This window comes from Pelmatolapia mariae, linkage group LG3_W (assembly GCF_036321145.2).
Source record: "Pelmatolapia mariae isolate MD_Pm_ZW linkage group LG3_W, Pm_UMD_F_2, whole genome shotgun sequence".
Classification (NCBI taxonomy): domain Eukaryota; kingdom Metazoa; phylum Chordata; class Actinopteri; order Cichliformes; family Cichlidae; genus Pelmatolapia; species Pelmatolapia mariae.
Genome location: NC_086229.1, coordinates 60,382,287 through 60,667,245, shown reverse-complemented (window position 1 = coordinate 60,667,245; position 284,959 = coordinate 60,382,287). Strand labels below are relative to the sequence as shown.

The 284,959-nt window shown below is 39.8% G+C and overlaps 2 protein-coding genes and 5 long non-coding RNA genes across 11 annotated transcripts; 4 read left to right on the top strand and 3 right to left on the bottom strand.

The window, feature by feature from the left end:
* Positions 1 to 60,211: 60,211 nt before the first annotated feature.
* On the bottom strand, positions 60,212 to 62,211 carry LOC134624701 (uncharacterized). The gene is made up of 2 exons (XR_010093618.1): positions 61,422 to 62,211; positions 60,212 to 60,706 (listed from the first exon to the last, which is right to left on the bottom strand). It is a non-coding gene; the product is annotated as an uncharacterized LOC134624701 (long non-coding RNA).
* A 695-nt stretch (positions 62,212 to 62,906) lies between these two features.
* Positions 62,907 to 229,982, bottom strand: LOC134624702 (uncharacterized). The gene is made up of 3 exons (XR_010093619.1): positions 229,673 to 229,982; positions 63,560 to 63,652; positions 62,907 to 63,153 (listed from the first exon to the last, which is right to left on the bottom strand). It is a non-coding gene; the product is annotated as an uncharacterized LOC134624702 (long non-coding RNA).
* LOC134617518 (hepatitis A virus cellular receptor 2 homolog) lies at positions 65,625 to 67,950 on the top strand. Of its 3 annotated transcripts, none has more exons than XM_063462798.1 (3): positions 65,625 to 66,009; positions 66,474 to 66,640; positions 66,879 to 67,950. In XM_063462798.1, the coding sequence occupies exons 1-3, from the start codon at positions 65,981 to 65,983 to the stop codon at positions 67,121 to 67,123; spliced, it is 441 nt and encodes a 146-aa protein (XP_063318868.1). In that variant the 5' UTR covers positions 65,625 to 65,980; the 3' UTR covers positions 67,124 to 67,950. The 3 variants fall into 3 exon arrangements, 2 of the variants coding, with proteins under 2 accessions (XP_063318868.1, XP_063318859.1); XM_063462789.1 differs by having other exon boundaries at positions 66,302 to 66,640; XR_010091536.1 differs by having other exon boundaries at positions 65,625 to 65,819; positions 66,302 to 67,950.
* LOC134617510 (uncharacterized) lies at positions 113,816 to 120,826 on the top strand. The gene is made up of 5 exons (XM_063462776.1): positions 113,816 to 113,920; positions 116,043 to 116,090; positions 119,827 to 119,882; positions 119,975 to 120,363; positions 120,542 to 120,826. The coding sequence occupies exons 2-5, from the start codon at positions 116,059 to 116,061 to the stop codon at positions 120,668 to 120,670; spliced, it is 606 nt and encodes a 201-aa protein (XP_063318846.1). The 5' UTR covers positions 113,816 to 113,920; positions 116,043 to 116,058; the 3' UTR covers positions 120,671 to 120,826.
* LOC134617503 (uncharacterized) lies at positions 140,255 to 144,758 on the top strand. Its single transcript, XR_010091535.1, has 3 exons — positions 140,255 to 140,696; positions 141,505 to 141,685; positions 144,306 to 144,758. It is a non-coding gene; the product is annotated as an uncharacterized LOC134617503 (long non-coding RNA).
* On the bottom strand, positions 165,799 to 168,798 carry LOC134617490 (uncharacterized). 3 transcript variants are annotated; one of them, XR_010091533.2, is made up of 7 exons: positions 168,689 to 168,798; positions 167,925 to 168,036; positions 167,511 to 167,613; positions 167,246 to 167,397; positions 167,097 to 167,129; positions 166,608 to 166,792; positions 165,799 to 166,151 (listed from the first exon to the last, which is right to left on the bottom strand). It is a non-coding gene; the product is annotated as an uncharacterized LOC134617490 (long non-coding RNA). The 3 variants fall into 3 exon arrangements; XR_010091532.2 differs by lacking the exon at positions 168,689 to 168,798 and having other exon boundaries at positions 165,800 to 166,151; positions 167,925 to 168,205; XR_010573553.1 differs by lacking the exon at positions 168,689 to 168,798 and having other exon boundaries at positions 165,800 to 166,151; positions 167,246 to 167,380; positions 167,925 to 168,205.
* Positions 223,563 to 227,210, top strand: LOC134617483 (uncharacterized). The gene is made up of 4 exons (XR_010091531.1): positions 223,563 to 223,767; positions 225,516 to 225,626; positions 226,258 to 226,536; positions 227,057 to 227,210. It is a non-coding gene; the product is annotated as an uncharacterized LOC134617483 (long non-coding RNA).
* Positions 229,983 to 284,959: the final 54,977 nt, after the last annotated feature.

Here is a 284,959-nt window from a genome sequence, read left to right as displayed (position 1 = left end):
CTGATGATACACAACTTTATGTTGCTGTGTCTCCTGATGACACAGAGCCAGTCAGATCTCTCTGCATCTTACATATTAAATCCTGGATGGCAGCAAACTTCCTCCAACTCACTCAGGATGTGGAGACACGGACTCCTTCTTTCATCTCCTGCAGGATTGATTACTGCAGTGCTCGTCTTTTTAGTTTTCCAAAGAAACCCTTGTTACTGCAGCTGCTTATAAATCAACTCCACAGCCTTAATTACACCAATGTTATCGTCTCTGCAGTCAGAGTCGTCTTTAAGATCCTTTTACTGGTTTTTAACACTCAGCGGTTCAGGACCTTCTCATCTTTCTGATTTACTTTTATGCTACGAGCACTTCAGAGCCCTCAGGACAGGAGACTGTTGACCATCTTTTATTTATCCTGCTGCACTTTATTTCATTTTACTTCTGATGTATTTACTATTTTCTTTGTTTATTCCCTTTTCATTATATTTCATGTATTCTTAGTATCCTGGTTATGTTATTTATCATTTCTTTTTAATCTCTTGTGTTTCTGTATGATGAGAGTCTGATGTCTGGGTGTGGGAGTGGGGATGGAGGGGTGATGAGAGGATGTAGTGAAGTTGATGTATGTGTATTTTTTCTGCTTTTAATGTGTCCATCATTTTGAGTGGCTTCCTTGCTGTCTGAGAAGTGCTATGTAAATAAAGTTTTGAGTGATATAATAAGATTAAGACTTGAGGCATTTATACACCAAGTACATTGCAAAAAGTCACAAAACACAATTTTTAAACTTGCCCTGTAACATATATACATGACAAACATGTTGTGTTTTGTGTAAAATTCATGATGGATTCAAACCCAGGACCTTGTTGCTGGGAGGCACCAGTGCCACCACCCAGTGGTGATAACAAAGTCCTCAGTCCTCCAGAGCAAATGTTTTACATTCAGCCTGATTTGTTTTTCTTCTCCTCCATCATCAGTGATCAGAGGTCTGCACTGTGGAGCAGGATTTAGTCTCATCCAGGTAACTTCAGGGTTAACTCTGGTTTTACTGCAATATTAAGATGGTTCACTTCTCATTCCCAGTTTATGCTTCAATGGGAAATCTATGCTGGGACTTTACACCTAACCTGATTGAGCTGACACAGCCTGCACTACTGTGATTGGCATGATCAGTACTTTTGACTCCTCCTGTGTATTTTCACCAGTTTTTGAATCTATCAGCGAGACAATGATGATCATCGCCTCAGTATAAAGAATAATAACCATGTGTTCTGATAGCACAGGGTCACTGCTGTGAGGTAAAATGGTACAGCGGGTAAATTAAGCATTAAACACGTTACAAATGTTTTCTATATATCAGGCAATTTAAATATATCAGGTAATCGTTGCTCAAGAGTTGGGAGTTCGTCTTGTAATCAGAAGGTTGCCGGTTTGAGCCCCGGCTTGGACAGTCTTGGTCATTGTGTCCTTCGGCAAGACACTTCACCCGTTGCCTACTGGTGGTGGTCAGAGGGCCCGGTGGCGCCAGTGTCCGGCAGCCTCGCCTCTGTCAGTGCGCCCCAGGGTGGCTGTGGCTACAACGTAGCTGCCATCAGCAGTGTGTGAATGTGCGTGTGAATGGGTGGATGACGGATTGCAGTGTAAAGTGCCATTTATCAAGGTGCTACTTATGTAAAATAGCACAAGGTATCAGTAACAACACATCTAATGCACACGCACATTTTGTTTTGTGGCCCACATTTGGCTGTGATATAGACATCAGTGTGGATTGTAAAATGATTGATGGATGAGAAACAGGACTTATTTCTATTTAAACTGTTCTGTACATATTTGTAGGCTCCAGCAGCTGCACGCTGACCTCATCCTCAGAGCAGTGAGGTGTGAGTAACTGACAGTCAAGGCCGTCTGCACTCTGAGAGGATGATGACTGGACTATTACTTACTTTGTCTGTGGGTTCATTGGTGCTGAAGCTCAGAGTGGGGCTCGGATGTTTCAGCACCAAGGACAGCGAGTGTCCGCTCCACTCAAGGGTCTGTCCCTCTGCCTGCAGTGAGCTCTGTTACCAGAAGGGGGCAGTGTATAACCGGCCTGTGGGCCACCACTGCTCGAGTTTTTGATGGTAAAGGAGAGCAGAGTTCTAACACACAAAGAGCTGAGGTGTTAAAAACAATGAAATGTGTGACTGCTGTCACTGTCTGTGCTTTTCATGCTTTATTTATTGGGATTTGAACTTTTCCTGTTTACAGTGTATGTTTTTGTGGTGTTCAGTGAAAACGTGTGACAGAGATTTTATTGTAAAGAGCTGAGCACTCCTGATCCTGTGTGATGTGCCTGACGTGTAGACATTAAGTTTTCAGTGCTGCAGACTCAGAGGTGGGCAGCCTGCTGTTGCGCTTTAATGTCAGTAGATGGCAGCACAGACCACTTAATCTTGGCTGCATCAAATTGAAAACTCACTTTAATTTTCTTGTTAAAGAATAAAACTTGGAGAAAACAAAGTAATGTTTGTATGTGAACAACAACCTGATTTCAAATCTGTGGGTCAGTGAAGAATAACTACTGAGTATGCACAGAGGGCCACATAGAAACAGAAGCACAGTCCAACTCCACTGGAGGGCGCGCTAACATTAACACGTGACCGTCTGCTGAAAACAGTTTCACTCAAAATGAAACGTCTGACACACTGTAGATGAAGGCCGTTTATTAATGAAGTAAAGGATCTCCATCATAAAACAAACCACATTTGTACCTGTTAAAAATCGAGAAACGTAAATTCATTCATATCTCACAGTGACACAGACAGCTGTAACATCAAACATCACGTTAACAGTGATTCATTCCTTTGTGAAATTTAAATAAACACATTAAAGAGATTTTGTCTGAGTCCTTCTTTCACTTTAGTCTGACTTCATGATAACCTGCTGCTGAGCACTTTAGTTATAAAGCAGAGGTTAAAATGATCGTCTGAGTCTCCAGGATGTCTCAGGCTGAATGAGGACAGATGTTACAGATGTTCTCTTTATGACTCCTGAGACAAAAACTGACCAAACGTTCCTGCAGCTTTTACTTTGTGGCTGAAGTCGACTCATGTTTGTTCTTTGTTATCTCAGACAGGTGTGTTTGTTAGCCACAAGAATTCATGTTTCCATCAGACAGAAACAACCAGTGAGGTGCAGACACACACACTCACATTTCAGAGTAAGGTCTGATTTCAGCGGCTGCCCACTGACCCGGCTGTGGATAAGCCCACATCCTCATTTTACTGGAATGAGGATGTGTGTGCAGTTTTTTTTCTACTCTCACACTTTGAACTTGAGTTTGTTTGTTTTAACTTCTTTTCCTTTCTCACGTCCTGTTCATAATAAAGGAAAAGTTCAATTCTGATTAACAGATTTCTCATCTTCATACTAAAAGATCAACAGCTGTACCTCTGTAGTCTTTGACTGTTATCTTGCGTTAGATGATGATGTCATCCATAACTGACGTCTCCCTTGTCTGAAACACACACAGAGGACATCGGTGCAGACAGTGCAGTCCTGTCACGGACATAACCTCACTCTACTTTTGAGTCCCAGTATGTGTTTACTTTTTCTGCAACTCCTGTAATGCTTTGAACATGAGGTTTGTACCTTTCATTCCCATGTTGCAGATACATTTCCTGATCATAATGAAGGAACAGTTCAAAGTTTAAGGAAATAGATGCAATGTCTTGCATTTGTCAGATTGTATTCATTGAACCTGGAGCCAGCCCCACATTAGAGATCAACAGGAATGTGATAATTGCCTGCTGACCAATCAGTTCTCCAGAAAATAGCGGTGATGCTATGGTTAAAATTTTAGATTTCCACTGTACAAAGTTCGACTAGCTCCTGACAAGACATGCATTCAAACCCAGTTCTTGTTCATTAAAGTCATTAAAGATGTTTGCTTATTGTTTGTTCATGCAAACAGTTATTGCTGATTAATGTATTTAAACATATAAACGGCTACTGTGGGTACACTACACCCTAGGGTGTAGTAATATTATACACTACACCCCAAATTATGTGGGTTACAGTTGCTCCCAGAAGAAATGGTAAAAATAGTAACAGTAACAGACTAAACTCCAAACAATACATTATGTTACAGATTTTACACATTTAAGAAACAGCACTAATATGTACAGATCACTAACTTATCAAGGATTAACAGGGGTGATTATAAATAACTATCAAGAAAAGTGACAAGACTATTAGAGAGTAGAAAAGAGCGTTTGTCAAAACGGTGTAACTACTGCAGTGTTTACACTGTGTTAGATGAAGGAGTTGTACAGGGAGATGGCCAAGGGCAGGAATGATTTCCTATGTCTGTTATGAGCTGCATCGGCTCTCTTCACCTGGGTGCAGCCTTCCTCGCACCTCCCTGCTCCTCACCTGTTGGCAATTCCTCCAGCAGTATTTATGACCAGCGCTCACAATGAACATCAGCCAGATTGTCTGCTTACCATAGTCACTTTACTGCCTCTCATGTTTGTCCTCAGCATGTTTTGCTTAACTTGTCTCCTTTACAGTGAAAGTGCCACCATCATACCACTTCCTCCTTTCACCTGATGGTTTGCTAGAGTCGCTTTGAGTCTGAAAGTCTCACAAACTAGTTGTTCTTCTTTCGTTCTCTAGTTTAAATACTGTGCTTTACTTTGATTTTTAACAGCCTTTAATTTGTGCCTGAACAGCCATTAAATGCCCCTTCTTTCTGTGACCCTGCTGAATTAGTAGCAAAGAGCACACACGAAAAGCCCCAGTGAGGTATTGCAGCAGTGAAAAGTGAAAACTCAGAAAAGACAGCTTATAAATCATCTTCTTATCAGTGTATCATGTTCTGTCAAAGCTGTAATGGGAAATGGAGGGTTTAAACAGAAGTGAACCCTCCTGTGTAGTTTCTTACAAACTGTGTTTCTGACAGAGAACAAAGAACTTCCACTAAGTTTTAGGAAGAGGGAACTTTACTGAGTAACAGGGGACGTTTAGATTTGATTAGATGAGGTTAGATGAGATCCCCCAGGTGGGTTTCCCCAGGAAATTCAGTTTCCAGTAGCACAGCACCAACAGAAGTTGCATGTTACAGATACAATAAAGTCTGTCTTGTGACTGAAAGTTTCTATTTGGTAATGATGCTGTCCCCACAGTCCAAAACCATGGATGTCTGACTGTCTTTGTGTTGTAAAATATAGTAAAGGGTCTGACTGTCACTCAGGGGGAGTCTCCACTCCAGCAAGAACAAAATAAATAAATCTAAACATAATTGAGGGATAGGTTAGGTTGGATAATCCAAAAATCCAAATTGCCACTAGGTGTGAATGTGCGAGTGAATGTGAGTGCCAATGTTTGTCTGTCCCTGTGTGTTAGCCCTGTGACAGACTGGCGACCTGTCCAGGATGTACCCCGCCGCTTAGCCCTATGACAGCTGGGATAGGTTCCAGCGCCCCTCGCGACCCTGAAAAGGATAAGCGGAAGCGAATAGATGGATGGATGGATAATTGTACAATCTGGGGAATTACAATATTGATGGAGAGAACATAGTTTCCTGTCTACACTCCAGTCCAGTAGATGACCTTAATGCACCTGTGACAAGTCTCCTCTCCTCACTCTGACATAAGGATATTTGGTCTGTGTGGAAATATGACATACACGGAGTGTAAACCTCTGATGATGATCTTGCTGTTTTTTCCCTTCTGTGGTCTAAGGTTATTTCTGTTGTTTGTGGATTCCTGCACTTCCTGAAAACAACCTTTTTATTTCGACATGTTTTTAAAAATTGCGAAAACACACAAAAGAAGAACAATGTTTATTTGATGCGGTTAGGGTGCACTAGAAGAGAAGAAGCCGCTCTTTAGCCTGTTTGTTCAGGTTTTAATGGTCCTGTATCTCTTCCCAGAAGACAAAGGTATAAACAGGTTGGGTTTCTGTTTATGCTGCTAGATTTTCATTTGAGGCAGCCTGCACAGACAGCAGGTCTGGGTGTATAATCTTTAGTGCTATCTTGACCTCACAGGTCAGCTACACACAAAATATTTTTGCCATTTTGTAATGAAACAAATACATGATTCATAAGATATAGAATAATGATTAAGTCTGTTGTTATCATTACTAGATTTGTATGATTGTCTGTATTGGTATCACATTTACTGAATAGAACAGGAGAAGTCCACAGAAGAGTTGATCACATCACTTAGAGGTAGACACAGAAGTTTCATTTACACTGACATTAATGATTACTGCAGTAAACTCAATCCCAGATTAATATGAACATAACAAAAAACAGTTCATTTTATATACCAAATAACTTATTGTACTCAAACCAGACGTCAACAGCAGGAAAGACTTTTCTTCTGTGACTCTGTCCCTGTTATTTTATGAAACTTCACAGATGAACAGAAGTTTGGGAACTTTAGTTCCTTTCTAAACACAACACAAAGCAAAGTGCACACGATCAGCAGAGCCAATACTGCTGCTGTCGGGACAATTACAATAATCTTCCAGTCCTTTCTCTCTTCTTGTGGTGGTGAAGTTGGTCCCTGAGGTTGGAGCTGATCTGCAGCTGCTGTAAAAGACATTAACATATTTACTTGTGCAGAAATAAAATGAGAACCATCAGGATGTTTGACATGAACAACACATCAAATTTTTCAGTTATAAAAATCACAAACATGGCAAATAAAAGTTGAACAGACCAGTAAATATAAAAGTGATCATTCAGCTTTGATTTGTTAAAACTTACCAGTGACGTTGAGTCTGCAGCTCGCAGAGCTGAAGCCATAATCTGTGTTTACTTGACATCTGTATTGTCCCGAGTCCTCAGTCCTGAGTCTGCACAGCTGGAGTCTGATTCGTCCTTCTCTGAGGGCGTCTTCGTCACCCTGAACTCGTCCTGAAAACTTTTCATCCTGAGACTCTGAGACTTCAGCACCATCACGTACATGATACAGGAGTGAGAGTTTATCATCAGTTACCAGTTCACAGTAGATGTTTGGATATGTGGGGGATCTGCCTGTTTCTACTGTGAACGTCCACTCCAGTGTGATGTTGTGGTTCTCCTCTGCCTGATAGGAGGTCTGAGTCACATTCACTACAAATGATCCTGTTGAGGAGGCAGAGAGAGAGAGAGAGGAGCAGACACTCATCAGCATAAAATTGGAGACAAAATCACACCCTGTCTGACACCACATGTGTTGCTTTAGGCTTCACCACTCTCCTCTAATTATTGAAATCTAAGTGACCAGTGAAGTACACAGCTTCTGCATACTACATTGTTTGTGATAATGACCACAAGGGGGCAGTATATATCGGTGTGCATTATGCTTTAAACAAAGCCACTTTAACTGAATCTGAAAAAAGCTGAATTTGTGTGCAAATGTATTTGTCTGCACATAGAACTTACAGTGTTGTCTGTATATGTCATCATCATTCATTTGAGCACTATTAAAGTGACTGAGGTGTTTCACTTTTTTGTGAACCTTAAGAATATGTCAGTTCAAATTTAGCTGATTATCCTGCCGTTTATTTGAAGCTCCTGTAATTCATCACTAGTTGGACTACAAACAACCAGCTCATCTGCATAAATACGATGATTTATCAATGTTTTACCCAATATACACCCAGTGTGGACAAACCATCAGCACATAAATTAAATAAAATTCAAGACAAATCGCACTCGGTCTGGCACCCCTGCTAACACCAAAGGATGCAGAAATACTGCTTCCCCATCTAACCTGCATCTTCCAATGAGCATACCAGTAAGAGAGAATCCTCACAGTGTATCCAGGTCATGGTCATGTTTATGTCATCTCTATATTAGACTGTGTTTTCCATAGTTACAGCGAGACTTTAACATTATTTATCAACATTTTTCCTCCAGAATCTTTCCCATAGTTTCCAGATAACATAAATGTAGTTTTGTTCACATTTAGTTCTGCACACAAGGCTGGTTGGGTTCTTAATCCAGACCTGACATACGAGCCCCCCTTTGTCAGGCGCAGCTCCTGTGACTCTGTCAATGATCCAGAGTCAGCAGAGTCATCCACTATGAGCACCACATCTCCAAGAACAAAGTTGAGTTTAAACCTTCCCCATTTCTGGCGCTGCTGAAGTTGTGGCAAGTATTATTTAGTCCATCTTTTCCAAAACAGGTCAGATATGGTCATCCATGATGCGATCCAGTTGGAGGATTAAAGATCCATTTCACTCAGATCAGAGATCTTTTCCTGATCCTACTCTTCCATAGCTTGTTTCAACTCGCGCTTTGATGCAGCTTTGAGAGTATGTGGTTCCTTCCACCATGACCCACCTCTTTATGAATATGCTGTAGAATGAGATTAGAAATGTGAAGCTCTTTAGCGATTATGACAGGATGCTTGGAATCTTCTGACATGACAGCCCTACAGAGATGTCCACCAACCTGCAGCACATCATCCTCCAGAACAGGATTCAACTTTTGTATATGTGGCTGCTTCGTTTCACACTCTCCCCTTTGGAGACAGGAAATTTCTTCGGCATAGCTTTTCCTCTGACTGAACTTGATTATTTGCATCTCAGCATCCTCAATCTCTCCCAGCGAAAGAAAGCCAAGCCAGAACTCAACCTTATGCTGAGCATCTTCAGACTGAATTGTATCAGATGCAGACCGGAAATCTTCCTGTGATGCAATAGCAATGTCTTGAAGCTCAAAATCCAACCCATCACCCTGATGAGACGAGTCCAGGATGAGGCATGATGGATTAAAAGGGTCAGAGGATGATCATCATCATGTGCTTGTGTGAGATGTCAATGGCAGCAAACGCCTTAACTTCAGGATCTTCATGTGGAAGTTCTTGCAAGTTTTCTGGGTTCACAGGCCAATTGTTCTCCGGCTGTGTAAGAAATCCAGGACCAGATATCCATTCAGTGTAAATGGTAAATGGCCTGTATTTGTATAGCGCTTTGCTTAGTCCCTAAGGACCCCAAAGTGCTTTAAACTACATTCAATCATTCACCCATTCACACACACATTCACACACTGGTGATGGCAAGCTATGTTGTAGCCACAGCCACCCTGGGGCGCACTGACAGAGGCGAGGCTGCCGGACAGTGTCACGTAGAAAGGTCTCTGCCTTCATACCTCTGGAGGCAAGGTCCGCAGGGTTATGGGTGGTGTTCACATACCTTCATTGGGAGGCACTAGAAGCCTTGAGGATTTCTGACACTCTGTTCGCCACAAAAACACGGAACCTGGAAGTCTCATTATTGATATATTTCAACACTGCAGTGCTGTCCGTCCAAAAGACAGAGTGTAGGAGAGGCAGTCTCAACTCCCTCCTCCACATTCTATCCATGCAAACTGCTACCACTGCTGCCGTCAATGCCATGCGTAGGATTGTGACTGGTTTTAAAGGTGCCGCCCTGGACTTTCGCATTATGAAGGAAGTGTGTGTATGTGAGTGACTGTTGTGCAGCAACAAGTAGGTAACAGCCCCATAGCCCTTCTCACTCGCATCTGCAAAGTGGTGCAACTGAGCAGTGGTCGTCTCTCCAAAATCAGGAGGTTTTAAACATCGTCTGATGCTGATGTTGTTCAACAGATGCAATTCTTCTACCCAGCTTTTCCACTCTTCAGCAACTGCTGATGGTATAGCATCATCCCATCCTATCCCCCTCTGGCACAGATCTTGAAGGATTCCCTTGGCTGTGAAGATAACAGGAGCAAGGAACCCCAGAGGGTCATAGAAGGAGCTTACTGTGGATAGGATCCCTCTCCCAGTCAATGGCCTGTTTGGGATGGATATGCAGAACTTAAATGCATCTGACTGTAAGCACCACCTCACTCCCAATGCCCGCTCAACAGGTAAGAGGTCACAATCCAGGTCTACGTCCTTACCTTCATTTGCTCTTTCCTCCTCAGCTATAACTGCCAGAATGCTGCGCCTATTACTTATGTACTTTGTTAAGTGGAAGCCGCCCCTAGCGCAGATCTCTATGAGATCTGAATAAAGATTGATGGCTTCTTCTTCAGAGCGTATTGAAGCAAGGCAGTCATCCACATAAAAACTACACAGAATGGTGTCAATCACCTGCTGGCTGAAGTACGCTTAGTTGTCCTCTGCGCATTTCTGCAGTCTGTAGTCTTTGTGAAAGTCTTTATCTCCGATGAACCTTTTCTTCAAACCTAAGGCACGTTGCTAAGCAATTGCATGGTTGTCAGGCATTCTTATGTCTCGGTCTCTGTTGGTGGTAACTGTTGCCAAACATCCTGGCCTTCCACAGCATTCTCGATTAAGTGGCCCATTCACTGTCCAGCCAAGCACAGTCCTAATGGCAAAAGGATGACCTCCAGATGACCTCCAAAAGTTCTAGAGCTCTGGGCATATTCATGCCAATCAAAAGCTCCACACTGGCCTTAAATTCTGGCTAATGAACAAGCTTCAAATGTGGCCAGTCATTCAGGTCCTGTTGATTTGGGATGTTACCAAGATCTATCAGGCATTTTATGCTAAGTAAAGAGGTTAGGCATATCACAGTACATGTCACTGTCCAATCCAGCAAATTCAAGTTCAGGTACAATGAAACTATCCACCACTTTCTCCTGTCTCATGGTGCGCAGGAGAATCTTTGTCTTCCTCCCACCAATATTCAGCTTGTCCAAAAGGACGCTGAACTCCCTTGGTCCAGAAAGGCATATGTTTGCACTATTCTTTGACCTCTCTTTGATTTTACTTTAACTGGCACGATGGCAAGCTTACAGTCTTGTTCACTGGCCCAAGTAAGACCACTAGTCTGGATTGTAACAGGAATGTTATCCGCTTCATTATCAAGTTTGACTTCGTTCTTCTGCTTGTGGTGGATATGGAGTATACTTGCATGTCTGAGACCACAGATTTTACATGAAAGGCGTTTTCTGCATTCTTTGCTTATGTGTCCAGTACACAAACAGCCAAAACAGATGCTATTCTTTTAAAGAAATGAAATCTCCTCATTATGAGGTCTCTTATCAAGCAGAGCACATGACTCCAGTGTGTGTCCGCCTTTGCAGAAAAAACAAGCCTTCACAGTACTGTGGCGATCTTGAGCCCCTGTCTGATTCTGTCTCTCAACATCAGAGACTGTTGTGCCAAAGCTACTTTGTTTAGCTCAGGGGTAGGCAATCTCAGTCCATGAGGGCCGGTGTCCTGCAGGTTTTAGATCTCACCTTGGGTCAACAAACCTGAATCACATGATTAGTTCATTACCAGGCCTCTGGAGAACTTCAGGACATGTTGAGGAGCTAATTTAGCCATTTAAATCAGCTGTGTTGGTTCGAGGACACATCTAAAACCTGTGGGGACACCGGCCCTCGTGGACTGAGATTGAAACCCCTGCTTTAGCTCTTAGATGTGGACGTGAATGTTTCCCTCCATCACTGCCCTTGGCTGCTGTTGCTGGAACGTCACACAGATTTCCAAAGACAGGATCTGTAGCAATTTTAATTTGACGGTCAAGGAAGGAAACACTCACACTTTCCTTTGTACAGCACTGGGTGCCGGCTGTAGTGATTTTCTTTTCATGTGGTTTTCTTTTGGGTCCACGGTTGCTGGTAAGTCCCGGTTCCATGGTTGTTTTATTGTACTTGTAGGACACTGTCAACTACAACGCTAGATTCAGTATTTTCTTAAGGTTTTATTTTATTTTTATCAGCATAAATAAAACTGTTAATATTGGAACCAACCTTCCTCGGCTGCTTCCTTGAATCTGTGCAGCCTCTTTTATTTGTTTTTATCCAGTTTTCTTAAAGATATATTTCATGGAGGTGGAATTATGCTAGGTGGCGTTTTCGTTTTTATCTAACCCCGCCGACCACTTGGTCACATTTCATTAGCTCTTTAAGAGACATAATAACACTTTTCATTTTGTTTACATGCCTTTTCCGATCTGTTTGTATGGTTTAAATTTTATTTGCAAGAGCTTTCTCAGTGAGAGAAATTAATCCTTTATCCTTTTCTGATTTTCCAACAACAGATGCAGCTTGTGATCCACTCATTTTAAGCATTCAACATAAGCAGCATGCCAACTATATTCATTAATATTACACTGCAATGTTGGCAAGAACAGCTGTGTTGATATGAACGTCTTATATCTTACTTCTGCTGCGAACACAAAAGATTATTCTGATTCATCATCTGCAAAATTACTGGTGAATAATCACTGACATGTATTTAGAGTCATTTCTAGAAAGAAGAAGCAACCTTTGCTTTAGGTGGTTTACCCAGGTTCCTACTTTTTTGAAAAAAGTACACTCAGAGAGACATCAGTGAGTCATTTTAAGTTGAGGGGATTTAAGCAGTGATGGTTGAAGTAAATGTAGATTTTCTATTCTCAGAAGTGTCGGAAGGATGAATCAATAATAATAAACCTTTACAGCAGTTTGTCCATGTTTACCTGACACCGCTTTAAAGTATTTTACAGCAGACTCTTCTCTTCACAGCTTCATTATACAAACTGTCATGTAAACGTGTGTGAGTACATCTAAACACTAATATCAACTTTCTCACATGACAGAAGAGGTTTGGTGACAGTAGACCTGCGTCCTCTCTGTGAGCAGCTGAAACTAAAGCAGCTCGAACATCTAACAGCGGGTAAGAAATAAATCGATAGGATTTTAAAATCAAACTCACCTGCACAGGTAAAGCTCGAGAGGGAGACGGATAGTAAAGTCCAGCAGAGCGACGGAGATGTTACAGCAAACATGTTTCATGAAATGGAATCGTGTGTGTGAGTTAAAGCGAGAAAACTGAAAAAATGTGTTGCTCACCAGGGGAGTGAAACCTGTGCTGCTGTTGGGACATTAGTCAATTGCGTCTAAGTTGAGGAGAGATTGCGGAAGTAAAACTGTCAATTCTTGAAAGTAAAGTTTCAGTTTCAGTGTGTCAGTAATCAGCGCCCGAGAAGATATAGTGAACGCTTCCTGGCCATCCATTGTAAATGTTTGTGAAAGTGTTGGGAGGACAACGTTGGAGAAATGGGAACATTTTATTTGTACTGTATAATCTGCAGATTCTGACAGAAATCTGCAACTATCCTTTGAAGCACCGCTCCTCTAAAACAGCAATAAGGATCATTATTAGGCCATATGTAAATAACTAAACTTTATAACTTAAATATAAGCAAAATTATCAATATAAGCAAAATTGGGAAATGTAAAGTCCGAAACAAGTCTTTACATTAAGGGCCATCAGTCAAACAACACTGTTTGGTCTGGGTCTGAACAGAGCGCGTTGTGTGTGATGTCTTCTTTTGCGCGTCCAAAGTCCAGAACAGAGAGTCCTGACCAGGCTCGCTTGCAACCCGGGATTTTTATGTTTAGTTTTTGTTGGTCTTCTTTCTAAATGAAGAAATCACACTAGAGCGGGTGTGAACCCTGACACCCGCTCTAGTGTGGGGGTTCACACTAGAGCGGGTTTGCTGTCACATTTTATTTGTAGTGTGAACAAGCAGACAAAAAAATCAGATTTGATCAAAAACTCAGAATTGAGCATTAAGACCTGCAGTGTGAACGTTGCCTAGATAAAGCGATGTGTGTGTTTTCGTGATTCATGAACATACACTCAGTGTATTCCCGCTGACTTTGTGTGTTAGCGTTCGTGTTGGTCTGTCATCTGTGGCACAGAGCAGCTTGTCGTCATTGATCCTGCTGAAAGAAGAAGCTTTTCTCCTGCATGACAACACGTTGATGTCGCTCAATAAAATATTTCATATAATATTCCTGTAAATAATAATCACCCCAGTATTTATGAGCACAATCACTCATCATTTTAAAACACTGCCTGTTTTAACTTAAACATATCATCTGCTTATGGATTTATTTAAACACTGACTAAAATCATACTGGCAGAGATTTTGACATTAATAGACCTCGATTTCACCCAGTGTTGAAATCACTGGTATTATGTCACCTGTTGCTGCTGGCTGGGGAAGCGTTCCTCACCTGCAGTGCGCCAGGTATGAATAAGCTGTCCTTTCCTGTGCACCTGCCTTTAATTTAAAAGTGGTAGAAAGAGGGAAAAGCATCACAACAACAACACCGCACATCTCTGTAGACATTGTGATCTGATACTTTTCATGTGCTACTCACACACGGCAAGAAAAGTTGAACAAGATAAACCATTAAAACACTGAAAATCCATCAAAATCAACAATGAAATGATCGAGCTGACCAGAATACCATATTCATATTCATTATTAATAAAATTAATATGAATATTTTGGCAGAACAACATGTGGCTCCACTCATACCCAGTGTTAGGGGAAGTTAGAGGGTTATGTTTTGCCGTTTTGAATGTTCAGTTCTTTGAAGCAGTGATTAAAGTTGGAGTTAAATATTGGAATCTCTCGTCATCTTTACATACCTCCACAATATAATGCAACTAAATAAGTCTGTCTCCATCAGTACATTCTGTCATGCAGACGTGCGAATGTGGATCTTTGTGATGAATTAGCAACAGGAAGTCCTGATTTTTTTTTTTTTGTCCACTCAGATTTTAGAGACTTTTATTTTGAAGTCATCCTGTCCTTCATAAATTTGCTGTATCTAAAGAGAACAGAGAGGCTCTGCTTTGTGCTGATATTCTCCTCCTGTGTGTTTGTGTATACACACTTCAGTCCTCTTCAGAGCAGATAACAAAGTTCATGTGAGCCACAGACTTAAAGCAGCAGGAACACTTTCACACAAGAGTCTTAGTTACTGTGAAGTTTGATGTCTGATGACACCAGAGCTGAGAGTCGTCTGCTTACACATTTGATTTTAACAGATTTAATGGACAAAATAAATCTCAGAAACAGCTGGACTCAGCTACTTCTGTATCTACATGGATCAGAGTTCATGATAAAATATGATTGTTAACTCTATGTTAAGTAAAATGTTCAACATCAAGTTTAAATGAAAGAAGAAAAAATACGGCGCAACTCTATAAGGAGACTCATAATAGATCATGCCAATCAAGTCAAACTCTTATAACAGATGTATATCAACATTTGGTGATATGATGGAAACTCCATCTATAATCTGCCTTCATGTACAAGGTGTTGGAGTTTCTTCTAAGCATACTGATGAAGCTCTTCACATCTGATTGTGTTAAAGCGCCCTCTGGTGCAAGGCTATGAGACACTGGAGCTGGTCCATAAATGCTCCTTAGAAATTAAATCATACTCTGATGCTGCCATCTGCTGACATTTAAGCGCAACAACAGGCTGCAAGTTTAAAATCCCCACTTTGTGAATGAGCAGCAGCTGCTTTGTGTCTGATGTGGAGCAAACGTCATACTAGCAGATGTAACCTATGGGTCACCTGCTCAACCACCACAATTTGTGGTCATATTAGTGATTTATTTATGGCCGGGTGTCCAAACTTTTTTCACTGAGGGCCACATACATAAAAATATAGGAGGGGCCACTTACTAGAAATTAGGAATATAACCTTAACTTTAGTTTAGACTCCCATAACAACCAAACAAATGAAAACCCAGTGATCATCAAAATTCTATATATTTAGTTATGGCTCCTACAAGTTTGTTATTTAAGTTATTAGGCTTAGCAACACACCTATTAACGTTCGTTTGAAACCGTTATTAACATTAACAGACTGAACTGGACTTAATAACAAGAGTGCATAATTTTAGTCAATTATTCTGGTGAGTATCAGCTGCGCCGGGTGTAAATCGGGTCATCCAGCTGCAGTGCTGATCCGACGTCACCTGTGCCAAAAATCCGGACAAATGTCACTTGATCAAGGAGCAGATCTGCATCAGATGAGATCAGCTGACTTTGCGTGCGCTGTGCACAGCGGTGTGTATTATGTGTGTTAACAAGAAAAACGCATATAAGAAAATGGCGCACAAAAGCAGGGTAGTGACAGAATTGATTTGAAGCATGTGTAGCTGCACATGCATGCTTATTAACTTACGGGTACTGTGGAATATATTTTTACTCACCTAAAATGGGAACGGCATTGCACTCAATGAAAGCAGTGATGCTGCGCTCTGGACTGAAGAATGGCTGATCTGGACTAATCTTAGTGGTTGAGATGCGAAGGACATCATGGAGATGGCTGTTGGTCATTTTGATTGTCATTCTGCCTGAAATACCCGGAGCCCCGTCTGTTGTAACTCCAGCTTGTCCCATTTTGTCAATTGAGTCTGACACAGCTTCAAAAATATCCATACCCGTAGTTGTGCCTTTTAGACTCTTAAGATCCAGCAGCTCCTCTGTAACTCCAAAGTTCTCGTCCACTCCCCGCAAAAAATTAGCAGCTGTGGCATCAGTGCTCTCATCACATGCGACGGAGTAAAAATCAAAAGCACAGCTTTATCAGACAGTTGCAGTTATTTGTTGGTTGACGAGTCTTCAGTGTGTCGCACAACTGTATTTCTGGACATGCTGACGTTTTTGAAGTCCTGCACTTTTTCCGGGCACATTATTTCGGTGACTTTAACAAAGCCGTGTTTTATGAGGTCTCCATCTGAAAAAGGCTCGCCATGTCTTGCGATGAGTTGGGCGACCTCATAGCTGGCTAGGAAATTGGCTGTGACCATCTGCACCCCCCGGCCCCCAGCCCTTTGTTTGAGGCGTCCGCCTTCAGTATGAAAGGGAAAACCAGGAACAGTAATACCTGGCCAGTCCCAGGAACTGCCTCACCTCCCTTTTGGTCTTGGGACGTGGGGGGTTATAGAAATGAAAGTATATTTGTTTACTTCTAAAGCATTGAGCTTTGAGATGAGCTCCAAACAGAGTGCTTGTCTCAGCTGACCAAAGGAGGTACAGCACGCACTGAATTCAGTAACAGCAGGGACAGAAATTTTCTCACAGCAGTGCTAAAAGAACTAATCAAATGTTGCTGCTGCTCAGACCATCTCCATGAAGAAGGGTGCCTCCCTCTGACCATGTAACAGCTGTAGTAACAGCAGGAGACCAATGTTGGACAGGAGTGTCAGCACTGCATCATGTAAGAGAGGTGACAGCCCTCAGGACAGGGTAAAGACCTCCTACAGCTGCTGGTGTCCCATTCACTACGCCCCCTGGTGTTCAAGGTCCATGGCTCAGCGGGGCAGGGCAATTTGGCAGGCTGTCACTGCTGTGACACTTGTACAAGGTAAGGTCTCCCTTACCTGTGCATAGTGCTGTCACCAGTCACCTTTGCACAGGTAAGGGAGACCTGACCTGTGTAACGGGCTATCTGGTTATCTGTCTACATGAGACCAGGACATGTGTGACCGGAGAGTGTAGATCCACTCAGGTGATTTAGGGGAAATATTTAATATCATTACCATTTCTGTGGACTTCTGGTCCAGAGCAGTACACTGTTTTCAAAAGTTCAGTGAGAACAAATAAAATCATCAGAATCAGAATACTTTATTGATCCCTAGGGGTAATTATTTTTTGTTACAGTGCTCCATCATAAAGAAACATTAACAAAGACAGACAATACACTAACTAAGAATAGCACAATATATACAGGCATATATACATAAAAGTCACTTATTAATAAATAACTGAAAAAGAACATGTGTAAGAAGGGTGTAGCTGTTGCAGAAACCAGTGTGTTAAGCAGATGCGTTGTACAGGGAGATGGCCACAGGCAGGAATGATTTCCTGTGTCGTTCAGTGGTGCTTTTTGGTACTCTCAGTCTCTCACTGAACGCGCTCCTGTGACTGACCAGCATGGAGTGGGTGGGAGGTGTTATCCAACATTGTCTTTATCTTGGACAACATCTGCCTCTCCGACACCACCTTGAGAGAGTCCAGCTCCATCCCCACAACATTACTGGCCTTACGGATCAATTTATCGAGTCTGTTGGCATCTGCGACCCTCAGCCTGCTCCCCCAGCATGCACCAGCATAGAGGATCGCACTGGCCACAACAGACTCGTAGAAAATCCTCAGCATTTTCTGGCAGATGTTGAAGGACCTCAGTCGCCTCAAAAAACTGGGACGTGGCATCTTTGGGACCCTCTGCAGACTCAAACTCAGCATAGTTTATGAAAGACTCCACACAGCTGGGGGGCACAGGCCTTGAGGACGCGGGGACTCACTCCATCTGGTCCAGCAGACTTGCCTGAGTGAAGTCTCCTCTTTTGCATCTCAACCTGGTATTGAGTGAAGTTGATGGGTGGGGTGTCAGGAATCCCACAGGAGGCAACAGCGCCATGTGAAGAGAGAGGCTGGCCCAGTGGTGTGGCTCTGATGTCTGATGTCGCTCTGATGTTGTTCAGTTTGTCTTGTACAACATTTCTCTGAAGTCTCATATAAAGACGGTCGTTTCTCTGTTTTCTTAAAAAAGTGGATTTTCTACAACAGTTTCAATGATAAGAAACAAAATGAATGACATTAGTTATGGAGCCCTTTGGTAACATATTCAGAGAACAAGATGGAAAAACAATTAGTTACAGGAGCAAACATCATGTTGGCTTGAACACATATTTGTTGTTGAAGCTTCTCAGTATTTGAATCATGAAGTCGTTGCATCTCGCAAGCAGCTTCATTTTTATAAATATGAAAAGTGAAAACAAAAAAAAATACTAAAAATATTAATGCCAAATTGAACAAAAATACAACTAAACAGATTCCTGAGTGATATTACAGCCAGTGTTCAAGAAGAATCTCTGCAAAAATGTCATTTTTTAATCAGTGGTATAAACAGGAAGCTGCTGAGTGCCGAAATGATAGACTATGTGCACCTTAGCATGAGATACTTCTGGTGGGGAAACTCCTGTAGAGTGCTTCGTTTATATTCGCTCCTTGTTTACGGTGGCGTTCTCCAAAACAAGTCAACCAAATGGATGAATCAAGTGGCGATTTACAAATCTCAAGATGTCTTGGGCATTTACTGAATATATCTGTAGATGATGTTCATCGTCTTATCAATATTTGTTCCCCCGTGTCTCAGAGCAAAAGACAGAAAGGATTCAAATGTTATATTTCTCGGTATTTGTATAGTGGTCCCTGGTTTATTGCAAGTGTCCAACAAGTCCAACTTTTTATGCGATGGTTCGCATCTTCCTCTGCGTTTGGGTGCTACCGCAGGTGTCTTTGACGGTGCAAAACATTTCGTTGACATTGATTTTGTTGGGGAGAAAACTTACTGCTAGTGATCGATGCAGCGATTCTGTCCTGTAGAGGCGAGCTGGCACAGAGGAGATCGACAATGGTCTACAGCTGTTCAGGACCCAGAACACAAGGCTCTGTAGAAGGACAAAAAAACCATGCAAAATTACACACAACAAAAAAAATAAAATAAAATCTGCAAAACAGCGAGGCCGCGAAAGGTTAACCGTGTTATAGCAAGGGACCACTGTAAGTTTGAAGGTAAGTTACAAAATACCCTTTGTAAATACTAATATATAGAGACTCTTACCAGCATCATTTATTTACTTTTTTATATCCTGTGGCTTTTTTTTCACAGTTTGTTGACATGCTGCGTAGGTGTGTACTTGACTAGCTGATATCGACATAACGGGGAAACATCTGGTTTGACTATTACTCACCTGTAGTTTGAATGCTGAACATTTGCCTGTTTAAATCATAAGAACTGTCACATGATATTATTGCATCATATTTTTTTTATTTAAATGTTGATTTAATTGTGTTTTAATGTTTGAGATGGTTAGAACAACGTATATACTGCTGAGTAACTTGATAGTTATATAGCATCACATAGTAATTAAATGAATGGCAAGCAGTACAATCTTTGAATTCAAAATTCAGTGGAGGAGAAATAGAAAACTACAAAACAAAGGTTCAAACATATGGTATGAATCATACTCTGTAAGTACTTGAGTAAATGTACTACTTTATATTCAATCATGTCAACACTCTGTGTAGGGTATAGGAGAATAAACTGTTTCTTCCTCTCTCCACTTATTAGTGTGTAACTCAACCAAACCCATGACGTCTGTGTTCTCCACAGTCTGGTGGTTTCTCTGCTCTTTTGTTGAATGCCAAACTCAAAATTACATGAGTCTCATTTCTCTTTAGTTCTGATATCACTGCTGAGCAGCTCAACATGTCAAGGTCAGTCAATATAAACCATAACTGAGTTACACCAATGGTCCTTTTATGCTTTGCTGTAGCATGAAATGATAATTATTACAGTAATTGATGGCTGAAGCCTGCTGAATGTTTGACCCTCAAAAAAATGAAGGAAGTACATTCACCCTTAAAATAATTCCAGATACGAAAAACTGATCAGTATTTAATAAAGTTAGTTTTATCACAGGAGGCAGACAGTCTGAGACTTGAGATTTAAGTGGTTTTAACAGACTAGAAGATAATAATTTGTTTCCTGTATCTGAAACAGAGTTAAATACGTTTCATATGTTAATAAAAATGTAATGTCTAAATATCATATTGACATAATATTATGAAAGTGTGATGTGATGAAGTACATTAGCCAAGTGTTGTTTATTACCTAACCTTCTCTGTAACAAACTTTTAACAAATGCAGTTTTTGTCACCCAAAATATTTAAGCACGTACTTATTTACATCGTAAACATACCTTGTGCCTTTATCAAGGGGGCTGCTAATAACAAAATAAACTTCCATAAGCTCCGTTACAGCACCCACACCAACCTCTCCCGATTGGCGCCAAAACGCCGAGAACAGTCATACAGGAAGTCCTTCAGTAGCGTCAGGATTCAAAACGGAAGTCTGGTAACTCTGTTCCGTCCCTTTCTGGGAGGAGTCACAGGGTCTCCTCCAGTGTCAGCGGGACAGTGAATGATTGACAGCAGCCTTATCAAATCCAAGGCCAAGATAACAAAACGCAAACAGGTGGGCGTTTATCAATATGCGTACTTGTGCGTACTTGCGTTCTCGTGTACTCGTGATACGTCATCAGTCGGAGACCAAGTACTGTTCCAATTCGAAGTACGCATCACGCCGAGAACGCGAAAAAGTCCCGGATGTGTTCTCGATCCGCCCGTTTTATCGAGCATGCATCGGTGTAGACTTGGGACAGCTAAATATCCCAGAATGCATTTCGTCCAAAACTCAACAGCGGACTCCCGGCACATCGTTTCCAACCCCCCCCCAACCGCTCGCGGACTTCTCACTACTCAGGTTAAAGAAACCCCAGCAGCTGTCTATAGTATTGAGTGTCCACTAGAATAGAAATAAAAGCGTTCTAACATCTCACCTGCTTGTTTTTATTAAGGTATGTACACGTATGTACATGTACACTATTTTTATTAATAGAGGTTTCACTACTGAGGTTAACAATGATATATAAGTCACTTAGATCACTTCTAAATGTTAATGTTTGGTTTATTTCAGTGTTTTATTTGTTCCTGAGTAAACTGGTTTGGCTGTGATTAAAGTTAAGCTTCATAACATGTTACTCACAGTTAAATTAAGAGGGGACGGCAGTAAAAACTCCGGACCTGTGACATCATCACGTACGCTGGTGTTCCGACTGTACAAATCACGAGTCCGTGCTCGCGTACTTGAGAATTGAGAAACGGCCCACGAGTCCGTGCTCGCGTTCTCGGCGGGTACGTACTCCCGTGCGTTCTCGGCGGGTACGTACTCACCGAGAACGCGAGTACGTACTCGCGTACTTGGGCATTGATAAACGGCCAGGTGTATAGGTGTACAGGTGTGCTGTACTATCCTGTCAACACACCGGTGCACCGGCTCGTCCAACATAAACCCGTTCGTGCAGTCTGACTGTGCTTCATCAAACATGTTTGCTGTAACATCTCAGTGGCTCTGCTGGACTTTACTGTCTGTCTCCCTCGTGGGGTTTACCTGTGCAGGTGAGTTTGATTTTAAAATTCTATCGATTTATTTCTTAACCGCTGTGATGCGCTGTTAGATGTTCGAGCTGCTTTAGTTTCAGCTGCTCACAGAGAGGACGCAGGTCTCCTGTCACCAAACCTCTTCTGTCATGTGAGAAAGTGGATGTTAGTGTTTAGATGTTCTCACACACGTTTACATAACAGTTTGTATAATGAAGTTGTGAAGAGTTTACTGTATAAGAAACAGTCTAAAACCGCATTACTCATCCTCACCTGTAGAGGGAGCAGTTGGTGCTTTCATTCACTTTAAAGCGGTGTCAGACAAACATGGACAAACTGCTCTAAAGGTTTATTATTATTGATTCATCCTTCCGACACTGCTGATAATAGAAAATCTACATTTACTTCAACCATCACTCTTTAAATCCCCTCAACTCTGTTCTATTAACACGACTCACTGATGCCCCTCTGAGTGTAGATGGAGCACATGCATAAAAACAGTAGGAACCTGGGTGACACTGCAGTGTCATATTAATGAATGCAGTACATGTTACTGTTATGACTCCTGAGCATGATTGAGTCAAAATGTTGATAAATAATGTTGAAGTCTTTGATAGCAAATTTCTTTCTGTAACAGTGGAAAACACAATCTAATATAAACATGTACAAACTAAGGAGAAACGTTTGTGTGGAGTCCAGCAACACATTATTTGCATTACAAATCACTCCGTGTACTTCACGGTTCATTTTTATTGCCACATATAGAGGGCAGTGGTGACGCCTGACGCATGTAAAACATTTCATCAACCTTTATGTAAACTTCAGAAAACAGCAATCAGGATTGTTAATTAAGACGGATGTAAAGAGCACACTTCTTTTTTTGTTCTCAAGTACCTTGAAGTCCATGGACCTCATAAAATATAAAACTGCACACATCATCTATAAAACCACATATAATGTTACCAGGAGATCATTGTCATATACAGATAAGCAGTGTAATGAAATACTTTGGCACGTGCTCCTCAGCTTTACATGAGCATATAGAGGTATGCACTTATATTAAAGAAGGAAATAAATATAATAATAAAAGTTACAAACAACAAAATACTAAAGTATTAATATTAAGAGAATTTGAGACACTTGTTCGGAATTTACAGTTTTGTATTTACAGTTGTGCAAAAACTGGCAGTGAGGATTTAAAGTAGTTTAAAGTGGCAGTGTATAGAGTCCAGTTGTTGTAGTGAGTGTGTAATGACGCGTGCAGAATGTCAGCAGTTCAAAAAGCCTGATGGCTTGTGGGTAGAAACTATCCCTGTGTCTGCGGTCCCAGACCTTTTTCGTGCCACGGACCGTTTATGTCCGACAATATTTTCACGGACCGGCCTTTAAGGTGACGCAGATAAATACAACAAAATAAAACCAGTACCGCTACCAAAAAGAGAAGAGTTATTCATAACACATAGCAAAAGACGCAGGAAAACCAAGTTAACAACAAAAAACGATTAAAACCCTGAAAACCATCAATTTCCCACCCAAGCCTCAACTCTTGTGGACCGGTACTGGGACGGGGGGTTGGGGAGCGCTGTGCTAGTTTACTAATGTTCAGGCGACATCTGACACTGAAATCCAGGGGCGGAGCGTGGGGGTGGCTTACTGGGCTTAAGCCCGGGTTGTTTTTTCAGAAGCCCGGGGTCTTTTGGAGTGTAATTTTTTCATAGTTGGATGCCTGGCTGCCAGCTGTATAAAACAAAAAACTACACACAATATTCGAAGCACGTAGTGCACACTGTGGGAATTTACGACTGTGCGTAAATCCCCCCTAATAATGGTATGATCCGAGCTCAGGCACTAAGCGACTGAGCGAGGGGGCGGGGGAGCTGCTGCCTGCGAGTGCGCTGAGAGAAACGGAGCCAGGCAGACAGAGGAGAACTGAAGTTCGACCAGGTACCAAAGCAAGTCATTCGTACTGTACAAATGATGTAAATATGACGGTTTATCACGAAAAATTGATATCAAACTGATCACTTGACCCACATTACGTTACTTCAAGTGAATCAACAAATGGCGAAATAAAAAGCCGAACAACAACAATGCTGTTTTTTTTTTTTTTTAGAGAGTCTTAGCTTACATGTATGTTTATTTCATATTTTCAGTTGTTTCCCTCCACGGCTAAATAAATCGGTTTCAGTAATGCACTGATATACAAGAATGGACATAAGGGGCTTCTTTCAAAGAAAAAACTCTGGTAGTATTTTATATATTATGCTTTGTATGTTGTTCAGTATATTTCTATGCAAAACAAGAGGAACTTCAATACACAGCAGTATATTCATAGTTTAAATCAGATATTTACATAAACTTTATGGAAAACACAAGAACATTTTTTTTACTGTACAGAATCAATTTAGAGTAAACTTGTTTTGTTTTGGATAAATAAATATTGAAATATCTTTTGAATTAGTTAAATGTCAGAATAAAAAGAGGGAGCTGTCTATTTTTTATCACTTTCATCAAATTTAGGAGTACATATACACTAAGTTTATTGTTAATTAATAAGAAAACTCCAGACGGTTCCATTCTGAGCTGAAGAAGCTTCTGATAGGTTAGTAGAGTCCATGTGGTGGCACAGCTGTGGATGCATATAAGGCAAAACACAGAGCCTGTTCCTTTGACATGGGAAAATCAAGAGATGTCAACCAAAACACCAGGAAAAGAACTGTGGAGCTCCATAAGTGTGGCTCAGTTTTGAATACAGTTTGGTGCCATTTGCAATTAAGAAATACAGACAATTTCTCAAATAAGAACAAATATGTTTTTTTTTATTTATCAAACTAAAAAAATAAACATTTAGTCTGATTTGATGTTACAATTAAAAAAGTGTTTGTGTTTTGATCTGAGGACTATGTAAATATCTGGTTTCAACTGTATATTTGATGATGTTGGTGTTTGGCTTGTTTGTCAGCACAAAGCGGGAGAGAGAGGAGCAGAGAGGGAGAGAGAGGAGCAGAGAGGGGGAGAGAGGAGCAGAGAGAGGGAGAGAGGAGCAGAGAGGGGGAGAGAGGAGCAGAGAGGGGGAGAGACCTTTGACCTTTAACACACCTTTATTACATCAATACTTCAACTCACAACCATAACTGAAAGTAAAAGCCAAAGCAACATATGAACAAGCCTCCCCTCCCACCTTCAACCCCACTCAAATGCAATAAACACAAAAAAAGAAAACAAAACCAGAAAACACTCCACTCGGCTTTCTTTAAAAATTCAAAACTAAATCATCATCAGTTATTTTACACAACACACCATTAACACCCCAAATAGAGACAAACTCTTCAATGTTGGACACCATCTTGTAATAAACAAACTCTACTTTCAAACGTGCACCCACTAACCCTTTAAACATAAGTTCTAAGTTAACAGATCCTGTTCCCCTCATTTTGTTCCTCCTTGTGAGCCATATACTCATCTTCGCCTGACCTATTAAAAAATTAATCAAGCAAACCTTCCTACGCTGCGCTGCAGAGTACCTCGGACCCAGGATAAAGAGACCCTCCTCCAAAACACTCCCAAGGCCAGCAAGCCACTGCCGCAGCAATGAAAAAAGGCCAGCTAGCCTGGGACAGCCAAGCCACAGGTGCTGCAGTGTTTCCTCAGTCAGACAGAAAAGACAGTGGGTCCCTGTTCGTGGATCCATATGTGCCACGTGTCTGTTCGTAGCCACGGCCCCATGCACTATCCTCCACTGGAGATCCGCACTGCGTTTCTCTATAGGAGGTTTGTACAGGGACCTCCAGCTGCCCCTCAGAGATGACCCCGGAGCCAACACACCTGACCACCTCGACTCCAGAACACCAGCCAACAATCCCCTGTTCAGCACCTTTACAGCCACCTCGTATATAGCCTTCTTCGAAATCCTGGACAGGTCACCCAGAACAGGTGTTCGAAAGGAAAGAAGAGAGCCTCCCTCCTCATCCTGCTCCCCAACTGCAGCACAAACAGACAGCGAAGGGAAGTCAGCTGAACTCGGTTGACCACCTGCAGAGCGAGTCCCCAGCGCAGCCCTTACGAGTCCAGGAAGAACACCCATGACTTCGTCCACTAGCTGCTCCAGAAAGCGCAGAGACCTGATCCCAGTCTCCTGAGCCAACTTGGCAGCCGTTTTCCACTGCCCTGCCGTCCTCAGGCCCGCCAGCTTGGTAAGACCAGCATTTACGAGGAACCTCTGCACACTAGCAGTGCTGAGCATCCTACTTGGCACCAAGGGATTGTAAAAAAGAGGCTCCTCACCAACATCACCATAAAATTGAGAACAGTCTCTCTGTACTTTAAAAACAGTCTTCCAAGCAGCCAAAACAGACTGGTAAAAAACAGAGGTCTGCGAAAGGTCCATGCCAGACAGATCAATGAGAAACAGGTGCTTGTCATATGTAAGGTCCTTTACTCTGTGAAGCAGCGTAGATGCTGTCTTGAACCAGGGTGGTTGTTGTCTTTGATAAAGATAACGCTGTGCTGTCTGAAGACGGAACGCTGTGATACTTCTCTGACACAGGTAGAGACAGCACAGCAGACCTGATCCAGTGAAACCCTCCCCAAAAGAAAGTAACCAGTCTTTTTTGTATCTCCTTGAGAAGAGAGGCTGGAGGTTCAACAACAGTGGCACGGTGCCAGAGTACAGAAGCGGCCAGGTTGTTAACAACCAAAGTCCTTCCCCTGTAAGACAGCTGTGGCAGGACCCAAGTCCATCGAGACAACCGGGCAGCAATCTTTTCAACTACACCCTCCCAGTTCTGCCCCTGAAAAGCATCAGTTCCCAAAAACACTCCCAAACACTTCAGCCCCTCCCTGTTCCACTGTAATTCTGCCGGTAACACTGGCTCCTCTTTATCAACCCACCCTCCCAAAATGAAACCTTCACACTTTGACCAGTTAACCTTTGCGGAGGACGCTCGCTCATACGAGTCCAGTGTCTTTCTAAGTGTAGTAATATCACATTGACTGGTTATAAAAACCGTAACATCATCAGCATAAGCTGACAATTGTACTGGACTCCCTGCTTCTCCAAAGGTAAAACCTGAGAGTCCCTGTCTAAGATGGTGTAAAAGGGGTTCAATGGCGAGCGTATACAACATACCAGAAAGAGGGCATCCCTGCCTGATGCCCCTCTGAGCCGGAACAGGCCGACTCAACCCTCCCCCCACCTTTAACATGACAGCAGCGTTTGAATACAACAATTTGATCCAAGAAATGAAAATGTTCCCAAACCCAAAAGCTTCTAAAGTTTTAAACAAATAGTGGTGATCAACTCTATCAAAAGCTTTTTCTTGATCCAGAGATAAAAACCCCACATCCAAGTCCTTGAGCTTGGCCAGATCAATAATGTCTCGAATTAAAAACAAGTTGTCCATAATAGTTCTTTCAGGGACACAGTATGCTTGATCCACATCAACAATCATGTCAATACAGGTCTTCAACCTGTTAGAAAGACATTTTGCAAGAATCTTGTAGTCCGTACAAAGCAAAGAGACAGGCCTCCAATTTTTGAGCAAGCCCAGGTCCCCTTTCTTTGGCAGTAAAGTCAAAACTGCCCTTGTGCAACTTGTTGGCAAGATCCCAGTGGTCATACAGAATGTGAAAACTTCATGAATGTCCTCTCCTAGCAGCGACCAGAATTTCTGGTAAAATTCCGCAGGAAGACCATCAACTCCTGATGACCGACCACCGTTGAGTTGTTGAACCGCTGAAGACATCTCCTCAAAAGAAATAGCAGACTCCAGCACAGCCGATTCAGCCTCATCCAGCCGTGGCAGCCCCACCAGCATCTTCGTCACACATTCAGGGTCACACGCGTCAGCACTAAAGAGGCCGGCATAAAATTCAATGGCGAGCTTCCTCATTTCAGCTGGGTCAGATGTCACCTTCCCATCTGGAAGCCTTAGGTGCAACATTTGGTGTGACTCTCGAACCCTTTTCTCCAGCTTAAAAAAGAACCTTGTCGGGGCATCTATTTCCTTAACAGTAGAAATCCGAGTCCTAATAAGAGCACCCTTTGCTCTCTCGTGAAGAAACTTGCCCAAAGCCTTCCTCCTACTGACCCAGGTATCATTTGTATTGTCTGTCCCACTTATAATCTCAGTCTCTAGCCTCTTGAGCTCTCGTTCTAAGTCCTCAAAGTAGTCCTTAACAGTGGCTGTTGCATGTGATGTGTATTGTTGACAAAAAAGCTTTATCTGTGTTTTCCCCACCTCCCACCACTGAGCCAAGTTGCAAAAGTCCATTTTCCTTAGTTTCCAGTGGCACCAGAAGTCAGAAAAAGCTCGACAGAACTCTTGGTCATGAATCAGCTGCACGCTAAAGTGCCAGTGTGAACAGACGTTAGAATGCATCAATAAAGAAATATCTGCAGTCACTAAATGATGATCAGAAAAACCAACAGGTGAAATCTCTGCTTTAACTAGTCTATTAACATACGTCTGGTTGATATATAATCTATCAAGCCTAGCTGCCTTCACATTGCTCTCAGAGACCTTTACATATGTATACTGTCTAGTTGCGGGATGGAGCTTTCTCCACACATCAGTCAGATCATTCTGAAGAATGACTGTAGACAAAAGTGAGCCCGAAGGTGGATGAGGCTCTCCTGTGTTTCTGTCAACTAAAGGGTGGGTAGTGCAATTCCAGTCCCCTCCCACCACTATTATGGAACCACTATTTAATTTTGATAATTCATCAGTGATTTTACGAAACAATCGCACACGACCTGCAGCTGAGTTATGGGCGTAGACATTCATAAAAGCAAAAGACATTCCCTTGATGGTTGCTTGTACTACCTGAGCCCTTCCCTGCTCTATCTCACAGACAGAAACATGTGACAGTTGAAGGTGCCTAGAAAATAAAATTGCTACACCCGCACTGAGGTTGGTACCATGACTTAAAAAAGCCTGCCCACTCCAACTCATTCCCCATTCCGTCTCATTATCTATAGTGCTATGTGTTTCCTGTAAAAAGAACACATCAATGTTTTTGTTCTTGCTAAGTTCCACCAAAACTGCACGCCTTTCTCTATCCCTACCCCCATTAATGTTAAGTGTACCTACTCTCAAGCTCGCCATATAAGACAGAGAGAAGAGGAGGAGAAAAGGAGAAAAGACAGTGAGACGCTTCCAGAAAGACACCCTTAGTGCTCCAAACATTTTACTGTGCTTTTAAAGGAGTTTTTCCACGTTTTTCCCTTCTCAACTTAGTCAAGATCTTTTTAAGACGGAATCTTTTCTGTTTGCTCAATTGTTCATAACCAACAACTAGTCTTATTTTCAGAACAGATTTTATAAAAAGATCAACATCTGGAAAAAACTCAGTGACATCCACAGACTGCATACCAAATGTCTCATCCAAAAAGCGGTTTATATCGTCTAAGGAATACGACTGCTGATGGTCTTCTTGTGAAACAATATCAGAGCATTGTGACAGGGAATCATCTTCCAACAAGTCGTCTTCCTCATTTTCTGCGCTCAAAAAACCTGAAATTACATTCGCAACACCCACCTCACTTGCCGTTGCTTTGGTCTGCCCACTGTCCTGATTTTCCTCCACACTTTCCCCGTCCTGTATGTGACCACATCCATCCTCCACCTCATTGGTCCCCTGTACTACCCCCTGTTCTTCTACCGCAGCCTGCGGAGCACTGGCTGCGACCTCCATTCTGTCACCCTGCGCCGCTAGCGGCTCGCCGATGACAGCGCTGCTCGTAGACGGCTGCTCGTCCGCACCGCTACGGGCCGGCTGTTCTCCCGTACCGGCATCTACAGCGCGCTCCCGCTCACTTGCCCCACTAGCATGAGCCTCTTGTTCACGGCGCACCTCCTGCTCTTTATGAGGGCAGGATGAGCGTTTATGGCCAACATCACCACACTCAAAACACTTCATGCTACCTGCACTGGCGTAAACAGTATATAAGCCGTTTTCATACCTTACTTTAAACGACACTTCCAGTGTCTGTGAAGGATCAGTAAGATACATGAAGGCCTGCCTTCTTAGTGACTGAACATGCTGCAGTCTGCCGTCCTTGCAGCCAAGACGAACAACCCTGAACCCGCTGGCAAACTTTCCAAAGCGGGTCAGTTCCTTTTCAAGCAGTTCATTCGGGATGAACGGCGGGACACCGGACACGGTGACCCGCGTAGATGGCACAAACAGTGGCGAAACAGCCACAAACAAATCATCCAGAATGATCCCCCTTTCAACCAACAGGTGAACCAAGCGCTCCTCACGGAGAAAAGCCACCACAGCCTTATTCATCCGAGAGCCATAAGTTATGTTCTCATGGCCCACCTGTTCACCAACAGCTAGCAGAACCTGCTCCACGGTGTACTGTTGGGGTGCTACCACCCTGGCCCCATGTCTGATAGACAGGGGAGGCGAACCCTCACTGGGGAGGGACGCCATAACTCAAGGAAAAAAACGGCCAATTAGCTAAAATTCTTCACTCCACACAACACAATGAAATAAACGTGCCTTACCTTTTAACCACCCATAAAGCCCAAAGTTTTCTGGAAAGAAGAAACAGTCCAAACGTCCCAAACTCACTCAGCGGCTCCACGCACTCACCACACACATTCACACACCCATTCACTCACACTCCCAGCATGCAGTGCAGGAAGGAGAGGAACAGAGAGGGAGAGAGGAACAGAGAGGGGGAGAGAGGAGCAGAGAGGGAGAGAGAGGAACAGAGAGGGAGAGAGAGGAGCAGAGAGGGGGAGAGAGGAGCAGAGGGGGGAGAGAGGAACAGAGAGGGAGAGAGAGGAGCAGAGAGGGAGAGAGAGGAACAGAGAGGGGGAGAGAGGAGCAGAGAGAGGAGCAGAGAGGGGGAGAGAGGAGCAGAGAGGGGGAGAGAGGAACAGAGAGGGAGAGAGAGGAACAGAGAGGGAGAGAGACCTTTAACACACCTTTATTACATCAATACTTCAACTCACAACCATAACTGAAAATGAATGCCAAAACAACATATAAACAACCCTCCCCTCCCACCATCAACCCCACTCAAATACAATAAACACAAAAAAGAAAAACAAAACCAGAAAACTCCCCATTCGGCTTCCTTCAAAAATTCAAAGCTAAATCATCATCAGTTATTGTACACAAAACACCATCAATGCCCCAAATAGAGACAAACTCTTCAATATTGGACACCATCTTGTAATAAACAAACTCCACTTTCAAACGTGCACCTACCAACCCTTTAAACATAAGTTCTAAATTAACAGATCCTGTTCCCTTCATTTTGTTCCTCCTCGTGAGCCATATACTCATCTTCGCCTGACCCAGTAAAAAATTAATCAAGCAAACCTTCCTACGCTGCGCTGCAGAGTACCTCGGACCCAGGATAAAGAGACCCTCCTCCAAAACACTCCCAAGGCCAGCAAGCCACTGCCGCAGCAATGAAAAAAGGCCAGCAAGCCTGGAACAGCCAAGCCACAGGTGCTGCAGTGTTTCCTCAGTCAAACAGAAAAGACAGTGGGTCCCTGTTTGTGGATCCATGTGCGCCACATGTCTGTTCGTAGCCACGGCCCCATGCACTATTCTCCACTGGAGATCCGCACTGCGTTTCTCTATGGGAGGTTTGTACAGGGACCTCCAGCTGCCCCTCGGAGATGACCCCGGAGCCAACACACCTGACCACTTCGACTCCAGAACACCAGCCAACAATCCCCTGTTCAGCACCTTTACAGCCACCTCATATATAGCCTTCTTCGAAATCCTTGACAGGTCACCCAGAACAGGTGTTCGAAAGGAAAGAAGAGAGCCTCCCTCCTCATCCTGCTCCCCAACTGCAGCACAAACAGACAGCGAAGGGAAGTCAGCTGAACTCGGTTGACCACCTGCAGAGCGAGTCCCCAGCGCAGCCCTTACGAGTCCAGGAAGAACACTCATGACTTCTTCCACCAGCTTCTCCAGAAAGCGCAGAGACCTGATCCCAGTCTCCTGAGCCAACTTGGCAGCCGTTTTCCACTGCCCTGCCGTCCTCAGGCCCGCCAGCTTGGTAAGACCAGCATTTACGAGGAACCTCTGCACACTAGCAGTGCTGAGCATCCTACTTGGCACCAAGGGATTGTAAAAAAGAGGCTCCTCACCAACATCACCATAAAATTGAGAACAGTCTCTCTGTACTTTAAAAACAGTCTTCCAAGCAGTCAAAACAGACTGGTAAAAAACAGAGGTCTGCGAAAGATCCATGCCAGTCAGGTCTATGAGAAACAGGTGCTTGTCATATGTAAGGTCCTTTATCCTGTGAAGCAGCGTAGATGCTGTCTTGAACCAGGGTGGTTGTTGTCTTTGATAAAGATAACGCTGTGCTGTCTGAAGACGGAACGCTGTGATACGGCTGCGAAGGTCAATCAAACCCTGACCCCCCTCTGACACAGGTAGAGACAGCACAGCAGACCTGATCCAGTGAAACCCTCCCCAAAAGAAATTAACCAGTCTTTTTTGTATCTCCTTGAGAAGAGAGGCTGGAGGTTCAACAACAGTAGCACGGTGCCAGAGTACAGAAGCGGCCAAGTTGTTAACAACCAAAGTCCTTCCCCTGTAAGACAACTGTGGCAGGACCCAAGTCCAGCGAGACAACCGGGCAGCAATTTTTTCAACAACACCCTCCCAGTTCTTCCCCTGAAAAGCATCAGTTCCCAAAAACACCCCCAAACACTTCAGGCCCTCCCTGTTCCACTGTAATTCTGCCGGTAACACCGGCTCCTCCTTATCAACCCACCCTCCCAAAATGAAACCTTCACACTTTGACCAGTTAACCCTTGCGGAGGATGCACGCTCATACAAGTCCAGTGACTTTCTGAGTGTTTTAATATCACATTGACTGGTTATAAGAACCGTAACATCATCAGCATAAGCTGACAATTTTACTGGACTTCCTGCTTTGTCAAAGGTAAAACCTAAGAGTCCCTGTTTAAGATGGTGTAAAAGGGGTTCAATGGCCAGCGTATACAACATACCAGAAAGAGGGCATCCCTGCCTGATGCCCCTCTGAGCCGGAACAGGCCGACTCAACCCTCCCCCCACCTTCAACATGACAGCAGCGTTTGAATACAACAATTTGATCCAAGAAATGAAAATGTCCCCAAACCCAAAAGCTTCTAAAGTTTTAAACAAATAGTGGTGATCAACTCTATCAAAGGCCTTCTCCTGATCCAAAGATAAAAACCCCACATCCAAGTCCTTGAGCTTGGCCAGATCAATAATGTCTCGAATTAAAAACAAGTTGTCCATAATAGTTCTTTCAGGGACACAGTATGCTTGATCCACATCAACAATCATGTCAATACAGGTCTTCAACCTGTTAGAAAGACATTTTGCAAGAATCTTGTAGTCCGTACAAAGCAAAGAGACAGGCCTCCAATTTTTGAGCAAGCCCAGGTCCCCTTTCTTTGGCAGTAAAGTCAAAACTGCCCTCGTGCAACTTGTTGGCAAGGTCCCAGTGGTCATACAGTACGTGAAAACCTCATAAATGTCGTCTCCTATCAGCGACCAGAATTTCTGGTAAAATTCCGCAGGAAGACCATCAACTCCTGATGACCGACCACCGTTGAGTTGTTGAACCGCTGAAGACAGCTCCTCAAAAGAAATAGCAGACTCCAACACAGCCGATTCAGCCTCATCCAACCGTGGCAGCCCCACCAGCATCTTCATCACACAGTCAGGGTCACACGCGTCAGCACTAAAGAGGCTGGCATAAAAGTCAATGGCAAGCTTCCTCATTTCCACTGAGTCAGATGTCACCTTCCCATCTGGAAGCCTGAGGTGCAACATTTGGTGTGACTCTCTAACCCTTTTCTCCAGCTTAAAAAAGAACTTTGTCGGGGCATCTATTTCCTTAATAGTAGAAATCCGAGTCCTGAGAAGAGCACCCTTTGCTCTCTCGTGAAGAAACTTGCCCAAAGCCTTCCTCCTACTGTCCCAGGTATTATTTGAATTGTCTGTGCCACTTATAATCTCAGTCTCTAGCCTCTTGAGCTCTCGTTCTAAGTCCTCCAAGTAATCTTTAACAGTGGCCGTTACATGTGACGTGTATTGTTGACAAAAAAGCTTTATCTGTGTTTTCCCCACCTCCCACCATTGAGCCAAATTGCAAAAGTCCGTTTTCCTTAGTTTCCAGTGGCACCAGAAGTCAGAAAAAGCTCGACAGAACTCTTTGTCATGAATCAGCTGCACGTTTAAGTGCCAGTGCGAACAGATGGTAGAATGCACCAATAAAGAAATATCAGCAGTCACTAAATGATGATCAGAAAAACCAACAGGTGAAATCTCTGCTTTAACTAGTCTATTATTATACGTCTGGTTGATATATAATCTATCACGCCTAGCTGCCTTCACATTGCTCTCAGAGACTTTTACATATGTATACTGTCTAGTTGTAGGATGGAGCTTTCTCCACACATCAGTCAAATCATGCTGAAGAATGATTGTAGACAAAAGTGAGCCCGAAGGTGGATGAGGCTCTCCTGTGTTCCTGTCAACTAAAGGGTGGGTTGTGCAATTCCAGTCCCCTCCCACCACTATTATGGAACCACTATTTAATTTTGATAACTCATCAGTGATTTTCCGAAATAATCGCACACGACCGGCAGCTGAGTTATGGGCGTATACATTCATAAAAGCAAAAGATATTCCCTTGATGGTTGCTTTTACTACCTGAGCCCTTCCCTGCTCTATCTCACAGACAGAAACATGTGACAGGTGAAGGTGCCTAGAAAATAAAATCGCTACACCCGCACTGAGGTTGGTACCATGACTTAAAAAAGCCGGCCCACTCCAACTCATTCCCCATTCTGTCTCATTATCTATAGTGCTATGTGTTTCCTGTAAAAAGAACACATCAATGTTTTTGTTCTTGCTAAGCTCCACTAAAACTGCACGCCTTTCCCTATCCCTACCCCCATTAATGTTAAGTGTACCTACTCTCAAGCTCGCCATATAAGACAGAGAGAAGAGGAGGAGAAAAAGAGAAAAGACAGTGAGACGCTTCCAGAAAGACACCCTTAGTGCTCCAAACATCTCACTATGCTTTTAAAGGAGTTTTTCCACGTTTTTCCCTCCTCAACTTAGTCAGGATCTTTTTAAGACGGAATCTTTTCTGTTTGCTCAAGTGTTCATAACCAACAACTCTTCTGATTTTCAGAACAGATTTTATAAAAAGATCAACATCCGGAAAAAACTCAGTGACATCCACAGACTGCATACCAAATGTCTCATCCAAAAAGCGATTTATATCTTCCAAGGAATACGACTGCTGATGGTCTTCTTGTGAAACAATATCAGAGCATTGTGACAGGGAATCATCTTCCAACAAGTCGTCTTCCTCATTTTCTGCGCTCAAAGAACCCGAAACTACATTTGCAACACCCACCTCACTTGCCGCTGCTTTGGTCTGTCCACTATCCTGATTTTCCTCCACACTTTCCCTGACCTGTATGTCATCACAGCCATCCTCCACCTCAGTGGTCGCCTGTACTACCCCCTGTTCTTCTAGCGCAGCCTGTGGAGCACTGGCTGCGACCTCCATTCTGTCACTCCGCGCCGCTAGCGGCTCGCCGATGACAGCGCTGCTCGTAGACGGCTGCTCGTCCGCATCGCTACAAGCCGGCCGTTCTCCCGTACCGGCAGCGCGCTCCTGCTCACTCGCCCCACTAGCATGAGCCTCTTGGTCACGGCGCACCTCCTGCTCTTTATGAGGGCAGGATGAGCGTTTATGGCCAACATCACCACACTCAAAACACTTCATGCTACCTGCACTAGCGTAAACAGTATATAAGCCGTTTTCATACCGTACTTTAAACGACACTTCCAGTGTCTGTGAAGGATCGTTCAGGTACATGAAGGCCTGCCTTCTTAGTGACTGAACGTGCTGCAGTCTGGCGTCTTTGCAGCCAAGACGAACAACCCTGAACCCGCTAGCAAACTTTCCAAAGCGGGTCAGTTCCTTTTCAAGTAGCTCATTCGGGATGAACGGTGGGACACCGGACACGGTGACCCGCGTAGACGGCACAAACAGTGGCGAAACAGCCACAAACAAATCATCCAGAATGATCCCCCTTTCAACCAACAGGTGAACCAAGCGCTCCTCACGGAGAAAAGCAACCACGGCCTTGTTCATCCGAGAGCCATAAGTTATATTCTCATGGCCCACCTGTTCACCAACAGCTAGCAGAACCTGCTCCACGGTGTACTGCTGGGGTGCCACCACCCTGGCCCCATGTCTAATAGACAGGGGAGGCGAACCCTCACTGGGGAGGGACGCCATGACTCAAGGAAAAAAACGGCCAATTAACTAAAATTCTTCACTCCACACAACACAATGAAATAAACTTGCCTTACCTTTTAACCACCATTAAAGCCCAAAGTTTTCCGGAAAAAACAGTCCAAACGTCCCAAACTCACTCAGCAGCTCCACGCACTCACCAAACACCTACACACACCCATTCACTCACACTCCCAGCATGCAGTGCAGGAAGGAGAGGAACAGAGAGGGAGAGAGAGGAACAGAGAGGGAGAGAGAGGGAGAGAGAGGGGGAGAGAGGAGCAGAGGGGGGAGAGAGGAACAGAGAGGGAGAGAGAGGAGCAGAGAGGGAGATGGAGAATGAGGACAGAACAGAGATGGAACAAGAGCAGGTGAGACACACATGTTAGTCAAATATTTGTTTACCAAAAGTATCACCGTATCATAGGTACTCATGTATCTCGTACCTAGTGTTTCTTTTTAGGTTTGTTATTTTTCAAATTCTATATTTATTAAGTTATGCAGGCTTGTTTGCACAACAAGGCTAAATAATTATATAAACTTTTCTGAATCTAAATAATTTACTTTGGTAGAATTAAAAAATAAGTGTAGTGCAGGTCTATGATGATTTTTAGTGCTACTATCATCTAGTTCTGATTCTGGTTCTGTCTTGGTTAAGTCCTAAGTAGTCCTGATTTTGAGCTGCTGTAGTCCTGTTTTAATTCTGGATCAGTTCTGGGTTTGGTTGAATTGGGGTTTAGTCCGCATGTCTTGATACAGCCCTGACTTTGTTCTGCCTTGCTGCTTAAAAAACTAGTTTAAGGTGTCCTGCACATGTGATATATATTTTTTCCCTATATGAAGTCATTCTTTTTTGAACAAAACTCAAAACAGAGCCAATTAATCTTTCAGTCATTTCTAAACCCCCCCCCCCAAAAAAAAAAAAAAACCCACGCGCACACTACCCTTTAGGGCTAAGCCCCGGGTGTTTCAAATGTCTGGCTCCGCCTCTGCTGAAAACTCGTTGAAACCTGCTTTTGGAAGGATGTGAAACAGTGAATATAATCAGATAGTGGATCTAAATCACTCCCGAATTAGAGCTGTCATGATATTTATACATAGATGTTTTTCTTTAGAGTGCATACAAGTGCTAATGATGGTGGTGAATGGAGTATGGATCGTAGTGTCGGGACCGATAAGTATGTGTATACTACTCCCTCCTTTGTTATTTCATGTCATGTTTGTTTGCACATGTGTAAGTGATGCAGGTGAGAAAATTCAGGTCTGTTTGCTCAGAAATGCAGGTTTACAGAAGCTGTAGTTGAATATTTATTTATATTTATTTTGAATATTTTGTACTTTGAATGATACACTGGCATAAACATGTATGTGTGTATTTGTGTCTGGTGACCATTTACCCTGATGTGCTGGACCCAGTGTGTATACTTCTCTGCCTGTAGCTCCTCACTCTGATTGGCTGCTGTAAAGGTGAACAGTTATACTCAGTCCTCTGTATTCTCTCTGCTTTGTGTTGTTTCCTCTTTCAGACCATAAAAATATCACAGCTGAGTCTGGACAGAACATCACTCTGACATGTCGAGCTTCAAACATCAAGAGTGATCTTGTAGAGTGGAGCAGAGATGACCTGGGAGATGAATATGTGCTTTTCTACCGGGATGGAACGGTAGAAATTGTTCCAGAGCACCAGCATCCATCTTTTAAGAACCGGGTGTATCTGCAGGACAGACAGATGAAGGATGGAGACGTGTCTTTGATTCTGAAGAATGTGACGAGTGCTGATAATGGAACATACAAGTGTCGTGTCCGCTTGGATGAAACACACTCTTGGAAGCTGATCAGCATCATCTACCTTCATGTTGATCCTCCAGGTGAGTGAGTAGAGTTGAGTGTGTGTGTGATCAGAGGTGAAGCTGCTTCCTGGGGTCCGTTCTTCGTACCTCGCTAAGTAAGTTAGCCGGATTTGATTGTTGACGATTTCGCGTGATCTTGGATCGTTCGGTTCTCCGAAGCTCATCTGGGACTTGCTGTCATAGCAACAGATCCGTAAGCGTAAACCTGCTCGGGAGCAGGTTTACTTTATGTAAACAGGATTAGATCGCGGCCACTCAGGTATGTCCGCTTCATTTATATAAAAGCAACAGTGATATTTCTCCACTGTTTTTCCATAAATAAATATTATCAATGTAATGAAAGATAATGCAGTATTTGATGCTTTTATTGATTTCACACAGATACATACAGGTCATTTCCGAAAAAAAGGGAAATGTATTATTAATCATTCTATGTCATGTATTTGATTATTTCAGATGTAATTCATATTTTAGAGTAGTAATAGTAAATTACTTCGTGCAATCAAGATGAGAGACCACGGCTATAAAAGCGAAGGTGTCATGATCCTGGGCCATGTTGGCCCAGCATTTTTGGTTCTCTTGTATTTTTAGTATGTTGTTCTGTATTTAGGCCATGGTTCCTGCCCTGTTACGTTGCTCCTTATGTGTTTTCCCCCTGGTTACTCTTACCCCCTGTGTACCCCCTCTGTGTATCTGTGAGCCCTGGTCTCTTCTTGTGTTTTATTCCATGTTTTCCCCAGCCCGTTATGTCTGTGCTCTCCCCGTGCTCTCTCTCCTCCTGTCTGAACCTCTGTACTTCCTGTTTTACTTTGACAGTCTCCCGTCAGTGTTGCGTTTACTCCTGCCTCGTCTTGTTGTGATTATCAGTGTCACCTGTGTTCCTCGTGTGCTCCCACTTCCCTCGTTAACCCTCTGTGTATTTAGGTCTGCGTCTCCCTCAGTTCTGTGTCGCGTTCTCCCTCATGACTGTGTGCCCCTCCGTGAGTTTTCTAGTAAGTCCGTTCCTTAGTACTTCCCAGTTTAGTTTCATGTTATTTTGTATCGCTGTTATCTTTTGTCAGCAATAAAGCTGTATTTTGAGTTCAGTCCTGTTTTCCCGTGAGTTTTGCGTTTGGGTCCTATTTCCTCCCTGCCACACAGCCAGTTCATGACAGAAGATGGATTTGGGAAGTCTGTCGTAGCCATGTCCTGTCCGTTTGTACGCGAGCAACCCATTGCGGAACGTGCAAGATTAATAAGGAGAGTTTACAGAATTCAGCGGATATTGCGGGATAGACGGGATCCTTTAGCTCAGCGCGACGGTGTGCTCATAGAGAGATATCGATTCTCCCGTGAGGGTATTATTTTCTCTCTCTCTCTCTCTCTCTCTCTCTCTCTCTCTCTCTCTCTATATATATATATATATATATATATATATATAATCTCCCAACTTACTGTGCATGCTTCAGTCCCCCCTTGCATGGGAACAGGTAAAAGTGATGGAGTGTTATGTCAAACTACACACAAAAAAACCCACAATGTCAATAAATGTCGCAGTACAAAAAGGGGTGTGACGAGGGGGTGCAGGACCACCACCTGTCTTTATTTGCTCTGCCCTTTTCTTGGTTGCTGTTATAAACAAACAAACAGATTATTCCAGGGTCTCTTTTCACGAGACTAAAAGTAATATAAGTGATAAATATTACCATTCTGTGGTATATTCTTATATTTCACTTTTACTTGTTCCCATGTTCTAGTGGGTCCTGTTGTGGCTCTAATGTGAAAGAGGATATGATGTAATATAATGTGGTATAATATAATATCACATGATATAATGTAATATCATGGATCACTTACGAGTTTAATTTGTCAGCAACTTTCTGCCAGCCCTCTCTCCTTGCTTTTGCAGCCTTTGCAGTGTTCCCCTGCGTTTTAATTAGACTCTGAAACTCCTGAAATCCCTCAATCAGCACTTTGAGAATGGTGCTGTGTAAACTTCAAATATCTGTTCGATTTATCAGGACACCTCATACTTGCAAAAGTGCAACAGTGCAAAATTAAGTGTTTTGGAGTTTGTACGTCTTTTAGATTTTGTGTGCTTTCTCTCTAGCGACCACTGTAAATACACTTTTATTTATTCACTCCACACAAAATGTAATAAATAAATCATATAATTAAAAAAACAAAAACAACTATTTGCTTTTTAACTATTTAAATTTTCAGCTTTTTCCTTTAAAACAAGTTTAAAGGGAAACAACACAAAACACTGCAAACGGCAGCACAATTAAATATAAATTACAATATAAAAACAAAAAGAAGATGCATATTCTCTGTCATATGGGCCTGCATGAATACACTTTCTGAATCCTTCTGCAACTGAAAATAGTTGATACCTTTCTAATGTTACTTGCGCGATCTCTCCCTCCTGCTCCGTTCCTGTGCTACTGCGAGCGTAGCTACCGCCCCTCCCCCCCTCTTCCAAGCGCAAAGCACAAGGCTGGCGTGCGGAGTGAAGCGGAAAAAAAGTGCGAGAGGGTGAGAGAGAGAGAAAAAAAAAAACAGGGCTTCCAATATGGACCCTGTTCGCATCGTTCACTTCAAAGAGGCGTCTCTAAGAGCCGTTTCATTCATGAGCTTGTTTCTGTGTAGAAACTCCTCTTTAGTTCCCAAAGTCAAACGGACACTGCTGCATCACTGACACTTTAAAACTGTCTAAACTTTCATCTGTAATAAAATGATCAGCGTTGCTGCTTTACCAGGTGTAACAATTAAGTTTAACATCCAGGCATCCATGAAAACAGAGTTTATTACATTTGAGTTAGAAGTTAGCAGGAAGTTAGCTCACTATTTTCCACCTAAATATAATATACAATGTTCTGACTGATAACAATGTGCTGCGTGACCACTACAACACAACTATCTTAGAATAACAAACACAATGAAGCTGGTGGCTAAATGCTAACTTTTTTCCACTGGATAAACATTAATGCAAGTGTTCCTGATGGTCAGGGACAAATGCAATCGCATGGCAGGATGTTGTAAACGGACCAAACTTCACTCAGTAGAACAACCGAGATAATCCATCCACAATACGAGGTTAGTCATTAATATACTGCTGGATGGACTGTAGTTAGATCATGGGGTTTAATTAAATGCAAAAATAAAAATAAATTAAATGATATATTTTATATGTTATACATGTGTATACTTTACATATAGAAGCACGATCACCCACTTAAAGATCATCTGTAGAGTCTTTTTACAAAGATGCTACAGGACAGAAATGCTCCCTGCAGGGACACTCATGCTCCCATGAAAAGGGTTTGCACGTTCAAACAACTTAACCATGGGTGGAGGATTTAAATGAGTCAGTGACTTTCTGTTAAAAAAATAAACTCACCACATTAATTGTAAGAAACAAAAAGCAACCAATGAAGACGTATAATAGAGAAAGATATTCTCAGCTCAAAGAATCAGGTTTCGTGTGCATCAGTTGAGTTTCGCTTTACTGACACCAGCAAAAAATAACCCAGCGGTAAAGTTTCAGCAGCACAAGCTGTGTGTCACATTACATTAAACATTACATGTTGTTTGTGCTGCAGAGAGTACCTGAGTACCTTTCATCCATGTGTACAGAGTCTTCAGGGTCAGACCTGAAGTCACTGAACAGCCTGTAGCTCAAGTCCAGTTTAAAGTCTAAATCTCAGATCTGACATTAAAATTATGTAAAAAATGCAACAACAGTTACATTTAGTTATGAAGAAACCTGAGAGGGTTTTAAATATGTTTAACTTTGTTTTAAAGCTCTTTCGCAGGCCTGTGAGGGAGAGTCAGCTCCCCTGTCTGTGACCTGTCTGTGACCTGTCTGTGACTGTCTGTGGGCTCAGGGGTGGTGAAACTCGGTGTGCTGCTCTCTGGCACTGAAACAAAGACCTCGGGAGGAACCACGCCTGGCGAGCAGTCCAGACGAATAAGTGCAGAGACCCAAAAGGAATTTGTATCAGCTCACTTTCAGTTTCACTAACAAGATCAATGTCATGACTCACGCTGTGTTCAGTGAACCAGTACAGTGTAGGAGGGCTCAGAGGATGTAACCACACACAGGCTTCATGCTGACTGAGATTTACACTTTGGTAGCTTTCAGTTTGAACCCAGGAACAAACTGCTTCACTGAACCTCTGCAGAGCAGCTTTTTATGTTAACAATCACAACACAACTTATTAACTTGAAAAATATGAAATTGTTTTAAACATGACTAAATGATTTTGTGGTCTCTTTCAATAAATAAATAAAAGCTGTGCCTGCAGTAAGCTGATGGTTTCCTGTTTGTCTTTTATCCTTTAAAATGTTATCTTGGTTTATTTGTGACTCTGTGAACGTCGAGGTAACAGGAAGATGTTTTATTTGCACTGAAATGAGTTTTACACTTGTGTTCACTGCAGACTGCCAGGATCTGCTTCACAGTGTATTGTTTATATTCTGTGATGTGAATGGAGGGATTCAGAGACCTGCATGATCTCCTCCTGCAGCTCCTCACTCTGATTGGCTGCTTTATTATTGAACTGTTTACCTTTGACCTCTTTAACCGCTCTTTATTGTTTCCTCTTTTAGAAAAATAAAAGAGCCGAGCGTCGACAGGCGGTGTCTTTGACTGGATGTTACCTCGCTGTGAACACACATGGTTCATATTTGAAGATAGGAACCAACCAAATATTTGTTTTTTCAGACTGTAGAATCAGAATTTTGTGTGAACAACAAGGAGCCATGGATCCAGCCTGCCTTAGTACCAGCTGAGCATCACAGCCTACCTCAGTGTTCTTGCTGATCTTGTCCGTCTCTTTCAGACCACATCTGCTGATGGCTTCTTCCAGCAGGATAACACACCACTGATTTCAAACCTTTTCTTTAACATTATGAATTCACTGCGATCAGACGACCGCCACAGTCACCACATAAAACACAAACCTTTAGGATGTTCTGGAAATCTTCAGTAACTTTGGGTATCATGTCAATTTGGACCAAAATATCTGAGAAATGTTTCCAGCACATTTTTTTTTTAATTTATGACATGAAGAATTGAAGCAGTTCCAAAGGCAAAAGGGGAGTTCAACTTGATATTAGAAAGGTGTTCCTAATAAAGTGGCCAGTGAGTATATAACACCATAACTAAATCAATAATATGATCACAAATTGTGGTGGTTGAGCAGGTGACCCATAGTTTACATCTGCTAGTATGACGTTTGCTCCACATCAGACACAAAGCAGCTGCTGCTCATTCACAAAGTGGAGATTTTAAACTTTCAGTGGTGAAAACTCAGAGGTGGAGAGCTGTAAATCTCAGCAGTTTGAGAGATCATGATTGTTTGTACCTCTATTACAACAAAGGCCACAAAATAAAGTTTCACATAGGAGTATCTGTAATTTGAAGCTATTCTGATGCGTGCAAAGACAGCAGAGAAATTCCTCTTTACCAAGCCACCATGTTTTATGAAGAGAAAACAAGGCAAACTTTTCACTTTGTCTAATGCAGCAGCTGCTGTGTGGAAACTTTACAGAGTAACAGGGAAAGTCCAGAGTCTCAGTTCTCTTGTGCAGGCAGGTGTATCTGTGATAATGATAATATCTCCACAGTCCAAACCCATGAATGTAAGACTCTCTTTGTGTTGTAAAAGCAAAGTGTTTTAGTCACAGCCAAAGGTTGTCAGCTGGGAAGAGTCCACTAAGAATAAAAGAAAGTAAGAAATCATAAAAACAAAATCAATATTGATGTCCTTTCTGTTATTTTGTAGTAAGTCTTAACTCATAAACATTGAGTACAGGCTGCAGAGGCTTCTTCTTCTGATTTTCTCAAAACTTAAGAATGGAAGCTTGTTCTGTGGGACACACTTTAAGCTTGTGCTGCCACCTGTTGGTTGCATATAAACAAAGAACATACAGTGTGCAACTACCTGCTTTTTGTGCTTATCTTATTTTATATTCCACAATATTCTGTTTGTCTTTTTTTATTTGCTTGACACAGTGACGTGGTGGTTAGTATAGTTGCCTCACAGAAGTTTGCATGTTCTCTCTGTGTTTGCGTGGGTTCTACCCGGGTACTCCAGCTTCCTCTCACCGTCCAAAGACATGCAGTAAGTGAACTTAAGTTAAGTGGTTTTAGTGTGAGTGGTTTTCTGTCTCTGTGTTAACCCTGCGACAGACTGGCGACCTGTCCAGGGTGCACTGTGCCTCTTGCCCTAAGACAGCTGGGATAGGCTCATTGTTAGACAGTAAAGTAAGAAAATAATCTTTTCTTTTTTAAATGGAGTGACTCAACAAAGGAAGGCTGCAGGAGTCACTGTGACATACAGACAGTCCAGCTGCAGTCATCAGTGTCACGCTGCTATCCTGGGAGTCAGTCTCATTCTGGATTTCAAAGTAAAAACAATTTCATAGCAAACCTGTATGTAAAGACTTGGATCTTTTCTGCCTCACAAGAAGCTTCTGTTAAGCATGTCTTTGTACAACCCTGTGCATGTTTTGGTTTCTGTCACCACGGCATCTGTTCCTTTATGTTATTGATATGTTATGTCTTAATTTGCATTGACCTCTTGGGGCCACCATAGAAAGCCCTATATGAGCTTTTAAGCTTATATTTATTTTTGTTTATTTAAGAAAACAATTTTCACTCTCCAGGGCCAGTTTAGGGTCACCAGTTAATCAAATAATAATAATAAATAATAAATGTCTTTGGGTTGTTTGAAGAAACCCTGCAAAACTACCCAGTGAGAACCCCCATGAACATGTTGAGAACATCTCCAAAAGTTTTGTGGGAGAAACATTTCGTCACTCATCCAAGTGACTGCTTCAGTCTCAGCTGACTGCAGGTTTCCCCAAATCTTATAAACAGTACATTAGTGATGACAACAACATTATCATCCTTCCGGCAGACAAGGGTAGGTGCACAGTATTGCTTAACCAGAAAGACTATCATGAGAAGATTTTGTCACTACTCAGTGATGAAAATACTTATGAGCCCCTGAAACGAGACCCAGGAAGTGGCTACAGGAAGAGGGTGATAGACTGTCTGAAGCAGTTGGAACAAGACAAGGCCGGACTTCATACCACAGGCTGTACCCAGGGGAGTCTACACCAAGTCTGTATGGTTTACCGAAAATACATAAGCAGGGTGCATCTTTAAGACCGATTGTCTGCATGATCAACTCAGTCACCTATAACATCTCCAAGTTTCTGGCTTCGATCCTCAACCCGCTGGTGGGCAGCTCTGAACACCACATCCAGAACACCCTGGATTTTGTTGAGAAGGTGAGAGATGTCATCATGGAGGCAGATGAAACCATGGTCTCGTACGACGTTACATCTCTCTTCACTTGCATCCCAGTTACGGAAGCGTTGGAGGTAGTCCGTAAGAGATTACAGGATGACACCAACCTCAGCAACAGGACCACTCTCAGCATCGACCAAGTGTGTTTGCTTTTGGAACTGTGTCTTCATTCCACCTACTTCACATACAAGGGTCAGTTCTACAGGCAGAAACATGGGTGTGCCATGGGCTCCCCAGTTTCACCCATCGTGGCCAATTTGTACACGGAAGAAGTGGAAAAGAGGGCTTAGCTATCCTACCCTGGAACGCCACCAAGTCATTGGTTCAGATATGTGGATGACACCTGGGTGAAAATCAAATCTCAGGACGTACTACATTTCACGGATCACATTAACTCGGTGGACCGACACATCAAATTCACCAGGGAGGATATGAAAAGTGGCAGGTTAGCCTTCTTAGACTGTGAGATTTCCATCAGTAATGGGGGACATCCAAAAGTTGATGTTATAAAAGCATGGATGAGAGTTTCCAAGTCACGGTTGGAAAGAAAAGGCTTAACCTTTGACAGAAGGTGATAGAATTTATCAGAGTAACTTGACAGTCCTGCTGTGTATATGTGCTCTATTCAGCAACAATCAGCCTGTTTAAGTCTCTTCTTCATCTGATTTAAAACAGTTATGATATGACATGATTCACAGTAAAGGAATATTTAATATTTCACGCTAGAATTCATTTTATCAGAAGCTGACCAGCCGCTGATCAGAGCTTGAAAAGTTTCTTATTACTCATACAAGTCAGCTTTCAGATAAATATAGAGGTGCCAGTATATTAAAAGAAGAATATTTGAATATAGAAACAGAAATAAAAGCACTTTGAATGTTTCCTGAAGCTCATATCATATTTACATTATATTATCAATGTGTGGTGTCATTAAGTTCATTAGCTAGCTGTTGTATATAGGCTAATCTGCTTTCATGGCTGTCAAACAATGCTGTAGGTAACGTTTCAAGCCCACACTTTTTCGAAACACTCTGTCACAGAGTGGCAGTGACAGTAGATTAGGCTTTCTGTAGAAAGAGGCTGCATGTGCCTTAGAAATAGGAGGAGGAGTGACTCCCAACATAAAACCGCATTTGCACGCCGAGTGTGCTTCATAAAACATGTTTGCTGTAACATCTCCGTGGATCTGCTGGGCTTCATTGTCTGTCTCCTTCATGGGGTTTACCTGTGCAGGTGAGTTTTATTTTAAAATCCTATCAGTTTATTTCTTACCTTGATTTATTTCTTAGACCTAACGGTCTCCTGACCATTAGTGGTTTTTGATACGGGCGACACGGGTGGTTGCCCGGGGCGGCATCGTGGTGGGGGGCGGCATCACGGGTATCGGCAAAAAAAAAAAAAAAAAAAATTGCTCGTACTCATGCTGCCCCGACGTCATGCCAGCGCATATTGGGAATAGTACAGGCACCGATCGGGTTTCTATCGCCCATTTGCTGGGAGTAAGGGCGCCCTCCGTTTCCGAGGTGCGCCTGCTGCTTGCGGCGCAGGGAGGTGAGGGCGGGGCGGCGGGGGATTCTCTGGCTGACTGGAGCAGCGTCTAATAACCAACTCGCAAAATAAAACAAAATAAAAACAAACCAACAAACACGAAAACACCAGACATCATGATGCAGACTTATAATTTGCACCATCTGTGAATCCACCTATTACACTTACACACAGAAAGCCTTTGAAAAACTGTGAACCAAATTTAAAACAGACTCACTGAGTCACTGTTTAACAGTCAGAGTCTGGTAATGAATCACACAGAGGTCACAAAATATCAGATTAAGATTTGCTGCTTTATTGTAATCTCCGCTGAACTGACTTCGTACAACACCTAGAAACAGGAAAAGCATGAAAAAGTTTCACTTCAGAATCGCTATAAGTGACTCACTAAAGGGGAGGGGTCAGTCTGCATGATCTGTCCTGCTCTTAAAGGCCCCACAGGCTGAAGCAGGCCTTTCTGTCCATTTCCTTCTAGTCAAATACTCTGCTACATGTGACATCGCACTCATGTCAGGTTTTTAAACTCTCAGCTTTGTTGTACATGTTTACAAAAACCGCAAAGACAGTTTACTTAAATACATCCGGACAATAATACAGTTACACTGAATGGTGATAAATCCACAAGGCTGCTAACCTTTTTAACCTCCTGGCGTCCACATATGTGGGCATCACATTTTGGGTTATTTAGACCGTACTCAACTTTGCTCTACATGGGCCTGATATCCACTTACGAGCACTGTTCCCTCTAAAGTGTGCTCATGTGCAATGGCACACTGCTGACACGGTCCCCACGCACAGAAAATCTGTGCTGCGCACAAAAAAAGATCCAACCTGACTTGGAATTACAATAAATACATGTATTTATTTTAATTTCGCAGATTTTCTGTGCGAAGAGACTGTTTCAGCAGTGCGCGATTGCACACGCGCACAGCTTAGAGGACACAGTGCTTACGAGGACATTATGCTGCTACTGTTCTATCAAAGTTTTAAACGAATATCCCCATATGTGGCTTTCATTTTTCTTAAAAGCAAAAATAAGGTAGAAAAAAATAAATAAATCTGGTAATTCTTTGTTTTTACATTCATCGGGCCCCAATATGCCCAAATATCAAAGAGAAATTAAAAATGCATGCCGTGGAAGAGTTCGGGTCTTAGGAGGTTAAAGGTTACTGCGATTAAACAGTTAATTCTTACCTGCAGACGTAAATGAGAGGAGAAAGCCAAACATGACCCCGCAGATGAAGACAGATGTTCCAGCTTCCATAGTGCGCTGCTCTCTGGATCAAAAGATGTGTCTGTCCGAAGATGCTGCTACTTATCGGGCCAACCCCCGTCTGTTCACTATTTTCTACGTCGGCGTAGGCAAGATCAGACATAGTTTCTGAAATGTAAACTAGCTCCGCAGGTTTCAGAGTCAGGTACTCTTCCACCCATATGTGCGTGGCATGTGATGCTTCCTGTTTTGTGTGAGTAGAGTAGCGCAGTCCAGAGCACTTTATCTGCTTGTGGCGCATTTTAGTCATTTTTATACTGATAATACTAAATGCTAAATAATTTATAGTGGTTTCGTCATATTATTATTGTCACATTGGCTGGTTTTGTCTCAAAATCTGTCATTTTGTTAGTATTTTAGGGAGTCTGAACACACACACAGCAGGGCCAAACATGATGAATAACTAAAGTGCAGCAAGTTTTCATAAAGTAAGACTAAAGTTAAAGGACTGAAATAAAATCTCTTTGATGGGTTTATTTAAAGTTCATAGAGGAATGAATCACTGTTTGTGTGATGTTACAGCTGTCTGTGTCACTGTGAGATATGAATGAATTTATGTTTATAGTCAGTAAACTTTCACAGTATTTTACTGAGCTAACTGAAGACCAGTGGCTACAGTAAAACATGAGATATCTGAAAGAGACAACCAAGAAAGAACAGTGTTACAGGAAATGTGACAACAAAGAACTGAGGTTGTGGGCATACAGCGATGCTGATTGGGCAGCTGATGTAACAGACAGACGGAGTACAACTGGTTATTGCATAAGCTTGTCGGTAGGGGGTCCTTTAATCTCATGGAAAACCAAAAGACAACCTACTGTTGCATTATCCACCTGTGAAGCTGAGTACATGGCTTTAGCTGCAACCCTACAAGAGTGTTTGTACCTAATGAAACTGTTACAAGGTATCGATGGACAAAAATATGCACCGCCAAAAGTTCATGAAGATAATCAGGTTGCAATTGCGTTGGTGAAGAATCCTGTGATGAGACAGAGATGTAAACATGTTGACATAAAGTACCACTTTGTGAGGTCAACTGTGAGTGCAGGAAAAGTAACTCTGGATTATTGTTCAACAGAAGAAATGGTAGCAGATGTAATGACAAAACCTGCAACAAAAGTTAAGTTGTTCAAGTTGAGAAGTCTATGTTTGGGCATTAACATGGTATACGGACATGTATACAGTACCAGGTAAAGAAACCCCATATGTGTGTGTTTTTTGTTTTTTTTGTTACTTAACAACATCATAATATGAGAGCAAGTCGGGGTCTTGACATGAAGAAAGAAAATGCTTTCAATTATGGAAACAGCCAAAGGGTTTATTTATGTTTGATGTGTGATTTACATGTGTGTGGCTGTTAATAAAGTTGGCGCTCTCTAGGGGGCGTGGGCGTTCATCCAAAATGGCCGAAGGCTGATGTGTGTTTATTTCTTCCTAAGTATCGTCGGTGAAGTTTGCCATAAACGTCAGAATTTCCTGCGCATTTTAATATCTCTAACAAAAACACAGACCTGCTCTGCAGCAAAAACAAAGATGCTCCCATATCAGAAATATATGTCCTTTCCTTTTCCCCCTTTGAATAAGTACTTAAAGTAACTTTATATCAGGAAATTAACAGTAAACTGCTCTGATCCTTTGCTTCATGGCATGCTTTTGAAACACCTGATTGAGAACCTTCACACATGAACATAATATATTGATGTCACCCAAGAGAGCGAGTTGGCATAAAAGGAAATTAAAGTTCTGAGAGAGAGAAAAAGCTGATCAAACTAATTCAATCATAGAAACTTGTGGCCACTCTGGGATCAAACTCACTCACACCAAAGTCTGCGGGACTTTCAGTTCTGTTCTATTTTCACCAAATCACAAGAACAGTGACCTCAAAGCATTTTGTATTCTACTGCAATAGTTTACATCAATACAGAAGAAATCCTAACAATCATGGCTCCCTGTGAACAAGCACTTTGCAACAGTGAGAAAGAAAAAGTTGAAGGATGGAGACCTCGCTTTGATTCTGAAGAACGTCACCATCAACGATAACGGCACGTACAAGTGTCGGATTGTGTTCAGGAACAAAAACAGCACAGAGAGACCGTTCAGTGGCATTAAGTGCTTCATCAACCTCACAGTGACGGCCTCGGGTGAGTTTGGATCGTCCTACTTCTGCTGTTACTGCAAAAAATGACACAAAATGCAAAAAAATCCTCTTGATTTCCTCATGGTTATGTAATTATATAACTTAATATTCTTGAGTAATAAACTGCAGCAATATTGATCTGACTTAACGTTCTCATCACCAAATCTGTTCTGAAACTCTTCTGATCATTTCATCCGAGCACACTTACTAAAGAGTGAAGTTTCACTTTAGACCACACAGATGTCAAAGTGAGTCTAAAGATGTCACTCTTCAGTGTCAGGGACCCACAGACGCAGATATCACAGCATTAGAGTGGAGCAGACCTGAGCTCAAGTCAGACGACTCTGTGTTCTTGCAAAGCCGTCACTCAGATGAGAAGCAGATGACATCAGCCTCTGTCATGTGACTTTGAAGTTCAACAGTGTCTTCTAAATTATCAGTTAACAAATAACAGCTGATGATTGTTTTTCTCAACTGAGGATTATTATTATTTTAATAAAATAACCCACTTTGTCTCATTTTCATTTAATTGTCTGAGTAAATCTGAGTAGAGTCTCTAACTCGACTATTTGTCCATTTTATTCCACTTCAGTTCAACTTTATTCAAAAACCACCTGCTGACAACAACAGTCATATTGAGGCACTTTGTTTTTACAGTAAAGATGATGAAACATGATCAGAAACTGGGTTTAATTTTTGTTTAATATTTTTTCTAATAGAATGATATTCAAAACGTCTTAACTTCCAAATAAACTCATTTTTTAAAAGATATGAAGACTTTCAGGTGATGTTCTTGGAGGTCACAAGTTCACTTTGGGACATTTTTTCAGATACAAAAAAAACAGAAAACCTCAAAATGTTTGAGGGGCTGATAGTTCATGGTTTGTACCAAATAAAAAACTTTAAAAAGTTTAAGAAACTCACTGAGTAATATTTTTGGACAAATTAATCAGTGTTTAGTTAAAGTTCTTAAATGTGTCCCAAAGAACATGTTGAAGTCTTTACAAAGATGCTGAACACCAAATCCAGGATATCCTTGTCTGTCTCACCTGAATGCTCCATGTGACCTCTGAGACGTTGGATCAGCAGCAGGATCAGCTGGAAAACTGAGAGATCGTTCAAACAGGTCACAGTTAAACAGAAGGCCAGCATGAATCCTGCTGAATTCTGTTCTCTTCTAAATTTTCTGAAGGAAAAAAAACCTCAAAACAACAACAGCAACAAGAGGAAGTGCAGCAGAAAGTAAAAGACCAACAATCAGTCTAACAGATCCATCCTCTGTGTGTCCTCCTGTCTGACCTGCAGGTGAGAAACAGGTGTGAGGTGTCAGCTGTCAGGTCTCCACTGAGATGAGCTCTCTTCCTGCAGTTTGCTCCCGTCTTGAAGACACACTCGTATGTTCCATTATCAGCAGTCGTCACATCCTTCAGAATCAAAGACACGTCTCCATCCTTCATCTGTCTGTCCTGCAGATCCACCCGGTTCTGGATCTGACTGCTCATCGCGGTACAAAAGGACATATTCGGACTCCAGATCAGTTCTGCTCCACTTCACAACTATGATGTTGTTGTTTGGAGTTCGACATGTCAGAGTGACGTTCTGTCCAGACTCAGCTGTGATGTTTTTCTGGTCTGAAAGTGAAAACTATACAAAGCATAGAGGTTAAAGGTCAACGTACAACTGTTTACTTCTGCAGCTGGCACTCTGGGATTTGTCACTGACTGCTGTAAAAAGATCTAAAGGAAGTTAAAGTTAAGAAACTTTGGACAGTCTATGAATACAGTGTAATAACAAACTGCCTTTACACTTTATGCATCATTTGTATGACATTTCATATAACCAAAAGTTCTGCTAAACTACTTTATCAGATCTTTGGAGGCTGTTTGTAGACAATTTAGAAGTAGAGTTGATCTTCTTCATTGACTGACTAAACTGTGAATTACAATTTATTATTTTACCAAATCAAATTCTTATGTTTCTTCTTTTTTGGACACTTTTGTATAATATATAAATATACATACATTATGCCCATGGTGGTGTTTTTTCTGTACTGTTGTATAAGTCATTTGAAAACTCCCTCCCTGGACATATAAAATATAAAGATCTATTCCAGTTCTATTACAAGATCTATTACAAAACGTATGATGCCTCTTGTATGGCCTGCTTCAACAACATGCTAACCTTATTTACAATCAATATTGTATGGATGTAATAATAATACTAAACATACTGGAATAGTGACTCAGTAGAAACGGGTCAGAAACAGCTATCAGAAAATTAAACTAAAGAAATAAATATTTCTGATATGAGGGGGAAAAAATGATTGCACAGAAAGCCCACAGTGATTGTGTTGTTGTGTTTAGGCTTTTATGTTGATGCTTTACTCATGAGGAATTCTGATTGGTTCAAGTGATCCAAACAGGAGTGATACAGGAGAGCCCGACTGTCTCCCTCTCTTCCTTTCTCAAAAGTCTGTGTGTGCGTTTCCACCAATGCACAGAATGTAGAATAATCATCAATACATGATCCTAAAACAGGACACCTGCAGTGTACTTGTTTATCGTATATTGAATTTGCACACAGACTAACAAACACATGAGTTCTGTTTGTTATTTACTTGCTCTCACACCATTAAACACCACCAAAACCAAAAGCTAGAGCTAAAAGAGTAACAACTGGGGCAATAATTTAATAATTTTCTACTCGATTATTATCCACCACATCCCGGAGCTGTGTTATAAGTCTGTTAAATTTCACAGTCTGCATTTTTGCTGGCTTTCTTTCTAGGCTTCAAATAGACTAAGCATTAATGATATAGTAGCTCTGCTGTATTAAGAAATGACAGAATTCCTAAAGTCATTCTCGAGACAGACACAGAGCAAACAATCGCTCAACAGATTTAAAAGACTTATAAACGTTTCCAAAAATTGTGCAAACACTTAAAAACACAACATTTTTCAGTGAATACTAGTCAATAACGCATTGATGTAGTTTTTATACCAAAGTAAAGCTCATGCAGTAAAATCTTTGTAAATATGTTTATAAGTAAAATAAGGATCAGTGTGAACAGAAAGCTGTACCTGCCATCGTGACATAAAGGGATTCTGCTGTTGTTGATTAGTTTTATTATTACTGTTATCGTTGTTGCATTTATAATTTTCTACTTTCCATTTTGTCTCCATTGTGGTTCAGTAATCCCACAGCGAGTCAGGCTGAAAGTAATCTTCATGAAAAATAACTTTCAGCTATTCAGAGGAAGAAAGGTCGTCAGCTGATATCACTGTTAGTGATCTTAGGTGACGGCAGAAAGGTTCAGTGAACTGTAGTCCATCCTCTATGAGGATTAGTGTGTTTGCTTTGGAAATACATCACTCACTCAACAGCTTAAAGACGAAACTAATCCGATCCATTGTTTGTGTGACAGGAGATCTTTCATAAAGTTAACAAGAGATTTAGAGAACAGAACATTATCAGTTTCCAGGTTGCATCTAAGCACATGCTGCTGTGTATCATATGAGACCAGACATGTTTGTTACTATGAGACAGCTGAGTGGATTTAATGCATATTTAGGTACGTTTTTTTTTTTTTTATATATAAAACAAACACATTTGAGTTATGTTTTTGCCCTTAGCCTGCAATTTTTTATTACAATGAACCACGATAATGAAAAAACAAAAACCGTTAACAATCATGTGACCCCCTAAGAGCAAGTGCTTTGTTGACAGTGGGAAGAAAATGACATTTGGAGCTGTGTGACCTCTTATTTGTTCTGTGCGAAAAAGCAGCTTCCTCATTCCGACTGTGGTTGGGGAGACGTAACAGAAAGGGATGGATCCACACAGTAGAAGTCAGGAGTATGAAAAATGTAATTTTCCTCCTTTACTGTGAATATTTGATGATCTGGCAGTCCTGTGCGTTCCCCCTGAAGAACGGACTACACCACCCATGAGGCTACATTCTTAAAGGGCTATGCCTGTGTTAAGCCCCTGTCTAGGGGTACAGGAACGCAGCATAAGTTGAAAGAAGAGTGACCCCGCCCTGGTCCCCAAAACCAAACCACAGCCGATTTATATGTGAAAGTGGTTTATTGTGCCTAAACTGAAGCGTGACTCCGGGGTGAACAAAGGCCAAAATAACAAACTAAACCAGCTTAATCAGTCAATGGGGTGCTACCTAAACCCTACGTGATAATAAGAATATACAAAAGACAAATGCTACCCCTAACTCCCTAACCGAATAAACAGGAGGAAATAATACAGAAAATAACAAGGCAGCTCACCCCTTCGGCTTCAGTGACTATTTACACGTGACTCTAAACTACACACTATATACAGAAACTCAGCAATTCTCAAGAAGACACATGCAAGTAACACAGGGTTTGGAGGCCAAGGATGGGTCTGCTGCTGCTGCTGTCAGTTGATGCCCGGGACAACTGCTGGTGACAGATTTTCAAAGCAACCACATGATCAGGGGACCAATCAGCAGCCGTCAGCTTCTCCAATCAGGGACGACCTGTGGAGTCTCAAAGACAGAGCACAACAACACTACACAGCCGGCTCAAGGCCGTAACAGCCAGTAACACTGCTCACATTCCCTTCATATTAGTAATCTTTTGAATAATAGAGCCCCGGGATTAAGAACGAGGCATTAGAGCCTAGATTAGTATAGTTCAAGAATCACAATAACACAACTGAGTCAGTGGAAAAATTCAGTAAGCATACACGAGTGCTTAGCTGACAAATCTGTGAAGGAGATGAATGATAAATCAGGACTCATTATGTAAGTCAACCAGAGATTTAAACAAAGGCTGTGAATTATTTCAGTGCAGGTTTTGCCTGGAGCTCATGGAGCGTTTTTGTATTCAAAAAACAAAATGAGTCACCTTTTGATATCAGCTGACGACTCCGAGTTTATAACAGCAGTAAAGGAATCCCACAGAATATAATTCACACTCACAGGTGTCAGTTTTTCATTTGGCACCACAATCTGATCAGGAGACTAAAAGATATGTGTATATATGTATACATATTCAGTTGTTGAAAATTCCATAATTTGTCTTTTTTTGTGCTAATTTTTCACATGTGATAGAAGAACTGAATTGGGCATGTACAGGATGAATCACATCATTTGACAATTACCCTGCATTCTGCCTCACACACACATAGCTAGATAATTAGCTCTAAGTGCATTCAGGTGTTGAATAAAAAAAAGATTACATGTTACCCTTATTTCCCTTTAGTACCCTTATTTCATTGTGTTACATTTCACCCCAGGATATGTTACAACTAACCCAGACTATGGGGTTAATTGTAACATTTCACTCTTTGTGTTACCATGCAATGAGTAATTGTGCTCCAGAGAAAATAGCTACACTATTTAATAGAAGTGACATGTAAATACTTTGCATTACATTTTGAATCCACCATCTTAAAAGAGCTCCAAGCTACAGACAGAAATGTCAAAAATGTTTCCACTATCCCCAGTCTCCCCTACATCTAAAAACTAACATTCACTTTCTGGCATTACTTGCTGACAGGGAAAGTGTGTCCTCTCTGTTAGCAGCCCAAACTAAAGCAGCTCTAACATCTAACAGCGGGTAAGAAATAAATCGATAGGATTTTAAAATAAAACTGACCTGCGCAGGTAAACCCAACGAGGGAGACAGACAGTAAAGTCCAGCAGAGCCACGGAGATGTTACAGCAAACATGTTTCACGAGCTTCTGTCTAAACCAGGGGTGCCTAATCCCAGTCCTCGAGAGCTACCGTCCTGCAGCTTTTAGACGCATCCTTGTTCCGACACACCTGAATCAAATGAATGGCTTGTTATCAGGCCTTTGCCAAACTTGATGGCATGCTGAAGAGGTAATCAAACCATTTGATTCAGCTGTGTTGGAGTAGGGATACATCTAAAAGCTGCAGGATAGTAGCTCTCGAGGACTGGGATTGAGCACCCCTGGTCTAAACCATGTTGAACGGAGTTATTTTTAATGACGTGCTGCCTTTGAGTGCAATTTGAAAATTCACCTCTGCCTAAAACAATAACCCACGACATGTTTAGTAAAATGTAAATCAGACTATATTAATAGGCTGATTTACAGGATAAGATTGTGGTTCAAGCACTGTCGTGCTGTAACGGCCTGGTAATAATAGGAAATGCATAAAAATATTCTTGAGGGCTCATGTTGTTTATCACTTTAGTTTTTTATAAAACATGAAAATATCTCAAAGGGTCCTGGCGACATGTCAAATAACATAAACATAAGCGTCTTTTAAAATATCGATTTCTGATTTTATGGGGCGGACTTAAAGACACCATTCCACATTAGGAATTTGAAACCACAAGCGAGACGTCAGCGATCACAACAAGACAGGAAAGGTAACTCATATACAAACAGCTTGAATATGCTAATGACTCAAACAAAGCTTGTATAGGTGACGTTCCGGTTAAACGAGCGCACGCGTGCAGCAGGGAATATCCCCTCAGATGCCAGAATTTTGATCTGACATGCTGTGACATTTCTAAAGTAACCAAAGATATAGAAAAGATTGAACAATTTAACATTTTTAGATTGTTTTAAAGGTGTAGAGTAGCTCGAATCAATAAAGACATGTATTTGTTTGTTGCTGTTAAGAAACGGACAGAGAACTGACAATAATGATTACTCCTGTTGTATATCTGTTAATGTTTCTGTCCATCCAAAACATGAATAAAAAAAACAGACATTTAGTTTGAATGAATCTCAAACCTGTGAAACACGTGATGCCAAACCAAGCTATTCCCACAAAGTTGGGAGCATGAAATGTCCAGAATGTCTCAGTATGCTAAAGCATTAAGAGTTCCTTTCACTTGCACAGTTGAAAAACAACCTTTCTCAATCATCTCCTCTCCACACACACAAAGCAGTCAGACAAGACCCTGACAACCGCCAAATCCAGACTCAACACAGTCACTTCCAATTCGCTGTAATACCAAATACAGCTGGAATATTTAATAGCAAGTGAATTTCACAACTGGACTTTTTACACGGGTATCTATCTGGTATCTATCTATCTATAGACCTATCATGGTACCTAAGTGGAATTCACTGAGCACTGAGAATGACCCATTATTTCATAAGTACTTGTAGAAGCAGTCTGCATGCCTACGTGCTTAATTTTATACACAGAGGTCATTGGAACACCTGATTCAGGATTTGGATGCTGAGTGAATACTTGTGATAATAGTGTATATGTAGAGAGTTGAAAATAGCTTTCTAGTAAAATCTGGTATCAGAAATAAACTGGGGAAAACAGCCCCCCCCCCCCCCCCCCCCCGCCCCCCCTAAAGGTTTTTGTTATGATTGTATTTGTGTATCTGTCAGTTTACAATGCTATTCTGCATCCAGCCGCTAGAGGGCGCATTACCCTCAACGTGTGTCCCTGTTTCTATTCTTTATCACAGGTTAGTAAATGAAAAAAATACTGGCTGCTCCTTTAAACTCTTATAGTACTCTGACAGCTTCAGCTTCTTCATTTAACAAAACATTTCTACATTTATATCTCTGAGGGTTAAACATAGAAGTGAAGGTAACACTGACTGCAGTTCAACGACAGACTCAGATCTAATCAGAACAATGAAAGTGAAACTAATCCGTCGCTACAGGTTATTTTATTAAACACTAAACATGACGTCTTCTCAGAATCATCCACATGCAACTGAACTGCTTTCAAGTCATGTTAAGGTGTGTGTGTGTGTGTGTGTGGTGTGTGTGTGTGTGTGTGTGTGTGTGTGTGTGTGTGTGTGTGTGTGTGTGTGTGTGTGTCCAGGCAGGTGAATGTTTCATGACTGTGAAAAAGGCTCTCAATCATATCTTATCTACAACAGATTGAACTGCATTCAAGTTGTAAAGGTGTATTTAAAGTGTGTTTTTAACTTAATTCTCCACCACATTCAGACACATGTCCTGGCAGTTCACTCCCTGGTTTTATTAAACATTTAAGAAGCAGAACAAATGTCAGAAATATTAGAAATCCATAAACAAATGTTTATCTAGTTGATAAGCGCAGTCTTATAGTCTTTGAATCTGACCTTTGACCTTCAGCGGGGACTTCTGCTGTTTCACTTGTATTGATCATCTTAAAACAGCTCTGTAGCGGTTAATGTATTTACCTCACATGTGACAGGTTACTGATTAAACAATCTTTCAAAACAACCAGTGAAATCTGGATTAATCTCCTGAATCCCAAACAGACCTGAAGCAATCAGGAAATGCAGAGTAAACACACAGACGACACTGGATAAACACACACACCTACTGTGTTTCATGACCATTTCTGAGGCTTCAGTGAACAGCAGGTGATCAGCTGAAGGTCCACATGTATCTCTCAGGTCCTGTGTCAGGACTTTGCTGAATTTTTTTCCTATTTCTTAAGGACATGACTTTCACATGTTCATCTACTGCTGATTTGTTAGGCCTGACACTTGGCCTGTGGGAAGCTGTGGCTCAGGAGATATTGTATGGAGGACCACAAGAGCCACGCGCATCGAAATACAAAATTCTGTGCTTAATTAATGAATTGTAGAATAAAATCTGCATTTGTAAATTCATTTTTGAATTCCAATTTAATAAACTGATTTTTAAAATGCTTTTTAAGTCTTCATTTCAAAAAACATTTTCGAATTGCACTTTAATAAACTGCATTTCAAAATCCATTTCCCTTTCCTGTTCGCTCAGGGATTAACATGTGGATTAGCAGTTTGATTAGCAGTTGGATTAACAACTTCATTTTAAAATTCCTGCTGCTATTCAAATTAGCCACACCGTGGGATGTAAGGAGCTCTCTGATTGGTTGGTCAGACACAGGCTGTCTGCCAGCCTGGATTTTTCTAGCTCATAGCTTCGCCCTGCTAAGAAGCGTGTGTGCTTGTACAAAGGCCGTTCAGCCTCGGGATTTACACTCAGCTCGACACGGATATGTGAAGAAGGAAGTGTTGCTTGTTTTTCAGTGTGTGCGTCTGATGCCTCAAAGCTAACTCTGAGCTGTAACACCATCCATGGCAACAGCATGGAACAGGTGTGGGTGTGTCCTCATCTCCCAGAAGAGTCCAAATCGTCATCAAACAGCCCTACAGACACAAAAATCTTGTGAAAATATAAACAACCAGACTATCAGCAGTGATTTAAGTACTTTAAGACCTCTGTGAAAATCATTTACAGTATATATCACAGAATTTAAGGCCTTAATAATCACAGAACATACAGAGAAAAGTACTAAACTGAATCAATTTCAGCTTTCGTTTCTCATGATGTATATTGTATTAATAATTACATTTCATTATCTGTATCTTTACAACATGTGCCACACAGGTGTAGATACTGTAGGTTCAGTGAATGCTTACATTGCACTGATTAGAATATACTGGACAAAGCTAAGATTCAGCGCACTGTGTTAGAGGCTGGGATTTGATGAATTCATTATATATACTGTCAATGATTTTCACAGAGGTCTTAAAGTACTTAAATCACTGCTGATAGTCTGGTTGTTTATATTTTCACAAGATTTTTGTGTCTGTAGGGTGGAGAGTTTCCTTCATATCCCCAAATTTTAATGTATCTATTAAAAAAAAAAAGAGTTTGACTTTGTTACGATCTATTCTGAGTCTCCTTATAGTGTTTTTTCTTCCTTCATTGAAACTTGCTGTTGAACATTTTAGTTATAAAATAAGGTTAAAAATCATGTTTTATAATGAACTACAATCCATTGTATAGATACAGAAGCTGAGTCCAGCTGTATCTGAGATTTATTTTTTCTATTAAATGAGTTACAATCAAATCTGTAATGTCTGATAAGCAGACGACTCTCAGCTCTGCTGTCAACAGACATGAAACTTCACAGTAACTAAGACTCATGAGTGAAAGTGTTCCTGCTGCTTTAAGTCTGTGGCTCACATGAACTTTGTTATCTGCTCTGAAGAGGACTGAAGTGTGTTTGTGTTCAACACAACAACTCACGTTTCCCATCAGACATCTTTGTGAAACCCACAGAAGCACACGAGAAGATCAAGTGAGACCAAAGTTTATTGAACCTGCAGAGAAACCAGATCACTGCTGTGGAGACGACAGCACACTTAGAAATAACATAAATAACAGCAAAGTTACTGAAGACATGAAAACATGGATTAGATCTACATTTTAGTTACATAAGATTTATTACTGTTTATGTATAAATGATGTCTTGGTCATGCTTTTATTCTGAAAGGTTTGGTAAAGAAAATGTTATCTTTTTAATATAAAAAGTTTGGTAAAGTCAGTTTCCCAGCTTCTTTATAAAAGAAAGGAATAATAACTGTCCTGTTTGAACTTTCTGGCCTCAGTGGTTGTGTGAGGTTTCCTTCATGAGGAGAACAAACAGAATATAAACCAGTGTGTTTACAGTGAATGTGTCAGGTCTGAGCTGCTGTGTGGACCAGTTAGAGAGCAGCAGCTGGATTCCAGTGGTTGGACTGGTGGACGACTTCAGTGAGGAGTCGATGACATTTGGCTCTGGTAGAAACTCTGCACACACAAACACACAGGAGGAGAATATCAGCACAAAGCAGAGCCTCTCTGTTCTCTTTATATACAGCAAAGCATGAGGACATGTCAGTGAACGCATCACAGTTACAATAATGTAACTTATTGAACTTTGACACATTTTGTGCTGGTGTGTCAGATCACACAGCATCTGCAGAGACACACAATCTTGTTTTGATACATTTTAACTGCAGGATGAAAAATAAACTGATTAAATAAGATTAAATTGCTCCATCTTAACAGTTTACTGGCACCAGAATATTTACTGGAACTGGTGCTTGTGTCCCAGTCAGTGTGTACATCCTGAGATGCTGCAGGCACAAACCTGTTCACTGTTCCCAGCTCACACTTAAAGACGACTGAATGTTTGCTGTGAGGACTCCTCCATCCTGGGATGACCTGCCTGAAGAAATCTGGCTCGCCTCATCAGCGTCTTCTTTTAAATCATTGTTAAAGACTAATATATAAACTTTAACTCATCTTATTCATCCAGCTGTTGGAAGTTATTCACTACATGAGACTTGAGTCTGTGTGGCCGTAGTTTGATTCATAATTTACTCTTTGCTCTTTCACTCATCGTCTCTGGGAAGCACTCGTAACCATGGTTTGAAAAGTGATACAAACTTAAAAATAAAGGAAAAGTTTGATTGTGAGCAACAGATTTATGGTGTTTGTACTGAAAGAAGAGCAGCTGTACCTCTCAGCTCTGACTGTTTTTCCTTCTCTTTGACTGACGTCTTCAGTTCTCACTGCTGAGCAGACTGCAGCTGCATCTGCACAATAAAACACACACACAGGACGTCAGTGCACGATGGACTTTTCCCAGAATCCTCTGCAGGAGAAAATGGAAGGTACTCATGTTTAGCTGGATAGAGAAAAGTTACAGGAAGTCATGATGTCGCTCTGATGTTGTTCAGTTTGTCTTGTACAACATTTTTCTGAAGTTTCATAGAAAGACGGTCTTTTCTCTGTTTTCTTAACAAAGTGGATTTTCTACAACAGTTTCAATGATAAGAAACAAAATGAATGACATTAGTTATGGAGCCCTTTGGTAACATATTCAGAGAACAAGATGGAAAAACAATCAGTTACAGGAGCAAACATCATGTTGGCTTGAACACATATTTGTTGTTGAAGCTTCTCAGTATTTGAATCATGAAGATTTGTTAGTGTTTTTTAATGAGTTCATCTTTTAAACCATTTTAGCTTTGATTGTCCTGTTAAACACTATTTAAACTTCTGTCTCTATAATGCAACAAAGAGTGAAGTTGAGCCTTTCTGGTAACTTCAGGATAAAAACACTGATGACCTCCAACGCTGCCCCTCAGCCTCCTGGTAGAGGCTCCTATGGACCCAGCAGGGTGACAACAACACCCGTTTTAAGGGTGTTTTTATTTGTGCTTTCTGGCCGGAAAATTAACTGTTTCTGATCAGACCTGCTTCATCTCTGTGCCCTTGGTATCTGACTCGCTTGTATTTTAAAGAATCTTTCTTTTTAGCACGAAATTCTGGTGCGACCGCATTGGTGTCTGCGTGTTACAAACACAGTTGTGAAATTGTTCCTCCTGCTTTTAGTTTGTGGCTGACGTTAACCTGTGTGTTGTCTTTATTGTGGATGAAGTTACTGAAATTTTCTGCTGACGCATTTGTAGAAAATGACGAAATTTCAGATCACAACATCCACAGAGAAGTGCAGCTTTGTGTTTGACACGTTTTAACCACAAGATTAAACATGAAATCATGAATCTGACTGTCTGCTGACACTTCCTGCAGAGTGAGGATGATGAAAATCCCTCCATCCTCACAGTTTATATAAAAAGAGCAAATGTTAATTTTTTTTCCCTCTTCTTTATACTTTTACTTCAGTCTCAGTATTGCTGTACAGTATTCCTTGATTATCACAGGGTAGTGGCAGATCCAGACCAAACTAACCGCAGGATAATATCTAAAGAGGGCAATATTTAAATGTTTAATATATTAAGTGAATTTATTTTCACTCATTTATTATAGAGATCCAAAAGAATTTCAAAGTAAAGGTTTCACATACTGCTCTTCCTCATACTTTTACTTCAGTCTCAGTATTGCTGTGTAGTATTCCACCTCCCATACCCAGGGTAACAGAACAAAACAAGGAGGGTAAGATTTCATTGTTTTATATATTAATTGAAAATATTTTAGGCACTACGATAAAATCAAAAAAATATCCAAATGAATTTCAAAGTAAAGGTTTCACATACTGTACATGTGCACAATGTTTAAAATACATGCCTGACATATTTGGTGGCCTGAAACAGGCAGAGTCCATAATTACAGAGAATCCAACGATGACTTTCAGACCAGCTCTGATGGAAGCTGGGTCTCCTGTCCCCCATTAATGTGACTGGAAATGTCCTCAAACTGGGCAGCACTGGTGGATCATCTTTGTACGTCTGATAAGAGATGAATGCAGAGTAAACATGAGGCTGTAACTGAGGACAATAACTGATCATTGTTAACTTATTACTTTATTCTGTCATTATTGTTCATTACTGTCAGTTACATTGACTGTATGAATTGTAATGACACGACACTCACAGACACACAGGTCTGTTCAACATCACAAACCGCTGGTTGTCCCTCTTCCTCTCCCTCACAGCCCGTCTTCCTCCTCACTCTCAGGACTGTCCCTCTCTGCATCCTCTCCAACTAACTCCTCTGTCTCTCTGTCATCCTGCTCCTCATCATCTCCATCCTCTCTACATCGTACTCTACTGGCCCCTGTCTAAAGCCACCTATGCACAGGGGGGTTATGTTCAGGGATTTATGATGTTCGTAGTAAAAGAAGAGCAGCTGAACCTCTCGTCTTTGTTTTTCTTCTCTTTGACGATGATCCGTCCATCACTGACGTCTTCTTTTCTCACTGCTGAGCAGACTGCAGCTGATCGCTCTCTGCACATGAAACACAGAAAGAAAAATAAACCAGGTTTTTGCAGGTAGAGCAGCTGTTAGCAGTGCTGCCACACATGTGATATAAAGAAGAGTCGTAGCATCACAAACATCTTTCTTGGAAACTGGCAGCAGTTTTCAGCAGCTCTGTTGGATTCAGTGATTTGCTATTGACACCACCAGAAGGAGAAAAGCGCACACATTTTACTACAAGGTCCAAAACCAAGACTCTTTCTAACGTTACACACACACTACAATCAGCACTGTGATGAGAAATGAGCTTCACACATGAGTCCTGTGGAGCTCAGGGTCAATGTTGTAGCTGAGATTCATTTACATGATGCTTGGATTCATTCACTGAATTCTACTTTTACTCCACCTGTTTGCTGTCTGGTATAAACACACTATAAACAACATGGAGTGAAGACGCTATGGCAGGATAGCTCGTGAAACATCTGCTCACATCTGGTTGAATTCAGTTGTGTACATCCACAAAGAGCAGCAGGTCAGCTGATCACAGCCTGGACACTGAAAACCTGAAGCTCACGTTAGAAACGACTGTGATTATTTTCCTGTGCTGAGCCACTACAGCACTTTGAAGGTTCCCCACCTGCTGAATGCACTTTAACCCCGACTGTACATATAAAACATATTTGTTTTCCTCTGTTTCCTGTTGTTTTCCTCTGCTCATGTTCTACTTCACTGATTCAAACTGAGGATCTATATTAGAATGAACATTTAGACTGAAAGAGTTAGTCAGAAATCCAGAAATGTGTGTGTTGGACCAAACAGTGATTTCTGATGTTTCTGTGTGTTTTTCTCAAATATGTTTATATTGTTAAACAGACTGTAGTGAACATGATTTATAAATGAGTTACATATAAAATAAAGAAATGAGCTGCAGTCTAAGTATCGTGATGACACTGTGTAATTATAGCACATTGTAATTAATCCTGTCCTTTGTGGTGAGTTAAATATCCTCATACAACTGTGATGTTATATTTCTTCAAACTTCTTGGCCACATCTCTTTTTAAAAGGACATTTTAATATTAATGACAGTTTTACCCCTGTATATATATATATATATATATATATATATATATATATATATATATATATATATATATATATATATATATATACATACATACATACACATACATACATACATACATATACATAACTGAATAACTGATTGCAGTTCTACCTTGTGACAGAAATATTCTTTCTGGCTCAAAATAACTGGATATCATTCATGAGAGATATATTAGAGCTATTTAAACGAGTCTCTTTTAAATTCCCGCGATGATATCTGGCAAATTCCGAAAATGACATATTGGCATCTGATAGGCTGAAGGGTATTGGCATCTGATAGGCTGAAGGGTATTGGCATCTGATAGGCTGAAGGGTATTGGCATCTGATAGGCTGAAGGGTATTGGCATCTGATAGGCTGAATTTTTCACCGCCAATGTTCATTTATATGAAGGGTTTTAAGGATTTTAACAGCAGGTCGCTGACAGATCTGTAGACCAGTTCGGGCTTTGGCAACAATTTTAAAGTCAAATTTTCAGAAACTTTTCCCGCGAGGTTTAAAAACACTCTGATCTCAGCACCAACAAAACTACGAGTAATGGACCTGACATCAGTCTGCTGCTCTGTGATTTTCACCTGGCTTATCTGGCTTCTCTCGGCTGTCTCTACAAGTAAGTTAAACTGATTTTTTGTTTTTTACACTGTAACTACACACTCATAACACACTGCGATCCACTGTAACTACACACTCATAACACACTGCGATCCACTGTAACTACACACTGACAACACAATGCGGTGGCAGAGATAGATCAGCAGGGTGCTTGTGCCATGATGGGGAGGTCGGGGCTTCACCGACCCTGAGGTATCCCTGAGTAAGGTACCGTCTGTACACACTGCTCCCGGGGCGCTGGACTTACTTACTCTGTACTTACTCTGAAGAGGTTTAAAAGTCCTACGCGGGGGAAATGTGACGTCAGAGAAGGGGCGGGGTTTCTGGAACCTTCTAAAGCGGAGCAGGCCTGGTCCTCTCCCGGTCCTACTTCTTCTACGTCGTCTGGATATCCTCGTTAAACTTTCTAACGATACAGAGTTTGCGCTCGGAAGTTGTTTCTACCGTCTCTTTAAGGACTGAGGTAAAACGAAACTTTATAAACTAGAAAATCCGTCAAAAGAAGGAGCGAGTAAACGCAACGCTGTCACAAGCGAGCCCGAGGTTTTCCTGCTAGTCTTAAAAAAGGTTGTACTTCCGGTCCCAGTGAGCAGGAGGAAACTGTCTGAATCGCTTCACATTTACATGGAAATGATCATTAATGCTGAAGCCGTGTGGGTATCAGTCATGGCCTCCTTTTGTGTGTGTTTCTATTAAGATCAGGATCATTGCCTGAAAAATGATGATGTTACCGATCAGATTCTTTCATGGTGGATCAAAATCTGATGGCACTTCTGTGTCTTCATAATTTCACCCATTCAGACAAGATCAACAACACTGACTGACACGCAACTCCAAAAACTAACAGAGCCTCCACCGTGTTTCACAGATGGCTTCAAAAATGTACAATTTTGATTCAGCATTTAAACCTTTAACCTCTCTAATCTGTGTCGTTTCCTCTTTCAGTCCAGGAAAACATCATAGCTGTGTCCAAACAGAAGACCATTCTGACATGTCTAGTTGCAAACAACAAGACTTACACAGTTATAGAGTGGAAAAAAGATGGCCTGGGAGAAGAACATGTCCTTTTGTATCAGAATGGACACTTTAAACCAGAGAACTATCATCCATCTTTTAGGAACCGGGTGTCTCTGCAGGAGACACTGATGAAGGACGGAGACGTGTCTTTGATTCTGAACAATGTGTCGACTGCTGAAAGTGGAACATATGAGTGTCGGGTCTACATGAAAGGAACAGGCTCATGGAAATCCATCAGCATCAACCTGAGTGTTGTTGATCCTCCAGGTGAGTGAGTAGAGTTGAGTGTGTGTGTGATCAGAGGTGAAGCTGCTTCCTGGTTGTTGATGTTTGTTTCTAAAGATGTTGTTGATGAGACTTTGTAGAAAGCAGCTGGTCTGAGTGATGTGATCAGAGTGCAGTAGATAATGTCTGACAGCAGTTTGAAGAGGAAATGGATTCTGTTCTGTTCTTCACTCATCACCTACCTGACAGCTGACACCTCACACCTGTTTCTCACCTGCAGGTCAGACAGGAGGAGACACAGAGGATAGAGGGAAGGAGGATGGAGGGAAGAAGGATGGAGGGAAGAAGGATGGAGGGAAGGAGGATGGAGGGAAGGAGGATGGATCTGTTGGACTGAAAGTTGGTCTTCCTGTTGGCCTTATTGTTGCTGCTGTTGTTGGTGGTGGTGTTTTTTTAATCTACAGGAAACTTAAAGCACAGAAGCAGGGTTCATACCAGGTTCCAGCTGAACAGCAGCCTGTTTGAAATGTTAAAATATGATTTTCACAAGTTTTTAAATGTTATTTTTGTTTGGTGCAAAACGTCGACAAACAGTCCAACAGAGAAACAGAGTCAGGATTCAGGATTCGCCTCCTTGAACTGTCTCAGAGGGTTTCCAGCTGATCTGAGTCTCCTGCTGCTGTTCCAGCTTCTCAGAGCAGAGACAGACGAGGACATGCTGCATTTGTTGTTCAGCATCTTTGTGAACGATTTCATCACGTTGTGTTGAACAACTTTAAAGATGGATTCATTCCAAAAGAAGATTGAACTACTGTCTTACATTTCCTTCTTTTTCTTTGGTTTGCTTGAATTTCAGACGTGTCCTGTTTCTACTGAGTGTAGCTGTTAGCTCGTGACCTCCTGCTGAGCTGAAGCCTCAGACTGTTTCTGTAGCTTAAATAGACGAGACATCTATAATATATATTTGTATAAATTAAATTACACGGAGCTTTTATTTATTTCTGTTTATTTATACACTTTTAAAATTATTCCTGGTACAGATTTTATTATTTTGTTATTATTGATGAAAAAATGAGTGGGTTTTTGTATAGATGATTTTTTTTTCCCTAAAAAAATATTTTCTGACCTGTATCCCAAAACGTTGGTTCTGTTCATCTGGACGTAGCTTGTATATGTCCTGTTTATAAGGTTGGGGAAACCTGCAGCCAGCTGAGACTGAAGAAGTCACTTGGATGTTTCTCCCACTGAAAACATCACGTCCAGATGAGCAGAGTCAAGTTTTTGGAGATTTACTTAACTGGATGATTGAACCTGCATCAAGGCCCTTTCTCAACTGTTGATCCTGTTTTTGTTCTGTAAATAAAGTTTCTTAACCTGAATGTTGTTTCCTGTTGCTTCTTGAGTAAATCTGAAGTGAAACAGAATAATCTGAGCTGGAATCAGTCAAAAGTGAGTTTGTGGGAAATCATCTTTGCTTCTGCTTTTAAAGCGAGATGTCTTTTTGCAGTTATCGCCATCTGGTGGCCTTCAGAGAGAATGCAGGTGTCCATGTTTTATGCTGTGTCTACAATGCATCAGTGTGGTGCTATTAGTATAAGGTGGGATGTAGATTTTGTTACATTGTACCACAAACACCCACAAACTACAAGCATCAATAGGCAGGTCATGTACTTACATTCATACTGTGCTACAGACCACTCAAAGTGCTTTTAATCAACCACACATAGATGGTGCCAAAGCACCATCTCTCAAGACGCACTCTGACATCTGTGTGACCTGTGCTGGTTTCTTTTTCACTCTAGAGAACCTTGGACTTTTGAGTCTTTCTCCTTCGTGGGGTTTACCTGTGCAGGTGAGTTTGATATCAAAATCTTATTCATTTCATACAACAGCTGAGTGCTGTAGGCTGCTCACAGAGAGGACACAGGTCTCCTGTCAACAAACCTCTGCTGTCATGTGACAAAGCAGATGTTAGTTTTTAGATGTACTCACACACGAACAGTTTGGTGCAATTAAGCTGTGAAGACAAGATTTTTCTGTTCATAACTCAGCTGTTACCAGCAGAGGGAGAGAGGAGGCAGCAGATAATCTAGAGAAATCTTCTCAGGGTGGCAAAATCAAAGTGATTTCTTTACACATATTACAGAATGTAACATCTGCATATGTATCATATGTATGGTTAAAATACATGAAATATACACATTTTATATGAACAACTTTATTATTATTTTTTTTAACACGGATAATTAAACATTTCAGTTAAATTAAAAAATGGTGAAGCTACACAACATGAGGTGGTTCACTTACAAACACAAGTCTAACTTAAGGTTCACGCTCTGCTACACAATACTAACCTGATCTGCTTCAGTTGTTACCTAGACTGTACATGTACTCTGACGTTACAGCGGTTTTATTAGAGACACGGCTAAGCGTATTGCATTTTGCATAATTTTAAACAGTTTAAATTTGTTCAGTATTAAACGGCAGAAATTAGGTTTTCTTTTCGGAAGTATGTAAACGAAAAAAACAGCGGCCGACAGCGCTGTAAACAACGGTAGACTTGTGCGTAACAAGAGAGAGAGAGAGAGAGAGAGAGAGAGCTGTGCATGAAGTGTGATTTTATCATGGTGGAAGCAAAACAGTAAAAGTCAGAGGGAATTCATGACGATGTTTGTGTGAAGCGTAGTTTGGATCTTCTTTTGCTGCTGGTTCGGTCAATATTGTTTGGAGAGAAATAAAACTAACAGCTTTAGAAGCAGCGCAAAAAGGGCGTGAATACAAAGCGCAGACCCGCCGACGGATCAGAATCAGCGAGCTGTCGCTTTCAGCCCCGACCGTGTCCGTGCATCAGGTGATGAAATCTCACTGATTCTGATCCGCGGGTCCGCGCTTTGTGTTCACGTCTTTGTGCAGAATCCGTGTACCTGCTCTCATTTACTGTTTTAGCTGTTTGGTGGTTGTTGAAATTTTGTGAGGTTTCACCTGAGATTCTGGCATTTCGGGCAAAAAAAAAAAAATATTAAAAAATCGATTCAGGATTTTAATGAATCGATTTAACGTTATCCAAGCCAGAATCGATTTTAAAAACCCACCCCTACTCAGAATACACAGGGAACGTAAAACAAAGTGGAGGCTGGCTTGACACCAGTTCCAGCAGCAGCACCGCACCAGACAGTTTCATGAAGATGAATGGAAATGTCAGTGCATGGAAATTCAAAGTCTTAGTTTGTCTGTTACGTTCGGACTGCAACACTGACTGGATACATCATTTCAAAACATCTGCAGTGGGAGTTCAACAACAACGACATGGATGCTGTAGCATCTGCGTCACGCCTCTGTGGTCTGCTGATCTGCTGCGTCATGTTCATGGTTTCAGCATCTGCAGGTAATCTCTGAAAACGTTACTGTATGTACAGTAGCAGCATATAATCATGAAGTCCCAGAGCAGCTGTAATGAGGTCTGTTACACGGTGAGAGATTGACTTTTCATCTAAATCATCACTGACTGGAATTAAGATCTTAATGCTGAATAAATTATTAAAAACAGTGAACCTGTTTAATAATACTGACACTGGAATAACGTCGATTCTAAGTTGCTCTGTTACAACGTATTAATAGTTATTGTTAGTCATCGCCCTCTTCCATCAGTATTATATACAGTCATACATGCTGTAGATGTGTGACTGTCACAATCATCGTTATTAGACAGTAAAGTCAGAAAATAATATTTTCTTTTTTTAAATTTAGTGACTCAACAGCTGCAGTCATCAGCGCCATGCTGCTGTCCGGGAAGTCAGTCTCATTTTGGATTTCAAAGTAAAAACAATGTAATATCAAACTTATATGTAAAGACCTCGATCTTTTTCTCCCTCACAAGAAGCTTCTGTTAACCATGTCTCAGTACAATCCTGTGCATGTTTTGGTTTCTGTCACCATGAGATCTGTTCCTTTATGTTATTGATATGTTATGTCTTAATTTGCATTGCTTTTGACCTCTTGGGGCCACCATAGAAAGCACTATATGAACTTTTTAGTTTATGTATTAAAATTTTGTTATTAAAAAAACAACAACAATCTTCACCCTCCTGTTTGAGGAAACCCGGAAAAACTACTCAGTGAGAACCCACTCAGACATGGAAAGAGCATGTAGACTCCACACAGAAGGTGGATTCAAATCCTGGAACAAGAATAAACCAGGAAATAAATAATTATTTTCCTATTTTATCTTTAAATATTTCTTTTTCTGTTCTTTCTTTGTAAAATATGATAAGACTGTGTTTTGTTTTGCTTTTTATGATATTTTGAGTTTAAATGGAGGTATTCCTACATGCAAAGAACTGTTGCTACAGTGCAAAATAACACTATAGGTGACTCTGTTCATCTGGACATAATGTTTTCAGTGGGGCAAACTTTTTGTAACTCATTCAAGTGACTTCTTCAGTCTCAGCTGGCTGCAGGTTTATAAACAGTACATTTGTATAATGACTGAAACCAGCCCACTGAAGGAACAATGGGCTGTGAGGTCATTTCCTTAATCATAATTATGCAAATTCTCATGACCATTGATCAACAACCACTTACCAAAACCCACTGATCAAAGAACACTGATCAATGGCCATGAGTACCATTCACAGAGAGTTGGGGAATGGCTGCAATCACAGCATTGTAAGATGGTGACAGATGTACCCTTAGGCCCCCTCCTCGATTCAGAGATGGTCTTTCCCTTTTCACGTAAATGCCCTCCTTGACTCCGCGCTCAAACTAGCGTTCCTCCCTGTCCAGGATGTGTACATCCTCATCATTGAAAGAGTGTCCACTGGCCTGTAGGTGTAAATAGACTGCAGAGTCCTGGCCTGATGAGGTTGCTCTTCTGTGTTGTGCCATCCGCTTCGCCAGAGGTTGTTTGGTTTCCCCGATGTATAAATCCTGGCAATCCTCCTGCACTTAACAGCGTACACTATGTTACTCTGTTTGTGTCAGGAGACCCGATCCTTGGGGTGGACCAGTTTTTGGCACAGCATGTTTTATGGTTTAAAAGCCACAGAGATGCGGTGTTTAGAAAAAATGCGTCTCAACTGCTCCGATACTCCTGACACATATGGGATCACTACAGGTTTTCGCTTGGGCAGCGGTTGTCCTTCTCTCCTGGATCGGCTGGAGCTTTCTTTAGGTGCCTTCCCAGCTTTGACAAAAGTCCAGCTGGGATAACCACATTTACTCAGGGCCTTCTTGATGTGCTGTTCTTCTGCCTCCCTGGCCGCTGTGTCAGTGGGGATGGTGTTCGCTCTGTGTTGTAGCGTCCTGATGACACCCAGTTTGTGCTCCAGTGGATGATGAGAGTCAAACCTTAGATACTGATCCATATGTGTAGGTTTATGGTACACATCTCAGGAGGAAACATACAGTCTGTTTGTTCCCCTGTAACATTAAAGGTCAAAGGTCGCAAGAAAAACTGTCATGCATTGGGAAAACTAATGCTCCACTGCTGCCACCTGCTGGCTGTTATCATGCAGTGACTGATGCCTCTTTCCATTTACACACAGTGCATACATTCGGCGGCCACTTTATTAGGTATACCTTGCCAGTCCCATGTTGGGCCCCTTTTTGGCTTCTGAGCTGTTTTCATTCTTCACTGATTCAACAAGCTACTGGAAACATTCCTCACAGATTCTGGTCCTTATTAAAATGACTGCATCACACAGATGCTGCAAATTTGTCCATGATGTGAAATTTGTCCATGATATGGATCTCCTGTTAAAACCACCTCCTAAGATGTTCTGTTGGACTGAGATCTGGTGACTGTGGAGGCCATTGGAGTATTTCTGTGAACTTGTGATGTTCAAGAAGTTAGTTTGAGATGGTTTGATTTGTGACATGGTGCTTTATCCTGCAGGAATCAGCCACCAGGCAACACTGTGGTTATAAAGTGATGCACACAGTCAGTCAGAATACTTCAGCAGGCTGTGGTGTTTAACAATCCTCAGCATGGGGTCCAAAATGTGCCATTAAAATATCCCCCACTGCACTACACCATCAGCACCCTGTTACGTCTCCCTTCTGCAGAAGCAACAGGATCATGCTTCCGCAAAACTCATCAGATCTGTGTCGTAACTCTGAAATTATCCATATGAACCTGCTCTGTTTCTGATTTAATTCTCTGAAAAGTATTTTCAGCAGATTCTGGTTTATGAGAGTCATCTTCTTTTCAGAGCAGAATGGCAGGAATATAAAAAGGTTCTCACTTTGAACTTCACTGGATCCACTTCATCATGTCTGCATGCCAATGGGTAGTGATTTGTGCCATGTGATTGGCTGCTCAGATATATCTGTATCAATATAATGGTTTCACTGGCAGTTGAATAGACATCTAAAGAAGTAATGTGGATACAGAGGTGTGCCTTATAGTTAGTGTCTTTGATCACATTTGATTCTCCTCCTTCTTCTTCTTTAGTCAGCAGTGAGCTTGGCAGATGCTTATTGCTCTTTCTTTCACTTCAATATGGCTGAAGAACTGGCCATTGTCAATTTGAGCTGTTGAAGTGATCCTCATTTCTTTGTTATACTGTAGTCCATCCATGGCTTGCTGTTAGAAAACACTTCAACGACTGGTCACTTTATTAGGCACACCTATTCAACTTCTAGTTAAGCCATTGAATACGTGCAGATATATCTGAGCAGCCAACCAGAATTTGCTGAAAAAAATGAACTTTTCAGAGACTCTTAAGTCATCACCAATCAAAGACTCTGAACGTACTTTAGTGTAATCGACACCCATGATCAGCAGAGGGAGGTGTTTGCTCTTACAGTGCAGTGTGACTGTGAGGAGGCCTACCTAAACACACACACACACTCAGTGATTATGCATTCATAGACTATTGACGTCTTTATAACGTTCCATTAAGTCCCAGAAAACATTTTGCTGAGTTTTCATGGGTGAGTGTTTGTGTTTATGTGAGTGACTGAAACACTGTAACCACTCATATGTTAAAATTACCCACTCGTACTGTAGCGCGCTGTCTGTGTGTGTGTGTGTGTGTGCGTGTGAATGAGAGTGAGAGTGAGAGAGAATGTGAGCTGTTTGGTGGCAGTTAGTACCAAAGAAAGCTCCGGGGAACAGGAAACACAAACAGGCTGTGGCACACTAATCACTGAATGTGGAAAAGTCACTGTGTGGATGTCTGTTCACAACCACATTCTGAACATATTCATTGTTAGTGTTTAATAAAAATAGTAAAGGCAAATAAATGATCTGATCTTTATTCCTCACTTTGTAAGAGACGGTGAGACCGTCAGCATTAACGGTAACTTACTGTCGTGCAGCGACCAGCTTCAACCATGTTTGGTGGCTGGACGCTCTCTTGATGTTGCATTTTAATGTAAGATAAATAAGGCAAATATTTCACTTGAGGCCTGATGGCTTTTTAATCATGGTTATTAAATATAAACACTTGTGATTAATTTTTTATACATGCAAAGCAAATAGTTTGTCCCATCTGGGCCACTGTATTGTTGTTTTTGTGTCTTTATCTGACTCAACCCACAGTGTGGAAACACGTTGGTCTTCACATGTTGCTACCTGACAGTTTTATTATTTTAGACTTTAAACTTAGGTCATTGTTTTTACAATCAGCTTGAGTATCAGTCTGTAAGCTCCACCTCCTGCTCACAGTAGACACTGCTGTAAAGCCCGCCTCCAGTTTGAGGGCATTTCCTGTCACTTCCCTCAGCAGTGCAGCACATCACTCCACTTAGGTTTGATTGCTTTGTCTTTCTGTCTGTCCATTTTTTGTTTGCTCATATTTCACGGCAGTTAAAATAAAGTGAGCTCAAAGAAGCAGACATGTTAGCTGGAACGTTTTACTCTGTCTTGTGGACGTATTTGGTCTCCATCACCTGTTCACAGCTTTCTGCCTCTGTGGGTGAGTTCATGAAGTTCTTTATGTGGAGCTTCCTAAAACCTGGTTAGTGCTTCTGTAAGGTGGAGTTAAATCTTTAATAAATCTTTTTCTGGTTTTAAACTATGGACTCCTCTCTCATTACTTTGTTTATGAGTGTTTTCTGTAACTAATTATTATAATTTATTTGTTATATGAGAGAAATGTTTGGTATTAAAGTTTCAGTGCTGATATAAAGAGTTCTGACTTATTCATCAACTTGAAAAAAAAATGCAGAGACATATATCATGGATCCAACCTCTACTCACAACAAAGAAACTGGTGGATTTCTTTACTTTATTCTGTTTTTCGTTGTTTCCAGGTGTCAAAATAACATCCACTGTCTGTTCTTTCAGTGACTGATCTGCTCTGTGTTGTTTCCTCTTTCAGACCAAAAAATCATCACAGCTGAGTCTGGACAGAACGTCATTCTGCCGTGTCGAGCTCCAAACAACAACATCATAGCCATAAAATGGAGCAGAGCTGACCTGGAGTCAGAATATGTGCTTTTGTATCTGGATGAGCAGTTTGTTCCAGATGACCAGCATCCATCTTTTAAGAACCGGGTGGATCTGCAGGACAGACAGATGAAGAATGGAGACTTGTCTTTGATTCTGAACAATGTGAGGATTACTGATAGCGGAACATATGAACACTGTAAAAAAAGATTCCGTAGAAAAACAGAAAATGTCCTGGTAATTTTCTGCCAGTACATTTTCCTTTTTTTTACGGAAGTTTGACGGACTTTTCTGTAAATGATAAAACGGAAAATTCTGTAGATTTACAGTATATTTTCTGTATCATTAACTGATATTTTCCGTTAATAGAAAAATTGAAATTTCTGTTTATATTACTATTTCCAAGCACTTCTTTTCACTGTAACTCATTAAATATAGTTCTTTATATCCTTAAACGTACATTTCTATGCAATTACAACCTAGTACACCATATGCTCAAAAATTCATAAATTAAAACTTTTTAAATTAATTTGTGCTTCGTACACAACAACATTGGTACAATTAATGTTAAATATTCTTTTATTCTCCTTAACTCAAACACTATACTAAAATATAACAACAGCATCCATCTTGTCATAAAACGACTAAACAGCTGATACATGAACAAAATAACTCACAAGCTTTCAAATTTAAGCATTTTTATTTCCTTGAAATCAGGTTGCCCTCATGTAAATGTGTTTATTTATATTCATTCAAGTGGCTACCAAGTGTTTTCTTCAAACAGGACACCTGACAAACAAAAAATATAGTTAAGTCATATTTAACGATATGTTCACATTTATTAATATCCAGAGTACCTTTTAGTTAGAATCACTGCCTTGTGGTAGTTTTGACTCAGCCAAATGGTTAAGGTATGATTTACATCCATGTCTGTCCACTTATGGTACAGTATACACATGTAGTCAGTTATAGCCAAACACATTTGATTACTGAATTGCATTCACTTCATTAATGAAGTGAATGCAATTCATATTTGTGTGAACATTTGTCCGAGATTAACTCTTTGGGGTCTTTACCTTACAATATAACATACTTGACTGTTTAAGTCGTGCCACATGAATAAAACTGAACAGATCTAAAGAAGATGTTCCTGAACTTTGGGTTTATGCAAACAGGACGGATAGATAACCACAGAACTTTTCCACATATGATAACTAAAGCACAAAATAAATTAAGACAGATTACTGTCCCAAACTTGAAGATAAAAGTGCATTTACTGGACTTGTTTTGTCAGTGAGGAGCAAAGTACAACTAGAAGTGCTTGTTCTGATGAAAAGTTAAATTGTAAACAGCACCGTAGTGAATAAGGATCTGTGTCCACGAATCCTCAGCAGTGACAACACTTAAACATCATAGTTCAAAATCCTTAACGCACACCTTTTTCTCAACTGTGTTCAAATGCCCTTAGCTGTTTAAGTAGAGGAAAAAGTCTGACATATTTCACGACCATTAAATGTTAGACAAGGCTCTGAAAACGAGGTTACGGTTACAAACAAAAACCTCTGCTTGTGCGCACACACCCTAAATCACAACACATAAGACAATAGTAAGACTAATTACTACAAAGTGACACCAGAGGCTGGAGAAGAGCAAGCATAAAGTGACACATTGTGTGTGCACAATTTCTCTTGTTACCACTCTTCATATACCAGTGTGACAAAGTCCTGAATGCAGCCTGCATGTTAGTCCATCAAGGTCCATCTGAGCTTTAAATAAAATACACTCAGCTTTTCCTTGGTTTTTTAGAGTTGCTCAGTTCATACGGGAACTTCAGCAGTCGGGTTAACGTGTCGCTGTGTTGCTCCTCCATCTCAGCCATTGAGACTAGTCGTAATTTATTCTGAGGAAAAAAAAGAGAAACAACAAGACATTTTTAAAAAGTTTGTATTTTTATAATTTTTTTTACCTTGAACATAAACAACAGAAACAAAAAAAGGATTAGGGCTGTGCGATATGACGATATATATCAGATGACGATATAAAAATGTATCGTTTCATATTATACGCTATCATTTGTTTTGTGGTGTTGCAAAATAAACTGTTTACGGCAATATTTTTTTCATGGTTTTGATGGTCACTGTAGTGGCTATATTATTTCTTAAAATTCTCTCCTTCTCTTATACTTACAATAACCACACTATGGACGGACAAGCGACTGTTTTTACGCGTACTTTCGTTACCAACAGTGACGGTAAAACCATCGTGTGGCTCTGCCATCCGCTTGTTTATTTTCCACATAAACCTTTCACAATAAAGCTCAAGTTTCTGTTGAGACTTTTCAAAATGAACTGAAATGATATACATTATTCTCAAACATAAAATTTCAGAATATGCATCAAACAAATGACCTCAAATAAAAACATCAAGTAACTATAAATGGCGCTTACAGTCACCACGCAGATGAAGGCACAGAGAATACCAGCATGGCCAGCAAGGATGAGGCAGAACCAGCTAGCTCCAAGCAGATGGACCAGTCAAAACAAATCAAGGACCTTATTGTTAAACGAGGGGCTACCTCTGTAGCATGGACATGGTTTGGTTATAAAAAATCTGACATGGACCAGAAAACTGTACTATGCAAATTATGCCACAAACTGGTCCCCACCACCACTCAAACACGACAACCCTCTTTAACCACCCACACAAGAATCACATGAAAGAGTTCCGAGAGAGTTTACGAATGAAAAGCAAAAAAGAGCCGTCAGGTGCTCAAAATAATCCTTAGACTCAAACGTTAGAACAGGCTTTTCCTTGCAGCACGCTGTGTAACAAATACTCAGAAAGAAAATGGCGGCCGTTTAAACTCATGTCTAAAAATGTATAGTTTCATGCATCGGTCAAAACACTCAACTCCAGGTACACGACATCCAACTGAAAACACTTCACATAAGTCGAGTTGCCCGAGAATCACAGAATTTACAGAAAATGCACTATTTTGTGACATATATCGTTATCAGGAGAGATATGTCTTATATTGGGATGCGAGATTTTGGTCATATCACACAGCCCTACAAAGGATTATAATTCACGTAGAGTTGCATACACATAACAACATTCTGTTGCAACAAAAGCAGTTTATAATTGAAGTAACATACATACCTTGAAAATCTAAATCAACCACAACATTAAACTCACCTTGTTTCTGTGGAAAAGGTGATCAGGGTTTTTCTTCATTTCCTGAGACCAGCTGCTCTGGATCATCACCAGCTTGTATTTTCATCTTCTTTTTCACTCAGGGAAGTCTTTCCTTTGCTTGGCCATTGCTCTGCACTGGAAAACCAAGGTGTGTGATCAAAGGTGAAATAAGGGATATTTTTCACTGCAGGATTTAGAGTGCTTCAAGTAGTAATAGCTATTGATCCATTTCTCAAATAATCTCTAAGGATCTGAATTTTTAAGAAAGATACAAATATCTCTGCTCATATTTGGCTAAAAGCTTGATATAGACATAACAGTATGTCAGCATCCCCCACAAGGCATATAAAGCTCCTGCACACCAGCACTGCGCTTACAATATAATTCAATCAAGATATAGTTATTATTGATTAATTATTGAATTTTTTAGTAATAATTATTAGTATTTAATCACATTAGCACAGTGGGGTGACAAAAATATTCCACATACTAGAAATGCTGCTCAGCATTTCATAAATTACATTTTCAACAAACGTTGGAGTAAAAACACAGTTACAGGGAAAATGTGTCTGACTGCAAATATTAACTAAACATTTCTATGTGCTACAAAATAGACATAATTGTAAATGTAATGAGGTGAAACTATACTTTCAATAATATTACCACTACAGTTTGTTAACCACCAAAATAATCTATGCTGGTCAGTTAGCTAGAAGTCTTTACTTTAGGAGCCCAAATCAGAGGCTAACATTAGCATTTGCTAACGTCAGCCAGGAAGATCTGAGGCTTAAACTAGGGTTAGTGTAACTTTGCCTGAAACCCTTTAAAGTGTACAGTAGAGCCAACTGTAAAACACAGGTATTGATATAGCACTTATTAGAGTCCTAAAATAATTTCTTCCTCTCTATACATACCATGAAGTTCTCACTTTTCCCAGTTATCTACATCGCTGACTTTCGCTAATTAGCTAGTTAGCAGTCACAGCTGTGTAATACCCAGAGAGACACAGACAGCTAACTATAATATTTATGAAAACTGGTTCAGCCACTGAAGGGCAAAACTGGTGGTATCACAGTAAAAATTATTTTTAACATTAACTAAATTGAAAAGCTTAAGTCATGTTAAACCTAAATAATGATTATTTAAAAAATGAGTCAGCAAAATATTCCTGACTTGTCTGGAGACATCCGACACCAGTTAACAAATAAATTAACAATTCTTTCTAAATAAAAATGCGGAGTCTTTTGAAAAACATTATTTTAATAAAAGAAAACATGAGTTTTAATACTTACCACGGAAATTTGAAGGCAGTTTCTCCAACTCCAGAGTCCAAAATCGAGATGAAGCCTGAAAGAAGTCTAATGGCTGCTCTTGCTCTGACTTTTCCCTCCTTTTTGGGTTCTTTTTCCCACAATGCATTGCAGTAGTTGAGAAATACAGAAAAATACCTGTAAATGACTAATACGGAAAATTCCTTCACATTTATACAGTAGATTGTACTGTATTTTTACGGATTTTTTTTACAGTGTGTGTTTCCTGGTTTTCTGAGCAAAGATGAGAAACCTGCAGTCTGTCCTCTCACTCTCATTCAGGAGAAGAAGAGCAGAGCCAGGAAGAGGAACCGAGGAAGGCAGGAAGAAGGAGCCTGGCTGAGAACAAGGACTATGTTCAGGTGTGAGCACTGCAGCTGCAGCACAACTGTGGACTCCACCCTGATGATTGTTTGAGTGAGTGAATTTCCTCTGTTTAGTTTGATATTAAAACATGTTTGAGTGATTTGTTGCCTCTGATTGGCAGCTGAAAACTATGTGAAAATTATTGCATATTTGATAGTGCATCCTTCTTTAGCCAGGTTTGTCACACAGTTTCTTCTTATTCAGCATTTAAACAGACAGATCTGTGTCTACAGTTTGAATCAACCTCACATTGAAAAAATGTGAAATGTGGAGCACTGCTTTCAAATGAAAAGCCTCATATTTTTACATGTTTCACATTATTCTTATGTGTTTGATCTGGGGGCAGCTGGTAGTAGAAATTGTCGTTATATAAAACATATGATTGAATTGAATTGAATGTATCCTCAGGTTTAGGCATTCATTTTTAAATGTTCAAGTTAGGGCAAGTGGCCAGTGGGAATGCATTATGTCAATGAGATGTCCCCATGAAGATAGCAAGACCCGCCTGTGTGCGTGTGTTTTTTCTCTTGCTGCACGAGAAGCTTACAGAGTTTTCCAAGAGTGGCATGCAGTTTCCATGGTGACATTAATGTTTACTTGAATGCTTATGTCCGTTTTGTCTTTTGACCGAAAGACACAACAGGGGGATTCCTGTAGCAGAGGCTGTGTGTGTGTGTGTGTGTGTGTGTGTGTGTGTGTGTGTGTGTGTGTGTGTGTGTGTGTGGCTGGGTAGGTGGGGTGTGTTCTCCTCAAGCCCTGCAGCTGTTCAGATGCCCAGTTCACAAGAAATATGACACCCTTTGTAAGTCTTTACAGTGCTTTCTAATTACATCTTTGAGTACAAACACATTTGTTGTTTTATCTGCACATTTATTAACTACGACTCACTAAAACACTGAGATCAGTCTCTCTCTGGCCACATATTCAAAAAACTGCTAAGCAGTTTTGCATGGAGGATGGAAACAATAACTCACAAAAAATCCCAATAAAAAAATTAATTCAGATTTTTTGTGATGTACTAAATCTTCTTTAATGTCGTTTAAAAAAGGAAATAAGTGAAAGGATTCAAAATCAAATTTGGGATCATATTTTTTTTTATCTTTGCAATGAAATTTTCTTTACTTCTTCTATCTTTGCAGTTTACTTTCATTTTACTGGTTCTGCTGAGTCACTGGCCATTCCAGCAGAAACCTGTCATAAAGGCTCTGGTTCCTTTTTGCTGTGTGCGTCTTGTTCCTGCACGTCACTTGTTATTTATCCTTGTAAAGTCTTCAGCTGTGACATATGAAGAATAAGAAGTGACACTGGAGCGACACAGAGCCCTTATCCTCACAGTGCAGTGGTGGATTCAGCCTGTTTAAGGTAACTAACAATGCTAATGCTGTCAGACAGCACTGACCTGTTACATTCATACACAGTGTTAGAGCAATGGCTGCAGCCCACAGCCTTTGAAATAGTGATTAAAATCCTGTCTGTAAACAAAGTGTCATCAGACACTAAACTTTCAAACACTTGAGATTAAAATGAGCTGACAGCGAATCGTTTCTTGTATTACTGCACAAGGGGAAGACTGGAGATGACAATAATGATTTGATGGATTTCATTTTCATTACACGTGTGCACACTTTCATTCTGAATGTAAAGTAAATGACCAGTGTAGTTTTAGGAAATTGTATCAGACCAGCACACAACAAACAAGACAACAAATAAGAAGGATTTAGAAGCTCACAAGTGTTTCTTTCTTAAAGAACAGGCTCTGCTAATACTAGTGTGTGTGTGTGTGTGTGTGTCTGTGTGTGTTTTTGTGGGTTGTCTGTTCACTAGATTATTTCCCATTTAAAGGAACAAACAAAATAACAAGATGCATTAAATTATTTCATTGCATGAATCTGACCCATAGTTCTCACTTTGTAAAGACCAGTGTTGGGACTAACGCGTTATTAAGTAACGTGTTACAGTAACTACGTTATTATTGTGGTAACGAGCACGGTAACTAGTTATTATGCCAAAACCAGGAACGCGTTACTCGTTACTGGGATTTAGATAGGCTCGTTATTCGTTACTTCGTGTGGTGGATATCGCGGAGCTTCCACAGATTCAGTAACATTAGCAAGTGGTGGAGGCCAGCAGGTGGATGAAGGAAAAGGGAGGCAAGAGGAGAGACCCGAAGCGGCCGCAGGTCCGAGTGTCAGGTGAACTGAACTTCAGGTAAGAAGTTATGACCTGCAGTCTATCTGAGTCAGATATAAACTAAGTTTAGGTGGAGTTTATTTTCGGTATGCTGACTTTTTCGTACTGCGTGCTAGCTAGCATGACGGAGTTTCTATACAGCTGGGTGGGTGCTGAACTTTATTTTGTTCATACAGTTAATTATTAGAGTTGCCAACCGTCCCCTAAAAAACAGAATCGTCTGGTATTCAGAGAAAATATTACGCGTTTCGTACTGAGGTGAAAAGGAACACAGTTTGTCCCGGACTTCAGCTACAATGAAAAAGACACAAAGCTGGAGCTGCACAGCTGCCTCTTCTTCTCTCATTCTCTCCTCTCCCGTTTCTACTTCAATCACGAAACTGATCAATGATCAGCTGATCGGCTTTTCTCTCTTGTTTATTTATCGCCCACTTTGCGCCAGAAAGAGGAAACCGGCGGATGTCGCGGTAAACAACAGCAGCACGTTTAAGCTTGATCAGCTGTTGTTAGAATTTATTTAATATTAATTTCTAGTATCAGCTGATGTTTGCTGGAGCCACAGCTGTGAAACCTGCTGGTCATGATATCAGTTTGGTTATCTGGTGAGAGGGAAACATGAAGATGAAACCAGGAGATGTCCTTACTGAATCATCAGATCTGAACAGGTGATGGAGAAACAGGTTTACCTTTTAGGTGACATGAATGAGTTGAAGGGAAGTTATGAGCTGTTTCTGAGAGACAAATAACACCAGGATCCTTTTCTAAGTAGCTGACAGCTGGTAACTGTGCAGGGGCGGGTCTAGCAAAGTGTTGCCAGGGGGCCAGGTAGGGCATTAACAGGGAAAGGGGGGCACAAGGAAATACTTTTCTTTATTATTCTCATTTAGAATGTCTCGCTTTTAAAAAAATAATTATCTGAGTCTTACAACAAACAATTGATAGACTGATACATATATACCATCAGAACAGTGTACATCACTGTCACAACAGTGTTTGTTTTAATTCAAAGGCTTTATGATTTTTCCTATAATGGTGGGCCGGTCTCTAGTCAAAATGCCCGGGACAATTTTTTTGTCCCAGTCCAGCCCTGTATGCAGCTCATCTGCAGTCTGGTGTTACGTACATCTTCCTATTCAGAAGGCAGAATTTCCACGTTCTGAGTACAATCAAAAGCACCACGACTGCAGTTTTTGTGTTGGATGTAAAAAGCAGGCTAGAATCATGTCGGCAGTCAAAGACGGTCCAGGCGTGGGATTTCTCTCGTGGAAATGTGCACATTATTTTTTCCTTTCTATTGGTAGGTGGCACAGTGCACTTGTGGCAAGTAAGCAAGCTAGAAGACTGGCAATCTTGCTGGGTATCCAGCTATGGAAGCAACACATTAACAAGAGAATTCTGAGTAAAACCAAAGTTACTTTCCCTAGTAACTAGTTACTCTGTAAGTAACGAGTAACTTGAAGTAACTGAGTTACTTTTTTAGAGAAGTAACTAGTAATGTAACTAAGTTACTAATTTAAAGTAACTTACCCAACACTGGTAAAGACAGTCTGATTAAAGTGCTTGTTTACATGTGAACAACATTAAAATACGTCTGTTAACAGTTATGTTTTTACAATCTCAACCTGATCACCATCCAGCAGGAGGAGCAGTGAGTCCTGAGGCTGTGGTACCAACCAGGATCTGATCCAGGTAATGTCAGGGTTTTCTGTCCTGCTGGGGTAAATCACCACTGTAACTTAATCAGATTGGAGATCAACAATACTGTAGTTTAGCTTTTTCTCTCACACTGCTGATTTTATATATTATAGACAACATATACTTTACTTACTCAGTAAACCCTGGTTAAACTTGCCAAGTTGAGCTTTGTGTGACTGCTTATTCTGATCACCAGTGTTGGGGTAAGGAGAGAATTGCTGTCACAGAGCACTGAAAGGAGAGAGTGGGAGACTTTCCACACCATTCCTCAAATACCCTCCACTTGTTCTCATACAATGATCTTGTGGAGGGGGCTCTAGCACTCTCAATAGTGGCTATAAGAAGAGGGGGTAGTCCTGCCATACTCAGATTCAACCTCTCAGGGGCCAAACCCACAGGGCGAGGCGCTTGGGTGATGGTGAAAAATCTCCCCCTGGCCTGAGAGACTAGGTCTCGTCGGAGAGGGAGAGGCCAAGGTTCGCTCCACAAGAGGGGCAATCAGGCGTTCATGTCATCAGGTTTGTTCTACACATTGTCAAGCATCAGAAGCCTCAGTGGGAATAAAAAAAAGGAAGAAAAAACTTCATTGCCATGAAAATTGTTAAGAAGCAGATTTCCTGCATATTGTTTATAGCAGCGCAGTATGTGAATATCGGTTTATAATAAGGGGAAAAGGTCCCATGTCGCAGCAAATAAAATGTTCTGTTGAAAGTGGAAAAAATGAATTGAGCTCTCCCAGCAGTCTCTCTCTCTCTCGCCTCCTCTCATCTGGCAGTAATCATGCAAACAAAAATCCCCGGTTAGTCATAGTCATGTGACCTGAATGCTTTCAAGTATTATTGGAGTAATTGTTTAGAAACATCTCAGGTCGACACAGTGTAGAAACGTCTGTTTCAAGCTTCCTGTCCCTAGTTTTTTGTTGTTTTATCTCTGTGATCTTGCAAAACAGGAGCAGCAGAGAATTCCTGTTTCTGTGATGTTAGACTAAAAAAGTTTTTACACCCCTCCAATAGCCAAACCCATCTGTTTCCCTGATTGGATTGTTAAATTTGTGATTGACATGACATTGACCAATCAGATGAAAGGAAGAAAAATGGGGTCAAAATTTGTACTTGTAACTTGAAACTTGTGCAGAGTGTCACACAAATCTTTTTTTTACGCACACACAAATTCTTTTTACACATACAAAACTGATTTACAAGTACAAAATATTTATGACCACAATTTGAACCCATAATGGCGCACCTCGCAAACGGAGGGGCGCCATTATTCCCAGGAAATGGGCGGCAGAAAACCAACTAGTGCCTATGCTGTCCCCAAAATGTACTGGCATAATGTCGGGGCAGCATGAGTATGAGCAACTTTTTTTTTTTTTTGCCAATGCCTGTGATACCCCCCCCCCCCCCCCCCCCCCACCCCACCACCACCACGATGCCACCCTGGGCAACCGCCCATGTCGCCCATATCAAAACTGCTACTGCTTTTAATAGTGTGTAATATCTTTGTGTTTCATAGCTGAGCATCAGTAATTCGTCTATTGATTATTAGACACGTTTGTTTTGTTGTTGCTGTTTTGCAGCACCTTTCTTCTGAAACACCTGCCCTGTTCCTGCTGACCTCAGATCATTTTTACATGTAGACTGAGCTAATGTTTTCATATTTACTCTCCGACCCTGTTCCAGTGTGTCTTAGTGATGGAGAGTATGAACAGAACACACCTGAACACCTGTTCAACCAACTCAGATTGTTTACTGTCAGATTTTGATGTTTTCATAGATTTTAAGTCACTGTCTGATTACATCTCTGAGGTTGGCACTCATAGCGATCATGTTCTGTGGGAGAAGAGTCACATGACCCATGAAATTCATACAAACTAACCTGTGTAGTGTCTTTAGATGTCCACTAGATGGAATCAGTCCTCAGAATACAGAAACAAAACCACGGCACTGCAGCTGCACAACATCCTCCTCTCTGACACCAACTTAAGAGAGTCCAGCTCCATCCCCACAACATGACTGTCCTTGCAGATCGGTTTATTGAGTCTGTTGGCATCAGCAACCCTCAATCTGCTCCCCCAGGATGCAACAGCGTAGAGGATTGCACTGGACACAACAGACTCGTAGAAAATTGTCCGGCAGAGGTTGAAGGACCTCAGTCGCCTCAAAAGATAAAGGCGACTCTGGCCCTTCCTGTAAAGTGCTGTGGTGTTTTTAGCCCAGTCCAGTTTATTGTCAGTATAGTCACCCACAATGTCTACATTGTGGGTGACTGGATTGAAACAGGGGATTGAAACAGGGGTCAAGTGTTTCTGAATTATATTCAAAGATCAGTAAATCTGCTGTAGACATAAAACCAGTTAAACTGTTATTTTAGTTTAATATTTTTGAATTATTTTAATTTTGTTTAGATTTGACCTTTTACTGTATTTTTCATCACTTTCCAGACTGGGTTTTCTTGTTTTAGTTTAGTTTTTATTAGTGTCAGTGTTTTACTCTTTTTAATAGTTAGGATATTAGGATGTTGAAAATCTGTACGTATATTCCAATGAAAAGGGAAGTCTTTGAAAGCACCGACTTACAGTGTAGTGGAGAGAAAACACATCCATCTAAAAGCCTGATGGTGTATTGTCACTACCCTCCTGGGCGGTCAGGGCACATGAACACCTAATGTTGTGAATGTGGAGTCAAGGAAATACCCCACCCAGCCTCCGTCAGCGTCTAGCTGGACAGTCAGACCTGCACTGATGCTGTGTTACTCCGCCTCCATTGTTAAAAGGAGTTGGCTGCAACTTTGCTCACAAAGCACCACGTCAACAGAAGGTTGGTGTTTTTGAAGTGTTTTAAGCTGTAACCTACAGCTGATATAGGTGAACTGAACTTTTAAGGGTCACTTCACTCAAAATAAAAAACTGTATTTCCTTAGAAATTTCCACTCCCCCGTTCAGGAGGGACTACATTAAAAGTGTGCATTAGAATGAGTGATACGACACACTGATATAAGGTGAGTATTCAAATCAGAGACACAAGTATGACAGTGAAACAGAAGCTTTATTCAGGGCAGACACATTTCATTGGTTCTCAGATTGCTGTATGAAGTCGTTCAGTTTGGCAGATGAACACAAACTTTATCTTAATTTCATTCATGTGAGTTTAACACACAGATTTGGACTCTTAGAAATGCTTCACTGTTGTTCAGAGGTTCACACATCATCAGCTGCTGCTCAAAGAAACATGAAAAGCAGAAACTCTCATGAAGTGAACGTGAGCTCGGACACTGACTTTGGTTGTTTGGAGGGAACAATGTTCAGAGGAGGTTCAAACCAATCAGAGCCCACTCTGGTGTTTTTCTAAGCACCTGTGTTTACATGAAATCAGCTTTAGTCTTAGTGACGGTGAGCACATCAGCCACAAACATGTGATCCAAACAGATTGAGGCACTGGGAATGGAGCAGTGGATTAAAGTGTTAGTCGCATTCAAAAATGTGGTTTTGGTTTCTTAGATACTTTGAGTCTGAGGAAAAAGATGATTTACCGAATGTTTCAGTGTCATTTTAGAGAAGAAGCTCATGTCACTTCATGAAGTCTGTTCTGCTGTATCAGTTCTTGTTTTGCCTCCTCTTGTCTGTCACTGCAGGCTGGCTTGACTGCAATGCTGGAATTGGAGGCTGGCTTGACACCAGTTCCAGCAGCAGCACCGCACCAGACAGTATCATGAAGAGGAATGGAAATGTCAGTGCATGGAAATTCAAAGTCTTAGTTTGTCTGTTACGTTCGGACTGGATACATCATTTCAAAACATCTGCAGTGGGAGTTCAACAACAACGACATGGATGCTGTAGCATCTGCGTCGCGCCTCTGTGCTCTGCTGTTCTGCTGCGTCATTTTCATGGTTTCAGCATCTGCAGGTAATCTCTGAAAACGTTACTGTATGTACAGTAGCAGCATATAATCATGAAGTCCCAGAGCAGCTGTAATGAGGTCTGTTACACGGTAAGAGATTGACTTTTCATCTGAATCATCACTGACTGGAATTAAGATCTTAATGCTGAATAAATTATTAAAAACAGTGAACCTGTTTAATAATACTGACACTGCAATAACGTCGATTCTAAGTTGCTCTGTTACAACGTATTAATAGTTATTGTTAGTCATCGCCCTCTTCCATCAGTATTATATACAGTACATGCTGTAGATGTGTGACTGTCACAATCATCGTTATTAGACAGTAAAGTCAGAAAATAATATTTTCTTTTTTTAAATTTAGTGACTCAACAGCTGCCGTCATCAGCGCCATGCTGCTATCCTGGAAGCCTCATTTTGGATTTCAAAGTAAAAACAATGTAATATCAAACTTATATGTAAAGACCTCGATCTTTTTCTCCCTCACAAGAAGCTTCTGTTAACCATGTCTCAGTACAATCCTGTGCATGTTTTGGTTTCTGTCACCACGAGATCTGTTCCTTTATGTTATTGATATGTTATGTCTTAATTTGCATTGCTTTTGACCTCTTGGGGCCACCATAGAAAGCACTATATGAACTTTTTAGTTTATGTATTAATTTTTTTATTAAAAAAAACAACAACAATCTGCACCCTCCTGTTTGAGGAAACCCTGCAAAACTACTCAGTGAGAACCCACTCAGACATGGAAAGAACATGTAGACTCCACACAGAAGGTGGATTCAAATCCTGGAACAAGAATAAACCAGGAAATAAATTATTATTTTCCTATTTTGTCTTTAAATATTTCTTTTTCTGTTCTTTCTTTGTAAAATATGATAAGACTGTGTTTTGTTTTGCTTTTTATGATATTTTGAGTTTAAATGGAGGTATTCCTACATGCAAAGAACTGTTGCTACAGTGCAAAATAACACTATAGGTGACTCTGTTCATCTGGACATAATGTTTTCAGTGGGGCAAACTTTTTGTAACTCATCCAAGTGACTTCTTCAGTCTCAGCTGACTGCAGGTTTCCCCAATCTTATAAACAGTACATTTGCATAATGACTGAAACCAGCCCACTGAAGGAACAATGGGCTGTGAGGTCATTTCCTTAATCATAATTATGCAAATTCCCATGACCATTGATCAACAACCACTTACCAAAACCCACTGATCAAAAACCACTGATCAATGGCCATGAGTACCATTCACAGAGAGTTGGGGAATGGCTGCAATCACAGCATTGTAAGATGGCGAAAGATGTACCCTTAGGCCCCCTCCTCGATTCAGAGATGGTCTTTCCCTTTTCACGTAAATGGCCTCCTTGACTCCGCGCTCAAACCAGCGTTCCTCCCTGTCCAGGATGTGTACATCCTCATCATTGAAAGAGTGTCCACTGGCCTGTAGGTGTAAATAAACTGCAGAGTCCTGGCCTGATGAGGTTGCTCTTCTGTATTGTGCCAATCACTTCACCAGAGGTTGTTTGGTTTCCCCGATGTATAAATCCTGGCAATCCTCCTGGCACTTAACAGCATACACTACGTTACTCTGTTTGTGTCGGGGGACACGCTCCTTGGGGTGGACCAGTTTTTGGCGCAGCGTGTTTTATGGTTTAAAAACCACAGAGACCCGGTGTTTAGAAAAAATGCGTCTCAACTGTTCCGATACTCCTGACACATATGGGATCACTACAGGTTTTTGCTTGGGCAGCGGTTGTCCTTCTCTCCTCGATCAGCTGGAGCTTTCTTTAGGTGCCTTTCCAGCTTTGACAAAAGTCCAGATGGGATAACCACATTTACTCAGGGCCTTCTTGATGTGCTGTTCTTCTGCCTCCCTGGCCGCTGTGTCAGTGGGGATGGTGTTTGCTCTGTGTTGTAGCGTCCTGATGACACCCAGTTTGTGCTCCAGTGGATGATGAGAGTCAAACCTTAGATACTGATCTGTATGTGTAGGTTTACGGTACACATCTCAGGAGGAAACATACAGTCTGTTTGTTCCCCTGTAACATTAAAGGTCAAAGGTCGCATGAAAAACTATCATGCATTGGGAAAACTAATGCTCCACTGCTGCCACCTGCTGGCTGTTATCATGCAGTGACTGATGCCTCTATCTATTTACACAGTGCATACATTCGGCGGCCACTTTATTAGGTATACCTTGCTAGTCCCATGTTGGGCCCCTTTTTGGCTTCTGAGCTGTTTTCATTCTTCATGGCACTGATTCAACAAGCTGCTGGAAACATTCCTCACAGATTCTGGTCCATATTAAAATGATTACATCACACAGATGCTGCAGATTTGTCCATGATGTGGATCTCTTGTTTAAACCACCTCCTAAGATGTTGAGTTGGACTGAGATCTGGTGACTGTGGAGGCCATTGGAGTATTTCTGTGAACTTGTGATGTTCAAGAAGTTAGTTTGAGATGATTTGATTTTTGTGACATGGTGCTTTATTCTGCAGGAATCAGCCACCAGGCAACACTGTGGTTATAAAGTGATGCACACAGTCAGTTAGAATACTTTAGAAGGCTGTGATGTTTAACAGTCCTCAGTATGGGGTCCAAAATGTGCCATTAAAATATCCCCCACTGCACTACACCACCAGCGAACTGTTACTTCTCCCTTCTGCAGAAGCAACAGGATCATGCTTCCGCAAAACTCATCAGATCTGTGTCGTAACTCTGAAATTATCCATATGAACCTGCTCTGTTTCTGATTTAATTCTCTAAAAAGTATTTTCAGCAGATTCTGGTTTATGAGAGTCATCTTCTTTTCAGAGCAGAATGGCAGGAATATTAAAAGGTTCTCACTTTGAACTTCACTGGATCCACTTCATCATGTCTGCATGCCAATGGGTAGTGATTTCTGCCATGTGATTGGCTGCTCAGATATATCTGTATCAATATAATGGTTTCACTGGCAGTTGAATAGACATGCCTAATAAAGTGGCGAGTGAGTGATGTATATTCCTAAGTGCATCTCTGCCCATTTGGAAATCTGCAAATCTTCTGCGGCCCATCCAAACCTTTACTCACAGCTCTGATCATTAAATAAGCTTCAGATGAAAATGTTCTTCTTTATGTTCAGGATTTTTAAAATGATCTGAAGAAAATAGTAAATCATTTATAAATAATTTGTACTAACATGACTTCTTTAAGTGAACTGAGTTGCTTCTTTGTATATAAGTTTATTTACGTGATCTGTTCTTTACTTTGCTGTACTGTTGTTCAGTTAACTTACATCCTGCCATTTCAGTGAACTGACACCATTTTAATGTTCTGTTGTTAAATTATGGGACCATGTACACCTACACGTACCTGCTAGTTCAAAGAAATAACGGAGTCTCTGGTACAAGCACTCAGGGGAAAATGACAACCAGCCACCAGTGCAAACCAACTGAAGAAGTAATGTGGATACAGAGGCGTGCCTTATAGTTAGTGTCTTTGATCACATTTGATTGTCTCTCTTCTTCTTCAGTCAGCAGTAAGCTTGGCAGATGGTTATTGCTCTTTCTTTCACTTCAATATGGCTGAAGAACTGGCCATTGTCAATTTGAGCTGTTGAAGTGATCATTTCTTTGTTATACTGTAGTCCATCCATGACTTGCTGTAAGAAAACACTTGAACCACTGGTCACTTTATTAGGCACACCTATTCAACTTCTAGTTAAGCCATTGAATAGGTGCAGATATATCTGAGCAGTGAGAAAATATATTTTTCTGTTAATTTAACATTGCATCAGAATCATATAATAAGCATTGCATTAAAGCATTTATTGAAGCTATTGACATTAGTGCTGGGCGATATGACGATATATATCGTGTGGACGATAGAAAAGTGTCTATCGTGCCATTTGTCTTCTATCGTTTCTATCGTTTCTAACCCAAATTTTTATAAAATTATTACGTAAAATATATAATTAACCCTTTACAACCGGTCGGAGCAGGCACATTCCGTTTTACCTAACTATTTTTAAATCCCTGTAGAACTGGAACCACGTATGGTAGTGCAATTTTTCTTTTTGCATGTGAAACCGGAGGAGTTGTACTTACATCTTATGCCATTAGCTTGTCCTAGGTCACGGTTTCCTTCCACATGTAGCTTTGCAAAAATTGCATAAGAAGCACTTGCAGCAACAAAAAGATAATATTTCAGAAACACGCTTTGCCGATGTTCATAACACTTCCTACGTTGGCATATACGTCAGCGCGAATTATGGCATGTCCGCCATTACCTGCCCGAAACCGGAAGTGACGTCATTTTCTCGAAAGGGCCTTATAAGCCTATGTTGATGTTTTTAAAAGTCATGTTTGACTTTATGCTTTTCTGTATCATTTCTGGGATGCTTAGAACTCAAATTACACTGTTGGAAATATTATAATGCATCAAAATAAACTATTTATTTTCATTTTTCCTGTAGTATATAAAATTTAGTGTATCTCAAAAATAAAACTATGAAGACACTCAAAATAAATTTCTCGTGGTTGGAAACTTTTGTATTTACAGTTTTGAGGGATACACCTCTTAAATTTTTTTAACTAAAAATATATGTAAAAAACAAAAAATGATTTTCAATTTTTTTGTAGTTTATTGCACTACAAGTTTTTCCAATTTATGTAGTTACTATGGACCTAATGCATACATATGCATACATATTATTAAAATTTGGGCTATAACGGTTGTATTGATATATGGAAACTCGAAATGCTCCTACAAATGGCACTACAGCATGTAAAAACATAAAGATAAGCTCTGGCGGACTTGGTTCTATGGTAGGTCTTAAAGGGTTAAATAGCCTGTGGCAAATATATTAGTGTTGTCTTCTCAATATACATGCTCTTAACTTTATGCAAGAGAAAATAAAAAAATGATATTTTTCGCAAAGAAACTCCGTCTTGTGGTTTGCGAGCTGGTGCTGCTGTACGTGCACCCGGATTTGCGACATACTTTACGATAACTCAAAACAAAGACTGCACCCTCGGCACTTGCTGTTTTTAGACTGCGTACTTTCTAGATGGCCACAGGTCAGGTGGTATATCGTGATATATATCGATATCGTGATATAAAATAGTTCATATCGTGATAAATATTTTTTCCATATCGCCCAGCACTAATTGACATTACATTAAAGTTTGGATGACAGTGATTGTTATAACCTCATGTTAATCTTCAATTTACAGGTGTTGGTATAATCATATAATCTTCCATTGCAGGTGTAACCAGGATCATCTTTATACACATTACCACTTGGTGCTTATTATGGAGTTGTGCTCAAGTCAGTAAGGGTTAAAAGCTACAGTCAGCGGGATGTCTGACTGATCTATTGAGGGAAGTGGCTCAGAGCGTAGAAGGCCGCACATGCTTACAAGACACTTACATCATGTTATTTTATGATCTTTTATTTAGTTATATCTTTTGTTAACCTTTAAGTCGTGTGTATTGGCAATAATTACTCATTACTTCATTTACTTATCATCATTAATTGTTATTGCATTAGATAATTTCTTTAGGCTGTCGGCCTTATGTTACAACTCCTATTACAGGTATCATCATAGTCCCATATTAATATTTTCTATTACAGGTGCAGTGATAATCCTTTTCATATACATGCATTGTATTTTTGTGCTTGCCAAAGAGGGGGCTCGGTCAACTAGTGGAGGGTCCCTATACTTTGTTCGGCGCGAGGACTGAACAATCTATTGTGTTAAGGATCTTGAGCTATAGAAAGAACACGCTTACAAAACACATATACCATGTTATTCACCATTATCCTTTATCCATTTATATTCTTTTATTAAGCTTTGAATAGTGGCATTTGATTAGAACATTTATTCAACATATTACCTGTATGGTTTCAGTTAGGTCATTGCACATATGAAGAGTTGGCCTCTGTCCTTATAGACAGAGTGAGTGCTGAGGTCGAGGCACACACGCACACACACAGGCAGTAGTTAAACCCATGTATAGGGGAGAGTTCAAATATTTAGAAAACAGTTTGCAAGGCCTTGTAGCTGTTTGATTATGCTTGCAGGAGAGACGGTTTGTTCCAGGGGATAAGCAGAATTAGAAGATTACTGGGAAGGATCTGGCCTCGGGAAGAAGAAGATGTTCTTTTAATGTGTTAAAAGTTGTCAACATTGACTGTATTGTACCTACTTTACGCATGAGGGGGCGTTCTAATACCCTGATGTTCATAAAAACTATTGTTGTGTGGTTTTCGGAGAGAGATCGATGCTGTCTGCGTGCAGTATTCATCTCCCACACATGTGCATTAAAATCATCGTTTTGACTTGACTCGGCCGGACCAGTGTTGTTATTTTGGTTTTCCTCTTGTATCCATCCCCAATATTTTGAACCCGTAACAGTAGTCAACCAGAATCTGCTGAAAAAAATAACTTTTTAGAGAATCCTAAGTCATCATCAATCAAAACCTCTGAACGTACTTTAGTGTAATCGACACCCCTGATCAGCAGAGGGAGGTGTTTGCTCTTACAGTGCAGTGTGAGTGTGAGGAACACAGGAAACACAAACAGGCTGTGGCACACTAATCACCGAATGTGGAAAAGACACTGTGTGGACGTCTGTTCACAACCACATACTGAACTTATTCATTGTTAGTGTTTAATAAAAATAGTAAAGGCAAATAAATGATCTGATCTTTATTCCTCACTTTGTAAGAGACGGTGAGACCGTCAACATTAACGGTAACTTACTGTCGTGCAGCGACCAGCTTCAACCATTGAGATAACGTCCTCGTTTCAACTATGTTTGGTGGCTGGACGCTCTCTTGATGTTGCATTTTAATGTAAGATAAATAAGGCAAATATTTCATTTGAAGCCTGATGGCTTTTTAATCATGGTTATTAAATATAAACACTTGTGATTAATTTTTTATACATGCAAAGCAAATAGTTTGTCCCATCTGGGCCACTGTATTGTTGTTTTTGTGTCTTTATCTGACTCAACCCACAGTGTGGAAACACGTTGGTCTTCACATGTTGCTACCTGACAGTTTTATTATTTTAGACTTTAAACTTAGGTCATTGTTTTTACAATCAGCTTGAGTATCAGTCTGTAAGCTCCACCTCCTGCTCACAGTAGACACTGCTGTAAAGCCCGCCTCCAGTTTGAGGGCATTTCCTGTCACTTCCCTCAGCAGTGCAGCACATCACTCCACTTAGGTTTGATTGCTTTGTCTTTCTGTCTGTCCATTTGTTTGTTTGCTCATATTTCACAGCAGTTAAAATAAAGTGAGCTCAAAGAAGCAGACATGTTAGCTGGAACGTTTTACTCTGTCTTGTGGACGTATTTGGTCTCCATCACCTGTTCACAGCTTTCTGCCTCTGTGGGTGAGTTCATGAAGTTCTTTATGTGGAGCTTCCTAAAACCTGGTTAGTGCTTCTGTAAGGTGGAGTTAAATCTTTAATAAATCTTTTTCTGGTTTTAAACTATGGACTCCTCTCTCATTACTTTGTTTATGAGTGTTTTCTGTAACTAATTATTATAATTTATTTGTTATATGAGAGAAATGTTTGGTATTAAAGTTTCAGTGCTGATATAACGAGTTCTGACTTATTCATCAGCTTGATAGAAAATGCAGAGATATATATCATGGATCCAACCTCTACTCACAACAAAGAAACTGGTGGATTTCTTTACTTTATTCTGTTTTCCATTGTTTCCAGAATAACCATTGCCAAATTGCCAAAATAACATCCACTGTCTGTTCTTTCAGTGACTGATCTGCTCTGTGTTGTTTCCTCTTTCAGACTAAAAAATCATCACAGCTGAGTCTGGACAGAACGTCATTCTGCCATGTCGAGCTCCAAACAACAACATCATAGCTGTAAAATGGAGCAGAGCTGACCTGGAGTCAGAGTATGTGCTTTTGTATCTGGATCAGCAGTCAGATCCAGATCACCAGCATCCATCTTTTAAGAACCGGGTGGATCTGCAGGACAGACAGATGAAGGATGGAGACTTGTTTTTGATTCTGAACAATGTGAGGATTACTGATAGCGGAACATATGAATGTCATGTCTTCATGGGAAAAAAACGCTCATGGAAATCCATCAGCATCATCACTCTGAGTGTTGTTGATCCTCCGGGTGAGTGAGTAGAGTTGAGTGTGTGTGTGATCAGAGGTGAAGCTGCTTCCTGGTTGTTGATGTTTGTTTCTAAAGATGTTGTTGATGAGACTTTGTAGAAAGCAGCTGGTCTGAGTGATGTGATCAGAGTGCAGTAGATAATGTCTGACAGCAGTTTGAAGAGGAAATGGATTCTGTTCTGTTCTTCACTCATCACCTACCTGACAGCTGACACCTCACACCTGTTTCTCACCTGCAGGTCAGACAGGAGGACACACAGAGGATGGATCTGTTGGACTGAAAGTTGGTCTGTCTGTTTTGGGTGTGCTTCTTGTTGCTGCTGTTGCTGGTTTTTTTTTTTATCTATGTAAAACAACATCAGACTCAGGATTCCTACCAGCTTCCAGCTGAACAGCAGCTGGAAGCAGCAGTGAACAGATGAACCTGCTCACTGACTTTCTCTCACTTTGACTCTGAAACTGTAACGAGAGACACGATTCATTTTCATTACTGTAATACAACAAGCCTGGACAGCTGAGCTTTACTGTTTAAACATGAGCAAATAAATAATCTATTCAGACCAGATGGAGGATCCTCTGGACAGAGATCTTTAAGGCTACGTTCACACTGCAGGCAAAAGTGCATCAAATCTGATTTTTTTGACCCTATGCGACCCATATCGGCACAAATCCGATATTTTCAAATCCGATCTGGGTCACTTTCATATGTGGTACTAAATCTGATACATATCTGATGTTTTAGAAAGCGACTGCTGTGTGAATGGCAGCGGCGGTCCTAGCCTTTTTGGCGCCCTGGGCAAACACTCCCTCTGGCGCCCCTCCCACACACACACACACACACACATAAAACATATTAAGGATTGTACATTAACATAAAACTGTTGTCGGAACCATACTGAATTTCACCAGAGAAACACGCACACACATATATGAAGAGCGAGAGAGTATGCATAGTATGCAAACGGCTACCAAACAGACATCATAATTCTTCATACAATGAGAACAGACAAATCAACAATTGACACCGACTAACTAATATTATGCTGAACAGAGTCCAAAAGATTCAGTAAGCTACATCAGTGTCTACTGTTTACTATCATAGCCAAGTGACTAACAAACGTAAAGAGACGTTTTCACTATCACTACTAATTAATGTTATTAATTAATGTTGGGGGTCACAGATGCCTACAGACTAAATTAACTGATCCACAAGGCCAGCAATGTTGTGGGGATGGAGCTGGACTCTGTTAGCGTGGTGTCTGAGAGGTCGATGTTGTCCAAGATAAAGACAATGTTGGATAATACCTCCCACCCACTCCATGACATGCTGGCTAGTCACATAAGCACATTCAGTGAAACACTGAGATTACCAAAAAGCACAACTGACCAACACAGGAAATCATTCCTGGCTGTGGCCTTCTCCCTGTACAACTCCTCCATCTAACACACTGTAAACACTGCAATAGTAACACCCTTTTTATACACGCTCTTTATTACTCTGTAATATTCTTGTCAATCTTCTTAATATTTATTTATAATCACCTCTGTTAATCCTTGATATTTATAATTGAGTGATCTGTATATATTAGTGCTATTTCTTAAATGTGTAAAATCTGTAACATGTTGGAGTTTAGTCTGTTACTGTTACTATTTTTACCATTTCTTCTTGGAGCAACAGTAACCCACATAATTTCTTTAGGGATTAATAAAGTATTCTGATTCTGATTGTTTCAGGATGACCTGCCATTATCCAATGACACATCTGCTTACCTGTATCTTTTGCTTGTTTCTCCTCCTTTGCTTTTCTCTTTTTTCTAAACTGAGCACCTGATGGCTTTGAACTTTTCTTGTCCATCTTCCATTGGTTTTAATTTTGCACTCCACTATAAACACCCACCCCCAACTCGAGGATCACCACAACATAACCTAACAAACCTACACCTTAGTTCACAGATTCACTTTGTCTAAGGTTTATTTCTGGGATTTCGCACAGCCCAGGATTTAAATCAGGAATACATAATGGGCTTGGATTTACAACATTATGAATGAAATGTGCTCTATTTGGAAGCAGCCGGCCCCCCTCCCCTTTCGACAGGTTGTGTGTGAGACTTTAAATCATCAAACTGTAAATTATAAATTTTAAATTGTTATTGATCCCTTTACCCTCTCTTTATTGTTTGTTTACTTGCACTGCTGTAACAGGAGCCTCGTCCTCTCTCTATATACTGGACTGTATGTAGCAGAGATAAAACAATAAAGTTACTTTGACTTCAGCAGCGAGCAGGCGCACTGAGGGCTCTCGCGCTCACTTTTCGCGGAAAGAATTTTGAAAAAACAAATTATAAGTCTGTATCATGATGTCTGGTGTTTTCCTGTTTGTTGTTTTGTTTTTATTTTGTTTTATTTTGCGAGTTGGTTATTAGATGCTGCTCCAGCCAGCCAGTGAATCCCCCGCCGCCCCGCCCTCTCCTCCCTGTGCCGCAAGCAGCAGGCGCACCTCGCAAACGGAGGACGCCCTTACTCCCAGCAAATGGGCGATAGAAAACCGATCGGTGCCATTCCCAGTATGCACTGGCATGACGTCGGTGGCAGCATGAGTACGAGCAATTTTGTATTTATTTTTTTGCCGATACCCATGATGCCGCTCCGGGCAACCGCCCGTGTCGCCCGTATCAAAAACCGCTACTGGTGAATGGTCAAGTCGCATTAAATCCGTCTTTTACGTCACTTACACAAGACAGACGCCAATTATCAGCGCCGGAGAAGACATCGCGAACGCTTCGGGGCCATCCAGTGTAGATGTCAGTGAAACTGTTGGGAAGACAACGCTGGAGAAATGTGAACATTTTATTTGTACTGTATAATCTGCAGATTCTGACAGAAATCTGCAACTATCCTTTGAAGCACCGCTCCTCTAAAACAGCAATAAGGATCATTATTAGGTTATTTACATTATTACGTAAATAACAAGGCCACAGGCTGCTTTGAGGGCTCACACTAGAGCGCGTTTGCTGTCGCATTTGTAGTATGAACAACAAGACAAAAAAATCGGATTTGATCAAAAAATCGGAATTGAGCATTAAGACCTGTACTGTGAACATAGCCTAAGTCTGAGCTGAAGGAATCACTCTTCCAGTTTGGGTATTTCAGCTCCGCTTTCTACTTTTATCATTGGCACCACTTTGGACATCATCCTCGCATAACAACTGTGCCCTCAGCCCCTGGTGTGTCTTTGTTCTCCTCCTTGTTAAACTCCACTTTCTCTGGTTGGTTAACCAGCAGCTGCTTATCACAGGCTCAGGTGCAGGTCAGGACTGTTGTAGAGAGCTGAGCACTTCTGATCCTGAGTGATGTCAGAAACTGAGCAAGTTGGACTTGGTTAGTACCTGAATGTGAGACTGCGAAGACCAGGCGTGAACAAACCTGCTAAAAAGTATTTACAGAAGACATTTTATGAAGTTTATTCATTTTACGAAGTTCCTGTTAAGTTTCCTCAGATACAAAACAGCTGCTGCTCTGTCATAAAGTGGAGACATTAAAGTTTCAGTGGTGCACTCAGTTGGAGGACCTGCTGTTGCACTTTAGTGCCAGTAGAGGGCAGCACCACATCATGGTTTATTCTTGGTCGGCAGTGAGAGAGCTGCGGACTTTCCCTACACACTGCAGTGACTGATATTAATGTTCATTGTATCTCCCAGTGACACAGACAGCTGTAAAAGCTCACAGGCAAACATCACATTCATAATCAGTGATTCATTGTCCTCCAAACTGTGAACGAACACATCAAAATAACATGGATTACATCTACATTTTAGTTACATAACATTATTATTGTTTATGTATAAATTATGTCTTTGTCATGTTTTTAATCTGAAAAACACTGGTGAAGAATTTTTACCAGAAAAAACACAACTGTCTGTGGTCTAATCATCAGTTGGCATTACTACAAACATTAATGTAACAGTTTTCTCTTCAGGTCTCGTCTTTCCGGCACATACACAACATGCCACGGTCAGTAAATGTGTTTCCTAACAGTTTAAACCTGATCATTACTATTAATTATTTCAATTAATTAAAATATGAATTTTACATTTTATGCATGTCTTTCAGTGTTTTCTGTGGTGTTTCCAATCGTTATTCCTGGAGTTCAGACTAAACACTGAATTTTCTGTTCTGATCACACAGAGGTCAAAGTGAGGCCGGGACAAAATGCCACACTTGACAATCCCTTAGCAGCAAGCACATAGCGAAACTGGGAAGAAACCTCCAGCAGACCCAGGCTCACCCCCAACATCTGCTGCAGCTGTTTAGAGTGAGGGTGGCAGGGTTTCCCCAGAGAAGGTGGAGCTGCATCTTTAGTTGCTCACACAGAAGTAGAAAGGGTGAAACATCAGGGAGTGTTTTTCCAGCATGAAGACACTTTCATGAGAACACATTGAACCTTGTTCAAAGAAAGACACGACTGATTTAGCTTTGATTAGTAGACACAAGTAGACGGATGTTTTTATTAGGTCCATGTTTTATTCCATTTATTCCCTCGTCTAGATTTATAAGTTATTAAAACTGTTACAGAATCTAATAAGATGCACTTGCAAATATAACAGTTTCCCTGTTTCCAATAAGCAAGTAAAAAAATCCCAGTCTCACACCTGTTTCTCACCTGCAGGTCAGACAGGAGGACACACAGAGGATGGATCTGTCGGACTAATAGTTGGTCTGTTTGTTTGTGCTGTGCTTCTTGCTGCTGTTGTTGGTACCTACAGGAAACATAAACAACAAAAGAGTCAGGATTCATACTCGCCTGCTAACTGCCGCTTTGTTGAAATGCTTCAGACGTCTTCAGTGTCTTAAAAGCTGAACTGAGTCTCCTCCTCCTGCTGCTGTTGTAGTTTTAGTTCAAGCATTGTCATTGAACATGTGGACAGATGAGAGACAGCAGTTTAAGCCCTGAATTTGAGGACAAATTCATCCACTCTCCTACCTTGGAGGAAGAAAAACCCACTAATAAGCATTTGGATTATTTCCAGAGAGAGAAAGAAATAATCCACTGGGCATTAAAACAGAGGGTGGAGAAGAAATTTTAAAAAAGATGTTTTAAAATCCAATATTACTGTTAGCTGGAGCGAAAGAAAGACACAAAAAATGTGCCTTAAAGACCAACTACTCTAAGACAGGTTCTAAGTTGTTCCTGTATGTTTCTTCAGCCACTCCATTCTTCCCCTCCATGAATGTTCCAGCTTTCATCCCACTTCAGTTACTGTCCTTTCTTAAGACGATCTGCATAAAGCGTACATCAGATGTGCTAGATTCAAGTACCAGCTACTGTTGGAAGGTAGTTATATCAGTAAAAAGGAGCGAGCACCTGGAGTGCGTCCATATTGTTGATGTTAATAAGGCAAGTTTGAAATCTGTACTCCTCAAATTCCACCAGCATGTTAAGTGTCCTACTAGGGGGGACACTGGACCGTGTGTACAGTAACATCAAGCATGCCTACAGAGCGACACCCCTCCCCCACCTAGGACAACCTCACCGCCTCACTCTGCTTCTCATTTCTGCCTACACCCCCCTCAGGAAAAGGACCCTTCCAAGCACCCGGGTTATTAAAACGTGACCTGATGATGCTCTCCTCAGGACTGTTTTGATCTGGCAGGGTGGTCCATCTTTAAACAGCAGGACCTGGAGAGCTCCACTCAGTCTGTCCTTTTCTACATTAAGTGCTGCGCAGAAAATGTGACAGTGTCCAAAACCATCCAGGTTTTCCCAACCAGAAACCTCGGATGACCAGTGAAGACTCAGCTCTGATCAGAACCCAGCTCTTTGTACAGCATCGCTAGAGCCAACCTGAGGACGGTGATCAAAGGCCAAGGAGCCCTACAGGAGTAGGATAGAGGGCTCCCTCATCCAAGTCCTCACCAACTACAAATGCCTTGATTGTTTATATTTGTCCTGTTTGCTATTTATTCCTGCTGCATTTATTTATATAATGCCAAACTACAACAAGAAGTAAGAGGCTTCATTTTGCGGGTAAAGCTCACAGCAGTGTGGAAATCAAACATCTCTGGTAACAACTGTAGAGTTCGGATGAGTCTTCTCGCAAAGACTGCTGCCATGTGGAAGGACCACAAAGAAAACAAATCTGGAAGTACCAAGTCTAAACCACAGCATCTCCCCATAAACAGCCAGTCACAAATATTTCCTGTTTTTATGTGTCCAACAAATGCTTTGACTTGTACTTCACTGCATTTAACTGTGAAACAGGATGGAATAAATATTATTTTAGTGTACACTAACTGCTCTACTTGAATATACATCTTGATAACTGTATTTTAAAAACATTTTAGTGAATAGAAATAAGGTGAAACTGAATGAGGAAGTTCATTGCTGCAGATAACTATACGGTAAACAGCATTATTGCTTCAAAAGGCATATTAGTAAATGTAAGATTCATGGAAAGATCTAAAAAACATGTTTTTAAAGTATCTGGTCAAAATAATAGATCAGTTTGTTTTTGTTCATCACTACACATAACTGATAAGAAGCCTGACTTTTCTTTATCAGATACAGAATAGATTGTCATGGTCCTGGGTAGAGCAGGGCGATATGGCCAAAAATATTTATCACGATATATATTTGAAAATTTGCGATAACGATATAACTGACGATATAATTGACGCGAGACAAAATACAACTCCACAACTTTACTAGCGCAAAAAAAACCCCATTCATGTATTTTCACTTAAACAAGCAGCTGTTTTTAAGTGCATTAAAGCTATATAAAAATTTAAGAGTGCAAATGCAAATTCCTTGCTGAAAGTTTAACCAAAAGGCATTTCCAGTAGAAATGGGCTGACATATCCTGAGCATAACCATGTATAATATCCACTGAAGTTAAAAAGAGGTGCTTTGCAACATGAAACCACAGTGTGCCAAATAAAAAAAGTCAAATGCGTATTTTTCAGACCATAAGGTGCACGGGATTATAAGGCACATTAAGAGAAATAAAGCAGTCAGATAAATCAAACTTTAGTCAACTCATTCTTCTTGCTTCCTCCACTTCTGTACCATTGATTCATTAATGCTGTATTCTATCACAGCTGCTCTATTCCCGTGTTGTTGCAGTATATTATTGACTAACCTCGTATTGTGGATGGATTGTCTCAGTTGTTCTCCTGACTGAAGTTTGGTCCGTTTACAGCATCCTGCCATGCGATCGCATTTGTCTCTAACCATCAGGAACCCTCAAATTAACTTTTATCGAGTGGAAAAGTGTTAGCGTTGATTCCTCCAGCTTCACTGTTTATGTTATGCTAACATAGCTGTGTCGCTAGCGATCACGTAGCACATCATTATAAACCAGCTAGCCCAACTTCAGTAACCTTACAAACGTCACTGCTGTTTAGTTTCCTGTCTTCATTTATATTGGAAGTGATAGCAGAGCTGTACGTTTGAATTATTTCAGAAATCTCTCAGTCAGAACATGCTATATCATGCTCAGGTAACTAGCGAAACTAGCGAGCTAACTTCCGCTAACTTCCTGCTAGCTTCTAACTCCGTTAAGTGTAATAAATTCTGTTTTCATGGATGCCTGGATGTTAAACTTCATAGTTACACCTGGTAAAGCAGCAATGCTGATCATTTTATTAAATATGAAAGAATTTAGACAGTTTTTTTTAACTCTCAGTGATGGTGCAGTGTTTGTTTGACTTTGGGACCTGAAGCAGACGGAGTTTAGGACCCAGATTACTCCCAGATTTACGAGCGCCTTAGTCCCACAAATATTAATGTTCTACAAAAAACTGTGCTTTGTTGTGTATCTGACGGACAAACACCAAACCAGTTCCACATCACTGAAGTGGCACCATTTTTACAAACTAATTCTGGTTCATCCGCTTCACTCAAGGTTCCGCTTTCTCCCTTCTCATTCTCCGTTGCCGCCATGCTTTTTTTTTGGCCATGTGCGGATGAAAACAAAGGCACTGCGCATGCGCGTTTTACCCATCTTCTATGGCGATATTTCATTTTCTTATCGTTGCCCAACATTATACCGGTATTACCGTGAACGGTATAATATGGCCCAGCCCTAGTCCTGGGTTACTATTACTATTATTATTATTATTATTGTTGTTATTGTTATTATTATCATTGTTTTCTCATGTTCAAGTTTTATTCTGATTTTGTATTATGTTAAACTGTCTGGGAACTTCCTGTTTTATTTTGTAGATCCATATGTGACCTCACTGTGCTTCCCTCCTGTTTGTCGTTTCCTAATTACCTTGTTTGTGTATACATATAGTGGGTGTTGCTCTGTGCTGAGTGTGGGTTCATCTGTGTTCCTGATGTTTTCTGCATGAGTTAGTGTTCGGCCCTTCTCTCTGCGTCTCGTCTTGTGTGTGAGCTCGGGTGTCATGTTTTCCCAGTCTAGGTTTTGGTAGCTTTTACTCCTCGTTTTCTGTTTATGCCACTTTGTAAATAAACAATCACTCGCATCACAGCCTTTGCCTGCGTTTTGGGTCCTTTTCTCCACAAACACACATGGCTTACCCCGACAGCCATGACAGAGATACATACTGTTGTCAGTGAGTCCTCAGTGAATGACTGCACCAGGTCATACAAAATGCAATGTAGGTTACAAATTTGTAACCATAAATCTATGAGTCCACGTGTAAACTAACATCACCAAGTAACAGGTACAGATATTCAGTTCACCACTTGAAGAAAAATCTAGTAAATACACAATCAGCAGAAGTCCAGAGAAGGAAGTTCAGATTAAAATCACATAATAGTGCCGTATTTTCACCAGTTTTCTTTCCTTTTTTCTTTATGCTTTATTTATATTACAGATCCCTGCTGAAGGAATATGTTTTATATTCAGTGCATACAGCTTTGTAACTAGAGTGCATTTGTTCAAATAGTTATGCTTTGTCTTCATATGCTTTCATGTGTGACTTTTACACTGCTGCTACACAGATTAGAGAACTAACCTGTTGTATTTGTAGGATATTTATCAACAGGAACTGTGATAAGTTGATGGTGGGAGTGCTGTACAATGTGGAATAACTGGGATCATCTCCTACCAAAAACTGGATTAGGGTTATAGTTTTCTGTTTCTAGTAGTAAATGATGACCAGCTGGATAGTGTAGTGGTAAGACTGCACACCTTTGCGGGAGTTGCAAGTTCCATTTCCACCCAGTATCTAGTAAGGGTCCTGGCTAGACCCCCCCATGCTAAAACCAAGCCCTGCAATGGCCCTGCTATGTCTGCAGCTCAGGCACAAGCATTCCACTGGATGATGTACTCTGTATAATTGTATATGTGATGAATAACACATGTTTGACTTTGGTTTAGTTATTTTATTTAATGTGTATAATACAGGACAAACTGCCATGGAATCCAAATCCTAAACAAACAGTTTGAAACACCTACGGCTCCACATTCAGCTCCTGTGTTCATCATCAACAGGAAACTGAACGATCACAGTGACGTAAACTTCCATTAACCACAAAGAGTTTTGCAAGCAACACCACCCACTGCTACCTGTCAGCAGTGTGACTATTTATAGTTTGTCTTCGTGAGAGGGGTTTGTTAAAACTAACTTCTGAACCTGGTGATCTATGCTAGGAATTTCAGTCCAGTTCAGCATCATCTCACTGTCTTCACATTAAACCAACCAGGCTGGTTATTAACCAGTAAGACCAGCTCGTGTCCTCCATACTGGACATGAGCAGGTGCTGCACCTTTACAATGTGAGGTTACCAAGCAGCATCAGTGCACAGAGTCATAAACACCTGAATGAAATCATGCTATAATAATCATGTCTGTTTCCTATCTTCTCTCAATTAGTGGATCAATCTTGATCAAAATTTACATAAACATTGCCGAGAGCACTGAGTGCCAGCATTTATGTTATGTTTACAAAAACGGTTACAAACCCTGTGCAGCACATTGGCACGGTGGTGTGAATCTGTGAGTGAATGTGAGTGCAAATGGTTGTCTGTCCCTGTGTGTTGGTCCTGCGACAGACTGACAACCTGTCCAAGGTGAACCCCGCCTGTGACAGCTTGGATAGGCTCCAGTGCCCCCCACGACCCTGAAAAGGATAAATGAATGGATATACAAATCCCACAACAAATTTAATAGCTCAATTAAGCACCAAGTCTAATGTATCTTATGGTTTGCTGTGTGTCAGACAGGATTAGGACCCCAGTGCAGGACTCTGGAGCCAGAATGTGAACTTAAAATTCAGCCTTCACAAACAAACAATGAAAAAGCACACTTCACAGGAGACAGAAAGGACAGAAAAGAGAACATCACCTAACAATAAACCAAGGACTATAACCAAAGATAATATGGAGGCACCAGGAAATAATATGACACTTAAAAGACTAGATATAGAATTTGAACATAAATCACATCTCAAATCCAAAAGATTAAATAATGAATCCACAGAAATTATAATAAAATTATAATAATTGTAGTGTATGAATGTTTGCATGGATGTACCATGTCTCATGCGAGTAGCACTGGACTTTGTTAGTCTAAATAAAAGCAATTTTTCATGATGTTCATGATCTCAAACCTTACATCTGAAAATGGTACAATCAGCTGCTTCCATGAGTAAACAGAAAGAAAGTTTATGACATTATGATGTCACACGTAGTTCACCACCTGATGAAAACAGGAGCTTTGAAGCTGTGCAGCTCAGAAATGGTGCTCAGAGGTTATCTCCACAATGTCATCACAGTGTTCAGCCAGTCTCATCTCCGCCTGGGTGGGTGGTCCTGTTGTCACAGAGATGAGGTCATTTCCTGTCAGATGAGGTAATCAGAGGTTTTTTAATGGACTCAAAAAGAACCCACTTTGATAAATAACTGAAAGTTACCTTTGGCTCTGCTTCTATATAAAGACACCATGAGGAGAGTCGAGATGAAGTACGGACAGAACACCATCAGGTGGAAGACTGGTCTGAACACAAGGTGGGGGGAAGAGGGGTTAGGGGATGGTGCTGAGGCAGGGGGAAGGATTGTGGTTGTAGGTCTACCTGTGGAGAGAGAATCCCACCTGTTCAAGTAAATATATAAATGAAACAAATGATTAAACAAGAGTGAAGCTTCACCTGTGACAGTGATCCAGCTGGATGGAGACTCTCCATGACCGCTGATGTCACACTTGTAGAGGCCTTCATCAGACCTGGAAACATGCTGGATGGTCATGTGACCTGTAGGCTGCTTCCTGATGAGGGAGCCATCTTTATAGAAAGCAGCTGGGAGGTTGGAGGGAGTGGTCTTTGTTTTACAGAGCAGAGTGACGTCATCTCCCTCCATCACAGGGAGGACAGGACTCTGCAGGATCACTGATCCACCTCAACACAGAGACAAACTACAGCATTTCATCCATTTACACACAGCTTCATCAACACTAACTCCACACACTCAGCTTACCAGTGACTGTCAGGTTAACCATGTTACTGATGGGACCCTCTCTGGACTCACACCAGTAAACTCCATTATCCAATGGGACGATGTGGCTAAAGTTACAGGAAGAACCAGCAGCGTCTGCCCAGTATTCACACTCAGCTCTGGTGTCTCTGCTTGTGTTTCTCCTCAGAGTCCATCCAGCAGAGCTGTCGTCCTCCTCACAGCTCAGAGTCACAAAGTCTCCTTTAAAGAACTGAGAGCTGCTGGGACTCACAGTCAGACGAGCTGTGAGAGAGATATATGTTATGTACATTTACATTAAACTAACCTCTTATAATCTGTGAAATCAACCTACTCTACTACTCAACAAAACCTTCCGGTGAAAAACTAATCAGTTTCCTTTTTATTACAGGTCTAAGAAGGTGAAACTTTTAGGATTGATCACATGGCCTTCATACTTATGAGAGTTAATAAACTTTCAGTTGTTTCAATGATCATATTATACTACCACAGCACGAAAAGGACTGGACACAGTGTAGTTAATTTTATTTGAGGTTTAAACGGTGACAGAAGAAGGTTACTGACCTTGGTTTGTTGTGCAGCTCAACAGTGAGATCAGAACTAAAGAAATCAAATTCATATTAGGTTAAAGTTTCACATTCAACAAGACATCAAAGGAAATCACTCACTTCCGCTGACATTGTTGATTTGGTGGAGGTGATGAAGAATAAGCCGAGAACGAATTTTATTTATCTCCATCACAATGCTGATGATTTAGAAATAAACAAAAAACAACATTTAGACCTTGTTCTAGATAAAAACAAAAATTACCGCGTACTTACAGAGCAGCCACAGTTGAAATGTTTTCTCCATAATACCTCTTGGTGTTACTAAACTATTTTCCTTTTAGCAGTTCACACTCAAACATTAGAACCACCTCCTGTTTCCTCAGTGTGTAAGTGTTTGTGGTTTTATAGAGAAAAACATGCCTCCACTGTCAGTCTGACCAACTTTAAAGAACACTTTTTTCCTAATAACACCTTCATTGCTAATATTAGGACTAATGACTAAACAAAAGCAGATTGCAAGCTACAAAGAAAAATGTGGCAGTGGTTTTGTGCAACACTTAAGGTGCAGGCATGTGGATGACAGGAATGAGGAAGAATAAATACGTAGACAGGTGATGAAAGTAGAAGGACACGATGACCCCCGTACTCATCTGTGTGGAGATGGCTCTTGTAGCAAAGGTGTTTTATAACTTGTATAGAGCACCATCACTGAGTCACCACCAAACTGGTCACGCTGATGTTGTTAGATGCAGCACAGTGCTCTTCACAGCTTCTCCAGACTCTTTCATGTCTGTCACCTGTGCTCTGGGTGAACCAGGGTAGCACTCAGTAGGTTGAGGACACCAGTGGTGGATCTGTCAGTTCTTGTATTCTATGGCAAATATCAGGCAGGCAGGCAGTGAGCACAGGGCTCACTAGATGACATCTGGCGCTCAGGACACCCTCATGAAGTCTGTGTCTGATTGTTTGGTCAGAAACACGGCCTGCTTGAGGTCATTTTGTCGGGCTTTGTGCCACTTTATCATTTTTAGGCAGTTTATAATGAGGAGCAGTACAGTCCGATAGGCAGAAAAAAACCTACTCGTTTCCTTTTCAACTTGTCTTGTGACTCTCGTATTTCCTCTCATTTTGTGTATGTAATATTTTCCACATTGTACAGCACTTGATGGCAGCATAATGTGCCAACAGAGCAAAACCACAGAGTTACAGCAGGTAAATGAGTACAGCTGTTCGCTTTGAGCACATATTTCCTAACTTCTTTTTCTGATCACTGGAGGACTTCGACCATCGGTTTCCTCTTCAGGGTCAAATTAAAGAAAAAGTAAAGCAGATTGAAACATGAAGATAATGCAGAAGTACAGAAGATTGCAGTTTGTCAAATGGCTGCTTGGTTCCTAAAGGTGAGGGGTTCAGTTTGAGCTCTCAGTCATTATTCTCGTGCACCATGTTGTTGCAGTTTAAATGTAATATTGTGTATTTATCCTTAGCACTGAGCAAACAAGACTTGCAGATAGTTTGATCCTGCTGAACTTAAATGCACAAAGAAGGAACAACATAGTTCTCACGTTTATGTGTATTCATAACCTTGGCTCTCCTTATCTCTGTGATCTGCTTCATATCACCACAGTTTCCCGCTCTCTCAGATCTTCATGTTGTTGCTCCTTCTGCTCGCCTTATCACTATGGGGCACAGAGCTTTCAGTCGCTCTGCTCCTCGGCTCTGAAACTCACTTTGTTCAGTCCTAAGAAATATAGATTCCCTTATTTAAGCCACAACTCAAAACCTACTTGTTTAAACTGGCTTACTCGCTTTAACACAGATTTTAATTGCTGTCAAATCGTGTTTTTTTGTCTTGTTTTTTTATTTTGTTGTCTGTGGTTGTATTTTGCTGGTTTTTGTATTTTAATTTATTAGAATCACATATATATGATGTATATGATTATATTATATATATATATTATAATTTATTGGAAGGTGCAGCCAGATTACGATCCTGTGAAACAGGAGAGAGAGTGAACACAGGAAACACGCTGCTGTTCGCCTGGTCAGTCGTACCAGAACCACAAGCTCACAGCAGCTGTGCGCACAACTCAGTCCCCACAGCACTCTGCTGCCCTCTGCTGTCCAGAGTCATGTGACCTCCCCTGTAATACAAAACTAGTCTGACTGTGTGAACCTCATTATACCAGTAAACCAGCAAAGTGACACATGCACAATTACCTCCATATATCACACCACTGAACTCACAGTTGTGACCACATGTTTGTGTGGATCACAGACGGCAGGTCCTAGGAGGTTAATATCAAACTACCTGCTGCTTCTCTCATGTTTGTATCAGAGGAGCTTCTGATTATATACAGCTTTAAGCACTTCTTAACTTTGTTATTGTTCTTTAATATATTTAGTTTTAATGCACGTTACAATACTAGATGATGAGGTTTCATGTTTTTTTTTTTTTTTAATGTAACTTTCTGACCTGTTGACTCAGTTCGTGCAGTTTTCAGGGACTTTGTGTTTCTCATGTTTTTACTGTAAAAGTGCCTTCAGATGGTTGTTGTTTCCTGCTGCTTCATGAATAATCCTGCAGTGAAACTGAATCTGAGCTGGACCCAAACAAACCTCACTGAGCTGATGTGTAAACTGATCTAAGCAAGAATCAAACTGCATTAAAAACCTGACAGAAAACCTGCTCCCTGACTTTCTCTCACTTTGACTCTGAAACTGTAACGAGAGACAACATTTAGACATTAACTGTCATAATATAACAAGTTTGTACAGCTGTAGTCTCTTGATGCTACGAACAGAAAACAAAAAATAAATAACTTGGTCATAAAAAGGTGTCGGTGTAGCTGGCTCAACCAGGACTTTGCACGAGGACTCAGACAGCTGATGGTCTCCAAAAGTTGAATCTGTTCATCTGGACGTAGCGTTTTGTGGGAGAAACGTTTCGTCACTCATCCAAGTGACTTCTTCAGTCTTCTTCAGACTGAAGAATGTGTTATAGACAATGTGTTATAGATGCTATGTTATGTCCTACAGAGCAAATATTTCATATTCAGCCTTCATAAAGCAACCAGTGAAGTATTAAATCTTCTATATCAATAATTCACCTTTGACGTTACATTATTTATATCATTTCAATGTATTCTTCATTTCACACATTTACATTGTTCAAAATATAATGTTTAAATAATTTAATTAACCCGTGTTCTTAAATATAGTGTCCTATTAATATATTTGGTACCATGTACTTACACCATTTTAATATGTATGCAGTGTAAGTTACATGAATCTATTTGCCTTGTCCAACAGGATTAGGTGAGGACAGTTCAGGTAAGAATACTGTGCTGACATTATAACAGAAGGGTCACAATCATGGCCGCAGCAAAGATGAAGACGAGGCTCAATCAATATCAAATACAAACAATATTTAAAGTGAGTTACTGACTCTTAAACGTGTAACTTTATTCAGTAAAAACTGTTTATTCTACCAGTGTTGTAATAAAATAAGTTGTGACATTAATAAATAAACAGTTGCTGAGGACTCGTTGGTGCAGCTAAGGACTAATGTCCTAAAGAGTAATATAGTACACACTCCTTCCTGAGACGACTGAAGAAGGTGCGCCTCCACAAACTCGTCCTTAACACCTTCTACAGAGGCTCCATAGAGAGCATCCTAACCAGCTGCATCACAGTCTCTATGGAAACTGTCACACGTCCGACCACAGCGCCCTGCAGAGGATTGTGGGAACCGCTGAGTGCATTGTTGGCAGCTCTCTGCCCCGTCTGCAGGATATTTACACCTCACCCTGCATTCAGAAAGCCACTAACATCATGGCTGACCCACATCACCCTCCCACAGACTGTTTACTCCTTCCATCCAGAAGACGACTCTGCAGCATCAGGAGCAGCACCTGCTGCCCTCCTCCACACTGGACTGTCTCCACACACTTCTTGGACTACATAACACTCTCCTCTCATTTCCAATACTTGCACTGTTGACTCTGTCTGTGTTGCACACTGCTCAAAAATAAGGGAACACAAAAATAAGAATCCCAGAATGAATGAAATATTTTTATTAAATACTTTACATAGTTGAATGTGGTGACAACAAAATCACACAAAAATGATGAGTGGAAATCAAATGTAGCAACCCATGGAGGTCTGGATTTGGAGTCACACTCAAAGAGGAAAAACACACTACAGTAATGTCCTTACAACAAGTCAAAGTGAAGCTCGGCAGTGTGTGTGGCCTCCATGTGTCTGTATGACCTACAACACCTGGACATGCTCCTGATGAGGTGGTGGATGGTCTCCTGAGGGACCTCCTCTCAGACCTGCACTAAAGCATCTGCCAACTCCTGGACAGTCTGTGGTGCAGTTGGTGGATGGAGCCAAACATGATGTCCCAGATGTGCTGGGTTGATTCAGGTCTGGGGAACAGCTGGACCAGTCCACAGCATCAATGCCTTCGTCCTTCAGGAAATGCTGACACACTGCAGCCACATGAGGTTCAGCTTCGTCTTGCATTAGGAGGAAACCAGAACTACCTGCACCAACATATGATCTCACAAGGGGGTCTGAGGATTTCATCTTAGTACCTAATGGCAGTCAGGCTTCCTCTGATGAACACATGGAGGGCTGTGCAGTCCCCCCAAAGAAATGCCACCCCACACCATTACTGACCCACTGTCAAACCATCATGCTGGAGGATGTTGGAGGCAGCAGAAGGTTCTCCACTCTGTGTCCAAACTCTGTCACGTCTGTCACATGTGCTCAGTGTGATTCTGCTTTCATTGCCAGTGGCAAAGTTGCCATCTTGGTGTTCTCTGGCAAATGCCAAACGTCCTGCACGGTGCTGGGCTGTAAACACAACCTCCACCTGTGGACGTCGGGCCCTCATGCCACCCTCATGGAGTCTGTTTCTGACCATTTGAGCAGACACGTGTACATTTGTGGCCTGCTGGAGGTTATTTTGCAGGCTCTGGCAGTGCTACTCCTGATCCTCCTTCCAAAGGTGGAGGTAGCGGTCCTGCTGCTGGGTTGTTGCCCTCCTACGGCCTTCTGATGTAGATAAGCTGCTGTAGAATGAGCAGAGCTGCAAAAAGAATTGTCGTTTTGGAAGATAGAGTTTGGAGTCAGACCTTAAATTTATCTCAATATTGCCATATAATATATGGCAATATATTATATGGCAACATAATATATTGCCAATATATTATATTGCCATGTAGCAGCCTGTCTCCTGGTAGCGCCTCCATGCTCTGGACACTACACTGACAGACACAGCAAACCTTCCTGCCACAGCTCACACTGATGTGATCCTGAATGAGCTGCACTACCTGAGCCACTTGTGTGGATTGTAGACTTCGTCTCAATCTATCACTAGAGTGAAATCACTGCCAGCATTGAAAAGTGACCAAAACATGAGCCAGAAAGCATCAGCACACAGAAGGTCTGTGGTCACCACCTGCAGAAACACTTCTTTATTGGGATGTCTTGCTAATAATTTCCACCAGTTGTCTAATCCATTTGCGCAACAGTGTGTGGCATTGATAGTCAATCAGTGTTGCTTCCTAAGTGGACAGTTTGATTTTAAGAAGTGTGATTGACTTTGTGGTGTTGCCACAACACCTCACTTTATTTCCACATGTATCGCAAACTGTGTCTTGGCTGTTTGTAGAGGTAAAATACGTCCACACATTAGTACATTTACACTCAGCCATTGTTGTGAGTGCACACGCCAAGGGGCTGCAACACACTGATACAGCCATGTTTCGCACATGACTCTGAAAGTCGGAAGAGGAAATAGTTCCTTCCAATGTAGACAATCCGAATGATATAGTTTCTTTCCACTGTGTTCCTGCTAATGATGAACTACAAATGTACCCCAAATTACGAAAATATCGATATTTTAATATGAGGATCGATTCTAGAACATAAATATCTGGTATCGGAGGAATCGATATTTCAGTATCGATCAGCACATCACTATTATTCTCAGTTTCTTTGTTGTTCTAATCGCACCATCCTTGGACATTTATTACACTGATCTTTCGATCCTACGAATCCCACCACAAGATGGGGAATAACTCTCTGTAATTCGGGCTGATTCTCGGTGTCTTACTTCCCTTGATCACAGGTGAGATCCCTCGAAGTAACTATGTCTTTTGTGGGCTTACCTGTGAACTGCATTTGCGAATGCGTCTGTTACCGTGTTCTCGGACTGATGCCACGATGTGGGGGATACAATCTAGTGTAGCATTAGCATCAGGTTTGATTAAGACAAACAGTAGGATTGAGGCCTGGCGATAACGGTGCCGGCAGCAGCTAGCTCCGGCTACAGCTAACTAGCGCTGCACCGTGCGGAGACTGACACGGGCAATAATACGAAGCAATCGCGGTCCTGATAGGTGCTAGCTACAGCTAATTAGCAGTTAACTGTGTAGAGACTGACGTTCATTAGCCGAAGCCGAAGACCGACACAGGGATTAATACCAAACAGTGATGGCCATGACAGCAGCTATGTAGCTCCAGCTCAGGCAGTTAAGTGTCCACGTAGCTCCAGTTAGCCGTAGTCGGGGTTAACCCGCTGTTACATTCATTGTAATTGGAGAACGAAGCTGGTATGTAAAACGAGCAATATCGGCCCAGACAGCAACAGCGCGTTAGCTGTAGCCGGAGCTAACCCGCTGGCTCCAGTTAGCTGTAGCGGGTGCTAACACGCTGGCTCCAGTTAGCTGTGGCCGGTGGTAACCCGCTGGCCACTCACAATATAGATGATGATTCTCTTGTTGTGTTTCTTGATTTTTATAAAGCTTTCGATACGATAGAACATTATTTATTTAAAGCAATCAAAACTTTTGGTTTTTGGCCAAACTTTCTGTCAACTATCGAAATGTTTATAAAAGTATTGACAAGTTGTGTTACACTATATCCAAACACTACGATTTCTAGTCATGAGAACTGTTCGCCAGGTTTGCCCAATTTCACCTTTTTTTATTTTTGATTGTGGCTGAACTACTTTCATTAAATATTTTGATTAGCCCAGTAATTAAAGGCTTATCTATTTTTGGTAAAGAAATCAGACTGACTCAACTAGCAGACGACACCGCTATATTCTTAAAAAACAAAGATCAGATTGAAAATGCTATTTCATTAATAGACAAATTCTCAACTGCCTCCAGATTAAAACTAAACAAATCTAAATGTGAAATTTTAAGTTTGTACCAATCAAATGTCAAATCTTTATATGATATTCCTGTCAAATACTGTGTTAGATACCTTGGTATTCATATCTGTTAGAGTGACAGGATGGATAAAACTATATTGAACTTATGGCTCCAAAGAGCCCTATCAATTTTTGGTAGAAGCCTTTTGACTAGGGTGAAGGTGTTTCCAGATTTGTGTATCCAGCTCTTTCCCAGCTCTTTAAAAAAACTCATTGCTTTGTGGTTTTGGCTTCTGGACTTTATGGACCTGAACTACATTTAAGGTGAAATGGCTAAAAGAAGACATAAAATCTCCTGAATCATTATGGCTTTTGATTCCACACAACATTTTTAGGAACGTTGGAGGTCTACAGTTCTTATTGTTTTGTAAATACAGTATATCAAAGTTACCATTTAAAATGTCTGCATTTTATCAACAGGCATTGTTGGCTTGGAAACTACTATCCATAACTATTATCTGGAATAACGAATGTATCACGAAAACGAACAAATCACTTTATTTGCAGAATTGGATTGATTAAAAATATAATCTATTTAAAATACTTATTTGACTAAAGATTAAAGATTTTAGCTCAGTGATAAAGTCCGTTCTCAGGGGTACTGATTGAGTTGATGAAAAGCTACAAAAAACAGAACACACTATGAAGTTTTACATGTGAGAGACAAACTCCAGGTTTGAGTGTTACATTTAAATTATGAGAAACAACTACGTAAAGATTACATTTAAATCCAGTTGTATGTCAAAAGTCTAATATTTATTACAAAATTCTAAACTTGCATCCTAAAAAGGGATTTTGATTATTATTAATGTAGGATTGTTTTTAAATAGTTTGTTCTTTTTGCTGTTTCTACTGTTATACTTAGTATACACTTTGTTTTTGTCTTTTAAAAGTTTTTTTTAATTTGAAAGCTTTGAATTAAAACGTGAAAATGATTTTATGTTATTGTCTTATTAATGTGTCAGTGCATCAATAATGGTTTGAAATATTCACTTAAACTGCTGCTTCTAAAAATTCTTATTTTATATTGTAGGTGACAGAGAACTAATATGGCAACATCAACTGTAATGCTGGACAGCAGGTAAGAACCAGTGTCCCTACTCTGTAATCTCACTAAGTTTTATTCTAGTGAGTCAATTTTAGATCTCAGGTTGGAACCTACCAGCACATACGTGTAAACATTTTGAGGCTTTTATTTTGGAAAATTACAGATTGGACATGTTGGGGTTTAAAATCTGAGTGACATGAGACATCAGAGTTATGGAAAACTCTCCTTAAACCTTCATTAAAAGAAGATTTTGGCGCTACCGGGTTAAATAAAGTAAAGATTATACGACAAGGTTTTAGATAGTGATGTGCGATACCACTGATTTCCTTTCTGATCCGATACCATGTACAATTCAGGGTGGTATAATGATACTGATCCGATATCAGTACTTTGTTCAAAAACGTAATGTGTTAATGTATTTCAGATTATACCTTCATAATGATCAAAGAACATCTAACTACTTGTTCTTATTGTTTAGTGATAAAGCATCATCACATAGAAATAAAAAAAAAACCCCTTAACATTGTGTGTTAATTGATGCTATTTGAACACTAATATCTGTCATTTAACATGTATTTCTCTGTCTGGACATTTCAACAAGAACATTCAACATTCACATTTTCCCCTTGTTACGACCCGGCTCATAGCCACAACATAAAAGAAGATGAATACCAGTTTGTGGGATGAGAAGAGGCTTTATCTTAAAATGGACAACCAGGTTGGCTAAAAATGGCTGGTGCCACTAAGGCAAACACAACAAAAGAGATGGACAAAATGGTGAACGGAGAACTAAACTATACTGGGAAAACTAAACTACTAACCCTGAACAGAAACACAAACCTGAACACGAATAACAGCGAGCAGAAAACAGATGACGGTTGGGCAGCAGGGAAACACACGGATGAGACACGGTGGATACACAGACGGACCAGCCAAACTACAAAGACAGAGAACGCGACTTAAATACACACAGGGAAACACAGGGAGATTACACACAGGTGGGGAACACAGCTGGGAATAATCAACAAGACGAGACAGAGGCAAAACTAAACACACTCACATGAGACGCAGACCTTCACAATAAAACAGGAAACGAGAACAAATCCTTAAACATAACACAAAACAAAACACTGACAACATTAAATCGTAACATTTCCCCCCACCCAAAAATCAAACATTTAACCCCAAATGAAAATGTTTGATTCATGACCTAGAGAGCCATGAATGCTGTAGTCCTGGAGGACCAGTGCACAAGGCACTGGCCGCTATTCTACAGCGAAGACGGAATGCTGAAGCGGTCCTCCGGACCCCCCAGCGAAGACGGACGAAGGCTGGACAGGCCCCTTGGAACCTCCAGCGACGACGGACGAAGGCTGGACAGGCCCCTCGGACCCTCCAGCGAAGACGAATGTTGGCTGGACAGGCCCCTTGGACCCCTCCAGCGGAGACGGACGAAGGCTGGACAGGCCCCTCGGACCCTCCAGCGACGACGAATGCTGAAGCGGTCCCTCGGACCCTCCAGCGACGACGAATGAATGCTGAAGCGGTCCCTTGGACCCTCCAGCGATGACGGAATGCTGGCTGGACAGGCCCCTTGGACCCTCCAGTGAAGACGAATGTTGGCCGGACAGGCCCCTTGGACCCTCCAGCGAAGACGGACGAAGGCTGGACAGGCCCCTCGGACCCCTCCAGCTGAAACAGAATGCTGAAGCGGTCCTTTGGACCCTCCAGCGACGACGAATGAATGCTGAAGCGGTCCCTCGGACCCTCCAGCGACGGCGAATGAATGCTGAAGCGGTCCCTCGGACCCTCCAGCGACGGCGAATGAATGCTGAAGCGGTCCCTCGGACCCTCCAGCGATGACAGAGTGCTGAAGCGGTCCCTCGGACCCTCCAGCGAAGACGGACGAAGGCTGGACAGGCCCCTCGGACCCTCCAGCGAAGACAGACGGATCCCGGACGAGCCCCCAATTCTGTTACGACCCGGCTCATAGCCGCAACATAAAAGAAGATGAATACCAGTTTGTGGGATGAGAAGAGGCTTTATCTTAAAATGGACAACCAGGTTGGCTAAAAATGGCTGGTGCCACTAAGGCAAACACAACAAAAGAGATGGACAAAATGGTGAACGGAGAACTAAACTATACTGGGAAAACTAAACTACTAACCCTGAACAGAAACACAAACCTGAACACGAATAACAGCGAGCAGAAAACAGATGACGGTTGGGCAGCAGGGAAACACACGGATGAGACACGGTGGATACACAGACGGACCAGCCAAACTACAAAGACAGAGAACGCGACTTAAATACACACAGGGAAACACAGGGAGATTACACACAGGTGGGGAACACAGCTGGGAATAATCAACAAGACGAGACAGAGGCAAAACTGAACACACTCACATGAGACGCAGACCTTCACAATAAAACAGGAAACGAGAACAAATCCTTAAACATAACACAAAACAAAACACTGACAACATTAAATCGTAACACCCTCATTCGCAGTAGAGCTGTGTCACACTACCAGTTTTGGTATCGATCCAGTATGTAGTAAATACCGGGCCAGTATTGCTGATATCAGTACCAATAGTTGTAAGTCAGTCAGGCAGCTAATTAGGGGAGAGCAGTGTGCCCTGACTTATGAGATGAATTTGCAAATTCTGAACACATTTTAATCGCCACTATATCACTGTGATTGTTACTTTCCACAATAATTAGTTAACACAACAAAACACCTTTCAGCTTGTCGTATGTTTTGGGTTTTTGGATACCTGGAATGTTTCTGTCTCTAAAGCACACAAAAAGATTCAGACATTTTTCATGATGCATGTTTGAGGGTTTTTTTTTCCAAAGGAATAATTAGCACAGTTCAGCAGGATACATACTGAGCTTGAAGGATAAAAGCAAAGTATCGATCCATTTGTGCTAGTATCAATCCGATACCAATTCTAATGTTGTATCGATAGTATCGATATCTGGATCAATCCGCCCACCTCTAGTTTTAGACAGAGGTGAAGGTTTTTGGTGTATGGACTGTAAATCAAAGAAGCTGAGCAGAGACTTGTTGGATTTGGACAATAAAACCTCTTGTATACCATGAAGATCTGGAATGAGCTGAAGATGGCCCACATGTGTCCCAAGAAGCACACAGACATGAAGTGGGCTGGAGAGGTTTAAAGCCATGGCTGGTTGGGTCACCTGAAAAATGCAGACATGCACAGCTAAGAAAACGTTTGTGGATTCTTTGTCTTTTTTAAATTAAATCCTGGAGTTTTGCTGTTGAAATAAAACCACTTAGAGTTTCCACTTCTGTTCATTTACTACTCAGCTCTTCCTCAGTGCTTCTGCTTCTTTGCTTAACTCAGAGCGGTTTAAACCTTTACATCGTTTCTACTCTGAGGAAGAGTTTCTGTTTCCAGCTGTGTCCAATAATCCAGCTGTGGATCCCCCAGAATCTGAGCTACTTGAGCTGCAGCACAAGTTAAGTGGAGTTTGTGCTGCTCAAACATAAACAAAAATTACATTAACTATTCTTGATGGCAAATTACTATAAGGTCCAAATGTCAAAGAAAGGCGACATTTCTGAGTGCATCAAAGAGGATGTAGCACAGTTTCCAGGGGCTGCCAGGTATCAGCTGGACGTGGACACAAAACCTCTCATTGAAGGCTGCTTTTCACTCAGAGGGAGAAGAGACAAGAAAGAAAATGAAACGAGCAATTCTCAACATTATATCTGTTTAACACAATAATATTTTACTCACAGTAACAAACTTGGGGTGGCTGAGGAGAAGGATGTCCCTCTGTCCAAAGGAAGGAAAGGTACGCTGCAATCATCTTTGGCTCATTTTAAACACGTCATGATGTGTTTTCCATCTTTCAAACACCTTTTAAATGTCTGCCTTGTGTTGCAGATGAGGACATCCCAGCATTCCCAGCAGCTGTTTCACAGTTTGAATCTGCAAATAAAGGCACACGTTTCTCCTTAAAGAAGCCAGATGGTGCAATTTTGAGGAAAGCAGAGCTTGAGGACACCGTTTACAAAGATTATCCTGCTGATGTAAACGGCTGGGGAAGATTCTACCTTCCAACCACTGTAACCATGCACGTTGTTGGCATTGTGGAGGGCATCTCATGTCTGTGCGACCAACTCGTTCTGATGACCTGTGAGGACGAACAGGTATACGCCTATGATGGAGAGGAGCTTCATCTGGTGGCTTCAAGTGTCAAGCAGCTACTCGATGAAGGAATGGAGTATCCAGCATCCAAGACCTACTACAAGGGGGAGGCCTTCAAAGACATGGTGAGAAATTACATCTGTTTGCTGGGAATAAAGAAGCTTTCATGGTTGATTTTCCTCATTAGTCTGTAAACCTTCTTTGCTTTCTTGTGTGTGTGTGTGTGTGTGTGTGTGTGTGTGTGTGTGTGTGTGTGTGTGTGTGTGTGTGTGTGTGTGTGTGTGTGTGTGTTTGTTTTTTTAGACCAAGAAGGACTGGGAGCAGGTGTGGAAGAGCGATGTGGGGAGGAAGTTGGATGAAGAGCAAAAACATCTTGTGACAACAAGAAAGCCCAGATTACTGGACTTCATGAAAAGCAATAAGATGCTTTGATTGTGTTTTATTTAACTCTGTCATGATTAATGATTCCTACAGCCCATCTTTTTCAAATATATCTAATATTAATATTAATACCAAATGTAATGTTCTTGTTGCCCTTATTATTCTTCTCACATGTTGTCATTTGATCTGAGGATTGTCAGGTAAAAACTACATTATAAACACTCAGATGAAGGATGTTTGTCCACATGCTACACTGTGAAAGTGTGACTATGCAGTCCAACCATCTCTTTTTTTTTAACCTTTTTAAAAACCACCTCTGAAGTAGATCGGCGAATGTGGAGAGGAAGATCATCAAAGCTTCAGGCCCCCAATAGAGAATGCTCAGTCTCCTCTAAGTGAGACCATTTAAGGATTTGAAAACCAGTAAAGGGATTTTAAAATAGATCCTAAATTTAATTGGAAGCCAGCGTAAGCAGACCAGAACCAGAGTAATATGTTCCAATATTCTTTTTACCAGTTAGAAAACGTGGTGCAGCATTTTGCACCAGTTGCAATCGTGACAAAGTGCTTTGGCCAATTCCTATTAAAAGGGAGTTGCAGTGATCCAAGCGTGACGTTATAAAAGCATGGATGAGAGTTTCCAAGTCACGGTTGGAAAGAAAAGGCTTAACCTGTAACAGAGTCTGAGATGATAGAATTGGAGTGCAGTGTGGATTTTTAGTCCAACATTAGTAACCTAGCTCTTTCTTACTAGCCTCCAGGTAACACGACCATGCTAAATATTGCAAACTGTTTCTCCGAGGCTGCGTATTTTGTTACTCTACCTAAGCATCCTTCGGCCTTGAACTTGAACTTAAAGGCAGCATAGCCAGATACAATGAGCTGTCTGGTGATCTGGGCGCTGGCGTCCTTCATGCGGTGGAAGTGCGCCCCACGAGGTAATAGGGAAGAGACTTGAACGCCCACAGGAACAGATCCTGGGCACCCTTTACGGTGAGGTGAGGTCGATTAAAGGGCTGGTTAGGCCTGTGAAACCAGTCACAGTAATACTCGGCCAGCCCCAGGAACTGCCTCACCTCCCTTTTTGTCTTGGGACATGGGAGGATTCAATAGTGGCTTTTTCTCCACCTGTGGATCCACCTGCCTGCCCCCAAGTTGTACCCCAAATACTGTTGCATTGAGCCCTGCCTGCGTCAGGGACTGGTCAACCACTGCACATGCTCTGCCCAGGTCTCACTGTAGGGGATCACACCATCCAGGCGTGTGGCTGCAGCACCCGGTACATGAGGTGCAGGAAAGTGGCAGGGGCTCTGGGAAGTGCGACAAATTAGTTGAAAGCATACGAAGTGAAGAAAGACGTTTTTTCCTTGGACTCTGCAGATGAGGAAATCTGCCAGTAGCTCTTGGTTAAATCCAGTGTGGTGACATATCGAGCTGTGTCTAACAAGTGGCTCGTCGACAGTGGGACATGGAATAAGCATCAAACCATGACACATCATCCACCTTGCGGTTGTCGACAGATTTTTCTTCAGAACCAGAACTATGGGGCTACACCAAGTGCTGTGCGGCTCTTCTATCCACCCACATTTTTAGCATGTAGGTCTATTCCTTCTGAATGATTGTCGTTTATGTTCGCGTAGCCTGTAGGGCTGTGAACGCACCATCATGCCAGGCTGCTTTTCAAAATGGTGATAATCTCCTGTAACATTAAAGGCCAAAGGTCACATGAAAACTGTCATGCACTGGGAAAACTAATGCTGCACTGCTGCCACCTGCTGGCTGTTATCATGCAGTGATTGGTGCCTCTTTCCATTTACACACAGTGCATACATTCAGCGGCCACTTTATTAGGTATACCTTGCCAGTCCCATGTTGGGCCCCTTTTTGGCTTCTGAGCTGTTTTCATTCTTCATGGCACTGATTCAACAAGCTGCTGGAAACATTCCTCACAGATTCTGGTCCATATTAAAATGACTGCATCACACAGCTGCTGCAAATTTGTCCATGATGTGGATCTCCTGTTAAAAACACCTTCTAAGATGTTCTGTTGGACTGAGATCTGGTGACTGTGGAGGCCATTGGAGTATTTCTGTGAACTTGTGATGTTCAAGAAGTTAGTTTGAGATGGTGCTTTATCCTGCAGGAATCAGCCACCAGGCAACACTGTGGTTATAAAGTGATGCACACAGTCAGTCAGAATACTTCAGAAGGCTGTGGTGTTTAACAATCCTCAGTATGGGGTCCAAAATGTGCCATTAAAATATCCCCCACTGCACTACACCACCAGCGAACTGTTACGTCTCCCTTCTGCAGAAGCAACAGGATCATGCTTCCACAAAACTCATCAGATCTGTGTTGTAACTCTGAAATTATCCATATGAACCTGCTCTGTTTCTGATGTAATTCTCTAAAAAGTATATATTTTTAGCAGATTCTGGTTTATGAGAGTCATCTTCTTCTCAGAGCAGAATGGCAGGAATATAAAAAGGTTCTCACTTTGAACTTCACTGGATCCACTTCATCCTTGTTAAACTCCACTTTCTCTGGTTGGTTAACCAGCAGCTGCTTATCACAGGCTCAGGTGCAGGTCATGACTGTTTTAGAGAGCTGAGCACTTCTGATCCTGAGTGATGAAACTGAGCAAGTTGGATCTGGTTAGTACCTTGATGTGAGACTGTGAAGACCAGGCGTGAACAAACCTGCTAAAAAAGTATTTACAGGAGACATTTTATGAAGTTTCTGTAAAGTTTCCTCAGATATAAAACAGCTGCTGCTCCGTCATAAAGTGGAGACATTAAAGTTTCAGTGGTGCACTCAGTTGGAGGAACTGCTGTTGCACTTTAGTGCCAGTAGAGAGCAGCACTACATCATGGTTTATTCTTGGTCGGCAGTGAGAGAGCTGCGGACTTTCCGTACACACTGCAGTGACTGATATTAATGTTCATTGTATCTCCCAGTGACACAGACAGCTGTAAAAGCTTACAGGCAAACTTCACATTCATAATCAGTGATTCATTCTCCTCCAAACTGTGAACGAACACATTAAAATAACATGGATTACATCTACATTTTAGTTACATAACATTATTATTGTTTATATATGCACTTTTTTTCTACTCTCACACTTTGAACTTCAGTTTGTTTGTTTTAACTTCTTTTCCTTTCTCACTTCCTGTTCATAATAAAGGAAAAGTTCAATTCTGATTAACAGATTTTTCATCTTTGTACTAAAAGATCAACAGCTGTACCTCTGTAGTCTTTGACTGTTATCTTGTGTTAGATGATGATGTCATCCATAAGTGACGTCTCCCCTGTCTGAAACACACAGAGGACATCGGTGCAGGCAGTGCAGTCCTGTCACTGACACAACCTCACAAGTATCAACAACACAAAAATAAATCACATTAATTATCGAAGTTTGTTTTTACAGTACTCACAGAGAACAGTTACAGCAGCAAACATCAGGATGTCTACAAATAATTTATTACAGATTTGTAATAAGATTTGCTTCAACTTTATTTAGTAGCTGAAATTTGTTTAACCCTTTGTTAATTATGGATTTTTAACAATGATTTCCTGAATCTTTCTGTCAAACACAGTTTAATTTCTCTACACTAGCAGAAAAGCCAAAGACTGTACAAACATGGCTTCTGCTTGGCCTGACTCAAGGAATTAAGCTTAGAGTTTGAATTTGAGAGGACTGTGGTGAAAAAACAAACAAACAAACGAAAACAAACCATCATTCACTGTAAAGGTCGCCTAACAAAACATATTAACAACATAATAACTTGTGATCATTTGTCACAGTTGTTAGAGTTTAAAGAACCGTCTGGAGTCTGTAAATCTCACAGTTAAAGCCTGCTTGCTGTGTTTCCTGGATTTCTGAGCAAAGATGAGAAACCTGCAGTCTGTCCTCTCACTTTAATTCAGGAAGAGAAGAGCAGAGCCAGGAAGAAGGAGACTGTCTGTCTGTCCTGCACTCTCTCTCTCTGTTTCTTTCTCTCTGATTGTGGAATAAAAGTATGAACATGTATTTATAAGTTACACTTGTGTTTGAATCCTGCAGCTTATCACACATTTGATTTCCATGTGTGACGACTGCAAGTGTCCAGAGTGAGGACAGACTGAGGGACCCACTGCTGCACATCATCTGTGAGGCTTTGCACCCCTGATGATCCACCAGGACAAACTCAGCAGTGTGTGAGGAAGAGGAGGAGGAAGAGCCAGCAGCAGCTGACAGATGGAGAGAATAGACAGACTGTTCCCTGTTTGTGAAGGACTGCTAGGAAAGTTTAACATAACTAATTGTCTGTCCTGAATCAGTCTTATTAGGTAATGTTCAAATAATGTTATCATTCCAGTGTTTTCAGTGTGGGAGAAAGTACTCAGGGCCTTCAAGTTACACACTATGAAAGGCAGCAACAAGTTTAATATTCAGAAACCTAAAGTATGTATCAGCAGCAGAATGGAGCTAAAAATAAATGTTTGTTTCAGTTCTATGAAGCTTTGAGTATTTTGGATTAGTAGCACTGCTGTGTTTGTTGCATCATATTGCTGTAATTGTTTATATGCTTTATATATTCTGAGGTAAGTTGAGCTATAGTGTTACATCATATTCTATAAGGATGTTATGTGTTTGTACTTTCTGCCCAGTTTGACCCATTTAGCAGAAGTCAGTCTGTTTAAGGCTCTGATATCTATTCTGTATGACTTAAAGCAGTTATGACATGATCTGATTTTCTCACCCAATAAAAGAATATTTAATATATCAGTCTACTCTTCATTGTATTAGAAACAGTTATCACAGCTCGTACATTTTCCTTTTTACACATATATGTAAGCACTGAGCCAAATTTAGTAATGCCAACATATTAAAAGAACAGTATTTGTCTCATATATAATACATCTGTATATACACTGTCAGAGATACTTGTCTTTGAGTGAAGATTTAAGGTGATAGGACATATAAATAACTGCAACTTGAATCTTTACTGAAGCTCAGTGTTAGACACAGAGTTTGAATTTCACATCACATGTGCAGTATCTGCACATGTGATGTGACAATAGAAGTGATTTGATTTGAGAGTTCAAACTCACTGCTATAATAACTTATAATGATTAATATAATAACTATAATATTGGCCATATCATATTTACACTGACTTTAGTCTCATGAACAACATTAGCTAATTGTTATTTACTAGCTAATCTTAAATGACTGTTCAGCACAGATATGGAGGCCAACAATCATGTTTTACAGTCCTGTGGTTTCAGCCTCAGATACTTATTAAATCACACAGAGCTCATGTAGAAACAAATGAACAAAATATGTTCTCCTTCATTTCTGTCAAACAAAGTTGTATGAAACTTTTTCAGCAGTTGGTGTTATGGTTGCTAGGCAACTTGGGCAGCGCGATGGAGGCTACACCGTCCCATTTCACAAGCCTCGCACTTCCGGCCTTAGCAGTCTTTGAGTACGCGGCCCTTGAGGATCGTTGAGGCTGCGTACTTTAAGGCTGCAGACCCTGAATTGGGATACAGCCATTGACTGCCGTGCTATGAATTGTGGGATATGTTGGGCCACAAATTCTACACCGCCACAGCCTTAAAATTCAGGGAAATAAAGGACGCATTTGAGGGCCGCATTTCGAGCAGCCTTAGAATTGGGACAGCCTTCGGCCCGTCGCTGTGACGTAATCAGCCTTAAAATGCAGCCTTTAAGGCTGCAGACCCTGAATTGGGATACAGCCTCTGTGTGATGTTATTCCCCCTGAGAATTCTCAGGAAGTACAGCCTCAAGTCTTTCCAACTATTACCTTATTACCTATTAACTTACCTACTATTGCTTGCCCACACACATTACATCTCACATCTGCTAAGTGACCCCTGACCTCCTAACTGTCACTCAGGTCTGATTTTGGCATCCACTCTTCCTCATAGTCACTCTCATCCCTCACTCAGGGAATGGCCCTAACTGTAAAATCATATTGTTTTTCCCTTTTCATGACCATTCTTGTAAATGAGTTTGAAATAAGTTTATGTTAATAAATGTGTTGTGAAATTTTTAAAATCAACTGCAAACACTACGTGAGCATGATTTGAAGTGGTTTAATAACGTTGTACAACAGAAAGAAACACTCTAGTCCAACGTCAAAAACTGTCTTTAAACAACCAAAAATACTTTCACATATTCATCTTATTTCAGTTTGTTAAAAACTGATGAAAAACTATTTTAAAATAATTTCTCTTAGCAGGAGCTGGTAAGGTAACTTTATATTCATACCAATAGGTAAGGTAAATTTGCTTTACAGAAAAATGATAGCATTTGGCATCCCTTCAACAAAACACATACCTAATAAATATAAATCTCCTGAGTAAAGGAGTTTTCCACACTCACCACTCATAAGGTCAAAGGTCAAACAGTCTTCTACTGAACACTGATGAAGAGTGATTTAAATTTGCAATTTAAATAAATACATTTAAATAAATTAACATAAGGAAATTATTCAGTCTAATGATTAAAAATGCTGAGGAGGGTTAGGACAAGTCTCTACTTGAGCATCATTAGTGTTTCTGCTCGGTGACCGGTGGAAACAACACAAAGGTGAGATTTATGATTTATTAGAAGTTTTCTGATAATGATTTAAATTAACCTAGGACTACATGCCGCTACCAAGTAGGATGTGAGTGTTTTAATCTGTCAGAAGGACAAACTGGATCTCAAACCTGAAGGTGTCTGTATGAAACAGACTCTGAGGAGCTTCTGGAGGTCAAGGGTGAGGTTTAAACAATGTGAAGCTGTAATTATGAACAGAACCGTATTATTATTTTTTATGGATTTATGTAAATATGTGATTTGAATATAGTGAATTGAATATCTCTGTCTCTCTTAATATTTTACTGCTCTTGTAATTTCCCACGTGTAGGACTAATAATCATCTCATAACACTGAATAAATAAACATATTTCTTTGGTATTTCTTTATGCAGAGGTTGATACTAAACCTGATCATTGACTTTTTAAACTATAGTATGTAACCTAAGGAACTTGGAAAGAAAAGCGTCTGGACTTCTTTGAGTTGCTTGAAGACGTTTCACCTCTCATCCGAGAAGCTTCTTCAGTTCTAAGGGTCAAATGGTGGAGAGTCCCAGATTTAAACCCAGTGGGAGTTTCCCCCCAAAGAGGGACAAAGGACCCCCCGATGATCCTCTACCTAATCACATGAGCCAAGGTGTGAAGATCGGGTGTGAAGTTGGTCCTGTCCTCCAAGGCGCTGTCTTCTTGTAGTCGTTTTCTGACAGTCTCCACTGCCTCCATAGTGGGTATGCAAGTGAAGAGGGAGACTACATCAAAGGACACCATGGTTTCATCTGGGTCCAGGGTAAGTTTCTGGGCCTTGTCGGTGAAGTTGGTGGAGTTCTTGATGTGATGTGGGGTGTTCCCCACCAGGGGTGCACACCATCCTTGCACTTTCACACCATGGCTCATGTGATTAGGTAGAGGATCATTATGGGGTCCTTTCACAGACATATAGTATGTATCAAAGAAATTGAAATTAAAATGTAACCTGCACAGCTCCTACCGAGCCTTTGACTGAAAACAGAGCTCAAAATGGCCACGTGTGGTTTGCTGTTCAGAATCATCTGAATCACTGCTGCACAGCTCATAAGAGGAAGTGGTTTTACAGAGAACAGATACCATTCGAGCTGTCTCAAAAATATGTGCAGATTTTTTTTTATTTTATTTTTTTTTTATTTAAACAAGTTCATGATTTAAATCTTCAGGAGCCTTTATGAGGACGTCTAACTGCCTGAGCACAAACTCTGGATGTTAACGATGTGATCAGATCAGTTTAATCAGTGTCAACTTGAACTGTATTTTCCCTCTCCTTTTACTTTTACTTCATTTGGTGGAGGATGCGAGGCATCTGAAGATCAGTAGAAAGAAGTACAGGTGTTTGTTGTCGGCAGAGGTCGAGGCCGGATCAAGTGATCGGACGGCAGACGTCACGGTGATTGCTTGACTACTGGGCCCACATAATAAAAAAGGTAAGGCACAAACCTCTTAAACAGAAATTGTGCTGTATTGGATTATATTTCTAAAATATGTAGTCAAGTGGTCATCCGTAGATCTCTGTTTTGAGTTTTGTTTGAAATGAAAATCTTTGTTTGCAACAAAAGTGAAACTTAGAAGTATTGTTGCATTCACGGTCGGCTCGGAAGAAGCAGTACTGAGCTAAGAGTAACTAGGATTGTTGGTAAAGGTAATGGCAAGGGTTGTGAACCCTGGCTGGGTTGAGGGCATCTATCAGACGAACTTAGAAGCATAGAGCCGAGCAGGGAGTGATGCAACACGAAGTGTGGTGACATTCCTTGTTGGAATGTCAAAAGAGGGAATGTTGGGATTCAGAGATTCTTTTATTGCTACCATATAATCTGCCTTATGATGACTGCATTAATAACATGTTTTACAGTATTATTTTATCAGTAATATTTCCTACAGGGTTTATATTGCATTGAATATGTTTGTCATCACATTGACCTTTCTATTCACAGGTTGAGTTCATTTTATACACAATGCATATCTGTGCTTGTTTAGAGTTGATGTTCCATCCAAAAGGGTTTTAAGCTTAACTCGTGAGAGTGTCCAGGTGATACATGTTGAGGGAAGATGAGAACATAGCAGGTTAATTGCATGCATGCTTACAATACACATATTAATCTAGTAGCAGGCCTGAGCGAAGGCCCAAGTGTCTTCTGCATCTTATTTGAGACCTGCGTCAATTCTGTCTACTTAGTGATTGGTGACGAGGGTCAACAATTAGCCATTTGAGACCCTGAGGTTTGAAGTTTATTGCCCTAAAAAGGCAAGTGTTATAGAAACGAGAAGTTATATGTCTGTTTATAGTTATTAAGATGTATATGATGTACCCTTGTCTGTAAACGATGTATTTTTGACGTGTACGTGGGGGTGTAATCCTCTATGTTATAAAACTAGAATCCAGTGTATTTTTGTCAGAGGAAACAAGGCATATGCTGATATATCTTCTCCTGTGCTAATAAACTCATCGTTTGATTGCACTTTTCTGGAGCCTCCGTCGTTTGTTGTCTGGTCTGCAGTTGATCGATCTTGCTTCATGTTTTACAAGAAACAGATTCTTTCTCCGAAAATCATGTGTTTAAAATAAAACTATTGATGAAAGACTTCAATTGAAATGTGCTTTAAAGAAAAACATGCCTCCAAAAAACAGGGCAGAGATCATTCAGCTGGATTAAGTTGAGTTAAACCTGGAGGTCCTGTGAGTGTGATCTCTGTGGAAATCAGTAAATCGATATGATTTAAAATGTCAAATATGAAGGCATATGGGTTTTTTTCCTTCTTGATAATGTTTGCTGTTTTACAAATGTTTTGTTATACAAGAGAGAGAGAGAGCGAGAGAAAGAGAGAGAGAGAGAGAGGCCACACCCACCAGCAGTTTTGTTTATCAGTGGAAAGTTTCCAACATTTTTTTCTGTGATTTTAGTTGTTTTAGACATTTTAATAATATAATGAACGTTGTAGATGATTCAGATGGATTAATAGATGCTTTGCTGCAGGTTTTTCTCTGTTTAATATGCAGATAGAAATGAATCACTTCAAACAAATGATCTCATTATAGACGAGCCAGCTGGAGCTTTGGGGCCCTCTGGAGGTCAGATTTAAACACTGAGGCTGCTCTTATGAACACGACACACATTTATTCTTGGACTTCTAATATTTATGTTAGGAATTCTCTTTAATTATACTTATAAACCCAGAGTTTTGATTTACAGAAATGTCTGAACGTTTTTATTGTTAGGAACTATCAGGAAGCGTTCATCAGCACTGACACACCTGTAATCCCTTCTCATCATGTCTGGAATGCAGTTCAGCCCTTTCTTAGAAACTTCGGAGAAGTTGTGGTGTTTCAAACAAAACATGTTGGCACTGGTTGACTTTTAGTTTGAGCGTCCAGTTTTAGATCTGATCTCTCCTTTGACTGCCTTAGCTGAAATTCAAGAACTGAGAAACTCTTGTCCTCCACATGTTACTGTTAATCTGGATTATTATTGTTTTTTATATAATTGGTGTGAATCTTTATAATATTTCATGTGTGATGGTTATGGCTTATCTGATGTTTATTGATCTACTGTAGTGTCTATTGTTTTTGCTTTCTATCAGGTCTACAATTCTACTCAGTTTCCTTTTCTCCCTTTCATTAAAAGTCAGAGGTCACAGTGAACATCTCCTTTGCTGCCACCTGCTGGTGATAAACTGTCAGAGGGGGTCATACACCAGCCACTATAAGCATCTTTTGAGTTATTACCTTGAAGACACACACACACACACACACACATGAATAACAACATAATGGAGTCTGAACGATGTCAAGAACTCCAGTCACTAATCCCCAAACTGATCTTAATTCGGTTCATTTTAATGGACTTTTCTTTAAATGAATGGAAACGTATTACTGTTGACATCATGTGGGCAGAATCTGAAATCAATGATGTCTTCTGTTTGTGTTTGACCTGTTTGTGTACTATAAGTATTTCAGTTTCACTCGCTGTTTCAACATCAAAAACTTTAGTCACTGAAAAGCTGTTGTACTCTAAAAGGCAACAATAGGAAACAGGTGTGTCTTTTTATTTTAACAGTGGGTTTTCTATGACCTTCTATGATGCATTCGTGACATATTTTGTCACAAATATTTTGACAGAGTGAGTTGAACTCATATGTCACACATATTTGCTTCAGCTGATGCTGCCTGAGTAACTCAGTACACTCAATAACACATCCAAGATGAACAAGATTTCTATAAACTTATCAGAAAACGGATAAGAGCAGATAAGAGATAAGAGCAGCTCCACTGCGTCTCAGAGTAGGAGAAAATGTTTTGAGTGTAGATTTTTTTGCTCTCTATCAGCTCATATTTGCAGTTTTCCTCGTTTTCTTTTCTTTTTTTTCCCTCTCAGCGGAGCGGACGGAGGCAGCAGAGTGTAGCTGCCTTCATGCACTCTGCTGGAGGAACATGGAGGAAAACAGAGAGCAGCGCCACGCTTCGTTAATTCACAAGTTTTCAGGCTTAAAGGTCAGAGATCACAGTGAAAGCCTCCATGTGTTGTTGGGTTGACAGAATCTCCTGTGCTGCCACCTGCTGGTGAAGAACTGTCAGAGGGCTTCATACACCAATCACTATAAGGATGTTATTAAATTATAACCTTGATGATGTAAACTACACACACACACACAACAGAAAAAAAACCCTCCTACATGAATATGAAAGGGGTTTGAAAGATGTCAAGGACTTGTTTTACTGAATGTAAACTTATCACTGCTGACATCATGTGGGCAGAATCTGAAGCTCTGTGATGTAATTTGTTCATGTTTAACCTGTTTGTGTATTATACGTATTTCAGCTTCATCCAGTGGTTCAACGTCATGCATTTTTCTCTAATAAAAGAATCAGACAAGCTGAAAACCCGTTGTACTCTAAAAGCCAACAATGGGACACAGGTATTCGTCATGTATTTAGTCTCCGTGATACTGCAGGCTGACAGTATCAGTTTCAGAAGTGATGTGAACTCATACCTCTGATGTCCCACATACTTGCTTCAGCTGATGCTGCTTCAGTAACTCGGTAGATTCAATAACACATCCAAGATGAACAAGATTTCTTTAAGCTTATCAGAAAAAGGATATGAGCAGAGATCTCGCTGAAACAGACCTCAGGTGTCAAGTCCAGCAGGGAGACAGAAATCCACTGATGACCAGATGAGCATGCATATTTAAAGAAACAAAGCTGATGTCAGACTGAGATGCCATCTGTTACTCTCTGAGTTCTGGACTCAGACTAACACAACACGATTGCAACATGTCTGGATGTTGAATCATCAGGAATAATAACATACCAGAAACCTGAAGAATATCTGAGGGCCTAATTGTAGCTCACCTGGTCCCTTTACCTGAATCAACCATAAGCAGATGTAAAATGTTAAGATTGTGTGTCCCTCACAATGCTCAAACACAGAGCGTCCTTTCATGAACCAGGTTCTTATATGTTGCAAAGAAGCTGCAAAGAAACAACATTTGATTTATGTCACAATGTCACATGAATTATTACTACTGAGTTTGAATTTCATATTCATATTTTCACATTATTATTTTTTTGTATGTCGATTCATCTTAAAGAGTGTGAAGACGACACCAAGATCAGCAGCAAATATAAAGTTTTATGAAAGTACTTAAAACTGAAATAAATATTTACCTTCAATTTTTATTGCGTGCAGTTTTCACTTTCTGTGAGCTCCTTTTTAAGGACAGAAAACTGGTATGACACGCAGCTAAATGCTGCTCTTAGATAAAATGTGTGTTCTTTGTGTGCACTTTATTTTCATCATCATCACTGTGACAAAATGGTAAAATGGCCAGTATTTATATAGCACTTTCAGCTGTCACAAAAAACAGTTCTGATCTGTGAAAGAGATTAAACATTTGTTTGTTTTCAGAGATGAGACCTGCAGGCACAGACTGGTATGCTGATTCTGCATCAGAAAAAAAAACACCTCTTTTGAATCTGAACGCAGGACTCTGACAGACTCTTAAGTTTTGAATCTGAATGCTGCTCTTAGATAAAATGTGTATTCTTTGTGTGCAGTTTCTTGTTCCTATGTGAAGCTAGGCAACTCACCACTCTTACAATATTGTATCACATCATTTGAACAAGAATACATTTCACAACTGTTAAGTTGTTGAATTTCATCCAGATCATACATGATTTCATTTCATTTCAGTTCACCACAAAAACACAATTATTTTCTTCAAATTACACATTAGACTTTTTGTAAATGTAACAATCAGTTTCACTTTTTTAATCCTTCCTGTTTACATATTTTTTTTTAATCTCTGACATCAAATGAGCAAAAAAGTCTTAAATATAACAACACCCAACCTGACAGACTGTTGCCAAACTACACCCTCCACTTTATTTAGTTCATTGTCAAAATTGCGTCTTCTTCTGCACCAAGTCACACAGCTTCTTACTCAAATTGTGCACTTTACTAATTCATTAACAGGCAATAGTGTAGTTTTATGTTCTGCTTATGTACACAAACACAGTTATACAAGATCAAGGCTTTTATCATCAGCTGTGGTCAGTGATAGGGACAATGAAAAATAAACCAAACACACACAGAAAGTCATCATGCCTGTGTGCTTTCTCAAAGCGAGTTCCACCCTACAGTGAAATGTGACACTGGAGTTTGCATGTGAGTCACATTAGACATTAGAGACATTGTATTTGCCATTCACAGCTTCTTTAGTTTGGTATGAGTGGAATAAATAGCACATTTTCTTCATGTAAGTACAAAGGTGGTGTTTGTTTTACATAATCACCCACATAATTCAGTTGTTTGTGCAGCATGGAGGCAGTTTTAGAGGGAAGCTGACAGCAAACGAATCAAATGCAAACATGCACTATGCTGCTGTTGTAGCTGTTATGTGTGACAATGTGGTTTTAATACCACGTAGATGAATCTTATAGACAGACTGAGTCTGCAGACTGAGGAACTGCCTGCTTCTCATAAAACGTAGAGAGAAAAATTACAGAAAAAAAACATTCAAACTGGAAACAGATCACTGATAAAACTGATCTGATCACAATTTTAACAATTAGAGTCTCAGGGAGACTCTTAAAGATTTAAATCATAAATTCATTTTAAATATTATGAAGATAGTTTCATGACAACAAGAATCATGTCTGTTCTCTTTAAAAAAATATTTCCTCATTTCAACAACAGTAAAATGAGGTGAAGCTGAAGAGTAAACCATAACCTCCATTTTATTCTCTGCTCACAGTCAAAGGTTCAAGCTGTGCAGTTTACATTTTAATTTTATTTTATTTATTATATATCAAAGAAGGTCAGTATTAAGGATTATTATCAGCCTTTACTTGAAGAAATAACCCTGTGCTGCAGGGCTCACTGGTGACAGTGCTGCAAACCCTTGGCCTTCTCTCAGTAAGCTTCATGTAATCACCTGAAATAGTTTCCCCTCACAGCTGTGCCTTGTCAGAGTTCACTTGTGGAATTTCACATTATGGCAAGAACCAATCAGCTAAGTTAAGAGAATTGACAGCCATCATCACTTTAAGAACTGAAGGTCACTCAGTCAAGAAAATATTTAAGAAAATAAAGGATAAAACACATTTTGAGTTATTACACGCTTTTGTTTCCATTCATAGTTTTGATGCCTTCAGTGAGAATCTACAATGTAAATAGTCATGAAAATTAAAAAAAAACATGAAATGGAAAGGGTCAAAAACCTTTTGATTGGAGTGATTGGAGATTATGAAAAATAAAAATAAAACAAGCATATGCAGACAGTCATTGTGGTTGTGTGCTTTCTCAGAATGAGTTCCACCGAAAGGGAAATGTGACACTGGACTTTCCATGTGTGTCTGATGAGAAACATTAGAGACATTGTGTAGATGCATCAAATATACAGACTGAGTTTGCATAGAGACAAACATAATAATAAATGCATAATAAAAAAAATATTAAAACTGTGTTACTTTGACCCTGTTTTATGTGTTGAATTGAAGAAAAACGACTATAAACATTATTTAACGTTAAACTATTTTTAAAGTTCATTTAAATGTAAAAAGTCAGTCTGATTGATTCTGATTCAACCCTGTTGAAGAGGAAGTCTGTTTCTGTGTTCTGTGTAGAAGGCAGCACGCAGCTTCAAACACAGACATGCACTGCGTGTGCAGTCCTCCATTGTGTCATCTGTTCCCTGACAGGGCCCAGCCCTGAACACAAAACAGTTTTAATTCTTAGTCACATGGGTAAAAAGGGGGTTTTATTTCCAGGTTTTGGAATATTTTTTCTTCTTTAAATCTCCAAATTACTGATATTCAATCTGAGGTCAGTTGTTTATGACTCATTTGTTCTCTGTATTAACCACAGAAATCCAACAGCAACATTTTTGTTTCATCTTTCTGAGTCTTAAATTGGGAATGTGATACAGCAGATGAGGGTCTAAAATTAGTTGGTTGGGCAAGATGTAGCTCATATTTTACAATAAAGCTGACCTACATGACGTAGCCTAAGACTCTCAGAGTAACTGAGTGAATGAGTCCCACAGATATCATAGAGTCACATGACCTTGAGCTTTAACTCCCTGTGATCCAACAATTACAGCTAACTCGGCTCTTTGCATTTTAAGTACATTTCAAGTTTTTCACTTTTTTTCACTTTTTCACTTCAAGTTTTTCGGGACCTGTGTTCTGACACATGATGACTTTCAGAGGAACAGTCTGCTTCTCATAAAACACAGAGAGACAAATTACAGGAAATGAAAAGAACCGGTTCAAACTGGAAACAGATGACTGATAAAACTGACCTGATCACATTCTTAACATTCAGAGTCTCAGGGAGAGATTCTTAAAGATTTAAATCATGAACTGATTTTAAAGTCTAAAAATATTCTGAAGATAGTTTCATCACAGCAGGAATAATTTCTGTTCTCTATAAAAAATACTTCCTTGTTTCAACAACAAGGTGAAGCTGAAGGTTGACAGTTTTAGATAAGTCAAATAGAGAAACACGTCAGAGTGTAACCTTGGCCCAACATGTTTCAAATATGTTAAAAATTGCACAAAGAAATATGAAACACATATCTTAAAGGCTTCAGTGCTGCAGTTTCTGTTTCTTCTATGTTTTTCACCTGGAGCTGAGCTCAGGTGGTTTGTCTGTCTGAGACTGGATCAGCAGGTTTACAGTAATAAAGAATAAACACAACATCTCCCCGCACTGTTCAAATACACTTCAACAGAAAAGAAGCTATGCATGAATCAATTTTAAAGAAACATGACACTACATAAAAAAAACTGTTTATGCTTATAGCTTTACACTGCGAAGAAGTCTGTGTGCTGGTACAAAGGCCAGTCTTGGTTTTGCACATTTTTTTCAGTTTATTAGTGAAGCACAAAATTCATTATTTTGGTGTATGAGGCTCTTCTGCTCCTTCATAGTGCATAGGGTTGGGACTCTGTGTTGCACAATGTCTCTGCAGGTGAACTTTGGAAATGCTGTTGAAACACGTTGTTGAAATAGAACCGTGAGATGTTGTCGGACAGCATTTTTTAAAATTTGTGAAAGTGGATATAGGCACATTTAAAGATTTGAACCCAGCCATGTTAAAATTTACTACTTTCTACATGTATATGTGATACATGTAAGATATCACATATATGAAACAACATGTATGGAATTATTCCTCAAAGTAGCCACCCTTTGCTTTGTTGACAGCGCTGCACACTCTTGGCCTTCTCTCATTGAGCTTCATGATGTAGTCACCTGAAATGGTTTAACTTCACAGGTCTGTCTTGTCAGGATTCATTTGTGGTCTTTCTTGCCTTTTTAATGGGGTTGGGACCTTTAAAACCTCAGGTTTCTGAAGCATAAGAATGACTGTAGCAGCAAAAACAAAATAAAATAAAATAAAATAAAATAAAATAAAATAAAATAAAATAAAATAAAATAAAATAAAATAAAATTAAATAAACGGCAGCACAGGTATAAATAATAGTACTAACACTGCAAATTAAAACAACATCCAAAAACACAAGTTAGTAAGAAAGCGTTTACATTACTGCATATTAAGTATTTTAAGTATTAAGATAATACTTTTTGTAGTCCATCTTGAAGTTACTGTAGTTTCAGCAGACCTACACCAACGATATCCACCTTGAGATTATTGAGCAGGCTGGTTTGAATGCAGTTGGATTTATTCTCTTCGTCTTCTGAAACACAGGGCGTTTCACTGGGAAAAGGGCGAGATATCGAACTTTTAATGAATATATATTTTCATAGGACGTATAAGATATGAAAGACTATCGTTCATTTCAACATAATATATCACAATAGAGTTATATAACCGCAAGTTCCGTCTTTGTTCGCTCTTTTTACGCAACACGACTCTCCCCTCACTCCATCCTGTTATACTCGGTAGTCCTGGTTTATAACAAGATAAACTGTGGTTCGGTTATTTGGAGATGATTTGAATTCATAGTGTCAGATGACCAGCAGAATGTAAGGTTATGTAAGTTACCTAATTGGAATTATTTCTGCTTTGCGAGAGGAGTACTGCCAAAAATGTATACTGGAATTAGACAGTCTTGCCGCATGGCATCTCTACCACCCACACCTATGACTATACATTCATGAAAGACTGGAAATCTAGCCTGGGCTGGTAATGTAGCATACCAGGCATTTGACCGTTAGACCAATGAGTCAATTTTTTTTTTTTTTTTGTTGACATAATTTATTATACAGGCTGAAGCACTAGCAGCAGCCGATTGGTTCATTTTTATTATAGACACTGGATTGTCCAATCAAATCTCTTAATGCAAACTAATGTCGTTATGTAGAAATTGACTTTGCAGTGTACCCCCATTGCTTCTAAAAGGGAAATTTGTTATTCAAGTAATGTCAAATAAAAGGGAATACAGCCCATATAATGAATACACTCCTGTCTGGACAGACCCACACTAAAGGTGTTGACCCTCTGAGTGAGTTTTGAACACTTACATATATAACAACCAAACACCTAGTTGTGTGTGCTTATACATGCATGGGTTGCTCTGTATATGTCATTGTAGTGTTGTGTTGTGTATAGTGTGAGTACAAGAAAACAATTATTACAATATAATGGAGTTATATAATCGCATATTGATAGGATGTCTGATCCTTAGTAGTCTGCAAAGACTCTGTGTGCCTTCCATAGTGTTCTGGCATGCACACACATCTTAAGGTCAAGAGAGAAGTTGTACCTTCTCTTACTGATTTATGGTATAGGAGGACACCTACTCTATATCTGTTAAGTATAAGAGCCCTTTGTTTAGGTGGACCGCTGGACTCCTGGCACCGGCTTTTTAAGGAGGCGTTAACAGGGTCATACCTTGACCCACACACACATACACACACACTCACATGCACACACTCACACACAGGTAAGTGCAGGTGCAGGCACTTACGTGCTCACACATACACACACACGAACACAATGTTTTAGTTTATGGCACATCATATAGGGTTTAAAATGGGGGTCACTTCTATAAAACTGTTTGTAACAGACAAAGAAGTAGAGATTTGCAGAGGGACACCGGCCTTGCACATCTCCCCTTCTAGAAGGTGCATGTGTAACTGAAGATGAATAAAGGTTTTGTGAAATGACTACTGAGTCCGGTGTCATCTCTGGAGGCCTGAGGAATAAAAAGAACCGGGGTGAAACTGCTTTACATAACAGTAGCAACGCTGTGCCATATCATCCGCCTTCTGGGATAAATACAATAAAAATGGGTTGATTTGAATCTGCAGACTCACAGATTAGAAGAATTAAACTAAACCAAACATCTTTAACTGTGTGATTAAGAAGCAGAACTGAAATATTCAGGTTGTCCTGTTTAGAGAGCACAGAAAATAAAATGGGAAAAGTCATAGAGAGTTTGTGGTTTGTAGTGTTCCACACTCTGCTGCACCGCCCACTGAATTTCCTCTTTAATGCTTAACAATTCAGACTTGTGTTGCAGCTCAAACAGGAACTGTTTCCTCTCTGTGTGTGACACACAGGCAAAGTCCTCTGTCTCACACTTATCCCTGTAGATTCAGAGTCCTCCAACACCACGTGATATTGGTGCTAATCTGAGCAGAGATCAATGACATCAAATGAACATTCGTCAACTTTGTATCCGTGAATATTACCAACATGCCCAAAGGTTGTCACCTGGGAAGAGTCCACAAAGAATAAAAGAAAGAAATCTTAAAACCAAAATCAATATTGATGTCCTTTCTGTCATTTTGTAGTATGTCTTAACACATAAGCATTGAGTTTTGGGTGGCAGAACCAAACTGAAGAGCTTGTGCTGCCATCTATTGGTTTCATTTATACAAAACAACATAGTGTGCATGAAGCGCCTTGAGGCGACTTTTGTTGTGATTTGGCGCTATATAAATAAAATTGAATTGAATTGAACTACCTGCTTTTTGTGCTTATCTTACTTTATTTTATATTCCATAATATTCTGTTTGTGTTGTTTTTTTATTTGCTTGACATAGTGACGTGGTGATTAGCACTGTTGCTTCACAGGAGTTTGCATGTTCTCTCTTTGTTTGCGTGGGTTCTACACGGGTACTCCAGCTTCCTCTCAGAGTCCAAAGACATGCAGTAAGTGGACTTAAGTTAACTGGTTTCTATGGAGGACCACAAGAGCCACGCGCATCGAAATAAAAATTTCTGTGCTTAAATAATGAATTGTAGAATAAATTCTGCAATTGTAAATTCATTTTTGAATTCCAATTTAATAAACTGCATTTCAAAATCCTTTTTCCAATTGCAATTTAATAAACTGCAGTTAAAAATCCTTTTTCCATTTGCACTTTAATAAACTGCATTTCAAAATCCTTTTTCCACTTGCAATTTAATAAACTGCAGTTCAAAATCCTTTTTCCATTTGCACTTTAATAAACTGCAGTTCAAAATCCTTTTTCCACTTGCACTTTAATAAACTGCAGTTCAAAATCCTTTTTCCACTTGCAATTTAATAAACTGCAGTTCAAAATCCTTTTTCCACTTGCAATTTAATAAACTGCAGTTCAAAATCCTTTTTCCACTTGCAATTTAATAAACTGCAGTTCAAAATCCATTTCCCTTTCCTGTTCGCTCCGGGATTAGGTGCTGGATTAGCTGCTGGATTAGCTGCTGGATTAGCTCTTCGATTAACAACTTGCTGGAGGCTATTCAAATTAGCCACACCGTGGGATGTAAGGAGCTCTCTGATTGGTTGGTCAGACACAGGCTGTCTGCCAGCCTGGATTTTTCTAGCTCATAGCTTCGCCCTGCTAAGAAGCCTGTGTGCTTGTACAAAGGCCGTTCAGCCTCGGGATTTACACTCGGCTCGACACGGATATGTGAAGAATGAAGGGACCCTGCAGCGAAACGGAGAGCGCAACCTCTGACTGAGTGCCTGTCTACACAGTCTGACCACCTGTTGAAGGTAAGGTGCTAACATGGCTAACGCTAGCATCACCGCACGTAGCCCCGTTATTTTAAGGACATCTTAGTTTATGAAAGTTTTACGTCGCAGCTGTACGAGCTAGCTACGTGTTTTGTAAGCTGCTGTGCTCTTCACAAATAAAGCTGGAAGCAGCTCAGACTGTTAGAACCAGCACTGAGGCCTGTTACATTTATACAGTGTTAGAGCAATGGCTGTAACCTGCAGCCTTTAAACTAGCGATTAAAATGCTGACAGTAAACTCGTCAGTCCAGATGTTACCACATTACTTTGTGATACTTAGAGTTAAAACAACTGAGACAGGCTGATTAAAATAACAGCTGTCAGTTCTCTCATTCCTTATATCAAGACTGGAGATCGCACTACTGATTTCAGTTCATTTAATATGTGAGTGCACAGATTCATTCTCAACTGGACATAAATGATGATCAAAGGTTGTATACATGATGAATTCATCAAATCCCAGCCTCTAACACAGTGCGCTGAATCTTAGCTTTGAATGTCCAGTATATTCTAATCAGTGCAATGTAAGCATTCACTGAACCTACAGTATCTACACCTGTGTGGTAAAGATACAGATAATGAAATTTAATTATTAATACAATATACATCATGAAAAATGAAAGCTGAAATTGATTCAGTTTAGTACTTTTCTCTGTATGCTCTGTGATTATAAAGGCCTTAAATTCTGTGATATATACTGTAAATGATTTTCACAGAGGTCTTAAAGTAGTTAAATCACTGCTGATAGTCTGGTTGTTTATATTTTCACATGTTTTTGTGTCTGTAGGGCTGTTTGATGACGATTTGGACTCCTCTGGGAGATGAGGACACACCCACATCTGTTCCATACTGCAGCCATGGATGGTGTTACAGCTCTGAGGCAGCTTTGGGCCATCAGACGCACACACTGGAAAACCAGCACCTGGACTTCATGCAGGAGAGATGGCCTCAGTGATGTAGGTTCATAAGTGAGTTCAAACATTTCTGGCCTCTTATCACTTAGATTCCTTAATCTTAAAAGTGGATGCATTTAAAGCAGGAACTGCACACCTAGCTGTCAAAAGTTTGGCAGCATGAGTAAAGTTTTGTAGGGTCCTTGTTAAAAATTCCACAAGCACCACATTTGTCATATATAGTTCATTTTCAGGGCTCGCAAAATCGCTAGCCCGACGTCCCGGGGCTAGCGATTTTTCCAGTCGGGCTACCAGAATCTATCCCTGCCCTGCCCGTCGGGCTATCATAGGAAGGAAAAATATATGTCAATGCTTTTGCATTCTTTCGGAAATGTAGCTGGGTAAATATGTCATTGGCATCGGTGAACCACTGTCAATATGTGACTAGGGCTGCTCAATTAATCGAATTTTAATCTAAATTACGATCTGGGCTTTCAACGATCATTAAAAATGACTGAGCCGATTATTAGCACCTCCCTCGTGCTTTACTCTCGCGCTGCTCCGTGTGGCAAATCGAGCGCACCTCTCTGCGTTTTGAACACGCCTCACAACAATTAAGAGGAGCTAACAGAGGGAAGCTCGGAAAGCTAAGCAGAAGTTATTTGGAGAGGAGAGTGACTGCCGTTGGTTGAAAAGAGGTTAAAAAAAAAACCCTTCAGTGGTGTGGAAACATTATGGGTTCGCGGAGTCAGACGTGGATCAAGTAGACATAGTGTGTAAACTTTGGTGTTGTAGCTGCACCACAGAGCGACATGGCAAAGTTCACTAAACATAGATGTTTACATTTTATTTTTTATATTGCAAACATTTGCACTGTTATCAGTATTTGCACACTATTTTATACTATTTTTACTATTTCTTTAAAGCCATTATTCAATACATTGTTATTGTTAAATAAATATCATCAAATAATCGAGATCTCAATTTCAGTGAAAATAATCGTGATTATCATTTTTGCCATAATCGAGCAGCCCTATATGTGACATATTGAAATCGCATTTGAATTTGCGCTTGTTTTTTGCTTTCACTTTGCAATCGCGCGAACTGTGTATAGAGAGCGACAGTACTGATTGGTGAGTGACGATAATTTGCGCACCAATTCCTCTGACATCGTCTTATCAATCGTTAGTTTGCTATCAAACATGACAAGTGAAATCTCCCGCAGCAAGCTTAAACATGTGAGAGGTTGATCGCGCAGAGAATCGCTGAGCGTTATGTGAGTGCGTGTGTAAAGGCAGCAGGATATATATTTTAGTTCTGCTGAGCCAAATAAGACCGGTCAGGGTGAAGAAGTGACAGCCAAAGAAAAGCTTACCACAAAACGGAAAAGTTATGACAAATCAGACTATAAGGCAAAAAGAAAGTGCAGCTTTATGGTTTCATGGACAAAAGAATTTCTGTGGCTGGAATATGACAAGCTAAATAACCAGGGGTGCACATAAGTGGTCCGCAGGTGCGCGTTCGCTGTCAAAATAAAATACGCGCACAAGATAAGAAGTTGCAACGCGTGTTTGCGTCCATAAGATTTTCTGGAGGACGACAGACATTTGTTTAGAACTCCTAAAGATGTCGAAGAAGCTCCTTTAAGCAATTACTTTGGTGTTCCTCCACCTCCAAAGAAATGTCAGATGGAGTCCGAACCACAAAAGAAGCGCGTATTCTAGGAAAAGTGGTTGCAGGAGGTGAGCTGGCTTTAAACAAATGATGAACGCACAGAGATTTGGTGCAGAATGTGCCATGAAAATCCCACTCTAGCGGACAAAAACAGTGCCTTTTATATGGACGCAAACGCGCGTTGCAACTTCTTATCTGGTGCGCGTCTTTTATTGTGACAGCGAATGCGCACATGCGGACCACTTATGTGCACCCGTGTAAATAACATAGAAATCGAGGGAAACCAACAACACACCCGGCAGAACATTGAGTCGACAAGTGCCTTTGTTACTGGGACCAGTAATTTTAAGAAAGGCCCCCATTAGAGCCCATGAGAAATGCAAGAAATTGATTATTGCTCAGTCTGCAAATAACATACTAAAAATCAACCTGAAAAATCTGTTAAGAACAGCGTACTATGTTGCAAAGAGTGAACTACCACTGGCAAAATTTAGCAGTCTTTGCAAACTTCAAAAAGCAAATGGCCTAGATCTTGGTTCCACTTGCCTCTTACCCGTGACTCCAGTGGAAATTTCAAATTCAGGATCTGACACAGACTGATTCCTGTTGTACAGTTCTTACAAGTTCATAGAAATTTCTGTTCAATTACAACCAAGTATTTGAGTTGATGATTGTAATTTTTATACAATATTGTAATTTGTGTTTCAACAATTTTTTGATTAATGTTTTTTTCCCATTACGGAAACAAAACAGGAAACAAAACATAAAAAAAAATTGCTCCCTTATTTATTCGGGCTACTTAAATTTATTTTGGGCTACCAAAAACTGAAGAGTCCCTGCCCGAAGGGCTACCAGGGATTTTGAAATTTTGCGAGCCCTGATTTTGTACAGGACATTTTTGAAATTATAAACTATATATTCTAGTTATCCACTTGTCAGTAATTTCTGAGTAAATGGATGGCACTGATAAATCAGTGGTGATTCACCTGCAAATGTTTTTAACAAACTTTGTTTTTTGTAGAATTCATCAGCAGCTGTGAAGAGATGCATTTGAATATCTTCTGGTTCCACTTTTCCTAACCTGGAAGCTGAGGATGGCTGATTTCTGACAAGGACACACACCTCAGCGCTTATCATGGGTGTTACATCCTCCGTGCAGCAATTCCAGAGAAAACGAGAGAGCAACGACCACTCATTAAGACCAGACAGAAATCTGTCCCTTTTTGGCAGCTGTGGAAACTTCCAATAAGAAAGTTTGCATTCTTAGAACAATGCTGGGTCGTGTGTGATGTGTCATCATATGAGGATATTACATTTTGACTTAATTCTGCTCAATTAAGTGTTTTGATCGTTGATCCAGTATAGCAGCTTTGTGTTGTGCAGCAAGTTAAAACCCATTGTCCTCACGAGCACAGCATCTAACAACTCTCCTTAAAAAAACCGAATGACTTTAACTAGACACAATGGTTTCCAGTGGGAGATATATTCATCACTCATCCGTGACACTGGAGAAGTCACCTGGATGAGTGATAAAACAATTTTCCATGGAAAATCCAGAGGAACTAAACTTTGTTGTTGTTTCTCTGGGCTCAATTTCAGCCTCAGGAGCATCTCTCAGAAGAAAACATTTTGCCAATAATCAGATAAAAAGATTGTTGAACCAGGTGGTATTCTCTGGAGTTTAAGACCAAAACTGAACTCAGTGAATTGACATTAGACTGGAATTCATAAGATGAATCGAAATACTGCTGAAGCTGATAGATAGATAGAGATAGATATAGATAGATATATAGATAGATATAGATAGATATATATAGATATATATAGATATATATATATATATGTGTGTGTTTTTGTTTTTTTTCACCAGGTCTGTAAAGTTCAGTATGACTGTGGTACATGATACAAAAGAATAAATACAGAAGAATAAAAACTTTATGTGAATAACTTTACTCTTCTTAAAAATAACTCATAAAACAAGTAAAAGTACAAATGTGTACAAGTTAGAGACTTCCTCAGTAAGTTTACACTCTTTTGGAGTGATTTTAATTATGTGTTAAAGAAGAAAGAGATTAGGAGGTGAGGTAGAGGATGCAGAGTCCATCATCACTGAGGCCGTCTCTCCTGCATGAAGTCCAGGTGCTGGTTTTCCAGTGTGTGCGTCTGATGGCCTAAAGCTGACTCAGAGCTGTAACACCATCCATGGCTGCAGTATGGAACAGATGTGGGTGTGTCCTCATCTCCCAGAGGAGTCCAAATCGTCATCAAACAGCCCTACAGACACAAAAACATGTGAAAATATAAACAACCAGACTATCAGCAGTGATTTAACTACTTTAAGACCTCTGTGAAAATCATTTACAGTATATATCACAGAATTTAAGGCCTTTATAATCACAGAGCATACAGAGAAAAGTACTAAACTGAATCAATTTCAGCTTTCATTTTTCATGATGTATATTGTATTAATAATTAAATTTCATTATCTGTATCTTTACCACACATTTGCCACACAGGTGTAGATACTATAGGTTCAGTGAATGCTTACATTGCACTGATTAGAATATACTGGACATTCAAAGCTAAGATTCAGCGCACTGTGTTAGAGGCTGGGATTTGATGAATTCATCATGTATACAACCTTTGATCATCATTTATGTCCAGTTGAGAATGAATCTGTGCTCTCACATATTAAATGAACTGAAATCAGTAGTGTGATCTCCAGTCTTGATATAAGGAATGAGAGAACTGACAGCTGTTATTTTAATCAGCCTGTCTCAGTTGTTTTAAGTATCACAAAGTAATGTGGTAACATCTGGACTGACGCGTTTACTGTCAGCATTTTAATCGCTAGTTTAAAGGCTGTAGGTTGCAGCCATTGCTCTAACACTGTATAAATGTAACAGGCCTCAGTGCTGGTTCTAACAGTCTGAGCTGCTTCCAGCTTTATTTGTGAAGAGCACAGCAGCTTACAAAACACGTAGCGAGCTCGTACAGCTGCGACGTAAAACTTTCATTAGCTAAGATGATCTTAAAATAACGGGGCTATGTGCGGTGATGCTAGCGTTAGCCACGTTAGCACCTTACCTTCAACAGGTGGTCAGACTGTGTAGACAGGCACTCAGTCAGAGGTTGGCTCTCCGTTTCGCTGCAGGGTCCCTTCATTCTTCACATATCCGTGTCGAACCGAGTGTAAATCCCGAGGCTGAACGGCCTTTGTACAAGCACACAGGCTTCTTAGCAGGGCGAAGCTATGAGCTAGAAAAATCCAGGCTGGCAGACAGCCTGTGTCTGACCAACCAATCAGAGAGCTCCTTACATCCCACGGTGTGGCTAATTTGAATAGCCTCCAGCAAGTTGTTAATCGAAGAGCTAATCCAGCAGCTAATCCAGCAGCTAATCCAGCACCTAATCCCGGAGCGAACAGGAAAGGGAAATGGATTTTGAACTGCAGTTTATTAAATTGCAGGTGGAAAAAGGATTTTGAACTGCAGTTTATTAAATTGCAAGTGGAAAAAGGATTTTGAACTGCAGTTTATTAAATTGCAAGTGGAAAAAGGATTTTGAACTGCAGTTTATTAAAGTGCAACTGAAAAAGGATTTTAAAATGCAGTTTATTAAAATGCAATTGGAAAAAGGATTTTGAAATGCAATTGGAAAAAGAATTTTGAACTGCAGTTTATTAAATTGGAATTCAAAAATGAATTTACAATTGCAGAATTTATTCTACAATTCATTATTAAAGCACAGAAATTTTTATTTCGATGCGCGTGGCTCTTGTGGTCCTCCATAGGTTTCAGTATGAGTGCGTGTCTGTCTCTGTATTAACCCTACAACAGACTGGCTGCCTGCCAGGGTGCACCCTGCTTCTTGCTATAAGACAGCTGGGATAGGGTCCAGCCCCACCCCCGCGACCCTGAAAACGACAATGTGTAAAATCACAAGACGTCTTTAATGTGATGTTTACGTTTAATCATTAGATGTTTCTCTGAGCTTTGTTCTGTCAGTTTTGACTCAAATGTGGTGTGTCTATACATATCAATTATCCTATTTTAACATCAACTTCATGCGTCACCACTCTGGAGTGAGAAAAACTGATGTTTCTTTTCTCGTCTTCAGCTCTGCAGCAAGATATGGAGGCGAAGCTTGGAGATGACGTCACACTTAAGCGTCAGATTATACCATGAAATAATTTCAGTGCTGAAGTGGAGCAGAGCTGACCTGAACACAGACAGCTACGTAGTTGGATGGGAGGCGCCAAAGGAAAGGAGTTTATAAAAGTCGAATGCGCCACGAAACGTTATTCAGCTTGCCACCACTTGAGAGGCACACTTCTGGCACCGTTTTCCTTTCGTCATACTTAAAAAGGGTTCTAGAAATATTCATAGGTTTTATAAAGATATTAGTATTGATACCAACTCTAGAGGTTACGTGACTGAATTACGATTTTCTTATTCGAAGGATCTGTTACTCAAATCAGGGAAATGGCTTTAACTCTCTCACTTTTGCTTCTCTACGGCGTCTTCGTGTTCGTCTCTGCAGGTGAGATTAAAAATTAAATCTCAATTAATTCAGTCAAAACAGTCAGTGCGCCCCCAGGGCAGCTGTGGCTACAATATAGCTTGCCATCAATAGTGTGCGAGTGTGTGAATGTAGTAGAAAGCTGGGCAGACACTGTGCGATTTTTCAGTCGCGCGATTCAGCTCAAACTGCACGATTGACTCGCAGGAGTTATAAGGTCACGATGCAGGGTCTCACACTGTACAGCCCGATGCTCTGATGCGACCTGAATGCTCAAACTGTGCGTTCATAAAATGAAGGTTATAATAGAAATTCTGTCGCTCGCTCTCCCTCTCTGTCTTTCACTCACACAGACACGCACACCACCACCATCAACTTTGCTAAATTGCTAATGAAAAACATTGATCAGGCAGCTGTGATTGAGCAGCAATGTAGATCCAACTATTTTCACGGTTGTTGTGGTCGTGGTAATTTTGTGAGGCCACATCGAAAAGGCTCGGGTGAGCTTTCCAAAGTTCTACAAGTTGCGCCTCCATCACTTGAGTCCAGATCACACGCTGCACTGCCGTGCTGCTCCGTCTTTTTCACCGACGTCTGTGTGTTGGCGGGTGCGCAGTGTAAGCTGCTGCGGTGACACCCTTACCAGCGATTGATGATCGGGAGCTGGTCGTGAGGTGTTAATCGCTTCTCGTTACCCCACGTATACTACACGATGCACGACACACGATGAAGGCCAAGCTCGGGCCGATCACCAAAACGGTCGCACGACTCAAAAATCGGCTAAAATGGGCCATAAATCGCACAGTGTAATGCTGGGCTTACACTGTGCGATTTTTGGCCCATTTTGGCCCAGCTTAAGCCCAGCTTTGTATAGTGCTTTAGTCCATAGGGACTAAGTAAAGCGCTATACAAATACAGGCTATTTACCATTTCTGTAGTGTTGAATTAAAAGAAGCAGTATTTATCACTGTGACAGATATGATCAAAGTGTTTAGCTTGACTTGCATAAAACAATCTAATTTAATATAACACTTATATAAATTCTGTGTTTGTTTCCTGTAAATCCAGTGGGTTTGTATCTCAACTTTTCAATGTATGACTGGAAAGGACGCTGCGTTTCTCCTTGCTACTTTGTGAAAGTCTTTTCCCCCTCAATATGTGACAGTTCACGGTTAATCACATCCAAGTTGTCAAGTGTGCCAGAATATTTTTCCTCAGGTCACATCTAGTTCAACGGTATCCACAACCCGAAAACTACCCGCGAAGAAACAAAGAGGCTCGCCTTGAAAAGGTACAGTTTCTTTGACTGACTATGTGCAGATTACGCAGGGGCTTTAGACATGGATTGGAAATGACACATGGCTGCTATAGAAAAATGTGTATATCCTGAACTCGTACTTCAAGCACGAGTTCAGATTGCGTAATTCCGGAAATCAATATCAAAGCCCATAGAGGAAATTCATTTGCATAAGTTTGTTTTTACAATCACTGAAATGCAAGTTAGACATTTTTTCTATTATTATTGTTATCATTATTATTATTATTATTATTTGTACTTGACAGGAGTGCTTTCAGTCATTTTCTCATCAGTATGTTAGGACAGAAACGATTATGTTGTGGATTTATTATCATCTCGTGAAAAAATGTGTCCATCTTTCAAACTCTTAGATTGTGTAGGCATTAATGCAGCTGTCAGACACTTCCCTTGCACTATAACCATTGTTTGCATGCTACTGTAGCAATCAGTGTTACATGAAACTTGCCTATGTAAACCTTCAGACACATAACAAACACATCAATGGTCAATTATTTGTTATGGAAAAATGCCACAGTTGGATCTGATGTGAATATATGAGTGAAGTGAGTTGAAGACAAAAACTGAACTAAATTTTTTTTTAGGTTTTAAGAATAGAGTGCACAGAGTCTGTAATCTGATTACATTTCATCTTGAGATTTGGTCTGACTGGCATCATTTAATGGCTGGATGAGAATATTTTAAAGGTATAGTATCTTAAATTCAGAGTACAGATCTTCAGAAATTTTTTTAAAAGGGTGCCCTGTATGTCTCAATTTAATTTCACTTTCACGTGGAACTGTGACCTAATATAACAGGTCCATCAGTAAATGGTGTCTTATCTTCCGTTTCTGTCTCCTAGATTTTTTCAGGTCAGGTTACAGCTGAAAAGATTTAAAAACATGAAATGTCACATTAGGATTTCAGCTTCAAGTAATGAAAGTATCATATCATGCAGAGTCCGCATCATACTATAATGCTCGTATGATCGCACTTGTCATAAGGGGACCGGTCTTGTTTGCATAAACGTTGCCCAGTAAACTGTGAGTGCTAACATTTCTATGGCATATGCAAATACTTTAGACAAATCCCACAGTTTTCTATATTTTTTACTTTTGACAGTTTAAATAAGCATTAAGAAATCAAAGGTCAGATTAAAATGGTGTATCACAATATAATGTATCATCACACAATACTATATATATATATATATATATATATATATATATATATATTCAATATCAGAGACAGCATGCGAGTTTGCTAGTATAGATAAAAATATTACAGTACATATGAACATGAACAGTGTTCATTGAAGTGTTTTCAAGCCAGCCTCTGTCTGCAATGTTGATTTAGGTAAAGGCTTTTAACAAAACAATTGCAATAAATCCAATAATAACTATGATTTTCACCATGATTAGTAGCAGTGATGGGAATAACGGCGTTCCAAGTAACGGCGTTACTTTTTTCAGTAACGAGTAATCTAACTAATTACTATTCCTATCGTTACAACGCCGTTACAGTTACTAACAAGGAAACGCGGTCCGTTACTATTTTTCAACAAACAGACGGTTGAAGCTGTGTTCAGCTTACCGCATCTTATATCAGTTGCACAGAAGTAGCTGTAAGTAATCTGGTCGCTACAGCTTTAAGCAGCTATGCGCTCCCGCGGAGGGCAATCACGATCACTGCACAACACCTGGAGCTCAGGGGGCAAAACAATCGCATGAGTGCTGCTGTTTGACTGAGGAAGAGTAAAGTAGTCGTGGTAAGCTAATCACATGACCACTTAAAGACAAAGCAACAAGGTGACATATAGCAGTTTATAAATTGTATCGATAGGCCACGTAAAACCAGAGTCATGATAAACAATATATACGCGGCGTTTTTTCCTCAATAGTTTCGTCACATTTACTGTCTAAGGACAGCGCAGCGAGACCTCTCTGCTTATGAGCAAAAAAACAGGGGAAGTTTTAGGAGTGAGAGAGAGAGAGAGAGAAAGACAGCAGAAAAAGAGGGAGAGCGAATTTTGAGATGTGAAAATTCGTGTTTGGAGTGTGTAGTTAATGTGTTGTCTTGTGTAGTTAGTGTGTAGTGTTGTGGATAGTTTTGTGTTGTGTGTCAGAACAATGAGAGACTGCTGTCTCCAGGTAGAAACAGGAGTGATACACCTGCTGCTGTCAGACCTGCAGGTATCAGGCTGTGATGTTCTCCTTTGTAGTGGACAGAAATATTTGGAGTGGCACAAATAATTTGTGTGACAATTGACAATTTATAATTGCATTTTAAGTTATGAGAAATGATTCATTAAACATGTTTGGTTATTACAGTAAAAAATTTAATTTTTTCTACTCAGATTTTATGTTTTTTGTCTGATTTTAGATCAATTGTGTTAATACACATACATGTCAAAATGAAAACACAACTGTAAATTCAGACATGTGAGGTTGTGCTGAAAAGGATGATACCAAACAAGACAAAGTAAATAGTTTTAAAAGGTGAAATGTAGAGGTCAAATCAAAAGTAGTTAAAAATGGCCAGTTATACCCTGGACCCCAGAGGGTTAAACTTTTTTTTTTTTTTAAAGTAACACAATAGTTACTTTTCAAGTAATTAATTACTTTCAGAATCTTGTAACTCAGTTACTTACTTTTTTAAAGAAGTAACTAGTAACTATAATTGGGGCTACCATGATTAGTCGACTAGTCACGATTACGTCGACTATCAAAATCGTCGACGACTGATTCAATAGTCGACGCAGCGTTTGAAGCTTTGTAAGATCCCAAAAGACGCAGGAATAAGTAGTAGGATTTAAGAGTGTAATAACGGACTGAAACAGAAGATGGCAGCACTGCATGTACAAGGATGCCAGCTGCCATTAAACCCCGAAGAAGAAGAAGAAGTAGCTCTGTCCCAGAATTCATAGCGCGGCCCAGCTCAGTTTCCAACAATGGCGGCAGCTAGTTAGTTTTAATATTACTCTTATTATTCCTTCTGGGTCACAAAATAAACGTTTAACATATTTTCTGGCGAGAATATAACTGTGTAAACCTCAAATATCTGCTCAGTTTATCAAGACACCACATATTTTCAAAAGCGCTCCGACGTTTTCGGAGACATCTGTTACCCACTAGCTCGAGAGCTACCCGGGGGCAAGGTTCACTAGCGCCGGTGAGAACACCTGACTCCCGGCAAATTGTTTTCAAACCCACCGCCGCCGCTACTCAGGTTAAACATGATATATAAGTCACTTAGATAACTTAAAAATTATATTGTTTGGCTTTTTTTTAGTATTTTATTTGTTCCTGAGTAAATTGGTTTGGCTGAGATTAAAGTTATAGTTTTTACACAGCTGAATAAACGTCAAGCAGACAACTGATTATCAGAAGTGTGAGATGCTCGAGAATATACTCCAGTGTCCCGTTATATTTTAGATAGCAAGGAGTTTATTAAACTTCACCGAAACAATCTGCAAATTTCATTAAAATTTAATAAACTATCATCTTGTCTTTATTTTTAGTTAGCACATACTTTAAACACTTAAAGCTGTAAGCTAATGATAGTTATATAAGAGCAGACGCGTGCTGGTGCAATAAGCTGTACGTTTTACGTCCAATGGATGCATGATCTGATTAGTCGACTAATCGCAAAAATAATCGGTGACTAGTCGACTATCAAAATAATCGTTTGTGGCAGCCCTAACTATAATTAATAATTACTTAAGTAACATGCCCAACACTGTTTATCGGCCTCCATTGCTGCAGAACAGCTTTAAATTGTTAACCCATTTTTTTGTTCCCTGAAAAATGCCTTTTTGTATAATTCTAAAATGTACATTATTTTTGAGTTTTGGGTTAGCCTTAGCCTTAGCTTTTATTAACCTCTGGCAGTTCACCAATTACCTTAGTACCATTTCAAACTATTCTTTGGATTCGAACAACTTGAATTGCGATAAATTACTGGAAAAAACTTCGAACTGTAGTGCGTTTTTTTTAAAGGGAGCTATTTCCTTGTAATGTTATTTGCTGAATACAATGCATAAAAGTTTGATGACACAAAGTTTGAACATATATAGTGATTGCTGAGATGTTTTTGTTTCTCATACTGTATCAAATGCTTCTCTAGACATTTTATTTTCTTTGACCAATGTGCTGTCGATTCATTGTCCAGCCATTATTATTATTTTTGAATTGTATCTTTATTTTGAACACGTTAAAACAGTATAGTAACAACGGGAAAAAGAGACAAAAGGAAAACAAAGCAATAATCATTATAATTAACTGATTTAACTGATGTTCAAAGAGCATTAGGAAGAAGCATAAGCCTATTTAACTCCCCCCCCCCCCCCACCCCCCACCCCCGACTATTTAGTAACTAATAGTAAACACCTTTTCTTCCCGTTTATGCCCTGTCAATCATAAGTTCTTTAGTATAATTTGTTACATGTATTTGCAATCCAAATACATGTAACAAATTGTGTTGAAATCTGAGGCCAAAACAATATTAAGTGTTCATTACAAAAAATCAGCATTCAGGGCTGCTCACTGGGAAAGATCTAAATCTATTGGCACAGAGCTGTTTGTGTGTAGTGCCTGATGTGAAAATAAACCCCATTTAGTCAGCAATATGTAGTCTTACATTAAGCTTGCCAACTGCATTACTTTCCCTTGTAGTACTTTTTACGTGGAATAAATTCAAGAAATACAGTGTTGAAGCTTGACCTCTCCTCTATGATGTGAACTCCCTCACATCATAGTTTGCTCAGGACATGGTCACAGTGCTGCAGAGGTCGTTGAGGGATGTGCTAACATTACCAGCTAGAGAAATACATTGTTTGTTATTATTGTGGGCTGGTAGAATGGTCTTACACTGACTATCTCTGTCATGTAAATGGTCAAACTGGGGCCATACAGGATGTGGTCCCCTTCTCAATGCACTGAGCTAAACCAGCACCCTCTAAGGCAATAACTAAACATTTAAAGTCACAAGAAGCAAATCACTGTCGCTGAAGTGGAAAGTGAGCTCATATATGACCTGTGACTTGGCAAAAATCTGACACAGCTATTTGTGCCTCCAAGCTAAACTTACTGGCATCAGGTCTTTTACAATGAAATGGATTGTTGCCCTCGTGATATCGTTTTTTTGATTCCTCATTTTTGGGGAGATTTTTTTGCTGTTGATTGTATGGGATAAAGTGCCCCCCCCCCCCCCCCCCCCGCCCCCCACACTCACACACACAAATATTTCTGAAAATGTGTTTTGTTTGTTTGTTTTAATTTCAAGTATTGTATAAGAACACAAACTGCAAATGTGAACACATTTTTTTCCTTCTCAATCTTAATTAACTGAAACCTTTCATTGAACTACTAAATAAATAAACTGTCAAGTTATTCTAACACTAGTGGACTGGGTAACCAAAACAAAACTTTTTTTTCCCTTTAAAAAACAATCAGATGTCTGTGGTTCAGTGTCAGAAGATCAGCACAGGGGCAACTCCAGAATTTTCTCATAGGGGCGTACCGCCCCTGCATCAACAATGGCTGTGCAATAACTTTTGAAACCTTAACATGCAGCACCATTAACAAAAGTGGGTCAGCATAGGTTGCCTGCACGAGCACACACTTTCAGCTTGTGAAACTGTTGCAGTTGCTGGTAGCTGATGTGAAGAAATGTCTGGACAAATCTGGACAAAGTTGTTTTTCCCCCTCCCTTGGGTAACATATACATAGCAAATAAAAGCATGTAACTAGGGTGATGTAAAGTGTGTATCATCAGATTTAACTATAATATTGTGAGGCTGTCCATCTGTGAAGTAATTATAAACCTAACTCCGTTAACTTGCTTGTAGACTTGTGTTTCTGCTGTTCCTTCAAACATATCAGGCCCTTGTTTACAGATCAATGTCACAACCACTGTGACAGTGGATTTTATTTAATCAAATAAAATCCACTGTCACAATTTATTTTAAGGTTTTCTATTGTGTTTACTGGAACCTTCTAGATAACTTAAAGAAAGTGTTGCTGTCATATTTTTTTGTATGTGGTTTCTTTATCATCATCTACAAGAGCATTAAGAACATGTCTTATTTTATTTTTCAGTTGCTGACTGGCCATTGGAGCGCTGAACCTGCAGTGAACAGCCAACCAGTGACAATTAATGCTACAGCACTTTTGAGCTGGAAGACACCCCTCTCTTTCTCTCTCTCTCTCTTAAATAAATAACACGTTTGAGCTATTTATGTTTTTTACTTGTAATGACTTGTAATAGACTACAACTGGTAATGGGCGGGCTGGCTGGCTCATATGATGGACAGTAGATAAATCATGTGTGCAGAAGACCATATGTTACAGTGGTGATTGGCACAGACTTCAATGGACATTTAGGTGAAGGGAACAGAGGTTATGAGGTGTTGGGTAGGTGTGGTGTTTAGGAGAGAAATACAGAAAGACAGATTTTCCAAAAGTGGAAATGGCTGTGGTGCAGCCATACTTCAAGAACAGGGATGAACTTCGAGAAATATATGAAAGTGGAGGAAGGAGCACACAGGTGAACTAAATATTATGCAGAAGATGCAATCAGAAAGAGATAGGAGACAAGGTGTCGCCAGGGGAGAATGCAGCTATGCAGCATCAAATGGTAGTCTGTAGGATGAGTTTGGACATCAAGAAGAGGAAGTGAGTGAAGGGAGAAGCCTTCACTCACTTCACATATAAGGATTACATATTGGAAGTTTGAGAAGGAAAAATGTCATACAGGAGTTGAAACAGGCTCTGGGTACTAGGGAAGACTTACCAGATGGCTGGGATAGTACAGCTTTATTGCTGAGAGAAACTACCAAGAAGGTGTTTGATGTATTCTCTAGACAGAGGAAAGAGGACAAAGAAAAGTGATCCTGAAGTTATTTGAAGGAAGGGATTTACAAAGAAGTATAGTCAGGGAAATTAAGAAAATAGACCAGAGTACTGGGAGGCTAGGCATGTAGCAAAAACTGGTGGTAAGGAAAAGGCTGAGTGTGTTGTATACAAAGTGGGACACTAATGAAAGAGGGAATGAGACTGGCTAGGCAGAGAGAGTTTGAATGAATGTGCAGCAGATTAGGGTGATGAGGGTAGAGATAAATGCCAATAAGAGTAATACAGAATAATTTGCATGAATGAGATCGAGTAACATGTAACAATGAAGCTGTAAGAAGTAGATAACCTAGGTAGTTAGGTTTAAATACCTGGGATCAACCATCGAAAGCAACAGCCATGCAGAGAGATGAAGAAGAGAGTCCAGACAGGGTGAAGTGGGATGTGTGTCGGGGTGATTTGTGACAAAAAGGTAGCAGTAAGAGTGAAAGGGAAGGTTTACAAGATGGTAGTGAGACCTGCTAAGATGCATGTCTTGGAGATAGTGGCACTGAAAAAAGCATTTTCAGCTATGTCACCTTCAGCTTGGCCTCCTGTTTTAATGTTCACATTGGGAGCAATTAGAATAGTCAAAATTAGAACTAAGCAAATCAGAGGGACAGATCAGGTTGGACAGTTTGCATACAAGCTTAAAGAGAAGAGTGAGATGGTTTGGACATATGCTGAGAATAAATAGTGGCTATATTAGACAAAGGATGTTGAAAATTGCCAGGCAGAAGGAAAACACGAAAGACCTCTGAGGAGATTTGTGGATGTATATAGGGTGAGATGGAGGCAGATGATCCACTGTAGCAAAACCAGCCAGAAGACTCAAAGGTATAAGATATATACAAAATATATAACATAGACTCCAAGAAGGTGCAGGTGGCATTTAATTTCTTGCAGAGGTGATAAAGTGTTGTGAATGAATATAATTTGTCAGATTTTATTACGCTTACTATGTTTGTGAAGGTTCTCAGTCATCCAAGTAACTGAGTCTAAGGAGCTTGAAAAGAAACGTGTCTGGAAGTCCAGACGCATTTCTTTCCAACTTCCTTAGACTACTTCGACCAGTTTTTATATATGCAATTTGAATCTTTTGTATTCACTGACTTTGGAGCTTATTTGATCATACAGCTTGTGTCCCTTTTTTGTGTTCCAAACTCCAAGTAAATATGTTGAGGCTTTTTTTTTTTTTTTGTCAAACCAGCTAATGTAAAGAATGCCTGGCTGTGTACTATACCCCACTATACTACGCAGTGGGAATTTGTCTTCTCTAGTGAAATTCAGGATTAACTTGCTTTGTAATACAGACCTCAAAAGTCACAGCCATAACCCAGAACACTAAAAATGTGATCTACAACACAGTGAGAACTGGCAACTCTTATCTGGAGGGGGTCAGAGTGAATTAACTGGACACCTGTAGAAGCAGGAATGTTGCAGCATGAATGGAGCCCCGAGGAAACCGTCGCTGATGAGCAGAGTCCAGAACAGAGGAAAATCAAAAGCTGACTGACTGAAGACATCAAAGACTAAAATGCAGAATCACTACAGAAAAGGCTATAGATTGGGTCAGACGAGAGAAGAGCTGCAGGTTAGAATGTGAAAACGCTTTTTCACGCCACAGCTCCAACTGACCGTACGTATTTAAATAGTAGCATTACTGATGTTGTTAGCCAGTGTTGTGCCAAAATAGTGATTTCCAGATGATTTTAGAACCATTATATAATCTGTTGCTGTTTCTGCTGCCCTATTGGGCATATCATGCATACAAAGTCTTTTAATGTCAATTAGTTTTTTTTCTGGATAAATATTGGATATATAAATTTACTTTGCCAAAAACTGATTGCAGCTGCGACCTTGAGACAGGAATGTTGTTTGTTGCAGGGTGACTGCAGGGTTTATTTCATTCATAAGAGGGTTTTGATACCTGTTTGACAGATTTTAGGTAAACAAGTGATTTGCAACAGTTTAAATTCAGCAATCTTTTGGCAAATACTTTTAATCACTTTTTGGCACAGTACTAGTGAACCTAACCTAACGTTAACAGCCAAACATGTGCTTATCTCAGAAGCGAAAAAACGTCAAATTGTAGCCTTTCTAGGCTCCTAACAGGTACTGTCAACTGTGAAACCTCTGTGTTGTGGGCGTGGCTTTTTAGGACCCACGGACGACAAACCAGGAAATAAGGATTGTGAATATTTCGTGTTTAAATCATGAACTATTCACTAACGTCATGATATTTTCAACAGGACAGAACAGTCAGTTGTAAGATAAATAAACAAACAAATAAGTTGAATTGTTGACAACTCCGTGCGCAGCTACAACTGCAAACGACAATATAGGTGACTGCACCATTGCCTGTTCGGAACGCAAACAATTAAAATGTGAATTATCCCAAGTAATATTTTTCCTCACATTGTTGTTAAGTATTTCCACTGTGCACGCACTTTTTTTAAATCCACCCTCGGATTGCCACAGGTAGTGGATTAACCTCTGCTCAAACTCCAACAGTCCCTTTTCGGTTTACCCTGTTGGGCAGGGCCGTTGCTAGCCATTTGGGTGCCCTAAGCACAAATGCTTTATGGTGCCCCCCCCCGCCACTGAAAAAAAAACAAAAAAAACATTAATACTTTTGAATTTCTCAGTGGAATTTGTTTAATTAAATAACAACAAACATGACAGTTAAACAAATAAATAAGGTTAAAGGAGGTTAAAAATACTGTTACAAATAAATACTGAAACAAAAATTGAACATTGGAACAAGAACAAAGAGCCTGGCAATAATGTGTAATTTTTTTTATAAAAAAATAATATATATAATATAATAGTATTATTATTAATATATTTACAAATAGTTTCACAATAGAATTTAAATAAGAAACTTAAATAAGAAAAATAAGAATTTGAACACAAAAGCCACATTCCTTAAGTAACTATGTTAAACATTTTTACAATTAATTGTCAGAGTATGCCCTAGAGAGGCACACGCCTGCATTTTCTGGTTGCAAAATCAGCTATAAGGTCATCATATGATAGCTTCTGAGCCACGTCACCATTGATGCTGATAACAGCCAGACCACTTAAACGTTCCTGCCCCATTGATGAACGCAGGTACGTTTTAATGAGTTTGAGCTTTGAAAAGCTTCGCTCAGCAGAGGCAACTGTGACAGGCAGGGTCAGTGCAATACGCAGAGCAATCCACAGATTGGGATATACCTCTTGAAGCTGATTGTCATGTAAAAATGACAGCATTTCCAAAGCAGACGTCTGTGGTGGCAGCTGAGGAAGGTTGATGATTTCCTGCATCATCTCAGGTCCATCAATGTCAGCTACTCCCTTATCTGTCAGTGTCTTCTGTACTTCAGTGCAGTGTTTTTTTAAATCCTCCTTGGACATCCCATTCACTTTGCTGAAATCAAGCAGCACTCCATATTTCTCCTTCACTTGATTCATGGTCTCAAACCTCTCCTGTAGGGACATTAAAGCAGAGTCCACAACACAATTGAAAAATGTGACCTCAAGCTTTTTAAGGGCATCATGGAGGGGCTCATCAACAGCTTCATATGCAAACTGCCTTTTTGTGCTCCTGAGCCTTTTCTCCTTCAACTGTGGTTCTATGTTCAGGGCCTCACAGAGTTCTTTGGCAGCTGACACAGCCTCATCAAACCCAGACTGTCTGTATTTAGAGAGGTTACTTTTGGCAGTGTCAATGAGCCTGACAGCAACATCGAGCTGCATGGAGCTGGACTGTAGTAACTTGTTCACCTGGTTTGTGATTGTAAGAAGTTCACACCACACGATGGAGCAAATCAAAAATCGAAATGAGGCTACTTCCTCAGCAAGCACTTGAGCCTCCACCTTTGCGACTGCATCACTTACAGCTTCTCTGGCCTCCAGGAGAGCATCCCTCACTTCTTTTGTCTGACTCCGGACAGCAGTTACACTTTGAAGCCTGCTTTCCCATCTAACGTCACTCCAAGATTTAAGTGTCAATTTCACATGTTTTGTTAAAATGGCCCATCGCTGGGTGGCACTGGAAAAGAAATTGAACAACTTCTGCAAATACCCAAAGTAGCCAGTTGCATCTGGAGAGGACTTGGCAGCATCAGCTATGACCAGATTCATCGTGTGAGCTCCACAAGGCACAAACAATGCTCTCGGGTTTAATTGTAGCAGTCTGGCCTGAACACCTTGCTTCTTCCCCTTCATGTTGGCCCCATTGTCATAGGCCTGTCCTCGACAGTTTTCAAATGGAATGCCAAGCTCCTTCAACTTGTCAAGGACAACATTGGACAGGTTAAGGCCAGTTGTTTGCTCCACATTTATATAGCCAAGAAAGTATTCTTTAATATCTGGTTGTGCTTGGAAACAAACAATGCGTACTATGACTGACATTTGTTCAGTGTGACTCACATCTGGAGTACAGTCAAGAATGATGGAGAAGTATTTTGCCAACTGGATTTGCTTCACAATGGCGCGGAATGTTTCTGAAGAGATAATCTGAATTAGTTCGTTCTGTGTCTCAGGGCTGAGGTAATGTGTGTGGGAACCTTCATCTTTTATGTTGGCCAAGTGATTTGCCATTACAAGGTCATATGTTGCCATAAGCTCTACTTCCTTAAAGAAGTTGCCATTGTCCGGCTCATAAAGACGGTCAGAAGAGCCCCTAAAAGACAAATTTCTGGAAGCCAGTGAGAGAGTTATTGAGAGTAATCATTTGAGAATCTCTCGCCACTTTTTCCTTTCTGCCTCTAGTAAGGTCAACTCCTGTTGATCTATTGCCATGCTTTTCTTTAGCCGTGTGTCCAGTTCTCTCCACTTAAGCATGCACTGTATGTGGTCTTGGCTACACTCATGACCCCTCAAACGGATGTTGATGTTCGACCAGTCACTGAAGCCCTCTGTACTCAGCTTTATATCCTTCACACTGAAAAGCTTACATGCAAAGCAGAACACAGCATTGTTCTGCGGAGAGTACACTAACCAGCTCCGGTGAACCTTTTCTCCATTGGGAAGAATTTTGAACTTAAGGCTAGTGTGAAATGCTCTTCCATCAGGCCCCTTTGGAAAATTAAAATCAGAGCTGACATTAAAAGGACCTCTCCGCACAATTTCAACACGATCAGCATCTACAATGTGAGCTGGCCAAAGAGCAGGATCGGTTGAAGGGGGCACACATGTCTCCACAGTGTCACTTTCTGATAGTCTCTCAGTGACAGGACTCTCAGTGGTACTTGTGTATGGAACTGTACCTGAACTGGTGGTTGATGGTTCTTGTTCTTCTTGGCTAGGGATTGTTGCAGGGTCTACAATGGCTGGTGGTTGATGTCCAGGGATGGCACTACTACTGGATGGTTCATCCTGTCCTTGAGATCCTCCTTGAACATATTTAAGCATTGACCCTGCATACAAGAGAAAATATTCAGGGATTTTACAGAAATACAATTTTGAATCTACAGTAGGCCTACGAAAAATTGCATTATAAGACTAACTAGAAAGCGAAAATTTCAGAAGAAATTTTAAGTGTGCCTATGCCGCTGGTAAACAGTGTAGTTTGCCATTCATACAGCTACAGAGAGCAAAACTCAGCAGAGCAGCCATTCTCCACCATGAACTATGGTAAAAACAAACACCGCTCGCACCTCACAGATGACAGCTTACAATTTTGGGTAAAGATGAAGTGACTTTGTACAGCCCCGATTTGCAGACGCTGTGCACATAGTTTCATGAGCAGAAGTCCCATTGTACCACGGCAGACCCGACAATGTTTGCATGAACACGCTTTGAAGCATTACGTTATGGACCACTTTTCACACATGGTTGGTGTACCCACACAGCCGGCTGTAGCTTTTCAACTCACAGCCTGACACACACCCAAAAAACAGCCGAGAGAGCACAGACTACGCCAGAGAGGCGTGATTGCAGATGCCGCTCAGGTGGGTCCACCTCCCCTGCAGCGGCACTGCAGACCACGCCCCGCCACACACATCAATCACGTAAAATAAATATTTATGCACTTTTGCATTCACTTTTTGTTTTTTGTTATTTTTACACAGTGTTCTGAATGATTAACAATGGTCTATAGACAATCTTGTGTATTATTATACAAACTTTGGTTGTAAGATGCCCTACCTGGCCCCCTGGCAAAAGCTTTGCTAGATCCGCCCCTGCACAGTTACCAGCTGTCAGCTAAATAAAAAAGGAGCTTGGTGTTTATTTCTCTCAGAAACAGTTCATAACTTCCCTTCAACTCATTCATGTCACCTAAAAAAAAGGTAAACCTGTTTCTCCATCACCAGTTCAGCTCTGATGATTCGGTAAGGTCATCTCCTGGTTTCCACCAAACTACACCTAAACTCGGTTTATATCTGACCCAAATAGAGTGCAGTTCATAACTTCTTACCTGAAATTCAGTTCACCTCACGCTCTGACCGGCAGCCGCCTGCTTCTCCTGCCTTCGGTTTCCCTGATCCACGATCTACCACCGGTTGATCGGCGGTCGCCTCGCCGCCTCGTTCCCTGCATGCTCTGTCTGACACACACCGGTGGATAGCTGCCCTCGGTTGTAGCTCCGCGTCAGCGACCACCAAACAACTCAGTTATTTTTTCCACATCGACCAGCATCTGGACAATCCACCGCCTTTCACTGTTTGTACCGTTACTAAAAAAAAACCCTCATCGGCTCATAAAAACGAAAAATAAGTCCAGCTATGACCCTGAGTCAAAAAGACAGCCAGTTAGCTAGCTAGCTGTCTAGCTCTTTGCAGGCACCGAAACCATCAGAGCTAATATGGGATGTCTTGGTAACACGAGCACATATTTGAAGTTTACATCTGGCCAATCCACCACCTTTCACTGTTTATACCGTTACTAAAATGAATAAATAAATAAATCATTTATTTATTTAAAATAAGTCCAGCTGTGACCACGAGACTTTACGAAGGACCGGGTGTGAAACCAGAGTAAGCCGCTCTCACTGTCATCCAGGCCGGCTGTAGCTTGTTAGCAAAGCCGCGCTAGCCACACTAGCCAGCTAGCCTCAAGCAGAAACGACATCGTCAGAACATTGTCGCTAATATGGGATGTTTTGACAAAATGAGCAGATATTTGAAGTTTACACACCTATATTCTCGCCTGAAAATATCTTAAAAGTTTATTTTGTGACCTAGAAACAGTATTAAGAGGAAAATAAAAACTAAGTGATGGCCGCCATTGTTTGACTCGGCAGAGGCGTGCTATGAATTGTGGGATATTGAGTTTTCCACCAAGCATTACCGTAACTATTGAATGATTTGCGCAACCTTAAAAATTCCAATGGCTCCTGAAAGCAGCGACGCTGTGCGCACCGTTGATATTGTCATCATTACGGTAATCCAAATAAGGGTAGACAGGCCGTACTACTCCCGGCATACCACTAGAGAGAGCCAACACACCACAAATGAAGTTTGAAATTTGTATCAGTGGGACCAAAAGATGGAGCCAACACACCACAAATGAAGTCTGTTTCTATGGCGCCAAAAGAAGAATCTTTCTAAATTTGCACTAAAATATTAATATTTAAAAAACTATAAAAGTCATAAACACCAAAAGTGTATACCATACTAGTCCAGCTCCAGCCGCACAAAATGATCTAACATATGTAACCCTATTGTCAAAACTGTTTGGCAGAGAAGCGCGGGAAAATTTTCACTAAAATATTAATATTTAAAAAACTATAATAGTCATAAACACCAAAAGTCATAGCACACCATTCCTGATCCAGCCGCACAAAATGAGGTAACATATATGAAGCTTGTCTCAAAACTGCGAGGCGAGATTCGCTGCAAAATTTCAGGCGGAAACTGAAGAATAATAATAATAATAACTAGAAAAATTTGCATTTCCTGCGAAAATGCTTTGTGGATGCCTTAACGCTGAAGCTGTCTGCTGAAAAGCTGAAAACGATGAAAAGTTGCAAAAAGTTGTATGGTGGTGAAAAAAAAAATGCCTCCCTGAGCAGGATTCGAACCTGGCCCTCCTGGTCTCAAGGCGGCTATCCATTTCCCTGAGCCAAAGACATTCTTACAAAGAAGAGGTGGAGAGACGGACAATTCTGCTGAAATGAGCAGAAGCTGCTGAGAAGTGTGCTGATAAGAGGTGAAAAGGCTGAAAATTTTGCAGAAAAGAGGTGAATCAGCAGAATTTCTGCAGAAAAGAGGCAAAGAAGAAGCAGAAACTTGCGCTGAAAAGAGATGAATCAGCAGAGTTTCTGCTGAAAACAGTTTTTTTTTCTAAAAACAGCCAAAAAAGCTTAGTAACAGTCAGCCTCCTTGAAATGGCAGAAATACTGTGATTTAGTAGTAATACTATAACATAACAGATATACTGTGATGTTGCAGACATAGTATGTTTTTGCACTACTCATTTGTAGTGAAGAAAATTAGCAATATAAATTACAGGTCTGTGATAGTGTATAAATTTGTAGTGAAAAAAAAAAAGTTGACCAAGGTGGGATTGAAACCACGACCTTTGAGCTGCAGAGCCGTGTCATTACTGATTGTGCCACCTGGGAAGGGGGTGGGCAGCTAAAAAACAAAGACATCAGCAATCAGAAATAGATCGCGGTGAGAGGCGAAAAACGCCGTTTTTTGGAGTTACAAAACGTCGTGTAACTCAAAAACTAGGCAGCATAATTCTTGTACTGGGTGAATCAGCGGACTTTGGTGTATTTTGACTGCGATTTTCATAGCTCTTTGTGCCTCCATCGCGGAGATATGACGAGAGAGATGCAGTGTTCACGTTTACTAAATCACTACCCAAAAGGCGCCACAAGAGGGCACTCCAACACAAGAGATGACTTATGTACACTGATGCACTTAGTAACAGTCAGCCTCCTACTTAGCCACTACATAATACAGCGATATTACAGTGTACAAATTCACATAAATTTGCAGGGTGAACAAACAAAGCAGGAACAAGGCCAAAACAATAAAATAACTGGGCTGCCATAGCTATCGCTAACTAGCACATACGCTAAAGGTAACTAAAACCAGTACACACAAGTAGCAGGGTAAACATCTTAAGCATGGAACATTAACTCACGTTTATGTGACACACACCATCCCCAACAAATACAGGATGGGCTATTTGCTCCCCTTCCCAGCAGCTCTCTCCTCAATCGTTAGCCCAGGAACGAAGGAACACCATCTAGCTCAGAAGTCCCATGAATTCCCTCACTGCTCAGAGGCTGCTGGGTAATGTAGCTAACACTAACACAGGTTTTTCTACAAGCACAAATACTATAACATAGCAGAAATACTGTGATTTTGTTGAAATACTATGCTTTAGGACAAATACTATGATTTGGCTCAAATACTATGATATAGCAGCAATACTATGTTTTGGTACAAATGCTGCGCTTAGGCACAAATATTATGATTTGGCAGACACTATCATTTAGCAGAGATAATATAATTTGGCAGAAATACAAAACTTTGGAACAAATACTATAATTGAGTGCAAGTACTTTAAGATAACAGAAATACTATGATTTATCAGAAATACAATGTTTTTGCAGAAACACTATAATTTCACTCTACTATGATTTGGAAGAACATAACAGAAATTCTACTATTTAGTAGTAATACCCCAGATAGCAAGGAAACATTGAAACAATGTTGAGTCAATATCAGGCGACGTCATTGAAGCAACGTTGAAGTGTGACGTTGACCCAACATCACTCTTGCACCCATTTTTAACGTTGAAACAACGTCAGGTTTTGATGTTGAATCAATGTTGAAACCTGACATTGATTCGACGTTATATTTTCTAACACTGTTGACATTGAAACAATGTCAGATTCTGATATTGAAACACTGTTGAGATATGGTGTTGATTTTCCACCTCTTTCGCACAGTTGCTTTTTATTGAAAAAAACAAAAAACCAAAAAAGGTCAATAGACATGTATCATTTGCAAAATACTTTATTAAAAGACAAAGTTTCCTATTTACATTTCTATGTTTCACGTCACTTTTTATTATTTACTCCGGGATGGGGATGGATGATGTGCGTCCTGCGCGCCACCCGTACGATCTGGAGCATATCTGAGCCATTTCTGGACTGCTTGAGCAAAGACCAACTCAGACATAGAGTTCGCCCCTACCTGCTGCGCCAGGCCATCTAGGACAAAAAATAGACACACACACAAAAAAAGGGAATTAGAGCACATGAATAAGCTCTTGTTAATTGTCTTCAGTAGGGAGAAAGTATGTAAACTCCTAGGCTGATAAACATGAAAGTCACCAGGCGGAAATCAGCAAACTGCCGCCTTTGATTCCCAAAGAGCTATAAGCTGAAAATGCGATATGTCTTAGCATGGTGTGCCGTGTATCCTTTAAAAAAAAAAGAAAACATGGGTCCTCGGGCTGTACAAAGTGTACAACCCGAGGACAAAACAAGCCGAAGACCAAAAACTCCATCTCCAGATTAACCGGACATGAAAGTCTTGTTATTAAGAAAGACAAAGTAATATAGCAAAAAACAGACATAGGAAATGTGAAACGCACCCAGCACATCAATTGATCCCTTTATTGTTCACTTTAGGCTCATAAAACTACAATAAATGTTAAAACTTACCAAATATGCATCTGCACGGCGCTGTCTCTTTAAATGCCCTTTTTTGCTTTGTCTGGTCCTTGGTTTTTTTTCCCCTGTCCAGTTGAGTACAGAGGCCAGCTCCTTTGTAATGGCATAAACCATTACACGGCGGACTCGCACCTCCAGTGTGGTCCAGCAGCACCAATCAACGCAAAGCGTCTCACCTATAGACACATTTTATGAGATGGAATTAGCGTGTCTCATGTCTTAAATGTGTATGCAAGTGCCTGTGTGTTTACTTCATGTAATTGATGATAGAAACATGTCATTTAGTTTTCCCTAAAGCCTGATTTTCAAGTCATACAAAGAATAAACCAAAGTATTGGCAGTGCAATGTATTTCTATTCCCTTTTGTTGGATATTCATTTGTTAGTTCTTGTAACTGCTAAAAGTGTTTACTAGTTTTTGCCTGTCACATATATTTGTTATACCATGTAAACTGTGAAATTCCAAGATTTTCAAACTTGCCTTGTAATAGTGGCTTCACAGAGTCTCTGGAATCTACAGAAAAAAAAAATCACAACAAGATGACATTCAGGAGTATAAATTAGGTTTTTTTTTTAGATAAGAGTACAATGACATTGTGATGCAGCTTTAAAGCTTTTTTAAAAGCATACCATCTATAGGGAAGACATCAGACTCTGCATGCTGGCGAGATCGCAAAGCTGTGTCGGTTTGTGCCGGAGTGGCGAAAGGTGCCGGAAGCTGGGTGGGGCATTATGATGGTTGCTATCAGTGGGCTGGGGGGCAGACTGCGGAGTGATGAGGGCTGTTTAGAAAAAGATAATTTTTTAAGTATTTAAGAATACAGACAACTTGTCAAAAAAGTTTCCTCGTGTCAGACATAGATATGTACACAGACACTAGACAGTATTTTATTACCTGGTATTTTCACTCGAGGGGCCTGGGGAAACCGTTTTTTTGTAGGCTTTCCCCACAAAAAAACTCATCCTCTGAGTCCGTATATGTGTACAGGGGATTTGGTCTAAAGAAAAGAAATTAAAAACGGTCTTAAGTAATTGTAAATATGCTTTTGGCATATTGTTTCCTAAAGTTAGTTTGATTTCTAACAACACACACAGGAAACAGAGACGTGCAAGAAGGTACAGTATACAATGAATTTTTGAAGTGCACAAGTGTACACGGCTTTGCATTTTTAAAAAGTTTACAAACTTCCACTTTTTGGACTATATTATGTGGCGATATTGCAGTATGCAAGCACCACAGATATGTATAAAAGACAAGATCATAAATTCTTAACAATCAAAGATATGTTTGTGAATATAAAGGTTTTACTTGTGCTTTCTTTTAAGACTGGTCTGGGTTTCTTCTTCGGACTGAAGGTCAGACGTATCACAGCGTTCACGTGGATATCTCTGAAGACTGCGTTCTGCTTCGTGAAATGTGCCTGGAAATACAAACACAATGTATGGCCAGACATACATTACGTGTGGACAAAAGGTGCAAACGCATAGAAAAATCAGCGGTTTCAAAAATACGCTGGTACGTGTGGACGTAGCCTTATTCATTATTCAAGGCACAAACGGAAAGTCATGTACGCGTGCAACGTAAAGTTAGGTGAGCGTGCGACGTACAGTCACGTGGGCATGCTGCGTGAGCCTTCAAACTGAGTCTAAAGTTTTAGTGTGCGAATTGAAGCGAGTGCTCTCCAATCATCAAAAGTAACAAAGTCATTGAACACGTTTATACAGTTAACTTTACGTTTATCAATCATATATCACAGATTTAGAATTTTTTATAGTACTAAGCAACTACAGAGCGAAAGTCTGGGTCAAGTGCCGAGGCGACGGCAAGAACAAAGGAAACCTCGAAGCGTTAAAGCTAGCTTTGTAAGGGAATATAACGAAGAAATTATGAAACGAAAATGTTTTCTTTGTTGATATACTTTGTTCGCAGTGCAATTTATTTGTTGCCGGATTGTAAGAAGTAGACACAATTTAAATAACATTAAAAAAAAACTCGTTAATGTACAACATTTTAATGTTATTCAAATGCAAACATGGAAATACCGAGTAGGAAAAAAAATCATTCATTCTTACCTTATACTAATCGTGGTGCGGGCCAGTGCAGTGCATGAACTGATGCCTTCTCCGGTCAATTCCGCTGAGAGTAAATTAAATGTCCCGCTCTACTGTAGAAGACAATGAATACCTGGGGGGGGGGGGGGGGGGGGGGGGTACCAATGTGAGAGGGGTGCTGCGGAATAGTCCAAGTGATCGCTGCTTTAATTTCCCGGTCAACTATACATAAATTGCACGTAGACACGATTTTTTTTAAAGCTGGTGAACTAGACCAAGTCATTGATAACAAATGAACAATAAATCTACTTTCTCTGGTACTTTATACCCGATCAGTTGCAATGCAATTTAATGCTCAACTACAAATCGATGGTTTTTGATGGTGACCGGAGCCGAATGATCGTCAACTATAAATAGACGTTTTCTCGATGTTGTTGTTGTCACCTGGTCGACTATAAATAGATCAAATATCAATGACAAAAAAACAACGGTGAATCAACATCGTTACAACGTCTCTATAGTAAGACCGTCGGTTTACCACAGTATTTCAATGTTGTTACAACATTGGCATTTCAACCCCGACCATATACGACGGTTCGGATGAAAAATCAACATAGATTCAATGTCGTCTTGCTATCTGGGACTATAACATAACAGAAATATTAATTGGGCACAAATACTATAATTTGGCACAAGTACTATGTTTTGGCAAAATCCCATAATTTGGCACAAATACTATGCTTTGGCAGACACTATGATTTAGCAGAGATAATATCATTTGGCAGAAATACTAAACTTTGGCACAAATACTATAATTGAGTACTTGAAGATGAGAGAAATACTATGATTTAGCAGAAATACAATGTTTTTGCAGAAATACTGTAATTTCACTCAAATACTATGAAATAGCAGTAATACTATGATTTGGCAGAAATACTATGTTTCAGTACAAATACTATGACTTAGAAGTAATACTGTAACAAAAGGGATTCCTCAAAATACTATGAAATTGCAGTAATTCTATGATTTGGCAGAAATACTGTACTTCGTACAAATACAATGCTTTGGTACAAATACTATATTTTGATTTGAATACTATGATTTGCAACAAATACTATGATTTGGCACGAGTAGTATGATTTAGTACAAATACTACGAATTGGCAGAAATACTGTGACTTAGTAGTAATACTATAACATAACAGATATACTGTGATGTTGCAGACATAGTATGTTTTTGCACATATGCTACGATTTCGCTCAAATACTATGAAATTGCAGTAATACTATGATTTTGAAGGAATACTATGATTTGGCACAAGTACTATGATTTAGTACAAATACTCTTATTGGCAGAAATACTATGCCTTTGTAGTAATACTATAACATAACAGATATACTGTGATTTTCCAGACATAGTATGTTTTTTTCACAAATACTACGATTTTGCTCAAATACCATGAAATTGCAGTAATACTATGATTTTGAAGGAATACTATGATTAGGTAGAAATACTATGCCTTAGTAGTAATACTATAACATAACTCATATACTGTGATTTAACAGACAATATGTTTTTGCACGAATAATACGATTTCGCTCAAATACTATGAAATTGCAGTAATACTATGATTTTGAAGGAATACTATGATTAGGTAGAAATACTATGCCTTAGTAGTAATACAATAACATAACAGATATGCTGTGATTTAGCAGACATAGTATGTTTTTGCACATATACTACGATTTTGCTCAAATACTACAAAATTGCAGTAATACTATGATTTTGAAGGAATACTATGATTAGGTAGAAATACTATGCCTTAGTAGTAATACTATAACGTAACAGAAATATTAATTGGGCACAAATAACATGATTTGGCACAAATACCATGATTTGGCAAAAAAAATACCATGATTTGGCACAAATATGATGATATGGCAGAAATACTATGACTTAGTACAAATACTATGATTTCCCACAAATAGTATGATTTAGCAGAAATACTATGTTTTAATATAAATAATATCTTTTGACAAACATTTCTGCTAAAAGGTACTATTTCTGATTTTTAGCAGAAATACTGTAATTTTGCATAAATACTATGATTTGGGATAAATACTATGATTTGGCAGATATACTATATTCAGCACATATACTATAACATAACAGACATTCCTCCACTTAGTAGTAATCTCATAACATGAAATAAATATTATTGGTTTGGCCCCTAAACCATGATTTGGCACAAATACCATGATTTTTCAAAAATACTATGATTTAGCAGAAATACTGTGATTGAGCAGAAGTACTAAGATTTGGTAGAAGTACTTTGATTTAGCACAAATACTATTATGGAGGAGTAATACTTTAACATGGGAGAAATATTGATACAGACACACAAACATACACATACACAGAGCCTAAAGGGAGCAGTGGCTGTTAAGAGTCTGGGCTTGGTATATCTAGGTCAGCTAAATTGGCTGCACCTGCTGTAATCAGCCCTTACACACACGGACACATAGAGAGGTATAAGTTTTCTTCAGTGTATTTCTCACATTCAGGATTCCCCTCGAACAAATGGCCATAATTTCCTAACCGTAGGGGCTACAACGCTCATTCTGACACCGTTTTGTTCAGAAGAGATGGGGGAATCTGCAGGTCTTCTTAATTCAGCGATAGAATATAAATTATTGAAGATATATGACTTGTAATACACTGTAACTGAGTAGAGGCGAAGCAAAACTGCCTTGACTTGCCCTCAAACAACGTTTTCTAACTCTAAATCTATATGGAGCATCAAAATCATTCTTTCACCGTAAGAAACAGCAGGCTTTGGTGAACAGTCATGGGAATTTTCAGGTCTCTGTTGAAATCCATCAAAAAGATCTGACGAGAGAAAAAAGTGCCTCATTTCCAGAGTTTGAAATCTGAAGAGATCTGAGCAAGGCACGAATTTCCTACCCTCAAACAAATGTAATTCATGGCCAAACGGTAATAGGTGAGAAAAAAATTCTTGAATTGTGAGCATAAGGGGTGTCTGAAGATATATTGGCACAAGCGTCATGTCTCAACTTTGTTTTGTTGGGGAGATATGACGATTTGAAACTGCTTGTCATTAGAGAAATCCAGTGCTGATTTTGAACAAACTCTCCATTGACTCTTTAAGGAGACTTTACAGACTTTGTGTTGCTCTGAGGAGATTTGCCAAAATTCTATAATTCCCACAACGAAGACAGTAACGATTTCTGAAAGCCAGCAAAAATACCTACGTTTTGATGTATAATTTGTGGGGGTTGAATGGAAATTGAGCGAGTAGCAAGAAGTTGTTCAGACAAGAAGAGAAAATTCAGAAATTTCCACTGTTCACTCTGAGTTAATTGCATAGCAACCATAGCAACGCATGTATTTTCTGAAAAATCACAATTTTGCAACTGAAAACTTAAGGTGGTATGAAATTGAAACGGTAGAAGATCTGAAAAAGCTGAATCATACAGGAATAGCCCAATAATCTGAGAACATTTTAAAGTTTGAATGGAGTTTCTAGGTGAAAGTATGAGGAAGTAGTTAAGTTTCAAAAACAAGCAAGTTTTAGCAGAATTTCTGAAGATTTCCATTCATTTCAATGGGACAAAAAAAGGGAAATAAGTGTAATATTTTAAAAAGTATAATAGTAATAAACACCAAAAGTCATAGCAGTCGTTAGCAGAAAGAGCAGAACAGTTTAGAGTTTGAACTGAGAAAATCGGCTGAAAACTGAGGGAGTAGTTAATCGGCGAAATACGGAGCAACTAGAAGAATAAAGTATAAAGATAAAGATAAAGAATAAAGAGAAACAGGAACTCAATAGTGTGGAAGCCCTTTGAGGGCATCCACACAATAATAACTAGAAAAATTTGCATTTCCTGCGAAAATGCTGTGTGGATGCCTTGTGGTGGAATCTGTTGAAAAGAGCAGTGGAATCAGGAAAAAAAAGCAGAAGGAGAACAATCTGCAAACTAGAAAAATTTGCATTTCCTGCGAAAATGCTGTGTGGATGCCTTAACGCTGAAGCTGCCTGCTGAAAAGCTGAAAACGATGAAAAGTTGCAAAAAGTTGTATGGTGGTGAAAAAAAACTTTGCCCTGAGCAGGATTCGAACCTGGCCCTCCTGGGCTAAAGGCAGCTACTCACCTCACTGACCCAAACTCATTCTCAAAAAGAACAGGTGGAGAGACGGACAATTCTGCTGAAATGAGAAGAAGCTGCTGAGAATTGTGCTGATAAGAGGAGAAAAGGCTGAAAATTTTGCAGAAAAGAGGTGAATCAGCAGAATTTTCTGCTGAAAAGAGGTAAAGAAGCAGAAAGTTGCGCTGAAAAGAGATGAATCAGCAGAATTTCTGCTCAAAAGTGTATTTTCTGAAAACAGCTGAGATTTGTGCTGATAAGAGGTGAAAAGGCTGAAAATTTTGCAGAAGAGGTGAATAAGCAGAATTTGGGCTGAAAAGAGGTGAAAATTCTCAAAATTCTGCTGAAAAGAGTTCAATCAGCAGAATTTCTGCTGAATAGAGTTATGCAGAACTCTTTTCAGAATTCTGCTGAAAAGATGTTTTTGCTGAAAATAGTTGAAAAAGCTGGGATTTGTGCTGAAAAGTGGTGAAAAAACTGAAAATTTTGCTGAAAAGGGGTGAAAAAGCTGAAATTGAGTTAAAAAAGTTTAACTGTTAACTGAAAAAAATGTTGCCACAAGCGGGATTTGAACCCGGGCCTCCCAGTCTGAGAACGGCTGCTCATCTCACTGAGCTAAAACACAGCTCAGCCTGGCGAGCAGAAATAAGTGACCCCATTGATAATGTGTTCCATTCATTTCAATGGGCAAAAATATTGCATAAAAAATTCAATATCTCAAAAAGTATAGAAGTTATGAGCACCAAAAGTCATAGCACACATTAGCAGAAAGAGCAGAATTTTTTAAAGTTTGAACGGTGAAAATCGGCTGAAAACTGAGGGAGTAGTTAATCGGCAAAGAACGGAGCAACTAGAGGAATAATAAAGATAAAGAATAAAGAGAAACAGGAAAACAATAGTGTGGATGCCATGAGGCATCCACACAATAATAATAAATCCGACGAATAGTAATATGTGTGCCTCTTGGCATAGGCACACATAATAAATTAAGTAAGTCACTGGTACATTTAAAAATTACTAACTATATTTTACATGTATAGATTTTCATAATGGCAAATGGCAATATAAACATGCTGTACATAATTTGATATAAATGCGCAAGTAGGAAATCTATATTACTGGAAGATATAGGTTTCATATTACACTGTAATATGAAACCTATATCTTATTTATGCCGCATAAATAAGATATGCGTCTTTATAGATATCCTGAAATGCAGCAACATACAAAGTAATCTTGTCTAATCTGATAATAATACTTGACTGCATCACTGACCTATCCCAAAGTTAAGGTTAATCAGTAGCATGCATGACGTTAGCCAGCTAGCAACCTGAGGAGGGAAATGCTAGTCTCACGATTGCTAACGTTATCTGAAAACCGTCAATTGAGTGACCATGATGAGTTGCTTTTAGTAGTCCATTCTATATTCATATCCACAACGTAAACAAACTACCCAACATCAATCATTTGCAACATTTGTTAACACAGTATGAACACTGCTAACGGGAGCTATCACAGAGTTGACGGACATGAGCGTGCAAGCAAGGGCTACAATAATGAACTTTTTTTATTATTATTATTTAAACATTGCCTTACCGGCAAGCGACGCCTGAGTTTCATCACGCTTCCTCTTCTTCTTTCTTTTCTCCGCTCCCGACTCCTGTTGCCGTTTCGAGGCCATGTTCAAACAGGTGTTTACCAATACCGAATTGAGGCATTATAGAACAGACCACTGGGAGTGGGGGGGGGGGGGGGGGGGGGGGCACCAGGAGGAGACTGGAGACAGGGCACAAAGCAGATTCACCCCTTTTCTCGGGAAAATTGTTTTATGTTGCTTTTGTATTGTTTAACCATATTAATGCATATGATATTTATAGTATTAATATGGTTTACTTTTTTTTTTTTTTACGACCCTGATTTTTTTGGTGCCCTACCGGCCATTTGGTGCCCTACGCAGTGTGCGTTATGTGCGTTTGCGGAGCTACGGCACTGCTGTTGGGCTTTAGTAGTGTAATAACAGTGTTTCGTCTGGGGTGTGTATCTCCGTGTTAATAACAAACTGTCACCGTAGGACATCTCTAATCAGATAAAAACTCGCGAGGAAAATAATGTCGAAAACGTCATCCAAACAGGTTTACTTTCGGTTTTATGAACAGGCATCAGGGCAGTCGCCCGTCAACTTCCCTATTCGGGCCGTAGCGGACCTTAGGATACGATTTAAAGTAGTTCAAAAAAAACAAATACATCTTTGTTCTTAAACACTGTTCCTTGACTAGGGTACATAACGTGATGAGGTCAAGGAATGGTGTGATGGAGATCTGATTTAAAAATCTGCATTTGCAGTCCGTTCTAATTTACCGTTGGATTTTTTTTTTTTACCTTGAAAGCCCCCCTCTCCTCTAGTATCCAAACCGGGTGAACAATCACAGATGTTAGAAATGTAAACAAACCGTCCACAGAACGCTGATCTGGCGATTTTAAGTGCAAGAAAACAAAAATATTGCGCTCAATGTCGGCGTCATGGACGAGGCCCGGGGGCCAGGCCCGTCCACAAATGGTCATTGTAACACAAATCATACGATTGCTAATGAAAATGTTATACAGCTACATTGCGGATAATTCTCTGGAGTAACAATCAAGTCCGTTTTAGTTAATCGATTAATAGTATGTGTGCCACTCATGGTGCAGGACTGAGGAGGACATTGACCTCTGCAAGTCAGTAAAGTCTGCTACTCATTGTCCAAGAGATTTTTTTTTCTTTTTTCAAAAAAACAGGCAGTCATCATCTCGTTAGGCTGAGTGAAAAGTACGATCTCACTTGAAACTTGCAAAGCAAATTGAGTCGATATGAGCGCAAGTTTATAGTTAATATTCTATAAGGGTGACATCATTAGTCTCTGCTCCTTTGTATGAAATAAAGTGAGTCAAGTCCATGTGCTCTGGCCAGAGTTCTCTGCTAGCAATCCATGAGGACTCTACCTTGTTGCCAGTTCTCTTGTGTGAAAGCATCAGGAAATGAAAGCTTCACTCTGACATGTGTGAGGTCTGTGGTTAGAAGTTTACCGTGTTTGCTGTTTGAGTTGTGTCCTCTGTAATATGCTCTATGGCTTAAAAGAAATTAAAAATCACCCCAAACCAATGCTCAGGTCTTAGGAGGCTATTGAGCATGAGGAAAGTAACTGGTGCTGCATTTAAACCAAATTAAGTTTATTAAAGTTGATGTGTTTGAAGTGTTTTGTTAATTGCTACGAATCTCCTGCTATCATTTTTTTTCTTTGAATTTCAAACATCCATCCATTTTCCTCTGTTTATCTGGTCCCAGGTCACAGGTGCAGCAGTCTAAGCAGAGAATCCCAGACCTCCCTCTAACCAAAAACTTCCTCCAGCATATCCAGGAGAACACTAAGGCATTCCCAGATATAACCTCTCTAGTGTGTCCTGGGTCTTCCCTGTGGACTCCTTGTAATGGGATATGCCCAAAACACCTCACCCAGGATATTTTTTTATTCAAAAATCATAAATAAATAAGTAATTGTTCAAATTTTTTTGGAAGTTATTTTTTTGATATATCTGATACTGTGAATACTGAACATTGAAGCTGTCTGTTTACACTCAAATATGTGTTTCACTGCAAACCTTCAGGAGCTTGTTTACAGCTGACTTTTATTCATCTGTATTTTAACAGGTCTGATGGTCACATTTGTGAGATCCAACCACCACAAACCAGAGATCAGGCATATCTCTGAGCTTCACTCTGATTGGCTGCTGTAGAAGGGGACAGTTGCACTTTGACCTTTAACCTCTTTGTTTTGTGTTGTTTCTTCTTTCAGACCCAAGAAAAATCACTGCGTTGTCTGGACAAAAGAACATCACTCTGCCATGCCGAGCTTCAAATAATGACGTAGTTGTGGAGTGGAGAAGACCTGACCTTGAGCCACAAAATGTTATTTCATTTCGGAAAAACTACTTTGTTCCTTTCGGGCAGCATCCATCTTTTGTAAACCGGGTGGATCTGCAGGACAGACAGATGAAAGATGGAGACGTGTCTTTGATTCTGAACAATGTGACGATTAATGACACTGGAACATACGAGTGTCATACCTTCATGGAGAAAACTAAATCATGGAAGAACATCAGCAGCATCTCCCTGAGTGTTGTTGATCCTCCAGGTGAGTGAGTAGAGTTGAGTGTGTGTGTGATCAGAGGTGAAGCTGCTTCCTGGTTGTTGATGTTTGTTTCTAAAGATGTTGTTGATGAGACTTTGTAGAAAGCAGCTGGTCTGAGTGATGTGATCAGAGTGCAGTAGATAATGTCTGACAGCAGTTTGAAGAGGAAATGGATTCTGTTCTGTTCTTCACTCATCACCTACCTGACAGCTGACACCTCACACCTGTTTCTCACCTGTAGGTCAGACAGGAGGACACACAGAGGATGGAGGGAAGGAGGATGGAGTTGTTGGACTGATAGTTGGGCTGTTGGTTTCTGTCATTCTTCTTGTTGCTACTGCTGTTGGTTTTTTGGTCTACAGAAAACATAAACAGCAGCTGGATTTTTACCAGCCTCCAACTGAACAGCAGCCTGCTTGAACTGTCTGAGCTTTTCCAGCTTATCTCTGTGTCTCCTGCTGATGTCACAACTGCTCAGTTTTATCTAAAAACTCAAATTGAAGACTGAAGATTGTACGCTAAAATGGATGTCCGTGGCATCCTGAATTTATTGCATCTTTGTGAAAGACCCTTTAAAAGTTGTTTAACATGTCCCAAAACAAAAACTGTTACAGATTACAAAGATGTTGTTTCTATGAGTTTGGACTGTACCTGCTAGTTCACATTTCAGTTGTAATGCTGATGATGATGAGGATTTTTTATTTCATTGCTGTAGTTTTTATTCCACTGTTTCAAGGAATTTCTGACTTCAATGTTTTTACTGTAATGATAAAGTGCCTTGAGGTTACAGCTGTCGTGTCCTGGTGCTTCCTGAATAGAACTTATGCTGCATAATCTGATCTGGAATCAGTGCGCACTGAGTATATGTGTAAACTCAAACTGAACCAGGAATCAAACTGAAGGAAATCTGCTGTAAAACCTGCTCACTGACTTTCTCTCACTTTAACTCTTAACCTGTAATGAGAGATGATTTACAGATTCATGTGCAATATGTAACGAGGAGTAACTGTGGATAATTTATGTTACTAATAAAAAAAATATACATGGATAACAATTTAGTCATAAAATAAAGTCATTTGATTAAAGTGTGGAGTCAACACAAGATGGTGGAGTTTAAGACAAGGATCTCCTGTAGGAACCAGGAAGTTCACACTTCCTGTGAACCAAGAAGTGGTTTAAACACAGAGGTCTTCCTCTTTACCTTAGCTCTCCATTAATGTCTCTAAACTACATTTCATAAAAATTTTAAAGCCTTTTGATTTTGGTTTGCAGTTTAGACCAGTTTTTACTCAGTTTACACACTTTTGTCTTCACATCTGCTCCAGCTGTTCCTTTAGCCTCGGGTGCCTCTCCATCTTTGCGCTCCATTTCTCTGTTTGCTCTCTTCCTCCTTGTCAAACTCCACTTTCTCTGATTGGGTAACCAGCAGAGGCTTATCAAAGGACCTTAAATGTAACTGATGTTATCTTGATCCAGATGTTCCTGTACTCTGTGTCAGTCTGATGGCTCTGACACTCTGATCTTACTGAAACATTGTGGGTGAAGTCAGTGAAACGCTGAAGCAGGTCAAGCTATCATTGTTGTGACCTTTGACCTCACTTGTAAACTAAACAGCGTGTCTTCTATATCACCATCATTTCCTAAACTTATAAAGTGTCTTAAACGGACTGACTGAATAGCCTGTCATTGTTTCTCTCTTTTGTATTTAATTAAATTCAGTCTTTCATTAACTATCTCCAAAAAAATCTATGTTTTTACTTCCTGTTTTTAAAGAAATACAGCAGAAAGTAACAAATCATTGTGTCACAGCTTGTGAATAAGTTCCAGTTTGAAGGATGTGGATTAAGTGAGATATTATATTATAATATAGAACTTCATCATCACCTGATGAAGGTGATGGCCTTCATCAGGTGATGGAGGCCATCACCTGATGAAGCATCAGAGATGAGATTCTGAGACCACCCAAGTAGAAGCCCTCCACCACTTAGCTATGCCTAGAAGTTCAGTCCAACACCCACCAGTTCATCTGACTATTAAACATGCTGCACTAATCCACTGGTGTGAAGAAAAACACACTGTCGACTCTTAAACAGCCTTTTATTTCTGCCTGCAAGGCGATTAAATGCCTTTTCTCTCTGTGATTCTGCTGACTGAGCAGCAAAGAACACACAGAAAAACCCCAATGAGGTATTAGAGCTCTACTTCTAAACTGTCTACAAACAGCCTCCAAAGCTCTCCAAAGATCTGATAAAGTAGTTTAGCAGAACTTTTGGTTATATGAAATGTCATACAAATGATGCATAAAGTGTAAAGGCAGTTTATGAATACAGCATAATAACAAAGTTTCCTAACTTTAGCTTCCTTTAGGTCTTTTTACAGCAGTCAGTGACAAATCCCAGCGCGCCAGTCAGATACATCTCACTCTGCTGCAGAAGTGAACAATTGTACTTTGACCTTTAACCTCTCTGCTCTGTGTTGTTTTCACTTTTAGACCAGAAAACCATAACAGCTGAGTCTGGACAGAACATCACTCTGACATGTCAAGATGCAAACAACAACATCATAGTTGTAAAATGGAGCAGAGCTGACCTGGAGTCTGAATACACCCTTTTGTACCTGGATGAGCAGTCAGATCCAGATTACCAGCCTCCATCTTTTTAGAGCTGGGTGGATCTGCAGGACAGACAGATGAAGGATGGAGACGTGTCTTTGATTCTGAAGGATGTGACGACTGCTGATAATGGAACATACGAGTGTGTCTTCAAGACGGGAGCAAACTGCAGGAAGAGAGCTCATCTCAGTGGAGACCTGACAGCTGACACCTCACACCTGTTTCTCACCTGCAGGTCAGACAGGAGGACACACAGAGGATGGATCTGTTGGACTGATTGTTGGTCTTTCACTTGCTGCTGCACTTCTTCTTGTCGCTGTTGTTGTTGTTCTTTTGTTTTTTTTACCTTCAGAAAATTTAGACGACAACAGAATTCAGCAGGATTCATGCCGGCCTCCTGTTTAACTGTGACCTGTTTGAATGATCTGTCAATTGTTTCCTGCTGATCCTGCTCTTATTTGTTAACTGATAATTTAGATTTAGATACACTGTTGAACTTCAAAGTCACATGACTGAAACTGATGTCATCTGCTTCTCATTTGAGTGACGGCTTTGGAAGAACACAAAGCCGTCTGACTTGAGCTCAGGTCTGCTCCACTCTAATGCTGTGATATCTGCGTCTGTGGGTCCCTGACACTGAAGAGTGACATCTTTAGACTCACTTTGACATCTGTGTGGTCTAAAGAGAAACTTCTCTCTTTAGTAAGTGTGCTCGGATGAAGTCATCAGAAGAGTTTCAGAACAGATTTGGTGATGAGAACTTTGAGTCAGATTAATATTGCTGCAGTTTATTACTCAAGAATATAAATTTCTATAATTTCATAACCATGAGGAAATCAAGAGGATTTTCTGCATTTTGTGTCATTTTTTGCAGTAACAGCAGAAGTAGGACGATCCAAACTCACCCGAGGCCGTCACTGTGAGGTTGATGAAGCACTTAATGCCACTGAACGGTCTCTCTGTGCTGTTTTTGTTCCTGAACACAATCCGACACTTGTACGTCCCGTTATCGCTGATGGTGACGTTCTTCAGAATCAAAGTGAGGTCTCCATCCTTCAACCTTTTCTTTCTCACTGTTGCGAAGTGCTTGTTCACAGGGAGCCGTGATTGTTAGGATTTCCTCTGTATTAATGTAAACTATTGCAGTAGAATACAAAATGCTTTGAGGTCACTGTTCTTGTGATTTGGTGACAATAGAACAGAACTGAAAGTCCCGCAGACTTTGGTGTGAGTGAGTTTGATCCCAGAGAGGCCACAAGTTTCTATGATTGAATTAGTTTGATCAGCTTTTTCTCTCTCTCAGAACTTTCATTTCCTTTTATGTTTGTAGCCAACTCGCTCTCTTAGATGACATCATTATATTATGTTCATGTGTGAAGGTTTTCAATCAGGTGTTTCAAAAGCATGCCATGGAGCAAAGGATCAGAGCAGTTTACTGTTAATTTCCTGATATAAAGTTACTTTAAGTACTTATTCAAAGGGGAAAAAAGGACATATATTTCTGATATGGGAGCATCTTTGTTTTTGCTGCAGAGCAGGTCTGTGTTTTTGTTAGAGATATGAAAATGCACAGGAAAATCTGACGTTTATGGCAAACTTCACCGACGATACTTAGGAAGGAATAAACACACATCAGCCTTCGGCCATTTTGGATGAACGTTCACGCCCCCTAAAGAGCGCCAACTTTATTAACAGCCACAGTCTCTCTTCATGTCAACACCCCGACTTGCTCTCATATTATGATGCTGTTAAGTAACAAAAAAAAACACAGATAGGGTTTCTTTACCTGGTACTGTTCAAGTTTGAGAAGTCTATCTGGGCATGTATACATGTCAGTATACCATGTTAATGCCCAAACATAAACTTCTGAAACTTGAACAACTTAACTTTTGTTGCAGGTTTTGTCATTACATCTGCTACCATTTCTTCTGTTGAACAATAATCCAGAGTTACTTTTCCTGCACTCACAGTTGACCTTACAAAGTGGTACTTTATGTCAACATGTTTACATCTCTGTCTCGTCACAGGATTCTTCACCAACGCAATTGCAACCTAATTATCTTCATAAACCTTTGGTGGTGCATATTTTTGCCCATCGATACCTTGTGACAGTTGCATTAGGTACAAACACTCTTGTAGGGTTGCAGCTAAAGCCATGTAGTCAGCTTCACAGGTGGATAATACAACAGTAGGTTGCCTTTTGGTTTTCCATGAAACCAGTTGTACTCCGTCTGCCTGTTACATCAGCTGCCCAATCAGCATCGCTGTATACCCACAACCTCAGTTCTTTGTTGTCCCTTTCAAATATCTCAGTACATGTTTTACTGTAGTCCACTGTTCTTTAGTTAGCTCAGTAAAATACTGTGAAAGTTTACTGACTATAAAGATAAATTCATTCATATCTCACAGTGACACAGACAGCTGTAACATCACATAAACAGTGATTCATTCCTCTATGAACTTTAAATAAACCCATTAAAGAGATTTTATTTCAGTCCTTTAACTTTAGTCTTACTTAATCAAAACTTGCTGCACTTTAGTTATTCATCATGTTTGGCCCTGCTGTGTGTGTGTTCAGACTCTCTAAAATACTAATAAAATGACAGATTTTGAGACAAAACCAGCTAATGTGACAATAATAATAGGACGAAACCACTATAAATTATTTAGCATTTAGTATTATACAGCAAATCTCTGGAGTTAAATATTCTGGAGTTAGGCATAAAAGTGCGCAAGAGTTACCTTCCAGGAGTTTATTTTTCACCTTATACTACAGTCAGTGTTGGGAGTACTCTCAAGCGGTGTAATATTTAGGTGTTCATTCACTGAGTGCTAAGGAGTCTAATTCAAGACGTTGCTGGTGTTGTTTGTCTGTCGACCGTTACAGCGCCTATCTGTGCTTGTCTCTTGGACACCAACATGTAGGAGGTAAAAATACTTTACTTACTTTGGGATTTTCTGTGAGTGGTGTGACGTTATTTGTATATATTTGGTTACATGGATGCATAAGTAAAATATAAAGTTAACTAACTAGCACTACACCTGTTTTCTGCATGTTACCCTGATTCGGTGATAGCACCTGGGCTACTTTACTTCAGAGCAGCAGAAGTTTCTCATACCAGAAAATGCTGCAACATTAGAAGTCACAGATAGAGGTGGTATAGATGTGGATGAGGATGTCTTTCCTGAACTTGCAGGAGTCAAAGAGGTGTGTTTTGTCATCTATACAGCTGAAGGTAAGTAAATATATGCTCTGATCGATTTTGTAGGATTTGATTTGTACAGTTACTCCTAAATAAACATTTTTAATTTGTCTAATATCCTGTGGTAACAATCACAAAATGCTGCTTTCATGGCTCAACAGTAAGTTGGATTTATCACATGCATTTCAGACATCCTGGAAACTGAATCATCCAAGAAGCTGCGTGACTGCTCAGACATGTGACACTCACACCTTGTGGTATGTAAATTGTATATTACCACAATAAAATACAAAATAACCATCTGTTCTCCTGGGAAAAAGTATAATTTAATCAAAGCATACAGTTTACTGGCCCTATGTGCGTAAATGGTAGCTTTGTTGTGGTTGATTTTTGATCGTATATGCCTTATATTCTAATATTTTTGTTTGTCACCCTCAGATTTGATTGTCCTGAAGCAACATGTGGAAGAGCCCTCCTCTCCAAGTCTAACAGATACATTGTCTGTCTCAACCACCAGCAGTCAGAGCAGTGACACAAGTGATACCGGACTGGTTCAGCCTCTATTGGACAGCATACATGCAAGAAATGTAGATACATTACTTAATAGACTTATACTTGACTCTTTAGTTGTCATTACTTGAAAAAGCTTAAACATGAAGATAAAACAGATAAGAGAAAAATAATTTGCTATATTATTTCTTGTAGTTCATATGTATAATCCACAGATTGAAATCGTTGTTTGGGTTAAAATTGTCTCATTTTTTGTCAATTGTTTTGTTCTTTGTATCAAATGTGTTTAGACAGTGGAGCAGATTCTGACTTCCAAACCAGCAGGGGTGACTGTCATCCATGAGTATGAAAAAAATGGGAGTTTGAAAGATTCCACCAGGCGATTAATGGTGAACATCATTGTAGCTCACATGCGTGAAAAGGAAGGGTAAGAGGAATGATGTTTATTTTATTCATTTTTAAAACTGGCAAGGATCTTATTATAAAAAACACTTCTGCTTTTGCAGGAGAACTGTAAGTAAAGCAACAAAGGAGAATCGTGTCACTCTTCCCATCTTTGAAGGATCCGTACTCCAAAAAGGTATATGTGAGTTTGCGCTGCAACTGTAGTGTGTAATAAGACTTGCTCTCTCTGTCTCTCTCCCTACACACATATATATAAATATATATACACACTCTACAATGTATGCAATTTCTTTCTTTTTGTAGCAGCATTTCTATGACATTCAGAGCAACAAAGGTTTTCTTGAGTGGCGTATCAAGACTGTGCAACGTCAATCCCAAACCCCCACTGCATCACAGAACAGAGTGGAACTGAAAGGAGGGCCCACATCACGAAGGACGTTTGGTTTCACTAATGACCAGCAAACAAGAGATCAATGTATGGAAGCCATGTCTCTTCTTCATCACACCACTGACCAAGATATAGTCTTCCAGAAAATGAGAGAGACATTCTACTATCGTCAGCAGATACTGCATGACCCACAAGAATCAGCAAACATTCTTCAGATGTTTCCTCGTTTTTTGGACACTAAAAGACTGGTAGGTGAACAAATGGGAATCTGAAAAATACTTGACTTAAAAAAATTGATTTAATGGTCACACTTTTTCTTTGTTACACTGTTCCAAAAAATAGTAATGTTAAAGTATCTTACTGTAATTCTTCATAGTTTTGTACTGTCTTCCTAGGATATCATTCAATTTACATAAGTAGACTGTGATCTTACATGTCAAAGGTAAAATAACATAACATCACTGTAAATATAGTAAAACACAATTTACTTGTTTTTTAAATATATTTTTTTGTACATATGCATATTTAGATCGTAAAAATACATCCAGAAACAGCTAGTTCTCTCCCATCATGCCTTGGGACGTGTGCTGCTGTTTAGATGTTCTTGTTTTATTGTTTATGGTTAGTTACTGTTAACTGTTATCTTGAATGTTGTGTTTACGCCGTGGTGCAGAGTCACTGACAGTTGTTGTTTTGTAGAGGGAGTGCTGTACCAAGAGTGACTTCTGTTCTGCTGTTGTTGAACATTGAGCCACATGAAAGCACCGGAAAGTGTTTAAATAAAAGAGCTCCCCCTTCCAGCTTGGGGTTGAACAACAAGCTCAGTCTCTCTCTTTGAGCTTCTTAGTTAAGATTCCTTTGCATGTCACAATGTGAGTCACTTCACAGCTACGCTGTGCTAATTATAGTTTATTAAAAATAAATGTAGAGGTAGGGATTTCAATTAATATAAATCTCAAAGTATTCACAACATTCCTGAGCAGAAATAGGCCTCTGCACCTGGGGTGGGGGTGTGGCCATGAAAACAATGTGATATGCCATTGGATGTTGGGACACATAATAACATGACGCTAAGCATCGGCCAATGAATGTGAACTAACAACAACAAGGTCGCGGGTATGGCTGCGACCGTAGGAAAGAATCGTGCATTTTACAGTTTTGTTCTGTTCTTCTAGAATATCATTAAAGTTACGTAAATAGACTGTGACTTCATATTTCAAATGTAAATTAACATCAAATCACTGTAATGTAATGAAACATAATTTTCATGATTATTAAATGTATCTGTCTGTACATATGCATATTTAGATTGTTAACATACATTCACAAATGTATCATGATTCCACAAATATCTGTCCGTTATTTGAAAGATTGAACTGTTGAATTCAAATGTAATGCTATGGTAAAGTATATACCATGATCCCTATAAGCTTGTGTTACATCACATAAGTATTATTATCATTGCTAGTTAGCATGATCGTGGCTCATGAGTTAGCAGTTTGCCTTATGATCAGAAGGTTGCCAGATCGAGCCCCGGCTCGGACACTCTCGGTCTTTGTGTCCATGGTCAAGACACTTCACCTACTGGCGATGGCCAGAGGGGCCGATGGTGCGATACGGCAGCCTCGCCTCTGTCAGTCTGTCCCAGAGCATGCAATCCATTATTATTTAAACCAACTGTTAACTGGTTATTTACGTATTATGATTCATATTGCCACATTCATTTACCTTGTTTATAGGTAATTTCATTGTTTGATCACGTTACAATGTTCCTAATTTAATGTCTAAAGGCACTTGGAAAAGGCAGAATCCCACGTAACATTAGTGCAACAAACTCTATTTTTATTACTGAAAATGACCGTATTTTTACGGGACAGTTATTTTCTGTTATTTTACGGTCATATTTTGGCGCCCCAGCTGCTGGAATATTACTGTTTTTTTTTTTTTTTTAGATGTTTTCTTTTCCTATTTATAGATGATTTTACTGTTTAATGACATTAACATGTTCCTAATTTAATGTTTAGCGGCACTTGAAAAAGGCGAGATCCCATGTCAAATTAGCGCAACTAATTGTATTTTCATTACTGGAAATAACCGTATTTTTATGCGGGCATTATTTTCTGTAATTATACGGTCGTATTTTGGCGCCCCAGCTGCCGGAATATCACTGTTTTTTCAAGACGCTTTTTCTAACAGTGTAGATTTTGCAGGACTTTGCAATGATGTTTGGAGTAGAGACTGCTTCCAGGTTCCCGGAAAAACGGAACACCATTTTTAAAGACAAGGTTGGTTGGCGCTCTGTAGTCCGGGATTTATGGTATTTGAAAATTGCTCATAGAGCTTTGTGCGCATGCGTGTGTGCTGGGCGAACGTGGATTTTCAGTTTCGACAGTCCTGCTGTGTATATGTGCTCGATTTAGCAACAATCAGCCTGTTTAAGTCTCTTCTTCATCTGATTTAAAACAGTTATGATATGACATGATTAACAGTAAAGGAATATTTAATATATCACATTTTATCAGAAGCATGCAGCTGATCAGAGCTTGAAAAGTTTACTTACTCATATAAGTCAGCTTTCAGATAAATGTAGTGGTTCCAGTATATTAAAAGAACAATATTTGAATATAGAAACAGAAATAAAAGCACTTTGAATGTTTCCTGAAGCTCAGATCATATTTACATTATATTATCAAAGTGTGATGTCATTAAGTTCATTAGCTAGCTGTTGTATACAGGCTAATCTGCTTTCAAGTCTGTCAAACAATGCTGTACGTAACGTTTCAAGGCCACACTTTTTTAAACAGTATGTCACAAAGTGACAGTCACAGTACAGTCACTAAACAGAGTGACTGTGGCCTAGCCGTGAGATTTAGCTTTCTGTAGGTGGAGGCTGTGCCTTATAGGAGGAGGAGTGACTGCGTGACTCCCAACATAAAGCCGCGGTGCACTCCGAGTGGAGTGTGCTTCATAAAACATGTTTGCTGTAACATCTCCGTGGATCTGCTGGACTTTACTGTCTGTCTCATTCGTGGGGTTTGATTTTAAAATCCTATCAGTTTATGTCTTACCTGCTGTTAGATGTTAGAGCAGCTTTAGTTTCAGCTGCTCACACAGAGGACACAGGTCTCCTGACACCAAACCTCTTCTGTCATGTGAGAAAGTGGATGTTAGTGTTTAAATGTACTAAAAGGTGTACACATACACAGGCAGGTATTTAGATAAACAGTTTATTTATCCATAGAGGGAAACACAGATCCAGGAGCTCATTTAAAATAAACCCTTCAGTCATAACTGTGAAACTACTAAACAGATAGAAAAGAGTTCTCAAGAGCAAAATGTTGATAAATAATGCTGTAAATAAATAATGTCTTTAATACAAAATGTCTGAGTTCGACAATGAAAAACACAATCTAACATAAACACTGGCAACTAATACAATTTGCATTTGCGTAAATCCAGCCTAAATAACCACTGTTCTCTATGGGTGGCAAATATCAATATTATTAATTATTATTTATATATTAATTATTATTAATAATTAATAATAATTATTATTATATATTAATTACTGTTATTATTATTATTATTATTAATCGATATTCATTGATTAATTAATTAATTATTTAATCACTCACTCGAACTGATTTAAATGTGCTGAATGATGATGATGGTAATTTGTGATGGTGAAACTGGGAGACAAAAAATTTTGGGCATCTTCTTGTCAACACAACCCAAGCAAGTTTATCTCATGCTCACAAAAGTGATAGTAAAGTTTAATGTTATTTTAAGTTTTGTTTTTAATGAAATGTGTTTCACACTCTGTTCAGGAGCTTTTATTCCTCTGTGTATTCTTATTCTGACAGATTCTAACAGGTCTGATGGTTTGATTCAGCCACAATTAACCAGGATCAGAGATAGACTCTTCACTCTGATTGGCTGCTGTAGAAGTGAACTGTTGTACTTTGACCTTTAACATCTCTGCTCTGTTGTTTCCTTTTTCAGACCAAGAAACCATCCCAGCTGTGTCTGGACAGGACGTCACTCTGACATGTCGAGCTCCAAACATCAACAACATCATAGTTGTAGAGTGGAGCAGAGCTGATCTGGGAGATAAACATGTCCTTTCGTACCGGGATGGTCACTTTGTTCCAGGTGATCAGCATCCATCTTTTAATAACCGGGTGGATCTGCAGGACAGACAGATGAAGGATGGAGACGTTTCTTTGATTCTGAAGAATGTGAACATTAATGACACTGGAATATACAAGTGCTGTACTGTCGGGGGAGAAACAGACTCATGTGACTCCATCAGCAGCATCTACCTGGTTGTTGATCCTCCAGGTGAGTGAGTAGAGTTGAGTGTGTGTGTGATCAGAGGTGAAGCTGCTTCCTGGTTGTTGATGTTTGTTTCTAAAGATGTTGTTGATGAGACTTTGTAGAAAGCAGCTGGTCTGAGTGATGTGATCAGAGTGCAGTAGATAATGTCTGACAGCAGTTTGAAGAGGAAATGGATTCTGTTCTGTTCTTCACTCATCACCTACCTGACAGCTGACACCTCACACCTGTTTCTCACCTGCAGGTCAGACAGGAGGAGACACAGAGGATGGAGGGAAGGAGGATGGAGGGGAGGAGGCTGTAGTCGGTAGAGAACATTTTTGGCCTGTAGCTTTTAGTTTGCTACTTCTTGGGCTCATTGTTGCTCTCGTGATCGCTTCCACCAACCATCCTCCTTCTGATGAACCAGCTGACATCTGTTCTGAAATCAGAGTGGGCTGATATGGGCTAATAGCTTCTTTTTTGTTACTTTCTGTATTCATTGCTGCTTTTTTTGTTGTTGTTGCAAAACTGCAAAAGAAAAACATTATCCAAGGATCTTCCTTCTGATGAACCAGCTGCCAGCTGTTCTAAACCCATAGTGTCACTAAGATGATGCAAACAGCAGCCTTATACAACATTAAGTCTTACATGGGCCGTTACTTATGTAGCCTCACACACTCAGATCGATGCATCAGGGCAACTCAGGCTTCAGCATCTGACACTCCAGAGGCCGGGAATCAAACCACCAACATTTCAATTTGCATAAAACCCACTCTACCTCCTTCACAGATCGAATTGCACAGAACTCTGGTGCGTCTTTACGAATAATCTTTAACAGTGATTATTCAATAAATGACATTTTGAAATTTGTCTTTATCCTTGATCCTGGTTGTTGCAGCTCCTCAGTTTGTCTTGAATATAAAATGAAAGCAAAGTGTTCTCGCCTTTTGTGAAGCTGAAGAGTCACTGTGAGAGTTTTACTATAAGTCAGCATGACTGCAGCATTAGATCCAGATCAGATCAATCAATGAGTAGAGCTCTTAAGAAGGAATGGAAATTGAAAATGATTCATTGATGTACAGAATTCAATTTGAAGTATTTGGTGCTTAGACTTTGATGGCCCATCACTGTTGACTTCAGACCACAGATGTGATTTCTGAGTTTTGCATTTAAAACCTGCAGACTTTGTTCCTTTAAGCTAACAAGTAGCAACACAAATCATGTTTCTTACTGAGATTTTTTGAATGTTTTATGACGATTGCAGCCTTCTTGTTTCTTCTGTGGCTGAATGTGAATCCAGGATATAGCTTTGTAATGACTATCGTTAATAAATGGTAAATATTTGTTTTGCTGTTGAGGTTCAAATTATTATTCCAGATGTTTTGATGTCATATTTCAGATGTTTTATCATTAAAATGTTTGGGAACTGAAAAAATAAAATATTTTAGCTAATTTAACGTCTGCATAATATTCTGTCTACATGTGATGTTTATAGATGTGACTGCATGTTAACTGCAGTTTGATGTATTTGCTGATTTGTTGACTTTGATCTTTTAAGTGGGGCAGGATTGGAAAAACAGCCTGAATAAACCCACTAACTCTGAACATGATGAGGAGGAAGTGGGAATTCTTCTTTTTCAGTTCACAAGATCACAAAAGTGAGCACGACACAAATCGCACCACAAACTGACGATTTGCCCGGTTCTTAAAAGATGCTGCTCATCCCGGTGTTGTAACAGGTCACTGCTCTGCTCCACTCTGAAACTGGGATGTGTTTATGTGAAGCTCATCAGAGTGATGTTCTGTCCAGCTGTATTTATTTCTAGAAGAGGAGACAGAATACAGAGAAATTAACGCGGCCTGCAGGACTGATCATCATGATGAGGTACAACAGAAACCACTGATTCCTGTTGAACCACAGGACGTAGAGCTCAACTGTGGTGTTTGCTATCTCAGAGTTACGGCTCTCTCCCTTTTCGTTTGGACAGACTTTAAAATAACTACTCAGATTATTATTGCATTATTTATTTACAGGTTCACTTGATGAGATTTGCATCTGTGCATCCATTTTATTTTAGTTTTCTTTTTATTTCTGGATGGGGGGAAAAAAAAGAAAATATATATCAGGGTGCCTGACTCCATGGTTCCAGGGTTTGGTTCACAGGGCTAGCAGTCATAGCAAAGAAGCCAGACTCTGCCACCTTATCAGGGAGAGCACAGAGGTGTTCTCAAACCAGACAAGAGATAAAATGCCTCCAACAAGTCCCGGGTCTGCCCCAGGGCCTCCTCCTGGTGGGACAGGAGTTGTTTTGGACATTTAAAAGAGTATTTGACAGCTCTATGAATGCTCAGTAGGAAAGCCCTGATCATTAGTCCCTCTGAATGACCGAGATCTTCACCCCATCTCGGAAAAAGAATCAGCCCATAAAGAAACTGAGTGCCGTTGCTTGTATCATCCTTGGTCACTACCCAGAGCTCGTGACTATAGGGGAGGGAAAGGAGTACTCTTACTGAGCACTCAAAGTCAGTTTGCTTATTCACCCACTCTCACACACACACTTGAAAGCATCATCCCATACCTGACTGCCTTGCTTTACATTTTACACACTCACACTCCAATAGATGCATCTATGCAGGCCTATCAGTAGGGAATTAAACTGCTGACTCTGTTATTGTTATTATTATTATTATACATGATTATGGGCCAAAAGGGGCCTCAAATGTGTGTGTAGTGTCATATTGCATCTTTACTTACTTTTCAATATATTTTTATTGATTTTATAATTGGACAGTATACAACAACCACCTCCAAGAGAACACAATAGAAGGTGGACAGCAAATCAACAAGGTGGTAATACAGCATATATAAATGTTAAAACAGAGTACATTTCACTTAAGTTTATCCATCAGGCTAATGACTGGTTGCCAAATCTTATAAAACACTCTCTCTCGGTTAGACAAGGTAAACCTGATTTTCTCCAGATGGAGTACATTCCCAAATTCTCTCAACCACATTTCGAAGGTAGGAGGTTTATCAGACTTCCAGCAGAGAAGTATCACCTTTCTAGCCACAAGTGTAGTCATTGACACAACCTGCGTCTCTGTCTTGTCCCTTGCCCATCCCGGTTCAGACACCCCGAACAATGCTGCAAGGGGGGTACATGGGACCTCCCTGCCAATGGCTTTGGTGAGAAAATCAAACAAATGATTCCAAAAAAGCTGCAGTTTTCGGCATTGAAAGAAAAGGTGAGATAAAGTTCCTCGATCACTTGAACACTTAACACAGAGGGCTGAAATGTTCTTATATATTTTTTCCACTTTAGTGGGAGAAAAATGTAACCTATACACAACCTTAAATTGGATCAGATTATGTCTAGCATTTATAGAACTACAATATATATTCTTAATGCACTCCTGCCAAACATCATCAGTAACATCCACCCCCAGTTCTTCCTGCCACTGCTTCCTAAAAGTATCAGATGAAGGACTGTATATATCTAGTAAGGCCCTGTAAAAGCGAGACACAGCACCTCTAGTGTAGGGCTCAACTGACACAAAGCTGTCAAGCACTGAGTTTCGAGGAATCAAATCATACTGTGGAATAGATGCTTTGATGAAATGTCTCAACTGTAAAAATCTGAAAAAATGTGAATTAGGAAGATTAAATTTCACCCTCAATTGCTGAAAAGATGGAAAATGTCCATCAATGTAAATATCTTTGAGAGAACAAATCCCTCTTCCTTGCCATGTCACAAACGTGATGTCCTCCAGCCCAGGTCTGAAGGCATGATTGTTACAAATCGAAGCATCCAGATACATTTTAGGAGCCTTTACTGTGCCCAATAGTTGGTTCCAGACCTTAATTGAATTTTGAATTACAGGATTTCCGCCATATAGTGTATTCTTCACTGTTATCGGGCTATTAAGCAGGGCTGGAAGACAAGTTTGTCTACAAGACAGGTGTTCCATCATCAACCATGAAGGCTGTCCTTCCAAATCAGCACCTGGAGTACACCTTCGCCAAAATGAAAAAATATTTAAGTGTGCAGCCATATAATATAATCTAAAATTTGGGAGTCCAAGGCCACCACAAGTCTTATGTTTAACAAGATGTTTTTTGGAGATTCTAGGAACCTTACCCGACCACACAAAGGAGGCTACAATAGAATCCAGCTTTTTAAAATATGACTGGGGAATGCACACTGGGATTGACTGAAAGAGGTACAAAAATCTGGGCAAAACTACCATTTTGATGGCATTAATCCGTCCCACCATGGAAATTGGCAATGTGATCCAAAACTCAATATTCTTCTCCAACTGATTAACTTTTCTACCCCAATTTTGCTTTAAAAGCTGTGACACCTTACGTGTGACTGTGATACCGAGACATTCAAATTTATCTAGTGCTATTCTAAATGGAGTATTATGCAGATAAGCCATGTCCACCCCATCCGACAGAGGCATAAGTTCACTTTTCGTCCAATTTATCTTATACCCTGAGAGAGAGCCAAATTCGTCAATAAGCTGCAACAGTGGACTGATCGAGGTCTTAGGTTTTGATATGAATAAAACTATGTCATCAGCATAAGCAGAGAACTTATGAGGAATACCCTGATGTATAATCGGTAGTATATCAGAACTTAGCCGTATACGAGCTGCTAACGGTTCTAGGGCCAGGGCGAAAATAAAAGGAGAAATGGGATCTCCCTGTCGCGTGCCTCTGTGCAATCTAAAAGGGTTTGATACATCATTATTGGTCCTTACCGAGGCCATAGGTCCTTTGTACAAAATTCTTATCCAATTGATAAAAGAATCACCAAATCCAAATTTGGATAATACAGTAAACATATACGGCCACTCGACCTGATCAAAAGCTTTTTCAGCATCCAAAGCTATTACCACAGAGTCATCCGAACACCTAGCAGGACTATATATGAGATTAAATAATCTACGCAAATTAAAATAAATGTAGCGGTTAGGGATAAACCCTGTTTGATCTGGATGTATAAGTTTAGCAATATGATCCTTAAGGCGGTTTGATAAAACTTTTGTTAATATCTTGGTCTCAACAGAAAGAAGAGATATAGGCCGATAGGACGAGACAGACATAGGATCGCGATCTTTTTTAAGAATTAATGAGATTACACCATGATACAATGAACTTGGCAAAGAGCCAGACAATTTTGAATAGTTAAACATACGCAAAATCAGAGGGGCTAGCAATGAGGTGTAAGCTTTGTAAAACTCCGCTCCAAAACCATCTGGCCCAGGGGCCTTATTATTTGACATCTGTTGAATAGCTGTCTTAATCTCATCTAACGTGAAGTCCGCCTCCAAATCTGCAACTGCCTCATCATCTAATTTTGGGAGATTACACTTTTCCAGAAAGTCCTCAATTAATGACTGACTCGCAGAACTTTTAGAGCTATAAAGATCACGATAAAAATCTTCAAAACACTTGTTTATTTGTTGGGGGTTTCTAGTGGTCCGCCCATGTTTGTTATTGATTGAAAGTATTGTTTGTGATGCCTGTGTTTTTCTAAGTAATCTTGCAAGTAACCTATGAGGCTTATCACCCAATTCAAAAAATCTTTGCTTACACTTAGTGATTTGAAGGCAAACTTGGTTGCTAAGCAGAGAATTATACTCACACTTCAATTTAGTAATTTTGCCCAGTAATTCTATTGTGGGAGAGAACTGATAAGTTTGTTCTAGCTGCTGTATATTGGACTCCAGATCCTTCAAGGCCATTTCCTGGGATTTACGTTTAGCTGCAGAGAACGAAATAATGTGGCCTCTAATTACCGCCTTCATACTCTCCCAGAGAATTGCATCGTTAACATCACCTTTATCATTGTCATTAATATAATCCAAGATGTGCTTCTCCAATGTCTTATGAAAGGTCTCATCTTTAAGCAGAGTTGGATCAAAGCGCCAGTGTCTCCTCTGTAAGTTGGCTAAATCTGCAAAATCCAGATCGACGGACACAGGGCTATGGTCAGAAATTAAAATAGGATGGTAGGTAACATCCCTCATAATCGAAATAAGTTTAGAGTCCAGAAAGATATAATCAATACGGGAGTACGACCCATGAACGGAAGAGAAAAAGGAGTAAGCCCTGCCCGTGGGATAAAGTAATCTCCAAGTATCCACCATGTTCATATTTTTCAACGCACTCTTCACAACATGACTGGATTTAGACTGTTGGGTATGAGCCGATGCACTTTTATCCAAACAGGTGTCCAGTACCAGATTCATATCCTGTCAATAGAAAATTGTCAGTATAATCTTTTACTAATATAAGTTTGCATATGATAGAATACTGCATGATGACCTCTTTTTAACTCAGACTGTTTTGATTCACTGTGACCCGTTATCATACAGGGAAGGAGCAGTACCTGCTAGATAAGAGCTTAATGAGCAGTTTCACTATGTACCAGGTAGAGGAGCCTCTCCTGGCACACGCACGCACGCGCACACACACACACATATATCCGCACATGCTCACTCATCAACATTCCACTGAACAAACGTATTCACTGTTGTATTACTTTTCTTTTGTATAAATAAAGACCAGGGCAGTGGCAGAGCGCGAGTCTCGGAGCCCTCACTCCAAGTGCAGGTGCTCTGTGACTGCCCTTGCATGCAAGTAAAACTGTGTCTTTCTCCTCTCTGATTCTCAGCTGAAGAAGTGTCTTAGAGTACATCTCTTGACATTTATTTTGGTCCTTCGTAGAGCCGGATCAGAAATATCAGAACTGTTATCTGTGACTCTGTTTCAGGATCTGGCACACTGTTTCCTGACGCCGTGGGAAGCCAGCACCGAAGTCTGTGCACAGCCCTCTTAGACGAGGCCGAAAAGACCTGGGACGTTAAATTCGGGTCCAGGCCGGTGTTTTTAGTCTGGTCCACGGCGGTGGGATTCAGTCTGACGATCCGAACCACCAGTGAGGCGTCTGAGGGTGAGAAACACTATTTTGATATATAAAACCGCCGAGAAGGTTTTAAGAAATGCGCAAAATAGGTTTACTGTAGCCGGAATTACTTTGTGAAGTGCGCAAAATAGGTTTGCTGTAGCCGCAATTACTTCGTGAAACAAATTAAAATAGGTTAGGATTCGCCGTAAGGAACCAAATTAGATTTAGGCTTTAGAGGTAGCCGTAATTACTTCATAACAAATTGTAAAAGCGCGCAAATGTCTGTGTGTGTATGTGTCTGGAAGTAAGTTGATTTTACAGCACAATACGCTGCTGAACTACTTCCTTTTTATTTTATTTTTATTTTTATTTTGTTTCGTTTTCTTTGCTTGAGGCTCACGTACTGGTGACAAAGAGAACGGTTGAGCTTTGTCTCGTGAAACTGATACCGCTTCATTGTTAGAAGTGAAGTCGAAGGCCGTATCAGCAACCACTCTGAAGTCAAGCGTGCCAGTGAAAGCCCAGCAAAATCTTTGAAAATGGGGAATAAACAAGCAAAACTAACACCTGATGAGGAATGTTTAGAAAAACAACAAATCGGAGCAGGAGTAATCCACAAGAAAGGGAGAGGAATGCACAGGGCAGGAGCAGGGGGTAGAGGCAGGCCTAGACACACACCAAGCAGTGGTTTTAGTACTGCATGCTGGAGATGTGGAAAAGAGGGACATTTTGTACGTGACTGTAAGAAACAAAGAAGCAGTTCAGACTAGGAAGAACATAATAATCCCTCACCAAGTAAAAATTAGAGATCTAAGTATAAGTTTAAAAAGGACTGGAAACAGACGCAACTGAATACATATAAATGCAAGAGGAAGAAAGTAAAGTAAACAAAAGGCTAAATTGATTTAGAACTTAACTGTAATGTATTCAAGTTGATGATAGCACGGATAACAACCTGTAAACTGGTATTAACAATGAAATATAGTTGGGATGAAGACCGTGCCCAGACTGAATAGAATGAAAGAAAATACATGATTCACACAAACACATATTAAATGAAATAGAGAGATGCATAAGGTATGTTAAGGCTGTGTCATTGTTCAGCCAAGGAAAAGGAAACTGTCTCCAGCTTGGGAAAGGGTGAAACTGCAGATCACCCGCAGCCCTCGGTGGATACAAAATAAAATATAAATAAAATATTGTAATATATTATTGCTGTTATATATATATATAAAAAAGATAATAACATTAATAATGAAATAATATTAATATGAAAAGGCACCTCAGTCAGTTATGATGTGAGGTGGATAATTGTTGAAAGTAGTCTGTATCAAGCTTAAGGTTTACTCAAATTCAGTACAATGACATACGAGATGAAGAAAATAAAGAAAATTTCTAAAATCAAGTACATAGAGGCACTTGACCCGTTTGAAAACCTGTCATCCTAGATGAGACATTGCTGAAATATAGAGCACACCTATACTAACAACTAACAAGCTAAACCCTGTATACAACAGCTAAAGCTACAAAATTGAGAAGCTGAATTAAATATATGGTCACTGCTAAGCTGATGAGCAGGTTACACATTTTTTACAGCAGGAGCTACATAAGAACACATCAGAGGGAGGGAAACAGCTATTAAAGCTCAAACATGCAGCTGTCTGTGGGCTCACTTTTTTCCTCACACTTCTGATTTGTCTTTGGCAGCAGCCTTTTTTGCATTCTGACTTATGTGTGTAAAGCGTTCATGCCATCAGCAACTTGTTTTTGTTTTGTTGGGTTGAAAAATGAATAAATTTGTGATCATACTTGTGGACCACAGTGGCACATAATGATTAGCCATATGATTTACTAATGCAGATGTAATACATTTATTCTAAAATTCAAGGAGAACAAACAAGAACAACATCTTCAGTTGTGTCTTGTTGTTGTTCTCTGTGTAGTGTGCTGAGTTTTGTTTTTTGTTTCTTTTGTTTTTTCAAATATTGCTTGAGTGATGAGTACTGTAACTTCTGAAGTAGCTCTCACCATGCGACCTTGATGATAATAAGTTCAGAGGCAGCTGAGAGCTGGGTTGTCTGTTTTGTTTTAGGTGACAAGGCAGAAAAGTTAAAACTTAGTTTCTTGTTTTAAAAAAACAAAAAACAAAAAGGGAGGTTTTGTGTTTCTCAGGCAAAGAACAACTACAATTTCATTTTCTGTTTTTGAGAAAGAAGAATTAATAATAATAATAATAATAATAATAATAATAATAATAATAATAACAATAAAACAAAGAGTGATGTTTTGTTTAAGTGTTGAAGACAGCTAATACTGGAAAATACCATTTAGTGCATGATCTGTGAGCAATAAATCAAATCATCTTATTTATCTCTAAATAAATTCCAATTATGGAGACCTGAAGTCACATACTTAGGGCACACCTTTAGGTGAAGGCAGAAAGCTACTAAACAAAGAAAAGAAGCTATGCAAAATGTGCCACAGCCACAAAATTAAGCATTCACATTCTTTCTGACTCTTTGTGAGCCTGAGTTATGACCTTGGCTCCCTGTTTTTCTGCTTCCACCAAAGGTGGGAGTGAAGCTCCCGTGGCATGTGCTCTGTTCTCCTTACTATCAAAGTAAAAAAAAGAAAAGGAAAAAAAAGGCCCTGACTCTCTGAACACAATATTCTCTTCATAACTCAGCAGTATGAAATGTCATGAAACAGTATAACTCACTCACAGTAAATCAGCAGTATAGGATACTACAAACCTATCTAATAAATCTAATGATTTTCACATTCTTTTAACTTAGAAGTATGATGCAAACTACAACTACATACTGATTACACAAGGAGTATGATGTGGCCTAAAGCAGTATCATGATTCACTCATTTTGATTACAGGTGCAATGTAATATATAACGGCATAATAATCTTACAACTGCTACAAGCACATTTACCTTTCTTAACACACGCGAGAGAAAGGCAACTGTTTAAAATAAACAAATAAATAAAATGCCCTTTTGGGTGAGAGAGGCCCACAGGCCTTACATGCAAACGTACTAACACACATACATGCAATGAAGAACAGCTTACACTATAGCACACACTATACATGCGCCTATATCTCTCATTGGTGTTAAAGCAGAAAAAACTTAACAGAGTTTTGTTATCAAATGCTGAATTTATCTACTGCTGACAATTAACTCTCCAGCAGGACAATAGGTGAAATGTTTGTGAAAACAGAGAAGAAAAAAATTAAGTCAGAGAGAGTCTGGTATGACCAAGCAGTAATCAGACAATAAATTTAGTTGGTAATACAATAAATTGTGAGATGCTTTCTGTGTGATTGATGCAACACAAGTAATTTACTGTATGAAGGAAATTCTGTTTTGTGATAATATTTTGAACATGCATTTCTGTTGACCTATCATCTTAGCGCATTATAAGCTGATATGCAAATTAGCTGATTGACACTAGATTTGAAAAAATAACTGGATTATAAAATAAGTGAATAAGATGTAACAAGGGTTGAAATTAGTTTCTTATTTCTAGTATGTGGAGCAAGATTTTATCATGGCACACATCTGTTTACATGGGAGGAAACTCCTTATGTGATACGACATTTAGCAATTTGTTTCTGATGTTCAGCACATTAGACGGATGACTTTGAAATTACAAAGGGAAACAATTTTGCTGACAAAGCTGCAAAAACAGCAGCTATAGCAACCACAGTCTTTTAACAACCCATGAACACCACACCATTCCACTATCTGTACTGCAGGACGAACAAGAAGCAGCACCACCTAAAGAACAAAAACAATGGCTAAAACACAGAGCAGTACTAGACACTGATGACAGATTGAAAATAGCAGAAAAACCCATTCTTCCCAAATCATTACACAAAACAACCACTCTGGTGAGCCATGGTTTAAGCCATGCCCTCATCAGGAGGGAGGATCTGAGTAGTGATCTTTATGATCTTTATGATAAATCGTTAATTCTACATTATGATTTTGAAACTTCAGCAAAAGAATATGTGAGAACATGTATGACCTGCCAAAAACACAATACCCAAGGTAACTTAAGACCAAAAAGAGGACATTTTCCTACACCACCTCACCCATTTCATACAATTCACATGGACTTCATTGAATTGAATGAGTGTCAGGGCTCAAAATACGCTCTAGTAATTATTGATGTTTTCTCAAAATGGCCAGAAATCTACCCAGTGAAAAAAGCAGACGCAATCTCAGTTGCAAAGTGTCTATGCAACCATTTCATTCCAACATATGGAATTCCTTTTCTGATAAGATCAGATAATGGAACCCATTTTGTAAATGACGTGATCAGCAGAGTATCTGAAGCACTAGGTTTCAGTTTAAAACACCATTGTGCCTACCATCCACAGAGTGCAGGATTAGTGGAGAGAACAAATGGCACTATAAAACAAAGGCTCAGGAAAATAATGGAAGAAACTGGCAGACCATGGCCAGAATGTGTAGGCCTAGTCAAAATGTGGATGAGAATAACACAAGGAAATAACAAACTGTCCCCATTTGAAATCATACATGGGCGACCTTTTCCACTGCCAGTTATTAGTGAGCCACTAGATAAATCAATACGTGAAACCACTCTGGCAGATTGGATGGCTCAATTGTTGACAAACAGAGAAGTTGTTTTAAACAATAAACTGCCGCAAGACTCTTTTTCACCTATTTCTTGCAGGTTGAAGCCAGGTGATTGGATCCTGGTCCGCGTACTCCAAAGAAAAAATTGGAGCTCGCCGCGCTGGGAGGGTCCATACCAAGTGCTTCTGACCACTCCAACTGCCTGCAAAATAGCAGAGAGACCCTCCTGGATACATCAGAGCCACTGCAAAAGGGTTGAGGTCCCTGGAAAGCCCGGCACCTCCAAGACAGCACATTAGGGAAATCTCACCCACACTTGGTTGCTTCAGTGGTGAGGGGGGAGTGTTGATTGGGCCCCCGTAGGGTAAGCTCGCACTCCAACCTCGAGCCTCTGATCAACTTTAGGGCAGCCAGGTGTGAGGTGTGACGTACCTGTGTGCAACCATGGGAAGATGCACCCTCTTGGTTACCTTGACTACGATGCTCACCCTTACAGGACCCCAGCTGATGCCAACAACAGCTGAACCACAAGGCAGACAGAAAAGATGGACGCATGACAACTCCCACCTAAGAGACATGACACAAGACCACCCTTGGATGAACAATGCCTGGTACCGCTACATCCATGACAGGACCAGAGCAGAATCGGAAAACACAGACTGTTATGTCTGCTCTTATATGCCCAGCACGTCGACACACCCCACACTATATGGCAAGTATATGAACAACACTCAAGCAAAGTGTGCAGCTAGCTTCGCTGGCATCGGATTTCAACACAGCCAAATCATCCTCGAAGACACAAACCCATCTATCTTTTACACTCTTCATGTCAACCTTTAAGGAGGGTTATGACGCAAGAAAATCACCATTGAAGACGTGGGACTTGATAAAGGAGTATGTGATCAACTTTTCTGGATCAACTTCAATGTGACAAACTGCAACACATCCATCCACTTCCCAGTGTTCTTGGACCAAACCCCAGGAAAGAACCACTCCATGTGCTACAAACAAAACAAAGGTAACAGGCCGCTTGGAAACACCACTAACTGCAACCGGACCGCCGGAGGGGGAGAAGGTGCCCCTGTGAACACGACTGGACCATCTAGTGGCACGTACTGGGTGCAAGGAATGGCCTGGCTATGTGGACAACGGGCATATTTCATACTGCCCCCAGGCTGGACAGGAACATGTGCTCCCATATTCCTGTCAGACCACACTTTCAGAATGACCGCAGTAAACACCACTTCTACAGTACACCGGAAAAGAAGATCAACGCCACCTGAAATTCAGCCACATGACCCAATATGGGGAAGCGACGTACCCAAGGAAGGTGGACTTTGTGTCATCTTTAACAACACCTGCTGCACTTACATATCAGACAATGTACACTCATCAAACAGGACTGACGCACTGAACGCCTTGAGACAGATCCAGCAGGCCCAAAATCAGGACTATGTGAGTAATACAAGTGACTGGTTTTCTTGGCTTTACACTGGCTCCTGGCTACAGGTGCTAAAAAGACTACTCATTGGAGTTGGACTATTTTTACTTTTATTTTGTGTTTTTGTAACATGTATACTGCCATGTCTAAAACTCATGATTAACCGCATAATTGTTTCCACTGTTGCTGCATACATAGCCGTGACAAATGATGACGATGACTCCGACCTGTTGGAACATGAAGACTTTGTGTGACTAATGATGATGTGACAGAAAATGTACAACAAGATGTTACACACTGATATTTCACTTAAAAGTTATACGTGACAACAGGAGGGAATGTCAATAGAAAATTGTCAGTATAATCTTTTACTAATATAAGTTTGCATATGATAGAATACTGCATGATGACCTCTTTTTAACTCAGACTGTTTTGATTCACTGTGACCCGTTATCATACAGGGAAGGAGCAGTACCTGCTAGATAAGAGCTTAATGAGCAGTTTCACTATGTACCAGGTAGAGGAGCCTCTCCTGGCACACGCACGCACGCGCACACACACACACATATATCCGCACATGCTCACTCATCAACATTCCACTGAACAAACGTATTCACTGTTGTATTACTTTTCTTTTGTATAAATAAAGACCAGGGCAGTGGCAGAGCGCGAGTCTCGGAGCCCTCACTCCAAGTGCAGGTGCTCTGTGACTGCCCTTGCATGCAAGTAAAACTGTGTCTTTCTCCTCTCTGATTCTCAGCTGAAGAAGTGTCTTAGAGTACATCTCTTGACATATCCCCAGCTATTATAATATTAGAATTATTCACATTTGACAACAGCTTAAAAGTCTTTTGAAAAAACTCAGGGCAATCAAAGTTAGGACCGTATACGTTTACAAAAGTGACGGGTAATGAGTTCAAGAGACCTGTAAGAATTAAGTACCTTCCCCCTGGATCCACAGTAACTGAGCTTTGACAGAAAGGAATATTCTTCCTGAACAAAATTGCAACCCCTCTTGCTTTAGCTCCAAAATTAGCATTGTATGCCTGACCCAACCAATTAGCACGTAGCACAGATTGAACCTTGCGCTTAGCATGCGTCTCCTGTAAAAAAATGATGTCAGGTTGCAATAGTTTAAGGTGTGCAAGAACCTTAGCCCTTTTTACAGGATTACCCAGGCCTTTCACATTCCAACTGACCAACCTCAGTGTAGTCTTATTGAATGTGTTTAACATAAATGTTACTTATACTAATTTGACTAGCTAACCAGTACTTATACACTCTGTAATTACCACATTTAAGATTGTACCACCATAGAACAAAAACATCAAAACATAAAACACTAAGAACAGTCCCACGAAAAAAGAGGGGCCTCCCCAATCGAAGCCCTTCTCCACCCAATATACCCAATAGGAACATAGTAGTAGCTACAATCCTACCCCTAACCCATCCCGCAGCCCCACACCAGCAAAGGAGATTTATAAGACACTTTATAAAAGAAAAAAAAAAAAAGAAAAAGTAAAGAAAAAGAGGGAAAAGTTCCGATAAATTAAAAACAAAAGCCATATAAACCCATATATGTGTGAGCTTTACTAGGCTCCCATACAGCAAATCAAAGAGTAATCAGAGACCCTGAGGGCTTATACTGTCCATATTGTAGAGAGTAATAACAGCAATAATACTGACCTAAACTGTATGAGCCCACATCAACACGCCCATGAGAACAGTAAAAATAAGGTTTATGCAGAGAAACATATACCTGAGGAAATAGACAGTTGTGGCAAAAAAGTCCTACTCATTTGTACCCACTGCCAGTTTCTGGTCCAGGAATCTTTTGGCAGCCTCCGGCTTATCAAAAGTCTGTGTGACCCCGTCCAGCGTCACCCGAAATCGAGCAGGATGAATAAAGCCGTAGCGTAGATTGGCCGCCCTGCACCGTTTGCAGACTTCTTCAAACTTCTTGCGCCGTGCCAGCACCTCCGCGGTCAGATCCGGAAAGATGAAAACTTTCGCCCCGTTGTACTGCAGCGGAGCTTTCTGTGCTGCCAGCCTCAGGATACGCTCACGGGTTTGATAGTAGTGCAGCCTTACAATAAAAGGACGAGGCCGGTCCCCGTCAGCTGGCTTGGGGCCCAGGGCACGGTGCGCTCTATCCACCACGACCCTGCCCGTGAAGTTCTCACTCCCCAGAAGCTTAGGAATAAGCTCAGAAGCAAAGTCCAGTGGGTTTCCTTTCTCCGTCCCCTCCGCAACTCCAAGGATCCTGATATTCTGTCGTCTTGACCGCGACTCGAGGTCATCCAATTTTTTGTGATGTAAATCGTATCCTTTCTGGAGCGAGTCGCAGAGCGCTTCTAAAACGGCAATCCTCTCGTCATGCCCATTTACAGCCTCCTCAATATCATGTATCCTCCCAGTTACAGTGGAAAGAGTGGCCTCCATGGCGTTCATCGTGGTTGAAATAGCAGTGAATTTGCTATCGACCGAAGTCTCCAATCTAGCAATTGCACTCATTATGTCGGCCGGCGTCGGGTTAGCTACTTGGGAAGTCACGGGGCCTTTTGCACTTGGCTCCTCAGCTAGCGCGTGCTCGTTAGCCACATTCGCTAACTCACCTTCATCTTCTCCGATTTTCTCAGTCTTTTCAGGGGCTTTTGAAGCTTTAGGTTTCATCATTGTTATAAAGTATATACAGATGTCAGGAATCAACAGAAAGGTGTCAAAAAACAGATGGATATGAGTAAAAAATTAAGGGCCGGTGCGGAGCTCTTCCAAGAAACGTCTTACGCCATTGCTTGCTAACCACGCCCCGATCTTTACTTACTTTTCAATGTAAGTTTTGTCATTTAATTGTAGTTTGTCATTTAATGTAATTTAAACAGCACATTTAAAACAAAAACTCTTGAGTGTTGTACATTGCAGTTTAAAAATGTTTGAAGACAGGTAAAAATGTAAGAAGAGAAGCATAAAATGAGAACATCTGAGTAAGAAATAAGACAAAAGTATTAAGAACTTATTCTGATTTAAAAACTGAGGAATAGAATTCGGTTTTTGTTAAAAGGTTAAGATTAATCTGGGACAAACTCTCTGACCTATCCTTGAAGGAGCTTTCAAACCAGCATCTCCTCTCTGACAACAAAGGTTAAATGACCATTTTCTCACAGTGTCAACTTGTGTGCAACAACAACATGGGGCCTTAACACTGGGTAACAGTTGGGCTTAATGTGCTTGAATGACTTCTTCACATCAGCCTCTGTGTGTCAGACAGACAGACAGTACTTGGTTGTAGCTGAAGAACCAAATCTGTGGATGGAGACTAAATATTTCTCTGGGAATCTTAAACTGATTTTAACAAAGTCTATTGTTATTTCTACATTTTTATTAGTTTTATATTAAACAAAATGAAGTCTGTGTTGTGGACAAACAGCTGTATCCACATGAACTCTCACCTCTGTCTCAGAATGACTCACAGTGAAATGAGAGTCAAATCTCCGTCTGAGGTTATATATATTCTGAATGAATGAAAATTAACAAAAGATCAATGTTATGGCTCTGAATATGACAAGCATTTATCAAAAGGCTTCATGCTATTTATTTATTCCACCCTTCTCCTCGTGTCCCACCACATATGACGAGGTGAGGAAGAGACAGGAGTCAAAATGAGACGTCCTTCCTTCAAATCTCAGTGATTTTGGAGTTTGTTTTCACTTCTAACCTCGTATCTACAGTTTTGGTCCTCCTGTGACATTTAAGGTCAGATGAAAACCATCTGTGCTGGGCAAACTGACGCTCCTCTGCTGCCACCTACTGGCTGTTATCTTTTAATGAGCGATGTCAGTGATGTGCATGTGGACTGGTGCCAGCTGAACTACCTCCAGATCAACACCAGTAAAACCAAGGAGCTGGTGGTAGACATCCGCAGGCACAAGCATCCTCCACTGCAACCACTGAACATCCAAGGTATGGACATTGAGGTTGTGGACAGCTACAGGTACCTTGGTGTTCATCTGAACAACAGACTGGACTGGACTCATAACTCAGACGCCCTCTACAGGAAAGGGCGGTGCAGGACCTAAGTGAAGTTGGCCCCCCCACCTTCTTCAAATCCAACAAAAGTGGTATCAAACGTTTGTGCTACGTTTGTGCTGGTTTGTGCTGCAAAAATTTTCGTTTGTGCCGCTATCATTTTAAAGATATTCAAGAAAATTTCTAGAGGTCATCAGAGGTCAACCAGCCCCCCCACATTACCCAAATCAAACAAATTTGATGTCAAACATTTGTGCTACGTTTGTGCTGGTTTGTGCTGGTTTGTGCTGCAAAAATTTTCGTTTGTGCTGCTATCATTTTAAATATATGTATAAAATATATAAAAAAATATATAAAATATATAAAAATATTAAAATATATATATTTTAAATATATGTTCTTAAATACATGTTCTTAATTCCAAACCAGTCCCTTGTTTTGTGTTTGTTAAATTATAGGACTAAAGCTGTTACCTGTAAATTTAAATCATGTTTTTATGAAGTACTCGGTATCGGTATCGGCGAGTACTGAAATGCAAGTACTCGTACTCGTACTCGTACTTGTTTCCAAAAAAGTGGTATTGGTGCATCCCTAGTGTTGATGCATGTTTGTTCTAAGATGCATCTAAAACCCAGGAGGGCATGGAGCTACCTGCCAGAGAGCAGCAGGTAAGCGCATAGCCCCTCCTGATAGCCCTCAGTGTCTACGTGTATTTAAAATTGAGAGGTGGGCAACGACACCAGGGGTGAGGTTGTACACCCTGATGGTAATTTGGAGTCCGTGTAGCGTGCCCAACCCCAAGGTCCTATATGTATGTGTTATGAGAGTGTGAGTAATGTGAATGACTAAGTTGTGGGATAAAATCGAGGCACAGGCAGCCAGAAAGGGACAGTGGGGGGGATCCCTCCCCTGCACCCTGGTGACACACCTTTACCCCAAGGCCCTGCATGTGTGGGTGACTGTGGTGGAGCAGGAAGAGGGAGGAAGCTGGAGATGGGGAGAGAAGGAAGGGAGGGGCAAGTGACCCCTCCCTGGGGCCAGCTCCCCCGCTGACCCCAGCAGGCACCCTCATGCTCTGCAACCCGCCAGGGAAAGGGGGCCAGGCTACCAGATCAGTAACCCACGTCCGTCAGCACAGACCCTCCGCTAGCCCCGCTGCTTGCAGCCACGAGGAAACCGTCACCTAAGAGCCAACAGAGCCCCTAATAGACCATGACCGCTACCCCGGGTTGAGCCCTCCAAGGAAGATGCTCCTGGGGAATCCCCCAACGCCCTAAGCCAACACCAATGCTCCCTCTAAGCTGCGCACGTGCGCAATTGCGCACTGCTGGCACGGTCTCTGCGCACAGAAAATCTGCGTTGCGCACAAAAAAAAACTAACCTGAAGTAAAATTCAAATTAAAACTTCAACAATTCTGTTTTGCAGTGTTAGTCAGTAAGTGACTGGCTGCTCCCGTATGGGATTAGAACGATGCCACCTTATCCTATAGTCCAGCCAATGATGTGATTCACATATACGCATATACGCAGCTTATCAACGTCGTTGACAGGCTATGACAGCGTCCTTATGTGCCGACACCGGAGTTTTAGCTGGCAAAGCGGCGTGGCTGATGTGGAGTGAAGCCACGTTAATGACAACATGTACAACCATTGGAGATGTGAGCAGGACAGACGGAACAATTGACGGGAAAAGTGTGGACTTTATACCAGTTTTTAAAGTGTGTTGATAGGCCACGTAAAACCAGAGTTATGATAAAAATATCTGCAATGTTTGGTTTTCTTCCTGAATACTATCGTTGTTTATATTTACAGCGGGAAGAAACTGTAAAAACGGCGTTTTATAAGAAAAAAGGCTCGAAAGCGCTCTCCACCTGTGATGGAAAAAATGATATGGCAATGTGGCATCTAGTTGTTAAAAAACGGGAGGAAGTTTTAGGAGTGACGGCGGGGTTTTGAGATGTGAGAGATTTGAGACGTTCAGCGCAAATCTTGTGTAGTTAGTGTGTAGTGTAGTCAATAGTTTAGTTGTGTGTGTCAGAACAATGAGGCGACTGCTGAATGTTACAGGTGTTACAGGAGTGATACATCTCCTGTTGTCAGGCCTGCAGGTATCAGGCTGTTGTTCTCCTTTATCTCATAGTGGACAGAAATTATTTTTTGGAGTGGCACAAATAATTTGTGTGGCATCAAATTTGATGCAGAACAGCTGATTGTTCTGTAAATAGTTTGAAATGTGTGTTTAAAAAACGCCTTGGCTGCATTTAAAAAAATAAATAATTGCAAAAAACGTTGTTGTTTGCCAAACTGAGTTACTTTTTTGAAGAAGTAACTATATAATTAATTGCTCAACATTGGTCATTATATACTGTATTTGACAGACAGAGAGTTACAGGACTCTCTCCCAGACCACAGACTCATAATACAAGTCAGAGCTTTATATCTATCTATCTATCCATATAAATATATAAAAGTTGTGTTTTCTAAATTGGAGTTCAAGTTATTTTTACTTCCAATAGTGTTAACATACTGCACAGGTCAATGACTAGATTTTTTTTTACATTTTCTTTGTGAGTGGGCTAAAGCAGTTAATAAAAGTAGTCTAACATAAATGTAAATGCTGTAACTTGATTATTTTAATAAACCATGTAACTTGGATGGATTGGATGCTGGCGTGACCACAGTGCACACGTCTGATGTCGCTCACAGTGGTCCAAGGGATCGCTCAGGGAGTTTGTGTGTTCGCTCAGACTTATGAAAAATTAGAGGGAACATTGCCCCACACCAATCACAACAGTGAAGGTGGGACCAAACTATGACCCCCCACCCCCACTAGGTGATGGAGCTGATCAAAGGAGCCCAGAGTAATTGATCTGATGTGGTGGCAGAGGCTGTATCAAGACTAATGTAATCTAATAGATAATTTCTATACTGGTTAGAATTAAGATTATTTTTATTTTTCCAGTTCATGAGGACTGTTTTCTTGGCTATGCATAGGGCAGTGAAAACCATGTGGGCTATATTCTTTTCTGTAGTGACATTATCTAAGCTGCCCAACAAACACACTAAAGGGGAAGTTGGAATGTTACATTTCAGACACTTTGACAAGTCTTCACATATCTCGCGCCAAAACTTCTGAACTGGTGGACAGAACCAAAAAGCGTGGATATAACTCTCCGGTGAATTGGTTTGGCAGTGTGAGCAGTTGTTGGTAGACGTAAAGCCCATCTTGAACATCCGATGACCTGTATAGTGCACTCTATGTAGTATTTTGTATTGAATTAATTGAAGACTGGGATTTCTAATTAGATGAAAGGTTTTTAAGCAAATCTGAGACCAGAAGTTTTGGTCTAAGTTAACTGATAAATCCGCTTCCCATTTTGCAATAGGAAGTGATATTGATTCATCTGTTTTAGAAAGCATTCTGTATATTTTGGATAGTAATTTGGGGGTTTTAAGAGTAAGAAATTGTACCACACTTGGTGGTGTTTGTAATTCAGATTGACTGAGGTTAAATCTCTTTTTTACTATGGATTTAATTTGTTGATATTCTAAAAATCTTTTCTTGTTGATCCCATATTGTGTAACTAGTCTGTCAAATGAAATAAATTCTGTTCCTTCTAGTATGTTCTAAATATTTGATTCCTTTACCACTCCAATCTGAAAAGTTGATCATATTATTGTTTTGTAATATGTCAGGGTTGTTCCAGATAGGTGTACGTTTGCATGGGATTAATGAAGACTCCGTCAATTTTAGAAACTCCCACCATGCTGTCAGAGAAGAGCTGATGTTAACACTTTTGAAGCATTCATGTCGTTGGATGTTTGAGCTGATAAATGGTAGATCTGAAATCTCTAGATTATTGCAAAGTGCTTGTTCTACATCTAGCCAAGGTTCATCTAAGAAGGTATGTTTTAGCCATCCTGAGATAAACTGAAGCCTGTTGGCTAAGAAGTAGTGCTGAAAGTTAGGTAGTTCTAATCCTCCTTTATCCTTGGTCTTTTGTAGTGTTTTTAAGCTTATACGTGGAGGTTTATTTTTCCAGAGGAATTTGGACATATATGAGTCTAGAGATCTGAACCAATCTTGCGGCGGTTTAGTTGGGATCATTGAGAATAAATAATTTATTTTTGGTAAGACCATCATTTTTATAGCGGCAACCCTTCCCATGAGTGATATGGGTAGACATTTCCACCTAGCCAGATCACCTCCTACTTTCTTTAAAAGTGGGATATGGTTTAATTTAGTTAGATCTGCAAGCTTGGGAGAAACATTAATACCTAAATATTTTATATTTCCTGACTGCAGTGGTGTAGAAGAAGAATTGTGGAAGAAGCAATTAATCGGAAGGACTGTAGATTTTGACCAGTTGATTGAATAATCTGATATTCTTGCAAAAGAGTTTATCAATTCAATCACCCCAGAGATATTGGTTTGTGAGTTTTAGAGAAAAAGTAGGAAATCATCCGCATGAAGGCTGATTTTATGTTCCACGTTCTTGCATTTTATACCCTTAATTACTGAATTCTGTCAAATGCTTTTTCTGCATCTAAAGAAAACATTGTAGTGCCAAGATTTTTACTGTATGAGTAGTCTATCAAATTAAGTAATCTACGTGTATTTGTTGATGAGTGCCTACCTTTTATGAAGCCAGTTTGGTCAGGATGAATTAAGAGGGGGGTTATTTTCTCTAGTCTCTTCGAGAGAGCTTTGCAGATTATTTTGAGGTCTACATTTATAAGGGATATTGGACTATAGCTTGAGGGATATACAGGGTCTTTGCCTGGTTTTAGCAGGAGATTAATGTTTGCAGAATTCATATTTGATGGAAGTCTGCCCTTTTCTTTGATTTCCTGCAACGTTCTGTAAAAAACTGGTGCTAGAATCGTCCAGAATTCTTTGTAGAATTCTGCAGGAAAGCCATCTGGACCTGGAGCCTTATTATTGGGCATACTTATCAGGGCTTCCTGGAGTTCACGTGGCGTCAGTGGCGAGTCCAGTGCAATTGTTTGAGAGTCTAATAATTTTGGGAGAGTTATGTTGTCTAAAAACTGATCAATTTCCTTTTTAGATGGGTTTATTTGTGGTGAATACAACGTTTTATAGAAATCCCTGAAAATGTTGTTTATTTGTTTTGGTTCATATATTGTGTTCCCAGATGAATCTTTAACAGCACATATAGTTGTTTTTTCTTTATTTACCTTTAGCTGGTTTGCTAGAAATTGACCGGATTTATTACTATGTTCATAATTTTGTAAGCGTAGTCTTTGTACTAAGAATTTTGTTTTTTTATCAATTATCTCATTTAATTCTAGTTTTGTTTTGCGTATTTTGTTCAATGTTTCCTGATCTTGGTGGGACGCGTAGACTTCTTCTAGTGATTTGATGATTTTTTCTAGTTCCTGAATATTTTTGTTTTCTTTTTTCTTTTTATGTGATGAGAAAGAAATTATTTTACCTCTCATCACAGCTTTCCCTGCTTCCCATAAAACAGAAGCTGATGTTCCGGGAGTGTCATTAAAGTCTGAATATGAAGTCCACTCTTTTTTAAAATATTTAATAAAGTCTTCATCTTTAAGCAGTGATGTATTAAATCTCCAGTTTTTACTTGGCGTAGTATTATTCTTGTGCATTAGTGTTAAAGATACAGGAGCATGATCGCTGACAGCTATAGGGTGAATCTCAGTGTCTGAAATGTCACTCAGCAGTGAGCTGCTGACCAAAAAATAATCCAGACGAGAGTAGGAGTGATGAACATGTGAGAAAAAAGTATATTCCTTACTGGTGGGGTGAAGGGAGCGCCATGCAACGCAAAGACCAAAGTCGCTCATATACTGTTTGATTATATTTGTGGACTGCCAATTGCGCTTAGTTCCTGCTGTATTGAGCCTATCCATTTCTTCATTTAGTCCAAGGTTGAGGTTGCCTCCAAGAACAAGTGTGCCATCTAAGTGTTCAGAGAGTGCACTGAAAAAACTGAAAGAATGAGGGATCATCAACATTTGGACCATATACATATACATACAGTGTGTGAATGTGAGTGTGAATGAATAATGGCATTGTAAAGCCCTTTGGGTGCCTTGAAAAGCGCTATATAAATCCAATGCATTATTATTATTATTATATACACTTACAATACATAGCTTTTTTATCAAGTATAGATAGTTTAATGATTAAGAATCTGCCCTCTGGATCTATAACTGTTTCAAGTACTGTGAAATTAATATTTTCATGTATTAAAATTGCTACTCCCCTTTGCCTAGAATTATAACACGCTGAGAACACATTAGGAAACTCAGGTGTTTTAAGTTCATTCAAACCTCTAAAACAGGGGTGTCGAACTCCAGGCCTCGAGGGCCGGTGTCCTGCAGGTTTTAGTTAACACCCTGGGTCAACACACCTGAATCAACTGATTAGTTCATTACCAGGCTTCTGGAGAACTTCAAGACATGTTGAGGAGGTCATTTAGCCATTTAAATCAGCTGTGTTGGATCAAGGACACATCTAAAACCTGCAGGACACCAGCCCTCGAGGCCTGGAGTTTGACACCTGTGCTCTAAAAGGTCTGTGGGTCTCTTATAAAAGGACAACATCTGCCTGTAGTGTTTTGAGTTGGTTAAATATCTTTAACCTCTTTTCTCTGGAGCCAGCTCCATTTACATTCCATGAGACGAATCTTAGTGCGCCCATAGATGTCTGTGTATAACTAGGGGTGTGCGCTGTGTGTTTCTCTTAGACAGGTGGAGAGAATACATCACTTGTTCATAAATAGAGAGAAGGAGAGAGAGAAAGAATATGTGGCGAGAGGCTCCCTGAGTCTGACTATGTGTGTGCATATTTACTAATATGAGTACTCTTGGCTTAAGTGTGTGTCTGACTGATGTAAATGTGCTGCCGTTGAGCGCATGACTGTGCGTGATCGTGCTGTGCGTATGTGTCGAAATAAAGGATGTTGTTTGTGGATGAGTGTGGAAGCAGGTGATCGAAGCAGTGAAAGAAAAAAGAAAGAAAGAAACCAAGGACAAGGGTGAGCAGCATAAACACAAGAAGGGGAAAAAAAACCCGGAAACATTCCAATCAAACCATTGATGGAGAGTGACGGTGTTAATTCTGCTATGATATCACACTTAAGATGCGATTTGATACTGGGAAGTTAAACAGATGTTAATGCAAGTTAGTGTGAGTGGATAGGGAAAGGGTGTAGTGGATTCTTATCTGGTGTGAAGTTAATACAGCCATGGGGTCACTCTCACACTCAGACAGAAACTGGTTCACCTGAAAGACAAAACTCCTAAACACAAACTTAACAATGTGGTGTATGCTGTACAGTGCAGCGAGGAATGCCCAGACATCTACATCGGAGAGACCAAACAGCCACTTCACAAGCGCATAGCACAACATAGAAGAGCCACCTCCACGGGACAAGTCTCAGCAGTCCATCTGCATCTAAAGGTCAAAGGTCACTCTTTCGAGGATGCCAACGTTCACATTTTAGACAGAGAGGACAGATGGTTTGAAAGAGGAGTGAAAGAAGCCGTTTACGTCCACTGTGAGCGACACACAGTGCCACTGTAGTTTTGTATATGACAATGCTCTTTATTAAGGGTGACACATGCCACTCCATGCCACCTCTGTAGATCAGCTCCTGAGTTTTAAATGGTTGTACAAAAAAAGGTCAGAATCATTTGCTACATTTTAAAGCATATTACACAATGTAAAAGCTGCATGTGTGTAAAGAAATGACTTTGATTTTCTGTGGCGATCATTCAAGAACTGAACCTGTTAAGAACTCAGACCTGCTTTAAATTTCACCGCTTTAGTTATGACGCACTTATTTATCGTCATCATACAGCACAGCGTAAACACACGTGACTCTGATGTTACTTCCTTCAGAGACGATGACTTGGACGTATTGAGTTTGAACGAGTGTCTAAAAAGTCAGATCTGTTCTCACAGTCAGAGACTTTCAGGATCATTTAAACCTTAAATTTAATCGCACGTAGTCAGGATTTAAACTCAGGTTCAGTTATTTCAATAAAACCATCCTGAGACATTTAGAACAATCGAAGCGTCGGAGTTGAAGAAGACGAAAATGTCTGCTGTGACTGCGTCGCTCTGCTCGACTTTGCTGTTTGTCGGCCTCTTCGTGTTTGTCTCTGCAGGTGAGATTCACTCTGTGGGACAGAGAGGAAAAGCATCAGTCTGCTTTACATCTTAACAACATTTCCTGAAGATTTATTTTCATATTGATTCAGTTTTTCTGTGTTTGTGACGGAGTCACGAGGCTGGGTGGAGTCTGTGTAGATGTAACATGGCAGGGTGACCAGATCTCACAGGACAAACAAGTGTAACGTGTGTGTCAGTGTGATATGTTGTAGTTTCAGGAGTCAGTATACAGCCAGGAGCAGATCTACAGAGGCGGCATGGAGTGGCATGTGTCCCTCCTTAATAAAGAACATTGTCATATACAAAACTACGGTGGCACTCGGTGTGGCAAGAGATTATATGGTGTCACATGCCACTCCATGCCACCTCTGTAGATCAGCCCCTGAGTTTTAAATGGTTGTACAAAAGAAAAGTCACAATCATTGGCAAAAATTTAAGGCATATTACACATTGTAAAAGCTGCATATGTGTAAAGAAAAGGCTTTGATTTTGCCTGTTTGATTTCCATGCCACCCTAAGAACATTTCATTACCTCCAGCCCTGTGACAGAGACAAAGAAGTGTAATGTGTGTGTCAGTGTGATGTGTGTAGTTTCAGGAGTAAGTATACAGCTCCAAAGTTTTTTGTTCAGTGTATACAAACAGCTGTAGCTACATAAAGGCAGCATGCAGAGACTCACAGTGTCTTTTAATGAGAGGCTGCTTTCTCTCACACATTATGTTCACTTATTATCGGGACGTGTTTTTGTTTGTGGAACCTGCAGGAAGTCAGTTCATTAAGTAAACTGTGAAAAACACAAGAAACTGTTGGAACTATAATAAATAGTGGTAAATACAGTTTAAAGAGGTAGGGATGTTGATTGCATTAAAGTATACATAGATATACAGTTTATAAATAAAGTGTAATGTCCATGGGTGTTGGAAGTGCAGTTATCCTCCAATCAGGGTGGCGGTAGGGCATGTTTGAGAGCCTGTGGGTAAAAATTTCTATTAAGTCTGTTTGTCTTCATCTTGATGGACCTGTAACATTTACCAGAGGGAGGGAGGAGTGTTTGATGATGATGCTGGCTTTCTGCTGAAGTCTGCCAGTTTAAAATCTCTGAGGGGGGTTAGTGAAGTGCCAATTGCCCACTCTGCTGCCCTCACCATCCCCTACTACAGATGGATTAATAAAGTTTTATTTAATCTAATAACTTTGATCTCAGCCAAACCGAAATACTTCGGAACAAATAGAACACCGAAAAAAGCCAAACAATTACATTTTTAAGTTATTTGAGTAACTTACATATCATACACCGGAGTTATTTTTTTTTATCATAACTCCAGTGTTAAAACCAGAGTTATGATAAAAAATGATAAAAAATACACCCGATGTTTTTTTCTGAAGAAAACAGTGGTGTTTACAGTGGGAAGAACGGTAAAAAGAGCGTTTTCTACAGACAGCGCTAGCAAACACTCTCAGCTTGTGAGTGAAAAAAGAAAAAGAAAAAACACCCCTTCCCTATTGGTGATAGAGTTTACCATGTCAGCCAATCAAAAAAAATGATATGGCAACATGTGACATTTGGTTGTTTAGGGAGAAGGGGAAGTTTGTTTTGTATTGTGTGTCAGTTAGACTGCTAAATGTCATATTTGCTCCAAAAAAGCCGTCAAAGGCAGATTCCAGTGTAAACGCTGTCGTGTGTTCAAGAGAGGAACAGTGCGCAGGAAGAGAGCCCTGTCAAAGATTCCTCCCATCAGCAACGTCACACTGAGTGTTGTTGATCCTCCAGGTGAGTGAGTAGAGTTGAGTGTGTGTGTGATCAGAGGTGAAGCTGCTTCCTGGTTGTTGATGTTTGTTTCTAAAGATGTTGTTAATGAGACTTTGTAGAAAGCAGCTGGTCTGAGTGATGTGATCAGAGTGCAGTAGATAATGTCTGACAGCAGTTTGAAGAGGAAATGGATTCTGTTCTGTTCTTCACTCATCACCTACCTGACAGCTGACACCTCACACCTGTTTCTCACCTGCAGGTCAGACACACACAGAGGATGGAGGGAAGGAGGCAGGAGGGAATGAGTTGTCTTGGGAGTTGTTAGCGAGGGTGGCAAGAGGGATGGAGTCGTTGGCAAGGGTGGCTATAAGGATGGAGTTGTTAGCGGTGGAGACTACATGGATGGAGTGGTTGGCGAGGGTGGCTAGAGGTATGGAGTTCTTGGTGGAAGGGGCTAGAGGGATGGAGTGGTTCATGGGGGTGCCTATAGGGATTAGGTGGTTGGGGTGGGTGGCTAGAGGGATAGCGGTTTTGGCGGTTTTGGCTAGAGGGATGGATTGGTTGGCGAGGGTGGCTATAAGGATGGAGTTGTTGGTAGTGGAGACTAGAACGATGGAGTGGTTGGCAGAAGTGGCTAGAGGGATGGAGTTGTTGGCGGAGGTGGCTATAATGATGGAGTTGTTGGCGGAGGTGGCTATAATGATGGAGTTGTTGGCGGAAGTGCCTAGAGGGATGGAGTTGTTGGCGGAGGTGGCTATAATGATGGAGTTGTTGGCGGAAGTGGCTAGAGGGATGGAGTTGTTGGCGGAGGTGGCTATAATGATGGAGTTGTTGGCGGAAGTGCCTAAAGGGATGGGGTGGTTGGCTTGGGTGGCTAGAGGGATAGAGCTTTTGGCGGTGTTGGCTAGAGGGATTGAGTGGTTGGTTAGGGTGGCTATAAGGATGGAGTTGTTAGCCGTGGAGACTAGATGGATGGAGTGGTTGGCGAGGGTGGCTATAATGATGGAGTTGTTGGCAGAAGTGGCTAGAGGGATGGAGTTGTTGGCGGAGGTGGCTATAATGATGGAGTTGTTGGCGGAAGTGCCTAGAGGGATGGGGTGGTTGGCTTGGGTGGCTAGAGGGATAGAGCTTTTGGCGGTGTTGGCTAGAGGGATTGAGTGGTTGGTTAGGGTGGCTATAAGGATGGAGTTGTTAGCCGTGGAGACTAGATGGATGGAGTGGTTGGCGAGGGTGGCTAGAGGGATGGAATGGTTGGCGGGGGTGCCTAGAGGGATGGAGTGGTTGTCGTGGGTGGCTAGAGGGATAGAGGTTTTGGCAGGGTTGGCTAGAGGGATTGAGTGGTTGGCGTGGGTGGCTATAAGGATGGAGTTGTTAGCGGTGGACACTAGATGGATGGAGTGGTTGGCAAAAGTGGCTAGAGGGATGGAGTTGTTGGCGGAAGGGGCTAGAGGGATGGAGTTGTTGGCGGAAGGGGCTAGAGGGATGGAGTTGTTCAATTAAATTCAATTCAATTCAATTTTATTTATTTTGTGCCAAATCACAACAAAAGTCACCTCAAGGCGCTTTATATTGTACAGTAGATCGCACAATAATAAATACAGAGAAAAACCCAACAATCATATGACCCCCTATGAGCAAGCACAAGCGACAGTGGGAAGGAAAAACTCCCTTTTAACAGGAAGAAACCTCCGGGTTGGCGGGAGTGGCTAGAGGGATGGAGTTGTTGGTGGAATTGGCTAGAGGGATGGAGTTGTTGTACATATAATAGTAAAAATTACAAACATTATTATGCTGTGACTGCAAAATTTGGTAAATTATGTTTAGGGAGTTTTTGGAAACAGAAACAACAGAAGCAGGGTTCATACCAGCCTCCAGCACCTCAACTGACCCTTTTTCTTTCAATGACTCTACTGCCTCCTCCCCCTGTGCCATTCATCAGGAGACACCTACCCACAGCCTACACTGCAGCCTCTCCATCACAACTTACCAGGTGTCGAGTCAGCTGATGAAGATGAAAACCACGAAGGCCATGGGCCCGGATCGAATAGCTATTTTTAATGCTGTGGTCTGTTGGAGTGGTGGAATGGCAGAGAGGGACAGGGGGGAACTTAATAAACCAGTCAGGAGAGCCAGCTCTGTCCTGGACTGTCCACTGAAATCCATGAAGCAGGTTGGGGAGGAGAGGATGTTTTCTAAGCTAACATCCATCATGGACAACACCTTCTTGGCCTCCAAACCCTTAAGTTAAGCTTTCAGTTTAGACACAGTAAAACCACCTTTCACTTGTAAATCGTCTTCCGGGTATGGTTTTGGGGACCAGGTTGTGGTCACTTTTCTTTTAAACGTTCTTTTTGCGTTAACCCTGTACCCCCAGAGCAGGACGTAACACCAGTCTGTGGCAGGGCTAACACATTGACACAAACAAACATTCGCACTCACATTCACACCTATGGGCAGTTAAGAGTTGCCAGTTAACCCAACACCACTGACTGCATGTATTTGGACTGTGGGGCCTGGAAAGAACCCATGCAAACACAAGGAGAACATGCAAACTCCACACAGTAAGAACCCAGCCTGATGGTGGACTTGAACTCAGGAACTTCTCCCATACAGTTCATGCAGTTTTTAGGAGATTGTGGTTCTAATGTTTTTACTGTAAATAAAGTGCCTGTTGATATGAATGTTGTTTTTTCCTGGTGCTTCCTTAATAAATCTGAGCTGAGGATCAAAGTAATCCATGTTTTGTTTTTTTGTTGCAGTTTTTAACGATTTTTCTACAAATATTTTTTTTACCAATAAATATTAATAATGCATAATTAATCCCATAAACTGTGACAGAGTTTATAAACACAACAGCTGTTATATATGTTGTAAAGCACGGTTATGTTTTAATTGGTTAACCTGGTCGTTTATGACCACAGAGAGAAAGAACAAAGGATTTACCAAGTGCACTGATGCTCTGATGTGCAGACATGTAAACACTGAAACCTCATCCAGATGTTTCACACATCACATGAAACTGATTTGGATGTTTTCTTTTCAACTAACGTGACAAAAACATGCTTCAATGCTTGTTTTCCTCTGATCGGCTCCCAGATCTACAGGATGTTAATTCTCCTGAGTTAACATCCTGTAGATTTGGGACCAGTTCCCCTTTTCTATGGATGCAGTGCTGGTGACCAAACTAGAACTGGTTCTGTGTTCCCATCAGGAAAAGTCTGGTTCTGCTGAGAACAGGAAACTGAGGCTGTGATTCACACAGGCTCACCAAAGTCTGTCAACAGCAGACTGGAGAAACATTTCCAGGTCTGATGAGTTCAGATTTCTGCTGTGACGGTCACATGGATCCATCCTGCCTCGTATCAGAGCATCGATTAAACACCACAGCATACCTGAGTGTTGCTGCTGACTGCGTCCATCCCTTTATGAACACACTGTAACCATCCTCTGATTGCACTCCATGTCACAAAGCTCAGATCATCTACAACTGGTTTCTTGACCATGACGATGAGTTCACTGTACTCAGGTCGCCTCCACAGTCTCCACATCTCAAACAAATGTGTTGGAACGAGAGATTCACATCATGTCTGCTGATAAATCTGCAGCAGCTGTGTGATGCTCTCACATCAACATGAACCAAAGTCTCAGAGGAATGTTTGCAGCACCTTGTTGAATCTCTGCTGTGAAGCATTAAAACAGTTCTGGAGGCCAAAAATCAGTACTAGGAAGCTGTACTTAATAAAGTGGCCAGTCAGTGTATATTACTATAATTACATTTTAAAAACTGTAAACACAAATCTGTGGTCATATATTTTGTGGTATTCAGTGTTGGTGAAAACATCTTAGTAATCTTGGTACAGTCACACTGCACTGACCTGGTGCTCCGACTCAGTTTCTCTGTTTAATCAGCTTCTCATTAAAATCAGACTTTATTCAAATGACCACAACCAGGGGGCACTTTAACGTAAACAGATGCGTCTGTGATGCATTTACAGTCAGTTCCTTTAAAGTCACCAGTCTGCTCAGAAGAACTCAAACACATTTTACATAAACATTTTTATGTTTTGTTGTTTTGGATCATACTGTGTATTGGTACATAGTGTTGATTTTATTTGCATGATTTTATCCTAATATTTATATTGTGTGTTTTAGTGTTGCTGCATAATATTATTTTAATCCACTGTGGACTGGCTGCACATGGGATAAATTAGCTGATAGGGATCACCTGCTGAGGCCTGGGTGTGTCCAGAGGTGGCCTATCAGCTGTGTAAAAACCTTCTAAAAGCAAGCTAGCTGAGCGCTGGAGGAGGGAGGCCCCAGACTGGAAGAGAAATGCTACACGGCCAGTGTGACATGGCGACCCAGTCCTGACAGCAAGGAATGGCGCCAGTAGGAGACAACACGTGTGACTGGCAGCAGGTAAACCTCTGCCTGCATTTGCAAGGTCTCCACTGTTGTTTACTGGGTGCAGTGGGTTGGGAGAGGGTCGCTTCTGGGACCATTGTTCTGGCCCCTATTTGTTATTTTACAGGACACCGACGCAAGGGGAGCTGTGGTGGCATTGCAGGATGGACTCGGATGCAGAACGCTAGCTGGGCAGGGATGTGATGGGCCAGTGGAAGGACAAGAGGATGGGAGGCTCCTCCTCATCTGCCGAAGACGAGGCTGGCGTGGACTCCGCTCTGAAGAAGGAATTCCTGGACTGCTGGTGGACCCATAATGAACATGTGATATAATTATATCAGGGGGTTTAATGAATGTAGAAAATGGTAGTTTTACAGGTTTTAGAATTGTTTCTTTTATTTTTTAGTAGATTGACAACATTTTATTATGTACGTTTTAAGGGTGTTTTTATTTGTGCTTTCTGGCCGGAAAATTAACTGTTTCTGATCAGACCTGCTTCATCTCTGTGCCCTTGGTATCTGACTTGCTTATATTTTAAATAATCTTTCTTTTTAGCACGACATTCTGGTGCGACTGCTTTGGTGTCTGCGTGTTACAAACACAGTTGTGAAATTGTTCCTCCTGCTTTTAGTTTGTGGCTGAAGTTAACCTGTGTGTTGTCTTTATTGTGGAGGAAGTAACTGAAATTTTCTGCTGACACATTTGTAGAAAATGACAAAGTTTCAGATCACAACATCCACAGAGACGTGAAGTTTTGTGTTTGACACACTTTAACCACAAGATTAAACTCATGAAATCATGAATCTGACTGTCTCCTGACACTTCCTGCAGAGTGAGGATGATGAAAATCCCTCCATCCTCACAGTTTATATAAAAGAGAAATGTTAAATTTTTTTCCCTCTTCTTTATACTTTTACTTCAGTCTCAGTATTGCTGTACAGTACTCCTCGATTATCACGGGGCAGTGGCAGATCCAGACCAAACTAACCGCAGGCTAATATCTAAAGAGGGCAATATTTAAATGTTTAATATATTAAGTGAATTTATTTTCACTCATTTATTATAGAGATTCAAAAAAATTTCAAAGTAAAGGTTTCACATACTGCTCTTCCTCATACTTTTACTTCAGTCTCAGTATTGCTGTGTAGTATTCTACCTCCCACACCCAGGGTCACAGAACAAAACAAGGAGGGCAAGATTTCATTGTTTTATATATTAATTGAAAATATTTTAGGCACTAACATAAAATCAAAAAAATATCCAAAAGAATTTCAAAGTAAAGGTTTCACATACTGTACATGTGCACAATGTTTAAAAGCCAGAGTCCATAATTACAGAGAATCCAACGATGACTTTCAGACCAGCTCTGATGGAAGCTGGGTCTCCTGTCCCCCATTAATGTGACTGGAAATGTCCTCAAACTGGGCAGCACTGGTGGATCATCTTTGTACGTCTGATAAGAGATGAATGCAGAGTAAACATGAGGCTGTAACTGAGGACAATAACTGATCATTGTTAACTTATTACTTTATCCTGTCATTATTGTTCATTACTGTCAGTTACATTGACTGTATGAATTGTAATGACACGACACTCACAGACACACAGGTCTGTTCAACATCACAAACCGCTGGTTGTCCCTCTTCCTCTCCCTCACAGCTCGTCTTCCTCCTCACTCTCAGGACTGTCTGCATCCTCTCCAACTAACTCCTCTGTCTCTCTGTCATCCTGCTCCTCATCATCTCCATCCTCTCTCTACATCGTTCTCTACTGGCCCCTGTCTAAAGCCACCTATGCACAGGGGGGTTATGTTCAGGGATTTATGATGTTTGTAGTAAAAGAAGAGCAGCTGAACCTCTCGTCTTTGTTTTTCTTCTCTTTGACGGTGATTCGTCTTCTTTTCTCACTGCTGAGCAGACTGCAGCTGATCGCTCTCTGCACATGAAACACAGAAAGATAAATAAACCAGGTTTTTGCAGGTAGAGCAGCTGTTAGCAGTGCTGCCACACATGTGATATAAAGAAGAGTCGTAGCATCACAAACATCTTTTTTAGAAACTGGCAGCAGTTTTCAGAAGCTCTGTTGGATTCAGTGATTTGTTATTGACACCACCAGAAGGAGAAAAGCACACACATTTTACTACAAGGTCCAAAACCAAGACTCTTTCTAACGTTACACACACACTACAATCAGCACTGTGATGAGAAATGAGCTTCACACATCAGTCCTGTGGAGCTCAGGGTCAATGTTGTAGCTGAGATTCATTTACATGATGCTTGGATTCATTCACTGAATTCTACCTTTGTCTGTCTGGTATAAACACACTATAAACAACATGGAGTGAAGACGCTATGGCAGGATAGCTCGTGAAACATCTGCTGACATCTGGTTGAATTCAGTTGTGTACATCCACAAAGAGCAGCAGGTCAGCTGATCACAGCCTGGATACTGAAAACCTGAAGCTCACGTTAGAAACGACTGTGATTATTTTCCTGTGCTGAGCCACTACAAGCACTTTGAAGGTTCCCCACCTGCTGAATGCACTTTGAATCAGACATGAGCAGAGGAAAACAACAGGAAACAGAGGAAAACAAATATGTTTTATATGTACAGTCAGGGTTAAACTGAGGATCTATATTAGAATGAACATTTAGACTGAAAGAGTTCATCAGAAATCCAGAAATGTGTGTGTTGGACCAAACAGTGATTTCTGATGTTTCTGTGTGTTTTTCTCAAATATGTTTATATTGTTAAACAGACTGTAGTGAACATGATTTATGAATGAGTTACATATAAAATAAAGAAATGAGTTGTTGTTGAAGTATCTTAATGACACTGTGTAATTATAGCACATTGTAATTAATCCTGTCCTTTGTGGTGAGTTAAATATCCTCATACAACTGTGATGTTATATTTCTTCAAACTTCTTGGCCATATCTCTTTTTAAAAGGATATTTTAATATTAATGACAGTTTTACCCCTGTATATATATATATATATATATATATATATATATATATATATATATATATATATACATAACTGATTGCAGTTCTACCTTGTGACAGAAATATTCTTTCTGGCTCAAAATAACTGGATATCATTCATGAGAGATATATTAGAGCTATTTAAACTTCGCGGGAAAAGTTTCTGAAAATTTGACTTTAAAATTGTTGCCAAAGCCCGAACTGGTCTACAGATCTGTCAGCGACCTGCTGTTAAAATCCTTAAAACCCTTCATATAAATGAACATTGGCGGTCGAAACTTCAGCCTATCAGATCCCAATACCCTTCAGCCTATCAGATGCCAATACCCTTCAGCCTATCAGATGCCAAGATGTCATTTTCGGAATTTGCCAGAAATCATCGCGGGAATTTAAAAGAGTATGGAAGAAATATAGTGTCATCAGAATCCAACTATTTTTAGACATTGAATTTATAACACTGAATTTTTATCCTCCAAATTTCCCTGCAAAAAATATTCACCTGCAAAAATTCGCCTGCAAAAAATTCACCTGCAAAAATTCACCTGCAAAAATTCACCTGCAAAAAATTCAACTGCAAAAATTCACCTGCAAAAAATTCACTGCAAAAATTCACCTGCAAAAAATTCACCTGCAAAAATTCACCTGCAAAAATTCAACTGCAAAAATTCACCTGCAAAAGTGATGACCTTAAATGACCCAAGCCAGAGCAATCAGCACTAGATCGAGTCGAGCGGCTCTCAGCCAATTAAATTACGCTGTTTGATCACATGACATGTTAGCCGGCAGTGTCTCCTAAAAAGAGAGCTGTTTAGAGGTGAGGGATTAAGTTTTTCTCCTAAATAGAGATCATTACAGAACGCCTAGTCCTACTTAAAATACCATTCATTTTTCTTTTATTTTATCATCTACTCGAACTGAGGAAAACGTTTGACTAACTCAAAGAAAAGTTCCGCGCCTCCCCTGCCTGTCTGCAGAGGCAGTTTTGAATTCAGGAGCGGCATGATGGCAGCGGCAAACCCTGGCGGTTCTCCGGTAAGTATATTATGTTTTATCTTCAAGTTTGTCTTTTGAAACGTTAATTTTATTTAAATCCGTTGGTCACGTATAAGGTACACAGACGGGGTCTTTGCTCAACTCGTCTGATGCGTGTCTCACTAAGCGCTACATGCTAGCATCCTGCTAACCGAGCTAACCTTTACATGCTGTGCTCTACAAAATAGGATACTCGGTACAAAACCATAATCCGCAGATATTGATAGATAGACGAACACTGCAAATATAATGTGGGAAACGAGAACGGCATTGGGTTAAGGGGTAAAATACACTATGAATAAAGCCATAGAGTGAATGGCTGCCATGGTTGCAGAACGGCCTGATTTAATGACAAGAATGGGGAAGAGTGAGGAGAAGTGAACCAACCAAAGCCACAAAACACGGTCAGGCAAGGCGGGAATAGGGCAGTGATATGTCCGTCAGTATGAAGTTGGTGTGTGCTTTGGTGAACAAAAACTCGAGACCCGTAGCAGGAAGATGGGAGACTCGTGTTTCACTGGAATAGTGGTGAATTAAAACATCATTTGTTGGGGAAATTTAGGTGTAAATGCATCCATACAGGCGAGACAGACCAGGCAGTGAAGAAAACAATGCAAACATTAGAAATATTAAAACGGAAATATGGGATTAATATAACATACAATTAGGGAAAATTAAAGGAACACAATGTAAATTATACTGTAAAGTCATTAAAACAGCATAACCTGATTAAAAGAAACATGTAATTGGGTAGGATGGTGATGATGATGATGATGATGATGATGATAATAATAATAATAATATTAAAAAAAACATGTACAAGATGGGCATGTATACTTGTACCCAGAATTTAACAACTATAAAGTTGTGGCATGCCAGTACCTTACCCCATCCATTATATCCACACTTTCAGAAAAGGATATGGTCAATATCTTTACAAATACTATCTAAACTTAAACAGATAGCATAAGTTAAACGGGATATTCCCTCTGCATTCTCCTAGAGAGAATACATCAAATTAAACAAATAAGTAGTCTATGGAATTTAAAAGTGGTTACCTACAATTCTGAAATGATAATACTAATTCTTATTGATGATGATATTGTATTTGAAATCCTGGTGTAACACTGAACCCGACATCATAAAATGATTACCCTTGTAATGTCAGGGAGTTACAACCAAGGAGGGAAAATATTACTATCTCACCCCTTGTATCCAATTACATAACAGCACTGCTTGGTAAAGGTGTTGAATTAGCTGGGTCGCTCAGTTTGGGGAAAATTGTGGGGAGCCTGCAAGGGCCTCAACTTCTCCATTCCCACAATGTGCAACAAATGGGCACAGCTGATCTTCAAGAGTGGAACATCAGCCAATTACTTCCAACTTTAACGTGTTTTTGCAAAAGTATTCTTAAAATTGTCTCTTTACACAGATCATAATGATACAAGATGGCACTTGTGTAATTTCCTATAAATTCAATAAATCTAAATAATTGTTATCAACCCGGTAAATCCTGAAAAATGTTTTAACAGCTGTGTTAAATTAAACTTCATACTGACACATGCTGGAAAGTGCATTCATGAGACAATTCATGTTTTATGCCTTCTAGAGCAGTAGCAATCAAAGACTTTAAGGATTCGTTTAAATTTTTTAAAAACACTCTGATTAAGGCATAAGTTGTTCTTTATCATCAGATCTAAGTTTGTTTAAAGCTTCGAATGTTTTGGGGTACTCTTCTTTGTTTTCAGGGTTCGTGGCAACCACGGATGGGAAAATGTGGAGGTTGCACGGCTGATGTTTACTGTTCGTGGCACAGGAAGAGGCAGTTTCATTTCAGGAATGAGTGTGCACAATCAAAGGTTTGTTCTCATAAAATACTGTCAACCTCAAATGTTTCTGACATAAGATGGAAGGTGTTGCAGCTTTATTTCCATTATTTAAAAATACATAAACATTTAAAGGGTATAGTTTTATGAAAAAAGTTTTATAGTAATATGTCTTTAGAGAACAGTGCCCTATCCAGCAGGATATATTGTCTGATATGTGTCAGGTGTTTTTTGTTTTGTTTTGTTTTTTGTTGTTGTTGTTGTTGTTGTTGTTGTTGTTGTTGTTGTTGTTGTTTCTTTCAATTTCCATTATTTACCCCTCAAGGAAGAAAATATTGGACAGGTCCTACAAACCCCAAAGAGCCTTCAGGACTCTGCCCTATTTTTAGTTATTCACACACCTTTTCCAGTCTGTTACTTCCTTCCAAGAATGTTCATTCTGTGTTAATGGTCTGGTTGTCATCTCATGTGTTGCCACTGATCATCACAACCCTTTTGGCACCTTTTAAGTGATATGCCTGGGTCCTTCCTACATGCCCTGATAATGTATTATTACTGTTGTCATGCACACATTTCATGTAGGGTTAGAAACAAGCAGGGAATTTCTCATACACACCAAAGAAAGGCCATACCTAATTTAAATATTTTTTATATATTATTTCAGAATAGAGCGACTGTGGAGAGACCTCTGGGTGGCCGTTACATGCATTTACTACGATGTTCTTCACAACCCTGAGGAAGAAGGCCTTCTTGACATTTCAAATGCTGCACACCTCTTTTGCTGCCATTACATCTTTCTTCCTCGACTAGAGGATAATTTTAATACATTTTGCAGTGGATGGGACAACCATCCACTGCGAACAGAAAACAACATGAGTCCCCCAACCAGCTGTGGGAGTTGGGTCACAGATATTACCCTGTTCCTGTTCCAGAAAACACACAGGTAAAGGTGCACATTTTTAGTACTCATTGATTCTCTTACAGAGAATGTGATGATTTTATGGATAATTAAAGTCAGCCATAAATCCACAAACACAACAAGCTGAAAGTCAGTGATGCTGCTCGGTTTGCAGTCCTGAATATCACGGCACAAGCAGGATTCACTGCACTGTTAATGTTAGCTATGTTATATTGCTGCCTCTGTTCGGTGGTGTCGAGCCAAACGGACTTTAACGTGTGTTTGAACGAGCTGACGGTTCACTCGTTAAGCTGAAAGAAAGATGCTTTAATCACAGGAGTCACACATGTGTCCACTGTACCATCTGGGAACTCTTCTTGTTTAGCACTCGTAATAACACAAACACTAAATCCTCCTTCTCTTGTGCTGTTTTGTAGCAGTGTATACACCTGAGACTGTCACCTGTCTGTCTGTCCTGCACTCTCTCTCTGTTTCTTTCTCTCTGATTGTGGAATAAAAGTATGAACATGTATTTATAAGTTACACTTGTGTTTGAATCCTGCAGCTTATCACACATTTGATTTCCATGTGTGACGACTGCAAGTGTCCAGAGTGAGGACAGACTGAGGGACCCACTGCTGCACATCATCTGTGAGGCTTTGCACCCCTGATGATCCACCAGGACAAACTCAGCAGTGTGTGAGGAAGAGGAGGAGGAAGAGCCAGCAGCAGCTGACAGATGGAGAGAATAGACAGACTGTTCCCTGTTTGTGAAGGACTGCTAGAAAAGTTTAAAATAACTAATTGTCTGTCCTGAATCAGTCTTATTAGGTAATGTTAAAATAATGTTATCATTCCAGTGTTTTCAGTGTGGGAGAAGGTACTCAGGGCCTTCAAGTTACACACTATGAAAGGCAGCAACAAGTTTAATATTCAGAAACCTAAAGTATGTATCAGCAGCAGAATGGAGCTAAAAATAAATGTTTGTTTCAGTTCTATGAAGCTTTGAGTATTTTGGATTAGTAGCACTGCTGTGTTTGTTGCATCATATTGCTGTAATTGTTTATATGCTTTATATACTCAGAGGTAAGTTGATCTATAGTGTTACATCATATTCTATAAGGATGTTATGTGTTTGTATACTTTCTGCCCAGTTTGACCCATTTAGCAGAAGTCAGTCTGTTTAATGCTCTGATATCTATTCTGTATGACTAAAGCAGTTATGACATGGTCTGATTTTCTCACCCAATAAAGGAATATTTCATATATCAGTCTACTCTTCATTCTATCAGCAACAGTTATCACAGCTCGTACATTTTCTTTTTACACATATATGTGAGCATTGAGCCAAATTTAATAATGCCAACATATCAAACGAACAACATTTGTCTCTTATATATAATACATATACACTGTCAAACATATTTGTCTTTGAGTGAAGATTTAAGGTGATAGGACTTATAAATAACTGGAACTTGAATCTTTACTGAAGCTCAGTGTTAGACACAGAGTTCACTCACATGAATTTCACTCACATGTGCAGGTACCAGTGTACCTGCACATGTGATGTGACAATAGAAGTTATTTGATTTGAGAGTTCAAACTCACTGCTGTAATAACTTATAATGATTAATATAATAACTATAATATTGGCCATATCATATTTACACTGACTTTAGTCTCATGAACAACATTGGCTAATTGTTATTTACTAGCTAATCCTAAATGACTGTTCAGTACAGATATGAAGGCCAACAATCATGTTTTACAGTCCTGCGGTCTCAGCCTCAGATACTTATTAAATCACACAAAGCTTGTGTAGAAACAAACACACGAACAAAATATGTTCTCCTTCATTTCTGTCAAACAAAGCTGTATGAAACGTTTCCAGCGGTTGGTGTTATGGTTGCTAGGCAACCTGGGCAGCGCGACGGAGGCTAGATCGTCCCATTTCACGAGCCTCGCACTTCCGGCCTTAGCGGTCTTTGAGTACGCGGCCCTTGAGGATCGTTGAGGCTGCGTACTTTAAGGCTGCAGACCCTGAATTGGGATACAGCCCCTGAATTGGGATACAGCCTTAATCCCTCACCTCTAAACAGCTATCTTCTAGGAGACACACTGCTGGCTAACGATGTCATGTGATCAAACAGCGTAATTTAATTGGCTGAGAGCCGCTCGACTCGATCTAGTGCTGATTGCTCTGGCTTGGGTCATTTAAGGTCATCACTTTTGCAGGTGAATTTTTGCAGTTGAATTTTTGCAGGTGAATTTTTGCAGGTGAATTTTTTGCAGGTGAATTTTTGCAGGTGAATTTTTTGCAGGTGAATTTTTGCAGTTGAATTTTTTGCAGGTGAATTTTTGCAGGTGAATTTTTGCAGGTGAATTTTTTGCAGGTGAATTTTTGCAGGTGAATATTTTTTGCAGGGAAATTTGGAGGATAAAAATTCAGTGTTATAAATTCAATGTCTAAAAATAGTTGGATTCTGATGACACTATATTTCTTCCATAAAAGAGACTCGTTTAAAAACACTCTGGTCTCAGCACCAACAAAACTACGAGTAATGGACCTGACATCAGTCTGTTGCTCTGTGATTTTCACCTGGCTTATCTGGCTTCTCTCGGCTGTCTCTACAAGTGAGTTAAACTGATTTTTTTTTTTGTTTTTTACACTGTAACTACACACTCATAACACACTGCGATCCACTGTAACTACACACTCATAACACACTGCGATCCACTGTAACTCCACACTCATAACACACTGCGATCCACTGTAACTACACACTCATAACACACTGCGATCCACTGTAACTACACACTGACAACACACTGCGGTGGCAGAGATAGATCAGCAGGGTGTTTGTGCCATGATGGGGAGGTCGGGGCTTCACCGACCCTGAGGTATCCCTGAGTGAGGCACCGTCTGTACACACTGCTCCCGGGGCGCTGGACTGGTGGCTGCTCGCTGCTTCACTGACTGAATGTGTTAAATGCAGCGGACTAATTTCCTACTGGATTAATAAAGTACACATTACACTGACAACACACGGTTACACTTGATTATCACAGCGACTCTTCCGCTGCTCTTCTCTCTGTGTAAACTACGTGAGCAGTCTGCTGTCACTGTGAGCAGGACACAAACTTCACATCTGTGCTGATGTTCGCTCAGTGTTGTACTTACTCTTTAAAAGTCCCGCACCGGGGAAATGTGACGTCAGAGAAGGGGCGGGGTTTCTGGAACCTTCTAAAGCGGAGCAGGCCTGGTCCTCTCCCGGTCCTACTTCTTCTACGTCGTCTGGATATCCTCGTTAAACTTTCTAACAATGCAGAGTTTGCGCTCGGAAGTTGTTTCTACCGTCTCTTTAAGGACTGAGGTAAAACGAAACTTTATAAACTAGAAAATCCGTCAAAAGAAGGAGCGAGTAAACGCAACGCTGTCACAAGCGAGCCCGAGGTTTTCCTGCTAGTCTTAAAAAAGGTTGTACTTCCGGTCCCAGTCCCAGTTTGTTTCTAAAGATGTTGTTGATGAGACTTTGTAGAAAGCAGCTGGTCTGAGTGATGTGATCAGAGTGCAGTAGATAATGTCTGACAGCAGTTTGAAGAGGAAATGGATTCTGTTCTGTTCTTCACTCATCACCTACCTGACAGCTGACACCTCACACCTGTTTCTCACCTGCAGGTCAGACAGGAGGAGACACAGAGGATGGACCTGTTGGACTGAAAGTTGGTCTTCCTGTTGGCCCTATTGTTGCTGCTGTTGTTTTTGGTGGTGTTTTTTTAATCTACAGGAAACTTAAAAGCACAGAAGCAGGGTTCATACCAGCCTCCAGCTGAACAGCAGCCTGTTTGAAATGTTAAAATATGATTTTCACAAGTTTTTAAATGTTATGTTTGTTTGGTGCAAAACGTCGACAAACAGTCCAACAGAGAAACAGAGTCAGGATTCAGGATTCGCCTCCTTGAACTGTCTCAGAGGGTTTCCAGCTGATCTGAGTCTCCTGCTGCTTTTCCAGCTTCTCAGAGCAGAGACAGAGGAGGACATCCTGGATTTGTTGTTCAGCGTCTTTGTGAACGATTTCATCACGTTGTGTTGAACAACTTTAAAGATGGATTCATTCCAAAAGAAGATTGAACTAATGTCTTATAGGGCTGCACGATTAATCGTTAGAAAATCGCGATCTCGATTCATACTTATGTGCGATCTCATTTCCAAATGACAACAATTTAAAAAAAAAAAAAAAACAACGGGGATTGTACCACATTTTGATCCGGGAGGTAATCTGCATGAAAACAAGCGCTCCCTCTTCCTGCTCAACAAATGACAAGGGCGGAGCCTTATACCACGTGATACAGAAGCTGTGCCCTGATGCTCAAATTAGCAGGGAAAAAACAACGGAGAACACGTCAGGGATGACGAGAAAGTGACAGGAGAAAATTCGTCCCGGTCAACCACCCAAACATCAATAACGGGAACCTTATACAGCGCTTCCCTATACACGTCGAACTCCCGCAGGCACAAAGAAATTACGGAGGCTATTACTTATCACCTGACCAAAGATATATCAACACTGTGCAAAACGAGGGATTTAGAAAAATGATCAACACCCTAGACAAACGATACACAGTGCCGTCCCGCAACTATTTTTCTATTGTTGCACTACCTGCACAGGTACACGCAGTGTCGAGCAACGGTGGAGACGGAATTTCAAGCAGTACAACATTTGGCAACCACAAAATGTGAGGCATTTATTGTTTTTATGTTTATTTATTGTTTTTATGTTCAGTTTCAACTGTTACGAAGTTGATGTGCAGTTAATAAGTGCAATAAATATTTATATTGGAAAAGAAAATCGTGAGAGAATCGTGATCTCAATTCTAAGCAAAAAAATCGTGATTCTCATTTTATGCAAAATCGTGCAGCCCTAATGTCTTACATTTCCTCTTTTTCTTTAGTTTGCTTGAATTTCAGACGTGTCCTGTTTCTACTGAGTGTAGCTGTTAGCTCGTGACCTCTGCTCCTGCTGAGCTGAAGCCTCAGACTGTTTCTGTAGTTTATCTATAATCTATATTTGTATAAATTAAATTACTGGAGCTTTTATTTATTTCTGTTTATTTATACACTTTTAAAATTATTCCTGGTACAGATTTTATTGTTTTGTTATTATTGATGAAAAAATGAGTGGGTTTTTGTATAGATGATTTTTTTTTTCCTAAAAAATATTTTCTGACCTGTATCCCAAAACGTTGGTTCTGTTCATCTGGACGTAGCTTGTAAATGTCCTGTTTATAAGGTTGGGGAAACCTGCAGTCAGCTGAGACTGAAGAAGTCACCTGGATGTTTCTCCCACTGAAAACATCACGTCCAGATGAACAGAGTCAACTTTTGGAGATTTACTTAACTGGATGATTGAACCTGCATCAAGGCCCTTTCTCACCTGTTGATGCTGTTTTTGTTCTGTAAATAAAGTTTCTTAACCTGAATGTTGTTTCCTGTTGCTTCATGAGTAAATCTGAAATGAAACTGAATAATTTGAGCTGGAATCAGTCAAAAGTGAGTTCGTGGGAAATCATCTTTGCTTCTGCTTTTAAAGCGAGATGTCTTTTTGCAGTTATCGCCATCTGGTGGCCTTCAGAAAGAATGCAGGTGTCCATGTTTTATGCTGTGTCTACAATGGCTCAGTGTGGTGCCATTAGTATAAGGTGGGATGTAGCTTTTGTTACATTGTACCACAAACTACAAGCATCAATAGGCAGGTCATGTACTTACATTCATACTGTGCTACAAACCACTCAAAGTGCTTTTAATCAACCGCACATTCATAAAGCAGCTTATTCTGGGCACTTTCATCTCCCTCACATAGATGGTGCCAAAGCACCATCTCTCAAGACGCACTCTGACATCTGTGTGACCTGTGCTGTTTTCTTTTTCACTCTCGGGAACCTTGGACTTTTGAGTGTTTCTCCTTCGTGGGGTTTACCTGTGCAGGTGAGTTTGATATCAAAATCTTATTTATTTCATACAACAGCTGAGTGCTGTAGGCTGCTCACAGAGAGGATACAGGTCTCCTGTCACCAAACCTCTGCTGTCATGTGACAAAGCAGATGTCAGTTTTTAGATGTACTCACACACAAACAGTTTGGTGCAATTAAGCTGTGAAGACAAGATTTTTCTGTTCATAACTCAGCTGTTACCAGCAGAGGGAGAGAGGAGGCAGCAGATGATCTAGAGAAATCTTCTCAGGGTGGCAAAATCAAAGTCATTTCTTTACACATATTACAGAACGTAACATCTGCATATGTATCATATGTATGGTTAAAATACATAAAATATACACATTTTATATGAACAACTATATTATTTTCTTTAACACTGATAATTAAACATTTCAGTTAAATTAAAAAAAGTTGAAGCTACACAACATGAAGCGGTTCATTTACAGACACAAGTCTAACTTAAGGTTCACACTCTGCTACACAATACTAACCTGATCTCCTTCAGTTGTTACCTAGACTGTACATGTACTCTGACGTTACAGCGGTTTTATTAGAGACACGACTAAGCGTTTTGCATTTTGCATAATTTAATTTTTTTTAAAATTTGTTCAGTATTGAACGGCAGAAATTAGGTTTTCTTTTCGGAAGTATGTAAGCACTGTAAACGACTTGTGCGTAACAAGCAAGCGAATAATGCAGAAAACAGTACAGAGAGAGAGAGCTGTGCATGAAGTGTGATTTTATCGTGGTGGAAGCAAAACAGTAAAAGTCAGAGTGAATTCATGATGATGTTTATGTGAAGCGTAGTTTGTATCTTCTTTTGCTGCTGGTTCGGTCAATATTGTTTGAAGAGAGATAAAACTAACAGCTTTAGAATCAGCGCAAAAAGGGCGTAAACACGAAGCGCCTACTCAGAATACACAGGGAACGTAAAACAAAGTGGAGGCTGGCTTGACACCAGTTCCAGCAGCAGCACCGCACCAGACAGTTTCATGAAGAGGAATGGAAATGTCAGTGCATGGAAATTCAAAGTCTTAGTTTGTCTGTTACGTTCGGACTGCAACACTGACTGGATACATCATTTCAAAACATCTGCAGTGGGAGTTCAACAACAACGACATGGATGCTGTAGCATCTGCGTCACGTCACTGTGCTCTGCTGTTCTGCTGCGTCATTTTCATGGTTTCAGCATCTGCAGGTAATCTCTGAAAACGTTACTGTATGTACAGTAGCAGCATATAATCATGAAGTCCCAGAGCAGCTGTAATGAGGTCTGTTACACGGTGAGAGATTGACTTTTCATCTGAATCATCACTGACTGGAATTAAGATCTTAATGCTGAATAAATTATTAAAAACAGTGAACCTGTTTAATAATACTGACACTGGAATAACGTCGATTCTAAGTTGCTCTGTTACAACGTATTAATAGTTATTGTTAGTCATCGCCCTCTTCCATCGGTATTATATACAGTCATACATGCTGTAGATGTGTGACTGTCACAATCATCATTATTAGACAGTAAAGTCAGAAAATAATATTTTCTTTTTTTAAATTTAGTGACTCAACAGCTGCAGTCATCAGCGCCATGCTGCTATCCTGGAAGCCTCATTTTGGATTTCAAAGTAAAAACAATGTAATACCAAACTTATATGTAAAGACCTCGATCTTTTTCTCCCTCACAAGAAGCTTCTGTTAACCATGTCTCAGTGCAACCCTGTGCATGTTTTGGTTTCTGTCACCACTGCATCTGTTCCTTTATGTTATTGATATGTTATGTCTTAATTTGCATTGCTTTTGACCTCTTGGGGCCACCATAGAAAGCCCTATATGAACTTTTTAGTTTATGTATTAATTTTTTTATTAAAAAAAACAACAACAATCTTCACCCTCCTGTTTGAGGAAACCCTGCAAAACTACTCATTGAGAACCCACTCAGACATGGAAAGAACATGCAGACTCCACACAGAAGGGCTCCAAACAGCAGGTGGATTCAAATCCTGGAACAAGAATAAACCAGGAAATAAATTATTATTTTCCTATTTTGTCTTTAAATATTTCTTTTTCTGTTCTTTCTTTGTAAAATATGATAAGACTGTGTTTTCTTTTGCTTTTTATGATATTTTGAGTTTAAATGGAGGTATTCCTACATGCAAAGAACTGTTGCTACAGTGCAAAATAACACTATAGGTGACTCTGTTCATCTGGACATAATGTTTTCAGGGGGACAAACGTTTCGTCACTCATCCAAGTGACTTCTTCAGTCTCAGCTGCAGGTTTCCCCAAACCTTATAAACAGTACATTTGCATAATGACTGAAACCAACCCACTGAAGGAACAATGGGCTGGGAGGTCAGTTCCTTAATCATAATTATGCAAATTCCATGACCATTGATCAACAACCACTGACCAAAACCCACTGATCAAAGAACACTGATCAATGGCCATGAGTACCATTCACAGAGAGTTGGGGAATGGCTGCAATCACAGCATTGTAAGATGGCGAAAGATGTACCCTTAGGCCCCCTCCTCGATTCAGAGATGGTCTTTCCCTTTTCACGTAAATGGCCTCCTTGACTCCGCGCTCAAACCAGCGTTCCTCCCTGTCCAGGATGTGTACATCCTCATCATTGAAAGAGTGTCCACTGGCCTGTAGGTGTAAATAGACTGCAGAGTCCTGGCCTGACGAGGTTGCTCTTCTGTGTTGTGCCATCCGCTTCGCCAGAGGTTGTTTGGTTTCCCCGATGTATAAATCCTGGCAATCCTCCTGGCACTTAACAGCGTACACTATGTTACTCTGTTTGTGTCGGGGGACCCGATCCTTGGGGTGGACCAGTTTTTGGTATTTGGGGTTTAAAAGCCACAGAGACCCAGTGTTTAGAAAAAATGCGTCTCAACTGTTCCGATACTCCTGACACATATGGGATCACTACAGGTTTTCGCCTGGGCAGCGGTTGTCCTTCTCTCCTGGATCGGCTGGAGCTTTCTTTAGGTGTCTTTCCAGCTTTGACAAAAGTCCAGCTGGGATAACCACATTTACTCAGGGCCTTCTTGATGTGATGTTCTTCTGCCTCCCTGGCCGCTGTGTCAGTGGGGATGGTGTTCGCTCTGTGTTGTAGCGTCCTGATGACACCCAGTTTGTGCTCCAGTGGATGATGAGAGTCAAACCTTCGATACTGATCTGTATGTGTAGGTTTACGGTACACGTCAGCTTTTAGATGTCCCCCATTACTGATGGAAATCTCACAGTCTAAGAAGGCTAACCTGCCACTTTTCATATCCTCCCTGGTGAATTTGATGTGTCGGTCCACCGAGTTAATGTGATCCGTGAAATGTAGTACGTCCTGAGATTTGATTTTCACCCAGGTGTCATCCACATACCTGAACCAATGGCTTGGTGGTGTTCCAGGGTGTAACTGCTCCTGAAGGTTGTTTTTTTTTTATGTATCTTTTTAATGTTCGGAATAGAATAAAGGGCCATGCGCCAACTGATGTTTAACCAGTATTTTACTTCTCTTCACCGGCAAACACAGTGAAAGACTATGGTGAAATGAGTAATGAAAAACAAAGATATTATGTCAGCAAAATAAAATTATAACTCAGATACCGTGTGTGCCTTTCTACTGAACATTCATGAGCAATTGCAGTTTATTCCTTGTACACAACCCAGCCTGCTCTTTCTGGCTCCAGTCCTCAGTCTCTGGCACCATATGCGCTTAATTGAACATCCACCCAAAGCATGCACACCACAAAGTGCCATACTCAAGTCCAACAGTAGGTGGCAACAAGACAACATAGGAACCAGATTAAACATCCAGTTTTGAACGTTACAATCACATAATAAACACCTTACACTGTAACAGCTACACAGGGTAAGATAACAAAGATAGCAAAGCCCTCTTTTCCACTTCTTTCATGTACAAATTGGCCACGATGGGTGAAACTTGGGAACCCATGGCACACACATGTTTCTGTCTGTAGAACTGACCCTTGTATGTGAAATAGGTGGAAATAAGACAGTTCCAAAAGCAAACACACTTGGTCGATGGTGAGAGTGGTCCTGTTGCAGCCTAAAAGAGCCCGGTGGTTTAGCGATTTAGGAGTGAGCAGCCTAAAAAAGAATCCCGGTGATGAATGATGTCAGCTCAATCCGACAACAGTCAGGGCTTGTCGAGTATAGGAGGTGAAATCGCCCCGTCGACGTATTTGTGGACACCGCACAATAACCAGGTCTTAAACACGGACTACTCATTCCTCTCTTTGTTTCATGTTTCACTTAAACCAGTATGTGGCTGCTTTGAAAAAACACGCAGCTCTCTGGACCGATCACACGGGCCCGCAAACATTTCAATGTCGAATAATTGAGACGGGCGAGTTTAAAGGCTGTAGGTTACAGCCATTGCTCAAACACTGTTTGTTTATTTGTGAGGAACCCTATTAGCTTCCACAGTAGTGGTTGCTAGTAATCCTGGGGCCTAAAATGAAACAATTAACAAAATATTACACAACAAAGTAGAAGCAAACATATCCACATTATTTGGCCCTTACGTCCACAATAAGGCTTTATAATTGTTAATTGCTTTCTTTATAAATAAAAGTAAACCATAGTGTAATTTAGGTTGTACAGGAAGCTAAGGAAGTTTATTATGCTCATACTTGTATAGTACGAACATCTTAACACTAGTCTAGCCACCTTATTCTGTGCTAACTGAAGTCTATTAAGGTCTGTCTTATTAGCTGCTGACCAGATGATTCAACAATATTCCAGATGACATAGTGGTAGTGCATTAATAACATCTTTCATGATTAAAGGGGTGATATAGAAGGAACATTTCCTAGTCATGGCTATGCCCTGTCCCATTTTCTTAATAACAGAATTTATATGCTGAGACCATGAAAGGTTATAGTAACACCAAGTAGTTTGATCTGGGTAACTTGTTCTAATACTGATCCGGCTATGAAAAGATTCAGTTTTGGACTATTGACCTAACGTATTCTACTTCCAATAAGCATAGATTTAGACTTAGATTTAGGATCGTGTTAGTTTTGCTTATACAGTCAAACACGTTCAACAAATCTTGTTGTAATACGCTGGTCAATTCTCAGTTGTCACTGGTTGAATAAAACATGGTGGAATCATCAGCATACATTACAAGATTAGATTTGTTCAAGATATATGGCAGATCATTCGTGAAAACTGAGTAAAGAAGTGGGCCGAGGCAGCTGCCTTGGGCTAGACCACAGTTCATTTCACAGCAGAGGAATAACCATTATAATAATCCTTGTCTTCCAGACAAATAACTTTTCATCCAGCACAGAGCGGCTGGTGAAAATCCATAGTATTTCAGTTTATCAACCAAAAGGTCATAATTTATTAAATCAAATGCAGCACTAAAGTCCAAGAATACTAACCCAACCACCCATGATGGCGACCTATGACGACCTATGACCTGCTGTATTGGTCATAACCGGAATAGTAACCATTTGAGACAGACAGCATGTAGATGCTGATGAACTTATCTTTTTCCTTAAAGGACAAGAATGAGCTGACCAATTAACATTACAATCTCCTAATAAAAATGTCCTCATTTGATCAGTTACTCTTTCCAAAATTTTGCAGATTTGTTCTACATACAACATCTTGCTACTTGGAGGTTTGTAGCAGCGACCCACTAATACAGGCCTGCAATAGAGCGGGTGTAACTGAACTCACACAATTTCGAAATGATCAATCGATACGCAGTTTGTTTGCCATCTTGTCATAGAGCTGCGCCACCCTTCTGACACAATTAATTTGTCATATTTCAGGGCGGCAATATCCCCTCTGTCTCTCACCGCTCTCAGCTGTGGTAACTGTTCTTTCCTCTTCTTTCTGATGGACTCAGAAAAATCTTCATTGATGTAAAGGCTGGTACCTTTCAGCTTTCTGGCACATGAGAGAATAAGTTGCCCATCTTTACATTTTTGTAATCCTACCAAAATATGCCTGGCTCGTCCATTCTCCCTGTATGGTCTGACTCTGTGAGTCCAGACCCAGCATGTTCTTCAGCATATGTCGGATTTTGTTCTCCGATGCTTCCCAAGTTGCTGCTTTTTCGTCTGTTAATCCACCACAATGTTGTTCCTCCTCGATTGGTTTTCTAAGTAGTCCATCTTAGTTATGAACTCTTTGCTTTCCTCGCGTATGTTGCTGACCGTCAATTCACACTTGTTTAGTTTGCTTTTAAAGCTCTTTTCTTCGGTTTTCAACTCGCTGACAACACCGTCCGTGAACTGCAGACTGGATTTAACTGTACGTCCCTTAGAATGCGGTCCAACCGTTTGTTATTTCCATCTATAATTAATTCTTGAAGTTATCTTGCTGTGGATGAATCAGATCTTTGTAAAACTCCCGTTGCTGTTCCAGCATAGTGTTTAGCGTGCCAACGCTGACATAGCTGTCATCCTCTACCGGTAGCGCCTTAGCGGCCTTCGGGGGCACGTTTGTTGGATTGTTTCGCCTCCTACCAGTGAGGATCTCAGTTTCAATTACAATTAGCGAAAAGTTCTTGTCGATTCGTATCCGTGTTCAGACTGTATGTAAATTTAACAGGGACCAGCGCTAGTTCTCTGAGCTTTACTCGTGAAAAGCACAAATCACGTAACCAACTTGTACTGCTATGAGCACAAACAGCAGTGTATAAAAAGCCAGGCAGGCAGCCTGTGTCTGTCCAGCCAATCAGAGAGCTCGTTACATCCCACGGTGGGGCTAATTTGCATTGCAGCAGGATTTTTAAAACGGACAGGACTGTGGTGTGAGGTTGCTGACGATTAGCAGGCGATCAGAGGTGGTTGAGGTAAACCGTTTGTTCATGTGCTCGCTTACAAGGACTATATGCAAATTTTGTGGTTGTAATCACCAGTAAACAAAGAGCTCCATGCCCTGCTGCCAGCGTGTGATTTAAGACGAGATAAACAGTGTGTGCAGCTAAACCCCGCCTAGACAGCTGATGCAGGTTTCCAGCCCACGTCTCCGTGAACCTTACAGTGTGCGCGCGCTGTGGGTTCGACCAAATGATGAATAACACAGTATATAAGCACAATTTTTATAGTTAGATGTAACTGATGTACGAAGTGATTATAAATACCCACTCTACAAAAACAGCAACAAAAAACAAACAAAAAAATAAACCCACAGTGTGATCACAGTCACACAGAGATATTGTAAAGACTGTGCAGTGTAAAACGAGGCGCTTGCAGACTGGGGCGTGTCCTTAAACACAGCAGACCGCCCTTCACTCACACTCCGCAGAACAAATGTACACATCCAGTTAGTTTCCAGCAGCTTCAAGGGGTCCGTGTGAGTTGTTCTGTGGAAATGTCTCACATTCTTCTTCTACTTCTTCTTCTGACTTTTGAGACGGCGGCATTAGAAGGTGAGTAGCTAAACAAACAGAGGAGTTGGCATTCTGCCAAATGTTGTGACTCACGATATTGAGTAAAAAAATTTTAACAACAGTTTTTTCATTATCACAATACATTGTAATGTTTGTGTAAAAAAAAAACTGTATATAAATATGCATTAAACCTATTTGCTTGATTAGAAAGAACAAAACATACTGCACAGGAAGCCAATGTCGTAACTTAGGCTCACCAAGTGACAGAAAGAATGTGGGTGTTTAGGTTTTATGACTAAGAGTGTGGGTAACTGTCAGACACTTCGAGATTTTACCGGACACCCTCCCGTGCAAATGAATCAGGAATAAAGAGAATTGTATTGATTAAAGTGATTGTTGATTGAGCAAAAACACCGATTGTTGTTCTTCCTTCAGCCCAAATATTAAAGAATTCGGGGCGTTTAACAGTTTGGAAAAAACATAAGAATTTGATGAGCTAAAATAATGAATTTTAATTCACAGTTTAGTCAGTCAATGAAGCAGTTCAGCTCTCTCTAATGGTCTACAAATAGCCTCTATAAGCTCTCCAAAGATCTAATAAAGTCGTAGCTTAATCAGATCGATAGCAGAACCTTTAGTTAAATGTAATGGAATAAAAAGGAGAAAACAACTTTTTTCTCTTAAATGTCATACGCTACTTCCAAATGAACAGAATCAGCGTTTTGGGATAGTATAATCGTCCTTCAGGGTATCAATACTAGTTGCCGGCGTTGCGCCTGTTCCTTAAATCCCGCCCACAGCCATGAGCACTCTCAAGCTGTGTCCCAATTCAGGGTATGCACGCTTGAAGTACGCACACTACGCGTACTACGTACGGTGCGTACTATAAGTACAAGAAGTGCGGAAGTGAGAGGCTTGTGAAATGGGACGGTCTAGTCTCCGTCGAGCTGTTCAGGTTGCTTAGCAACCATGATACTAACCGCGAGAAACGTTTAATACAGCTTTGTGTGACAGAAATGAAGGAGAAAAAATGTTTTGTTGGTCATTCATATATATGTGGCCACACCCACTGTTGGCCACATGTCGGCAAAGATATGTGACATTAGTGATGTTTGTACTTTCAGCGTCAGCTTGGTTTTAAAGCCTCTAATGTATGTATATATATATATATATATATATATATGTATATATACATAATGTTGGCAAATGTATTCAACTGAGCAAGATCAAAGATGGTAATGCACACATATCAGGTATTTAGATAAATACCTTATTTATCACCAAGGGAAAATTCAAAACAAAAAGTCATCAGTCTTAAATTTAAAACTACCAAATAAATAAAATGATTGAAAAACAACACTAAAGCCAGGATATATAAGATGCAGCCCACTGGGGAAGGAGGGTGGACAAAGGACCTTATCTTTATGTGTCTCCTTGTTTAAACAGTTCTCTTCTCCAAGTGTCTATACTTTATCTTCTGATACAGGAAAAAACCCTCAAAATTATTGATTACAGGGTCCGAAATATGTTTATTAACCTGCATCTGTGTAGCTGAAAACAAAATTTCACAAATGACACAAATGAAATGCAGTTTTACAGAAAGTGGAGATACTTTATACTTTGAATGATACACACACACACACACACACACACACACACAACAGTGTGTGTCTTAAGAAAGCGGCAAAATCAATGCTTTTTAAAAAATATATATATATATTCATCTAAATATAGTCTAACTTTATATCTTCAGCCCACATCATCTATATATTATGTATATATTTTAAGCACAAAATCCAGAAAGCTACACAAAGTGGTTCATTAACAAACACAAGTCTAACTTAAGTTTCATTTACACAAAATGTAAAAAATCTGCAGTCATGGACAAACTTGTCACCAAAATTTTAAACCTAATTTTTCATGATTTGTTGGGTTAACGCTCTGGGCTCCAAAATATAATTGATTACTTTAGAGTTTACCTTTAATTTTTAAAACCTTTTTCTTATTTTGTTTGATATCCTTCTCTTCAGCTCAACCTCAGGTGTCTGAATTTATAGTTATTTTTTCACTGACATACTTTATTAACACAACTGATCTCAAATCACACATAACAAAATCTTAGTAGTATATTTTTTTTACTGTAAAAAAACAAAAAACAGACATGTTTAGTGAACTATATTCATAACTTGAAAAGCAAATATAAATGGTAAATTTATATTAAACTTGTGCAGTGTTTACATTGCAATCTGCCTTTGGTGGCTTTTTAACAGCAACTTTTACATTCACTGACACACAAAACAAAACAATAGACTTTACTACATACCAGCTACACACTAACTGTACACTCCAAACATACTAAACTTCACAAATCTGTCACATCTCAAAACTCGCTATCAATTTCTCTCTTGCTGCCATCACTCCCCAAACAATCCCGTCTATTCAGTTTTACAGTGTATAAGCAATTTTTGTTGTAGCTCATCTCAAAGTGTTATCGATAGATTATTTTAGTACACAGCACTGTCATATGCAAAACTGAGGTGGCAAGAGATTATTTTTAGTGTGGCACATGGCACCCCTGTAGATACGAAACTGTCTGGTGACCTTTTAGCTTGAAGTGCTGGACCCCTTTCAACTCTATGCTCTGTGTTGTTTCCCCTTTTTGACCAGTCAGTTTTCTTCTAACAGTCAGTCAGGTTTGAGGTTCAACCACCATCATCAGAGGACAGTGGTCTCTGCTCTTCACTGATTGGCTGCTATATAAGTGAAAGGTTTAAACTTTACTCTCTCTGCTTTCTGTTGTTTCCTCTTTCAGCCCAGAAAAACATCAAAGCGGAGTCTGGACAGGACGTCACTCTGACATGTCGAGCTCTAAACATCAATATATGTGTAAAATGGAGCCGAGCTGATCTGTATGACGAATATGTCCTTTTGTACCGAGATGAAGTCTTTGTGCCTGATGAGCAGCATCCATCTTTTAAGAACCGGGTGGATCTGCAGGACAGACAGATGAAGGATGGAGACGTGTCTGTGATTCTGAAGAATGTGACGATTAATGACACTGGAACATACGAGTGTCGTGTCTTCATGGGAGAAACACGCTCATGGAAATCCATCAGCAGCATCTACCTGAGTGTTGTTGATCCTCCAGGTGAGTGAGTAGAGTTGAGTGTGTGTGTGATCAGAGGTGAAGCTGCTTCCTGGTTGTTGATGTTTGTTTCTAAAGATGTTGTTGATGAGACTTTGTAGAAAGCAGCTGGTGTGAGTGATGTGATCAGCTGACACCTCACACACGTTTCTCTCCTGCAGCCAGAGATGATGGAGTCAGAAGATATGATGGACTGGTGGCTTTTGGGTTGTTACTACTTGTGTGCGCTGTTGCAGCTGCTGTTGTGATCTCTAAAAAACAGAAGACTGATTCTCCCCCTGAAGAAAAGGCCAAGAAAGAGATGGTCTGAAACAAAGCACCATGACAGGAGAGGGTGCAAATTTATATATACAATAAAGTGAAAGAATGAGGAAATGTCAACACTTATCATAGTTACAGTAATATACAGTTCGTTGTTCTTTAAAAAAAGCTCATCTCACAGTAAATGTCTCTAAAATCTTTCAGATGCATAAAAACTCAGGAATTTCTGTTTTCCTGAAGCTTTTCTCCACAATAATTTATCACAACAAAGATCCAAATGTTCTGGTCACACAGTGAACTGAAGCACTGATGGAGTCACACCTGTTGCTCTCTGAAGGATCAAACTGATGTCAGGAGAAACAAACTCCAGTTAAACCTTCATTTAGTGTTCACATCAGTTTAAATGTTTCATTACTCATTTTAACAGACTCAGTGTTTGGATCATGAACATCTGGAACTTTAGACACATTTTCTGCTTGTGCTTTACATGATACACAGCGTCTGCAGTTTGACACATTTTAAACAAAACATAAAAAATAAAATCATTCAACAAATTCCAAAATAAAAAGAAAGCCCTCCATCTTCAGTTTACAGGACAAAAGAGGAGGAGGCAGCTGCTGGGAGTTTTTCTCTTCCGTTTTATTTTGAAACTTAGTATGTGTGTACTTTTTCCACAACTGCTGTAATACTTTGAACTTGAGGTTTGTAACTTTCATTCCTGTAATGATGAGACACTTCCTGTTCACAATAAATAACAAATTCTAACTTTAAGAGACTGATTTACTGTGTTTATTGTCAGATTTGATTTATTCAATCTGGACGCAGTTAGGGTCCGAAACGGAGATCAACCTTCCAGGACCTGGAAGGCCAGAAGGTGATGCAGGGTCCCTCAGACCGGCATTGGGATACTGTGGGACTTAACACAAATGTTGTGAGAGTGCGAAGTGTTAAGAATGCAGCATGCAGCAGGGGCTATAAATAGACAGTGGAAGCTACTGTCTATTTTTGTAGAACCCAGGAAGTCTTGGGTAAGAATTCCTGCATCATCTATCCGTGGAGGAAAAATGAAGATATGAAGATAAACTTTGTATTTTGGGAACTTGTGATCTAAATTCTTCCCCGGCAGCTTTATTTAAATCCCTAAAAGTGGCGACATCTCTGCCAGAGCTGCAGTTTGATGACATCAACATGTTTCTTGTAGAGAATCGCTCAGCTTACACTGCTGCCAGGAGGAAAGCTTTCAAAGTGCAGACATGTATCCTCCATATGGATGGGTAAATAATATGACAGTGTGGGAGGGGGAAGCAAATTGTTGATCATTAAAGAAAAGCTTAAACTAAAATTTATGCTTTGCTGACTTGGACATTTACAGTACAGTCCATTTGTCAAATGAATGTTGTGTCATAACAGTAAAGTCATTCCCGTGTCAGTGAATCAGTGTAAACAGTTTACATGAGCTGCCACTGATAGTCTGGGTTGCCATGGAAAAGCAGAGATTGGTGTGATTTGGCCTGTAAAGCAGGGTCAGGAGAGGTGCGGCCATGTTGGTGCCTACACTCCTCTGGCAGCTGTAAATAAACACTGATCAATGAATCTGATAGCAGACAAAGCATCTGTGACCCACTCCTGATTTTTCCACTTAAGAAAAAGCAGGAGTGGGTCACACTCAGGACTATTGTCTCCAACGGTGAACTGGAGATGCTTTTTCATCACTTCATCTTCTCCCAATTTGATTATCGTAAGGAGCTCCAAAATGCTGCAGCACAGCTGTTAAACCACAGTCATAAATTCACTAACATCACTCCCATGTTAAAGTCCTTGCACTGGCTTCTGGTTGGGTTCAGATATCAGTTTAAGATTCTCACTCTTACTTTTATGTCCTTATGAGGAGAGGCCCCCACTTATATCATTGAGCTTCTTCCTTAGATCCACTGATAGTGGTCTCCTGGCTATTCCACAAGTCGTTTGAAAACAAAGAGGGATCTTTCCAAACCGCACCAACACTGTGGAACAGTTTACCTCCCCCTGAAATGCAACTTTATTCCTTGATTTTGTTTTTTTCTGTTGGCTCCAAACAATTTTACTGACCAAAGTGCTTAAAGCTCATATTTTTACACTACATTAAAGTGCGTCTCCACCGACACAGTACTCTTAGCCTGGGCTGACTTAGCGAGCTGCTATCCAGCGTAGCGCTCCTGCTTATTCTGATTACAAGTGTTAAGGCAAAGGTAAATACCCTGAGGCCTGCACTGTGAAGCAGGATTTAAAAATCAAACAGAGATTCTACTTACACAGATGTTTCCTTCATCGTCATCCTCACTCATTTAAGCTATTTTACATTTCTGTCACTGACACCAAGTAAATCCTTGGAGTATGTGGTTTTCTATGGGTACAAAAAAATAGAGGTGGTAAGAAATCATTTTAAAGATATATCACACTGTAGTGCCATTTTATTTTCTTAAAACACTTGAATGAAACCCTGTTACTTAAAAGATGCTACACAAACACAGAAGACCAGAAAAACATGAGTGTAGTGTATAAAAAGTCCACTGTGACCAATAACTTAAAGTACATATAAGTAAAACTTCTTAAAGATGATCTGATTTTATTCTCTGTCGGGGATTATCTACTTTTAGAAAACATTTCGAGACTGAATAATAGTCAGATATGTTTGAAGTCAGTAATGTCACTGTGGAGTCACATTACTGACTCCTGTAACTGATGTAGCTGGGTAGCAGGTGGGCGGGTGAAAAAAAAAAAAGGAGATTTAAGAGAAAGTACCTCAGCGGTATCTTTGGACAGACTCTATAATCCGGTGTCACAGAGCAGCACTATGGATGCAGGAAAATCTGCCTTGATATGCGGGATTATCTTTGCCTCTCTTCTCTTATTTACGACCGCAGGTAAGATTGAACTGTTACAAGAAGTTTTTATAAAGTCACCTGTTTTCTCTTTATATGTTCACGCTGCATTTCTTGATGGAATTGTCCGATCAGCGATCAGAAATCCAATCCTTTCACGTTATTGTGATGGATGTGGTGTTTGTGAGGAAAACACCGGGAGGTGGAGGTGTAGCCTGGCCGCGCAGCAGCTCTCTTCGCCGTCTAAGTTGCTGCTGGTCCAGGTGACGATCCACGGCGAGCTCGGTAGTTTATAAGATTTCGCCCAGAGTGTTTAGACCCTCTAAAAGAAATCATTGTGATGGATTTAACACCGTTAATATGATGTCGGTTAGGTCTGGTCAGCTACCCGCAGTGCAGACAGCACGTCCACCCATAGATGAGAGCACAGTCGCCATATTTGCACATTTCCTGTAGTCGTATCCAGGCCCCAAACACAAGCTCCTTATTCCTCTCCGTCTCTGTCTCCGCTCCATGTTCACTCCAAACAGCTTGTAGCTGCTTTCACAAACACTCAAAGCTCCTTTGTGACCGATTAAATACGAAAACAAACATTTTATCGTCGAATAATCCGGAGACGGAGGAAACTTCCCACCGCGCTCATCGACGTCCAGAAACAACCACGACAAAACAAAAAGGTCCAAATCCAAAGTTAAGCAGAGTTTATCTGCTGGTAGTGATGGCCCGCTTGAAGCTGACGCTCCGGAGCGTGTGTCGAAAAAAACAACACACTGGTTCAGAAGCACTGTGTCGAAGCTTGCTTCGTTTGGCAAAGGTCACGTGACCAGTGACGTCCGAAGCTTCATTACGCACGTAACTGCTTCGGTACCTGATTCAAATGGAACGAAGTGAATCATTCACGGGATTTGTGGAGTGTTTTGATGGTGACAGATAGCGAACCACTGATCATTCTACTGAGAGATTTGGTTCTGTTGAGTATTTTGAGTTGATTCTGGTCAATCGGGTGGGTCTTCCAGCTTTGTGTTCTGGCTCAGAGCTGGACTGGCCATCGGGCATACCGGGCATTTGCCCGGTGGGCCGCTGGCGATTTTTTGTTTTTATGGGCCGATGGATTTTTTTTTATTATTATTTTTTTAGGAAGGGTATATATAACTAGAAAGCGAAAATTTCCGAAGAAATTTTAAGTGTGCCTATGCTACTGCCGCATCAAATGTACGAACACATCAGGATGTATGCGGTTTGAGCAAAAAACTGCTGAGTTTTAAGCAGAGAGTCATCAGCTGTTCCTGTGCTCAGCTGTTAGGGCCGGTTGCTATAGTAACTCCTGTGAGTGGCAGGAGGGGATGGAACACACACACACACTCTGCAGTTGGGGTCAGACAGAGAGATGGGCAAACAGGAATTAAGCTCTGGAACAAATGCTTGCCAAGAGAAAACTGTAGGTCCGATCGCAATAATTCTTTCACCGTGAGTGGCAGGAACTTCCAGACTACAACATATTAAATTTTCATGCCTGTAGAGTGTATTATACTGACGTGGTGACAGTGTAAAGACACCCTTCGATGTTAAGTTTGAGCTGAAAATTGAGAGCAGTTTTAGAATGGTCGTCTATGGGGGACAGAGAGGGAGGAGGCTGCACTTTGATGGCATTTGTGAGAAAACCATAAATCTGATCATGATCACAAACACATTGGATGAAAGAAGACAACGATAGCTACGTTTTGATGTATAAATTATTGATGTGGGGTAAACGGTTTGGATGGGACAGGAAGAGAAAGACAAATTTTTTAAATTATTCCCCACACTCTGTTTTTTTGGCAGTTGACAGTGCGGCGAACATTCCGTGAAAATCTCAATTTTCCTAAAACTTAAACTGCTCTTGTGAAACAACCGTAAAAGATATCGCAACGAGGATTTGGTCAATAAAAGTCCAACATCTTGTGACCCATTTAAAGTTTAAATGACGTTTCTACGACAAAGTATGGCTGAGCGGTAGGCCTTCAAAGTGGCCTGGGTTGGCGCCTTTTTTCGGGCCCTTCCCAATCGAAATGAATGGGGAAAAATGGGGTCTTTTTTGGGGAATTTTGGGAAAACCGTGCGACGAATCCCTACCAAGAGTCATAGCACCCTATTCCCGATCGAGCCGCACGAAACGATGTGACATACGTGGGGGTCGTCTCAAACCTGCGGGCCGTGAAAAAGTTCATAATTTTAGGCGGAAGAAAAATAATAACTAGAAAAATTTGCATTTCCTGCGAAAATGCAGTGTGGATGCTGGAACGCTGAAGCTGTCTGCTGAAACTAGCTGAAAAAGCTAAAAAGTTGCAGAAGTTGTAAAAACTTTGCAGAAGCAAAGGAACTTTGCTAAAATGTAGTAACTTAGCAGAACTGCAATATCTTAGAGGAAACATAATACTTGGCAGAAATACAATAGCATAGCAGAACTTAGCAGAAATATTGTAACTTACCAGAAACATGATAACTTCTCAAAAATACAAGAATTTAGGAGAAATAGTATAGGATAACAGAAAGAATATATTTAGCCAAACAATCTTAAACATTACAGAAATACTATGATTTAGAAAAACAGTACAACATAGCAGAAATACTGTGATTTACCAGAGACACTGTAATATACTATGAATATTATAATTTTGTATGAATACAATATTTTCACAAAAATATTCCAGTTTAGCACAGATTATAATATAGCAGAAACACTATTCTATAGCAGAAATGCTATATTTAGAAAGAAAACTATAATATAGTAGAAATACTATGATTTAGCAGAAATGCTCTATTTAGCACAAATCTCATAAAATAGCAGAAAAAGTATGACTCAGCAGAAATGCTGTATTTAGCTCAAATCTCATGAAAAACTAAAAATAGTATGATTTAGCAGAAATGCTGTATTTAGAACAAATCTCATAGAACAGTTGAAAAAGAATGATTGAGTAGAAATGCTGTATTTAGCAAAAATCTCATAAAAAAGCAGAAATAATATTATTTAGCAGAAATGCAGTATTTCGCACAAATCTTATAAAATAGCAAAAATAGTATGATTTATTAGAAAAGCTGTATTTAGCACAAATCTCATAAAAAAGCAGAAAAAGTATGATTGAGCAGAAATGCTGTATTTAGCACAAATCTCATAAAAAAGCAGAAATAGTATGATTTAGCAGAAATGCTGTATTTAGCACAAATGCTGAAAAGCAGCAGCAATGCTATGACTTAGCACAATAGTAATAACTTAAATAGAAAAATTGGAAAAGCAAAATGGACAGCTGAAAAAATCCTGAACATGCTAAGGGTCCCTTAACTGTAATTGTGAAACGAAAAAAGAATCAAATGGCCATAATTTCCTAACCGTAGGGGCTAGAACAGTCATTCTTACACCGTTTTGTTCAGAAGACATGGGGGAATCTTGAAATGTTGACCATTTAAAATACAAATATGACATATTAAAGATATATGACATAGATGATTGGTTGGCTTAGAAGCCATGAATGACCCAATATGCAAATTTGAATGTGCCAGGGCTCAGATATGATTGGTTGTCTTAGAAGCCATGAAGGCCCCAATATGCAAATTTGAATGTGCCAGGGCTCAGATATGATTGGCTGGCTGGGAAGCCGTCCAGGTCCTGATAGGTAAGTTTGAATATTACAGTCCTTACAGAGGACTGACTCCCTGGGGACCTGGCAGAAATATATAGAAATACAATGATTACCCAGAAATACTGCATTTAGTAGAAATACTATGTTTTAGCACAAATACTGTAAAATGGCAGAAATACTATAATTAAGCAGAAATATTATATTAAGTACAAATCCTATAAAATAGCAGAAATAGTATGATTTAGCACAAATGCTGTATTTAGCACAAATACTGTAAATCAGCAGAAATGCTATGACTTAGCACAATAGTAATAAGTTAAATAGAAAAATTGGAAAAGCAAAATGGACAGCTGAAAAAATCCTGAACATACTAAGGGTCCCTCAAATGTAATTGTTAAATGAAAAAAGAATCAGCAAAAAAAAGTATAACAGTCACACAATCACAAATATGAACACATATGGAAACACACAAGCACAGAGAGACACACAGGATCAAATTCAGTCAACCAGTCTAAATATATTGAATTAAAATCATACAATGAGATGCTCCCATAAAAAGTCTCTCTCTCTCTCTCTCTCTCTCTGTGTCACACACACACACACACACACACACACACACACACACACACACACACACACACACACACACAGGGAGAGAAAATCAAGTTTCTAGGTCAGTCAAGCAGCCTGGGAGCTGCTAAATTTGAATCCACCAATCAGAGAGGCTGTGCACTTTTTCCCGCCAAAACAGGTGCACCTCTTTTTACACACACGCAGCACAGAGACAGGATTTCTGCAGTCTATTTCTCATAGTCAGGACTCCCCTCAAACAAATGGCTATAATTTTCTAACCGTAGGGGCTAGAACAGTCATTCTTACACCGTTTTGTTCAGAAGAGATGGGGGAATCTTCAAGTGTTGACAATTCATCATTAAAATATGAATTATTAAAGATATTTGACTTCTAATGCACCATAACTGAGTAGAGGCGAAGAGAAAACTGCCCTGACTTGCCCTCGAACAAAGCTTTGTAACTCTAAATCTATTTGGAGTATCGATATCATTCTTTCACCGTAAGGGACAGCAGGCTTTGGTGAACAGTCATGGAAATTTTCAGGTCTCTGTGGAAATCCAACAAAAAGTTATGACGAGAGAAAAAAGTGCCTCATTTCCAGAGTTTGAAATCTGAAGAAATCTGAGCGAAGGACGAATTTCCTACCCTCAAACAAGTCTAACTCATTTCAGAACGGTAATAGGTAAGGAACAAATTCTTGAATTGTGAGCGTCAGGAGTGTCTGAAGATATACGGGGACAAGCCTCATGTCTTAACTTCGCTTCATTCTGGAGATATGACGATTCGAATATGCCTCTCATGACAGAAATCAAGCGGTGATTTTGAGCAAACTCTCCATTGACTTTGTATGGAGACTTTTCCGACCTTGTGTTGGTCTGAGGAGATTTGCCAAAATTCTATAAATCCCACAACAATGACAGTGACAATTTCTGAAAGCCAGCAAAAATACCTACGTTTTGATGTATAATTTGTGGAAGTTGAGTGAAAATTGAGCAAGTAGCAAGAAGTTGTTCGGACATGAAGAGAAGACTGCAAAACCTTCAGTGGCCCACTGGAAGCCAAGACCATAGCAACCATAACAACGCATGTATTTTGTGAAAAATCACAAAGATGAAACTCAAAACTTAAAGAGGGATAAGATGAAAACGGTAACAGATATGAAAAAGCTGAATCATCCATGAATAGCCCAATAATTTGAGAACATTTTAAAGTTTGAATGGTTGTTCTAGGTGAAAGTATGGGGAAGTAGTTAAGTTTCAAAAACAAGCAAGTTTTAGCAGAATTGCGGAAGTTTCCCATTCATTTCAATGGGACAAATTAAAGGAAAAAAGCATAATATTTTAAAAAGTATAATAGTTAAAAATACCAAAAGTCATAGCAATCATTAGCAGAAATAGCAGAATAGTTTAAAATTTGAACGGTGAAAATCGGCTGAAAATTGTGGAAGTAGAAAAGTGCCAAAAAACGTACGGAAGCAACTGGAATAATAACTAGAAAAATTTGCATTTCCTGCGAAAATGCAGTGTGGATGCTGTAACGCTGAAGCTGTCTGCTAAAAATAGCTGAAAAAGCTGAAAAGTAGCAAAAAATTGTAATAACTTTGCAGAAGCATAAGAACTTAGCAAAAATGTTAATTACTTGGCAGAAATACAAAAACATAGCAGAACTTAGCAGAAATATTGTAACTTAGCAGAAACATGATAACTTCTCACAAATACAGGAATTTAGCAAACATGGTACAAGATTACAGATACTTTTTTTTAAACAAAAATACCTAAACATTGCAGAAATACTGTGATTTAGGACAAATATTACAACATAGCATAAATGCTGTGATTCAGCAAATATATTATGCTATGGCACAAATAGAATGAAAATGCTCAAATACTATGATTTTGCTCAAATACCATGATCATGCAATAATACTAATATTTGGCAGGAATACTATGCTTTGGCAGTAATACTATGATTTGGTAGAAATACTGTAATTACGCAGAAATACCATATTTACCTCAAATCCTATAAAATAGTAGAAACAGTATGATTTAGCAGAAATACTATATTTAGCACAAATACCGAAAAGTAGCAGAAATACTATAATTTAGCATAATAGTAATAACTTACACAATTACAAATATGGACACATAGGGGAACACACATGCACAGAGACACACAGCAGCAGCAGCAGCAGCAGCAGCAGCAAGTGAACAAACAGGGCTGTACATACAGTGTTTCCTGTATGTTTCTAGGTGGGTCAAAAAGCCTGGAGCTGCTAAATTTGAATCCACAAAATCAGAGAGGCTGTGTACTTTTTCCCGCCAAAACAGGTGCACTACATGCAGGAACACAGAGGGAGACTGGATTTTTGCAGTCTACTTCTCATAGTGAGGACTTCCCTCAAACAAATGACCATAATTTCCTAACCGTAGGGGCTAGAGCGGTCATTCTTACAACGTTTTGTTCAGAAGAGATGGGGGAATCGTCAAGTGTTATCTATTTAAAATAAAAATATGAATTTTTAGAGATATATGACATAGACGGAAAGGTTGGCTTACAAGCCATGTAGGCCCCAATATGCAAATTTGAATGCCTCAGCCCTCACACATGATTGGCTGGCTGGGAAACTGAGCAGGCCCTGATTTGTAAATTTGAATGTCTCAGACCTCAGATATGATTGGCTGGCTTAGAAGCCATAAAGGCCTCAAGTATGCAAATTTGTATGTCTCAGCCCTCAGATGTGATTGGCTGGCTGGGAAGCCATGCAGGCCCTGATATGTAAATTTAAATGTCTCAATCCTCACAGAGGATTGGCTGCCTGGGGACCTGGCAGAAATATATAGAAATACTATGATTAAGCACAAATACGACATTTAGTAGAAATAATATATTTAGCACAAATCTTATAAAAGAGCAGAAATAGTATGATTTAGCAGAAATGCTGTATATAGCACAAATCTTATAAAATAGCAGAAATAGTATGATTTAGCAGAAATGCTGTATTTAGCACAAATCTTATAAAATAGCAGAAATAGTATGATTTAGCAGAAATGCTGTATTTAGCACAAATCTCATAAAATAGAAGAAATAGTATGATTTAGCAGAAATGCTGTATTTAGCACAAATCTCATAAAAAAGCAGAAATAGTATGATTTAGCAGAAATGCAGTATTTTGCACAAATCTCATAAAATAGAAGAAATAGTATGATTTAGCAGAAATGCTGAAAAGCAGCAGAAATTCTATGACTTAGCACAATAGTAATAACAAAATGAACAGCTGAAAAAATCCTGAATATGATAAGTGTCCCTCAAATGTAATTGTTCAATGAAAAAAATCAGCAAAAAAAGTATAACAGTCACACAATCACAAATATGTACACATATGGAAACACACATGCACAGACAGACACACACAGGATCAAATTCAGTCAACCAGTTTAAATATATTGAATTTAAATCATACATTAAGATGCTCCCATAAAAACTCTCTCTCGCCCTCTCTTTTTCTCTCTCTCTGTTACACACACACACACACACACACACACACACACACACACACACACACAATCACAAATATGTACACATACGGAAACACATATGCACAGAGAGACACACACAGGATCAAATTCAGAGAGAAATCAAGTTTCAAGGTCAGTCAAGCAGCCTGGGAGCTGCTAAATTTGAATCCACCAATCAGAGAGGCTGTGTACTTTTTCCCGCCAAAACAGGTGCAGCCGTTTTTACACACGCTGCACAGAGAGGCATGATTTTTGCAGTGTATTTCTCATAGTCAGGATTCCCCTCAAACAAATGGCCATAATTTCCTAACCGTAGGGGCTAGAACGGTCATTCTTACACCGTTTTGTTCAGAAGAGATGGGGGAATCTTAATGTGTTGACAATTTATCATTAAAATATGAATTATTAAAGATATTTGACTTCTAATGCACCATAACTGAGTAGAGGCAAAGCGAAAACTGCCTTGACTTGCCCTCAAACAACGCTTTCTAACTCTAAATCTATTTGGAGTATCGATATCATTCTTTCACCGTAAGAGACAGCAGGCTTTGGTGAACAATCCTGGAAATTTTCAGGTCTCTGTGTAAATCCAAAAAAAAGATATGACGAGAGAAAAAAGTGCCTCATTTCCAGAGTTTGAAATCTGAAGAAATCTGAGCGAGGGACAAATTTCCTACCCTCAAACAAACCCAATTCATGGCTAAATGGTAATAGATGAGAAAAAAATTCTTGAATTGTGAGCGTCAGGAGTGTCTGAAGATATACTGGGACAAGCCTCATGTTTTAACTTCGCTTCGTTAAGGAGATATGACGATTCGAATATGCCTCTCATTACAGAAATCAAGCGGTGATTTTTAACAAACTCTCCATTGACTTTGTATGGAGACTTTTCCGACCTTGTGTTGGTCTGAGGAGATTTGCCAAAATTCTATAAATCCCACAACAATGATAGTGCCATTTTCTGAAAGCCAGCAAAAATATCTACGTTTTGATGTATAATTTGTGTGGGTTGAGTGAAAATTGAGCGAGTAGCAAGAAGTTGTTCGGACATGAAGAGAAGACTGCGAAACTTACAGTGGCTCACTGAAAGCCAAGTGCATAGCAACCATAACAACGCATGTATTTTGTGAAAAATCACAAAAATGAAACTCAAAACTTAAAGAGGGATAAGATGAAAATGGTAACAGATATGAAAAAGCTGAATCATACAAGAATAGCAGAAAAATTTGTGAACATTTTAAAGTTTGAATGGTTGTTCTAGGTGAAAGTATGAGGAAGTAGTTAAGTTTCAAAACCAAGCAAGTTTTAGCAGAATTTTGGAAGTTTCCCATTCATTTCAATGGGACAAATTAAAGGAAAAAAACGTAATATTTTAAAAAGTATAATAGCAAAAAATAGCAAAAATCATAGCAGGAATTAGCAGAAATAGCAGAATAGTTTAAAATTTGAACGGTGAAAATAGCACAAAAATTGTGGAAGTAGTTAAAGGACGAAAAACGTACGGAAGCAACTTGAAGAATAATAATAATAACTAGAAAATTTTGCATTTCCTGCGAAAATGCAGTGTGGATGCTGGAACGCTGAAGCTGTCTGCTGAAACTAGCTGATAAAGCTAAAAAGTTGCAGAAATTGTAAAAACTTTGCAGAAGCAAAGGAACTTTGCTAAAATGTAGTAACTTAGCAGAACTGTAATATCTTAGAGGAAACATAATACTTGGCAGAAATCTCATAAAAAAGCAGAAAAAGTATGATTTAGCAGAAATGCTGTATTTAGCACAAATCTCATAAAAAAGCAGAAAAAAGTATGATTTAGCAGAAATGCTGTATTTAGCACAAATCTCATAAAATAGCAGAAAAAGTGTGATTTAGCAGAAATGCTGTATTTAGCACAAATCTCATAAAATAGCAGAATAGTGTGATTTAGCAGAAATGCTGTATTTACCACAAATCTCATAAAATAGCAGAAAAAGTATGATTTAGCAGAAATGCTGTATTTAGCACAAATCTCATAAAAAAGCAGAAAAAGTATGATTTAGCAGAAATGCTGTATTTGGCACAAATCTCATAAAATAGCAGAAAACGTATGATTTAGCAGAAATGCTGTATTTAGCACAAATCTTATAAAATAGCAGACAGTATGATTTAGCAGGAATGCTGTATTTAGCACAAATCTCATTAAAAAGCAGAAATAGGATGATTTAGCAGAAATGCTGTATTCAGCACAAATACTGTAAATCAGCAGAAATGCTATGACTTAGCACAATAGTAATAAGTTAAATACAAAAATTGGAAAAGCAAAATGGACAGCTGAACAAATGCTGAACATGCTATGGGTCCCTCAAATGTAATTGTTAAATGAAACAAAATCAGCAAAAAAAAAGTATAACAGTCACACAATCACAAATATGAACACATATGGAAACACACAAGCACAGAGAGACACACAGGATCAAATTCAGTCAACCAGTCTAAATATATTGAATTTGAATCATACAATAAGTTGCTCCCATAAAAAGTCTCTCTCTCTCTCTCTCTCTCACACTCTCTCTCTCTCTCTGTGTCACACACACACACACACACACACACACACACACACACACACACACACGGGGAGAGAACAGCACGTTTGTAGGTCATTCAAGCAGCCTGGGAGCTACTAAATTTGAATCCACCAATCAGAGAGGCTGTGTACTTTTTCCCGCCAAAACAGGTGCAACTGCCTACACATACGCAGCATAGAGAGAGCCAAACACACAGGGTCTATGCCAGTCAACCAGTCTGAATATATTAAATTTCTATCCACCAATGAGATGCTTTGTGTGTGTCTTTCTTTCTCTCTCTCTCTCCCTCCCTCCTTGTCTCTCTCTCTCTTTCTCTCTCTCTCTCTCACACACACACACACACACACACACACTCACACACACACACACAGCAGCAGCAAGTGAACAGCATGTTTCTAGGTCAGTAAAACAGCTGTGAGCTTCTCAATTTGAATCCACTAATCAGAGAGGCTGTGTGCTTTTCCCGCCAAAACTGGTGCACCAAGTGCAGGCTTTTACACATGCAGCACAGAGAGAGACAGGATTTTTGCAGTCTATTTCTCATAGTCAGGACTCCCCTCAAACAAACAGCCATAAATTCCTAACCGTAGGGGCTAAAACAGTCATTCTTAGACCGTTTTGTTCAGAAGACATGGGGGAATCTTGAAATGTTGACCATTTAAAATACAAATATGAAATATTAAAGATATATGACATAGATGATTGGTTGGCTTAGAAGCCATGAATGACCCAATATGCAAATTTGAATGTGCCAGGGCTCAGATATGATTGGTTGTCTTAGAAGCCATGAAGCCAACAATATGCAAATTTGAATGTGCCAGGGCTCAGATATGATTGGCTGGCTGGGAAGCCGTCCAGGTCCTGATAGGTAAGTTTGAATTTTACAGTCCTTACAGAGGACTGACTCCCTGAGGACCTGGCAGAAATATATAGAAATACAATGATTACCCAGAAATACTGCATTTAGTAGAAATACTATGTTTTAGCACAAATACTATAAAATGGCAGAAATACTATAATTAAGCAGAAATATTATATTAAGTACAAATCCTATAAAATAGCAGAAATATTATGATTTAGCAGAAATGCTGTATTTAGCACAAATACTGTAAATCAGCAGAAATGCTATGACTTAGCACAATAGTAATAAGTTAAATAGAAAAATTGGAAAAGCAAAATGGACAGCTGAAAAAATCCTGAACATGCTAAGGGTCCTTCAAATGTAATTGTTAAATGAAAACAAATCAGCAAAAAAAAAAGTATAACAGTCACACAATCACAAATATGAACACATATGGAAACACACAAACACAGAGAGACACACAGGATCAAATTCAGTCAACCAGTCTAAATATATTTAATTTAAATCATACAATAAGATGCTCCCATAAAAAGTCTCTCTCTCTCTCTCTTTCTCTCTCTCTCTTTGTGACACACACACACACACACACAGGGAGAGAAAATCAAGTTTCTAGTCAGTCAAGCAGCCTGGGAGCTGCTAAATTTGAATCCACCAATCAGAGAGGCTGTGCACTTTTTCCCGCCAAAACAGGTGCACCTCTTTTTACACACACGCAGCACAGAGACAGGATTTGTGCTGTCTATTTCTCATAGTCAGGATTCCCCTCAAACAAATGGCTATAAATTCCTAACCGTATGGGCTAAAACAGTCATTCTTACACCGTTTTGTTCAGAAGACATGGGGGAATCTTGAAATGTTGACCATTTAAAATACAAATATGACATATTTAAGATATATGACATAGATGATTGGTTGGCTTAGAAGCCATGAATGACCCAATATGCAAATTTGAATGTGCCAGGGCTCAGATATGATTGGTTGTCGTAGAAGCCATGAAGGCCCCAATATGGAAATTTGAATGTGCCAGGGCTCAGATATGATTGGCTGGCTGGGAAGCCGTCCAGGTCCTGATAGGTAAGTTTGAATATTACAGTCCTTACAGAGGACTGACTCCCTGGGGACCTGGCAGAAATATATAGAAATACAATGATTACCCAGAAATACTGCATTTAGTAGAAATACTATGTTTTAGCACAAATACTATAAAATGGCAGAAATACTATAATTAAGCAGAAATATTATATTAAGTACAAATCCTATAAAATAGCAGAAATAGTATGATTTAGCAGAAATGCTGTATTTAGCACAAATACTGTAAATCAGCAGAAATGCTATGACTTAGCACAATAGTAATAAGTTAAATATAAAAATTGGAAAAGCAAAATGGACAGCTAAAAAAATCCTGAACATGCTAAGGGTCCCTCAAATGTAATTGTTAAATGAAAAAAAATCAGCAAAAAAAAAGTATAACAGTCACACAATCACAAATATGAACAAATATGGAAACACACAAGCACAGAGAGACACACAGGATCAAATTCAGTCAACCAGTCTAAATATATTGAATTTGAATCATACAATAAGATGCTCCCATAAAAGTCTCTCTCTCTCTCTCTCTCTCTGTGTCACACACACACACACACACACACACACACACACACACACACACACAGGGAGAGAAAATCAAGTTTCTAGGTCAGTCAAGCAGCCTGGGAGCTGCTAAATTTGAATCCACCAATCAGAGAGGCTGTGCACTTTTTCCCGCCAAAACAGGTGCACCTCTTTTTACACACACGCAGCAGAGAGACAGGATTTGTGCTGTCTATTTTTCATAGTCAGGATTCCCCTCAAACAAATGGCTATAATTTCCTAACCGTAGGGGCTAGAACAGTCATTCTTACACCGTTTTGTTCAGAAGAGATGGGGGAATCTTCAAGTGTTGACAATTTATCATTAAAATATGAATTATTAAAGATATTTGACTTGCAATGCACTGTAACTGAGTAGAGGCGAAGAGAAAACTGCCTTGACTCACCCTCAAACAACGCTTTCTAACTCTAAATCTATTTGGAGTATTGATATCATTCTTTCACCGTAAGAGACAGCAGGCTTTGGTGAACAGTCATGGAAATTTTCAGGCCTCTGTGGAAATCCAAAAAAAAGATATGACGAGAGAAAAAAGTGCCTCATTTCCAGAGTTTGAAATCTGAAGAAATCTGAGCGAAGGACGAATTTCCTACCCTCAAACAAGTGTAACTCATCTCAGAACGGTAATAGGTGAGAAAAAAATTCTTGAATTGTGAGCGTCAGGAGTGTCTGAAGATATACTGGGACAAGCCTCATGTTTTAACTTCGCTTCGTTAAGGAGATATGACGATTCGAATATGCCTCTCATGACAGAAATCAAGCGGTGATTTTGAACAAACTCTCCATTGACTTTGTATTGAGACTTTTCCAACCTTGTGTTGGTCTGAGGAGATTTGGCAAAATTCTAGAAATCCTACAATAATGACAGTGACATTCTCTGAAAGCCAGCAAAAATACCTACGTTTTGATGTATAATTTGTGGAAGTTGAGTGAAAATTGAGCGAGTAGTAAGAAGTTGTTCGGACATGAAGAGAAGACTGCAAAACTTACAGTGGCTCACTGAAAGCCAAGTGCATAGCAACCATAACAACGCATGTATTTTCTGAAAAATCATAATTTTGCAACTCAGAACTTAAAGAGGGATAAGATTAGAACTATAAAAGATATGAAAAAGCGGAATCATATATGAATAGCCCAATAAATTGTGAACATTTTAAAGTTTGAATGGTTGTTCTAGGTGAAAGTATGAGGAAGTAGTTAAGTTTCAAAAACAAGCAAGTTTTAGCAGAATTTTGGAAGTTTCCCATTCATTTCAATGGGACAAATTAAAGGAAAAAAACGTAATATTTTAAAAAGTATAATAGCAAAAAATACCAAAAATCATAGCAGGAATTAGCAGAAATAGCAGAATAGTTTAAAATTTGAATGGTGAAAATAGCACAAAAATTGTGGAAGTAGTTAACGGACGAAAAACGTACGGAAGCAACTTGAAGAATAACTAGAAAAATTTGCATTTCCTGCGAAAATGCAGTGTGGATGCTGGAACGCTGAAGCTGTCTGCTGAAACTAGTTGAAAAAGCTGATAAAATACAGATATTGTAAAAACTTTGCAGAAGCAAAGGAACTTTCCTAAAATGTAGTAACTTAGCAGAACTGTAATATCTTAGAGGAAACATAATTGATTATGATTTAGCAGAAATGCTGTATTTAGCACAAATCTCATGAAATAGCAGAAAAAGTATGATTTAGCAGAAATGCTGTATTTAGCACAAATCTCATAAAATAGCAGAAAAAGTATGATTTAGCAGAAATGCTGTATTTAGCACAAATGTCATAAAATAGCAGAAAAAGTATGATTTAGCAGAAATGCTGTATTTAGCACAAATCTCATAAAAAAGCAGAAATAGTGTGATTTAGCAGAAATGCTGTATTTAACACCAATGCTGAAAAGTAGCAGAAATGCTATGACTTAGCACAATAGTAATAACTTAAATAGAAAAATTGGAAAAGTAAATGGACAGCTGAACAAATGCTGAACATGCTAAGGGTCCCTCAAATGTAATTGTTAAACGAAAAATAATCAGCAAAAAAAGTATAACAGTCACACAATCACAAATATGTACACATATGGAAACACACATGCACAGAGAGACACACAGGATCAAATTCAGTCAACAAGTCTAAATATATTAAATTAAAATCATACAATAAGATGCTTCAATAGAAATTCTCTCTCGCCCTCTCTATCTCTCTCTCTTTGTCACACACACACACACACACACACACACACACACACACTCACACACACACACACACACACACACACACACACACACACACACACACACACACAAAGGGAGAGAACAGCAAGTTTGTAGGTCAGTCAAACAGCCTGGGAGCTGCTAAATTTGAATCCACCAATCAGAGAGGCTGTGTACTTTTTCCTGCCAAAACAGATGCACCTGTTTTTACACATACGCAGCATAGAGAGAGCCAAACACACAGGGTCTATGCCAGTCAACCAGTCTGAATATATTAAATTTTTATCCACCAATGAGATGCTGCCCTAATAAAGGTCTTTGTGTATATCTTTCTTTCTCTCTCTCTCTCTCTCTCTCTCTCTCTCTCTCTCTCTCTCTCGCTCTCTCTCTCTCACACACACACACAGTCACACATACACACACACACACACTCACACACAGCAGCAGCAAGTGAACAGCATGTTTCTAGGTCAGTAAAACAGCTGTGAGCTTCTCAATTTAAATCCACCAATCAGAGAGGCTGTGTGCTTTTTCCCGCCAAAACTGGTGCACCAAGTGCAGGCTTTTACACACGCAGCACAGAGAGAGAAAGGATTTTTGCAGTCTATTTCTCATAGTCAGGACTCCCCTCAAACAAACAGCCATAAATTCCTAACCGTAGGGGCTAAAACAGTCATTCTTAGACCGTTTTGCTCAGAAGACATGGGGGAATCTTGAAATGTTGACCATTTAAAATACAAATATGAAATATTAAAGATATATAACATAGATGATTGGTTGGCTTAGAAGCCATGAATGACCCAATATGCAAATTTGAATGTGCCAGGGCTCAGATATGATTGGTTGTCTTAGAAGCCATGAAGGCACCAATATGCAAATTTGAATGTGCCAGGGCTCAGATATGATTGGCTGGCTGGGAAGCCGTCCAGGTCCTGATAGGTAAGTTTGAATATTACAGTCCTTACAGAGGACTGACTCCCTGGGGACCTGGCAGAAAAATATAGAAATACAATGATTACCCAGAAATACTGCATTTAGTAGAAATACTATGTTTTAGCACAAATACTATAAAATGGCAGAAATACTATAATTAAGCAGAAATATTATATTAAGTACAAATCCTATAAAATAGCAGAAATAGTATGATTTAGCAGAAATGCTGTATTTAGAACAAATACTGTAAATCAGCAGAAATGCTATGACTTAGCACAATAGTAATAAGTTAAATACAAAAATTGGAAAAGCAAAATGGACAGCTGAACAAATCCTGAACATGCTAAGGGTCTCTCAAATGTAATTGTTAAATGAAAAAAAATCAGCAAAAAAAAAAAGTATAACAGTCACACAATCACAAATATGAACACATATGGAAACACACAAGCACAGAGAGACACACAGGATCAAATTCAGTCAACCAGTCTAAATATATTGAATTTGAATCATACAATAAGATGCTCCCATAAAAAGTCTCTCTCTCTCTCTCTCTCTGTCACACACACACACACACGCACACGCACACGCACACACACACACACACACACACAGGGAGAGAAAATCAAGTTTTTAGGTCAGTCAAGCAGCCTGGGAGCTGCTAAATTTGAATCCACCAATCAGAGAGGCTGTGTACTTTTCCCCGCCAAAACAGGTGCACCTATTTTTACACACACGCAGCACAGAGACAGGATTTGTGCTGTCTATTTTTCATAGTCAGGATTCCCCTCAAACAAACAGCCATAAATTCCTAACCGTAGGGGCTAAAACAGTCATTCTTAGACCGTTTTCTTCAGAAGACATGGGGGAATCTTGAAATGTTGACCATTTAAAATACAAATATGAAATATTAAAGATATATAACATAGATGATTGGTTGGCTTAAAAGCCATGAATGACCCAATATGCAAATTTGAATGTGCCAGGGCTCTGATATGATTGGTTGTCTTAGAAGCCATGAAGGCCCCAATATGCAAATTTGAATGTGCCAGGGCTCAGATATGATTGGCTGGCTGGGAAGCCGTCCAGGTCCTGATAGGTAAGTTTGAATATTACAGTCCTTACAGAGGACTGACACCCTGGGGACCTGGCAGAAATATATAGAAATACAATGATGACCCAGAAATACTGCATTTAGTAGAAATACTATGTTTTAGCACAAATACTATAAAATGGCAGAAATACTATAATTAAGCAGAAATATTATGTTAAGTACAAATCATATAAAATAGCAGAAATAGTATGATTTAGCAGAAATGCTGTATTTAGCACAAATACTGTAAATCAGCAGAAATGCTATGACTTAGCGCAATAGTAATAAGTTAAATACAAAAATTGGAAAAGCAAAATGGACAGCTGAACAAATGCTGAACATGCTAAGGGTCCCTCAAATGTAATTGTTAAATGAAAAAAAATCAGCAAAAAAAAGTATAACAGTCACACAATCACAAATATGAACACATATGGAAACACACAAGCACAGAGAGACACACAGGATCAAATTCAGCCAACAAGTCTAAATATATTTAATTTAAATCATACAATAAGATGCTCCCATAAAAGTCTCTCTCTCTCTCTCTCTCTGTGTGTGTCACACACACACACACACACACACACACACACACACACACACACACACACACACAGGGAGAGAACAGCACGTTTGTAGGTCAGTCAAGCAGCCTGGGAGCTGCTAAATTTGAATCCACCAATCAGAGAGGCTGTGCACTTTTTCCCGCCAAAACAGGTGCACCTCTTTTTACACACGCAGCACAGAGACAGGATTTGTGCTGTCTATTTCTCATAGTCAGGATTCCCCTCAAACAAATGGCTATAATTTCCTAACCGTAGGGGCTAGAACAGTCATTCTTAGACCGTTTTGTTCAGAAGAGATGGGGGAATCTTCAAGTGTTGACAATTTATCATTAGAATATGAATTATTAAAGATATTTGACTTGCAATGCACCATAACTGAGTAGAGGCGAAGAGAAAACTGCCTTGACTCACCCTCAAACAACGCTTTCTAACTCTAAATCTATTTGGAGTATTGATATCATTCTTTCACCGTAAGAGACAGCAGGCTTTGGTGAACAGTCATGGAAATTTTCAGGTCTCTGTGGAAATCCAAAAAAAAGATATGACGAGAGAAAAAAGTGCCTCATTTCCAGAGTTTGAAATCTGAAGAAATCTGAGCGAAGGACGAATTTCCTACCCTCAAACAAGTGTAACTCATCTCAGAACGGTAATAGGTGAGAAACAAATTCTTGAATTGTGAGCGTCAGGAGTGTCTGAAGATATACTGGGACAAGCCTCATGTTTTAACTTCGCTTCGTTAAGGAGATATGACGATTCGAATATGCCTCTCATGACAGAAATCAAGCGGTGATTTTGAACAAACTCTCCATTGACTTTGTATTGAGACTTTTCCAACCTTGTGTTGGTCTGAGGAGATTTGCCAAAATTCTATAAATCCTACAATAATGACAGTGACATTCTCTGAAAGCCAGCAAAAATACCTACGTTTTGATGTATAATTTGTGTGGGTTGAGTGAAAATTGAGCGAGTAGTAAGAAGTTGTTCGGACATGAAGAGAAGACTGCAAAACTTACAGTGGCTCACTGAAAGCCAAGTGCATAGCAACCATAACAACGCATGTATTTTCTGAAAAATCATAATTTTGCAACTCAGAACTTAAAGAGGGATAAGATTAGAATTATAAAAGATATGAAAAAGCTGAATCATATATGAATAGCCCAATAAATTGTTTACATTTTAAAGTTTGAATGGTTGTTCTAGGTGAAAGTATGAGGAAGTAGTTAAGTTTCAAAATCAAGCAAGTTTTAGCAGAATTTTGGAAGTTTCCCATTCATTTCAATGGGACAAATTAAAGGAAAAAAACGTAATATTTTAAAAAGTATAATAGCAAAAAATACCAAAAATCATAGCAGGAATTAGCAGAAATAGCAGAATAGTTTAAAATTTGAATGGTGAAAATAGCACAAAAATTGTGGAAGTAGTTAACGGACGAAAAACGTACGGAAGCAACTAGAAGAATAATAATAATAAAGAATAAAGAGAAACAGGAAAACAATAGTGTGGATGCATAAAGCATCCACACAATAAAGAATAAAGAGAAACAGGAACTCAATAGTGTGGATGCATAAAGCATCCACACAATAAAGAATAAAGAGAAACAGGAAAACAATAGTGTGGATGCCTAAAGCATCCACACAACTAGAAAAATTTGCATTTCCTGCGAAAATGCAGTGTGGATGCTGTAATGCTGAAGCTGTCTGCTAAAAATAGCTGAAAAAGCTGAAAAGTTGCAGAAATTGTAAAAACTTTGCAGAAGCAAAGGAACTTTGCTAAAATGTAGTAACTTAGCAGAACTGCAATATCTTAGAGGAAACATAATACTTGGCAGAAATACAATAGCATAGCAGAACTTAGCAGAAACATTGTAAGTTACCAGAAACACGATAACTTCTCAAAAATACAAGAATTTAAGAGAAATAGTATAAGATAACAGAAAGAATATATATAGCCAAACATTCTTAATCATTACAGAAATACTATGATTTAGAAAAACAGTACAACATAGCAGAAATGCTGTGATTTACCAGAGACACTGCAATATACTATGAATATTGTAATTTTAAATAAATACTATGTTTTAGCAAAAATACTCCAGTTTAGCACAAATATTATAACATAGCAGAAATACTATTCTATAGCAGAAATGCTATATTTAGAAAGAAAAATATAATATAGTAGAAATACTTTGATTTAGCAGAAATCCTACAATATAGCTTAATAACAATGATTTAGAACAGATTCTATGATTGAGCACAATAGTAATAACTTAAGTAAAAATATTGGAAAGGTAAAATGACAAGCTGAATAAAAAGGAACATGGTTAAGTTCGCTGAAAACTAATTTTAGTTCACCTGTGAAAAAATAAAATAAAAATACATTTAGAAAAAAAACAAATAAGAACAGCCAACAGATACACACAAAATCAAATATGGATACACAAATCAACAAATACACAAGAAATCAAATATGGATACACAAATGTACAGAGAGAGACACACAGACAGGGTCTATGCCAGTCAACCAGTCTGAATATATTATATTTTTATCCAACAATGAGATGCTGCCCTAAAAAGGGTCTTTGTGTGTGTGTGTGTGTGTGTGTGTCTCTCTCTCTCACACACACACACACACACACACACACACACACACACAGCAGCAGCAGCAGAAAGTGAACAGGGGCTGTTAACAGCATGTTTCTAGGTCAGTCAAACAGCTGTGAGCTTGTCAATTTGAATCCACCAATCAGAGAGGCTGTGTCCTGCCAAAACTGGTGCACCAAGTGCAGGCTTTTACACACACAGCACAGAGAGAGACAGGATTTTTGCAGTCTATTTCTCATAGTGAGGACTCCCCTCAAACAAACAGCCATAAATTCCTAACCGTAGGGGCTAAAACGGTCATTTTGAGACCATTTTTGTTCGGAAGACATGGGGGAATCTTGAAATGTTGACCATTTAAAATACAAATATAAATTTAAAGATATATGACATAGATGATTGGTTGGCTTAGAAGCCATAAATGCCCCAATATGCAAATTTGAATGTGCCAGGCCTCAGATATGATTGGTTGGCTGGGAAGCCATGAAGCCAACAATATGCAAATTTTAATGTGCCAGCCCTCAGATATGATTGGCTGGCTGGGAGGCCATGAAGGCAACAATATGCAAATTTGAATGTGCCAGCCCTCAGATATGATTGGTTGTCTTAGAAGCCATAGAAAAAGCAGTAAAACTGTACTATGATTTGGTAGAAAAACTATAATTAATCAAAAATACTATATTTGGCAGAAATACTATTTTTAGCAGAAAAACTATATTTAGCACAAATCTTATAAAATGGCAGAAATACTATAATTAAGCAGAAATACTATATTAAGTACAAATCCTATAAAATGGCAGAAATAGTATGATTACTGAAATTAAAATAAATACTGAAAAGCAGCAGAAATGCTATGACTTAGCACAATAGTAAGAACTTAAATAGAAAAATTGGAAAAGCAAAATGGACAGCTGAAAAAATCCTGAACATGATAAGGGTCCCTCAAATGTAATTGTGAAACGAAAAAAAATCAGCAAAAAAAAAGTATAACAGTCACACAATCACAAATATGTACACATATGGAAACACACATGCACAGAGAGACACACACAGGATCAAATTCAGTCAACCAGTCTAAATATATTGAATTTAAATCATACAATAAGATGCTCCCATAAAAACTCTCTCTCGCCCTCTCTTTCTCTCTCTCTTTGTCACACACACACACAGAGGCACACACACACACAGGGAGAGACAAGCAAGTTTCTAGGTCAGCCAAGCAGCCTGGGAGCTGCTAAATTTGAATCCACCAATCAGAGAGGCTGTGTACTTTTTCCCGCCAAAACAGGTGCACCTGTTTTTACACACACGCAGCACAGAGACAGGATTTGTGCTGTCTATTTTTCATAGTCAGGATTCCCCTCAAACAAATGGCTATAATTTCCTAACCGTAGGGGCTAGAACAGTCATTCTTACACCGTTTTGTTCAGAAGAGATGGGGGAATCTTAAAGTGTTGACAATTTATCATTAAAATATGAATTATTAAAGATATTTGACTTGCAATGCACCATAACTGAGTAGAGGCGAAGCAAAAACTGCTTTGACTTGCGCTCAAACAACGCTTTGTAACTCTAAATCTATATAGAGTATTGATATCATTGTTTCACCGTAAGACACAGCAGGCTTTGGTGAACAGTCATGGAAATTTTCAGGTCTAAGGTCTAACATTCTTTTGTTCAGACGAGATGGGGGAATCGTCAAGTGTTATCTTTTTAAAAAAATATATAAATAATTATAGATATATGACATAGATGATTGGTTGGCTTAGAAGCCATGAAGGCCCCAATATGCAAATTTGAATGTGCCAGCCCTCAGATATGAATGGCTGGCTGGGAAGCCATGAAGGCAACAATATGCAAATTTGAATGTGCCAGCCCTCAGATGTGATTGGCTAGTTGTGAAGTCGTGCAGGTCCTGATATGTAAATTTGAATATTACAGTCCTTACAGAGGATTGACTCCCTGGGGACCTGGCAGAAATATATAGAAATACAATGATTACCCAGAAATACTGCATTTAGTAGAAATACTATGTTTTAGCACAAATACTATCAAATGGCAGAAATACTATAATTAAGCAGAAATAATATATTAAGTACAAATCCTATAAAGTAGCAGACATAGTATGATTTAGCACAAATGCTGTATTTAGCACAAATCTTATAAAATAGCAGAAATAGTATGATTTAGCAGAAATGCTGTATTTAGCACAAATACTGAAAAGCAGCAGAAATGCTATGACTTAGCACAATAGTAATAACTTAAATAGAAAAACTGGAAAAGCAAAATGAACAGCTGAAAAAATGCTGAACATGCTAAGGGTCCCTCAAATGTAATTGTTAAATGAAAAAAAAAAAATCAGCAAAAAAAAGTATAACAGTCACACAATCACAAATATGGACACATATGGAAACACACAAGCACAGAGAGACACACACAGGATCAAATTCAGTCAACCAGTCTAAATATATTGAATTTAAATCATATAATAAGATGCTCCCATAAAAACTCTCTCTCGCCCTCTCTATCTCTCTCTCTCTGTCACACAAACACACAAACACACACAAGATCCAATTCAGTCAACCAGTCTAAATATATTGAATTTGAATCTTACAATTAGATCATCCCATAAAAAGGCTCTCTCTCTCTCTCTCTCTCTCTCTCTCTCACACACACACACACACACACACACACACACACACACACACACACACACACACACACACAAGATCCAATTCAGTCATCCAGTCTAAATATATTGAATTTGAATCTTACAATGAGATTACCCCATAAAAAGGCTCTCTCTCTCTCTCTCTCTCTCTCTCTCTCTCTCTCTCTCTGTCACACACACACACACACACACACACACACACACACACACACACACACACAGGGAGAGAGAAGTAAGTTTCTAGCTCAGTCAAGCAGCCTGGGAGCTGCTGAATTTGAATCCACCAATCAGAGAGCCTGTGCACTTTTTCCCGCCAAAACAGGTGCACGCAGCACAGAGAGACACAGGATTTTTGCAGTCTATTTCTCATAATGACGACTCCCCTCAAACAAATGACCATAATTTCCTAACCGTAGGGGCTAGAACGGTCATTCTTACACCGTTTTGTTCAGAAGAGATGGGGGAATCGTCAAGTGTTGACAATTTATCATTAAAATATGAATTATTAAAGATATTTGACTTCTAATGCACCATAACTGAGTAGACCAAAGCAAAAACTGCCTTGACTTGCCCTCAAACAACGCTTTCTAACTCTAAATCTATTTGGAGTATCAATATCATTCTTTCACCGTAAGAAACAGCAGGCTTTGGTGAACAGTCATGGAAATTTTCAGGTCTCTGTGGAAATCCATCAAAAAGATATGACGAGAGAAAAAAGTGGTTCATTTCCAGAGTTTGAAATCTGAAGAAATCTGAGCGAAGGACGAATTTCCTACCCTCAAACAAGTCTAACTCATTTCAGAACGGTAATAGGTGAGAAAATAATTCTTGAATTGTGAGCGTCAGGAGTGTCTGAAGATATACTGGGACAAGCCTTATGTCTTAACTTTGCTTCGTTAAGGAGATATGACGATTCGAATATGCCTCTCATTACAGAAATCAAGCGGTGATTTTGAACAAGCTCTCCATTGACTTTCTATGGAGAGTTTTGCGAATTTTGTGTTGGTCTGAGGAGATTTGCCAAAATTCTATAAATCCCAAAACAATGATAGTGACATTTTCGGAAAGCCAGCAAAAATACCTACGTTTTGATGTATAATTTGTGGAAGTTGAGTGAAAATTGAGCAAGTAGCAAGAAGTTGTTCGGACATGAAGAGAAGACTGCAAAACCTTCAGTGGCACACTGGAAGCCAAGTGCATAGCAACCATAACAACGCATGTATTTTGTGAAAAATCACAATTTTGCAACTGAGAACTTTAAGAGGCATAAAAGTAAAACGGTAAAAGATTTGAAAAAGCGGATTTATACCTGAATAGCCCAATAATTTGAGAACATTTTAAAGGTTGAATGGTTGTTCTACGTGAAAATATGAGGAAGTAGTTAAGTTTCAAAAACAAGCAAGTTTTAGCAGAATTGCAGAAGTTTCCCATTCATTTCAATGGGACAAATTAAGCTTAATATTTTAAAAAGTATAATAGTGAAAAATACCAAAAGACATAGCACACATTAGCAGAAATAGCAGAATAGTTTAAAATTTGAACGGTGAAAATCGGCTGAAAATTGTGGAAGTAGTTAAGTGCCAAAAAGTGTACGGAAGTCCCAAGAGGAACTCAATAGTGTGGATGCCTCCAGCATCCACACAACTAGAAAAATTTGCATTTCCTGCGAAAATGCAGTGTGGATGCTGGAACGCTGAAGCCGTGTGCTGAAACTAGCTGAAAAAGCTAAAAAGTTGTAGAAGTTGTAAAAACTTTGCAGAAGCAAAGGAACTTTGCTCAAATGTAGTAACTTAGCAGAACTGCAATATCTTAGAGGAAACATAATACTTGGCAGAAATACAATAGCATAGCAGAACTTAGCAGAAATATTTTAACTTACCAGAAACATGATAACTTCTCAAAAATACAAGAATTTAGGAGAAATAGTATAAGATAACAGAAAGAATATATTTAGCCAAACAATCTTAAACATTACAGAAATACTATGATTTAGAAAAACAGTACAACATAGCAGAAATGCTGTGATTTACCAGAGACACTGTAATATACTATGAATATTATAATTTTATATAAATACTATGTTTTAACAAAAATATTCCAGTTTAGCACAAATATTATAATATAGCAGAAACACTATTCTATAGCAGAAATGCTATATTTAGAAAGAAAAATATAATATAGTAGAAATACTATGATTTAGCAGAAATGCTCTATTTAGCACAAATCTTATAAAATAGCAGAAATAGTATGATTTAGCAGAAAAGCTGTATTTAGCACAAATCTCATAAAATAGCAGAAAAAGTATGATTTAGCAGAAATGCTGTATTTAGCACAAATCTCATAAAAAAGCAGAAATAGTACGATTTAGCAGAAATGCATAATTTCGCACAAATCTCATAAAAAAGCAGAAAAAGTATGATTTAGCAGAAATGCTCTATTTAGCACAAACCTCATAAAAAATCAGAAATAGTATGATATAGCAGAAATGCTGTATTTAGCACAAATGCTGAAAAGCAGCAGCAATGCTATGACTTAGCACAATAGTAATAACTTAAATAGAAAAATTGGAAAAGCAAAATGGACAGCTGAAAAAATCCTGAACATGCTAAGGGTCCCTTAAATGTAATTGTGAAACGAAAAATAATCAGCAAAAAAAGTATAACAGTCACACAATCACAAATATGTACACATATGGAAACACACATGCACAGAGAGACACACACAGGATCAAATTCAGTCAACCAGTTTAAATATATTGAATTTAAATCATACAATAAGATGCTGCCATAAAAAGTCTCTCTCTCTCTCTCTCTCTCTCTGTGTGTCACACACACACACACACACACACACACACACACACACAGGGAGAGAAAATCAAGTTTCTAGGTCAGTCAAGCAGCCTGGGAGCTGCTAAATTTGAATCCACCAATCAGAGAGGCTGTGCACTTTTCCCGCCAAAACAGGTGCACCTCTTTTTACACACACGCAGCACAGAGACAGGATTTGTGCAGTCTATTTCTCATAGTCAGGACTCCCCTCAAACAAACAGCCATAAATTCCTAACCGTAGGGGCTAAAACAGTCATTCTTACACCGTTTTGTTCAGAAGACATGGGGGAATCTTGAAATGTTGACCATTTAAAATACAAATATGAAATATTAAAGATATATGACATAGATGATTGGTTGGCTTAGAAGCCATGAATGCCCCAATATGCAAATTTGAATGTGCCAGGGCTCAGATATGATTGGTTGTCTTAGAAGCCATGAAGGCCCCAATATGCAAATTTGAATGTGCCAGGGCTCAGATATGATTGGTTGTCTTAGAAGCCATGAAGGCCCCAATATGCAAATTTGAATGTGCCAGGGCTCAGATATGATTGGCTGGCTGGGAAGCCGTCCAGGTCCTGATAGGTAAGTTTGAATATTACAGTCCTTACAGAGGACTGACTCCCTGGGGACCTGGCAGAAATATATAGAAATACAATGATTACCCAGAAATACTGCATTTAATAGAAATACTATGTTTTAGCACAAATCCTATAAAATAGCAGATATAGTATGATTTAGCAGAAATGCTGTATTTAGCACAAATACTGTAAATCAGCAGAAATGCTATGACTTAGCACAATAGTAATAAGTTAAATACAAAAACTGGAAAAGCAAAATGGACAGCTGAACAAATGCTGAACATGCTAAGGGTCCCTCAAATGTAATTGTTAAATGAAACAAAATCTGTAAAAAAGGTATAACAGTAATACAATCACAAAGATGGACAAATATAGAAACACACAAGCACAGACAGACACACACAGGATCAAATTCAGTCAACCAGTCTAAATATATTGAATTAAAATCATACATTAAGATGCTGCCATAAAAAGGCTCTCTCTCTCTCTGTGTGTCACACACACACACACACACACACACACACACACACACATACACACACACACACACACAGGGAGAGAAAACCAAGTTTCTAGGTCAGTCAAGCAGCCTGGGAGCTGCTAAATTTGAATCCACCAATCAGAGAGGCTGTGCACTTTTCCGCCAAAACAGGTGCACCTCTTTTTACACACACGCAGCACAGAGACAGGATTTGTGCTGTCTACTTTTCATAGTCAGGATTCCCCTCAAACAAACAGCCATAAATTCCTAACCGTAGGGGCTAAAACAGTCATTCTTACTGTCATGATCCTGGGTCCTTTTGACCCAGCGTTTTGTGTTTTCTATTATTGTGATTTTGGTTCTGTCCTTCCTCTGTATAGTGTTTATTCAGTTCTGCCCATGTGTTCCTGTGTTTAGTCCGCGTTTCTTAGTCTGTGTCCTTGCTTGTGTAGTTCCTGTTTTATTGTGAAGGTCTGTGTCTGACGTCAGTGTGTTCAGTTTACTTTCCCCTGTCTCGTCAGGTCGGATTACTCCCAGCTGTGCCCTCCTTTTGTGTCTCATTCCCTCGTTATCCTTCTGTGTATTTAAACCTCGTGTCTGCCTCTGTTAGTTGCTGTTTCGTCTGTGTTGTTCCCCTAGATGTCCCTGCGTCTCTCCATATGTGTTTCCTCGGACCTCCCTGCATCTTCGTTTCTGGTTTGCTTAGTTAGTTTTCCCAGTTTAGGTTACCTGTTAGTGTCACTCGCCATTTCTGTTTATTTGCCTTTCTGTTAATAAATTCTTACCTGCACTTGAGCTGCTGCTGCCCGGTCCTAATTAACTTCCACACGGCTTGCACCGGCAAACCGTGACACTTACACCGTTTTGTTCAGAAGACATGGGGGAATCTTGAAATGTTGACCATTTAAAATACAAATATGAAATATTAAAGATATATGACATAGATGATTGGTTGTCTTAGAAGCCATGAATGCCCCAATATGCAAATTTGAATGTGCCAGGGCTCAGATATGATTGGTTGTCTTAGAAGCCATGAAGGCCCCAATATGCAAATTTGAATGTGCCAGGGCTCAGATATGATTGGCTGGCTGGGAAGCCGTCCAAGTCCTGATAGGTAAGTTTGAATATTACAGTCCTTACAGAGGACTGACTCCCTGGGGACCTGGCAGAAATATATAGAAATACTATGATTACCCAGAAATACTGCATTTAGTAGAAATACTATAAAAAGTAGAAATACTGTACTATGATTTGGTAGAAATACTATAATTAATCAAAAAATGCTATATTTGGCAGCAGAAATACTATATTTTGCACAAATCTTATAAAATAGCAGAAATAGCAGAAATGCTGTATTTAGCACAAATCTCATAAAAAAGCAGTAATAGTATGATTTAGCAGAAATGCTCTATTTAGCACAAATGCTGAAAAGCAGCAGAAATGCTATGACTTAGGACAATAGTGATAACTTAAATAGAAAAATTGGAAAAGCAAAATGGATAGCTGAACAAATGCTGAACATGCTGAGGGTCCCTCAAATGTAATTGTTAAATGAAAAAAAATCTGCAGGAAAAAGTATAACAGTCACACAATCACAAAGATGGACAGATATAGAAACACACAAGCACAGAGAGACACACACAGGATCAAATTCAGTCAACCAGTCTAAATATATTGAATTAAAATCATACAATAAGATCCTCCCATAAAAAGGCTCTCTCTCTCTCTCTCTCTCTGTGTCACACACACACACACACACACACACACACACACACACACACACACACACACACACACACACACACACAGGGAGAGAAAATCAAGTTTCTAGGTCAGTCCAGCAGCCTGGGAGCTGCTAAATTTGAATCCACCAATCAGAGAGGCTCTGTGCTTCTTCCCGCCAAAACAGGTGCACCTCTTTTTACACACACGCAGCACAGAGACAGGATTTCTGCAGTCTATTTCTCATAGTCAGGACTCCCCTCAAACAAATGGCCATTATTTCCTAACCGTAGGGGCTAGAACAGTCATTCTTACACCGTTTTGTTCAGAAGAGATGGGGGAATCTTACAGTGTTGACAATTTATCATTAAAATATGAATTATTAAAGATATTTGACTTGTAATGCACCATAACTGAGTAGAGGTGAAGAGAAAACTGCCCTGACTTGCCCTCGAACAAAGCTTTGTAACTCTAAATCTATTTGGAGTATCGATATCATTCTTTCACCGTAAGAGACAGCAGGCTTTGGTGAACAGTCATGGAAATTTTCAGGTCTCTGTGGAAATCCATCAAAAAGATATGACGAGAGAAAAAAGTGCCTCATTTCCAGAGTTTGAAATCTGAAGAAATCTGAGCGAGGGACGAATTTCCTACCCTCAAACAAACCCAATTCATGGCCAAATGGTAATAGATAAGAAAAAAATTCTTGAATTGTGAGCGTCAGGAGTGTCTGAAGATATACTGGGACAAGCCTCATGTTTTAACTTCGCTTCGTTAGGGAGATATGACGATTCGAAAATGCCTCTCATTACAGAAATCAAGCTGTGATTTTGAACAAACTCTCCATTGACTTTGTATGGAGACTTTTCCGACCTTGTGTTGGTCTAAAGAGATTTGGCAAAATTCTATAAATCCCACAACAATGACAGTGCCATTTTCTGAAAGGCAGCAAAAATACCTACGTTTTGATGTATAATTTGTGGAAGTTGAGTGAAAATTGAGCAAGTAGCAAGAAGTTGTTCGGACATGAAGAGGAGACTGCAAAACTTACAGTGGCTCACTGAAAGCCAAGTGCATAGCAACCATAACAACGCATGTATTTTGTGAAAAATCACAAAAATTAAACTCAAAACTTAAAGAGGGATAAGATGAAAATGGTAACAGATATGAAAAAGCTGAATCATACAAGAAAAGCAGAAGAATTTGTGAACATTTTAAAGTTTGAATGGTTGTTCTAGGTGAAAGTATGAGGAAGTAGTTAAGTTTCAAAAACAAGCAGGTTTTTGCAGAATTGCGGAAGTTTCCCATTCATTTCAATGGGACAAATTAAAGGAAAAAAGTGTAATATTTTAAAAAGTATAATAGCAAAAAATACCAAAAGTCATAGCACACATTAGCAGAAATAGCAGAATAGTTTAAAATTTGAACGGTGAAAATCGGCTGAAAATTGTGGAAGTAGAAAAGTGCCGAAAAAAGTGCAAAAGTGGCAACTAGAATAATAACTAGAAAAATTTGCATTTCCTGCGAAAATGCAGTGTGGATGCTGTAACGCTGAAGCTGTCTGCTAAAAATAGCTGAAAAGTAGCAAAAAATTGTAATAACATTGCAGAAGCATAAGAACTTAGCAAAAATGTTAATTTCTTGGCAGAAATACAATAACAAAGCAGAACTTAGCAGAAATATTGTAACTTAGCAGAAACATGATAACTTCTCACAAATACAGGAATTTAGCAAACATGGTACAAGATTACAGATACTTTTTTTAAACAGAAATACCTAAACATTGCAGAAATACTGTGATTTAGGACAAATATTACAACATAGCAGAAATGCTGTGATTCAGCAAATATACTATGCTATGGCACAAATAGAATGAAAATGCTCAAATACTATGATTTTGCTCAAATACTATGATCATGCAATAATACTAATATTTGGCAGGAATACTATGCTTTGGCAGTAATACTATGATTTGGTAGAAATACTGTAATTACACAGAAATACTATATTTATCTCAAATCCTATAAAATAGTAGAAATAGTATGATTTAGCAGAAATACTGTATTTAGCACAAATACCGAAAAGTAGCAGAAATACTATAATTTAGCATAATAGTAATAACTTACACAATTACAAATATGGACACATATGGAAACACACATGCACAGAGACACACAGCAGCAGCAGCAGCAGCAGCAAGTGAACAAACAGGGGCTGTACATACAGTGTTTCCTGTATGTTTCTAGGTGGGTCAAAAAGCCTGGAGCTGCTAAATTTGAATCCACAAAATCAGAGAGGCTGTGTACTTTTTCCCGCCAAAACAGGTGCACTACATGCAGGAACACAGAGGGAGACTGGATTTTTGCAGTCTACTTCTCATAATGAGGACTTCCCTCAAACAAATGACCATAATTTCCTAACCGTAGGGGCTAGAGCGGTCATTCTTACAACGTTTTGTTCAGAAGAGATGGGGGAATCGTCAAGTGTTATCTATTTAAAATAAAAATATGAATTTTTAGAGATATATGACATAGACGGAAAGGTTGGTTTACAAGCCATGTAGGCCCCAATATGCAAATTTGAATGTCTCAGCCCTCACACATGATTGGCTGGCTGGGAAACTGAGCAGGCCCTGATTTGTAAATTTGAATGTCTCAGACCTCAGATATGATTGGCTGGCTTAGAAGCCATGAAGGCCTCAAGTATGCAAATTTGTATGTCTCAGCCCTCAGATGTGATTGGCTGGCTGGGAAGCCATGCAGGCCCTGATATGTAAATTTAAATGTCTCAGTCCTCACAGAGGATTGGCTGCCTGGGGACCTGGCAGAAATATATAGAAATACTATGATTAAGCACAAATACGACATTTAGTAGAAATAATATATTTAGCAAAAATCTTATAAAATAGCAGAAATAGTATGATTTAGCAGAAATGCTGTATTTAGCACAAATCTCATAAAATAGCAGAAATAGTATGATTTAGCAGAAATGCTGTATTTAGCACAAATCTCATAAAATAGAAGAAATAGTATGATTTAGCAGAAATGCTGAAAAGCAGCAGAAATTCTATGACTTAGCACAATAGTAATAACAAAATGAACAGCTGAAAAAATCCTGAATATGATAAGGGTCCCTGAAATGTAATTGTTCAATGAAAAAAATCAGCAAAAAAAAGTATAACAGTCACACAATCACAAATATGTACACATATGGAAACACACATGCACAGAGAGACACACACAGGATCAAATTCAGTCAACCAGTTTAAATATATTGAATTTAAATCATACATTAAGATGCTCCCATAAAAACTCTCTCTCGCCCTCTCTTTCTCTCTCTCTCTGTTACACACACAGACACACAGACACACACACACACACAATCACAAATATGTACACATACGGAAACACATATGCACAGAGAGACACACACAGGACCAAATTCAGAGAGAAATCAAGTTTCAAGGTCAGTCAAGCAGCCTGGGAGCTGCTAAATTTGAATCCACCAATCAGAGAGGCTGTGTACTTTTTCCCGCCAAAACAGGTGCAGCCGTTTTTACACACGCTGCACAGAGAGGCATGATTTTTGCAGTGTATTTCTCATAGTGAGGATTCCCCTCAAACAAATGGCCATAATTTCCTAACCGTAGGGGCTAGAACGGTCATTCTTACACCGTTTTGTTCAGAAGAGATGGGGGAATCTTAATGTGTTGACAATTTAGCATTAAAATATGAATTATTAAAGATATTTGACTTCTAATGCACCATAACTGAGTAGAGGCAAAGCGAAAACTGCCTTGACTTGCCCTCAAACAACGCTTTCTAACTCAAAATCTATTTGGAGTATCGATATCATTCTTTCACCGTAAGAGACAGCAGGCTTTGGTGAACAATCCTGGAAATTTTCAGGTCTCTGTGTAAATCCAAAAAAAAGATATGACGAGAGAAAAAAGTGCCTCATTTCCAGAGTTTGAAATCTGAAGAAATCTGAGCGAGGGACAAATTTCCTACCCTCAAACAAACCCAATTCATGGCCAAATGGTAATAGATGAGAAAAAAATTCTTGAATTGTGAGCGTCAGGAGTGTCTGAAGATATACTGGGACAAGCCTCATGTTTTAACTTCGCTTCGTTAAGGAGATATGACGATTCGAATATGCCTCTCATTACAGAAATCAAGCGGTGATTTTTAACAAACTCTCCATTGACTTTGTATGGAGACTTTTCCGACCTTGTGTTGGTCTGAGGAGATTTGCCAAAATTCTATAAATCCCACAACAATGATAGTGCCATTTTCTGAAAGCCAGCAAAAATACCTACGTTTTGATGTATAATTTGTGTGGGTTGAGTGAAAATTGAGCGAGTAGCAAGAAGTTGTTCGGACATGAAGAGAAGACTGCGAAACTTACAGTGGCTCACTGAAAGCCAAGTGCATAGCAACCATAACAACGCATGTATTTTGTGAAAAATCACAATTTTGCAAATGAAAACTTAAAAAGGGATAAGATGAAAATGGTAACAGATATGAAAAAGCTGAATCATACATGAATAGGCCAATAATTTGTGAATATTTTAAAGTTGGAATGGTTGTTCTAGGTGAAAGTATGAGGAAGTAGTTAAGTTTCAAAAACAAGCAAGTTTTAGCAGAATTTTGCAAGTTTCCCATTCATTTCAATAGGACAAAAAAAAGCATAAAAAGCTTAATATTTTAAAAAGTATAATAGCAAAAAATACCAAAAGTCATAGCACACATTAGCAGAAATAGCAGAATAGTTTAAAATTTGAACGGTGAAAATCGGCTGAAAATTGTGGAAGTAGTTAAGTGCCAAAAAACGTTCAAAAATTGGCAACTGGAATAATAAAGAATAAAGAGAAACAGGAACTCAATAGTGTGGATGCCAAAAGCATCCACACAACTAGAAAAATTTGCATTTCCTGCGAAAATGCAGTGTGGATGCTTTACAGCTGAAGCTGTCTGCTGAAACTAGCTGAAAAAGCTGAAAAGTTGCAGAAATTGTAAAAACTTTGCAGAAGCAAAGGAACTTTGCTAAAATGTAGTAACTTAGGAGAACTGTAATATCTTAGAGGAAACATAATACTTGGCAGAAATACAATAGCATAGCAGAACTTAGCAGAAATATTGTAACTTACCAGAAACACGATAACTTCTCAAAAATACAAGAAATTAGGAGAAATAGTATAAGATAACAGAAAGAATATATTTAGCCAAACATTCTTAAACATTACAGAAATACTATGATTTAGAAAAACAGTACAACAAAGCAGAAATGCAGTGATTTACCAGAGACACTGTAATATACTATGAATATTGAAATTTTGAATAAATACTATGTTTTAGCAAAAATACTCCAGTTTAGCACAAATATTGTAACATAGCAGAAATACTATTCTATAGCAGAAATGCTATATTTAGAAAGAAAAATATAATATAGTAGAAATACTATGATTTAGCAGAAATCTTACAATACAATACAAGGAACCAAATTCCTTGTATTTGTCTGCACATATACTTGGCCAATAAACACGATTCTGATTCTGATTCTGATTCTGATATAGCTTAATAACAATGATTTAGAACAGATACTATGATTGAGCAGAATAGTAATAACTTAAGTGAAAATATTGGAAAGGTAAAATGACAAGCTGAATAAAAAGGAACAAGGTTAAATTTGCTCAAAACTAATTTTTGTTCACCTGTGAAAAAAATAAAATAAAAATACATTTAGAAAAAAAAACAAATAAGAACAGCCAACAGATATACACAAAATCAAATATAGATACACAAATCACCAAATACACAGAAAATCAAATATGGGTACACAAATGTACAGAGAGAGACACACACACAGGGTCTATGCCAGTCAACCAGTCTGAATATATTATATTTTTATCCAACAATGAGATGCTGCCCTAAAAAGGGTCTTTGTGTGTGTGTGTGTGTCTTTCTTTCTCTCTCTCTCTCTCACTCACTCACACACTCACACACACACACACACACACACACACACACACACACACACACACACACACACACCAGCAGCAGCAGCAGCAGCATCAGCAAGTGAACAGGGGCTGTTAACAGCATGTTTCTAGGTCAGTCAAACAGCTGTGAGCTTCTTAATTTGAATCCACCAATCAGAGAGGCTGTGTATTTTTCCCGCCAAAACTGGTGCACTAAGTGCAGGCTCTTACAGCACAGAGAGAGACAGGATTTTTGCAGTCTATTTCTCATAGTGAGGACTCCCCTCAAACAAACAGCCATAAATTCCTAACCGTAGGGGCTAAAATGGTCATTCTTAGACCGTTTTGTTCAGAAGACATGGGAGAATCTTGAAATGTTGACCATTTAAAATAAAAATATGAAATATCATAGATATATGACATAGATGATTGGTTATCTAAGAAGCCACGAGGGCCCCAATATGCAAATTTGAATGTGCAAGCCCTCAGACATGATTGGTTGTCTTAGAAGCCATATAAAAAGCAGTAAAACTGTACTATGATTTGGTAGAAAAACTATAATTAATCAAAAATACTATATTTGGGAGAAATTGTATTTATTAGCAGAAACATTACATGTAGCAAAAATCTTATGAAATAGCAGAAATAGTATGATTTAGCAGAAATGCTGTATTTAGCACAAATACTGAAAAGCAGCAGAAATGCTATGACTTAGCACAATAGTAATAACTTAAATAGAAAAATTGGAAAAGCAAAATGGACAGCTGAAAAAATGCTGAACATGCTAAGGGTCCCTCAAATGTAATTGTTAAATGAAAAAAAAATCAGTAAAAAAAAGTATAACAGTCACACAATCACAAAGATGGACACATATAGAAACACACAAGCACAGAGAGACACACACAGGACCAAATTCAGTCAACCAGTCTAAATATATTGAATTTAAATCATACAGTAAGATGCTCCCATAAAAAGGCTCTCTCTCTCTCTCTCTCACACACACACACACACACACACACACACACACACACACACACACACACACACACACACACACACACAGGGAGAGACAAGCAAGACTCTAGGTCAGTCAAGCAGCCTAGGAGCTGCTTAATTTGAATTCACCAATCAGAGAGGCTGTGTGCTTTTTCCCGCCAAAACTGGTGCACCAAGTGCAGGCTTTTACACACACAGACACAGAGAGAGACAGGATTTCTGCAGTGTATTTGTCATAGTGAGCATTCCCCTCAAACAAATGGCCATAATTTCCTAACCGTAGGGGCTAGAACGGTCATTCTTACACCGTTTTGTTCAGAAGAGATGGGGGAATCTTAAAGTGTTGACGATTTATCATTAAAATATGAATTATTAAAGATATTTGACTTGTAATGCACCATAACTGAGTAGAGGCGAAGCAAAAACTGCCTTGACCTGCCCTCAAACAACGCTTTCTAACTCTAAATCTATTTGGAGTATCGATATCATTCTTTCACCGTAAGAGACAGCAGGCTTTGGTGAACAGTCATGGAAATTTTCAGGTCTCTGTGGAAATCCAACAAAAAGTTATGACGAGAGAAAAAAGTGGTTCATTTCCAGAGTTTGAAATCTGAAGAAATCTGAGCGAGGGACAAATTTCCTACCCTCAAACAAACCCAATTCATGGCCAAATGGTAATATTTGAGAAAAAAATTCTTGAATTGTGAGCGTCAGGAGTGTCTAAAGATATACTGGGACAAGCCTCATGTTTTAACTTCGCTTCGTTAGGGAGATATGACGATTCGAATATGCCTCTCATGACAGAAATCAAGCTGTGATTTTGAACAAACTCTCCATTGACTTTGTATGGAGACTTTTCCGACCTTGTGTTGGTCTGAGGAGATTTGGCAAAATTCTATAAATCCCACAACAATGACAGTGACATTTTCTGAAAGCCAGCAAAAATACCTACGTTTTGATGTATAATTTGTGGGGGTTGAGTGAAAATTGAGCAAGTAGCAAGAAGTTGTTCGGACATGAAGAGAAGACTGCAAAACTTACAGTGGCTCACTGAAAGCCAAGTGCATAGCAACCATAACAACGCATGTATTTTGTGAAAAATCACAAAAATGAAACTCAAAACTTAAAGAGGGATAAGATGAAAATGGTAACAGATATGAAAAAGCTGAATCATACAACAATAGCAGAAAAATTTGTGAACATTTTAAAGTTTGAATGGTTGTTCTAGGTGAAAGTATGAGGAAGTAGTTAAGTTTCAAAAACAAGCAAATTTTAGCAGAATTGCGGAAGTTTCCCATTCATTTCAATGGGACAAATTAAAGGAAAAAAGTGTAATATTTTAAAAAGTATAATAGCATAAAATACCAAAAGTCATAGCCATCATTAGCAGAAATAGCAGAATAGTTTAAAATTTGAACGGTGAAAATCGGCTGAAAATTGTGGAAGTAGAAAAGTGCCAAAAAACGTACAAAAAGTGGCAACTAGAATAAAGTATAAAGAATAAAGAGAAACAGGAACTCAATAGTGTGGATGCATAAAGCATCCACACAATAAAGTAGAATAAAGAATAAAGAGAAACAGGAAAACAATAGTGTGGATGCATAAAGCATCCACACAATAATAATAAAGTATAAAGAACTAGAAAAAATTGCATTTCCTGCGAAAATGCTGTGTGGATGCCGGAACGCTGAAGCTGTCTGCTGAAAATTAGTGAAAAAGATGAAAAGCTGCAAAAATTGTATGGCAGTATCGAAACTGAAAAGTTATGCTGAAAACAAGTTAAAAAATACAGAAACTTTTGCTGAAAAGAGGTGAAAAGGCAAAGATTCTGCTTCAAAGGGGTACAGAAGTTCAAATTTGTACTGAAAAGAGGTGAAAGGGCTTCCTCTGAAATGAGCAGAAGATACTGAGATTTGTATTGATAAGAGGTGAAAGGCTGAAAATTCTGCTTAAAATAGGTGAATCAGCAGAATTTCTACTGAAAAGAGGTAAAGAAGTAGTTGCACTGAAAACAGGTGAATCAGCAGAATGTCTGTAAAAAAGAGATTTCTGTTGAAAACACCTGAAAAAGCTGGGATTTGTGCTGAAAAGGGGTGAAAAAACTCACAATTCTGCTGAAATGGGGTGAAGAAGAGGTGTTGGGCTGTTGAGAAGAGTTAAATAAGTTGAACTGACAAATCCGATGATATGGCACAAATACTATGATTGGGTACAAATACTATAATTTGGCACAAATAATATGATTTGGTTCAGATGCTATGATTTGAAACAAATACTATGATTTGGCAGAAATACTATTATTTAGTTGAAATACTATGATTTTCCAGAAATACTATGCCTTAGTAGTAATACTATAACATAACAGATATATGATGATTTTGCAGACATTCTGGTTTTACACAAATACTATAATGTGGCAGAAATACTATGTTTTAGCACAAATACTAGGATTTGCTATAAATACTATGATTTGGCACATGTATTGTATTCAGCAGATATACTATAACAAAATAGAGAGTCTACGACTTAGTAATAATACTATAACATAATAGATATATTATGATTTTGCAGACAGTCTATGTTTTTGCACAACTAGCACAATGTGGCAGAAATACTATGATTTGGGACAAGTACTATGATTTAGTACAAATACTCTTATTGGCAGAAATACTATGTTTCAGTACAAATACTACGATTTGGCAATAATACTGGGTTTTAGCACAACTACTGAGATTTGGGTGAAATACTATGATTTAGAAGAAATACTATGACTTCGTACAAATACAATGTTTTGGTTCTAATAATATGATTTGCAAAAAACACTATGATTTGGCACAAATACCATGATTTAGTACAAATACTACGATTTTGCTCAAATACTATGAAATTGCAGTAATACTATGATTTAGAAGGAATATTATGATTTGGTAGAAATACAATGCCTTATTAGTAATACTATAACATAACAGATATACTGTGATTTTGCAGATATAGTATGTTTTTGCACAAATACTACGATTTTGCTCAAATACTATGAAATTGCAGTAATACTATGATTTTGAAGGAATACTATGATTAGGTAGAAATACTATGCCTTAGTAGTAATACTATAACATAACAGATATACTGTGATTTTCCAAACATAGTATGTTTTTGCACAAATACTACAATTTTGCTCAAATACTATGAAATTGCAGTAATACTATGATTTTGAAGGAATACCATGTTTAGGTAGAAATACTATGCCTTAGTAGTAAAACTATAACATAACAGACATGCTGTGATTTTGCAGACATAGTATGTTTTTGCACGAATACTACGATTTCGCTCAAATACTATGAAATTGCAGTAATACTATGATTTTGAAGGAACACTATGATTTGGTAGAAATACTATGCCTTAGTAGTAATACT

Bases quoted from the DNA above. Each gene is read 5' to 3' on its own strand.
- LOC134617518 (XM_063462789.1), top strand. The intron at 66,641-66,878 runs GTGAGTGAGTAG...TCTCACCTGCAG, and splicing joins GAGTGTTGTTGATCCTCCAG to GTCAGACAGGAGGAGACACA.
- LOC134617510 (XM_063462776.1), top strand. From the start codon at position 116,059: ATGGCAACATCAACTGTAATGCTGGACAGCAG. The intron at 119,883-119,974 runs GTACGCTGCAAT...CTTGTGTTGCAG, and splicing joins TCTGTCCAAAGGAAGGAAAG to ATGAGGACATCCCAGCATTC. The intron at 120,364-120,541 runs GTGAGAAATTAC...TTGTTTTTTTAG, and splicing joins GGGAGGCCTTCAAAGACATG to ACCAAGAAGGACTGGGAGCA.